This window comes from Salmo salar, chromosome 25 (assembly GCF_965601325.2).
Source record: "Salmo salar chromosome 25, fSalSal1, whole genome shotgun sequence".
Lineage (NCBI taxonomy): Eukaryota > Metazoa > Chordata > Actinopteri > Salmoniformes > Salmonidae > Salmo > Salmo salar.
The window spans coordinates 7,146,805-7,391,242 of NC_138315.1; the positions used below are offsets into that span (position 1 = coordinate 7,146,805).

Consider the following 244,438-nt stretch of genomic DNA (forward strand, 5'->3'; position numbering starts at 1 on the left):
TGTAGCTTATGCCTGCCCATGCCATAACCCCCCCGCCACCATGGGGCACTCTGTTCACAATGTTGACATCAGTAAACCGCTCGCCTACACAACACCATACATGTGGTATGCTGTTTAATCAGCTTCTTGATATGCCACACCTGTCAGGTGGATGGATTATCTTGGCAAAGAAGAAATGTTAACAAACAATGTCTAGGATCTTTTATTTCAGCTCATGAAACATGGGACCAACACTTTACCTTTTGCATTTATATTTGTTCAGTGTTAAAATTCCCTAGTTTACCACAGTGGACTTCCCAATCAGCGTAACAGTAACAGAGCTAACAGTTGAATTCAACTTTATGGTCACAAGATTATTACTGATAATACCCCTGGGAATATGGATATCTGTAGAAGTACGATGATAACTCTGTGAAATAGTGGGAATGGGAAGAATTACTTGAGCAATATTTTATATGATGTAGGCCAAGATAACTCTTGCCCCTTTCCTATTTCAATGCAAGCCATCCCTCTTGTAAAAACTGGGGCCTCTCCCAGAAGTTGTCAAAATTGTCAATGAACTCCAAATCCATCAAGGAACAGTAGGATTTAAGCCAGTAGTGTATACGGAGGAGACGACTAAAGCGATCAATTCCGCAACCTATTGTTGGTGGAGGCCCAGAAATGAGAACCAACTTGTCGGTCTCCTATAGCCTGCGTATGAGCACTTTGAAGTCATCTTTGAATTGCTCCGATTTATGAAGTTTGATATTGCTTATACCAAAATGAATGAGTACTGTGTGAGTTCCTCACGAGCATATGCATACTGTAACCCAAAGTTGGAAAAGTTACCACTTTGTTACAATATGTAAATTATAATATTATTGTTATATTAGAATATGTAATGTGCAAAAATATTCTAAGAAAAATAACATTTGCAGTGTACAAACTTAACATGATAAACAGGAAATACATTTACTCTCACGGTTGGCTAACAAAAACTATCTGAAAGCCACGCCCCTAATAGGCCACGGCTCAAGGAGATAACCTATGGATTACAATAAAAAGACCCAGCTGCTGGGTCAATCCAGCATGAATATGAATAAAAACACAACTGATGATTAAATTAACCCATGTTTTGGTTATCCAAATGTAACAGTTTAACTTCTGTCCCTCTCCTCGCCCCAAACCAGGGACTCTCTGCACAAATCAACAACTGACACCCACGAAGCATCGTTACCCATCGCGCCAACTACTTCAAGGTCTCAGAGCGAGTGACATCACCGATTCAAACGCTATTAGCGCGCACCACAGCTAACTAGCTAGCCATTTCACATCAGTTACACAAACAACCCAACGTGTTGGGTAATTCACGGAAAATAACCCATTGTGTGTTCTGTCCAATATTTACCCAGCGCTGGGTTATCAAATAACCCAAACTGGGTTGTTTTTAACCCAGCATTTTTTAGAATGTAGGCACACTGCTCCACCACCTCATTACTATACCAGACAATTGTTGTGTCCCAAATGGCACCCTATTCCCTATAGTGTATGTATTTTGAACAAGACCCATAGGGCTCTGGTCAAAAGTATGTAGGGTGCCATTTGGGACACAGTCATTCACTATTCACCCAGGGAGACTCACATGAGTCAACTACTGTGGGCTCTTCTCCGGTTGCCATGTCAACTCCTTCTCATATGCCAGTGGGGGATTTGTACTGGAGTCTGGGAAAGATGTGACAACTAGTATGTCGGCGCTGTGTCAATGTTGTTTTATAGTCACTGGTAATAAGGCATGGACTATCTTGTGAATGGTCTAAGACTAAGGAATGATTATGTTACCTTTGCATGACCAGAGGTTGCCAATTCTTGTATGGATGTTTGAAGGGGATGATGATGATGATGATGATGTTCTTTGAATGTTTGTTGAAAATTCTAATCTAATGTTAGCTAATGTCCTAGGTTTGCTGGATACCAGCCCCTTCACACAATTTGCTGCCTCAATAAAATGGGTTTTGTAGATATTGCTACAATTGTGTTGATGTAACGTGATAACTGCACTGTACAATCTACACAGCACAACATGTGCACTCTAAGCTTTCAACTCTCGAAGTCGGTAATACACACTGACGAATGAGTCCCTCGACGATGCCAGCTTCCAGATTTGCAACAAAATGGATGATTTATTAATTCATTATAGTAATTGAGGTAAAAATCAATCATCAGATATTTGATACTAGGGCGAGAGTCACTCTTGAATGCTCTCTCAGATGGTGTGCATTTCAACAAGTCATGAATGTAATTAGCCTTTAGCCCCCGAGCCTGCTGTGTTAAGGCTAACCTCCTCAAAACTACCTGCATGGTCGTCATTGACACCAGTCTGGTCGGCTGAAATGACGCAGAAAGATGGAAATAGATTACGCTTTTTGTAAAAGTAGAAAAATTACATGAAGGACTTGGGAGGAGATACACAAAATGGTTTTGAAACTTTTCACATTTGTATCGCTGACAAAAAGTCCCACTTTAAAGAGCATTACATTAATGGGTAATTACTGTGTACCTAATATGGTTATCTAGTGTAATATGGAACACATCACATTCATAAACAATCATTAAATAGGCTTTATGCACAACCTCTAATTTATGTCAAATCAAATCCCTCCCTGTGTGTGTGTGTGTGTGTGTGTGTGTGTGTGCATTATCACTCACAAACCACTTTCTTCACATACCCATAAATTAACCCTGTTGGTTTTTTCTCACATTGGAAGTCATTAACTCAAAATGTCTAGTGCTAATTTCAGGTGTTGCATGTATTACTGTGTATGATGGTGTTTGTCTACAATGCAGTAAGTATGCTTAGGCTTTCTCACTTCTCAACGTGTAGCATTAGACTAATGCAAGGATAAAGTCAGCCAAGAGAATAGTCTCTTTTTTGGCATCCAAATTAGCGCAGGCACAAAGGCAGCCTTGGGTTCACTCTCCACTATTCTGCTAATTGGCCCGTTTGGGGAATGGTGCTCTAAAAACTCTCTTCCTTCAAGCAAGACACTTGCATGATCACTCTTTCTTACATACACAGAGCCACACACCCGACTGTCCTCAATATGCATGCATACAACCACCCATCAAGTTCCTTGTTCTCCCCATGTACTCTGCACACCAGCATTTAAAGGCATCCTCACAGACCACATTGTCCTCAAATACCCCAACAAAGCTTTATCTCTCTGACATGCACACACTGTATGTTCTTGCCTGGCTACCCAGACTCGGCCAAACGCTACACCAGGCCCACAAATGTTAGTTTCTTCTCCTGAATGAGTCTTGATTGGAGTACCTCCCCGACCCTTCACCGAATGCGAACACATTCGGGGAAGTATTATTGGTCCAGAAACCGAAGGGTTGGGCCAGAGCTACAACACATTTGGATAAAGTGGTGGTTTGAAAATTCATCATTGACTTTGATACTCTGATTGGTTAGAGACGATCAAATCGCTGACTTTATTTTGTACAATGCCCCCCATGCCCCTCATCACCACAAAGACTTCAATCATGGCAGTCTCAGACTAAAGTATGTAGTGAATGACAGAGCAGAGGAAGAATTTAGTGTGAGTCGTCACTTGTCAGGCTACATTTGTTCAAGGGTTAAGAGGGATTTAAGGCACGAACACACACATGCACACACAGACAGACAAACAAGGCCAACTCCCTTATATGCTTCCATGTGCACTCAGATGGTTATGCCTGTTTACAGAACAACCTATTTAGCATAAAAGTATTGTTTACATGTAGCTAATGGTGTCCTCATAATACCTCACCCTTGCTGCGAGAGAAACATAATATTTATGGATGAACGAGCATTCGAGTTTGTATGAGTGGGGGGAATGTGTCCTTGGTTTGAACACTACACTGTAATGGAACACTGTAAACTATACAGATTTTTCTTTGTATTATTAACAGTAAAATACTTGTTTTACAGCATCATACTGTAAATTATGTTGCACTGTGGCAAAATGTTGTTTGTGGGGAAATAATGACTGTATTTCGAATGGCACTGTAATTCCACACCGCAGAAAACAGTATTGTACCATATCTTTTGAGCGGCAAAAAACATTTGAACACCAGTGGGTGCATGGTATTGTTGTTTCTGTCTCATTAACATATTTTGAGGTGTGTCTTGTAAGAGGTTATATTTGTTGCACCTGTGAGTGAGAATGCTGTACCAATTTAACTCCTATGCGGTTATAGGGCCCTATCAATGTAAAATGCATAGGGGACAGATTGTAGTGGCAGCAAATCTCAAACCTTAAACTGTTGAGCATTTTACTATATCCTTTTGGTCTGTTTTACCCTGTAGTCACTGCCAGTTTGGAAGCCTTTTGTTAAGGTGTCTAGAAGTTCAAGTGATATAAAACACCAAATATGAATTAATATGCTGTAATGTTTGTAAACACTTTATCTAGCAGGCACCAATCCCTTGTAATTGCAGTATAATACAGTGAGATACAAAACACTCTCTTCAACGAATGTAACTAATCCATTCATTCGTTCATTATGATTACGGTAGCATTTACTCTTGTTTTTTTTTACAATATAATTATACAGTATATTTTACGCTATTTTACTGTGGGTCATTACACAGTATTTGCTTTGATACCGTATTTATATTACAGTAGGTGTACTGTAATATGAAATACATAATTGTACTTGCCACCGAGCTGCCTGTAACCCCTTTACAGTGTTGTGTCATTTGTTTGTGAATACCTGACTGACAACAAAAAAACAACCTAGCATGCCATTGGAGGAGACTGATAAATTGGTGTTTAGGCTATTATGTCATAGGTACAGTGTACTATAAAGGCTTTATATATACTATGTTTGAGTGCTTTGTTATTAAGGTCATATCACTTTTAAAGACAGGAAATGCAAATGCTTATTATCTATAGTCCAATAAATAACTGCAACATAAAGTCAAAGCAATTGTAGGTTAAATCAATGATTTGTATTACTTGGTCATCCTTTTATTTGCATGATGGAGTTAAGATCTGTTATCCCACCCAAGCAATGAATAGTTGGCCTATTCTACAGAAAATAATAAGGAGAAATGGAGCTACACGCACCATCGCGAGGTCAAAGATGTTTGGCTGAATTTTGACACCACATTTGGCCACGAAAACAATGGCCTGTTTGTGCCATTAGACTAGACCTACAAGCTGGGGCTTCCCAATGCATGGGCTCCAATGTTGTAAAAAGAAGCGGTAAAAATAACAGTGCCTTTGTGTCCAATATTACTGGGTCGACGCTGTGTATCACGCTATGGCAACAATAGCCTATGTATGATAATAATATTTAGGAATTTTGGCATGCTGTGGGACATGCAACTCAGTGAAGGAGTCCACATTATTTCAAAGCAGAGCAATATTATTATCCCCAGCTGGACGAATCGATTTATACAGCCTTTTTTGAAATGCTAGTCACCAATTACATTGCAAGTGCATCTATTCTCAACCTGCACGGTTCAGCTGTAACTAAAGCCGAAACCCGCTCATTACAAGGCCAAGCATTAAACAGAGACTGACCATTCCCGTCAGTTCAACGTCTAGTTTTTATGTACATTTGGTTGAGCTGTCAACTAACCTAAATTTCGCGTGAAATCAAGAAAACATTTCAACATATCATTGGATTTAGCTAAAACATTGGTTGAAAAAAAATACTAAATGTCCTTACGTTTATATATTTCTGCAAATCCAATCAGTTTTCCAGATTGATTCAACGTCTTCACGTATATTTTTTGGGTTAAAATGACGTGAAACAAGGTTGATCCAACCAGTTTTTGCCCAGTGGGTTGTGTCTGTCGGAAAGAAACCACAAGCCTTTCTCTATCTCGCTCTCTCTCTCCTCCAATCAGCGTTGTATAATTACCGAGACCCCCTCCCCCTCTCACGCATCTAACACCACGTGATCATACCCAGACTTCTAACCTGCTGCTGGTGCGCGCAACGCGGAATCCAGATATAGAGATGAGGTGAGCGCAACTGACGGACTCACTGAGCGTCTGAACACAACTAGCCGACCGCTTATCAAGGAAGCCCGTGGCATTTCTGGATATTACTAAGACGTCACCGTTTCGATTCCGTGGGATATAAACATTCTTTGTTTCTATTTCTTCCTTCCACCCACCCCTTTTTTTTATTTGTTATTTTCTATCCTCATGGGTGAACATCGTTCCTCAGCCTGCCCGCCCTCTTACGCTTATTTACCTGGCTAACTTCCCCCCAACACTATCCCACACCCTCCATCGCCCCACTCCCCCAACCCCCTTCATATTGTAGCTGCACCACCTTGGATCGGGCGGAACCCGTTGATTCATCACTTCATGGGGCTCGCTTTCTTGCACGGAAAATGTCCCTTTCTTTGTCACTGAGCGCCCCTCTGAAACAGCCAACGTCTGGACCGGAGTTGTTGGTGCGTGTCTACCACTTCTGCCCAGCTCGCTTGTGTAGTCGGGGAACGCCGCTGAACTGAGATGGGTCTGTCGGTGGCGGCGGAGCCCCGACGCCCGAACCAGTGGAGCCGGACAGTGGGAGATTGTGTCTGGATCACCGTTGTTTCGTTTCTCGCCACTTTACCTGTAGAGCAACTTTGCGCTTTCCCGTCTTCCCTGAGCGACTGTCAGACGCCTACCGGCTGGAACTGCTCTGGTAAGAACACCGATGAGTCGGGGCCATTTATTTGGGCTACATTATTATTATATATTTTGTGTCTGTTCCAGGTGTGCACCTTAGTACCCAGCGCGACTGTAACGGTCGTAATGGTAATAACCTAGTCCGCATGCATATGGGAATTTGGGCTGGAAAGCTAATAAATGATCGAGTACACTATCTGCAAATAGCATCGTTCAGGTTTTAGAGAAAACATTCTTCCAAATTGCCGTGGAGTGAGGATGGTCATCAGCCCTTGAGATCTCGGGAATTTCAGGTTTTCCTAAGGTCCCCTTATATTACAATAGTCTATGGTTTTCTCATCGAAAACCTACACATACATTCATTTCCAAACAAATTATGCTAATTACATTTTCTAAAATGGTACAATGATGCAAATGTACAGAAATGAAATATTTACCTTTCTTGCGTTGTTGTTTTGCTTAATTCATTAATTAGCCTAAATTGGCTATTATTATGAGCATGTATTTTCATTATTATTATTATTATAGGTATATTGTTATTATTAGTCGCAGTCAGTGTTTAATTGCTATTATTTCTCAGCATAGGTTCATTACTTGAGGAATTCAAGTGCCACATTCTAGTTGATATTTAAGACTCGAGTCTACAGTGGTCTGAAATCCTTATATAAATGTCTACAAGTTTGATTGATTCATGTTATGCTAATAACTCATTAATCTTGTGAGCAATTGGAAATGTGACTCCAAGTTTAACCTACACCAACGATATTATTTTACCCATCACACACACAAAGCATTTTTCTGCTATAGGCTGCTACAAACCATTTATATTGCCTAGTCTATTTTACTAGAATATAATATATTATTGTTAGATATTCTCAGTGTATATACATACACTGAGTGTATAAAACATTATGAAAAATGTTTCTTTCCATGACATAGACTGACCAGGTGAGTCCAGGTGAAAGCTATGAATCATTATTGATGTCACTTGTTAAATCCACTTCAATCAGTGTAGGTGAAGGGGGGAAAGACAGTTTAAAGAAAGATTTTTAAGCCTTGAGACAATTGAGACGTGGATTATGTATGTCAAATTAAACTTTATTTGCCACATGCGCCGATTACAACAAGTGTAGACTTTACCGTGAAATCCTTACTTACAAGCCCTTAACCAACAGTGCAGTTCAAGAAGAAGAAAATATTTACCAAGTAGGCTAATACAGGGGGCACTGGTACCGAGTCAGGGGTACAGGCTAGTTGAGGTAATCTGTACATGTAGGTGGGGGCGAAGTGACTATGCAAAGGTAACAAACAAACAGCGAGTAGCAGCAGTGTACAAGGGGGGGTGGGGGGGGGGGGGGGGGTAGGGGTAGAAGCTGTTGAGGATCCTAGACTTGGCACTCCGGTACTGCTTGCCGTGCGGTAGCAGAGAAATCAGTCTATAACTTGGGTGACTGGAGTCTCTGACAATTTTATGGGCTTTCCTCTGACTCCGCCTATTATATTGCAGGAAGCTTGGCCCCAGTGATGTACTGGGCCGTTCGCACTACCCTCTGTAGCGCCTTACGGTCAGATGCCGAGCAGTTGCCATACCAGGTGGTGATGCAAATGGTTAGGATGCTCTCGATGGTGCAGCTGTAGAACCTTTTGAGGATCTGGAGACCCATGCCAAATCGTTTCAGTCTCCTGAGGGGGAAAGGTTTTGTCGTGCCCTCTTCAGGACTGTATGTGCGCCATTCAGAGGGTACTATTGTAAAGTGGTTGTTCCACTGGATATCATAAGGTGAATGCACCAATTTGTAAGTCGCTCTGGATAAGAGCGTCTGCTAAATGACTTAGAATGTAATGTAATGTAATGGGTAAACGGGCAAGACAAAAGATTTAAGTGCCTTTGAACAGGGTATGGTAGTAGGTGCCAGGCGCACAGGTTTGTGTCAATAACTGCAATGCTGTTGAGATTTTCACGCTCAACAGTTTCCGGTGTGTATTAAGAATGGTCCACCACCCAATGGACATCCGTGAAACTAAATATTAGGAAGGTGTTATTAATGTTTTGTGCACTCGGTGTATTATATAGTACCGGTCAAATGTTTTAGAACACCTACTCAGTCAAGGGTTTTTCTTAATTTTTACTATTTTCTACATTGTAGAATAATAGTGAAGACATCAAAACTATAAAATAACACATGGAATCATGTAGTAACGAAAAAGTGTTAAACAAGTCAAAATATATTTTATATTTGACATTCTTCAAAGTAGCCACCCTTTGCCTTGATGACAGATTTGCACACTCTTGGTATTCTCTCAACCAGCATCAACTGGAATGCTTTTCCAACAGTCTTGAAGGAGTCCCCACATATGCTGATCACTTGTTGGCTGCTTTTGCTTCACTCTGCGGTCCAACACATCCAAAACCATCTCAATTGGGTTGAGGTCGGGTGATTGTGGAGGCCAGGTTGTCACGACTTCCGCCGAAGTCGGCTCCTCTCCTTGTTCGGGCGGCATTCGGCGGTCGACGTCACCGGCTTTCTAGCCATCGCCGCTCCATTTTTCATTGATCCATTTGTTTTGTCTTGTTCCCTGCACACCTGGTTTTCATTCCCCAATCACACTGCATGTATTTATTCCTCTGTTCCCCCTCATGTTTTTGTGTGTAATTGTTTGTGTTACGTGTTAATTGTTTACGCGCCAGACTGGTTTGCTTATACCGTGTTGGTCATGAAGATGTTTATTGTTAAACATAAATTATTGTGACTGTTTTGCACGTTTTGCACTTTTGCCTATGGGCTGGAGGTTTTGACGCAGTTGCGTCCGTCTGTTGGTTTCTCCTGCATCAATAAAGTGTGCGCCTGTTCACAACTCTCTGCTCTCCTGCAACTGACTTCGCTACCAGTACGCACACACCTGACACAGGTCATCTGATGCAGCACTCCATCGCTCTCCTTCAATTCAAATAACCCTTACACAGCCTGGAGGTGTGTTGGGTCATTGTCCTGTTAAAAAACAAATGATAATCCCACTAAGCGCAAACCAGATGGGTTGGTGTATTGCTGCAGAATGCTGTGGTATCCCTGCTGGTTAAGTGTGCCTTGAATTTTAAATAAATCAATGACAGTTGGAACAAAAAATCTCAAATTTGACCTCATCAGGCCAAAGGACAGATTTCCACCAGTCTAATGTCCATTGCTCATATTTCTTGGCCCAAGCAAGTCTCGCATGCTCGCACACGCTTTTTCAGTTCTGCCCACAAATTTTCTATAGGATTGAGGTCAGGGCTTTGTGATGGCCATACCTTGACTTTGTTGTCTTTAAGCCATTTTACCACAACTTTGGAAGTATGCTTGGGGTCATTGTCCATTTGGAAGACCCATTTGCAAACAAGCTTTAACTTCCTGATTGATGTCTTGAGATGTTGCTTCAATATATCCACATAATTTACCTACCTCATGATGATCTATTTTGTGAAGTGCACCAGTCTCTCCTGCAGCGAAGCACCCCCACAACATGATGCATCCACCCCAGTGCCTCACGGTTGGGATGGTGTTCCCTTTTTCCTCCAAACATAACGATGGTCATTATGGCAAAACAGTTTTATTTTTGTTTCATCAGACCAGAGGACATTTCTCCAAAAAGTACGATCTTTGTCCCCATGTGCAGTTGCAAACCGTAGTCTGGCTTTTTGTATGGCGGTTTAGGAGCAGTGGCTTCTTCCTTGCTGAGCGACCTTTCAGGTTATGTCGATATAGGACTTGTTTTACTGTGGATATCGATACCTTTACCTGTTTCCTCCAGCATCTTCACAAGGTCCCTTGCTGTTGTTCTGGAATTGATTTGCACTTTTCGCACCAAAGTATGTTCATCTCTAGGAGACAGAATGCGTCTCCTTCCTGAGATGTATGACGGCTGCGTGGTCCCATGGTGTTTATACTTGCGTACTATTGTTTGTATAGATGAACATAGTACCTTCAGGCGTTTGGAAATTGCTCTGAAGGATGAGCCAGACTTGTGTAGTTCTACAATGTTTTTTCTGAGGTCTTGGCTGATTTCTTTTGATTTTCCCATGTTGTCAAGCAAAGAGGCACTGAGTTTGAAGGTAGGACTTGAAATACATCCACAGATACACATCAAATGTCAATTAGCCTATCAGAAGCTTCTACAGCCATGACATCATTTTCTGGAATTTTCCATGTAGTTTAAAGGCACATTCAACTTAGTGTATATACACTTTTGACACAGTGGAATTGTGATACAGTGAATTATAAGTTAAATAATCTGTCTGTAAACAATTGTTGGAAAAATTACCTGTGTCATGCACAAAGTAGATGTCGTACCCGACTTGCCAAAACTTTAGTTTGTTAAGAAGAAATGTGTGGAGTGGTTGAAAAAATAGTTTTAATGACTCCAACCTGAGTATGTAAACTTCCGACTTCAACTGTATGTATGTATGTGTGTGTGTGTAGCCTATTTGTCTGAAGTTTACGGTATGGGGAAATATAGCCTTTTCTTTTTATCTCCCACGTGCTGTTCCGTTACCTAGTGTTCTTGAGAATATGAACATTACCGCTTTTTTATAGCCCGGAGTAAACTTGTTTTTCCCTTTTCGGTGCCAAACCGATAAAACCATGGGCGGGAGGCTGTAAAGCATGCCTGCGTGACATCCTGCCTTTGTAAATCATCTGACTGTGCCGACGTAGATTTCTTCTGTCGCATTTCCATGTTTGAAACCTAAAATTGTCTCAACCCTTTTCGTCACATTTGAGAACAATAAATAAGTGCAAGCGTTAGCCTATATCCACTTACTTTGCACTGTGCAATTAACACTGTTATTTAGCCTGTAGCCTACATAAAATGCAAAATGATTGTGATGACAATTCATTATTTTCTTTAATCCATACACTAGGACCTGTATTGCCTTTAGCTAATTTCCTTCATAAGCACTAATATGAATATAGGCCTACTTGAGAGTAACACTCTCCAAATCCCCATTCCTTTTACCCATCAGGTTGCCTATTACCACAAAATACATTTGAATGGATAAGCAAATAGACATAGGATTTGTGTTTTTAGCAAGAATGTTCTAAACTACACATTTGAGTGTAAATGCATGCAGAGCATCACCTGAAAACAGTAAGCTGAGAGATCTGATTGCTTAAAGCCAACATTCAATATGTGGCCAATGTTGCCAGAGTAACAGGTTGGGATGGTAATCTTGGGAGCATATGACTAAAGATGCTATCCTGCATTTTATGTCCTATTTCCTCAGCCAGTGAAGAATGATGGGTTGAATCCCAAATGGCATCCAATTCCCTTTGTAGTGCACTACTTTTGTAGACTATATAGGGAATATGGTGCCATTTGGGACGCAACCCTGGTTTCTAAACTATTACTGGGCTGCTGTAGGTAATTTGGTCAACGCTCTGTCGTTTATCAACCCCGGTTTGCATCCCTCGTTTCTCTGTAATGGACTAGACTTAAGAGACTTATTTTAGACTGGATAGGGTTGCCTTTTTTACATCCTGAATGTCTATCTTATTAATGGCTTCAAAGAACTACTTTCACTAGTACTCAACTGTTTTGTTTTGTAGGCTGTAAACTTTGTAACTGTGATGTGATTTATCAATGGTGTCTCTCTCTCTCTCTCTCTCTCGGCCTAGCCAAATTGTCGAATTCAGTGATTGTGTTGGTGAAGATGAATGCGTTTTTGATGATGAAGATTAGGTGTCTCCGCACTCAAACCCACATGATCCTCTTAGGGGGCTGTGTCTGAGCTTTCTCCCCTCCCAACCCTACCCCTCCCACACCCATACAATTAGTAAATGAAAATGTAACAAGTGACACATTGTACATTATGAACATGAACGGTAATCCTCAATGACGCAAAACACTGAACCCCTAAATAGCAGCTTGACTTAATGGATGATGTTTTCCTCGTCATGGTCTATTTAAACTGATGATTTAATGAATACATGTTTTCAACACCAAGTCTGTGGCTGATTGGCATGACAGTGAAAATATTATTATTGCAAAGCTAGAAATGCATTGTATTTTTCATTATAGCCTTCTACAATGAACAAAGGATAGTGTGACCCTGGTGTGAATAATTCATTGACTGTGCTTGGATAATATACATGATCAGAGAATGAGAGAGAATAATTTGGCAAAGATGATATCCTATTATTTTGATATTGTATTACTGGTCTTGGTAGGCATTGAGTTGGTCGTATCTGGAAGGCCCGCATGGTGCATGGATAGGCAGAAGAGATGGAAAGATTAAAGATCTTTTGTTTTGTTCATAGTTAGATCCCAAATGAAGTTGCATCTGAACTGTTTCCCTAAAGACGTAAGACACTGTGGCATTAAAACTGATAAACAAAACTGTAACTCTTTGTGAGTATGGAGTCATTGGTTTAACAAGGGGTAAAGTTTAGATATTTACACAAGCTGGTGAGAATCTGGAGTTGATACAGTCAGAGTTTATATTGCACTTTAGTAGCAACCACTATTGTAAAAAAACATTGAATGCGAGAATCAGTTGCCCAAGCTCAGAGGATAGAGGTGGAAAATCATTCTCCTCACAAGTGGCCTACATCTACATAGTGGCCTACATCTACGTGAATTACAGTGCCTTCAGAAAGTATTCATACGCCTTGACTTATTCCACATTTTGTTGTGTTACCGCCTGAATTCAAAATGTATTAAAAAAAAAATGCTCACCCATCTACACACAATACCTCATCATTACAAAGTGAAAACATATTGAAAATGTATTGAAAATGAAATACAGAAATATTTCATTTACATTAGTATTCACACCCCTAAATTAACATGTTAGAATCACCTTTGGCAGCGATAACAGCTGTGAGTCTTTCTGTGTAAATCTCTAAGAGTTTTGCACACCTGGATTGTGAAATATTTGCCCATTTATTATTTTCTAAATTCTTCAAGCTCTGTCAAATTGGTTGTTGGTCATTGCGAGACAATTATTTTCAAGTCTTGCTAACAATATTCAAGCAGATGTCAAAACTGTAACTTGGCCACTCAGGAACATTCACTGTCTTCTTGGTAAGCAACTCCAGTGTAGATTTGGCCTTGTCATTTAGCTTATTTTCCTGCTGAAAGGTGAATTCATCTCCAAGTGTCTGGTGGAAAGCAGACTGAACCAGGATTTCCTCTAGGATTTTTCCTGTGCATATCTCTATTCCGTTTATATTTTATCCTGAAAAACTCCACATCCTTAACAATTACAAGCATACCCATAACATGAGCAGCTACCACTATGCTTGAAAATATGGAGAGTTGTACTCAGTAATTTGTTATTGGGTTTGCCCCAAACAACACTTTATTCAGGACAAAAAGTGAATTTCTTTGCCACATTTTTTACAATATTACGTTAGTGCCTTGCATACAGGATGCAAGGATGATTTGGAATAGTTTTACAGTTGTCACATCCTGACCAGTAAAGGGGTTATTTGTTATTGTAGTTTGGTCAGGACGTGGCAGGGGGGTGTTTGTTTTATGTGGTTCGGGGTTTGTTGGGATATGTGTTTATGTAGAGGGGTGTTTGTTTAGAGTATTCTGGGGTTTTTGGTTATGTTTTGTATTTCTATGATCTGTCTATGTTGTGTATTTCTTTGTGTTGGCCTGGTATGGCTCTCAATCAGGAACAGCTGTACATCGTTGTTGCTGATTGGGAGTCATACTTAGGTAGCCCTGTTTTCACATGTCCCTTGTGGGAAGTTGTTTTTGCATAGCTGTGTGTTTAGCCTGTAATACTGTTCGTTCGTTCGTTTTCTTGTTTTGTTTCGTTAAGTGTTCTAATAGAAGTTAAAATGAGCACTCAACCCGCTGCGCCCTGGTCCACTATATACGACGTCCGTTACAACAGTGGCTTGCGAAAGTATTCACCCCCTGTGATGGGCGTCGTAAGGAGTGGACCAAAATGCAGCGGGTATATTGATCATCATCTTTTTTGGGCCTAGGAGACGCACTGGTGGCCAGATATGCTGAGCAGGCATACTCCTTCCTGGCTGGATGCCCACTCTAGCACGGCACTTGCGGGGGGGCTGGTATTGACCACACTGGACTGTGCGTGCGGATGGGCGAGACCGTGCGCACTTCCGCATAGCACGGTGCTCTCCACGCCAAACGCTCCCCATAATAAGCACGAGGAGTTGGCTCAGGTCTATTGCCTGACTTACCCCAACTCCCCGTGTGCAATTTTTTTGGGGGGGCTGCCTCTCAGGCTTCCTTGCCAGCCGTGTTCCCTCATAACTTCGCCGTTGGTCCTTTTTTCCTGCTGCCTCCGCTCTTCTGATTGCCTCCACCTGTTCTCATGGGAGGCGATCCCTTCCGGCCAGGATCTCTTCCCACGTGTAGGATCCCTTGCCGTCCAGGATGTCCTTTCATGTCCAGTCCAAATAGTTCTCCTTCTGCTCCTTCCTCCGCTGCATGGTCTTTCTTTGGTGGGTGGTTCTGTCATGGGGGTCATAAGGAGTGGACCAAAATGCAGCGGGTATATTGATCATCTTCTTTTTTGAAGGAAAAAATACTTAAACAAAACAAACGACGAAAACAGTCCAGTAAGGTGCACGGACTATACTAGGAACAACCACCCACAAACACAAGTGAAAAACGAACACACTTAAATATGGCCTCCAATTAGAGACAACGACAAACGGCTGCCTCTAATTGGAGGTCATAGAAAAACACAACATAGAAAACTAGAATAAACATAGAAATAGAAAATATAGAACATAAATCAAAAACTGCGAAACACACAAAACAAACACCCCCTGCCACGCCCTGACCAAACTACAATAACAAATAACCCCTTTTACTGGTCAGGACGTGACACCCCCCTTGGCATTTTTCCTATTTTGTTGCTTTAAAACCTGGAATTAAAATAGATTTTGGGGAGGTTTGTATCATTTGATTTACACAACATGCCTACCACTTTGAAGATGCAAAATATTTTTTATTGTGAAACACACAAGAAATAAGCCAAAAAAACAGAAAACTTGAGCGTGCATAACTATTCACACACCCCCCCCCCCCCAAAGTCAATATTTTGTAGAGCCACCTTTTGCAGCAATTACAGCTGCAAGTCTCTTGGGATATGTCTCTATAAGCTTGGCACATCTAGCCACTGGGATTTTTCCCCATTCTTCAAGGCAAAACTTTCCAGCTCCTTAAAGTCGGATGGGTTCCGCTGGTGTACAGCAATATTAAAGTCATACCACAGATTATCAATTGGATTGAAGTCTGGGCTTTGACTAGGCATTTAACATTTAAATGTTTCCCCTTAAACCACTCAAGTGTTACTTTAGCAGTATGCTTAGGGTCATTGTCCTGCTGGAAGGTGAACCTGCTTTCCAGTCTCAGATCTAATTTCCCTGTATTTAGCACCGTTGATCATTCCTTAATACATCTAGACGTTCCGCTAGCGGAACACCTGCTCCAATATCCAATGATAGGCGTGGCGCAAATTACAAATTCCTCAAAAATACAAAAACTTCAATTTTTCAAACATATGACTATTTCACAGCATTTTAAAGACAAGACTCTCCTTTATCTAACCACACTGTCCGATTTCAAAAAGGCTTTACAGCGAAAGCAAAACATTAGATTATGTCAGCAGAGTACCCAGCCAGAAATAATCAGACACCCATTTTTCAAGCTAGCATATAATGTCACAAAAACCCAGAAGACAGCTAAATGCAGCACTAATCTTTGTTGATCTTCATCAGATGACAACCCTAGGACATTATGTTATACAATGCATGCATGTTTTGTTCAATCAAGTTCATATTTATATCAAAAACCAGCTTTTTACATTAGCATGTGACGTTCAGAACTAGCATACCCCCCGCAAACTTCCGGGGAATTTGCTAACAATTTACTAAATTACTCACGATAAACGTTCACAAAAAGCATAATAATTATTTAAAGAATTATACATACAGAACTCCTCTATGCACTCGATATGTCCGATTTTAAAATAGCTTTTTGGTGAAAGCACATTTTGCAATATTCTAAGTACATAGCCCAGCCATCACGGGCTAGCTATTTAGACACCCGGCAAGTTTAGCCTTCACCAAAATCAGATTTACTATTATAAAGGTTTGATTACCTTTTTTTGTGTTCGTCAGAATGCACTCCCAGGACTGCTACTTCAATAACAAATGTTGGTTTGGTCCAAAATAATCCATCGTTATATCCGAATAGTGGCGTTTTGTTCGTGCGTCCCAGACACTATCCGAAATGGTAAATCAGGGTCGCGCGCATGGCGCAATTCGTGACAAAAAAAATCGAAATATTCCATTACCGTACTTCAAAGCATGTCAACCGCTGTTTAAAATCCATTTTTATGCCATTTTTCTCGTAAAAAAGCGATAATATTCCGACCGGGAATGTCCATTTAGCTAAACAGAGGAAAGAAAACAAAGCTTTCGGTCGACGCGGGCACGAGCCTGAGTCTCACAGTACTGTAACCAGCCACTACCCAAACGCGCTACTTTTTTTCAGCCAGAGCCTGCAAAGCCACGATTCAGCATTTTACCGCCTTCTGAGAGCCTATGGCAGCCGTAGGAAGTGTCACAGGACAGCTAAGATCCTCACTCTTCAATAAACAGAGACAAGAAGAACGACACCTTGTCAGACAGGCCACTTCCTGCATGAAATCTTCTCAGGTTTTTGCCTGCCATATGAGTTCTGTTATACTCACAGACACCATTCAAACAGTTTTAGAAACTTTAGGGTGTTTTCTATCCAAAGCCAATAATTATATGCATATTCCAGTTACTGGGCAGGAGTAGTAACCAGATTAAATCGGGTACGTTTTTTATCCAGCCGTGAAAATACTGCCCCCTAGCCATAACAGGTTAAATTCTGACCAGTTTCCCAGTCCCTGCCGATGGAAAAACATCCCCACAGCATGATGTTGCCACCACCATGCTTCACTGTGGGGATGTTGTTCTCGGGGTGATGAGAGGTGTTGGGTTTGCCCCAGTCATAGCATTTTCCTTGATGGCCAAAAAGCTACATTTTAATCTAATCTAACCAGAGTATGATCTTCCATATGTTTGGGGTGTCTCCCACATGCCTTTTGGCAAACACCAAATGTGTTTTCTTATTATTTTCTTTAAGCAATGGCTTTTTCTGCCCACTCTTCCGTAAAGCCCAGCTCTTTGGAGTGTACGGCTAAAAGTGGTCCTATGGACAGATCCTCCAATATCCGCTGTGGAGCTTTGGTTATCTTTGGTCTTTTTGTTGCCTCTCTGATTAATGCCTTCCTTGCCTGGTCTGTGAGTTTTCATGGGCGGCCCTCTCTTGGCAGGTTTGTTGTGGTGCCATATTCTTTCAATTTTTTTTACAACGGATTTAATGGTGCTTCGTGGGATGTTCAAAGTTTCGGATATTTTTCTATAACCCAACCCTGATCTGTACTTCTCCACAACTTTGTCCCTGACATGTTTGGAGAGCTCCTTGGTCTTCATGGTGCAGCTTGCTTGGTGGTGTTGCAGACTCTGGGGCCTTTCAGAACAGGTGTATCAGAGTCCATGCAAATGATTATGCAACTTATTAACCGGATTTTGACTTCTGAACGTATTTAAGCTTGCCATAATTTTTTTGTTAATTTGTAACATTTAAAAAAAATATATATTCTACTTTGACATTATGTGGTATTGTGTGTAGGGCAGTGACACACAAATCTCAATTTAATACATTTTAAATGTAGGCTGTAACTCAACAAAATGTGGAAAAAGTCAAGGGCTGTGAATACTTTCGGGAAGGCACTGTACGGTATGTGACGAGTCAGCCCCAATAACATCTAATCGAAACTGGGTAATACATTGCTTGGCCTAATTGCCGACTGCCTGCCTCCCGCAACCTTTCAAACAGGGCTTTTTAGATGTATTACCCACCATGGATTTAACTACTGGCTGTGACCTGAGTTACCCTTTTGTTTACACGAGAGATCAGAAAGAGTGCTCTTGAACGTATAAATCCCCTGATCTTTGCAATGCTTATTCCCACTAACCACCAATAGTTATCTTACAGGAAGAACCATGAAATACGTGACGAATGAGGTCAAAGTGTCTCACCCTGCCTTGCGCTTGGTACATTCTACATTTCTAATTCACTCCTTTTACATTTTTACCAACACATGGCTTGAAAACAAGGAAAGTGCTATAAAACTATCTGGCTCAATCTGATGGATGCAGTTCCACATACTATATGTTTGTGACTCATTGGACTGTGTAGAAATTGCTTTGGGTTGCATAGGTGCTTCGCTTGCCGTCTTAATTGTTGGCATATAAACATCACCACCTTTTGCATATTTGATGTTTGCCAGCTTGTTTTGTTTAATTATTAATTCACTGTAATATCCTCCTGTAACAGTGGGTGGGGCATGGGAAGTGCAAATAGTCTTGGCCTCTGGCATATTTTGCAGCTGAGGGCATATTTGGCCTGGAGCAATGAAGCTTATGAGTAGGTACCACTTGGCTTACAAGTCCTGTGCATAAAGTGATCTACCACATCCTCAAACCTGGTCTCATATCATTTCGGATTATTCTGTATGTAAATCCGAGATACTCCATTTAGTATAATATGTTCTGTTTAGTATGGTTACATAAAACAGATTAAGGCAATCAGAAAGGAGGGTGGTTAGTTGTGCTGGATGGGTAGGCGTATAATGCAAACGTCTATTAACCCAAAGGTTGCGAGTTTGAATCTCATCACGGACAACTTTAGCATTTTAGCTAATTAGCAACTTTTCAACTACATAGCATGTTAGCTAACCCTTCCCCTAACCTTAACCCTTTTACCTAACCCTAACATTAACCATTTTAGCTAAACCGTCCCCTAACCCTAACCTTAACCCTTTAACCTAGCTACTAAACATCCCTAACCCTTAACCCCTAAACCCTAGTCTAGCTAGCTAACATTAGCCACCTACAGTGGTTCTTCCTTTAAAAGTTACGAGCTTATGCCGTGACCATTTGTGGTAGTTGGTGGTGTTCTGTCATTGCACCACACTATCACAAAGAGGAGTTAGAACGCTGATCTATTGGTAGACTAAATTGTGGCAATTAATGGAGGCGTTTTCAGTCTGAGAGTCTCTCCTCTGGTACAAGAGTCCTGCATCAGGCAACAACAACAGAACTGTTGGTGGTCCTGGAGTTAAGAGAGAACTTAGGTAAATACAATGGGGGAATTTCACTTGACTTGTGGGGCTTTGGTTTCTCTCCCTCTATAAACAGAAATAAATAATTCTAAATAACAAACTGGATTTATTTACAAATTAGTAAGAATGTCTCACTCCGTTTTCCCTTTATTCACATTACAATCGCTCACCTTGGGTTATTTGAAACAAAGTCATCTCCAAAATACTGTTATTTTTTTAAACAAGCCATAGAAAGTTGGTTGCAATTTCAGTAAAAAAACATGTGTCGCCCCTGCATAAAAGACCAAAATTGGTTAAAGAAAATTGTAAAGAATAAAAATATATACCACCGTTGTCACGGTTGTCGTAAGGATTGGACCAAAATACAGCGGGAATATGTATACTAATCTTCTTTTTATTTTGAAGAAGGAGAAACAAATAAATACGTATACAAAAAAGAACAAAACGAAACAGTCCTGTCAGGTGCAACAAACACTAAACAAGGAACAACTACCCACCAAAATCCCACAGAAAACACCCCTCTTAAATAGGACCTTCAATTAGAAGCAACTAGGAGCAGCTGCTTCCAATTGAAGGTCAACCCAACAAACACCACCTAGAAATAGACATACTAGAACTAGCATAGAAATAAACTAACAAGAACATAACCCAACAAACCCCGAAACACTCTAAACAAACACCCCTCTTAAAACAGAACATAGCCCAACAAACCCCTGTCCCAACTACAATAACAAATAACCCCTTATACTGGTCAGGACGTGACAACCGTCTCTTGCGCATGTCATTTTCCTTTCATAATGCATCCTTATTTACAAAGCTATTATTACTATTATTATTATTAACCCTGCATTATAATTATATTAAAGCCCCTTAGATATTCTCACAGACCAGATTTGCCCTGACGAAAAATGCCCCTTAGATATTAATTTAGAATCCTCCTATCCTGTAAATGTAATTATTGGCGGAGAGTCACGTCATTGGCGGAGAGTCAGGCAGAATTAGCGGAGATAAAGAGGACAAGGAACGAAATGGATGCCAGGCAAACATGCAGATGTTTATTTCAACAAGTTCAATCGGGTTTAAATCAGGAGACCTACATGTAGAGATGAAAAATAAAATATTATTAGATATACTGTAGGTCCTACTGTAGGTGACATGAGTCTCACTAGTGTTGAGCAATGTGCTGTTAAAAGGGTTGTAGGTCTTTTATTTATTTATTTTTATTTAACCTTTATTTTACTACATAAAGTTCTACTTACTCTGCTGGCATCTTGACCCAGTTTATGCCCTCATTTGCAATGCAAATCAAAACAAATTACTATGAGAATAAACAGTGGTTATAGAGGGTGCAACTGGTCAGCACCTTCGGAGTAAATGTCAGTTGGCATTTCATAGCTGAGCATTCAAAGGTAAAGACAGCAAGTGTGTGTGCGTGTGAGAGAGAGAGAGTAGCGCGTGTTAATGACTTCCAAGAGCCGGTCTGTTATCCAACGATTAGTTTAATAGCCCGGCTACTGTAGGTGTGAAAATCCCCCCTACTTGCAATGTATTCGATGCTTAAGTACTCATACGTTTTACACAGTATCTGTTCATCAACATCTTTCTGCTTTCGTTAATAAAATAACAATAAAAAAGACTTTCAAAATGCAGATGTTTATTTCAACTACTGTACAGTACATCTCAGCTACACTTTACTTGCACTTCCCCCCAGCTCCACTACCACGGGTAAAACCTTGCTGAGATGATCAATGCATTTGTTGCATTGTTGTATCATCAGTGTCTTGCTTGTAGGCTTGGCAGAGTTATGGATTCATTTTTCACAATAAACTATGCTAATGAAGGCAACAAATTGTTGCCTACTGGAACACCCAAAGTCATCCAATTGTTATACTAGGATTTGAAGCAATAGCCTACCCGTGTGTGGTCAACTATTTCAGCACCGTTTCGCGCTGGTCTGAGACAAGTATGGGGACTAGTCTTGATAAATCAATGAGATTTTTATTTTCACTGAATCTCCGTTTGGGTATTGGTTAGCTTACAATTAGGGTGTGGAAATGTTCAGATTATTTTGCTCTTAGTAGCATCTTCCCGACCGGTCACATTGTACAGTGCCATATTTTCCTAACAGAAACCCTGAGGGTTTAGTTTTTCTTGGAATAGAAACACCATAATATTAATCAAATGAATTGAGCTATATTTCTTCAAATCAATCCTGTATGCTATGTTCTTACAAAAAAAGGGTTTAAATTCTCCAGTACAGCCAAAATTAAAAACTGTCAAATGCTTCTCAAAGAGGGCCTCTGGTGGTCAAACTAGCACTAACTAGCATTATTGGCAACAATGGCTGATAATGGGCCATAGAATTCTGCAGCATAATAATACACAGCCCCAAGTCGCAAGGCTCTGCTGGAAATGTCCCAGTTCTTCCATGGCTTGCAAACTCACCAGACATGTCACCCAATGAGCATGTTTCGGATTCTCTGGATCGACTTGTAAAACAGCGTGTTTCAGTTCCAGCCAATATCCAGAAACTTTGTACAGCCATTGAAGAGGAGTCGGACAACATTCCACAGGCAACAATCAACAGCCTGATCAACTCTATGCGAAGGAGATGTGTTGCTCTGCATGAGGTAAATGGTGGTCACACCAGATACTGACTGTTTTCTTTTAAGGTATCTGTGACCAACAGATGCATATATGTATTCCCAGTCATGTGAAATCCATAGATTAGGGTCTAATGAATTGATTTCAACTGACTGATATGAACTGTAACTCAGTAAAATCTTTGAAATTGTTACATGTTGCGTTTATATTTTTGTTCAGTGTAGCTAAAAAGTAACCCATGCCTACCTGGCAGTATGATATGATTATTTGCTTCAGTCCAATGGCCATATGTTTTGCAAACTCCATCTCATGTGCGCTACAGAAACACTGCTAACCAAACAGTGCTAGGTGCCTGCCTCAGTTGAATTAAAGGGAAATTAGGGTTGGGAGGTTACTTTCTAAATGTAATCCATTACAGTTACCTGTACAAAATTGTAATCAGTAATGTAACTTTTGGTTTACCCAATCTCAGTAGCTTAATCTGATTACATTCCATTACTTTTAGATTACTTTCCCCTTAAGAGGCATTAGAAGAAGTCAAACATGTATGTTACCAATTGAACAACCTCTATTGCAGGATAAATTAATGTTAAAGTTTACATAGCTGGCTATATATGGATGTTAAAAAAATTGTTATGGGTTGGTTATGTAGACTTCTTCTAACCCTTCGCCTTCTACTACATATAATAATACGATTAAATTATATATTTACATTAAAAACCAAATTCTATAAAAATTCCAGTCATTCCAATATATGTTATACCCCTTGATCTTCAAGAATAGGACTTGGAAATATGGAAGTATAGATAAGCCAAATTGTTTTACCTGAGCATGATCCCAAAACTAAGGACTTATTAGCCAGCCCTGCTGCATTTGCTATAGACCTATTGTTTACCTTTTTGTTGGTGACACTTTGATATCTTGATAATATGCAGCTGTGTAAAGGGCAAATCCACAGATGAAACAATATCAAAACAGTCGCCCCGCCTCTGTTTTGGTAAACACTGAGGGATGGGCTTGGAGAAATGTAACCACTCAGCTGAATAGACAGAGCTATGGATGCAAGGACTGACCATCCATGCTATGAAAATGATTGTTTTAAACATGTTATGAGGCTATACAGATTTTGTTTACATTTACAATGTTTACAAACATTGGAGTAAAACAAGCTTATATTTTGGGTTATCATGGAGTGTGACAGTTGAACTAAGCTCATGAGGCATTTATAAGTTATATTCTTTAAGAGTCAATGGATATACAGTACCAGTCAAAAGTTTAGACACACCAACTCATTCAAGGGTTTTTCTTTATTTTTACTATTTTCTACATTGTAGATTAATAGTGAAGACATCAAAACTATGAAATAACACATATGGAATCATGTAGTAACCAAACAAGTGGTAAACAAATCAAAATATATTTGATATTGTAGATTCTTCAAAGTAGCCACCCTTTGCCTTGATGACAGCTTTGCACACTCTTGGCATTCTCTTAACCAGCTTCACCTGGATTGCTTTTCCAACAGTCTTGAAGGAGTTCCCACATATGCTGAGCACTTGTTGGCTGCTTTTCCTTCACTCTGCAGTCCAACTCATCCAAAACCATCTCAATTGGGTTGAGGTCGAGTTGAGGTGATTGTGGAGGCCAGGTCATCTGATTAAGCACTCCATCACTCTCCTTCTTGATCAAATAGCCCATAAACAGCCTGGAGGTGTGTTGGGTCATTGTCCTGTTGAAAAGTAAATGATAGTCCCACTAAATGCAAACCAGATGGGCTGAATGCTGTGGTATCCATACTGGTTAAGTGTGCCTTGAATTCTAAATCAGTCACCGACAGTGTCACCAGCAAAGCACCCCCACACCATCACACCTCCTCCATGATTCACGGTGGGAACCACACATGCAAAGATCATCCGTTCACCTGCTTTGCGTCTCACAAAGACACAGCGGTTGGAACCAAAAATCTCAAATTTGGACTCATCAGACCAAAGGACAGATCACTATCATTCTATAATGTAGAAAATGGTAACAATAAAGAAAAACCCTGGAATGAGTAGGAGTTATCAACATTTTGACTGGTACTGTATATATACAGTTGAAGTCTGAAGTTTACATACACTTAGGTTGGATTCATTAAAACTTGCTTTTCAACCACTCCACAAATTTCTTGTTAACAAACTATAGTTTTAGCAAGTCGGTAAGGACATCTACTTTGTGCATGACACAAGTAATCTTTCCAACAATTGTTTACATACAGATTATTTCACTTATGATTCACTGTATCACAATTCCAGTGTGTCAGAAGTTTACATACACTAAGCTGACTGTGCCTTTAAACAACTTGGAAAATTCCAGAAAATGATGTCATGGCTTTAGAAGCTTCTGATGGGCTAATTGACATAATTTGAGTCAATTGGAGGTGTACCTGTGGATGTATTTCAAGGCCTACCTTCAAACTCAGCTTCTCTTTGCTTGACATCATGGGAAAATCAAAAGAAATCAGCCAAGACCTCAGAAAAATAATTGTAGACGGGTTCATCCTTGGGAGCAATTTCCAAGTGCCTGAAGGTACCACGTTCATCTGTACAAACAATAGTACGCAAGTATAAACACCATGGGACCACGCAACCGTCATACCGCTCAGGAAGGAGACACATTCTGTCTCCTAGAGATGAACGTACTTTGGTGCGAAAAGTGCAAATCAATCCCAGAACAACAGCAAAGAACCTTGTGATGATGCTGGAGGAAACAGGTACAAAAGTATCGATATCCACAGTAAAACGAGTCCTATATCGACATAACCTGAAAGGCCGCTCAGCAAGGAAGAAGCCACTTCTCCAAAACCGCCATAAAAAAGCCAGACAACGCTTTGCAACTGCACATGGGGACAAAGATCGTACTTTTTGGAGAAATGTCCTCTGGTCTGATGAAACAAAAATAGAACTATGTGGCCATAATGACCATCGTTATGTTTGGAGGAAAAAGGGGAAGGCTTGCAAGCCAAAGAACACCATCCCAACCGTGAAGCACGGGGGTGGCAGCATCATGTAGTGGGGCTGCTTTGCTGCAGGAGGGACTGGTGCACTTCACAAAATAGATGGCATCATGAGGCCTCAAAATTATGTGGATATATTGAAGCATCATCTCAAGACATCAGTCAGGAAGCTAAATCTTGGTTGCAAATGGATCTTCCAAATGGACAATGACCCCAAGCATACATCTAAAGTTGTGGCAAAATGGCTTAAGGACAAAGAAGTCAAGGTATTGGAGTGGCCATCACAAGGCCCGGACCTCAATCCTATAGAAAATTTGTGGGCAGAACTGAAAAAGTGTGTGCGAGCAAGGAGGCCTACAAACCCTACTCCGTTACACCAGCTCTGTCAGGAGGAATGGCCCAAAATTCACCCAACCTATTGTTATGTGAACCTATTGCTTGTGGAAGGCTACCCGAAACGTTTGACCCAAGTTAAACAATTTAAATGCTACCAAATACTAGTTGACTGTATGTAAACTAGAGGTCGACTGAATATGATTTTTCAACGCCGATACCGATACCGGTGATTGGAAGACCAAAAAAAGCCAATACCGATTAATCAGCCGATTAAAAAAAAAATATATATATATATATATATATATATATATATATATATATATAAAAAAAAAAAAAAAAAGTATTTCTTTGTAATAATGACAATTACAACAATACTGAATGAACACTTACCTCCAAGCGTTTATTCAAGTTGGATAATCTTTGAATGCCGACAGCAGTCGCAGCATTGGAAGACATAGCTGTCACGATTCCCACTGACGGTGGCGCCCCCTCCTGCTCGGGTGGCGCTCGGCGGTCGTCATCACTGGTCTATTAGCTGCCACCGATTCCCTTTGCTTTTCCCTTTTTTTTATTTTACACACCTGTGGTCAATTAGCCATTAGAAGGGCTATTTAGGTTAGCTGGCCTGCTCCTTTTCGTGCGGGATTAATTGTTGTTTCCGACTGTCTTGTTCGGCTTGGCATTGTCATACTTTATTTATTCCCCTGTGTTTGGGAACTTTGGTTTTCTTTCTCAAAGTGTTATTAAAAAAACAACACTCCCTGTGCTCGTTGCTTCCTGCGCCTCATTCCTAATCACGACTACCAACGCCGTTACAATAGCTTGGACTGTAGCCTGCACAAGCCTATTCCTGCTCTTTTCCCACGATCAATCAAACACATGTGGTGTGTCATCATAGTGTTCTCTGACTTGTGGTTAGACTCGCTCAGGTGGAACAAACTTAATCTTGAGCATTTTGTGAATGTTGATTTGAATGTCATTGAGAAAACAGTGAAGTGTCAAAGATTTTTTTCACAAACATCCTTTCTGAATTTAAAAGTAATCCTCGAAGTAATTATCTAGTTTATCAAAACTATCTGTAATCTGATTCCAATATTTTTTCTGGTAACGTAATGAATTACAGGTACCGTTTTTGTAATCCCTTACATGTAAAGGATTACATGTAATCTGTTACTACCCAACCCAGAGGGTAATATTTCTTAGATTATTCCCAGACGTCAAAAGTGGTCTCCTGATGTGGTTTAAGCATTCTTGTGGACTTAAAACATCAAATTTGGTTGTTTTTCTTTGAGTGAAAACCTGAAACAATTTGGGAAAATCTGAACTGTGAATTTCTGACTCAGTTGACAGCCTCATTTCTCTTTTTCAATAGACATCTTGGATTGGCCTGACTGTGAATGACCAATATGGGATTTATAATTTTAGGTCATTCAGAGTGTATGTCACTGTTGGTCATAGAATTATTCACACAGGGCGCTTTTCGTTCGCTGGGCAGGCCGTTTGGGAAATCTTTGGCAAAATAATCATATACCCATTTCTTTAGGCACCATTACACCACTGATGAGATTAATTGTCAAAACACATGTTTTTACCCACTCTTGCCACTGTTGTTTCAGCATACACACAGAGTACTGGTAAAATAAAATCTAGGATCGGCTTCCTATTTCGCATCAAAGCCTCCTTCACTCATGCTGCCAAACATACCCTTGTAAAACTGACTATCCTAACGATCCTTGACTTCGGCGATGTCATTTACAAAATAGCCTTCAACACTCTACTCAGCAAATTGGATGCAGTCTATCACGGTGCCATCCATTTTGTCACCAAAGCCCCATATACTACCCACCACTGCGACCTATCACTGAAGTTGGAGACTTATATCTCCCTCACTAACTTTAAGCATCAGCTGTCAGACCAGCTTACCGATCGCTGCGGCTGTACACAGCCCATCTGTAAATAGCCCATCCAACCAACTACCTACCTCATCCCATATTTGTTTTTGCACACCAGTATTTCTACTTGCACATCCTCATCTGCACATCTATCACTCCAGTGTTAATTGCTGAATTGTAATAACTTTGCCACTATGGCCTATTTATTGCCTTACATCCTTACTTCATTTGCACACACTGTATACAGATTTTTCTATTGTGTTATTGACTGTACGATTGTTTATCCCATGTGCAACTCGGTGTTGTTGTTTTTGTCGCACTGCTTTGCTTTACCTTGGCCAGGTTGCAGTTGTAAATGAGAACTTGTTCTCAACTAGCCTTCCTGGTTAAATAAAGGTGAAATAAAAAACATCTGTGACTTTCCAGAACCCGATTGCAATACTTTCAGCCTAGAAGTGGGAACACAAGAAGCTTTCAGGATTCACTACTGAATGTCCTAGATGTTGGCAGTCTGTAGCTCTGATTGGTTATAGCTCTGTGGCTGTCTAGTAATTTCTCTGATTTTGTCAACACTAAGACTGTGACTATTGTTTTTTGTATCTGACAGTCCAGAAAGCACAGCTCTTGAGTCTGTATTATTATCTGGTATCTATTTGACTGCAGACTGCACTGCGGGTGCACTCACCAGCAATAAAACCACTACACAAGCTGTTGAAACTAGTTGTCCCAAGCTATCCCCTTACCCTCTGAGACATTGTCACTAGATATTGACACAGAACCACACCTGTCCTTAAAATACAGCAAAACATTCTGAATTAAACCTACAGAGGGGTTTACCTTTGTCTTAGATTGAGTGTTACTCTTTTTGTGTCTTTTCATATGACATTTACTATTTCAAAAAATGTACAGTCAATAATTGGAGTATAGTAATTACTCCCTAAGTGTATTGTAAATCTTTATCTTTCAAAATGTAATGTATTTAGCTTTGAAAATGTTGTGCTGCAAACAGTTTAAGGGTATTGAAAAAAGTCATGCCACTTTCTTGTATTTTCTACAAATCAAACACACATTACTGCAGTTCACTTGTCTGTTTAATATGCCTATACTGTACAGTATATCAGCCATACTCAACAGGCGGACCCAGGATGGGTTCAATACAGACCGCGGGTCCCACATTTTATTTTTTGGGAACTCAGTTTGCCTTTCAACTTAGTGATGTTGATAGTTGTAATAGTAGAATGCACAAGGTGCAATTTCGAAATTTGGAGTTTTCCTCTTGTTATGTCATTCACTGATTGAACTTAGAGAGCTATTTATAACCTGTCAGAAATGTTCAGTTAGTCCAGTTAAAATTTGTAGAATTGCAGGAAATTTCTTTCCACCAACAAGAGGGGTGTGAACAGTTTGGGGTCGCATGGGCTGCGATAAATGACAATATCCATCCAGACCTTCTCCACAAAGGAAATTTGCGTGACCGGACGTTCTCAAACAGTAGTTGAGTACCGCTGCTGTACATAAACATGTACAGTACTCCTACACTCAGTTATATATTAACATCTATTGATGTTAATGTGGTACGATCTCTAAAGGCAGTTAATTGTATTCCCAGAGCTATTTTTGAAAAGTAGGATAAATTACCTCTCTAACCTCTTGGAGCACTGCTCATGTGTCACATTTGACACCTGCATAGTAAATCCTTATTCAATTTGCATGCCATGTATTTACTATCATATTACCCAAGAAAACACAACTTGAAGGGATTTAGGCTAATTGTTTTCTGTCAACAGTAGAAGAGAAAAAACTCAATATTTGACCGTGAGTCAAGTTTATTTTGTAAAGGCGTGTTTTTGTAGTGATAATGGAAACTTTGCAGATTTGAAGATATAGGATATTTTAGGGCAATTTTGTTGAATTTAGCTGGTGCCATTTTTCCCATTCCTTCTGGGAGTAAAGAATGCTGAGGTTATTCTGGATAGCCTGCTGTATTTGGCATAAATACTGTGAGAACACTGACAGATTTTGTAACACTTCCAAGGTATGAAAAAGTTATTTATTTTGCAGTGTTGTATTCCTGATCTGTGAGATTCGGTCTTATGTAGCAAAATGTGAAATTGTGTATTTTACATTGGATAAAGGTAGAGACTCAGAGCTACAAAATGGTATATCATACACTACAGTTGGGGAACAATGGGAAAGTAATTCTGCTTTGAAAGTTGATAAACTTGTAACCTCACTTTCGATAAAATGGCCCTTGAATGTTTTGGTACACTTACTTCTTTGTCTACACCCTTTCAGCATAGTTCACACCCTTGTAAGCTTTAGCCCACCCAGTTCGTTAAGGATTCACAAGTGAGGCCATGTACTATATAGAGTGAGTACAGTAGTGTACTAAACAACCAAAGACTTCAAGACTAAAGGCTGGTTTATACCTTGGGTGTGTTCATAAATTCAATCTGGAGTGCCAGAGTGTGCTCAGAGTGCGCTCTGGGCATTCGTTGGAACTGACTCTCCAACAGAAGGACTGACGATTCCAACAGAGATCACGACAACACAGTGGGCGTAAATACATATTGATTGCAATTTTTCCCCAATGAGTGAGCGTTCATGTGCAAAGGATTAGCATTTCAATTAATATAATTATCAACTGTGTAGTGACTCCTTCTGTTCTTTTCCACCTTTTCAGTCCACACCCACTTCCCTTTGTCCACCAAGCCGTCATATCGGCTTAGCCCGCTAGGGAACCTCACCTATCATTTCCTTGTAACCATATCTACTGTGTTGTTTGTTTATGCATTTCTGTGATTATTTAGTTAGTTAGTAAATAAATTATTAAGACAATTGATGTATGGATGATTCATAGTAAAGGCTGGGTTCGTGCAGATAACCAACAATTTACGACGTTTGGATTGAGACTAATGTGAGGTAAAGAATAATTCATTAATTACAATACTAATTGATCAGATATTAAAATATCTGAAGAGTTATATTAGCAAAATGATAACTTTGTAATTTGAAGATTTTCCTTGGTGCCCCTACTTCCTAGTTAATTACATTTACATGATTAGTTTAATCATGTAATAATAATTACAGAGAATTGATTTGATAACATAACAGTCTTCACTTTAATGATGCCAAAGACACGACACGACACCCGCTTGCTAGCTACTTCCAGACACAAATGAGGCAGCTCACTCTGACCATTTTACTCACCCTAGCAGAACTGGTTAGGCTGTTTTTATGTTATCCATTGTGTTGGTGACTGCAACTGTGCTGCTGGCAACAATTTAATTACGCTTTTTTGCCAAAGTTTACTGAAACCGGCCATATTCAACAGGTGTTGAGCGTTCGTAAATTCGTCAGTTATTCTGCGCTGTGGCATACTCAGACGAGTGCTCTGAAATCAGATTAGCTAGCCAGAGCGGATGTACCAGCTACGTCTATTGACAGTTGTCGCAGTGACATCATGAACATTCTATTGAAATGGTTACTTGCATAGTGAAGTATTTTGTTTAGACATGTAGCTAGCTAGCTAGCTAAACAATGAACCATAATTCCAACTCATAATGTTACTATCCTGCATGAATCTGCAGGTAGCTAACCAACCAGGTTCAATGTTAGCTAGCTTGCATTAGGCTATAACTAGAAATGCAAATGGCTCTGAGATACGAATAATATTACTACACAGATCATACATGTAACGTTACCTAACAGTACATTTTAACTTGAAATGAAAACTACTTTCTGACAAAATTAGAAACGTGTAATATCTGAAAATGTATCGAGCTAGACCATATACATGGATGGACACTTCTCCCCCTCTGTCACAGATGCCCTGGTTGCCTTAGTTTGAAGATCTAATCCGGAGACAGTTGTTTTATACCACAGCCTTCTGTGTGTTCTCTTTTCGACTCCATCCACATTTTCTCCACCTCCTTAGCTATCATACACTAATTCCACCTTGCATTCCACTGATTTCAAAACTCGGTCCTGCAGAAAATGGAGAGCAACACCTTTGCAGTTCTACTACGTGATATCTTTCAAAAAAGCTGCGTTAGAAAGGATTACCTACACATACTGACCAGCTCATGTTATAGACAGAGGCATGCTACATGGCAGACCAATCCGAACTCATCTCTTGGCATCGCCCACCCATTATCTCAGCCAATCATGGCTAGAGGGAAGGTTCCTGTCTTTTTCTGTGCCTAAACCAACTAGGCTCGTAATTTAACAACTTTATAAAATTTTATTTACAGATAGCATACACCTTTGTTATTAACCTCTATGGGCTAGGTGGGACGCTAGCGTCCCCCCCGTGGTGCACTCCATCAACAGCAGGTGCATTTCAAGAGCGGCAAATTTGAATCCAAATAAATGTCAAAATTCAAATTTTTCAAACATACAACTATTTTACACCCTTTGAAAGATAAACATCTCCTTAAGGCATATGAAAGTTCACATGTTTCAGAAGGCATTTCTGTCAAAAAAGGTTATGTTCAAAACTCTCTCCTGTGAAGTAGTGCAACATATACCTAGTTTCCTGAAACGAGTCAAATTTTTTAAGCACATGTGCCTGGTTTACTTTGCTGAAGTGACTTGTCAGTGAATAAATCTGGTTTCTGTGACCAAGCAGGCTAATGTTAGTGTGCTGGGAACACATGAACATCTTTCCTCTTTTTCTTTCCAAGAAGGGAATTAGCATGCCATTCCTCTCCAACGTGAGTGTCACCAATGTGTCAGCCCCTAGCCACTTCTTCATGACACCTCATAGTGCCCTATTCTCATGAATATTTCAGTCCAGCAGCCATAACCTTATCTAACATATGGAATTGTTTTAAGATTTTCATACCGAGGATCATTTAGCTATTTGATTTTCAATTGTAATTTTTTGTTGAAACATTGAATTTGGCCTTACTGCATTTAGTCAATTGAAATGCATTGAATAACATATTCATACATGGGATGATAAGCTCAGATAATTATTATACATTTGAAGCCATATTTAACCAATTTCTTTGTCACTACAGTACTTCCATTCGATTGAATGTGGTACACAACCCAAAGGAAGGACATGCCTAATTGCCTATTTATGCCGTTTTTATGTATTATAATAAGAAGAACCATTCTCCTCATCCTTTCTGGGGGAGCCTCCACTTCAATCTACCTAACTTTGTTTTTGTCTCAAATGACACCCATTTCTGTCACGTCTTTCGTAGGTATTGGACCAAGGCGCAGCGGGTTGAGTGCTCATATTTACTTTATTGAACACGAAAACAAGAAAATGTACGAACGAACAGGATGCAGGCTAAACACAAAGCTATGCAACTACAATTACCCACAATACCCCGTACAAAACAACCCCTATACATAGGACCTTCAATCAGAGGCAACGAGAAACAGCTGCCTCCAATTGAAGGTCAAATCAATAAACTGAACATAGACGTAAACAACCTAGAACTAACATAGAATACACTAACCTAGAACCTAAACCTAAAACTCCGGTACACTCTAAACCAACACCCCTCTACATAAACACATAGCCCAATAAACCCCGAAACACTCTAAACAAATACCCCTTCTACATAAACACATAATATAACAAACCCCTAAACACTCTAAACAAATACCCCCTGCCACGTCCTGACCAAACTACAGTAACAAATAAGCCCTTTACTGGTCAGGACGTGACAGTTTCCCTATATTAGTGTACTACTTTTGACCAGACCCCCTAGGGCTTTGGTTAAAATGTGGTCACTATACAGGGAATAGGGTGCATGGGCCCTAGTCAAATGTAATATAGGGAATAGGGTGCCATTTGGGATGCAAACTGTTTTCTGAACAGGTTGAACTTGTTTAACGCTTTCATAAACATGCTTGGTATACGTTAAGCCTCAAATCATTCTCTAGGGCCGTAATTAAACCCATTGTTTGCATCCTAAATCATATCCTATTCCCTATATAGTGCACTACATTTGAGCAGAGCCCTACAGGCCCTGGTCAAAAGTAGTGCACTCTAAAGAGGATAGGGTGTCATTTTTGACAGATACATTATTTGTGAATTCTATGGGTTTGGGATATTTACCATCTTTGGCAGGCAAAATAATACTTGTTATGTAAGCGTTAAAACTGCTTCTGGCCATACATTCTCAGAATAAATGGGTTCCAAAAGGGTTATTCTGCTGTCCCCATAGGTTGACCCATTTTGATTCCAGGAAAGGGTTTTTACATGAAACCCAAAAGGGTTCTACCTGAAACCAAAAATAAATATTCAAAGGGTTCCCCAGAGGACTGCCGAAGAACTGTTTCAGGTTCTAGATAGCACCTTTTTGTTAAGAGTGTAGTAGGGCTCTTTGGAATGATGTCCTCAACCACTGTGCTTCTAGCTTTATTTGGCCTTAAACATGGTTGTCTGAAGGCCTTACACACAGTGTCACACAGTGAACTACTAGGTGATTCAGTCTCAACTAGGGCTGTTAGGGTTACCATATTACCGCCACACCGGCAGTCAAAATGGCAGTTCAATTCCTGTTTAGTCAGGTAATTAGGCTTCTCCAAGCTCTGATGCTGCTGATGGTCATAAGTAGCCTACCAAACCTGCTAAGTGCCTGGTACTCAAAACTCTACTGTCCCTCTAATCACTCTGACATCAACGCAAGTGTAATCAAACACTTGACGAGAGCCTATGAGCTCATGATGCACAACATTTCTATAGGCTATGCAATTGCGTGAGAAAACAGAGTGATCGACTCTATTAAACAAGATACCAGCAGCTTTCTATAGGCTCGGCCTACTATGTTTATTTCTCAACTTTCCTAATATTAAGCACATTGCTTCTCTTTATAACATGAGTATAGCCTACCTGGTTAGCATGAAAATGAACCACGGGGAAAGCCTCCTCCATTCGCTATTTTAAGTGCATGACGTATTTTGTTTTCCCTGCCCCTTTTTTTCTAGACAGGTGCATGATAATTGTCCATTCTAAATCAAAACAAATTTCACACATATATTATTTAGTATATGTAAAAACAAGATTAAATTAAGAATAGTCTGATGGGTGACAATATTAGCCTTAAGAATTGTGAATGATATACACTGCTCCAAAAAATAAAGGGAACACTTAAACAACACAATGTAACTCCAAGTCAATCACACTTCTGTGAAATCAAACTGTCCACTTAGGAAGCAACACCGATTGACAATAAATTCCACATGCTGTTGTGCAAATGGAATAGACAACAGGTGGAAATTATAGGCAATTAGCAAGACACCCCCAATAAAGGAGTGGTTCTGCAGGTGGGGACCACAGACCACTTCTCAGTTCCTATGCTTCCTGGCTGATGTTTTGGTCACTTTTGAATGCTGGCGGTGCTTTCACTCTAGTGGTAGCATGAGACGGAGTCTACAACCCACACAAGTGGCTCAGGTAGTGCAGCTCATCCAGGATGGCACATCAATGCAAGCCGTGGCAAGAAGGTTTGCTGTGTCTGTCAGCGTAGTGTCCAGAGCATGGAGGCGCTACCAGGAGACAGGCCAGTACATCAGGAGACGTGGAGGAGGCCATAGGAGGGCAACAACCCAGCAGCAGGACCGCTACCTCCGCCTTTGTGCAAGGAGGAGCAGGAGGAGCACTGCCAGAGCCCTGCAAAATGACCTCCAGCAGGCCACAAATGTGCATGTGTCTGCTCAAACGGTCAGAAACAGACTCCATGAGGGTGGTATGAGGGCCCGACGTCCACAGGTGGGGGTTGTGCTTACAGTCCAGCACCGTGCAGGACATTTGGCATTTGCCAGAGAACACCAAGATTGGCAAATTCGCCACTGGCGCCCTGTGCTCTACACAGATGAAAGCATGTTCACACTGAGCACATGTGACAGAGTCTGGAGATGCCGTGGAGAACGTTCTGCTGCCTGCAACATCCTCCAGCATGACCAGTTTGGCGGTGGGTCAGTCATGGTGTGGGGTGTCATTTCTTTGGGGGGCCGCACAGCCCTCCATGTGCTCGCCAGAGGTAGCCTGACTGCCATTAGGTACCGAGATGAGATCCACAGACCCCTTGTGAGACCATATGCTGGTGCGGTTGGCCCTGGGTTCCTCCTAATGCAAGACAATGCTAGACCTCATGTGGCTGGAGTGTGTCAGAAGTTCCTGCAAGAGGAAGGCATTGATGCTATGGACTGGCCCGCCCGTTCCCCAGACCTGAATCCAATTGAGAACATCTGGGACATCATGTCTCGCTCTATCCACCAACGCCACGTTGCATCACAGACTGTCCAGGAGTTGGCGGATGCTTTAGTCCAGGTCTGGGAGGAGATCCCTCAGGAGACCATCCGCCACCTCATCAGGAGCATGCCCAGGCGTTGTAGGGAGGTCATACAGGCACGTGGAGGCCACACACACTACTGAGCCTCATTTTGACTAGTTTTAAGGACATTACATCAAAGTTGGATCAGCCTGTAGTGTGGTTTTCCACTTTAATTTTGAGTGTGACTCCAAATCCAGACCTCCATGGGTTGATAAATTGGATTTCCATTGATTATTTCTGTGTGATTTTGTTGTCAGCACATTCAACTATGTAAAGAAAAAAGTATTTAATAAGATTATTTCATTCACTCAGATCTAGGATGTGTTATTTTAGTGTTCCCTTTATTTTTTTGAGCAGTGTATTATCACTTGGGAATGATGCCCAGCTTAAGGCAAGAAACAGCGCATGCCTTGTTTTTGCAACCTTTTTCAAATCATAGTCGCACACATCATGTAGTCTAGCCCATAGGCCTATATATTTTGATATGGTTTGTATTACAACTAAAATGGCTAAATAACTTCTTAAAATTAAGCACATTAATCAGCTTTACAATGAGTATAGAGCCTAACTGGCATACAAGTTTGGGGAAGATAATTTTCACCATAAAAATGCACTTTTATAATAAAAGTGTTACATGCATAATTGCATTTGGGTCACTTTTGAGAATTGTGTTTTCCTGCTAATGGAACATTCACACTTGGCCTACTGCCATGTGCTCATTGCTATGCTTATAATGTGAAGAAATAGCATAATAGTTTATCAACATTTTAAGCTAAAAGTTCTGATCTGTTGCGTTAGCCTCATTGCTTAAAAAGTTTTTTTTTATGCTGGTGGTTGTATTAATTTGGGATCTATCGCATCCCACAACTGTCCCAGACTATGTTTGGAATATTTATTTATTGCACAGAATAGAATAGGTCAACTTTTGTACTATGGGGGATAGTAGATTGACATAGGCTAGTTATTTTGCTGTTCGTTAGGCCTACTCATCTTGTTGGCTGACAAAAAGTAAATGTGGACAGCTATCCCATTATCTTCGATATGCGCCTTGGAATTGGATAAGGACGCACACAGTTGCATCCCTGATGTGTCTGTCTTCACTTGTAGCCTGTGAGAAAGACCCAATCACGTGATGGAGAGCCATGTGAGTGATAGTTGCTTCGGAGCACGCAGCCGGGAGAGAGGAATTATAATTATTATATTCATCCCAAGGGCACAACAGCCATTGGCATTGATTTGTTTTAGGGGACATTACGGCCACACAAGGGGATGCCGCCGGGATATTCAAGGATTATCAAGTACTTGTCAAATTGTGAATTTGAGACTGATGAAGTGTGCAAAAAACAAAGCAGAGCTTCACTTTTTTCAAATGATCATTAGAGTTGCATCGTGCAGCCTTAGAATGTACTAAAAATCAAAACATAAAGCCCAACATTTGTATCACAACTAAAGTTACATAAATAACTCTAAATCAAGCATATAGGACTACCTGTTTCTTTGTAAACCGCTCAACACAGAATAGCCGCATGTGCGCACTCCCTCAAATTGCTTGGAGAAAATATCCTTTCTATTTTATTCAGCTATGTTCGTATTCTTCATACTGTAAAATAGTATAAAATAATGCCACGGAATTCTAAGCAAATCTTGTCTGCCAAATGAACTAGTCTTGCCCACAGTCATATGGCATAGCCAGATCAGGGCTTTTCATAAGGACAACTCAGAGTATGCTATTCTGTTCTTCTGAAATAGACTACATTTTCTTCATATCATGTTTCTTTAGACCTGTCTAAAATAAATAATGGATTTATTGTGATGGTGTAGGCTATACTACATGGATTTATTAGATTACTTTTCAAAAGTTCTGCATCAGTGGCTTGTAGGCTATGCGTGGAAGACAGGAGATGCTACATTTGTTTATGTTAATTAACAGTCTATTACCATGAGACCGACAGTTAGTTGCTTGACAATCACCGGCTGACAAAATTTCATGACCGCCACAGCCCTAGTCTCACCACATATCGGATGAAAATGGGAAGTGAAGATATTCAGTATCCTGTTAAAATATGCCATTCCTGAGCCTATATTATAGGTCAAATAGTATGGAGCACTTAATGATATTTTGCTGCCTGCATTTACATGCAGGTTTCGACATTAGAATCGTGGAAAGAATTTTAGAAAGCATAGCGTTGTACATTTAACTATGAAATTGTAGCAATATTAGCACTCTTTTTGTGTTTTTGTTTTGTATAAAAGACTAAGGCTTCTTTGTTTCGAATGGACACTTTAAGACCACTTTGATATGTGCGTGCTATTTGTAAGCAATGGGCTCAGGTAGATTAATCGCCCGGAGCTTTCTGTCCTGCCTCGTGCCCATGTGACTGCATAATTCGAGTTGGAATGCTTTGTCTGAGACGTTTGAGTTACCCAATTCAGACTGTGCCAACCTTGTTATGTAAAGCCAGACAGAACTTACTTCCCTAAAGACGAAAAAAGACTAGTGCTTCAAAATGTAGCATGACTAATGGAAGACAGCAAAAACATAGATTTTTCATTCAGTTGTTTTTCCAAATGACTGATTGTTTTTTGATGGGATTATTACACAGCTCAAAATGTAGACCTTAGAAAGATGTTCTTGGCGCCATTCGGTAGGTGTCAAATCCCAACAGTTCTTGTGTTTAATAAGTCTCTCACAAAAGATAGTTTAATCTCAATGGGACTATATGGATAAATGTAAAATATTTTCTGTCATTGTTTTATTTTATTTTAAACTGATGATGAGCTACTAAAGATCCTAATAAACACTAAACATACATATTTAACACAACCTAATGACCCTGATAAGACATTTGGAATGTATACCAAATTGGACCATTTTCCCTATATAGTGTACTACTTTTGACCAGGGCCTATTGAGCTCTTCTCAAAATTAGTGTACTGTAGGCAATAGGGTGCCATTAGGGACGTGGCCTTGGACTCATCGGCATAATGCATTTTTTTTTGCGTTTGGAGAATAACCTACCTCCCACTTTTGCTTCAGTATGTTTATGCATTCAGCTAACGTTTTATGATTTGTGTATTTACATGGCAGGTTTTGATGACCGGGATACAGATCTCTTCTTGTGCGACACCAACACCTGCAAGTTTGACGGAGAGTGTTTGAGAATTGGAGAGACAGTGACGTGCATCTGCAACTTCAAGGTAAGACACTGTTCAATGTTTTATTCTCAGAAAATGTTTTGGGGCAAAGTTGCATATTCTTCTTTTCATATGCATTGATCATTGTTGCCACCTCATTTGGTTGGAGTTGGATTTGTATGGTGGGCTGCCGGTTTGTTGTTTTTCAAGTTAAGATGTTGGACTTTACCCAATGTTGATTTAACCAAAAGAAATATATGGAGTGTGCGACTCACTTTATTTTCTTATAGTTTATTGTACTTTAATGTACAAAACATTCCATTTAAAGGGGAAATCTGTGATTGCTACGTCTATTTTTGGACTTTTAAATTCATGATATAGCCAATGATTCTTGAAGAATATAAATGATGAATGTGTTATGAGCTTAGTTCAAATTAGTTCAACTGTCTAACCCTATCATAACCCCCAAAATATAATATCTATTGTATATATATTGTATATATACTTATTAAGCTTACTTTACTTTTTTGTTTGTAAACAATGTAATTGTAAACAAACATTGTATAGCCTCAAAACATTTTTACTTTGTTGTCATGGATGTTCAGTCTTTGCATTCATTGCTCTGTCTATGAATTTGAGAGTGGTTACATTTTTCCAGACCCATTCCTCAGCTGTTAACCGAAACACCCACTATCTATCAAGAGGGAGGGGACTACACTGCATAGTAAAGACATAATTTACTACTTCTCATAAAACTGAATGTCACTCTCAGTCATGGTGGCTGTTTAATGCATTCCACTTTATTGATAGTATTGCCATTGACAAAAAACAGATTTAAATACCCTCATTAGTAACATAAATCCAGTGAATGATGCTTTACTTGATGACTGCTTATGGTTCAGGTTTATTACCAATCTATAACAAAAAGGCAGCAAACCAGCCATCCATTGATAGATTTTTGTATTACTTTTACCTCATTCCAACGAATATACTCTATATTACAAATGTAAATGATGATACTGAGATAAAGCATAAGGATATGCCTTATGCGTTTCAGCTCAAAACTCTCTTCCAATGCGGTGAGCTTATCAGCACACCCAGCGCTGACGCTCTAGGCAGACGACACTCGATCGGTCGCTTGCTTTAATCTCAATTTCGTACTTCCCTGGAAGCGGACATTAGTAAAAGCGCATAGATAAATTACATTACCTCTCCATTTCTCATCCCTGAGATCTCGTACTGATAGTGGATGTCATTCGGGATAGAGCTCTCTCTGTGAAGCATAGCAATGGGCGGGTCACACCGCTTTCCTTTCATACTTACTTAATACTGGTTTGGCCTTGGGTCACGGCTTGTCGTGGCAACCTGTGTCTCTGTATGTATGGACGGGACGGGACCTGACGTCAATGCGCTTAAACCTATTCCATTAAGCGTTGTAATTCAGCAAACATGATTCTCTTATAGGGGTAGGCTGTGTCTGAGGGGGTTGTGTACTTCTCCACACATACACACACACACACAAGACACACACACTTTAAGCTGCTGAGGGGTTACGTGCAGTATAGCTGTGAGGAGGAAGTCGGTTTGATCCGCGAGAATCAATGGATGCTATTCAACGGCGGGATGTTCATTCAGCAACCATGTTAGATAGCTAGTCCACCTCACACTGCCTCTTTTGAGGAGCTGAGGCTCGGGTCTTTAGCAGGACTCGCTATCACTACCACACAACAAGCTGTGTGTGCGTGTGTGTGCTACAGTTTCACAGTCACGTGATACTTGGCCCTAGCTGTGAAATAACATGTTATCGTTTTATGATATCATTCATCCGTGTCGGATTATGACTATTTCTAGCATCTCAATGAATTTTTTCAAGAATGCTATTGTTTCAAAGGCTCTGGATTGCTCTTCAAGATATAGTTTTGGCCCTGTCTATAATGTGTTCTGTAACTCCAATTTGGGGTTGTGACATTTTCTCTGCTGTAATACATTATATCTATCTGCCCATGACTGACTTTCAGCATTTTAATGTAATTTTGTGTATCAGTCCACAATGGTGCTGTTATTTCCTCTAATATCTGGTTGCTACTGGCTATTCAGCATGTTTATGTCATTTTCTTTCTAATGTTAGGTTGTGACAGTACTCATACACACACCCAAATACACACACACACACACACACACACACACACACACACACACACACACACACACACACACACACACACACACACACACACACACACACACACACACATACGTCACATACTACTGACAAACCATAGCTATACCACGGAGCAGTCCCTGGTGGCATTCAGGAGGCCATAATAAGAGCGCTCCTGATGGAGACCATGTTCCATGTATTTGTATACATTTATGATCCTTTTATCAGGGAACCGTCTGTGATGGAGTCGTACAGTCCATAGAGCTGTAATTCCCAGGCGCAGCCTTGGATAAAGGGCACCTAGGGACACTGGAATAACAGGTACCCTGGTTTAAGATGGTGATGGCTGTTCAAATATTCATTAGTGTTTGTAGTGAAACTAAAGTGCATGTGTCAGGAAGTGGTTAAGTATAAGTATTTTATTGGGAGTTGTTACACTAGCACCCTCTTAGCAGAGACAGGTACTGTATCATCACTAACGTGACGTGCCACTATGATAGGATAAGACATGATAGAATATGTTTAATCTCCCATTAATTTTGCTATATCTTGCTCCCCCTTCCTTCCTTCTTTCCATCAAACCCCTCTTATCTGTTCCTCCACTCCCTTCCTCATCTCTCCAGATGACTCTCTACCCCCTGCCTCTCTCTACACTCTTAGAAAAAAAGGTGCTATCTACAACCTAAAAGGTTCTTTGGCTGTCCCCATAGGAAAACCCTTTGAATAACCTGTTTTGGTTCAAGGTAGAATCCTTTTGGTTCCAGATGGAACCCTTCTTGGGTTCCAGGTAGAAGCCTTTCCACAGAGGGTTCTACATGGAACCCAAAAGGGTTCTACCTGAACCAAAAAGGGTTCTCCTATGGGGACAACAGAAGAACCCTTTTGGTTAGTAGAGGTTTTTTGGACCTGTACGCCCTTTGAGAGGTCCCTTGGGCAGCAGGTAGCCTAGTGGTTAAGAGATTGTGCTAGTAATTGGAAGGTTTCTGGTTCAAATCCCTGAACTGACTAGGTGAAAAAGCTGTTAATATGCACCTGAGCAAGGCACTTAACCCTAATTGCTCCTATAAGTCACTCTGGATAAGAGTGTCTGCTAAAATGTAAATGTTGTCATAGTGGTCTGCACAACTGACTTCACCTTTTGCATGACAATTGAGCCAATTCAAATCAGTGTGAAGAAGAGCCCAGCACTGGTGGCAGCTCCCAGAGCTGTGTCTTTGGGAGCTAATTCAGATTGACTGAAGGGCAATGTTGATAGATGGGCACTCCTGTAGTGTCCATGATGTTTTAGGTCATGGAAAAGGCGAGAAGGGCAGTCATTTGGTGTATGGGCCGTAGATGAACATGTAGCAGTAATAGGAAAATGTTTAGTAGGGTAAACCCACTGGTGAGGGTCAGGTATTGGTGGATTCATTTGCCCAACTAGCTCATGTGACCATGTTAGAAATTAAGATGAGATCTAAAGAGATTTTCCTACATTTATCACTCAAGGCAGAAAAGCCCTCACAACCCAACCAGTCACCCAAATTATCACCATGAAAATGTATGCAATGTCTGGCCTCCAAGTTGCCTTTTGCCCTTATTCAGTCAAGGCAGTGGGCTTGATGGGGGGGCAAGGCTATCTCCTCAGGAAGGTAGCATCTGTGTCAGCTCCTTGGCGGCTCTAGCTGGCCTGTCAGACACTATTACAGCAGAGCCCATCTCCGGTGACTGCACTGGGGCCTAATCAAGAGAAGACTGCCAACCGGTTAAAGAGCAGAAGCACAAGCCAAGCAGCCCCCAGTCTAGCTCTCCCCCCAACCGTCAGAGCAGACTAGCATCTGCAACCATGGCAAGGCATCATGGGAGTTTGTCAATCACTCAGACAATGCTCAACACGTTTCTGTCTGGGGGATAGAAGGAATACATCATCAGGTTAGACACAGAACAGATTTTATCCTGGGATGGTGTTCCTCAGGAATTAGCTGTTGGTCCATTGCCTTTTGTTATTGACCCCCACTGACATAAGCTGTTGTTGAGGCGAAGGCTGAGGCGAAGGCTGAGCCAAACCAAATCAACTGAAACTGGGAGTTGTTGTCTGTGCTTCTGGCTCTGTATTGGAATTGTATCTGATTTGGCACCAACTTTGGTCTAGAAGCAACAAAGTACTTTAACACCCACTTTTGGATTGAAGACTGTACAGAGGGGGCCCTTGTAAGAGGAGAGAATGAACAACTAATGTTACAGTATCATTATGGGTGTTTGTCTCTGGGTGTTTGTCTCTCAATGCAGTGACAAACACCCATTGCTATCCAATGCCTCCTCCCGTTTCGCAGTTCGTCTTTACCAAAGACTTTCTCGGTTGTATTCTTTTCCCTGATGGAAGGTCAGAGCTTACCCCCGGTGTGAAGCTAATGATCTGACAAAAGCCCCTGATTTTACGCTCTCTGTCCCCCAAGCTCTGTGCCGTGTCAGAAACACTGTACCAGACATTCATCACGCTTCAAGGTCGACTGACAGATGAGAGCTTTGCATCAGAGACTGAGACGCCATCTCAGACGAAAACATCTGTCTCTTGTCATGAGCCACAGGTACCCCTGCTTCTGGAACCAGTGAGTCATCTCAGTCAGAGGCTTAAAGAGATGTCGATTTGATTAGTATGAGCAGACGTAAGAAAATACTATGCCTCGGGGTCTTTTGAGTGGAAATCGTGTACCGTGAATACGGCACATTGTATAGATCAAATGGGGGAGTGATTCAATGAGAATCACAACGTGCCGTGCAGTACGGTTGCAATCTTCCGAGGAGAGCCACAGTTTTGTAGAGATGTTTATTATTGATTGGGGTGAATCATAGCCTTGGGATGTATTTCATAATCGAGAGCTTGCTTTAATGGATACAGGAAATGCGTGAGGTTAGAGTTTGTCAGTGTGTGTCTGTTTCCGTGTGTGTGTGTTTTATTTTCTGTGTGTCTGTGCATACATGTTTGTGATGTTGCGTTGTCGTACAACAGGAAGCTAAACCTTTAACATTACTCACAGTAAACAGAGAGTGATGGTAGCAATGAAAAATAAAATTATAATTAAGAGGGGAAATAACATTCAGAGGGGGCGGATGGATTCTTTACAGGGCAACCGTCCACTGCTTGGCAACCCATGGCCCAGACTTCAAAGAGTTTTTGTGACCATGCTGAGTAATTGGCCATAATGTAGCTATAATGGGTCCGGCAGCAGCTGATTAGAATATCAATGTTAATCGCCAATGGTGTGGCTTGTGCTAGTTGACATGGTGCTCTATAGGGTCAAGCTGAGAAGATCTTCAAGTAGACAACCTCTGAAACAAAAGGATATCTGTGAGGTTCAATGGAAAATCACTCGTGCAGGTGTCAATTTGGAAGCCCATTGATGTTGAATGCAGAGATGTGGTTTTCATATTACAGGTTTATATTTTAGACCCTCACACATGGTAATGGAAAAACATTAATATGGCAATTCATTATGTGACAAAAGTGACTCACAGTAACACATAACTTTCTCTAAACACAGTGATGGCCTGGCAATTGTTATTGTCTGTCAATGGTATTTTGATGACATGACATAGGTTTATGCTATTGCTCAAATGACTGAAATGTCGGATTTTATTTATTTTGTTTGTATATTGATATCTCTATTTGTTTAATTGCAAGACAAATATCTGTTGTGAGGAGGATCTCCAATCCCATCTAATCTATTACTAACTGCATCCTATTTTACAAATGATTGTGCACATATGTTTCCTCTACCTCTCTCCCTAATATCTCCAATGTCAGGTAAAGACATTCTCAGCTAAGCCAGTTAAGTCTCTATGTACTGTACATAACCAGGTCTAGGTTGAAAGAGTATTTATTTATTATGCATGCTTAATTTCACTGGCGTGTAGCACCTTGATGGGTAAGGTTTACACCTTTGGGATTATTCAATTTGTTTTAATGCACTGAGCAAGTTAACTCAATTGTAACAACAATGTGGGAACACATTTAATAAACAACAAGTTTACCAGGTCTTTGTCCAAAATTACTCTGATTACTGTAATATTATTATGAAAATATGTTGAAAAAAATTGTTGTGGAATTGTGTGTTCTTGATTTTCACAGCTGTGTTTTAAATACAAAGTTACATTTTACGTCATGCTTCCATGACATTATGGTCATTTTTATGCTTATCTACTGGACTAAAGTATATCCCAGGCTCACACAGTCTTATAGTACAAAGTCAACCTGTGTGTCCCAAATGACACCCTACTACCTACATAGTACATGACTTTTGACCAGAGCCCTATGGGCCCTGGTCAAAAGTAGTTCACATTGAAGGGAATAGGGTGCCATTTGGGACACACACCAACCAGTTTTACAGAGCCTCAGTTCCATTCCCTCATCACTATGTTTATATCTCTCTCTACTGTCAGATTCTGCTTCTCTGAATGTAATCTGGCTCTGCAAAGCCTTCTGTGAAAAGCTAGCCTTCTGTTGACTATTCACTTCACTCCACAAAATTGAAATGGACTGACTAATTGTTTATTTTATTCTTGGGTAGATGGGCAGGTAGATAAATGCTAATTTCAATGGATGATTAGCTGGATGGGTAGCTGATTCATTTATTGATTCTGATGGGCTGTCATGTTTGGTTTGTGCAGGTGTTGGATTCATCTAACTCTCCAATTTACAAACACTAAAATGTTCTTGGTCCGTTTATTATTCATACATATACAGACAGCGATTATTGTACTCTCGCTCTCTCTCTCTCTCCTCCTTTTCATCTCTCTTCCTCTCCATCCCTCTCCATCCCTCTCTCTCCCTCTCTCCCTTTTTGTTAAACCTTGTCAGACAACTGCTATGTACAACTGCTTTGTGTGATGTCACCTGCAATTGCAAGGAGGCATTTTCTACATAGTGTACAAAGTGCCCTAGCCCCTGTGTTTGTGTGTCAGGCCAGTCTCACAAGCAGGTAGACAACAGGTCTACAACAGGTCTACATGTCCGTTCCTTATTTCTCTGCCCTAATATAGAGGAAGTACGGTTAGGTTGGGGTTGCAGAGGGGGCTTGCTCACAAGGCAGAGCCACAGCAGCCCCTGTGGATGTATTTGGGAACTACAGCTCAGCCAGCAGCCCGGAGTTCTTGCAATGGGATGGGATGTCGTTGGTTAATGTAGATAGGCAAAGACACATACAGTACATACATGCACACATGGACAATAGCACACTCCATTATCTCCTAGGTAGTTGAAATGCTGCACTGTGCACCAGGTTTCGTAACAGAGGAGGGCTGAAGCTCCGTTCGGAGGTGTGGTCTGTTTTGAAAGGCCCAGTGCGGGCGTAAAAGGCTGTGCCATATGGCCTTAGCCCATCGCTTTAGCTCACTGTCTGCAGAGAAAAATGGGGGATCAAATTGTCTCAGCTTCTGTCTGTCCCTTTCTCATCCCTTCCTTCTCATTCACCCCCTCCCCCTCTCTTGCACTCATTCACCCCCCTCTCTCTCTCATTTGCACTCAATCCCCACTTCTCCATATCCCTCCATAGCACGTTTGCCTATGTTTCTCTGCCACATCCTCATTCATGTCTTTTCTGTCTGTCACTCTGATTCCTCCTAACCACATTGCCTGTTTATCCCCCTGCATGCCTTCTCTCTCTCTCCTCTCTTCCGCTCCTCCTCCTGTCCACCATCCTCCATTATCGAAAAGGATGAGAGACACACTGGCAACTGAGAACCGTGAGACATCAAGGCTCAACGCCATCTTTGTGCCTGCATAGATGTGCTCCGAGACGGGGGGGGGGGGGCTAAATTCACACCTCCCTAAGAAATGGATGTTTAAATCCCTTTCACTTCCCTTAGGGGAGAAAAAGATAGGGAGAAGATCATACTAAGAGAGGCTTTATAGAGAAACAGGCACACTCCAAGATGCCTGCAGGGTCCTGCCAGGCATCTTTCCCTCAGTTGCATCATGTCTGGCAAAAGACATTCCTGGTGTTAAAAAACACTGAGCCAGATGGAGAGAGGTAGAGGAGGATAAAAACATACAGTATAAGCCACCCAGGTCCTCTCTGTAGAATTGGCCCTCCTTTCTTTCTCTTGAGGAAGGGGAGGGAGGGAGAGTTCTTCCCTCTGTCCTTGAGTTCTTTCATCCCTTCTCTTTTTTCACCGTTTCTTTCTTGTTCCTGTCTCATTTCTTCCCAGTATCCCTCTCTTTCTCCAACTCTGTGTTTCTTTCATCTCCTCTCTCCTTCACTTTTCCTCACCCTCCTCTGTCTCTATCCTCCTTTCGCCCCTCTCCATTGCTTTCTATCTCCAACTGTCCTTTTCTCTATCCCCTTCTCCACCTTACTCCTCACCCTCCCTCTTTATCTTCCTTTTTTCCCTCCCTCTTGCTTTATCTCCAACTCTCTTCTTTCCTCTACTCCTGCTCACTCACTCTCTTTCTCCATTCCTACCTCTCTCTCTCTCTCTTTGATCCAGAGCCAATCCCTCTGTCTCTTCCTCCCTCCCTGCATTATGCCGCCCTCCCTTACTCTCTCAGCCAGTTAAAAATGTTGCCGCTCTGCAGCCCTGCATCGCTTTCAGGCTCCAGAATCGATGGCATGGATATTTTTGTGCTGCTCCTGGCAGTCGACAGACTGTATGTGTGTGTGGGTATGTTTCAAGTTTTGTTAGTCGTATGTACAGGATACACATGGAATACACAGTCCAACAAAATGCTTACTTGCAGGTTCTTTTTCGACAATGCAACAACAATAAGAAATAATACAAACATAAAGTAAATGGCTCAGTAGTATAGAGGAATAGAATAAACATGTTAGCGTAAGTATATTCAGAACAGCCTCAAATTGGCGGGATACTCTGCAAGGTGTCGAAAGCATTCCACAGGGATGCTGGCCCATGTTGACTCCAATGCTTCCCACAGTTGTTTCATGTTGGCTGGATGTCCTTTGGGTGGTGGACCATTCTTGATACACACAGGAAACTGTTGAACCTGAAAAACCCGGCAGCGTTGCAGTTCTTGACACACTCAAACCGGTGCGCCTGGCACCTAATACCATACCCCCTTCAAAAGGCACTTAAATATTTTGTCTTGCCCATTCATCCTCTGAATAGCACACATACACAATCCATGTATGAATTGTCTCAAGGCTTAAAAATCTTTCTTTAACCTGTCTCCCCCACTGATTGAAGTGGATGTAACAAGTGACATCAATAAGGGATAATAACTTTCACATGGATTCACCTAGTCCGTCTATGTCATGGAAAGATCAGGTGTTCCTAATGTTTTGTACCACTGTGTGTGTGTGTGTGTGTGTGTGTGTGTGTGTGTGTGTGTGTGTGTGTGTGTGTGTGTGTGTGTGTGTGTGTGTGTGTGTGATGCTGCGGGACTTCCTCAGGCACCGTTTTAAGTAGATGTCCTGGATGTGTGGGAGCATTGTCCTAGGCATGTACTGGGCCGTCTTCACCACCCGCTGAAGGGCCTTGCGGTCATGGATGGAGAAATTCCTGTACCATGCCGTGATGCAACCAGTCAGGCCGCTCTCACTGTATTATTTGGAGAGGAACCGGGGTGGCGTGCCGAATTTCTTAAGCCGCCTTAGGAAGTATATGCTCTGTTGCGCCCTCTGACAAGAGTGATGGTGTTGTTGGTCCATGTCAAGTCCCCAGTGATGTGGATGTTGAGGAACTTAAAACTGCTGACTCTCTACTGCAGTCCTGTTGATGTAGATGTTTGTGCATGTGTTTGTGCGCACGTGCGTGTTTGTATGTGTTAGCATGTGTGTATGTTTGCATCGTTCTGTCGGAGTGTGAACAGATGAAATGACAGCCTACTGTGTGGTTTGCCATCCTGTACACCTGCAGACATTATAGTTAATCTATTAGGGGACCTAAACGGTGGGTCCAAGTTGTCCTTGTGATATCACATGTGGCAGTGACAAATTGTTTCATGGTTTGCTTTTTCAGAAATGTTTAGCGTATGTGCTAATGACACGTTGCGTTAGCTAATCCAAGTTTATAATTTTAAAAGGCTAATTGATCATTAGAAAACCCTTTTGCAAATATGTTAGCACAGCTGAAAAATGTGTTCTGATTAAAGAAGCAATAAAACTGGCCTTCTTTACATTAGTTGAGTATCTGGAGCATCAGCATTTGTGGGTTCGATTACAGGCTCAAAATGGCCAGAAACAAAGAACTTTCTTCTTAAACTTGTCAGTCTATTCTTGTTCTGAGAAATGAAGGCTATTCCATGCGATAAATTGCTAAGAAACTGAAGATCTCGTGCAACACTGTGTACTACTCCCTTTACAGAACGGTGCAAACTGGCTCTAACCAGAATAGAAAGAGGAGTGGGAGGCCCCGGTGCACAACTGAGGAAGAGGACAAGTACATTAGAGTGTCTAGTTTGAGAAACAGATGCCTCACAAGTCTTCAACTGGCAGCTTCATTAAATAGTACCCGCAAAACAGAAAAGTAACAGGAAATCAATCAAATCAAATTGTATTGGTCACATACACATATTTAGCAGATATTTATTCAGGTGTAACGAAATGTTTGTATTCATAGCTCCAGTGCAGTAGTATCTAACAATTCACAACAATATACACAAATCTCAAAGTAAATAATGGAATTAAGAAATATATAAATATTAGGATGAGCAATGTCGGAGTGGCATTGACTAGAATACAGTAGAATACAGTATATATATATGAAATGAGTAAAACAGTATGTAAACATTATTAAAGTTACCAGTGTTCCGTTATTAAAGTGGCCAGTGATTCCATGTCTATGTGCATAGGGCAGCAGCCTCTAAGGTGCAGGGTTGAGTAACCGGGTGGTAGCCGGCTAGTGACAGGGACTAAGTTCAGGGCAGGTTACTGGGTGGAGGCCGGCTATTGATGACTATTTAGCAGCCTGCTGGCCTTGAGATAGAAGCTGTTTTTCAGCCTCTCTGTCCCAGCTTTGATGCACCTGTACTGACCTCACCTTCTGGATGATAGCGGGGTGAACAGGCCGTGGCTCGGGTGGTTAATATTTTTTTGGCCTTCCTGTAACATCGGGTGCTGTAGGTGTCCTGGAGGGCAGGCAGTGTGCCCCCAGTGATGCGTTGGGTAGACCGCACCACCCTCTGGAGAGTCCTGCGGTTGCGGGCAGTGCAGTTGCCTTTACCAGACGGTGATTCAGCTCGACAGGATGCTCTCAATGGTGCATCTGTAAAGGTTTGTGAGGGTCAAGACACATTTCTTCAGCCTCCTAAGGTTGAAGAGGCGCTGTTGCTCCTTTTTCACCAAACTGTCTGTGTGGGTGGACCATTTCAGATTGTCAGTGATGTGTAGGCAGAGGAACTTGAAAGCTTTTTCCTTCTCCACTGCGGTCCCGTCGATGTGGATGGGGGCATGCTCTCTCTGCTGTCTCCTGAAGTCCACGATCAGCTCCTTCATTTTGTTGACGTTGAGGGCGTGGTTATTTCTAAAATTTCAAAAACCTGTTTTTGCTTTGTCATTATGGGGTATTGTGTCTAGATTGATGAGGATTTATCTTTGTTAATCCATTTTAGAATGAGGTTGTAACATAACCAAATGTGGAAAATGTCAAGGGGTCTGAATACTTTCCGAATGCACTGTATCTGCACATGTTTGTTTGTGCACACACACACACACTGAAAGCCAGGGAGAATTATTGCCACCTGCAATGCCAGCCACTCAGCCATTATTCAAGGCTCAATAGAGTTCATTGAAAGGGACTTTTCTAAATTGTGGTCACACATGCCTGCCTACAAGGGCTACATAAGTTAAGTGCCTCACTTAACTACTAGTGTGCCCAATGTTAGATTTGAAGCAAACACTCTCTGTAAAAGTGTCTGACAGAAGTAGCTAGAAAGTTGGAATATTGTTTGAAGGTATTACACTCTCCTTAAGTCCATTATCAAACTATAAAGCTATAAAACTGCTTTAATCCACAATACTTTAGTTAATCAAAGTTACTATTGTACTATGCAAATCAAGCTTTGTTAGAGAAAGAAAGTTATATCCTTCCAAGCTGAGTAAAGCTGTACTGTGCTGGCCTGGTTATCCGTTGTTATGACTCTCCTGTGAGGATACGAAGGATCAGGTTACAGTGAGTACGCTCTACAACATCCTCTCTCTCTCCCGCAGAGGGGGAGAGGGGTGAAGTTGGCCATTTTATGACGGTCGTAAATACCTTGTAGAAACTCTGCCTTTGGGCTCTGCAGGATTGAGGTGGAAGAAACCTTTTATTACAAGGAGAACATCAAAAGGCTGGATAATGAAACAATATTTCTGTAATCCAAACATTGGGAATGGTTTGTGGGTATTTAAAGAATAATCATGTCCAAAAGTTGCTGTTTTGTGATATCATGAAGGACGGTATAACTAAATAACTGTACCTCTACTAATGTATATGTCCCAGTTATCAGATTCACATCTAAATGTTGTGGAACTTAAATGTTTAAATATGAACTATTTGTGATGTACATAGGGCAGCAGCCTCTAAGGTGCAGGGTTGAGTAACCGTGTGGTAGCCAGCTAGTGACATGGACTTCTAAATGAGAGAATTGTTTTTCATATAAAGTCTTAACCAGTCAGTGACCACGCCCACGTCATCATTGACATTATGTTGGCGTCATAGAACGCCCCTTTTGCCAGAGTGCATAAAACCCCTTGTGAAGAATTATCATATCAGACCAAGTAGGCAGACGGTGTTGAACCTGACGTCACAAATGGTTAGAATCTACGAGACCATAAAAACGTGGAGCATGGATGCACGTTGAAATGGTAGGAATTGAAACCTCTAGAGACCAGTGCATTGCCGGTTTGTTACGGGCGTGTAAAATGGTTCTAGCTCTACATTAGACCAGAATATACATGCGGTGCAAGCTGAATACGTCACAAATGGTCAGGAACTCTCAACGAGTGAAGAAGATAACGACTACACATTCACAGTCTGCAGCTGTATATGTAAAATAGTCTAGGAAACTTGACCGAAGATGAGAAAAGAAGAACATTTCCCTATCGAACGAACATTGGTACGTCTAGAAGATCCATCTAACAGACACTCCGAGACCAACCTACTACAACTACAAAGGACATGGTGACCTCTGGTGGACAACCAGAGACTTACACAACCAGAGACTTTCTGTCAAATTACTCTCCGTAGATTAATCGAGTGTTTTCAACAGAGGGACAACAAAGAAATACACACGTAAATATGTACATTACAAATATTTCAAATGAGCAGCCATACATGTACCAAGTATTCACATTTCCATGAGCATAGTTATCAGCTGTATGTACAGTGGAATTCCTTTGTCTCTCCCTTTCCCTCTCTTTTGAATCCACCATTTTGTGTAACAAGCCATCATATCCTCTCTAGGCTAGGAGGGACGAATTCGTCCCACCTACGTAACAGCCACGGCTATCCTGTGGCGCGATTTTCAAAACCTTAAAAATCCTATTACTTCAATTTCTCAAACATATGACTATTTTACAGCCATTTAAAGATAAGACTCTCGTTAATCTAACCACACTGTCCGATTTCAAAAAGGCTTTACAACGAAAGCAAAACATTAGATTATGTCAGCAGAGTACCAAGCCAGAAATAATCAGACACCCATTTTTCAAGCCAGCATATAATGTCACCAAAACCCAGAAGACAGCTAAATGCAGCACTCACCTTTGATGATCTTCATCAGATGACAACCCTAGGACATTATGTTATACAATACATGCATGTTTTGTTCAATCAAGTTCATATTTATATCAAAAACCAGATTTTTACATTAGCATGTGACGTTCAGAACTAGCATACCCCCCGCAAACTTCCCGGGAATTCGCTAACATTTTACTAAATTACTCACGATAAACGTTCACAAAAAGCATAACAATTATTTTAAGAATTATAGATACAGACCTCCTCTATGCACTCGATATGTCCGATTTTAAAATAGCTTTTTGGTGAAAGCAAATTTTGCAATATTCTAAGTACATAGCCCAGGCATCACGGGCTCGCTATTTAGACACCCGGCAAGTTTAGCACTCACCATAATCATATTTACTATTATAAAAATGTCATTACCTTTTGTTGTCTTCGTCAGAATACACACCCAGGACAGCTACTTCAATAACAAATGTTGGTTTGGTCCAAAATAATCCATCGTTATATCCGAATAGCGGCGTTTTGTTCGTGCGTTCCAGACACTATCCGAAATAGTAAAGAAGTGTCACGCGCTTGGCGCAATTCCTGACAATAAAATTCAAAGTATTCCATTACCGTACGTCGAAGCATGTCAACCGCTGTTTAAAATCAATTTTTACGTCATTTTTCTCGTAGAAAAGCGATAATATTCCGACAGGGAATCTCCTTTTCGGCAAACAGAGGAAAAAATCCCAAAGGCGGGGGCGGTCGGGGTCATGCGCATAAGCTAGTGTCTCTTGATGGGCCACTTGAGAAAGGCGATAATGTGTTTCAGCCTGGGGCTGGAATGACGACATTCTGTTTTTTCCCGGGCTCTGAGAGCCTATGGAAGACGTGGGAAGTGTCACGTTAGAGCAGAGATCCTTAGTAAATGATAGAGATGGAAAAGAAGTTCAACAAATGGTCAGACAGGCCACTTCCTGTAAAGGAATCTCTCAGGTTTTGACCTGCCATTTGAGTTCTGTTATACTCACAGACACCATTCAAACAGTTTTAGAAAATGTAGGGTGTTTTCTATCCATATGTAATAAGTATATGCATATTCTAGTTTCTGAGTAGGAGTGGTAACCAGATTAAATCGGGTATGTTTTTTATCCAGCCGTGTCAATGCTGCCCCCTAGCCCTAACAGGATATCAGGTTAGTCCACTAGGAACTTTTCATTGCATTATGTAGTAATCAATGTGTATTCTATCCTGTTTGTCTGTTTATGTAATTCTGTGTAATTAGAAAGTTAGTAAATAAATAATTAAGCCAATTTGTGTATTGCTGATTCATCATAGAGACTAGGGTTCGTGCAGATTTATAGGACATTACGACGTTCAGAATGAGACTGAGATATGAGTTAATTTTTATCAACTTCGCTAGGGCCGGCGGGACGAAATCGTCCCACCTACGTAACAGCCAGTGGAATCCTGTGGCGCGTTATTCAAATACCTTAGATATGATATTACTTCAATTTATGAAAAATATGACTATTTTACACAATTTTAACCTGTTTAGGATAGGGGGCAGTATTGACACGGCTGGATAAAAAACGTACCCGATTTAATCTGGTTACCACTCCTACCCAGTAACTAGAATATGCATATACTTATTACACATGGATAGAAAAGGGGGCAGTATTGACACGGCTGGATAAAAAACGTACCCGATTTAATCTGGTTACCACTCCTACCCAGTAACTAGAATATGCATATACTTATTACACATGGATAGAAAACACCCTAAAGTTTCTAAAACTGTTTGAATGGTGTCTGTGAGTATAACAGAACTCATTTGGCAGGCAAAAACCTGACAAGGTTTCAGGCAGGAAGTGGCCTGTCTGACAAGGTGTCGTTCTTCTTGTCTCTGTTTATTGAAGAGTGAGGATCTTAGCTGTCCCGTGACACTTCCTACGGCTGCCATAGGGTCTCAGAAGGCGGCAAAAAGCTGAATCGTGGCTTTGCAGGCTCTGGCTGAAACAAAGTAGCGCGTTTGGGTAGTGGCTGGTTACAGTACTGTGAGACTCAGGCGCGTGCCCGCGTCGACCGAAAGCTTTGTTTACTTTCCTCAGTTTAGCTAAATGGACATTCCCGGTCGGAATATTATCGCTTTTCTACGAGAAAAATGGCATAAAAATGGATTTTAAACAGCGGTTGACATGCTTCGAAGTAGGGTAATGGAAAATTTAAAAAAAAATTGTCACGAATTGCGCCATGCGCACGAACCTGATTTACCATTTCAGATAGTGTCTGGGACGCACGAACAAAACGCCGCTATTCGGATATAACGATGGATTATTTTGGACCAAACCAACATTTGTTATTGAAGTAGCAGTCCTGGGAGTGCATTCTGACGAAGACAACAAAAGGTAATCAAACTTTTATAATAGTAAAGCTGATATTGGTGAGTGCTAAACTTGCCGGGTGTCTAAATAGCTAGCCCGTGATGCCTGGGCTATGTACTTAGAATATTGCAAAATGTGCTTTCACCAAAAAGCTATTTTAAAATCGGACATATCGAGTGCATAGAGGAGTTCTGTATCTATAATTCTTAAAATAATTGTTATGCTTTTTGTGAACGTTTATCGTGAGTAATTTAGTAAAATGTTAGCGAATTCCCCGGAAGTTTGCGGGGGGTATGCTAGTTCTGAACGTCACATGCTAATGTAAAAAGCTGGTTTTTGATATAAATATGAACTTGATTGAACAAAACATGCATGTATTGTATAACAATGTCCTAGGGTTGTCATGTGATGAAGATCATCAAAGGTGAGTGCTGCATTTAGCTGTCTTCTGGGTTTTTGTGACATTATATGCTAGCTTAAAAAATGGGTGTCTGATTATTTCTGGCTTGGTACTCTGCTGACATAATCTAATGTTTTGCTTTCGTTGTAAAGCCTTTTTGAAATCGGACAGTGTGGTTAGATTAACGAGAGTCTTGTCTTTAAATAGCTGTAAAATAGTCATATGTTTGAGAAATTGAAGTAATAGGATTTTTAAGGTTTTGAAAATCGCGCCACAGGCTGCAAGTGGCTGTTACGTAGGTGGGACGAATTCGTCCCGCCTAGCCCATAGAGGTTAAAGATAAGACTCTCGTTAATCTAACCACACTGTCCGATTTCAAAAAGGCTTTACAACGAAAGCAAAACATTAGATTATGTCAGCAGAGTACCCAGCCAGAAATAATCAGACACTCATTTTTCAAGCTAGCATATAATGGCACATAAACCCAAACCACAGCTAAATGTAGCACTAACCTTTGATGATCTTCATTAGATGACAACCCTAGGACATTATGTTATACAATACATGCATGTTTTGTTCAATCAAGTTCATATTTATATCAAAAACCAGCTTTTCACATTAGCATGTGACTAGCATTCCCACCAAACACTGCCGGTGAATTTACTAAATTACTCACGATAAACGTTCACAAAAAGCATAACAATTATTTTAAGAATTATAGATACAGAACTCCTCTATGCACTCGATATGTCCGATTTTAAAATAGCTTTTCGGTGAAAGCACATTTTGCAATATTCTCAGTAGATAGCCCAGCATCACAGGGCTAGCTATTTAGACACCCAGCAAGTTTAGCACTCATCAAAGTCAGATTTACTATAAGAAAAATGTTATTACCTTTGTTGTCTTCAACAGAATGCACTCCCAGGACTTCTACTTCAATAACAAATGTTGGTTTGGTCCAAAATAATCCATTGTTATATCCAAACAGCGGCGTTTTGTTCGTGCGTTCTAGACACTATCCTAAAGGGTAAATAAGGGTGGCGAGCATGGCGCAATTCGTGACAAAAGAATTCTAAATATTCGATTACCCTACTTCGAAGCATGTCAACCGCTGTTTAAAATCAATTTTTATGCCATTTTTCTCATAAAAAAGCGATAATATTCCGACCGGGAATCTGCGTTTAGATAAACGGACAAAGGAAAAGAAAGCATTCGGTCGAAGCGGGCACGCGCCTAAGCCCATAGTACTCTGATTGGCCACTTGCCAAAAGCGATAAAGTGTTTCAGCCAGAGCCTGCCTCAATATCGTTCAACTTTTTCCCGGGCTCTGAGACCCTATGGAAGCCGTAGGAAGTGTCACGTTATTGCACAGATCCTGAGTCTTCAATAAAAAGAGCCAAGATGAAACACTACTTCTCAGACAGGCCACTTCCTGCTTGAAATCTTAATTATAAAGCCAATAAAAAGCCAATAATTATATGCATATTCTAGTTACTGGGCAGGAGTAGTAACCAGATTAAATCGGGTACGTTTTTTATCCAGCCGTGTCAATACTGCCCCCTAGCCCTAACAGGTTAAAATCAATTTTTATGCAATTTATCTCGTAAAAAAGCGATAATATTCCGACCGGGAATCTCCGTTTTGGTAAATAGAGGAAAAAAAAGAAAGACGGGGGCGACCAGTGCACGCGCCTAAGCCCACTGTCCCTTGATCGGCCACTTGACAAAGGCGATAATGTGTTTCAGCCTGGGGCTGGAATGACAACATTCAGTTTTTTCCCGGGCTCTGAGAGCCTATGGGAGCCGTGGGAAGTGTCACGTCACCGCAGAAATCCTTTGTTTTGGAAAGAGATGTCAAAGAAAGCCAATAAATGGTCAGACAGGCCACTTCCTGTAAAGGAATCTCTCAGCTATTGCCTACCATATGAGTTCTGTTATACTCACAGACACCATTCAAACAGTTTTAGAAACTTTAGGGTGTTTTCTATCCATATCTAATAAGTATATGCATATTCTAGTTACTGGGTAGGAGTAGTAACCAGATTAAATCGGGTACGTTTTTTATCCGGCGGTGTAAATACTGCCCCCTAGCCCTAAGAGGTTAACTACTTCTGGTTGCTCCAGTCAGCACAGGTAATCCTCATAGTAGCCTGATGGATTGTTAATGAAGACAGTTTGATATGGCAATCATAACTCACATACGCATCAGGTTGAAGTTAGGGGTGCAAGCAATGTATTCCTATGGGGAGAGATGTCAATGCAAACTGTTAACAGTTAAAACAGTGTGTTTTCTTTTAAGGGTTAATTCCACACGGTCAAGCTTAGGTTTGCACAGATCGGGAGGACCCTAGGAACGTTCTTGTGGTTGAATTATGCTTCTAGCCTTAACGGTTCTGCCGCTGTCACCCAAAAGCACCTCAAATTTAGGTCAGGCTTCATTTTGGGCCTACTTTTTTGCACAGTCGCTGCGGTTAGACCGAGCGAGCTAGGTCAAGTGGGGCATCTCCTTGAACTCGGCACTGCCTAGAGACTATGGTGATTCCATTTGTTTCCCTTGCTGTGATGATTTAAGCCTGCACATTTCTGGATTTCAGCCCTATTTGATGGTAAAGTTCATACTTCCCCTTTAGGATATGAAGAGGACCATTCAATCTTTTCATGTTGATATCTGTAGAGGTACAGGTGACCTTGAACACATGGCAAAATAATTTTGAAAATTGCCTGCACAGAACCAGAGTTAGAGCATAAACTGTAAACCCATGTTATCCTTAGGGAGAAACTTGGATGTGTCAGACTACATGAACCGGCACACGCAGCTAGAATTACTCTGTGGCTTATCCACCCCAACCTGCCCCCTGAAGAGCCCATCGAAAACGGTGTGTCTCTGTGTGACCTAGAGGCCGCAATATGTCCATAGCATCATTATATCACTACTAGTCATTCTTCATTCCGAGGCTACTATTTGCATGGTCGCTGCGGTCAGACCGAGCGAGCTACCGTCAAGTGGAGGATCTCCTTGATCTCGGCACGGCCTAGAGACTATGGTAATGCCATTTGCCAACACTTTTAATGTTGATTTCAGCATGTACATTTTTGTGAGGTTCATCACTGTTTAAACTTAATGGACATATACCTGAGTTGTAGTCAATGAACAGCATTCTTACATACTGTAGGTATTCCTCTTGTCCAGATGGGATAGGGCGGTGTGCAGTGCAATGGCGATTGTATTGTATGTGGCTATATTGGGGCGATATGCAAATTGTAGTGGGTCAAGGGTGTCAGGTAAGGTGGAGGGGATATGATCCTTAACTAGCCTCTCAATGAACTTCATCTATCAACCTTGTACTGCTGCGCTCCAGTTTTACCAGCACGCCCTGCTCCAACAGTCCAAACCTGGAAAGCCTACAGAAAGCTGCACAAGGTGAAAACCTGTAAGGCAGAGGGCCCTGATGAAATCCCAGGCAGACTAATAAAGGAGTCTGCATATGAATTGAGTGAACCACTGGCTGATATTCTTGGCCTGTTTCTACGAGAAGGCCATCCTGATGAATGGAAAGAAGATAGTGGGCCCTTTACCATAAACCAAGTCACCCTCCATCAGTGAAATATGGCCTATCTCATTAACCTCTCTCCTGAGCAATGTAGCTAAGAGCTTTATCACTTAGCGATATCCTACCCCAAATTAACTCAACAGAACGGATGTCTACAAGGCCGGTGAACCACACACTGGTGGATATAACCAACGAGCTCTTCAAGTCCCAGGATAAGAATGGTTGACCACCTACTTCAGCAAAGCCTTCTAACGTGTCTGCCACAACCTTGCCATCAACAGGATGTTAGACCTCCAGCTTCGACCATCCCTCGCCATATGGATAGACAACTTCCTCTCTAAGGCTGCCTTTATACAGGCAGCAAATTCTGATATTTTTCCACTAATTGGTGTTTTGACCAATCACATCAGATTTTTTCACATTAGATATTTTTCAGAGCTGATCTGATTGGTCCAATTAGTGAGAAACATATCAGAATTGGGCTGCCTGTCTAAATGCAGCCAAATAGACACTAGTTTGTGAGGTATCATGGTGTGCTGTCGAACAGTGTCAGTATATTTTGTGGCCTACCTCAAGGAACTCTGCTTGGCCTGCTGATTTTTATTGCATATGTAACAATGTTTTTTCCGTCCATCTCCTTACTTCAACAACTGCCTCCTACAAAGCATTGTTACCTATCAGCTACTTCAAGATGACCTAACAACTACTTCAAGGTCTCAGAGCGAGTGACGTCACCGACTGAAACGCTACTAGCATGCACCACTATCTAGCTTGCCATTTCACACTGGTTATTCTCGCCCCCTTTGATCTCCTCAATCTCGGCAGCAACCGGGCAGAGCACAACTGAGTGATCCAGGTCATGGCACCGTCCCTCTCCTTGCCCCAACCTGGGCTCAAAACAGAGACCCTCTGAACACAAACAACTGCCTCTCACGAAGAATCATTACCTATTGCTCCACAAAAGCCACTGCTCTTGCAGAGCAAGGGAAACAACTACTTCAAGGTCTTCGAGCGAGTGACATCACCAATTGAAACGCTACTAGTGCGCACTGCTAACTAGCTAGCCATTTCACACAGGTGACACATATCAACAGTGTAGCCAGGCTAACTGCAGTCAAACAATGGAAGCTTGTGGATCACCTTCCACCATCAAAGAAGACCTGGTTGACCTAGAAGTGGTCGGTGGGGAGCCACATGGTCTGCACCCTAAAAAGTGCAAAGTGCTCCACCCGTACTACCCCACCAGTCTATTAACAACACAGAACTCTAGAAAGTTGAGGTATCAAGATCAAAGGAAATCTAAAATAGTTGACACAGGTAGAGAACGTCTGTTCCTCCTCCGATGCCTGAAGTACTTCCACATCCATAAGAAGGACCTGGTAAGAGTATTTCTAACCTACATCCAACCAGTGGTGAAATATGCTGCCCCAGTGTGGCATGCAGGGCTAATCAAGAGACAATCCGATACCATCGAGACTGTCCAAAGAAAAGCAGTTTGTATCATCATTGGTACAGACGACACCTCCTACTCAGATGCATGCATCCTTTAAGGATCTTGAGAAACTTCTTTAATCCGATCCTTACCACTATATGCTCCCACCCCAACAATCGTTTGTGAGCCTATACCAGACCCACTCCTCAACTAAACTGGAACTGATCCACTGCAGGACTGTGCATTTCCATGGCAGCATCATCCCAACCATGGTTTGCCTGCTGAACAGTTGATGAGGAACATTTATTGTATTTAGTTAGTAATACCAATTTTAATATTCAAATGTAAGTTGTACTCACAATTCAGCATGTTGCTGCCTTTTGTACAATGTCCTGTTAAAAAATTTAAATAAAAATATTCTCTCAATAAGGCTTGTATGTAATAATTCATACTGTATTATGTGGAGAGGGGAGATGGATTTATCTGACATAGAGATGCATAATGTAGTGATCTGACCATAACCTTTACCTCTGCTCTCTTTCTGCAGTGCAACAATGACTACGTCCCCGTGTGCGGCTCCAACAATGAGAACTACCAGAACGAATGTTATCTACGCAGGGATGCCTGCAAGCAGCAGTCTGAAGTGCTGGTGGTGTCAGAGGGCTCTTGTCCTGTCGGTACGTAGCCTACGCAGCATCTTAAGGATGGACATATACATAGGTCCATAGATGCATACATACAGTTGAAGTCGGAAGTTTACATATACCTTAGCCAAAGACATTTAAACCAGGTTTTTCACAATTCCTGACATTTAATCCTAGTAAAAATTCCCTGTCTTAGATCAGTTAGGATCACCACTTTATTTTAAGAATGTGAAATGTCAGAATAATAGTAGAGAGAAGGATTTATTTCATTTTTATTTCTTTCATCACATTCCCAGTGGGTCAGAAGTTTACATTCACTCAATTAGTATTTGGTAACATTGCCTTTAAATTATGTAACTTGGGTCAAATCTTTCGGGTAGCCTTCCACAAGCTTCCCACAATAAGTTGGGTGAATGTTGGTCATTTACACACACTATTTACTTCAGTTCTTTGCACCCTTTCATTGTGAGGTATTGTTTGTTTTGATACACATTTCTATTCAGAGCTCTGTTTTTTTCCCGTATTAGTCCTCCTGTGTACCGTAGTTTTGGCCATCCTCGCTGGTGATGCCTTTTTAAGATGTTGTAATTTAATTTAACCAGGCAAGTCAGTTAACCCCTGTGCGGCCTCCATCCCGTATGCGGGACGGACATCCAGCGAAAAATCATATCGCTATTTTTTTTTTTTTATTATATCGTTTTATAGATACACCTCTCCTGAATCGAACCACGTTGTCAGATTTCAAAAAGGCTTTACAGCAAAAGCAAAACATTAGATTATGTTAGAGGAGTATATCGTAAAAGTAGCCACATAGCCATTTTCCAACCAACCACATGCATCACAAATAACCAAAAAACAGCTAAATGCAGCACTAACCTTTGACAATCTTCATCAGATGACACACCTAGGACATCATGTTACACAATACATGCATTCTTTTGTTCGATAAAGTTCATATTTATATATAAAAACTTAACCTCTATGGGCTAGGTGGGACGCAAGCGTCCCACCCGTGGTGCACTCCATCAACTACAGGTGCATTTCAAGAGCGGCAAATTTGAATCCAAATAAATGTCAAAATTCAAATTTTTCAAACATACAACTATTTTACACCCTTTGAAAGATAAACATCTCCTTAATCTAACCACGTTTTACGATTTCAAAAAGGTTTTACGGCGAAAGCATAAATTTAGAGTATGTTAGGACAGTACATTTACAAGAGTTGTGTGTAATGTTTTGTCAATTCAAAGACAGGGTCACCAAAACCATAAAACCAGCTAAAATGATGCACTAACCTTTTACAATCTCCATCAGATGACACTCCTAGGACATTATGTTAGACAATGCATGCATTTTTAGTTCTATCAAGTTCATATTTATATCCAAAAACAGCGTTTTACTATGGCATTGATGTTGAGGAAATCGTTTCCCTCCAATAACCGGCAGTCAAGTCAGCACCACAAATTAAATAATTAAAATTAGAAAACATTGGTAAAATATTATATTGTCATTTAAAGAATTATAGATTTACATCTCTTGAACGCAATCAACTTGCCAGATTTAAAAATAACCTTACTGGGAAATCACACTTTGCAATAATCTGAGCACTGCGCCCAGAAAAATACGCGTTGCGATACAGACTAGACGTCATGTTGGGGAGATCTAAAATCGAAAATACTATGTAAATAATCCATTACCTTTGATTCTCTTCATCAGATGTCACTTCCAGGTATCACAGGTCCATAACGAATGTAGTTTTGTTCAAAAAAGCTCATCATTTATGTCCAAAAATCTCCGTCTCGTTAGCACATGATGTAAGCCAGCCGGACTTCTCGTCATGAACGAGGGGAAAAAATATATTTCCGTTCGTTCAAACATGTCAAACGTTGTATAGCATAAATCATTAGGGCCTTTTTTAACCAGAACATGAATAATATTCAAGGTGGACGAATGCATCCTCTTTTATAACGTATTGGAACGAGGGTACCCAACATGAACTCGCGTGAGCCAGGTGTCTAATGGGCCATCATCGTTCCATGGCTCTTGTTCGGTCAGATCTCCCTCCAGAAGACTCAAAACACTTTGTAAAGGCTGGTGACATCTAGTGGAAGCAATAGGAAGTGCCAAAATATTCCTCAGCCCCTGTGTTTTTCAATGGCATAGGTTTAAAGGTAATACAACACATCAGGTATCCACTTCCCGTCAGAAAATGTCTCAGGGTTTTGCCTGCCAAATGAGTTCTGTTATACTCACAGACACCATTCAAACAGTTTTAGAAACTTTAGGGTGTTTTCTATCCATATATAATAAGTATATGCATATTCTAGTTACTGGGTAGGATTAGTAACCAGATTAAATCGGGTACATTTTTTTATCCAGCCGTGCAAATACTGCCCCCTAGCCCCAACAGGTTAAAAATTAAAAAAAAATTATATATATACTCACAGACACCATTCAAACAGTTTTAGAAACTTTAGGGTGTTTTCTATCCACAAGTATTAATTATATGCATATCCTAGCTTCTGAGTTTGAGTAGGAGGCCGTTTAAAATGGGCACGAATTTTTTTCAAAAATCGCTTTAGCGCCCCCTATCCTAGGGGAACGCCAAGAGGTTAATAGGCAATGTGATGAAGTTGAGTTAGCAATTCAGAATTCCACTTCCTGTTTCCATCTGTCTTGGGGTTTTGACTGCCATATGAGTTCTGTTATACTCACAGACACCATTCAAACAGTTTTAGAAACTTTAGGGTGTTTTCTATCCACAAGTATTCATTATATGCATATCCTAGCTTCTGAGTTTGAGTAGGAGGCCGTTTAAAATGGGCACAAATTTTTTTCAAAAATCGCTTTAGCGCCCCCTATCCTAGGGGAACGCCAAGAGGTTAAGAACAAATTCTTATTTACAATGACGGCCTAGGAACAGTGGGTTAACCACCTTGTTCAGGGGCAGAACAACAGATTCTTACCTTGTCAGCTCGGGGATTCGATCTAGCAAACTTTCAGTTACTGGCCCAACGCTCTAACCACTAGGCTACCTGACTCTTTTTGCCTATTCCCTGCTTGTACTTTTGCCTATCGGATTTCCTGTCGTCAATCAACCTCTTGCCTGATCTCCCGGACTTAGTCATTAGCCTTCTCCCTGCCTGTACTGTTGCCTTTTTGGACCCCTGTGTAGACCTTCTGTCTGCCCCTGGACCCAGCTACCTGCCTCCTCCTGTGGTCCAAATAAACATTGGCTGCGCCCTGCGCTTGAAACCAGCTCTCTGTCTCCCATCATATTCATTACAGAATATCTCACCAAAAACGACAGATGGATTCAACGGAGCTACAGCTACGTCTAACCCGACAGGAGAAACAAATCGATGAACCCTGCAACCTCCTTCACCAGTCCATTCCTGCTTCACCGATATCAGGTGCCACAGCCTCCTCTCGTTAATCTCCCTCCATATCAAATGCCTAATAAATACGACGGCTCCCCAAGGAAATGTCAAGGATTTCTCATGCAATGTAACCTGTACATAGACCATCACTCCACTGACCTCACCTGTGACAAAGACAGGGTGGACTTCGTCATCTCCCTACTCATAGGCAAAGCTCTGGATTGGGTCGCAGCATTGTGGGCCGCTCAAAGATCTGATCTGTCCTCTGAATCCCATTTCCACGCCCTCTTCAAGGTGGTGTTCGACCATTCAACTTCAGGTCGTCACACCGGGGACCTGTTATGTGAACTGCGACAGGGCCGTCGCTTCACCACGGAGTATGCCCTTGAGTTCCGCACCATGGCTGCCGGCAGTGGATGGAGTGAACCAGCACTCCTTACAGTCCCAATACATCCGAATGTCCATATCCATTAGCAACCTACTGGTAGACCTCAGACCTATGCATTCACCCATTGCCTGCAAGTCTTCCACGCCCCTCTCTCGTCCACCATGGTCTAATAGGCCCGAACCCATGCAAATCGGCCGCGCCCTTCTCACGCCTGCCGAGAGACATCAGAGGTTACGTGAAAACCTGTGCCTCTATTTTGGAGAGAGTAACCACCTACTCAATAGCTGTCCGATTCACCCACCATGAAGGGATAACCACAACCCCTCTACTTCCGCCTGGGTAGGCACCTCTACATTTTTGAATATTACCAAAAGGCAGTTTGGTATCCCGGCTCTTCTTTCTGCTAGTGGGATCACTCAGTTTGTGGAGGGACTAGTGAACTCTGGTGCCGCAGGTAATTTCATTGACGGACAATTGGCACAACAGTTAAGAGTCAAACTAATCCCTGTTAATCCTCCCTTTAGGATTAATACGCTGGACGGACAACCTCTCGGACAACCTCTCAACCTTCAGATTGGCCTCCTTCACTCTGAGGTCATTCAGTTAATGGTGTTGTCTTCGCCTAAAGAACCCGTCATCCTCGGTCACCCCAGGCTAAGCCTTCACGACCCTGCCATCTCCTGGCGACAAGGGGAACTGCTGTCATGGTCTCCCACCTGTTTTAAGAACGGCTTCAATCTACCCTGTCGAGCCACCTCTATAGAAGAATCGGAATCTGGCCTTCCAACCCACATCCCACCCATATATACCCAGTTCCATATTGTCTTCAGCAAGAAAAAGGCATCCATTCTGCCCACTCATCGCCCGGAGGACTGCGCGATCGACCTCCTTCCTGGGGCATCGCCCCCTAAGGTCGGATCTAACCCTTGTCCATCTCAGAGAATGAGGCTATGGACACCTATATAGAAGAGGCCCTCGACATGGGATTCATTCGTCCATCCACATCTCTGACTGCATCCAGTTTCTTTTTTGTGAAAAAAAGGATGGTAGTCTCCGTCCCTGCATAAATTACCGACCCCCTCAATGACCTTACCATCAAGAATCGCTTCCCTCTTCCTCTGATTCCGGCCACACTAGAACAAGTTGGACAGGCTACCGTCTACTCTAAACTGGACATACGTAGGGCATACAACCTGGTCCATATCCGAAATGGGGATGAGTGGAAGACTGTGTTCATCACTGCTAGGGGCCACTACGAATACCTGGTTATGCCTGGTCTCACCAATGCTCCCACAGTCTTCCAATCCTTAACCTCTACGGGCTAGTCAACAGCCAGTGTAATCCCGTGGCGCGTTATTCAAATACCTCAAAAATACAAAAACGTCCATTTTTCAAACATATGACTATTTTACACAATTTTAAAGACAAGACTCTCGTTAATCTAACCACACTGTCCGATTTCAAAAAGGCTTTACAACGAAAGCAAAACATTAGATTATGTCAGCAGAGTACCCAGCCAGAAATAATCAGACACCCATTTTTCAAGCTAGCATATAATGTCACATAAACCCAAACCACAGCTAAATGTAGCACTAACCTTTGATGATCTTCATCAGATGACAACCCTAGGACATTATGTTTTACAATACATGCATGTTTTGTTCAATCAAGTTCATATTTATATCAAAAACCAGCTTTTTACATTAGCATGTGACTAGCATGTGACTAGCATTCCCACCGAACACTGCCGGTGAATTTACTAAATTACTCACGATAAACGTTCACAAAAAGCATAACAATTATTTTAAGAATTATAGATACAGAACTCCTCTATGCACTCGATATGTCCAATTTTAAAATAGCTTTTCGGTGAAAGCACATTTTGCAATATTCTCAGTAGATAGCCCGGCATCACAGGGCTAGCTATTTAGACACCCAGCAAGTTTAGCACTCACCAAAGTCAGATTTACTATAAGAAAAATGTTATTACCTTTGCTGTCTTCGTCAGAATGCACTCCCAGGACTTCTACTTCAATAACAAATGTTGGTTTGGTCCCAAATAATCCATTGTTATATCCAAATAGCGGCGTTTTGTTCGTGCGTTCAAGACACTATCCGAAAGGGTAAATATGGGTGACGAGCATGGCGCAATTCGTGACAAGAAATGTCTAAATATTCCATTACTGTACTTCGAAGCATGTCAACCGCTGTTTAAAATCAATTTTTATGCCATTTCTCTCATAAAAAAGCGATAATATTCCGTCCGGGAATCTGCGTTTAGGTAAACAGACGAAAGAAAATAAAGCATGGGGTCGACTCGGGCACGCGCCTAAGCCCATAGTACTCTGATCGGCCACTTGCCAAACGCGATAATGTGTTTCAGCCAGAGGCTGCCTCGATATCGTTCAGCTTTTTCCCGGGCTCTGAGAGCCTATGGGAGCCGTAGGAAGTGTCACGTTATAGCAAAGAACCTCAGTCTTCAATAAAAAGAGCCAAGATGAAACACAACTTGTCAGACAGGCCACTTCCTGCATGGAATCTTCTCAGGTTTTGGCCTGCCATATGAGTTCTGTTATACTCACAGACACCATTCAAACAGTTTTAGAAACGTTAGGGTGTTTTCTATCCAAAGCCAATAATTATATGCATATTCTAGTTACTGGGCAGGAGTAGTAACCAGATTAAATCGGGTACGTTTTTTATCCGGCCGTGTCAATACTGCCCCCTAGCCCTAACAGGTTAATGAATGAAGTTTTCCAGGACATGATCAACCAGTTCCCTTGTGTACATTAACGATATCTTGATCTACTTTCACTCCATTGCAGAGCACATACAGCATGTGCAACAGGTCCTCCAATGGCTACAGGACCACCAACTTTATGTCAAGGCTGAGAAGAGTGCCTTTCACGTTACTACGGTAACCTTCCTAGGTTTCGTGTTGACACCAGGAGGGGTCAACATGGACGATTTTCCAACTACTACCGCCTGTTCATCCTAAAGTGCAGCAGCACAACTGGTTCTCAGCTCTCACCTGTCAAAAAACCTGTACCTACAATGGATCGCCGCCGCCCTTACTGCTTTTGAGACCTTGAAACGCCTCTTCACCTCTGCACCCATCCTTAGGCAGACAGATCCTACCCTTACTTTTGTTCTGGAGGTTGATGTTCTTGAGGTTTTGTTCTGGAGGCTCGAAACACGTAGATCCCCTGAATGCAATTCACTCTCCAGATTCCAATCACCTGAATTCTGATCACCTGTTCACATACAGGTATGTCATTTACAGACACTATTTAGTTCAGTTCTTTGCACCCCATTATTGTGAGGTAGTTTGTTTTGATACACATTTCTATTCAGTGCTGTTTTTTTCCCACATTAGTCCTCTTGTGTACTGTAGTTTTGGCCATCCTCACTGACGATACCTTTTTGCCTTTTTGTCACCCCGCTCCTCCGCTCTCTCCACTGGCTTCCAGTCGAAGCTCGCATCCGCTACAAGACCATGGTGCTTGCCTACGGAGCTGTGAGGGGAACGGCACCTCCGTACCTCCAGGCTCTGATCAGGCCCTACACCCAAACAAGGGCACTCCGTTCATCCACCTCTGGCCTGCTCGCCTCCCTACCTCTGAGGAAGCACAGTTCCCGCTCAGCCCAGTCAAAACTGTTCGCTGCTCTGGCACCCCAATGGTGGAACAAGCTCCCTCACGACGCCAGGACAGCGGAGTCAATCACCACCTTCCGGAGACACCTGAAACCCCACCTCTTCAAGGAATACCTGGGATAGGATAAAGTAATCCTTCTAACCCCCCCCTTAAAAGATTTAGATGCACTATTGTAAAGTGGTTGTTCCACTGGATATTATAAGGTGAATGCACCAATTTGTAAGTCGCTCTGGATAAGAGCGTCTGCTAAATGACTAAAATGTAAAAAAATGTAATGCCTATTCCCTGCCTGTACTTCTGCCTATCGGATTTCCTGTCATCAACCACTTGCCTGATCTCTCGGACTGCATCATTAGCCTTCTCCCTGCCTGTACTGTTGCCTTTTTGGACTCCTGTGTATGGCCTTCCCCTGGACCCAGCTACCTGCCTCCTCCTGTGGTCCTTTACAAAAAAAACACCTGCTGCGCCCTATGCTTGAAACCAGCTCTCTGTCTCCAATCGTATTCATTACAGAAGAAAGTAGCTAGAAGGTTGGAATATTGTTTGAAGACATTACACTCTCCTTCAGTCCAATATCAAACTATAACTCTAAACTGCTTTCATCCACAATACTTTAGTTCATCAGAGTTACTAATGTAGTATGCAAATCAAGCTTTGTTAGAGAAAGAAAGTTATACCCTTTTCTCACTACTGAGCCAAGCTGAGTGAAACTGTACTGTGCTAGCCTAGTTAAGCATCGACCACAGTTTCTGGCACCGTGTGAGGAAAGAATACTGTGAGAAGAACATATGGTTTGGTCAGCACAATACTGATAAAAGTAGGATTATCCCACAATTCCTTTTTTTCAAGATAAGAACCTACATGCATGTTGATTTTGTCTAGCGCTTAGCATGGGTCATGTTCATTAGGGCATGCAACCGGAAACATTTTGCAGTGGCAAACGGACATTTGTGTTTTTATCGGACATGTCCAGGTAGTCCCTGTTTGTCAGTTTTCTTCTGTTAGCTGCCTGAACAAGACCAAATTGAATCTGTTGTCAAAGGGAACATGTTGGCTCCATTCAAAGCTCCACTGTTGGGCTAGAGTTGTACACTGTGGTGTTACTGGCTCAGTTAACCTCACTGCCACCCTGGTCAACTCCACTCAAGGGACCTAAAACACTCATATAGCTCAGCAGTCCACCACACTCATAGGGAACACAGTAGGAATTGGAGTTGGAGCATGTGTGTGTGGGTGTAGTAAGGATTAGACCAAGGTGCAGCGGGAACGTGTATACTCATCTTCTTTATTAAATCAAAAGAAGGAAAAAACAAACAAATCACGTATCCAAAACATCGAACGACACTAAACAGTCCTGTCAGGTGCACAGACACAAAACAGTTAACAACTACCCACAAACCCCTATAGCACAAACACCCCTATACATAGGACCTTCAATCAGAGGCAACGAGGAACAGCTGCCTACAATTGAAGGTCAATCAACAAACCCTAAACATAGAAGTAGAAAACTAGACTGAACATAGAAAAACACTAACCTAGAACATAGACCAAAAAACCCCGGAACACATAAAACAAACACCCCTCTTACATAAGTACATAGCTCAACAAACCCCGAACCACATAAAACAAACACCCCCTGCTACGTCCTGACCGTACTACCATAACAAATAACCCCTTTACTGGTCAGGACGTGACAGTGGGGGTGGTGTGTGAATGGGTGGGGGAGTGTTTTACATCATTTACATCTGCTAAATGACAAAATGTAAATGTAAAAATGAGTGTTGCGGGGTTGTGTGCGTGTGTGTTTCTGATTTGTTTCACAAAAGTAACCTTCACTTCGCCTCGCTTACATGGAAGCTCTTAACTCTCTGTAAATTGCTTGAATGTTTGTCATTTACTTTGTGTGTGTGTGTGTGTGTGTGTGTGTGTGTGTGTGTGTGTGTGTGTGTGTGTGTGTGTGTGTGTGTGTGTGTGTGTATGTATGTATGTATGTATGTATGTATGTATGTATGTATATATGTATGTATGTATGTATGTATGCACGTGTGTGTGCATCTGCCTGTGTGTCTTTTCTGTGAGAGAGAGCGTGAAATATATATTTTTTTCATGTGATAAGAGTTAATTTTGAGAAACAAGCCTCAGAAAACAAAAGGAATGTCGTCGCACCCCGGCAGAACGGGCGTGACAGTAATGAGAATAGGCTGACAGCTCACTTCCCTCCGCAACGCCCAGCTCCCTCCTCCCCCTCCATCTTTGTTTCACTCCATTCTTCACTGTCACGTCAAGAGAATATATGGTCAAATCAATTTAAAAAACAATTTATGTACTGGATGTTTACTCTTGGAAGTAGTCTTATAAACAAAAAAACATCAACAAAGAAGGGAGTAAAACAGTGTCCAGGGCACAAAAAAAGTTATTACCCTCCATCTTGCCTATTCATCCCCCTTTCTCTCCCTCTCTCTTTGTTTTCTTTGTCAGTTCTCCCTCACCCTTTACCTACCTTTCTCTGCGAAACTACACATCAGATAAATAATTGAGGGGACAGTGAATGTGTCCATACACTGCTAGCTCGATTAACATGGGTCATGCATTTTAAGAAACCAAAAAAGTAACAATTCACTCAACACACAATTCACTCAACACCCGCTAGAAAAGGCTTTCATAAACATGTGATGACGTGGTTAAGGTGTGTTAGTGCTGGGCTTGAACCAAAACCTGCACACAGTACCTTTTCAATGACTGATGATGGACATCCCTGTTGAAAACAAACTAATCACAGAATGAAGACAAGAATAGACTGTCAGTCTCACTCCCATTTCAAATCTACTAGTTCCTTTAATGCTTGTAGAAGAGCTGTCACTCAAACCTACATCTGTCTACTCACTCTCTCCACATGTGATACTATATGTATGTCCAGGCATACCTTAACATCCTCTGATCTGATGGTTCGTACCCCGTCTAGTCACACCAAAATTCTCAATGGCTGTCCAGTATCCAGGCATCTCTGTATGTTCTCTGATTGGCTACCCTGTCACCCTGTCTTACAAGTAAACAAGTCTGGTCTTCATCAGAACACTGGCTAATGTGTTCTGTAGCCTACATGTTGACAACACAGCCAGGCTCCTTGTTGTTGTTTACCTCAATAACCATATCCGACAGCCGTGTGACAGCAGGGCTCTGTCCTCCCAGAATCGCCGTGTGACTAGAGCCAAGGCCAAAAGGCCAATCGGGGGTTTTCTGTAGCTGTCGAACTGCGAACAGAAGGACACAGAGCCGAGTTGCCAAGTCATGCTACCATGCTACTGGGTACCACTGTGTACTTCAAAAGTACTATTTAAACAAGAGAGTCACATTCGGATGACTCTGTAGAGAGCTTCTGCAAGGAAGAAGACCATGTTAAATGGTTGCTTAAATGTTCCAGTACTGGTTTTTCAATGTTTTTGACTCGCAACACAACAGTTATCGGCCATTTTGCCTTCGAGTTGTATTAAATATTTTTTCTTAAGTAAATATATTGTTTACTTATACTTTTAGAATTGAGGGAAAGGATGAGTTTGTTTACATCTGGGCTACAAATAAGCAGGTATTTACCAAGCTAGCACTAGGCAGTGAGCTAACAGAGAGTGAATGATAGCTGATTAGCACAGGATGCTTCGGTTCCTCCATCCCATTGAGTGGTGGTGCTACAGTGCAGTCAGCAATTTAGCGACTTGGAACAGTGAACCGTTTGGGGAACCACTTGTCAGATTTCAGGGCTGCTTAGGCAAGTCACAGCTGACATGAGCCATATGTTTGGCTGACTGGGGAGACGCACAATCTCAGATATCAAGGGAATTGAAGGCAAACATGTGGAGTGTTGCTGACAAATCTCAGAGGGTGACTTCCAGAGAGAGGCAAAGGGATCAATAAACCCGTCAACTTTGGGACACACTCCTGACTTAATCCAATTTATACAACAGGTGGGTCTAATCCTAGATGCTGATTGGTGTCTATTCTATAATTTACCACCGGCTAAAGCTATGATGTTGAAGTTAACCTGTTAGGGCTAGGGGGCAGTATTTGCACGGCTGGATAAAAAAATGTACCCGATTTAATCTGGTTACTAATCCTACCCAGTAACTAGAATATGCATATACTTATTATATATGGATAGAAAACACCCTAAAGTTTCTAAAACTGTTTGAATGGTGTCTGTGAGTATAACAGAACTCATTTGGCAGGCAAAACCCTGAGACATTTTCTGACAGGAAGTGGATACCTGATGTGTTGTATTACCTTTAAACCTATGCCATTGAAAAACACAGGGGCTGAGGAATATTTTGGCACTTCCTATTGCTTCCACTAGATGTCACCAGCCTTTACAAAGTGTTTTGAGTCTTCTGGAGGGAGATCTGACCGAACAAGAGCCATGGAACGATGATGGCCCATTAGACACCTGGCGCGCGAGTTCATGTTGGGTACCCTCGTTCCAATACGTTATAAAAGAGAATGCATTCGTCCACCTTGAATATTATTCATGTTCTGGTTAAAAAAGGCCCTAATGATTTATGCTATACAACGTTTGACATGTTTGAACGAACGTAAATATATTTTTTCCCCTCGTTCATGAAGTGAAGTCCGGCGGGCTTAGATCATGTGCTAACAAGACGGAGATTTTTGGACATAAATGATGAGCTTTTTTGAACAAAACTACATTCGTTATGGACCTGTGATACCTGGAAGTGACATCTGATGAAGAGAATCAAAGGTAATGGATTATTTACATAGTATTTTCGATTTTAGATCTCCCCAACATGACGGCCAGTCTGTATCGCAACGCGTATTTTTCTGGGCGCAGTGCTCAGATTATTGCAAAGTGTGATTTCCCAGTAAGGTTATTTTTAAATCTGGCAAGTTGATTGCGTTCAAGAGATGTAAATCTATAATTCTTTAAATGACAATATAATATTTTACCAATGTTTTCTAATTTTAATTATTTAATTTGTGGTGCTGACTTGACTGCCGGTTATTGGAGGGAAACGATTTCCTCAACATCAATGCCATAGTAAAACGCTGTTTTTGGATATAAATATGAACTTGATAGAACTAAAAATGCATGCATTGTCTAACATAATGTCCTAGGAGTGTCATCTGATGGAGATTGTAAAAGGTTAGTGCATCATTTTAGCTGGTTTTATGGTTTTGGTGACCCTGTCTTTGACTTGACAAAACATTACACACAACTCTTGTAAATGTACTGTCCTAACATACTCTAAATTTATGCTTTCGCCGTAAAACCTTTTTGAAATCGTAAAACGTGGTTAGATTAAGGAGATGTTTATCTTTCAAAGGGTGTAAAATAGTTGTATGTTTGACATTTATTTGGATTCAAATTTGCCGCTCTTGAAATGCACCTGCTGTTGATGGAGTGCACCACGGGTGGGACGCTTGCGTCCCACCTAGCCCATAGAGGTTAATATTCACTCTGTTCCATCTCACTGCGCAATCCACTGTCTTATCAGCCCAGCCAAACAATTTATAAACTGGATCTCTACTGTAAAAAGCATCTAGACATTATTTACCATTTCTTTTAGACGAGCAATTAGATGGCATAATGGCAAAAACATATATATTTTGAAATTCGATCTCCAGCTGTCATATAGTAATGAACGTGTAGGGGTCCGGAGTCGGGACAAGACAGACAGGCAGGCAGCTTTTCTCAGTCAGTCGAATAATAAGCATAATTTAATGATATATACAGTGCATTTGGAAAGTATTCAGACCGCTTGACTTTTTCCACATTTTGTTACATTACAGCCTTATTCTAAAATTGATTGAATAGTTTTTTCCCCTCGTCAATCTACTCCATAATGACAAACAAAAACAGGTTTTTATACATTTTTGCAAATGTGTTAAAAATAAGAAACTGAAACTGAAAAGTATTCAGACCCGTTACTCAGGACTTTGTTGAAGCACCTTTGACAGCGATTACAGCCTCGAGTCTTCTTGGGTATGATGCAACAAGCTTGGCACACCTGTATTTGGGGAGTTTCTCCCATTCTTCTCTGCAGATCCTCTCAAGCTCTGGCCAGTTGGATGGGGAGCATTGCTGCACTGCTATTTTCAGATCTCTCCAGAGATGTTCGATCGGGTTCAAGTCCGGGCTCTGGCTGGGACACTCAAGGACATTCAGAGACTTGTCCCAAAGCCACTCCTGCATTGACTTGGCTGTGTGCTTAGTGTCGTTGTCCTGTTGGAAGGTGAATCTTTGCCCCAGTCTGAGGTCAAGAGCGCACGGGAGCAGGTTTTCATCAAGGACCTCTCTGTACTTTGCTCCGTTCATCTTTCCCTCAACCCTGACTAATCTCCCAGTCCCTGCCTCTGAAAAACATCCCCACAGCATGATGCTGCCACCATGCTTCACCATAGGGATGGTGCCAGGTTTCCTCCAGACGTGATCCTTGGATTTCAAGCTAAAGAGTTCAATCTTGGTTTCATCAGACCAGAGAATCTTGTTTATCATGGTCTGAGAGTCCTTTAGGTGCCTTTTGGCAACCTCAAAGCAGGCTGTCAGTTGCCTTTTACAGAGGAGTGGCTTCCATTTGGCAACTCTACCATCAAGGCCTGATTGGTGGAGTGCTGCAGATATTGTTGTCCTTCTGGAAGGTTCTCCCATCTCCACAGAGGAACTCTGGAGCTCTGTCAGAGTGACCATCGGGTTCTTGGTCACCTCCTTGACTATGGCCCTTTCCCCCGATTGCTCAGTTTGGCCAGACGGCCAGCTCTAGGAAGAGTTTTGGTGGTTCCAAATTTCTTCCATGTAAGAATGATGGAGGCCACTGTGTTCTTGGGGACTTTCAGTTCTGCGGAAATGTTTTGGTACCCTTCTCAAGATCTGTACCTTGACACAATCCTGTCTCTGAGCTCCAATTCCTTCAACCTCATGGCTTGGTTTTTGTGCTTACATGCCCTGTCAACTGTGGGACCTTATATAGGCAGGTGTGTGCCTTTCCAAATCATGTCCAATCATTTGAATTTTCCACAGGTCGTCTCCAATGAAATTGTAGAAACATCTCAAGGATGATCAATGGAAACAGGATGCACCTGAGCTCAATTTCAATTCTTATAGCGAAGGGTCTGAATACTTATGTAAATGGCATATATATATTTTTTTGCCAACATTTCTAAAAACCTGTTTTCACTTTGTCATTATGGGGTATGGTGTGTAGATTGATGATGGAAAAAAACGATTTAATACATTTTAGAATAAGGCTGTAACGTAGCAAAACGTAGAAAAAGTCAAGGGGTCTGAATTCTTTCCGAACGCACTGTACAAAGAAATGTCAATAGAAAACAGGTAAAACTAAATGCAATGCAGCTAGTTGGCAGTCTTTCCAGCTTCCATTTGAAGTGATTGTGTTAGCTGTGTTGTTGGCTAGCTCTTCTAAACAACAGTGTCCTGACGAGAGAGCACATGTTCTATGCCAAGTGAAATCGCACGTCATTAGTTCATTGTTATGGATGCAAGATGGCGCCGGAGGAGATGGCTGCCGTTTTACAGGCTCCTAACCAATTGTGCTATTGTGTCTGTTTTTTCACATTATTTGTAACTTATCCTCTTGACGTTACCCTAGGATAGGGGGCGCCACAGCGCATTTTGGAAAAAATTCGTGCCCATTTTCAACGGCCTACTAATCAAACTCAGAAGCTAGGATATGCATATAATTAATACCTGTGGATAGAAAACACCCTAAAGTTTCTAAAACTGTTTGAATGGTGTCTGTGAGTATAACAGAACTCATATGGCAGTCAAAACCCCTAGACCGATTGAAACAGGAAGTGGAATTCTGAATTGTGGACTCAACTTCACGTCATTGCCTATTATTCACACCGTGAGCTATCGTTATTTGAGCACTTCCTATTGCTTCCACAAGATGTCCCCAGTCTTTACAAAGTGTTTTGAGCCTTCTACTGTCGAAACTCAGTGAATGAGACGCGTTGGAAATTGGTCACAGGGGGAGGGCCATCACCATTCTGACGCCGGCGGCCCTGTCTACCCCCACCTTTGGAAACGTTTTGAAACAGAATACAATCGTCCCCCTCGAATCTTATTGGCTCTCTTGTTGAAACAGGCCCTGAAGATTTATGTTATACAACGTTTGACATGTTTGAACGAACCTAAATGGGAAAAAAAAAAATTATTTCGAAACGGCGTGCCGCGCCTGGCAGAGTATTTGGATACAGCATTCAGACGCGCTAACAACAGAAAGCTAATGGAACATAAAGGATGGACTTTTTCGACCGAAAATACATCTGTTGTGGACCTGGGATTCCTGGAAGTGCTTTCTGATGAAGACAACTAAAGGTAAGGGATTATTGACAATATTATACAACATTAGATGTGATATGCGATTGTTCCAAGATGGCGCCGAGCTGTATTTACTAGCTAATTTTCTGAGTATCGCATCCCCTTTTATCGCTAAGTGTGATTACCCAGTAAAGTTATTTTTAAATCTGGTATGACAGGTGCTTTCAAGAGATATTCATCTATAAATCTTAGAATGACAATATTACATTTTAAAAATGTTTTCGAATAGTAATTCAGTAAATTGTAGCACTGTTTCCCTGGATGCATTTGACGGGGAAATAGTTAGTCAACGTCAGACGCCGATGTAAAATGCTGTTTTCATATATAAATATGAACTTTATTGAACAAAAGAATGCATGCATTGTGTAACATGATGTCCTAGGTGTGTCATCTGATGAAGTTTGTAAAAGGTTAGTGCTGCATTTAGCTGTTTTTTGGTTATTTGTGATGCATGTGGTTGGTCGGAAAATGGCTATGTTGCTGCTTTTACGATGGACTCCTCTAACATAATCTAATGATTTGCTTTTCCTGTAAAACCTTTTTGAAATCGGACGACATGGGTCGATTCAGGAGAGGTGTATCTATAAAACGTTATGCTAATGTCGCTAGGAGTTTTCCCTGGATTTTGATCCCGCAGACGGGACGGGCCGCTGGAGAGGTTATTTTGTATATAATGTTTCTACCATCGTCTCTTATGCCTGAAAGGAGTTTTGCATATCATGACAGCGATTACTCATCTCGTACTGGACAAATACTTTTTCTTTAACGAGTCGGTCACAAAGGATTTACTTAAGACACCCAACAAGGCCCAAATCCCCATCATTCGCATGAAGAAGAGACGAAGATATCGGGGACGTAGGTCGGAGTGCCTTGTAAGGATCCAACAGCGAGTGAGTAATCCGCCTTTACCATCAGTCCTATTAGCCAACGTGCAATCATTGGATAATAAAATGGATGAGCTCCGATCAAGAATATCCTACCAACGGGACATAAAAACTGTAATATCTTATGTTTCTCTGAGTCGTAGCTGAACGACGACATGGATAACATAGCTGGCTGGGTTTTTGGTCCATCAGCAACATAGAACAGTTGCCTCCGGTAAGACGTGGTGGTCTTTGTCTATTTGTAAATAATGCTGGTGCACGAAATCTAATATTAAGGAAGTCTCAAGGTTTTGCTCGTCTGTAGACCACACTACTTACCAAGAGAGTATTCATCTATATTTTACGTAGCTGTCTATTTACCACCACTTACCGATTCTGGCACTAAGACGGGACTCAACGAGCTGTATAAGGCCATAAGCAAACAAGAAAATGCTCATCCAGAGGCGGTGCTCCTAGTGGCCGGGGACTTTAATGTAGGGAAACTTAAATCCATTTTACCTCATTTCTTCCAGTATGTTACATGTGCAACCAGAGGCAAAAAAACTCTATACCACCTTTACTACACACACAGAGACGCGTACAAAGCTCTCCCTCGCCCTCCATTTGGCAAATATGACCATACATTGGCTTTATCAATAAGTGCATCAATGACGTCGACCCCATGGTGACCATACATACCCCAACGAGAAGCCATGGATTACAGTCAACATCCGAACTGAGCTAAAGGGTAGAGCTTCCGCTTTCAAGGAGCGGGACTCTAACCTGGACGCTTATAAGAAATCCCACTATGCCCTCCGACAAACCATATAACAGGCAATGTGTCAATACAGGACTAAGATTGCAAGCCCTGCCACATCCGACGAGCGTCGGAGCCTGTGTAGTATGATTCAAACTATTACGGACTACAAAGGGAGAGCCACTCCAATTTGCATACCTCCCCAACAGATCCACAGATGATGCAATCTCTATTGCACTCCACACTGCCCTTTCCCACATGCACAAAAGGAACAAAGTTGGAAGTTTACATACACCTTAGCCAAATACATTTAAACTCAGTTTTTCACAATTCCTGACATTTAATCCTAGTAAAAATTCCCTGTTTTAATTAAGTCAGTTAGGATCACCACTTTATTTTAAGAATGTGAAATGTCAGAATAATAGTAGAGAGAATGATTTATTTCAGCTTTTATTTCTTTCATCACATTCCCAGTGGGTCAGAAGTTTACATACACTCAATTTGTATTTGATAGCATTGCCTTTAAATTGTTTTACTTGGGTCAAACGTTTCGGGTAGTATTCCACAAGCTTCCCACAATAATTTGGGTGAATTTTGGCCCATTCTTCCTGACAGAACTGGTGTAACTGAGTCAGGTTTGTAGGCCTCCTTGCTCGCACACGCTTTTTCAGTTCTGCCCACAAATTTTCTATAGGATTGAGGTCAGGGCTTTGTGATGGCCACTCCAATACTTTGACTTTGTTGTCCTTAAGCCTTTTTTCCACAACTTTGGAAGTATGCTTGGGGTCATTGTCCATTTGGAAGACCCATTTGCGGCCAAGCTTTAACTTCCTGACTGATGTCTTGAGATGTTACTTCAATATATCCATGTAATTTTCTTACCTTATGATGCCATCTATTTTGTGAAGTGCACCAGTCCCTCCTGCAGCAAAGCACCCCCACAACATGATGCTGCCACCCCCGTGCTTCATGGTTGGGATGGTGTTCTTCGGCTTGAAGCCTCCCCCTTTTTCCTCCAAACATAACAATGGTCGTAATGGCCAAATAGTTCTATTTTTGTTTCATCAGACCAGAGAACATTTCTCCAAAAAGTACAATCTTTGTCCCCATGTACAGAATGCGTCTCCTTCCTGAGCGGTATGATGGCTGCGTGGTCCCATGGTGTTTATACTTGCGTACTATGGTTTGTACAGATGAACGTGGTACCTTCAGGCATTTGGAAATTGCTCCCAAGGATGAACCAGATTTGTAGAGCTCCACCATTTTGGAGGTCTATAATTTTTTTCTGATGTCTTGGCTGATTTCTTTTGATTTTCCCATGATGTCAAGCAAAGAGGCACTGAGTTTGACGGTAGGCCTTGAAATACATCCACAGGTACACCTCCAATTGACTCAAATGATGTCAATTAGCCTATCAGAAGCTTCTAAAGCCATGACATCATTTTCTGGAATTTTCCAGAAAAAGTTATTGTGTCATGCACAAAGTAGATATCTTATCTGACTTTACAAAACTATAGTTTGTTAACAAGAAATGTGTGTAGTGGTTGAAAAATGAGTTTGTGACTCCAACCTAAGTGTATGTAAACATCCGACTTCAACTGTGTGTTCAAAAGGCTTCTTAACCTCTTGGGGCTAGGTGGGACGCTAGCGTGCCACCCGTGGTGCACTCCATCAACAGCAGGTGCATTTCAAGAGCGGCAAATTTGAATCCAAATAAATGTCAAAATTCAAATTTTTCAAAAATACAACTATGTTACACCATTTGAAAGATAAACATCTCCTTAATCTAACCACGTTTTACGATTTCAAAAAGGTTTTACGGCGAAAGCATAAATTTAGAGTATGTTAGGACAGTACATTTACAAGAGTTGTGTGTAATGTTTTGTCAAGTCAAAGACAGGGTCACCAAAACCATAAAACCAGCTAAAATGATGCACTAACCTTTTACAATCTCCATCAGATGACACTCCTAGGACATTATGTTAGACAATGCATGCATTTTTAGTTCTATCAAGTTCATATTTATATCCAAAAACAGCGTTTTACTATGGCATTGATGTTGAGGAAATCGTTTCCCTCCAATAACCGGCAGTCAAGTCAGCGTCAGAAATTAAATAATTAAAATTAGAAAACATTGGTAAAATATTATATTGTCATTTAAAGAATTATAGATTTACATCTCTTGAACGCAATCAACTTGCCAGATTTAAAAATAACCTTACTGGGAAATCACACTTTGCAATAATCTGAGCACTGCGCCCAGAAAAATACGCGTTGCGATACAGACTAGACGTCATGTTGGGGAGATCTAAAATCGAAAATACTATGTAAATAATCCATTACCTTTGATTCTCTTCATCAGATGTCACTTCCAGGTATCACAGGTCCATAACGAATGTAGTTTTGTTCAAAAAAGCTCATCATTTATGTCCAAAAATCTCCGTCTCGTTAGCACATGATGTAAGCCAGCCGGACTTCTCGTCATGAACGAGGGGAAAAAATATATTTCCGTTCGTTCAAACATGTCAAACGTTGTATAGCATAAATCATTAGGGCCTTTTTTAACCAGAACATGAATAATATTCAAGGTGGACGAATGCATACTCTTTTATAACGTATTGGAACGAGGGTACCCAACATGAACTAGCGCGCCAGGTGTCTAATGGGACATCACCGTTCCATGGCTCTTGTTCGGTCAGATCTCCCTCCAGAAGACTCAAAACACTTTGTAAAGGCTGGTGACATCTAGTGGAAGCAATAGGAAGTGCCAAAATATTCCTAAACCCCTGTGTTTTTCAATGGGATAGGTTTAAAGTCAATACAACACATCAGGTATCCACTTCCTGTCAGAAAATGTCTCAGGGTTTTGCCTGCCAAATGAGTTCTGTTATACTCACAGACACCATTCAAACAGTTTTGGAAACTTTAGAGTGTTTTCTATCCATATATAATAAGTATATGCATATTCTAGTTACTGGGTAGGATTAGTAACCAGATTAAATCGGGTACATTTTTTTTATCCAGACGTGCAAATGCTGCCCCCTAGACCCAACAGGTTAACAGCTTCTACCCCCAAGACATAAGACTCTTGTGCTGCTGCTACTCTCTGTTATTCTCCATGCATTGTCACTTTACATCTACCTTCATGTGCATAATACCTCAATTACCTCGATCAACCTGTGCCTCTGCACATTGACTCTGTACCCTTGTACAGTGGTTTGTCCTTTAAAAGTTGCAGCGTACTGCAGCACAGCTTGACGGTCGGGAGTAGGCTACAGTGCTGGGCTATTTCAAGTACCCCTGACTGCAGTGTGCAGTTCGGGGCGGGGCTCAATGTGAGCGGAGTCAAACGTTTGACCCCATCCATCATTTTTGTTGTTGTTGCAGTATGCAGTTCATGGCAGGGCTCAAAGTGGGTGGAGTCAAAAGTTTGACTCCGTCCACGTCTGACCCTGCCCACCTGTGTTATTTTTGTCCATCTGAGATTTGAGAGTCACATGCTAAATACAAACACAGATCGTAAGAAATATTATATAAAGTGGTACTAGCACATGTGTTGTAACACTTTTTGCTTCATGCTATATTTGAGACAAGCTACTGATATTGTTGCAGTGAACAACAGACGTGTTATGTATGTCATGTACTGTTAAAATTGTGTTGATAAATGTTATAACTTTGTAATTATATTATTTAATTGCGCATATATATACAGTTACTACCTATCCTGATTTATAATGCTATTTACATTCCTCATGAGAATGGAAACCGACTCTACCATATAGACATACTGACAAGCTGAATGTGCTTTGTACATTAAGTTATACCAGCTCCAGTAAAGAGATCAGAGACTCAGATGACTTCTACGTTGTGTCACGTCCTGACCAGCAGATGGAGCTGGTGTAGTAGTTTGGGGGTCAGGACGTGGCAGTCTGGTGTGTGTCTTGTGACTCCTGATCAGGAACAGCTGGGAATCGTTGTTCCTGATTGGGAGTCACATATGTAGGAGTTGTTTGTCACTGGGGTTTGTGGGTAATTGTTTCTTGTTTAGTGTGTTTGCACCTGACAGGACTATTGGCTGTCAGTTTCCTTGTTTTTGTTTTGTATAGTGTTTTTTCCAATTAAATTGAAGGATGAATACTAACTCTGCTGCATTTTGGTCCTTTCCTGAAGACAGCCGTTACAGAATTACCCACCGAAAACGGACCAAGCAGCAGAGGAAGGAGAGGCACCAGGAGAAGGACTCATGGACTTTGGAGAAGATGGAGAGGATCGTTCAGGATTCCTGGAGATGGGAGGAATTACTGGACGAAGGTGAACCATGGGCTCAAGCTGGGGAGTATCGCCGCCCGCAGTGGGAGATCGAGGCGGCGAGAGCTGAGAGGCGCTGGTACGAGGCAAGGGAGCGCAACGGACACGGGAGGCAGCCCCACAATTTTTTTTGGGGGGGGCACACGGGGAGATTGGCGGAGTCAGGTGGTAGACCTAAGCCAACTCCCCGTGCTTACCGGAAGCAGCGTGGTACTGGTAAGACACCGTGTTATGCTGTGGAGCGCACGGTGTCCCCAGTGCGCGTTCAAAGCCCGGTGCGCTACATACCAGCCCCCCGCAAGTGCCATGCGAGTGCAGGCATCGAGCCAGGGCGGATGGTGCCAGCTCAGCGCGTCTGGTCTCCAGTGCGCCTCCTCGGTCCAGGTTATCCTGCGCCGGCGTTGCGCACTGTGTCTCCAGAGCGCTGGGAGGGTCCAGTTCGCCCAATGCCTGCTCTCCGCCCGTGCCGGGCCAAAGTGGGCATTCAGCCTGGAGTATGGGTAAAGAGTGTCCGTACCAGAACTCCAGTGCTCCCCCACAGCCCGGTTTATCCTGTGCCTCCTCCTCGGACCAGGCCTCCAGTGGGTCTCCCCATCCTGGTCCGTCCTGTGCCACCTCCCAGGAATAGGCCTCCAGTGGGTCTCACCTGTCCAGAGCTGCCCGCCAGTCAACAGTCGTCAGAGCTGCCCGCCAGTCAACAGTCGTCGGAGCTGCCCGCCAGTCAACAGTCGTCGGAGCTGCCCGCCAGTCAACAGTCGTCGGAGCTGCTCGCCAGTCAACAGTCGTCATCAGAGCTGCCCGCCAGTCAACAGTCATCACCAGAGCTGCCCGCCAGTCAACAGTCGTCACCAGAGCTGCCCGCCAGTCAACAGTCGTCACCAGAGCTGCCCGCCAGTCAAGTCGTCACCAGAGCTGCCCGCCAGTCAACAGTCGTCACCAGAGCTGCCCGCCAGTCAACAGTCGTCAGAGCTGCCCGCCAGTCAACAGTCGTCAGAGCTGCCCGCCAGTCAACAGTCGTCAGAGCTGCCCGCCAGTCAACAGTCGTCAGAGCTGCCCGCCAGTCAACAGTCGTCAGAGCTGCCCGCCAGTCAACAGTCGCCAGAGAGGTCAGACTGCGCTGAACTGCCGAAGTGGCCAGACTGCCCTGAACTGCCGAAGTGGCCAGACTGCCCTGAACTGCCGGAGTGGCCAGACTGCCCTGAACTGCCGGAGTGGCCAGACTGCCCTGAACTGCCGGAGTGGCCAGACTGCCCTGAACTGCCGGAGTGGCCAGACTGCCCTGAACTGCCGGAGTGGCCAGACTGCCCTGAACTGCCGGAGTGGCCAGACTGCCCTGAACTGCCGGAGTGGCCAGACTGCCCTGAACTGCCGGAGTGGCCAGACTGCCCTGAACTGCCGGAGTGGCCAGACTGCCCTGAACTGCCGGAGCGGCCAGACTGCCCTGAACTGCCGGAGCGGCCAGACTGCCCTGAACTGCCGGAGCTGCCAGACTGCCCAGACTGTCCGAGCTGCCAGACTGCCCAGACTGTCCCGAGCTGCCAGACTGCCCAGACTGTCCCGAGCTGCCAGACTGCCCAGACTGTCCCGAGCTGCCAGACTGCCCAGACTGTCCCGAGCTGCCAGACTGCCCAGACTGTCCCGAGCTGCCAGACTGCCCAGACTGTCCCGAGCTGCCAGACTGCCCAGACTACCCAGACTACCCAGACTGCCCAGACTGCCCCGAGCTGCCAGACTGCCCAGACTGCCTGGAACGGCCAGAGCCTGAGCCGCCTCCAGGATAGGTGGGTTGGGGAGGGAGGGTGTAGCACAGTGCCGTCGTTGACGGCAGCCACCCTCCCTTATTGTTTAGGGTTACTGTTTTAGGGTTTTGTTGGGGATTTTGTTTGTTGGTGTTTTTTTGTTGTTGTGGTTAGGTGCATTCCGGGGTCTGCACCTTGAGGGGGGGGTACTGTCACGTCCTGACCAGCAGATGGAGCTGGTGTAGTAGTTTGGGGGTCAGGACGTGGCAGTCTGGGGTGTGTCTTGTGACTCCTGATCAGGAACAGCTGGGAATCGTTGTTCCTGATTGGGAGTCACATATGTAGGAGTTGTTTGTCACTGGGGTTTGTGGGTAATTGTTTCTTGTTTAGTGTGGTTGCACCTGACAGGACTATTGGCTGTCAGTTTCCTTGTTTTTGTTTTGTATAGTGTTCTTTCCAATTAAATTGAAGGATGAATACTAACTCTGCTGCATTTTGGTCCTTTCCTGAAGACAGCCGTTACACGTTGTCACGCCCTGACCTTAGAGAGCCTTTTTTATTCTCTATTCTGTTAGGTCAGGGTGTGACTTGGGTGGGCATATCTATGTTTCTACTTCTTTGTTGGCCTAGTATGGTTCTCAATCAGAGGCAGCTGTTTATCGTTGTCTCTGATTGGGGATCATACTTAGGCAGCCCTTTTTCCCACCTGTGATTGTGGGATCTTGTTTTTGTATAGCTGCAGTGAAGCCTGCAGAACTTTACGTTCGTTTTGTATTTTCTTTGTTTTGTCGGTGTTAATCAAATAAAAGTAAGATGTACGCTTACCACGCTGCACAATGGTCTCATTCCAACAACGATCGTAACAGAAGATCCCACCACAAACGGACCAAGCAGCGTGGCCAGGAGGAGCAGACATCCTGGACATGGGATGATATCTTGGACGGAAAGGGATCCTGGACGTGGGAAGAGATCCAGGCTGGAATGGATCGCCTTCCATGGGAGCAGACGGAGGCAGCAAGAGAGGAACGGCAACAAGACCAGGAATCAAGGAGACGACGGAAACCCGAGAGGCAGCCTCAAAACATTTTTTTTTTGGGGGGGGGGGGGCACACGGGGTGGCGAGCGGAGCAAAGGTGGGAACAAGAACCAACTCCCTGTAATTACGATGAGGAGTTGGTCACGGTTCAGATACCATGCTTTGCGGAGATACGCAATGTGTCTCGAGTGCGCATCCACAGCCCAGTGCGTTCTGTGCCAGCTCCTTGCACTTGCCGTGCGAAAGTGAGCATCCAGCCAGGACGGGTTGTGCCGGCTCAGCACTCTTGGTCTCCAGTGCACCTCCACGGCTCAGGATATCGTGCCCTCTTCACAACTGTCTTAGTGTGCTTGGACCATGTTAGTTTGTTGGTGATGTGGACGCCAAGGAACTTTAAGCTCTATGCTCCACTCCAGCCCCGTTGATGAGAATGGGGGCGTGCTCGGTCCTCCTTTTCCTGTAGTCCACAATCAAAAATGTATGTGTGGAATTTCTTTCCTTCTTAATGCGTTTGAGCCAATCAGTTGTGTTGTGACAAGGTAGGGGTGGTATACAGAAGATAGCCCTAATTGGTAAAATACCAAGTCCATATTATGGCAAGAACCGCTCAAATAAGAAAAGAGAAACAAGAGTCCATCATTACTTTAAGACATAAAGGTCAATCAATCCGGAAAATGTCAAGAACTTTGAAAGTTTCTTCAAGTGCAGTCGCAAAAACCATCAAGCGTAATGATGAAACTGGTTCTCATGAGGACCGCCACAAGAAAGGAAGACTCAGACTAGCGAGCAAAGGACTTTAGACCGGTGGAAATCTGTCCTTTGGTCTGATGAGTCCAAATTTGACATTTTTGGTTCCAACAGCCATGCCTTTGTGAGACGCAGAGTAGGTGAACGGATGATCTCCGCATGTGTGGTTTACACTGTGAAACATGGAGGAGGAGGTGTGATGTGTGGAGGTGCTTTGCTGGTGACACTGTCTGTAATTTATTTACAATTCAAAGCACACTTAACCAGCATGGCTACCACAGCATTGTGCAGCGATACGCTATCGCATCTGGTTTGCTCTTAGTGGGACTATCATTTGTTTTTCAACAGGACAATGACCCAAAACATACCTCCAGGTTGTATAAGGGCTATTTGGCTAAGAAGGAGAGTGAGGGAGTGCTGCATCAGATGACCTGGCCTGCACAATCACCTGACCTCAACTCAATTGAGGTGGTTTGGGATGAGTTGGACCACAGAGTGAAGCAAAAGCAGCCAACAAGTGCTCAGTATATGTGGGAACTCCTTTAAGACTGTTGGAAAAGCATTCCAGGTGAAGCTGGTTGAGAGAATGCCAAGAGTGTGCAAAGCTGTCATCAAGGCAAACGGTGGCTACTTTGATGAATCTAAAATCTAAAATATATTTTAATTTGTTTAACTACATGATTCCTTTGTGTTATTTCATATTTTTGATGTCTTCACTACTGTTCTACAATGTAGAAAATATTAAAACGAAAGAAAAACCCTTGAATGAGTAGGTGTGTCCAAACTTTTGACTGGTACTGTATTTAAGTTTGATAATTTTATTTGGATAAAGCAAATACAGTGTCTTATAAGCCCATTTGGGCTGGGCATCATGACGATGCATTACACTATAATACAATAAATCTAATCAAATCAAATAATACAGGAAATAATCACTGCAACCTGGTGAGGTTAGCATAGTGAGAACGTATGCCATGTTATGTGATGGGACCAGCTACATTGTAGAGTTCTATCACGTGACACTACATCAACAATTTTAATTTGCTGATGTATAAACTTAACCTTGAACTTAAACTTTTTCTAGTGTTCTCAAGTATAGCCCCCAACTGTCTGGTGAAAGACCGGAGGTTCAGATCCAATCTTTGACCATATACTGTACACTGAGTGTACAAAACATTAGGAATGTTGATTGACCATGACATAGACTGACCAGGTGAATTCAGGTGAAAGCTATGATCCCTTATTGATGTCACCTCTTAAATCCACTTCCATCAGTGTAGATAAAGGGGAGGAGACAGATTAAAAAAGGATTTTTTTAGCATTGAGACAATTGAGACACGGATTGTCTCTGTGTCATTCAAACGGTGAAAGGGCAAGACAAAATATTTAACTGCCTTTGAATGAGGTATGGTAGTAGGTGCCAGGCACACCAGTTTGAGTGTGTCAAGAACTGCAACGCTGCTGGGTTTTTCACGCTCATCAGTTTCTCGTGTGTATCAAGAATGGTCCACCACCCAAAGGACATCCAGCCAACGGCAGGCCAGTGGTTGCAATGGGTCCTTGATGAATGAGGACAAAGGAGGCTAACACGAATTGTGCAGAGCAACAGATGGGCTACAGTTAGTTAACTGACAGGCCAGTACAATATTGGTGCCCAAAAACCCATAAAAGAATGCACAACTCGTCGATTGGGGTGGCAGCCGATGACCTTATAGAGTTCTATTTCTTTCAGCAAAAAACAAGAAACTGCGGTTGCAGTGGGCTAAGGAACAAAAACGCTGGACACTGGAGAATTGGAAAAACATTGCCTGATTTGGTGAATCCCGGTTCCTGCTGTTTCACACTGATGGGAGGACTAGGGTATGGAGAAAACCACATGAGTATGTTCATCTATCATGCCACATGTCAACATTGCAGGCTGGTGGTGGTGTGATGGTGTGGGGTGTGTTTTCAAGGCACACGTTGGTCCCCTTGATAAAATTGGGCAACGTTTGAATGCCACATGATATCTGAACATCATTGTCTATCAGGTGCATCCTTTCATAGCAGCAGTGTATTCATCTACCAATGGATTTGTTCTGCAGGATAATGCCCCATGCCACAAGGCTAGGATTGTCCAGGAATGGTTCCATGAACTTGACAGTGAATATAGCTTACTGCAGTGGCCAGCCCTGTCACCAGATCTCAATCCCATTGAGTATCTGTGGGATGAGATGGAACGTGCTATTCAAAGTAGAGATTCACTACCAGCCAAGTTGACATAGCTGTGTGAAACATTGGAGTCAACATGGGCCTACATTCCTGTGGAGTGCTTTCGACACCTTGTAGAGTCCATGCCCTGATGAATTGAGGCTGTTCGGAGGGAAAAAGGGGTGCAACTCAATATTAGGAAAGTTTTCCTAATATTTTGTACATTCGGTGTAGTTGACCTGTGTGCATTTAAAAGTTGTACACATGAGGTCTTTTTAATCAAGATTAATTTATTAAGTTGCAATGTGTAATGGCATGAGTGATCGTTTTGGAGATCAAGATTGTTGATTCAAAGAAATCTTCTTATCTTATATGCCAGCAGCATACCACCCTTCATCCTGCTGCTGGCTTGGTTCTGAAGCTACAGTAAGCAGGGTTGGTCCTGGTTGGTCCCTGTTTGGGAGACTAGATGCTGCTGGATGTGGTGTTGGAGGGCCAGTCTAAAAATAAATATATATATATATATATCCCAACGCCCCAGGGCAGGGATTTGGGACATTGCCCTGTGTAGGGTGCTGTCTTTCGGATAGGACATTAAACGGGTGTCCTGACTCACTGTGGTCACTAAAGATTCCATGACACTTATCGTAAGAGTAGGGGTGTTAACCCCAGTGTCCTGGCTAAATTCCCAATCTGGCCCTCATACCATCACGGTCACCTAATCATCCCCAGTTTACAATTGGCTCATTCATCCCCCTCCTCTCTCCTGTAACTATTCCCCAGGTTGTTGCTTTAAATGAGAATGTGTTCTCAGTCAACTTACTTGGTAAAATACAATTTAAAAATAAGATGAATGCACACATTGTATTTTGCTCTGGATGAAAGTGTCTGCTAAATGACTAAAATCTTAAAATGTTAAACAGATTGAGAAACCTGTGTGTATGTGCAGAGCTGTAGCTACAGTGCTGTGAAAAAGCATTTGCCCCTTTTCTGATTTTCTCTATTTTTGCATATTTTTGACACTGAATGTTATTAGATCTTCAACCAAAACATATATTAAATCAAGGGATAGCTGAGTGAACAAATAACACAACATTTGTATAATTAATTCCATTATTTTATAAACAAAGTTATGCCCCCTTACACTCAATAACTGGTTGTGACCCCTTTAGCTGCAATGACTGCAACCAAATGCTTCCTGTAGTTGTTGATCAGTCTCTCACATTGCTGTGGAGGAATTTTGTCACACTCGTCCATGCAGAACTACGTTAACTAATCGACATTTGTGGGTTTTTGAGCATGAACTGCTCATTTCAGGTACTGCCACAACATTTGACTAAGCCATTCCAAAACATTACATTTGTGGTTTTTCAGCTATTCTGATGTAGACTTGCTTGTGTGTTTTGGATCATTGTCTTGCTGAATGACCCAGCTGCGCATCAGCTTTAGGTCACAGATGGATGGCCTGACATTCTTCTTTAGAATTTTCTGAGAGCAGAAGTCATGGTTCCTTCAAGGATGGCAAGTCATCCAGGTCCTGAGGCAGCAAAGAATCCCCAAATTATCACACTACTACCACCACCATGCTTGACCATTGGTATTGACGTTCTTACTGTAAAATGCAGTGTTTGGTTTTCGCCAGACATAACAGGACCCATGTCATCCCAAAAATTCCCCTTTTGACTTAGAACATTCTTCCAGAAGTCTTGAAGATCATCCAGGTGCTTCCAGGTGCTTTTTTGGCAAACATGAGTCAACTTGTTGGTCATGCACAGAGGCGTAGGCAGAAATGTCCATGTGACTGGGCCTATGTAAAAGTCACTGGGCCAACATTTTCCAGCAAAAATGCCCAGATATCAGTGGTGTAGTCGTGGTGCATGGAGAAGTGGGTATGCTAACATTTTGACAAAATCATTCTGAATGGCCTGCCTGGGGAATTAAATGAAAGGTGAACAATTGTATGTGGAACAGATAGGCTACTCTGAATGATTTAAAATCATGGTCATGTGAAATACATTCACCATGATATCCAGAATTAAATAATAGGCCTAGCCTTTATGGCTGATATGTTAGGCTAAGGGACCAGATAAGCGCAGAGGTAAGAAAAGGAACAGATTTCCTCTGTGATTGTGCGTTACATGAGAACGGGAGTTCCTACACTTTACAACAGCTGAAGGCTTGGATGCTAGTTGCTGCTGAAGGCTTGGATGCTAGTCGCAGTTAGCCTCAAGTTTAACAACTATGGGACAGTAACCGAAAGCTTGCTGGTTCGAATCCCCGAGCCGACTAGGTGAAAAATCTGTCGATGTGCTCCTGTGCAAGGCACTTAACCCTAATTGCTCTGCTAAATGAGCGTCAGCTAAATTACTAAAATGTAAATGTATGCTGATTCATCTCTGTATTTTTCTAGAGGAGATTTATGGGTTATGCCATGATTTCCATATTTCTAACCTAATATTACTATTCTTGTATAACTTTTCTAGGCTGTGGCCTTTGCCACATGATTTCTGTAGGCTGAGGCAATTTTATCTATAGGGGAAATGATGATCGCTAACGGATCGAGTCAGGGCCCTGACCTACTGTAAACATCATAGCCTCTCCCTAAAGCTCTTCTGTCGAGAAGCAAAATAAAGAGGCTAGGCTAAACTGTGGAACTCATGAGACATGGGAATAAATGCACAACTCTCGTTGTGAATGTCAGGAGTCAGAGAACAGAGCTGAGTGCAGATCTGTCTGGTGCTGAACTCTTTGATCCGACTTTCGCAGGCTCAGCCAGCGCCTGCCAAGCTGCATTACCTCCCCGTGGTGCTGAATAATATAGGCCTATGCTATGGTTTCACATTCACACTTTTCACACCCATATTGCCAAATATTTCACGTGATTTGTGTTTGTATAGGCTACTTTGTGCATGATTTCTCTATTGTACTACATCATGTATACGGCGTATACCTCCACTACACTGCTTTGATACAGCATAAGTGGGGATTAACAAGTGAGTATATGAAATGCCCACTAAACAAAGTGGGTATACCTGCGTATAACCTCCACTACAACACTGCCCGACATATTTAAGTGTAAATTTGTGCAATCACATTGCCTCATTTAACATAACAGAGGATAAATGTGACAAACAAGGCTGAAATTTTTGCCAAGTAGTCAGCGCAAGTGCGCAACTACACAACCACTTACAACAACACCGCTGACATAACAGGCTGACTGTCCGAGACTGACAGTAAACAAACTACAGCAGCAGACAAGTGCAATGATGAAATGTGAAAAATGATGCTGTCACAAAATACGGATAATGGATCAAGTGTACAGTCAAACCTCATGAAATAATCAACATATTATCAGCTCAGATCGACCATTACCACTCAACGGAGCGATCTACAGTACAGGCACAACAGGTGGATTCAGGACCATGGTCAGCACATCGGCCAAACACCAGCTCGGCACTGAATTGTAATGTGCGCAAGAAGCTTATCGCTCTATTTCACAAGGAAGCCATGAAAGTGTTTTCATTAAGACCAAAAGTGCACACTTTTTGCCATATGAAATCGTCACACACAAAACAATATAAGCACTTCAGGCCTATATCTTGAACTGTACGACGGGTATGAAATGAATAGCTCACTTCGAATAACCAAATGCAGCATCCTCAACAGAGATATGATAGTGATCACATGGGGCCAGCAGTGATTCTTTCATTGCAAAAGTCCTAAACCCTGGCAGACAAGCCTCTACTGCTTTCATTATCCCATATGGATCCTCCTGTAACCAGGTGTGCAGCTCAGTCAGCTGTATGTCCAGGATGATGAGTCTAGCATTTTTGGACATCTGCTCTAGTCGGTTTCGAATTTTAGGATAATATTTGGATATGAATTTAAATATTTCCAAAAAGTTGCCCTTATTAAGCGCCTCTTTACTCTCCCTATGTCCACGTAGTGCTATGTCCTGTTTAGCACATACCATAACAATGTCCTGAACCACTATGACGTGATCACAATTCCTCTCTACAAATGAAGTCACGGTTAAGTTGATTTAAAACAATACCCCGACTTTGATTGGCTTGCACTGTAGCCTTGAAGGATGCCTCGCAAAGGTGTATCCAATCCTTATATCCGTCTCTAACAAATGAGCCATCCATAGTGGTGTTGAGGAAATGTCTACACATTTCACAGAAAACAGAGTCCCTTGTCGAACTGTATTCCAGCCAATAAAACACACCTTTGGGAAACGCTCACATTTTTGGTTGTGTGGGTGGTTCATCAACTGCAGACAAATTCGCAGGTGGACTCGTGAAGACATGCTCACCATGACGAGGCAGCAGTGGCCATGCTAACCTCCTCATGGGCTGACGATGACTCTGATCGATTGGGCTCGGCCGATGGCGGTAGTGGACCAGGTGTTGTGTCTTCATCCTCCGTCCGTGACTTTTTGAAAAAGCACGAGTGAACATTGTTTTGCCATAACTTGGGTCCAAAAATGTGCCCACAGTTATCTAGTTAGTACGTGTGTAGGGGAGGTGGGGGGTTACGATGTAATTAATATAACAAATAATAAATGAACAAATGAGATCCTTGGCACATCCTACTGCATTTTTCAACATTTGTGATTAGTCAGGAGACAACACAAACAACAATTCATTTTTTGAAATATATTTTAAGCCATCCTGATTGGGTAAACCAGTGTTCAATCTGGCAGGGACTCTGCCAAGCCTGGCCTTGTCGTAGCTTCACATCTGGTCATGCAGCAAGACATCAGAATGGTTGAAAAGCAACAAATGTGACGTTTTGGAATGGCCTCGGAAAAGTCCAGACCTAAACCTCATTAATATGTTGTGGCAGGACCTGAAATGAGCATTTAATGCTCAAAAACGTCGATTAGTTAAAGTAGTTCTGCATGGACGAGTGTGACAAAATTCCTCCACAGCAATGTGAGAGACTGACCAACAACTACTGGAATTGAGTGTAAGGGGGCAATTACTTTTTCACACAGGGGCATTGGGTGTTGCATACCTTTTGTTTATTAAATATATGAAAGAAGTATCCACATTTTGTGTTATTTGTTCACTCAGGTTCCCTTTATATTAGGTTTTGGTTGAAGATTTAATAACATTCCATCTCAACAATTTGCAAAAATGTGACCTGATTCAGGAAACTAGGCATATGTCACAAGTCACGACTTCACAAGAGAGCCGTTTGAACGAAATCAATATTTCTTTAGCAAAATGCGCTTTTTGGCAGAAATGACTTCTCGAACATGTGAACTTTCATGTGCCTTAATAACAAACTTGTATGCCATCTGTAAATACAAATACAATTGTTAAAATTACGAGCCTAGTTGGTTTAGCCACAGAAAAAGTTCAGCAACCTTCCCACTAGCCATGATTGGCTGAGATAATGGGTGGGCTGGACATGCCGAGAGATGAGAACTGCAGATATGTTGCTACTGCACTCAATAACATTGCTGCCCTGAATTTATCAGGCGCTATAGACAAAGGTCAGTGGGAAAAAGTTGATGGACTACTTTCTGGAGAAAGATCAAGCCATGCTGACACTCTCTGACTCTGAAAATGTAATAAAGGGGTTTGCAGTCTACAGTTTCAGATATTATATGTTTCAAATTTTGTCAGAAAGTTATTTTCATTGCAAGTTAAAGCTTGCTGTTAGCTAGCCAGCTGGAGGTCGATAGCTGGCTTGCTAACTAACATTGAACCTATTTGGTTAACTTTAGCTAGCTATGACAATCGGTTTGTATTGCTTGTAACGTTACTCTATGGATTAGGATTTTAGTTCATGTTTTAGCTACCTAACGTTAACAAAAGACTCCATGTTAAAGCTTGCAGTTAGCTACAGTGCCTTGCAAAAGTATTCATCCCCATTGACGTTTTTTCTTTGCATTACAACCTGTAATTTAATTGGATTTTTATTTGGATTTCATGTAATGGACATACACAAAATAGTCCAAATTGGTGAACTGAAATGAAAAAAATTACTTAAAACGGAAAAGTGGTGCGTGCATATGTATTCACCCCTTTGCTATGAAGCCCCTAAATAAGATCTGGTGCAACCAATTACCTTCAGAAGTCACATAATTAGTTAAATAAAGTTAACTTGTGTGCAATCTAAGTGTCACATGATCTCAGTATATATAAACCTGTTCTGAAAGGCCCCAGAGTCTGCAACACCACTAAGCAAGGGGCACCACCAAGCAAGCGGCAATATGAAGACCAAGGAGCTCTCCAAACAGGTCAGGGACAAAGTTGTGGAGAAGTACAGATCAGGTTTGGGTTATAAAAAAATAACCAAAACTTTGAACATCCAACGGAGCACCATCAAATCCATTATTAAAAAATGGAAAGAATATGGCACCACAACAAACCTGCCAAGAGAAGGCCACCCACCAAAACTCACAGACCAGGCAAGGAGGGCATTAATCAGTGAGGCAAGAAAGAGACCAAAGACAACTCTGAAGGAGCTGCAAAGCTCCACAGAGGAGATTGAAGTACCTGTCCAAAGGACCACTTTAAGCTGTACATCCCACAGAGCTGGGCTTTACCGAAGAGTGGCCAGAAGAAAAGCCATTGTTTTAAAGAACAAAATAAGTAAACATGCTTCGTGTTCACCAAAAGGCATATGGGAGACTCCCCAAACGTATGGAAGAAAGTACTCTGGTCAGATGAGACTAAAATTGAACTTTTTGGCCATCAAGGAAAACGCTATGTCTGGCACAAACACAACACATCTCATCACCCCGAGAACACCATCCCCACAGTGAATCATGCTGGTGGCAGCATCATGCTTTGGGGATGTTTTTTATCGGCAGGGACTGGGAAACTGGTCAGAATTGAAGGAATGATGGATGGCGCTAAAAACAAAGAAATTCTTGAGGGAAACCTGTTTCAGTATTGCAGAGATTTGAGACTGGTACGGAGGTTCACCTTCCTGCAGCACAATGACCTTAAGCATACTGCTGAAGCAACACGAGTGGTTTAAGGGGAAACATTTAAATGTCTTGGAATGGCCTAGTCAAAGCCCAGATCTCAATCTAATTGAGATTCAGTGGTACTGAAAGATTGCTGTACACCAGCGGAACCCATCCAACTTGAAGCACACACACTGTGACATTCAGCAATCAGCTCAGCCAGGTACACACACACACTGTCACCTTCAGCAATCAGCTCAGCCAGGTACACACACACACTGTCACCTTCAGCAATTAGCTCAGCCAGGTACACACACACACTGTCACCTTCAGCAATCAGCTCAGCCAGGTACACACACACACTGTCACCTTCAGCAATCAGCTCAGGCAGCTACACACACACTGTCACCTTCAGCAATCAGCTCAGGCAGCTACACACACACTGTCACCTTCAGCAATCAGCTCAGCCAGCTACACACACACTGTCACCTTCAGCAATCAGCTCAGCCAGCTACACACACACTGTCACCTTCAGCAACCAGCTCAGCCAGGTACACACACACACTGTCACCTTCAGCAACCAGCTCAGCCAGGTACACACACACACTGTCACCTTCAGCAATCAGCTCAGCCAGCTACACACACACTGTCACCTTCAGCAACCAACTCAGCCAGCTACACACACACTGTCACCTTCAGCAACCAACTCAGCCAGGTACACACACACACTGTCACCTTCAGCAACCAACTCAGCCAGGTACACACACACACTGTCACCTTCAGCAATCAGCTCAGCCAGGTACACACACACACTGTGACCTTCAGCAACCAGCTCAACCAGCACAGCCAGGTACACAGATACAAGTGAAGACCACTGTATACTTCCAGCGACGTCATATAGTACCAGTTTAATTGAGTATGAAAATGTCTTTGGCAGTTCCAGTTCCAGATGCTGTTCCAATGTTAGCTGGCTAACTAGCTAACATTGAACCTATTTGGTTAACTTTAGCTAGCTATAACAATCGGTTTGTATTGCTAGTTAAAGCTTGCTGTTAGCTAGCCAGCTGATGTTAGATGGTTGGCTTGTTAGCTAATATTGAACCTATTTGGTTAACCTTAGCTAGCTATGATAATTGGTTTGTATTGCTAGTTAAAGCTTGCTGTCTTTGCTTATTTGAACTGTTTTTGCCATGATATGGACTTGGTCTTTTACTAAATAGGGCTAACTTCTGTATACCACTGCTACCTTTTCACAACCAACTGATTGGCTCAAACATTAAGAAGGAAAGACATTCCATAAATTAACTTTTAACAAGGCACACCTGTTACTTCAAATACAGTCCAGGTGACTACCTCATGAAGCTGGTTGAGAGAATGCCAAGAGTGTAAAAAGCTGTCATCAAGGCAAAGGGTGGCTACTTTGAAGACTCTCAACTATAAAATATATTTTGATTTGTTTAACACTTGTTTGGTTACTACATGATTCCATATGTGGTATTTCATAGTTTTGATGTCTTCACTATTATTCTAAAATTAGAAAATAATAAAAATAAAGATAAACCCTGGAATTAGTGGGTGTGTTCAAACTTTTGACTGGTACTGTATGTCATACGTTTTACAGTGAAGAATAAAGCTGGTTAACTAGGGGTCCTGGTTTCCAGCCTTATCAGCTTTGCAAAGACAACCTAGGTTGTGTTCTTTAAGGCATATTGTATCAAAACCTTTTAAACAATTTGCAGCATTCAAATTAAAATGTAAGTTTATTTTTGGAGTCCTGGTAGTGTCTCCCTGTTTCAGCTTATTTTCTTCTGTTTGGTGCATAATAAACACGGCCGTAGTGCATGTGAATGTTCAATGTCTGCTTTCCCCTCTAGGCTTTTTAGCAGTGTGGTCTACTGTATCTCATGTTCAACTAGCTCTCATAGTTTCACATCAGGATTAGACATTCATTCATGTTTCTCAAACGTCAAATGTCGAAGTTTGTGTTTAAGGTTAACTTAAGCTGGATTCAGACATTCAACCTTCTGCACCAGACCCCAGATGCTTAAGGTTAGGCATTAACTCTGAATGGTTAAGGTAATGGTTTAACGTTTGCAATAGGCTTAAAACAAAAATAAATAAAAAACATTCTATCACTGGATTCAAACATGCAGCCTTTGGCACCACAGGCAGTTGCTTAGGGCCATCCGCCATCCCTATGTTCCCCATCCACAACACCATAGCAAAACTGAAACCTACTTGAAGGTTACAGTGCTCACTGTTGCCCCTAGTGGCCAGTTTCCACGTCATCTCCCGATGTCCTCATACATGAATAGATGTCGAATACTGACCTGGCTGCTCATTTTACTACTGGAGCAGTATCCCTTTCAGAGGCGTATCGCTAAACAAAAGAGTATGCTAGATGTCTTGGAGGAAGCTTTAGAAGGATTCAGCAGGATTCAAATGGGCATACAGAAAGATGTACCACACAAGCTTATTGAGCAATGGGAAATATAAAACATGATCACATAGAAATTTGTGATGTGAGGTCGGGATTGTGCGGATCATTACGTGACCAATGCACACAGATGTATCCGCATGCAAAGTGCACACACACACAGACACATATTCATACACGCACACACATTAAATCACACATAGATACTTGTACACACACACACACATGCTAAGTCACATACACAGACAGACACACACAAAATAAAGATGTTGTTTAGCAGGAGGCCTGCTTTATCTGTTGTCGCAAAGTCCTCTCAGAAGTTGTCTTTAATTAACAAATGTTCGTTCTCTCTCTCTCTCCCTCTCTCTCTCTCTCCTTTCTTTCTTCCTCTCTCACAGATGTCGGCTCAGGCTCGGGAGATGATGGTAAGATTGCTCAACTATTTAATCTTCACTTGTTTTCATTAACCCTTACTGTTGTCTCTGTAGTCATTCTCCTTCCCTAGAAACAAGACTCATCATGACACAGTACTTGGAATTGAGGTTTCAAATAACACGTATTTTAGATTGGGTAAAAAATACATCTTCACAAACATGCACGCATGCCCTCAGTAAACACACTGCATGGAAAATTTGACAAACACTTACACACACACAGACATGTTTGTATTCTCTCAGACAAACAGACACATCCTGACACACACCATGCTATCATACCTTTGAACTAAACAATCATGCATGTATACAGCAAACACACTCTCAGGTGCTTCGCACACACTTGTACACACCCCTGTACCAAGCTATTATACACAGTCACATAGTCTTGCCAATTCTCTGACCTCTTCCAACATACACACTCCACCCCCCCTTCCCAAAGCAAATTAAGCAATTTGGGATGCAGCCATGGTCACAGAGCCTGACGAGGGAAATTAGACTTCTCTCTCTCTCTCTCTCTCTCTCTCTCTCTCTCTCTCTCTCTCTCTCTCTCTCTCTCTCTCTCTCTCTCTCTCTCTCTCTCTCTCTCTCTCTCTCTCTCTCTCTCTCTCTCTTCTCCTGGGGTAGCCAGATGTGTGTGTATGTATTACCCCTTTCATATCTAGACAAAAACAATAAAAGAGGGGTATACCTGCAAGGAAGTGGAAAATAATGTTTGAAAGGGGGACATAAACATTGCCTAATATTTTTTTACAGGTAACATACCGTGAATTCTGCCTGAAATAGGTATGAATATGTGAATGGGGTTAATTTGCACAAGCTGGAAGTGTTAGATGTACAATATGTTCAATATTTTTTTCAACGAGGGGTGGGAGTCAGAAGGGGTGTAGAGTGTGCAGACAATTGGAAAGGGGATTGGAGTATGGTGGCAGATCTGGGAAAAAAGTAGAAAGGAGTGGGAATCTTTGAAGCAGATGACAGGAAAAGTGTGTGTGCTTACATGCATGTGTGTAAGAGATTTCATTCTTGTAGCTGTATATTCTGTATACAGGTGTTTGTGTAGCTCATGTACTGTTGATTTGTGTGTGTATGAGTTAGTGTGTGTATGTGCGTTTGAGTGCACTAGTTCGTTCATGCTCACATTTGTGTGGTCCTGTGTGTATGTGTGTTTGTCCATGCAAGTGTGTTCATTAATGCATGCTCGTGCTGGAATAACCAGTATCCCGGAGTAAGATATGAGAAACATATTACAATCTTCCCATGGACCTGCAAATGAGAGATGGACAGAGAGAAGCAGACATTAACAGAGTGGAAGGTTAACCAGAGAAATAGGACAGCAATTACCAGAGAGATGAGGAAGAGAAATAAAGGGAGAAGCAGGAGGCAGAGAGTGATAACAGAAGTAGAGCGATAGAGATGGAGGGAGGATTGACAAAGATAAGAAGGAGTAGGTAGCGCTAACGTTTCATACCTATAGTCAAAGCTAACGTTTCAGACCTATAAAACGTGGGTACATGACGTAATGACGCCACGTAAAATTCTGCGAAACACATGCAACACAGCATTCCTAACCTAGCCCACAATGTCTGCAGTGTGGATCGAGCAGTCAACAAGTCGAGCAGTCATTTGAAAGAGTAATACAATTTCAGCGAGACAACTCAAAGGTGAAATCCATTAACGCCAAGATAATGCAATTCATTGCCCTTGACAATCAACCGTTCTCTGTCGTGGGTGATGTTGGCTTTCGCCGACTGGTCGAGCACTGGTACACATGTTGCCCTACCAGAGTTACACTGTAATAGAGTCACTGTTATTAGCTTCACGACATACTGTGGAACGTCGTTTGGATCTTTTTGTGTCAAAAAAGATACACGTCAAATAACACTATTTGACGCGTTAAATAAGCTTTTAATTTGACACGTCAAATAACAGTTCTATTATAGAATGTTGTGTGTTCTGAATTTGCACGTGCAAGCCAAGTGCCACCACTACTATCAGTAGCACTGTCAAAGCTGTACAGAAAAGTCTGCAAACAAGCAAGCACCGGCCACGAACGATGTGCTTACAATACCGCATTGGTAATAAAGCATTATTTGTTCGACCGCAACTTCTGGGGTAGCTAGCTTTACCTTGGTACCTAGCTAGCACCAATACAACCAGCATGAAAACAATTATCAGTAGAAACTGTAGTCATTTTCATTATTGTTAGCAATGATTTAGGAATCCTTGTGAGTAAGTATTATCTAGATAGCCACTCGTTGTTCGCCTAGTGAAATTGAGCTTCAGTTCATGAAAATAAATAGCTAGCCAGCTACTTAACCCTGTTGCCCAAAGCTAACGTTATAAGCAGCCAGCTAGCTTCATCTGGCTAGTGACGCTCGACCGGACCGGGTTATGTGTTGTGAACCTAGCCACAATAAGGATTAGGCACAATAGTGGAATTTGCGGTTTGCCTCTTTGAAAGTCATGCAGAAGGTTACAATTGGTGGAATCATGCCATATTTAGACTAGATAATGTTAAACAAGGTTGGAATGTGAAGCAATGAAATGGGGTATCAGTCTACTCGGTGACACCCACAGAACACAACTGTGAAGAGTTTACGGAAATATTAGTGTTGTAGCTCTTATTGCGTGACTGTGACTGTGTGAAATCACCTCCCCAGTCAACCTATTGTGTGCATTGACATTCATATTGCACTGTACAGCTTTACCTAAGGATTGGGGATCAATGAAAGGGGGTATCAGTCTACTCAATACCCAATATATTTTTTCCCAACGTCCTCCTCAGTTTTATCAGACTCCAAAACATCCACACAGTATTGTTTTCCCTCAAGAATTTTGTGTTCAATACACATACGTTGACAATACATGTGGCTCAATTCACGGTTGTTTCAGAGTCCCGCAATAAGAGCTACGACACTAATGTTCTCTGCGTGTCACTGAGTAGACTGTACAGTGAAATAAGTACGCCTCAAATGCAATTCTAAAGTATAATACATTTTGTCAAATTAACAAATGATTGTCTTTTGTTGATTTTATATAACAACATTCCAACCTCGTTTAGCATGAGCTATTCAATTATGGCATAATTCTACTATTTGTATTCATTTGCATCATTGTCAATGACATACTTTTATTTTGAAGGCTAACAGCAAAGTCCACCATTGTGGCTAAACCTTATTGTGGCTAGCTTCACATAGATGGGTCCGGCCACCATTAATCAAATAGGTTATTTTAGATGATGACACCTAGCTATATATTTAGCTGGCTAACTATAGCTACTGAAACAGATTATGTCATTTTGCTATGTTTTTGGAGAAGAACATTTTTTGCATCCATGAGCTAGCTAGCTTTTTTTATGACCAGCACTGTAGGTGTGCCAGACAACTTTACAAGCGTCATAGCATACGTTTCAATGAATCGTTGTGACATTTAAAATACGAGTGATAGTGTAATAAATGTGTAATCACTACGTAAAAAATGTATGAATGCGTCAAATTATTATCTGACGTGCAGTCATATTCAGGTCCTGATTGGTCAACAAGCTTATTTGACACGCAATGACCCAAACGACATTCCATAGTATGAGAAATCCTGGTTGAGAATGAAACGACTGGACAAATAAACAACACAGCAAGTAAATGAAAGAAATAGGTTTTGATTATGTTTCACTGGTAATGGGGACATACATAAATGCCAACAAAATAACTTTTTGGTCAGTGTGGTGTGTGTGTCTGTGTGTGTGTCACCTTTATTTAACTAGGCAAGTGAGTTAAGAACAAATACTTATTTACAATGACGGCCTAACCCGGACGACGCTGGGCCAATTGTGTGCCGCCCAATGGGACTCCCAATCACTGCCGGATGTGATAAAGCCTGTATTCGAACCAGGGACTGTAGTGACACCTCTTTAGACCGCTGCATCCATGTGCGTGTGTGTTAACTATTTAACTGTAGAATGCTTAAAGGCCACTAAAATGTTAAATATCAGATATCGGTATCTGCCAAAACTGTCATATCGGTGCATCACTAATAAAAATCAAATGTATTTTAATGGCGACTATACATTTCCAAGTTGAGCTGTTTATGGTGGTTTGGTAGGTCCAGAGATATAGATAAGGAGATTTGAAAACACATGCACACACATATGCACACACATTGAATTTAATTTCTTTGGGTAACAGACATATACAACATAATGTGCAATGTGGGCCCAGAGGAGATCACTTAAAAGTATTAATTAAAACGCTTGTTTCCAAAGTCGTCCTCGATGGTGAATACAATAACACTATCACGACTCAGGATATGACCCAGATGCAGACACAGGAGGCGGATAGTACAGTTCTCCGATGATTTATTGTAAACACGGGGCAGGCAAATGGCAGGTCGAGGACAGGCAGGGGTTCGTGATCAGGTCAGAGTCAGGCAGGTACAGGACGGCAGGCAGGCTCGGGATCAGGGCAGGCAGAATAGTCAGAACCTGGAAAACTAGGACACAAAGCTTGAGCAAAAGGAAGATGGGAAAGCACGCTGTTTAGACCTGACAAGACAATCATACATATATATATACTGCTCAAAAAAATAAAGGGAACACTTAAACAACACATCCTAGATCTGAATGAAATAAATAATCTTATTAAATACTTTTTTCTTTACATAGTTGAATGTGCTGACAACAAAATCACACAAAAATAATCAATGGAAATCCAATTTATCAACCCATGGAGGTCTGGATTTGGAGTCACACTCAAAATTAAAGTGGAAAACCACACTACAGGCTGATCCAACTTTGATGTAATGTCCTTAAAACAAGTCATAATGAGTCTCAGTAGTGTGTGTGGCCTCCACGTGCCTGTATGACCTCCCTACAATGCCTGGGCATGCTCCTGATGAGGTGGCAGATGGTCTCCTGAGGGATCTCCTCCCAGACCTGGACTAAAGCATCCGCCAACTCCTGGACAGTCTGTGGTGCAACGTGGCGTTGGTGGATGGAGCAAGACATGATGTCCCAGATGTGCTCAATTGGATTCAGGTCTGGGGAACGGGCGGGCCAGTCCATAGCATCAATGCCTTCCTCTTGCAGGAACTGCTGACACACTCCAGCCACATGAGGTCTAGCATTGTCTTGCATTAGGAGGAACCCAGGGCCAACCGCACCAGCATATGGTCTCACAAGGGGTCTGAGGATCTCATCTCGGTACCTAATGGCAGTCAGGCTACCTCTGGCGAACACATGGAGGGCTGTGCGGCCCCCCAAAGAAATGCCACCCCACACCATGACTGACCCACCGCCAAACCGATCATGCTGGATGATGTTGCAGGCAGCAGAACGTTCTCCACGGCGTCTCCAGACTCTGTCACGTCTGTCACGTGCTCAGTGTGAACCTGCTTTCATCTGTGAAGAGCACAGGGCGCCAGTGGCGAATTTGCCAATCTTGGTGTTCTCTGGCAAATGCCAAACGTCCTGCACGGTGTTGGGCTGTAAGCACAACCCCCACCTGTGGACGTCAGGCCCTCATACCACCCTCATGGAGTCTGTTTCTGACCGTTTGAGCAGACACATGCACATTTGTGGCCTGCTGGAGGTCATTTTGCAGGGCTCTGGCAGTGCTCCTCCTGCTCCTCCTTGCACAAAGGCGGAGGTAGCGGTCCTGCTGCTGGGTTGTTGCCCTCCTACGGCCTCCTCCACGTCTCCTGATGTACTGGCCTGTCTCCTGGTAGCGCCTCCATGCTCTGGACACTACGCTGACACACACAGCAAACCTTCTTGCCACAACTCGCATTGATGTGCCATCCTGGATGAGCTGCACTACCTGAGCCACTTGTGTGGGTTGTAGACTCCGTCTCATGCTACCACTATTGTGAAAGCACCGCCAGCATTGAAAAGTGACCAAAACATCAGCCTGGAAGCATAGGAACTGAGAAGCGGTCTGTGCTCCCCACCTGCAGAACCACTCCTTTATTGGGAGTGTCTTGCTAATTGCCTATAATTTCCACCTGTTGTCTATTCCATTTGCACAACAGCATGTGAAATTTATTGTCAATCAGTGTTGCTTCCTAAGTGGACAGTTTGATTTCACAGAAGTGAGATTGATTTGGAGTTACATTGTGTTGTTTAAGTGTTCCCTTTATTTTTTTGAGCAGTGTATATATATATACACACAACAGGTATATATACACAGGAGATAATGGGAAGATGGGCGACACCTGGAGGGGTGTGGAGACAAGCACAAAGACAGTTGAAACAGATCAGGGTGTGACAAACACATATCATGATTAAAAGGCCAGTCAAAATTACAAACAACCATAAATACATTAGTTTATATTGACATCCTACAAAGTGGTACTATTCACTGCACTTTCCCCTAAGCTAAAAAATCTACCATATTAATTTCACATTTCAACCGTAAAAAATGATCAATACACCTGACCAGCAGTAGGGGTCACAAGGGGCAGCGGAGTGGTTTATCTAACTTGTCCAATTAAAAACCTTTGCTTGCTTTTAAATCTATTTCCACTTTTTCTTTGCTTTATGTCCAAGGGAAGGCTATTCCAATGACAAATGCCTGTATAGAAAAATGTGCTCCTCACTGTACTGTTTACAAGACATAACACTAGCTCTGGCATTGTAACTGTGCTGGTTACAGACCATATCAATGTGGTTTTTCATATAACCTGGGGCACGATCATTTAAGGTGTCAAACATATGATGGAGTTTAAGTTGGTCCACTCTGGACTCCAAAGGCAACAAGCCCACCTCCCGGAACTCCTGTACCTCTATGTGGGTCCTAGGGGGGACATTCAACATATACCTGATAACATTTAGCATGAACCCCATTGTGTTTTTCTAATTTTTATAGCCCAATATACCAAGCAGAGCAGGCATAGTCAATATCACACTGAATCAAGATTGCGACAAACAATTTCTTAACTGATTGATCAGAAAGGGACACACCAAGATAAGTTAAACTTGTCTTAGATTCAATCTGCGTGCCTGCACAGTTTACCTTTATCTTGTCAGCCCTAAGCAATCTACGTTTTGGTCCAAAGAAAATCGATTCAGTTTATCCCAAATGAAGCGACAATTTGTTGCCAGTCAACCAATTTCTAACAGAATGCAATTCTTTACTCAGGGTCTCCTCTATGTAAGCTGTATCCTTCCCTAAGGCTGAGTCATCAGCATATAGCATAAGTTTGCACTTTACTGTATCTGGCATATCATTCACCTATATAAGAAATAAGAGAGGCCCTAAAATGTATCCCTGCGGTACTACACAGGATATTGGTCAGATATGACCTAAACCAATTCACTGCTACATTATTTAGACCCATGCATTTCAGTTTCCTCAGGGAATATCATGGTCCACAGTGTCAAAGGCTTTATCCAAATCTAACATGAACCTACCTGAATAGTTCCCCTTCTCACTTTTCTGCTTGATGAGGTCAAAAAGGTAGCGAAGGCAAGTATCAGTGGAATGAGCTGTTCTAAAGCCAGATTGGACTTCATAAAAAATGTTTGTGCTCGAGAAGGTATCCCTCAACTGGATTAAAAACGAATCTCTCAACAACTTCAGACACAGGCCAGTAGTTTCCTAAATTTGTTTTACTGCTGTTCTTGTAGAGCGGAACCACCCTGGCTGTTTTGAGATCATTGGGGAATTTACCACTATTAACGCATATTGTAAAACTTTCTATTATCATTTTAGCAGTGACGCAATCACTATTCTTTATGAATCTTGCAGGAAGGTTCCAACCCAGTTGCTTTGTTTGTGCTCTTAAGCATAGCAGATTGGAAACTTTGTTCTCTGTTACCATGCACAGCTCACAGAAATCGTTTGTTGATTTACACTCAATACACACCCTGGTTGGCTCAACAATCAGTTGTTTAAGTCAAAATAACTGATTCATGTTATACAAGGCATTTACTAGTGTACTCATCTTGGGTGGTAACTGCACAATTCTATTAAAATCACCAAGCAGAATACATTCCCTATCAGCAAGTACAGAGTGCTTTGGAGCAGGTTTTCATCAAGGATCTCTCTCTGTACTTTGCTCTGTTCATCTTTCCCTCAATCCTAACTAGTCTCCCAGTCCCAGCTGCTGAAAAACATCCCTGCAGAATGATGCTGCCAACACCATGCTTCACCGTAGGGATGGTGACAGGTTTCCTCCAGACATGACGCTTGGCATTCAAGCCAAAGAGTTCAATCTTGGTGTCAGACTAGAGCATCTTGTTTCTCATGGTCTGAGTGTCCTTTAGGTGCCTTTTTGGCAAACTCCACGTGGACTGTAATGTGCTTTTTACTGAGGAATTGCTTCTGTCTGGCCACTCTACCATCAAGGCCTGATTGGTGGAGTGCTGCTGAGATGGTTGTCCTTCTGGAAGGTTCTCCCATCTCCGCAGAGGAACTCTGGAGCTCTTTCATATTGACCATCAGGTTCTTGATCACCTCCCTGACCAAGGCCCTTCTCCCCCGATTGCTCAGTTTGGCTGGGCGGCCATATCCAAGAAGGGTCTTGGTGGTTCCAAACGTCTTCCATGTAGGAATGGAGGCCACCGTGTTCTTGGGGGACCTTCAATGCTGCAGAACTATTTTGGTACCCTTCCCCAGATCTGTGCCTCAACACAATCCTGTCTCGGAGCTCTACGGGCAACTCCTTCGACCTCATTGCCCTGATATGCACTGTCAACTTTGGGACCTCAAATAGACAGGTGTGCCTTTCCAAATCATGTCCAATCAATTGAATTTACCACAGGTAAACTCCAATTAAGTTGAAGAAACATGTCAAGGATGATCAATGGAAAAGGATGCACGTGAGCTCAATTTCGAGTCTCATTGCAAAGGGTCTGAATACTTATGTAAATAAGGTATTTCTGTTTTATTTTTAATACATTTGTAAACATTTCTCCAACCTGTTTTCGCTTTGTCATTATAGGGTACTGTTTGTAGATTGATTTGATCCATTTAAAATAAGGTTGTAACGTAACAAACTGTAGAAAAACTCAAGGTCTCTGAATACTTTCCGAATACTCCTTCCTACAGTGCATATCTACCCATGCAACCTCAAGTCCTTCCATTTTCAGAACTGAACAAGGGTTAAAATGGACATCATTCCTAGTAAAAACACACCATTTCGGTTGCAGTCAATTCTATGAATGCTATCACCTGGTAGCTCCACCTCATAGGTCAATTGAAGTCAATTGAGGACAATCAAGCCATGTAACAGAAACTACTGCAGCCCGGGTGTTAGAAGCAAGGAGTTTTAATTCCTCTAATTTCGGCAGCAGGCTCCGTGCATTCACATAGATTGAGTAAAGCCCTCTTCGATTGAAACAATCAAACATGTCATTTTCACATGCCCACTGCTGATACGTCGACTATCTCTTATAGATTGCACTCATTATCCCTGCTCGTGTCCAGCAGCCCAATGTCAAATCAAATTTTATTGGTCACATACACGTATTTAGCAGATGTTATTGTCTGTGTAGCGAAATGCTTCTGTTTCTAGCTACTGCAGTAAGGAAGTCTAGGACCCAGTTGCACAGGGCGGGGATCAGACCCAGGGCCTCGAGCTTAATGATGAGCTTGGAGGGTGCTATGGTGTTGAATGCTGAGCTGTAGTCAATGAACAGCATTCTTACATAGGTATTCCTCTTGTCCAGATGGGATAGGGTAGTGTGCAGTGCAATGGCAATTGCATCGTCTGTGGAACTATTGGGGAGGTAAGCAAATTGAAGTGGGTCTAGGGTGGCAGATAAGGTAGAGGTGATATGATCCTTGACTAGTCTCTCAAAGCACTTCATATACAGCTCATATGCATATACTGGATTCTATCTTAGTCTATGCCGCTCTGACATTGCTCGTCCATATATTTATATTTGTTTGTATTGGGTATATTTTTTGATCTTGTTAGACATTACTGCACTGTCAGAGTTAGAAACAGAAGCATTTCGCCACACCCGCAATAACATCTGCTAAACACGTATGTGACCAATAAAATTTGATTTCATGATGACAGAAGTGAGTCGGCCACGGAGAAGGACAGCCCACACTCCTTGGTAGCGGGCCGCATCGGTGGCACTGTGTTATCCTCAAAGCATACAAATAAGGTGTTTAGCTTGTCCTGAAGCAAGACATCGGTGTCCGTGACGTGGCTGGTTTTCATTTTGTAGTCCGTGCTTGTCTGTTGACCCTGCCACATTCGTCTCGTGTCTGAGCCGTTGAATTGCGGCTCCACTTTGTCTCTATACTGACGTCGTGGTATCGGCTTGAGGGGGATATACACAGCGTTGAGTAGTCCTTAACACGGGTACTTTTTGTTTGAGTTTCTGCCTATAGGAAGGGAGGAGCAAAATGGAGTTGTGGTCAGATTTGCCGAAAGGTGGGCGGGGGAGGGCCTTGTCGGCATCCCGGAAGTTGGAGTAGCATTGGTCGAGTGTTTTAGCAGTGCGGGTACTACAGTCAATGTGTTGATAGAACTTTGGGTAGTCTTTTCTTCAAATTTGCTTTGTTAAAATTCCCAACTACAATAAATGTGGCCTCAGGATATGTGGTTTCCAGTTTGCATAAAGTCCAGTGAAGTTCTTTGAGGGCCGTCGTGGTATCGGCTTGAATGGGGATAGCCACAGATGTTACATGCATCACGTGCAAGAAATACATTTGCAACACACACACAGTAAAACTCTATCCTTCATGTGGTGTGTAGACCAGCCTTAATTTGTGTTCAATGTGGCTCATTTCTAATTTCAATAAAATACTGTATGTAAAATTTGTCCTTCCAATTTGTTCAAAGCAATAAACATCAATAGTGATGAAAACCTTGTTTAATTTATATTTGTTCAAGATAAACATGATTTATTCCACACGTCTTGATTAGAACATTTTATTAAAAAAATTATAAGTAGCGCTTTTATTGATAAATGTGATCTAGCAGAGGTAAATAGCAAATATTAACCATGTATGCTGTTTATATTGCTTGTAATTAATATGTCAACATCAAAGTATTAACTATTTTTACATAAATTGATATAGCTGTATTGTTATAAAAACACAATAATGTTGTGGGACCATCAGACCCGCAAAGATTTGGTGGATAACAAAAAGATGAACACAACACAAGGGTTAATGAGATGGGTGGGCTAAAGCTTAAGATGGTGTGAACGATGCTGATGGGTGTAGACAAGAAGAGCATTCCAGTAGGTACCAAAACATTCAAGGACCATTTTCTCAAAATTGAGGTTACAAATTTATCAACTTTCAAAGCAGAATTACTTCCCCATTGTTCCTCAACTGTATTGTATGATATACCATTTTCTAGCTCTGAGCCTAAGAGCCTCTACTTTAATCCAATGTAGTAAAAAAAAAAAACTTTTTGCTACAAAAGACCGAATCGAGCCGGTTGGTCAAATATGACAAGGTTTGGATATCTCCACACTTTATGTGAACAAACAAATAAAAAATGTCGCAAGCCACCGCTTTTGACTTCTTCCTTACGGTCTTACCACAGGCACACACACAAAAACAGACACACACACACACACACACATTAATTTATCTATAAGCCCTGTGGGCATATAGGGATATGGGGACTTGATTGACAGCTACTTCAAAGCAGGAAACACTTTAAGAGATATAGTATACTGTGAGTGTAAGTGCACTTTCAATAAATTTCATTGTTATTATTTCTTATAAACAGGACATATTGTATTGTGTGTGTGTCCCCAAATCTCCTTATCTATATCTCTGGACCTACCAGACCACCATAAACCGCTTAACTCGGAAATGTATCTTGGGCCATTAAAAGACATTTGATTTTAATTGGGGGCTGCCTAGGCTAGACTACTATTATCTGTCCTGGGATCCTGCCAGACCAAAATGTCAGTCTAGATGAAGAGGTGACAGGTTAAAGAAGGATTTTTAAGCCTCGAGACAGTTGAGATGTGGATTGTGTATGTGTGCCATTCAGAGGGTGAATGGGCAAGACAAACGTTTTAAGTCTATTTGAAGGGGTATGGTAACGCTGCTGGGTTTTTCATGCTCAACAGTGTCCCGTGTGTATCAAGAATGGTCCACCACCCAAAGGACACCAAGCCAACTTGACACAACTGTGGGAACAATTGGAGTCAACATGGGCCAGCATACGCTTTCGACACCTTGTGGAGTCCATGTCTCGACGAATTGAAGCTGTTCTTAGGGCAAAAAAGGGGGTGGGGGTGGTACAACTAAATATTAGGAAGGTGTTCTTATTGTTTGGTATACTCAGTGTATATGATGGCAGTTTGCAAAACAAATGCCCACCCTATTAATAAAAATTATCATCAAATCATTCTGCTTGGTAGGTCTAACTTGGAATCAACATTTAATTGGAAAAGTTTTTTGGGAAAGCCATAGAAAATGTAATTCAAATAGTGCATGATGGCTGAATTGCGTATCACAAATATTTAACCAAGATTTCAGACCAAACTTTTTAAATACCTGGTTTGCATACCCATTGTTGCCTTAGCATTTACTGGTAGATGTCATAAGTTGAAACGTCTTTCCTACTACACTACCGCTGCCGTTATTAAAAAAAAATTATAATTAAGGGGGTAATTCAGCTTTAATTTTGCAGATAGTCTAGAATCTAACATATATTTTGATATGTTTAACACTTTTTTGGTTACTAAACTCAACAAAAAAAGAAACGTCCTCACTGTCAACTGCATTTATTTTCAGCAAACTTAACATGTATAAATATTTGAATGAACATCACAAGATTCAACAACTGAACAAGATCCAATGAACTGAACAAGTTCCACAGACGTGACTAACAGAAATGCATGAATGTGTCCCTGAAAAAAGGGGGGGTCAAAATCAAAAGTAACAGTCAGTATCTGGTGTGGCCACCAGCTGCATTAAGTACTGCAGTGCACATCCTCCTCATGGACTGCACCAGATTTGCCCGTTCTTGCTGTGATCCGCCTTACAACAAGCCTACAAGCCCTCAGTCCAGCCTCTCTCAGCCTATTGCGGACAGTCTGAGCACTGATGGAGGGATTGTGCGTTCCTGGTGTAACTCGGGCAGTTGTTGTTGCCATCCTGTACCTGTCCCGCAGGTGTGATGATCGGCTTTACCGATCTTGTGCAGGTATTGTTACACGTGGTCTGCCACTGCGAGGACAATCAGCTGTCCGTCCTGTCTACCTGTAACGCTGTCTTAGGCCTCTCACAGAACGGACACTGCAATTTATTGCTCTGGCCACACCTGTAGTCCTCATGCCTCCTTGCAGCATGCCTAAGGCACATTCACACAGATGAGCAGGGACCCTGGGCATCTTTCTTTTGGTGTTTTTCAGAGTCAGTAGAAAGGCTTCTTTAGTGTCCTAAGGTTTCATAACTGTGACCTTAATTGCCTACCGTGTGTAAGCTGTTAACCCCTGTGCGGCCTCCAGCGAAAAATCATATCCCCAATAGCATAACAAAATGTAATAATTTTTTTTTCAATTTTATTTCAAAATTATATCGTTTTATAGATACACCTCTCCTGAATCGAACCACGTTGTCCGATTTCAAAAAGGCTTTACAGCAAAAGCAAAACATTAGATTATGTTAGAGGAGTATATCGTAAAAGTAGCCACATAGCCATTTTCCGACCAACCACATGCATCACAAATAACCAAAAAACAGCTAAATGCAGCACTAACCTTTGACAATCTTCATCAGATGACACACCTAGGACATCATGTTACACAATACATGCATTCTTTTGTTCGATAAAGTTCATATTTATATATAAAAACAGCATTTTACATCGGTGCGTAACGTTGACTAACTATTTTCCCTCAAATGCATCCGATGAAACAGAGCTACAATTTACTAAATGACTATTCGAAAACATTTTTAAAATGTAATATTGTCATTCTAAGATTTATAGATGAATATCTCTTGAAAGCACCTGTAATGCCAGATTTAAAATTAACTTTACTGGGTAATCACACTTTGCGATGAAAGGGGATGCGATACTCTGAAAAATAGGCTAACGTTACAGGTCAGCGCCATCTTGGAACAATCGCATATCACATCTAGTCTTGTATACTATTGTCAATAATCCCTTACCTTTGGTTGTCTTCATCAGAAAGCACTTCCAGGAATCCCAGGTCCACAACAAATGTATTTTCGTTCGAAAAAATTACTCCTTTATGTTCCAAGAGCTTGTTCTTGTTAGCGCGTCTGAAGGCTTATCCAAATGCTCCGTCGGCCGCGGGACAGCCATTTCGAGAAAATGCATTTTTTTTCCATTTAGGTTCGTTCAAACATGTCAAACGTTGTATAACATAAATCTTCAGGGCGTTTTTCAACAAGAGAGCCAATAAGATTCAAGGAGGACGATTGCATTGTTTCAAAACGTTTCGAAAGGGGAGGGTAACCAGGGGCGCCGGCGTCATAATGGTGATGGCCCTCTCCGTGTGACCACGTTCCACAGCGTCTCATTCATTCAATTTTCACAGTAGGAGTCTCAAATCACTTTGTAAAGACTGGGGACATCTAGTGGAAGCAATAGGAAGTGCTCAATGAACCATAGCTCACGGTGTGATTAATAGGCAACGTGATGAAGTTGAGTTCGCAATTCAGAATTCCACTTCCTGTTTCCATCTGTCTCGGGGTTTTGAATGCCATATGAGTTCTGTTATACTCACAGACACCATTCAAACAGTTTTAGAAACTTTAGGGTGTTTTCTATCCACAAGTATTAATTATATGCATATCCTAGCTTCTGAGTTTGAGTAGTAGGCCGTTTAAAATGGGCACAATTTTTTTTTTTTAATCGCTGTAGCGCCCCCTATCCTAGGGGAACGCCAAGAGGTTAATGTCTTAACGTCCATCCCACAGGTGGATATTCATTTATTGTCTATGGATCATTGAACAAGCATGGGAAATAGTGTTTAAACCTTTACAATGAAGATCTGTGAAGTTATTTTGATTTTTTCGAATTATCTTTGAAAGACAGGGTCCTGAAAAAGGGACTTTTCTTTTTTGCTGAGTTTACATGATTTCATATGTGTGATTTCGTAGTTTTAAACAAATCAAAATATATTTGAGATTCTTCAAAGTACCCACCCTTTGCCTTGACGACAGCTTTAGACACTCTTGGAATTCTCTCAACCAGCTTCACCTGGTATTGCTTTTCCAACAGTCTTGAAGGAGTTCCCACATATGCTGAGCACTTGTTGGCTGCTTTTCCTTCACTTTGCGATCCAACTCATCCCAAACCATCTCAACTGGGTTGAGGACGGGTGATTGTAGAGGCCAGGTCATCTGATGCAGCACTCCATCACTCTCCTTGGTCAAATAGCCCTTACACAACCTGGTGGTGTGTTGGGTCATTGTCCTGTTGAAAAACACTGTGTAAACCAGATGGGATGGCGTATCGCTGCAGAATGCTATGGTAGCCATGCTGGTTAGGTGTACCCTTGAATTCTAAATCACAGACAATGTCACCAGCATAGCTCCCCCACACCATCACACCTCCTCCTCCATGCTTCACGGTGGGAAACACTCATGCGGAGCTCATCCGTTCACCTACTCTGCGTCTCACAAAGACACGGCGGTTGGAAGCAAAAATATCAAATTTGGACTCATCAGACAAAGGACAGATTTCCACCGGTCTAATGTCCATTGCACGTGTTTCTTGGCCCAAGCAAGTCTCTTCTTATTATTGGTGTCCTTCAGTAGTGGTTTCTTCGCAGGAATTCGACAATGAAGGCTTGATTCACGCAGTCTCCTCTGAACAGTTGATGTTGAGATGTATCTATTACTTGAGGGCGGCAGGTAGCCTAGTGGTTAGAGTTTGCTGGATCAAATCCCCGAGCTGACAAGGTAAAAATCTGTCGTTCTGCCCCTGAACAAGGCAGTTAACCCACTGTTCCCTGGTTGGCCATCATTGTAATTAAGAATTTGTTCTTAACTGGCTTGCCTAGTTAATTAAAGGTTACATTTAAATTAAATAAATAAAAAACTTGATCTCTGTGAAGCATTTATTTGCCATATATTTTTAACTGTGCTGTTTCACAAAAGTTCTGAACCTATATACATTTTACGGACACACAGTGGCAACCTGTCATTCAGGGCAGGAAGGGCATGATCCCCACACTTGTAGCTTACCTGTTTTGCATAATATTTTGGCATTAATATGTGTCACATATTAGTTTGCAAACAATGTAAACAATATTTTTTGCTTTCTTGAGTAAGGCAGCTCCAAAATGCAGGTGTTTCAGCCTAGTTGAGTGCTTTCTGTGGTAGTGGGGCAGCCAGTGGAAAATACAGAGCGTAGGTGTTGGTAATATTCTCTAGTTGTGCCATGATTAGCTCAGTGTTCTGTCACTCATGGGGACAGTATGTCACCGCCAAGTCTAAGGGTCGACCTCGAAAATTCATGCCCCTTGGGTGCTGCCATAGATTTACATTAGATTTACATTAAAGTGCCCATTCAAGAAGGCTCAAGGTCATTGGCCACAGATAACATTATATCTACAGTAGCTTTGATTGGACTTTCAAAACCTTAGCTAGCAGTCATCATCATGAATCAAGTTGACAATCTATTGGCAAATACTTTTTAATCCTTGTCATGTGAAGAGAAATAATGAAAATAAATGATAGATAAAACATGTCGGTGCTCATCGGCCATTGGACATAAACATTACACAATAAGTTGGAAATCGCAAATTCAACAATGAGTGGTTTGGAAGGAATCAGTGACAGTGGCTAACTGCAAGTACTGCAAAGCAATCACTAGCCTGCTATTCAGTGGATTGGCTGTGTGGTCCCAAATCTTGGATTAAGTGTCTCTTTTCCAAGTTTAAAATTATAAACATTCCACGTTGGCCGTGCTGTCAGTGAAGCATGATTTGTGCTGCACTCAAAACAACTGTTAGCTTGAACTGCGAAAACATGACTTCAGTGAGTTCAAATCAACTGGGAATTACGAAAAACAAGTTCTCTGACTGGGAAGTACGTTTTGAACGGTCATCCAACTCGGAATTGTAAGTCGGGAACTCAGGCTACGACCTGAAGATAAATGATATCCTCATGATTTGACCTTGTTTTTACCTGAGTTCCCAATTTGCCCACGAAGGAGCATCATTTTGCCTACTGTTCTGGCTTGGTGGTGCACATGTAGTCTATAACCTGTTTTCGAGAAAGGTAATCATCAAATTTTTAAAGAGCTTTCATTGTCTGCTTATGCGCCCCCTTTATTTATCCTACGGTTCTGACTTGGTGTACTGTAAGAACAGCCCATGTTCTGAATTCTGTCGCTGTACATTTCAAAAGTGCTAAACAAATAGTTATATTGACTACGTTTGTCCTAGCTCGCTCATTAATGTCTTAATCGAAATTACGGATTTCCTCTAATCCGAGTGTCCCCTTATGCTATAGTTTGTACATCTCAATTGTCATTAGGAACCACATTTGTTTAAGCCATATCAGCTATGTTTTTTTAAAAGGCAGTAAATGAGGCTGAATGAACTGTTTCGCTGCCAGACAAGGCTCTGCTGATAGCCAGGTGTACCTGTAGTAACATGTTGGGACTGCTGTTGGGACAGTTTTATGTAGGCCCTAAAAGTTTGTGGGCACCGTTTGTCAACGTTATAGTGCAATTAATGTATTGTTTAGTGTTGTGTTGTGGCTTTTCTGGCATGCATCCCACTTTTGTTTATTTATTTTTGCCCAAACAAGATTTAAATGTTAAAATTGCCACTGGGGACACAGTATATTTTACGTTAGTTAATCTTGTTGTTTTTAGTCCCAGCCTTCAGCTCCACTCAACCCCTCGTTTTTTTAATCAATTATATAGCCTCAATTGAAAAAATCATTATTACACTTTTGTTTCACTAGCCCAAGTTGGCCACTGACATGGATGATTGACTGGCCCATAGGGTTTCCAAAACCTCCCAATGGAGAGTGTGCACCCCTGTATGTCGAGTCATGCAACAGAATACATTTTTTAAAATATTTTTTTTATTTATTTAACCTTTATTTAACTAGAAAGTCATTTAAGAACAAATTCTTATTTACAATGACGGCCTACCACGGCCAAACCCTAACCCGGACGACGCTGGGCCAATTGTGGACCGCCGTATGGGACTCCCAATCACGGCCAGTTGTGATACAGCCTGGAATCCAACCAAGGTCTGTAGTGACACCTCTAGCACTGAGATGCAATGCCTTAAACCACTGCACCTAATTATCAGTATTGATAGGACAGCATTCTCCATGTCTCTCTTTCCCTCTCATCTCCTCTTTCTTCTTTCTAATTCTTCTTCTCCTTCAGCCTTTGCAAGAGTCAGTAGCTTAGTGAACTTATTGTGTTACATAATATGTGTAATTTGCTTTATGGCTTATGGCCTGTAGTAGGCCAAACTTTGTGTGTGTGTTTATGTGCACGTGTGTGTTTGTGTCTAAAGTGTATGTGTGAGTCGACTGATCCATGCATAAAGATTGCACTTAAGTTAATTGAAATACCATATCTGAACTGAAGGTGATTAATCAAATTATAATTCTGAAACCACAGCGATATGGATTTGCTTCCATTCCATTAATTTGAATTGTGAAATCAATTTTGATTGATCTCCCATAGTCAATACATACTGTAGAGACACACAATAAGCTTAGCAAGTTACTCCATGCCTGTTACTCCCTCCTTGCAAGTTACTCCCTCCCTGTTTACAAGATCACACTCACACTTCATCTAACAGACTATGCACTGACTCAAAAACGCAACTCATGAGATTTCTTTTTGTCAACATAGGGTGCAAATTTACCCATTCTTGTAATCTGCCTTTTATAAAACATTTTTTTTAAACTATTTAATTTAACCAGGTGGGCTAGTTGAGAACAAGTTCTCATTAACAACTGCGACCTGGCCAAGAATAAAGCAAAGCAGTTAGACACATACAACATACAACAACACAGAGTTACACATGGAATAAACAAACATACAGTCAATAATACAGTAGAAAAAAGTCTATATACAGTGTGTGCAAATGAGGTATGATAAGGGAGGTAAGGCAATAAATAGGCAAAACACCCCCAAAGCATAATGTTTCCACCTCCATGTTTGACGGTGGGGATAGTGTTCTTGGGGTCATAGGCAGCATTCCTCCTCCTCCAAACACAGCGAGTTGAGTTGATGCCAAAGAGCTCCATTTTGGTCTCATCTGACCACAACACTTTCACCCAGTTGTCCTCTGAATCATTCAGATGTTCATTGGCAAACTATATGTATGTGTGCTTTCTTGAGCAGGGGGACCTTGCAGGCTCTGCAGGATTTCAGTCCTTCACGGCGTAGTGTGTTACAAATTGTTATCTTGGTGACTATGGTCCCAGCTGCCTTGAGATCATTGACAAGATCCTCCCGTGTAGTTCTGGGCTAATTCCTCACCGTTCTCATGATCATTGCAACTCCACGAGGTGAGATCTTGCATGGAGCCCCAGGCCGAGGGAGATAAACAGTTCTTTTGTGTTTCTTCCATTTGCGAATAATCGCACCAACTGTTGTCACCTTCTCACCAAGCTGCTTGGTGATGGTCTTGTAGCCTATTCCAGCCTTGTGTAGGTCTACAATCTTGTCCCTGACATCCTTGGAGAGCTCTTTGGTCTTGGCCATGGTGGAGAGTTTGGAATCTGATTGATTGATTGATTGCTTCTGTGGACAGGTGTCTTTTATTCAGGTAACAAACTGAGATTAGGAGCACTCCCTTTAAGAGTGTGCTCCTAATCTCAGCTCGTTACCTGTATGAAAGACAACTGGGAGCCAGAAATCTTTCTGATTGAGAGGGGGTCAAATACTTATTTCCCTCATTAAAATGCAAATCAATTTATAACATTTTTGACATGCGTTTTTCTGGATTTTTTGGTTGTTATTCTGTCTCTCACTGTTCAAATAAACCTACCATTAAAATTATAGAGTGATCATTTCTTTGTCAGTGGGCAAACGTACAAAATCAGCAGGGGATCAAATACTTTTTTCCCTCACTGTAGCCTCGCTACTGTTATTTTATTGTTGCTCCTTAGTTATTTATTTTTCTATTATAATTTATTTATTCATTTTACACTTCAGTTTATTTTGGTAAATACTTTCTTAACACTTATTTTTCTTAAAACTGCATTGTTGGTTAAGGGCAGTTGACGTACCAAGCGATGATGAAGCCAGTCAAGAGGCTCTCAATGGTGCAGCTGTAGAATGTTTTGATTATCTGAGAGCCCAGGCCAAATCTGTTCAGCCTCCTGTGGGGGAAGATGTGCTGTCGTGCCCTCTTCACAACTGTGTGGGTGTGTTTGGACTATGTTAATTCCTTGATGTGGACACTGAATTTGGAGTTCCAGTACAGACCCTATTCCTGTAGTCCACAAGCAGCTCCTTGGTCTTGCTGACATTGAGGGAGAGGTTGTTGTCCTGGCACCACACAGCCTGGTCTCTGACCTCATCCCTATAGGCTGCCTCATCGTCATCGGTCATCAGCAAACCATTGTGTCGTCAGCAAACTTGATGATGGTGTTGGAGTTGTGCACGACCATGTAGTCGTGGGTGAACAGGGAGTGCAGGAGAGGACTAAACACATACCCCTGAGGGGCCCCCGTGTTGATGGTCAGCGTGGCGGATGTGTTGTTGCCTACCCTCACCGCCTGAGGGCAGCCCTTCAGTAAGTCAAGGATCCAGTTGCAGAGGGAGGTGTTCAGTCCCAGGGCTGATGTGGAGTGTGAGAGGAAAAATTGCAAGATTATGTTATAATACTTTTATTGCATCAAATGGTTGTTTTACACGACATAATATAGTATTCTTAACCTCTATGGGCTAGGTGGGACGCTTGCTCCCCACCTACTCAACAGCCAGTGTAATCCCGTGGCGCGTTATTCAAATTCCTCAAAAATACAAAAACTTCAATTTTTCAAACATAAAGACAAGACTCTCGTTAATCTAACCACACTGTCCGATTTCAAAAAGGCTTTACAACGAAAGCAAAACATTAGATTATGTCAGCAGAGTACCCAGCCAGAAATAATCAGACACCCATTTTTCAAGCTAGCATATAATGTCACATAAACCCAAACCACAGCTAAATGTAGCACTAACCTTTGATGATCTTCATCAGATGACAACCCTAGGACATTATGTTATACAATACATGCATGTTTTGTTCAATCAAGTTCATATTTATATCAAAAACCAGCTTTTTACATTAGCATGTGACTAGCATTCCCACCGAACACTGCCGGTGAATTTACCTAATTACTCACGATAAACATTCACAAAAAGCATAACAATTATTTTAAGAATTATAGATACAGAACTCCTCTATGCACTCGATATGTCCGATTTTAAAATAGCTTTTCGGTGAAAGCACATTTTGCAATATTCTCAGTAGATAGCCCGGCATCACAGGGCTAGCTATTTAGACACCCAGCAAGATTCGCACTCACCAAAGTCAGATTTACTATGAGAAAAATGTTATTACCTTTGCTGTCTTCGTCAGAATGCACTCCCAGGACTTCTACTTCAATAACTAATGTTGGTTTGGTCCAAAATAATCCATCGTTATATCCAAATAGCGGCGTTTTGTTCGTGCGTTCAAGACACTATCCGAAAGGGTAAATAAGGGTGACGAGCATGGCGCAATTCATGACAAAAAAATTCTAAATATTCCATTACCGTACTTCGAAGCATGTCAACCGCTGTTTAAAATCATTTTTTATGCCATTTTTCTCATAAAAAAGCGATAATATTCCGACCGGGAATCTGCGTTTAGGTAAACAGACAAAAGAAAATAAAGCATGGGGTCGACTCGGGCACGCGCCTAAGCCCATAGTACTCTGATCGGCCACTTGCCAAACGCGATAAAGTGTTTCAGCCAGAGGCTGCCTCGATATCGTTCAGCTTTTTCCCGGGCTCTGAGAGCCTATGGGAGCCGTAGGAAGTGTCACGTTAGAGCAAAGATCCTCAGTCTTAAATAAAAAGAGCCAAGCTGAAACACAACTTGTCAGACAGGCCACTTCCTGCATGGAATCTTCTCAGGTTTTGGCCTGCCATATGAGTTCTGTTATACTCACAGACACCATTCAAACAGTTTTAGAAACTTTAGGGTGTTTTCTATCCAAAGCCAATAATTATATGCATATTCTAGTTACTGGGCAGGAGTAGTAACCAGATTAAATCGGGTACGTTTTTTATCCGGCCGTGTCAATACTGCCCCCTAGCCCTAACAGGTTAACTATTGTGTGTGTGTGTGTGTTCTACTGATGATGGGCCTCTGGGAGATAACACTGACAGGAGATTTACGATATCTTTTGGGTGATAAAACCTAAAAAGCATTCCAGAGCATGATATACCGTACCAGGGAGAGATGGTTCCAGTTTGGAGTCAGAGGGACAGACACTGGTCTATACAATGAAAACTGTTGAAACAGCAGATACTGTCTACTTCGTATTATAGGTATCTTTCATACAAATCTTAACCTTGTGACCCATTCCATATGTCTGTTGTTCGTCATGTAGGTTGAAAGGGGTGTATCTTGGCTATAAAAGACCTTTTTACTTTTGTATCGGCGCTCTCAACGGATCATCAGAGACGTTGATTCGTCGACCAGCCATTGCTATTGCAAATCTCTCACTATTAAAGATTTAGTTTAAGTATAACTCTGACTTGTGTGATGAGTTTGTCTCTCCTCATTTGATAGTAAAGAAATGAACCATCGCATGAGCCAAGCCTGCCCCGGGAAGTGGAGGACATGGACGGATGGAGCCTGTCTCTATAATGGCGGGATTAGGTGGGATTAGCAGAGAAAAGGGAGAGTCAGGTGTGCTAGCATAACAGTGGGAATTTTTGCAAACAGGGTGGTGTGTGTGTGTGACGTGTGTTTCTGCAAAAGAAGATAGAGAGTGTAGTGTAGACAGAGATAGAGAGGTGGGGTGATGACGACAAAGTTGTTTCCTAATAATTATGTGTAATTTAAAGGAAACAATCATGTAGCCTGTTTTCATTAAGATACGTCTTTAGCTTTTTCCTTCTGATAGGTTGATCTCAGGTTCATAAAAAAAAAACAGAGACTGATTTATTTGATTCGAAAAGAGGTCACTCAATCAGCACAAATCCGAACCCTTTAAAGGTCATGTAATCTTATGTACTTCTCTGCTAAATAAAAATGACAAATCTATCTCCTGCAATACCACAATATAAACCATATTCCGAACAAAACACCTTTTACCACTCCCCTAATGAAACATCTTTATCGCAAAAAACCCTGAATAAACTCTGTTTATTTCTATGTGTTTGTTCCAGTCTAACACGGAACCCAAACCAGCTGCGCGCGTGCGCCATCGTGCGCTATCGTGCATAAATGTATTTTGTCCCCCTACACCAAACGCGATCACGACACGCAGGTTAAAATATCAAAATAAACTCTGAACCAATGACATTAATTTGGGGACAGGTTGAAAAGCATTAAATATGTATGGCAATTTAGCTAGTTAGCTTGCACTTGCTAGCTAATTTGTCCTATTTAGCTAGCTTGCTGTTGCTAGCTAATTTGTCCTGGGATATAAACATTGAGTTGTTATTTTACCTGAAATGCACAAGGTCCTCTACTCCGACAATTAATCCACACATAAAACGGCCAACCAAATAATTTCTAGTCATCTCTCCTCCTTACAGACTTTTTCATCTTTGAACTTATATGGTGATCGCATCTAAACTTTCATAGTATTACCACGACGACCGGCAAAACAGTTCGACTTTAAATCACCCACATGGGTATAACCAATGAGGAGATGGCACGTGGGTACCTGCTTCTATAAACCAATGAGGAGATGGGAGAGGCAGGACTTCCAGCGCGATCTGTGTCAGAAATAGAAAGTAGTTCTATTTTAGCCCTTGGCATCGCAGACACTCGTTGGCGCTCGCGAGCAGTATGCGTGCAATAATTGAATAACATCGATTTCAACATTTATTTTACAACGCTCCCGCACGCGAGGGACATCTCGATTGATGTCCCTAAAAGTGCCCTCTCCCATTTCTTTCCACAGGTTGGTGTTTGGTCACATAATATAAAAGAGCCACAATTCTCTCTGATCTTCCATACTGTCACTTCCTTCCACTACTGTCACCATGGAGCTGGGTTAGCTCATTAGAGACATGGGTTGCATCTGAAATGGCACCTTTTTCCAATATAGGGCTCTTGTCAAAAATAGTGCACGAAAGAAACAAAGAAAGAAAGAAATGTCTCACACTGTAGTTACTCTGCTATAAGGCAATATAGTGCGGCCAAGTACAAACAGCAGTCAGAAGACATGTTCGATATCACAAGTCACTTTGAACAATAGTATTTGAGGGCAAAACAACAGGAGTGTTACAATTGTTACAGGCAACAAACTCTCTCTATCTATTCAGGCTCACACCAGTGACTCATCACACTCCACACCCAGCTTCACCCACTAACATCTTCTTCTTATCAATAGTAAGTAGTGTAAATTAGCTCACAGCACCGACCTACTCCCTGGAGACGCCACGCGTCGCTGTGTTCCATATGTAAACATCTGAAGGCTGTTTATTTACAGGTTTAGCCACTATCTCTGGAGAATCTACGAAATGGTAAACACTGCAATGTGTTGTTATTTGAAAGGGTAGGATGTAAGAAGAGTGGGAGGTGGTGCTTAGGGAATGCTCGTGTTGTGAGTTGCCTGTGTTGTGATGGGGGGAGGGATGAGTTGACAACGTTTTTTGTTGATTTCGAGAGGTGTTTGTTGGTTTTTGGGAAATTGTGTTTTTACAGAAGCTAAGAAAGTTGACAACAATGAAAATAGCTTATTTGCATTGCAAAGTGAGGATTAAAGTAGGAGTGAAAAAAGGTTGTCTACTTTGGTGTATGGGTTCGAGTAGAGGGGTGTTTAGGATAAAGAGGAATATTGAATTGGTCATGTATAATTCCTGGTTCAGTTGAGGGGTTATGAGTGTATTGGTGAACTTTACCCCTTGAAAAATACTAAACAACCTTAGTACGACACCCAACAACCTTACCAAAATATTTTTGCCTTTTGTTATAATAGTTTTGTAATGACAGCTACAGTGCATTCGGAAAGTATTCAGACCCCTTGACTTTTTCCACATTTTGTTTCATTACAGCCTTATTCTAAAATGGCAGCATCATGCTGTGGGGATGTTTTTCAATGGCAGGGACTGGGGGACTTGTCAGGATTGAGCAAAAGATTAATGGAGCAAAGTACAGAGATCCTTTTTTATATTTTTTTATTTATTTTACCTTTAGTTAACCAGGTAGGCCAGTTGAGAACAAGTTCTCATTTACAACTGCGACCTGGCCAAGATAAAGCAAAGCAGTGCGACAAAAACAACGCAGAGTACACATGGGATAACCAAACGTACAGTCAATAACACAATAGAAAATCTGTGTACAGAGTGTGCAAATGAAGTAAGGAGGTAAGGCAATAAATAGGCCATAGTGGCGAAATAATTACAATTTAGAAATTAACACTGGGGTGATAGCCTTGCAAGTAGAAATACTGGTGTGCAAAAGAGCAGAAAAAAAACAAAAACCAATATGGGGGTGATGTAGGTAGTTGGTTGGATGGGCTCAGAACCGTTCAGAGTATTGATGCTAGTCGGGCGGGCAGGTGCGGGCAGCGATCGGTTGAAGAGCATGCATTTAGTTTGACTAGTGTTTAACCTCTTACATCTAGACGTTCCGCTAGCGGAACACCTGCTCCAATATCCAATGATAGGCATGGCGCGAATTACAAATTCCTCTAAAATACAAAAACTTCCATTTTTCAAACATATGACTATTTCACAGCATTTTAAAGACAAGACTCTCCTTTATCTAACCACACTGTCCGATTTCAAAAAGGCTTTACAGAGAAAGCAAAACATTAGATTATGTCAGCAGAGTACCCAGCCAGAAATAATCAGACACCCATTTTTCAAGCTAGCATATAATGTCACAAAAAACAAGAACCACAGCTAAATGCAGCACTAACCTTTGATGATCTTCATCAGATGACACACCTAGGACATTATGTTATACAATACATGCATGTTTTGTTCAATCAAGTTCATATTTATATCAAAAAACAGCTTTTTACATTAGCATGTGACGTTCAGAACTAGCATACCCCCCGCAAACCTCCGGTGAATTTACTAAATTACTCACGATAAACGTTCACAAAAAACATAACAATTATTTTAAGAATTATAGATACAGAACTCCTTTGTGCAATCGAGGTGTCCGATTTTAAAATAGCTTTTCGGTGAAAGCACATTTTGCAATATTCTGAGTAGATAGCCCAGCCATCACGGCTAGCTATTTAGACACCCAGCAAATGTAGCACTCATCAAAGTCAGATTTACTATAAGAAAAATGTTATTACCTTTGCTGTCTTCGTCAGAATGCACTCCCTGGACTGCTACTTCAATAACTAATGTTGGTTTGGTTCAAAATAATCCATAGTTATATCCAAATAGCGGCGTTTTGTTCGTGCGTTCAAGACACTATCTGAAGTGTAAATAAGGGTCACGAGCATGGCGCATTTCGTGACAAAAGATTTCTAAATATTCCATTACCGTACTTCGAAGCATGTCAACCGCTATTTAAAATCAATTTTTATGCCATTTTTCTCATAAAAAAGCGATAATATTCTGACCGGGAATCTGCGTTTAGGTAAACAGACGAAAGAAAACAAAGCATGGGGTCGATGCGGGCAAGGCGCCTGAGTCTCACAGTACTGTAACCAGCCACTACCCAAACGCGCTACTTTTTTTCAGCCAGAGCCTGCAAAGCCACGATTCAGCTTTTTGCCGCCTTCTGAGAGCCCATAGGAGCCGTAGGAAGTGTCACGTAACAGCAGAGATCCTCTGTAATGAATAGAGATAATCAAGAAGGGCAAGAAATTGTCAGACAGGGCACTTCCTGCATGGAATCTTCTCAGGTTTTGGCCTGCCAAATGAGTTCTGTTATACTCACAGACACCATTCAAACAGTTTTAGAAACTTGAGTGTTTTCTATCCAAAGCTAATAATTATATGCATATTCTAGTTTCTGGGCAGGAGTAATAATCAGATTAAATCGGGTACGTTTTTTATCCGGCTGTGAAAATACTGCCCCCTAGCCATAACAGGTTAAGAGCAGTTGGAGGCCACGGAAGAAGTGTTGTATGGCATTGAAGCTTGTTTGGAGTTTTATTAACACAGTTTCCAAAGAAGGGCCAGGTGTATACAGAATGGTGTCGTCTGCATAGAGGTGGATCAAATAATCACCCGCAGCAAGAGCAACATCATTGATATATACAGAGAAAAGAGTCAGCCTGAGAATTGAACCCTGTGTCACCCCCATAGAGACTGCCAGAGGTCCAGAAAACAGGCCCTCCGACTTGACACTGAACTCAATCTGAGAAGTAGTTTGTGAACCAGGCGAGGCAGTCATTAGAGAAACCAAAGCTATTGAGTCTGCCAATAAGAATACGGTGATTGACAGAGTCGAAAGCCTTGGCCAGGTCGATGAATACGGCTGCACAGTACAGTCTTTTATCGATGGTGGTTATGATATCGTTTAGGACCTTGAGTGTGGCTGAGGTGCAACCATGTCCAGCTCAGGAAACCGGATTGCATAGCGGAGAAGGTACGGTGGGATTCGAAATGGTCGGTGATCTGTTTGTTCACTTGGCTTTTGATGACTTTAGAAAGGCGGGGCAGGATGGATATAGGTCCGTAACAGTTTGCATCTAGTGTCTCCCCCTTTCCAATCTTTAGGAATCTCAGACGATACGAAAAAGAGGTTGAACAGACTAGTAATAGGTGTTGCAGCAATGGCGGTGGATCATTTTAGGAAGAGAGGGTCCAGATTGTCTAGCCCGGCTGATTTGTAGGGATCCATATTTTGCAGCTCTTTCAGGACATCAGCTGTCTGGATTTGGTTGAAGGAGAAGGGGGGCTTGGGCCAGTTGCTGCGGGGGGTTTAGAGCTGTACTTGCGTGGCCAGCCGTAGAGAAATGCTTATTGAAATTCCCGATTATCATGGATTTATCGGTGGTGACAGTGTTTCCTAGCCTCAGTGCAGTGGGCAGCTGGGAGGAGGTGCTCTTATTCTCCATGGACTTTACAGTGTCCCAAATCCTTGATGAAAACCTGCTCCAGAGCACTCAGGACCTCAGACTGGGGCGAAGATTCACCTTCCAACTGGACAACGACCCTAAGCACATAGCCACTCCTGGGTTGTCTTGGCTTTGGGACCAGTCTCTGAATGTCCTTGAGTGGCCCAGCCAGAGCCCGGACTTGAACCAGATCGAACATCTCTGGAGAGACCTGAAAATATCTGTGCAACAACACTCCCCACCCAACCTGACAGAGCTTGAGAAGATTTGCAGGGAAGAATGGGAGAAACTATCCAAATACAGGTGTGCCAAGCTTTTAGCGTCATACCCAGGAAGACTCGAGGCTGTAATCACTGCCAAAGGTGCTTCAACAAAGTTCTGAGTAAAGGGTCTGAATATTTATGTAAATTAGATTTTTAATTTAAAATGTTATTTGCCCCCCCAAAAATTCACTGTTTTTGCTTTGTCATTATGGGGTATTGTGTTTAGATTGATGAGAAAAAAACAAAACAATTTAATCAATTTAGAATAAGGCTGTAACGTAACAAAATGTGGGAAAAGTAAAGGGGTCTGAATACTTTCTGAATGCACTAAAAACAGGTGTGTGCCTTTCGAAATCATGTCCAATCAATTTAATTTACCACAGGTGGACTCCAATCAAGTTGTAGAAACATCTCAAGGATGATCAATGGAAACAGGATGCACCTGAGCTCAATTTCAAGTCTCAAAGCAAAGGGTCTGAATACTTATGTAAATAAGGTATTTCACTTTTTTTTGTTGCAAAACCCTGCTTTCACTTTGTCTTTATAGGGTATTGTGTGTAGGTTGATGAGGGAAAAAAGTATTTAATACATTTTACAGTAAGGCTGTAGCAAAATGTTGAAAAATGGAAGGGGTCTGAATACTTTCCGAATGCGCTGTATGCATGCTATGCTAGCTATCGCTTCAAGAATCAGGTGTGTGCATCTATTGAGCCATCTTTATTGAACTTCATGTTCTGCCAGGTGGCAGTATAATCAGATCATTACATCTCCGCAAAAGAAAAAAAGAAAGGTTTAAGGAGCTCCTTTCGTACCTCAGACTCAGTCACCGCCTGGAGGAAGAAGCTGTGTAGCGTGGCAGGAGGAAAAAAGGGAGGAGCATCAGGGCTAGTCGTATTAGAAGGGCTGGGAAATGAGGAAGTGTTGGACGGGCAAGGAGGCGTGGCTGAGTCAAATAGGAATCCTGACTTAATGAAGTGTTAATTAAAGAGCTCAGCCATACGCTCCTTGTCAGTAACAACCACATCATCAACATTAAGGGACATGGGAAACTGTGAGGAGGAGGATTTATTCTCCAGGTGTTTCGCTGTTTTTCAGAACTTCATGGCATTAGACCCACAGAGAGAGAACTGCTTCTTAAAGTAACTAACTTTGGCTTCTGGATAGCCTGTGTGCACCTATTTCTCATTTGCCTGAACCTGAGTACGGTGGGAACAACACATGCAGAGATCATCCATTCACCTACTCTGCGTCTCACAAAGACACGGCGGTTGGAACCAAAAATCTCTAATTTCGACTCATCAGACCAAAGGACAGATGCCATCCCAGAGTCGCCTCTTCACTGTTGATGTTGAGACTGGTGTTTTGCGGGTACTATTTAATGAAGCTGCCAGTTGAGAACTTGTGAGGCATCTGTTTCTCAAACTAGACACTCTAATGTACTTGTCCTCTTGCTCAGTTATGCACCGGGGCCTCCCACTCCTCTTTCTATTCTGGTTAGCGCCAGTGTGCGCTGTTCTGTGAAGGGAGTAGTACACAGTGTTGCATGAGATCTTCCGTTTCTTGGCAATTTCTCTCATGGAAAAGCCTTCATTTCTCAGAACGGGAATAGACTGATGAGTTTCAGAAGAAAGTTATTTGTTTCTAGCCATTTTGAGCCTGTAATTGAACCCACAAATGCTGATGCTCCAGGTACTCTACTAGTCTAAAGAAGGCCAGTTGTATTGCTTCTTTAATGAGGACAACAGTTTTCAGCTGTGCTAACATAATTGCAAAAGAGTTTTCTAAAGATCAATTAGCCTTTTAAAATGATAAACTTGGATTAGCTAACACAATGTGCCATTGGAACACTGGAGTGATGGTTGCTGATAATGGGCCTCTGTACGGCTATGTAGATATTCCATAAAAAATCTACCGTTTCCAGCTACAATAGTCATTTACAACATTAACAATGTCTCCACTGTATTTCTGATAAAAATGTATGCTATTTTAATGGACAAAATATGCTTTTCTTTCAAAAACAAGAACATTTCTAAGTTACCCCAACCACAGATTAAATAAATGAAATTAAGTATGGTGGGGCGAACAGGGAAAAATAGGTGAGTTGATGAGTGAGGGGGAAGCGAATGATGCATAATGATGGAATCACAAATTGTGAATGAAGAACAGGGTGGGCCATTCTATTTTATTGATCCAGGAGGAAGTGGTGGAGACCTTCATTTGGCAAGGGGAGAAATGTCACCACGGACAGTTTCTTATCTTCACTGTCAGTGGTGAACAATTCTGCTTGCAAAGAAAAAAGTCTGGCCGGCACCATGAACAAAGTGAGACGAGAGCTCCCTCCCTCTACGCAAAATTAGGCACCTGCACATCTGTTGTACTCCACAATGGTGCTGAAGAATGACAAGACAAGGGGAGCACAATAAAGGGAAAACCATAGACTATTATGCACTATAACAAAACAAAGTGAAAGTTATGAAAATTGTGTGAACTGTTAGGACAAGGGATAATAGCTAAATTAAATCCAACTGATGCCATTGTGTGACGATGCACAAAATATAAGCACGAGCTGACAATAATTGACTATTTTTTACTTCTGGCATATCGACATTTATATGAAATATAATGCCATTATTGCTTTTGTGCAGAGTTTCACTATTTATCAAGGCCACTTGGCGCTTATAATTATGTTTAGGCATCTGATCTTTTCATCATTTGACCGAGAGTCTTTTGACCATGGGTATGGTGGTTGGGGTATTTTTACTTTTATTTTGTCGTTATAGAAAGAAGCTGTTAAGGCATTCCAACACATATGCTTTCTGTTTCATAGATGTAACAAAGGCACTCCACGAAGAGTGGCATAATAGCCTACAGCAGGTATGGGCAACTTTGATGGGGGTGGGGGCCACAAAAAAGCAGAACTCATCATGAGGGGCTGCAGTGGCTCGGGGGGCTGCATACCCACATTCTGATTAGCCTGTCCAAGTCCATGTTTACACATTGTCTTTCAGGCCCAGGATGGGCTCTGAGGCTACATCAACAATGTACAATTCACACTTGTGCATTCCCTTTTGTGAGTGCATGGTAGAACACATTTTCCAGTGACAGGAAGCTTGTTGCCTCCGTATGAAGATAAACAGCTCCTGGTTGGTTTGATGTGAAATATTAATGTCTTTTAGATTTTCCTTGCAAGCTGTTTGGTGTTAATGTCTTTTAGATTTTCCTTGCAAGCTGTTTGGTGATGACATTTGCTTGTGCTCCTGTGTCTACCTTGAATTCAACTGGGTTGCCTTTAATGCCATGTATTTGCATTTGTGCTATTAGTGACGACATCAATGAGGGTTACCTTATTCCCAGAGTCACTGCTTCCTTATATCTCATGTACATGTCTGGTCCTGCGGGCCACCCCCCTTTGTTGTTTGTATATATTTTTTGTCACTCAAATATCACATGAATACGCATTAGACATGACAGAATGTATAGAATTCCAGTCAAATAAGCTTTAAACCTGCAAAATGCTCTCCACCAACAAGAGGGGTGTGAACAGTTTGTGTCAAGAACAGTGCTTGTGCCTATACAAATATACATGGTGCGTGGGTGCACGGGTGCGCGGGATGTTCCCCAATGCTGGAAGTGGGGAGTGAAGATGTTTAGGAACACCTGGCATATGAAATGTTGAACGTTCTTACGACAGCCTACTTCAAAACCAAATGGTACATAGTCACAAAAGTAGATGGGGCGGTTGTTAAGTTATATTTTTAAAACAAAAAATGGAGTGAATTTGGGGCAGCAGTTTTTCTTCCTGTGAGCGCTGAGCTATTTTTAGCAAAGCAGGGAGAAAGGATGTTGAGCGCTGGAGCAGTGCGCAAAGAGGAGCTGTGTGCAATGACCGCTCAGTGTGAGTGATGAGTGAGAGCTCAAACTCAGCTCACATACTCTGCCCAACTTGAGCTCAGTACACATACTCTGCCCAACGCCCTATTAAGACACTTTATGTTGATGTACTCCTTTATTTTGGCAGTTACCATATTCTAATTCCACTGATTTCAAAAGACATAAAAACCAGCTCAAATAGACAGAAGCGAGCTATATGGCAGACCAATCCGAACTCATTTATCGGCATGTCCAGCCCACTCATTATCTCAGCCAATCAAGGCTAGCGGGAAGGTTGCTTACTTTTTCTGTGGCTTAACCAACTAGGCTCGTAATTTAACAATTGTTTTCATATTTACAGACGGCATACAAGTTTGTTATTAAGGCACATGAAAGTTCACATTTCCGCCATTTCTGCATAGCAACCATTTTGTTTAGAACGGACGACCAACCTTTTGCACAGCAACTATGCAAAAATAATTAATGACTGGGTCGCTTCTGTAGCAAAATGAACTAACAACCAGATTTTTGAGTGGACTATATCTTCTGATGGAACAATGCAATTGTATGAATTGACTTATCAAAATAGTGTTAAAGAAAATATGTAAATCGTTTTATAAACGCAATAAGGCATGCGAGGCAGTGCTGTATCATGAATACTGTCACAGGTAAACAGCATTTGCCTGTGACTGTATTCATGATACAGCACTGCCTCAGGTGCCTTATTGCTTAATTAGAATGCAATATGAGGATATGGTAATAAAACAGTATTACAATCAAGCAACATAATAACACTGCAATAAAATAATTGTATACATTTTTAATTGACAAAATCACAATTATGAATGATATAAGGAACAGTAACTGAAGAGCTCCACAAATGGGCAGGGGAGAGCAATGCTAAACCTGTTGGGGCTAGGGGGCAGTATTTTCACGGCCGGATGAAAAACGTACCCAATTTAAACAGGTTACTACTCTGGCCCAGAAAATAGAATATGCATATTATTAGTAGATTTGGATAGGAAACACTCTGAAGTTTCTAAAACTGTTTGAATGGTGTCTGTGAGTATGACAGAACTCATATGGCAGGCAAAAAACCTGAGAAATATTGAATCAGTGTGAGGGCTGTCTGAAGAGAGAGTGGACCAAAACGCAGCGGAGTTAGTGTTCATCATATTTAATTATAAAATGGAACACTATACAAATACAAAATAAGAAACTGACAGCCAACAGTCCTGTCAGGTGAAACACTGAACAGAAACAATTACCCACAAAACCCCAACGGAAAAACATGCACTTATGTGTGACTCCCAATCAACCACAATGAACTTCAGCTGTGCCTGATTGGGAGCCACACACACGGCCCAAAACAAAGAAATACAAAAACATAGAAAAAGAACATAGAACGCCCACCCAATGTAACACCCTGTCCTAACCAAAATAAAGAACAAAAAACCCCTCTCTATGGCCAGGGCGTTACAATCAGGAAGTGGGAGAAATTAGAAATGTAGTTTTTGTTTTGAATCCCTTGAAAAACTACAGTGACATAGGATTTATGTTGCACCTCCTAACTCTTCCATTGGCTGTCAACAATCTTTAGGAACTGGTTTCAACCGTCATCTGTTACCGGGCAGAAAATTATGGCTCAGTCAATCACTGGCCAGTCTGAGGAGAGTGTCTTATGATGCGCGTGCACGTGACTTCGGTGTTTTTTTATTTTTCTTCTGGGATGGATACCTATTGCCGGTTGTAAAAGTATTGCAATTTTACGTAAAAAAATACCCTAAAGGATTGATTGTAAACATCGTTTGACGTGTTTCTACAAACGGTAATGGAACTTTGAACATTTCGTCTATGGATTTGCGTCCACGCCACATGGCATTGTAAAGTGTTCTGGATGGGTCAACAAAACAGACGTATTTGTACATAAATGATGGACTTTGCAGAACAAATGAACGTTTCTTGTGGAAGTGGGTGCCCATCCGAGTGCATTCCGCCGAAGATCAGCAAAGGTAAGTAAATATTTCAAACATATTGTTAGAGATTTGTCGACGTCGTGGTTGTAGGCTAACTGTATAGCTTAGCATTGAAGGCTAAGTTCTGTACTCAGAATATTGAACAATGTGCTTTTTCCGTAACGTTATTTTGAAATCTGACAAAGTGGTTGCATAAAGGAGTAGATTATCTCCAATTCGTTAAATAATTGTTATAAATTCTATCAACGTTTATGAGTTCTTCTGTAAATTAAATGTGCCTATTCACCGGAGGTTATGGGGAGAGAACATTTTCTGAACATCACGTACCAATGTAAAAATTGGGTTTTTGGATATAAATATAAATTTGATCGAACAAAAAAATGCATGTATTGTCGAACATGATGTCCTAGGAGTGTCATCTGATGAAGATTGTCAAAGGTTAGTGCTTAATTTTAGCTGTATATCTGGTTTTGTGATGGATATCGTGCTTGGAAAATTGCTTATTTTTTTTTGCTGAGGTGCTATGCTAAAATAATCGAATGTTTTGCTTTCACCGTAAAGCCTTTTTGAAATCGGACAATGTGATTGGATTAACAAGTAGAGTATCTTTAAAATGCCGTATAATACTTGAATTTTAATTTTGAGATTATTTTGTTTTGAATATCGCGCCGTGCTATCTCACTGGTTGTTGTCCAACCAATCCCGTTATCGGGATTGTATCTCGAAGGGGTCCTCAAGAGGCTAAACAGGCCAAATGAATATACAAGCCATGGTCATGATAAGGCCAGGGAAGCTTTCAAAGATACAATGCAAGCTAATACTTCTCTGAAGCCATTAGCATTGTTTTACAGAGCTACTAGAAAAAATGCAGCCAGCTACACTACATGACCAAAAGTATGTGGACACCAGTGGAAGCTCCTCGGAGGAGGAAGGGGAAGACCATCCTCCTCAGTGAATTTCATAAAAATAAAAATGGTAAAAAATGTAAAAAGTTATACTAAACTATACTAAATATATTCACATCAAATAATTGATTAAAAAACACTGTTTTGCAATGAAGGTCTACAGTAGCCTCAACAGCACTCTGTAGGCCAAACCCACTGGCTCCAGGTCATCTATAAGTATTTGCTAGGTAAAGCCCCGCCTTTTCTCAGCTCACTGGTCACCATAGCAACACTCACCCGTAGCACGTGCTCCAGCAGGTATATTGCATTGGTCATCCTCTAGGCCAACACTTACTTTGGCCACCTTTCCTTCCAGTTCTCTGCTACCAATGACTGGAACGAATTGCAAACATCTCTGAAGCTGGAGTCTTATATCTCCCTCTCTAACTTTAAGCATCAGCTGTCAGAGCAGCTTATCGATCACTGTACCTGTACACAGCCAATCTGTAAATAGCACTCCCGACTATCTCATCCCCATATTATTACTTACCCTATTGCTCTTTTGCACCCAATATCTCTACTTGCACATCATCTGTACAAATATCACTACAGTATTAATGCTAAATTGTAATTATTTTCACCTCTATGGCCTATTTATTGCCTACCTCCCTACTCTTCTACATGTGCACACACTGTACATAGATCTTTCTATTTTTATTTTATTTTGTGTTATTGACTGTACGTTTGTTTATGTGTAACTCTGTGTTGTTATTTTTGTCGCACTGCTATGCTTTATCTTGGCCAGGTTGCAGTTGTAAATGAGAACTTGTTCTCAACTGGCCTACCTGGTTATATAAAGCTGAAATAAAATAAAATAAATAAAACATTTGGGGAGTTTCTCCTATTCTTCTCTGCAGATCCTCTCAAGCTCTGTCAGATTGGATGCGGAGCGTTGCTGCACAGCTACTTTCAGGTCTCTCCAGAGATGTTCGATCAGGTTCAAGTCCGGGCTCTGGCTGGGCAAGTCAAGGACATTCAGACACTTGTCCGGAAGCCATTCCTGCGTTGTCTTGGCTATGTGCTTAGGGTCGTTGTCTAGTTGGAAGGTGAACCTTCACCTCAGTCTGAGATCTGAGTGCTCTGGAGCAGGATTTCATCAAGGATCTCTCTGTACTTTCCTCCATTCATCTTTCCCTCAATCCTGGCTAGTCTCCCAGTCCCTGCTTCTAAAAAACATCCCCAAAGCTGCCACCACCATGCTTCACCTTAGGGATGGTGCCAGATTTCTTCCAGATGTGACGCTTGGCATTCAGGCCAAAGAGTTCAATCTTGGTTTCATCAGACCAGATAATCTTGTTTCTCATGGTTTGAGAGTCCTTTGCCTTTAGTTTGCCGTTCGCCTTTTGGTCACCTCCCTGACCAAGGCCCTTCTCCCCCGATTGCTCAGTTTGGCTGGGCGGCCAGTTCTAGGAAGGGTCTTGGTGGTTTCAAACTTCTTCCATTTAAGAATGATGGAGGCCACTGTGTTCTTGGGGACATTCAATGCTGCAAAATAAATGTTGGTACCCTTCCAGAGATCTGTGCCTCGACACAATCCTGTCTTAGAGCTCTACGGACAATTCCTTCGACCTCATGGCTTGGTTTTTGTTTTTCTCAACTGTGGGACCTTATACAGACAGGTGTGTGCCTTTCAAAATCATGTCCAATCAATTGAATTTACCACATGTGGACACCAATGAAGTTGTAGAAACATCTCAAGGATTATCAATGGAAACAGGATGCACCTGAGCTCATTTCCGAGTTTCATAGCAAAGGGTCTGACTACTTATGTAAATAAGGTCATTATTTTTTGAATTTATTATACATTTGCTAATATTTCTTAAAACCTGTTTTCGCTTTGACGTTATGGAGTATTGTGTGTAGATTGTTGAGAATAAAAAGTATATCCAATTTAGAATAAGGTTGTAACGTAACAACATTTGGAAAATGTCAAGGAATCCGAATACTTTCCAAATGCACTCTATAGTTGGGCCTAAATATACTATGCCCTGGCAAAGATTGTTATACTGCCAGTGTAACCTACAACATTATCTCGTGCAAAACTATTCACCCCCCAAAGTCAATACTTTGTAGAGCCACTTTTTGACCATTTACAGCTGCAAGTCTCTTGGTGTTTGTTTTTATAAGCTTGGCAGATCTAGCCACTGGGATTTTTTCCCATTCTTCAAGGCAAAACTCCTCCAGCTGCTTCAAGTTGGATGGGTTCTGCTGGGGTACAGCAATCTTTAAGTCATACCACAGATTCTCAATTGGATTGAGGTCTGGGCTTTGACTAGGCCATTCCAAGACATTTAACTGTTTCCCCTTAAAACCTCTATGGGCTAGGCGGGACGAATTCGTCCCACCTACGTAACAGCCACTTGAAGCCTGTGGCGCGATTTTCAAAACCTTAAAAATCCTATTACTTCAATTTCTCAAACATATGACTATTTTACAGCTATTTAAAGACAAGACTCTCGTTAATCTAACCACACTGTCCGATTTCAAAAAGGCTTTACAACGAAAACAAAACATTAGATTATGTCAGCAGAGTACCAAGCCAGAAATAATCAGACACCCATTTTTCAAGCTAGCATATAATGTCACAAAAACCCAGAAGCCAGCTAAATGCAACACTAACCTTTGATGATCTTCATCAGATGACAACCCTAGAACATTATGTTATACAATACATGCATGTTTTGTTCAATCAAGTTCATATTTATATCAAAAACCAGCTTTTTACATTAGCATGTGACGTTCAGAACTAGCATACCCCCCGCAAACTTCCGGGGAATTCGCTAACATTTTACTAAATTACTCACGATAAACGTTCACAAAAAGCATAACAATTATTTTAAGAATTATAGATACAGACCTCCTCTATGCACTCGATATGTCCGATTTTAAAATAGCTTTTTGGTGAAAGCACATTTTGCAATATTCGAAGTACATAGCCCAGGCATCACGGGCTAGCTATTTAGACACTCGGCAAGTTTAGCACTCACCATAATCATATTTACTATTATAAAAGTTTGATTACCTTTTGTTGTCTTCGTCAGAATACACTCCCAGGACTGCTACTTCAATAACAAATGTTGGTTTGGTCCAAAATAATCCATCGTTATATCCGAATAGCGGCGTTTTGTTCGTGCGTTCCAGACACTATCCGAAATGGTAAAGAAGGGTCGTGCGCATGGCGCAATTCGTGACAAAAAAATTCTAAATATTCCATTACCGTACTTCGAAGCATGTCAACCGCTGTTTAAAATCAATTTTTATGCCATTTTTCTCGTAGAAAAGCGATAATATTCCGACCGGGAATCTCCTTTTCGGCAAACAGAGGAAAAAAAATCACAAATACGGGGGCGGTCAGGTCACGCGCCTAAGCCCAGAGTCCCTTGATCGGCCACTTGAGAAAGGCGATAATGTGTTTCAGCCTGGGGCTGGGATGACGACATTCAGGTTTTTCCCGGGCTCTGAGCGCCTATGGATGACGTAGGAAGTGTCACGTTAGAGCAGAGATCCTTAGTAAAAGATAGAGATGGCAAAGAAGTTCCAGAAATGGTCAGACAGCCCACTTCCTGTAAAGGAATCTCTCAGGTTTTGACCTGCCATTTGAGTTCTGTTATACTCACAGACACCATTCAAACATTTTTAGAAACTTTAGGGTGTTTTCTATCCATATGTAATAAGTATATGCATATTCTAGTTACTGGGTAGGAGTGGTAACCAGATTAAATCGGGTACGTTTTTTATCCAGCCGTGTCAATACTGCCCCCTAGCCCTAACAGGTTAAACCACTCAAGTGTTGCTTTAGCAGTATGCTTAGGGTCATTGTCCTACTGGAAGGTGAATCTCTGTCCCAGTCTTAAATCTTTGGAAGACTGAAACAGGTTTCCCTCAAGAATTTCCTTGTATTTAGCGCCATTCATCACCTTCAATTCTGACCAGTTTCACAGTCCCTGCCGATGAAAAACATCCCCACAGCATGATGCTGCCACCACCAGGCTTCACTGTGGGGATGATGTTCTCGGGGTGATGAGAGGTGTTGGGTTTGCGCCAGACATTTTCCTTGATGGCCAAAAAGCTCAATTTCAGTCTCATCTGACCAGAGTACCTTCTTCCATATGTTTGGGGAGTGTCCCACATGCCTTTTGGCGAACAACAATGTGTTTGCTTATTTTTTTCTTTAAGTGGTCCTATGGATAGATACTCCAATCTCTTCTGTGGAGCTTTGCAGCTCCTTCAGGGTTATCTTTGGTCTCTTTGTTGCCTCTCTGATTAACACCCTCCTTGCCTGGTCTGGAAGTTTTGGTGGGCAGTCCTCTCTTGGCAGGTTTGTTGTGGTGCCATATTCTTTCCAAAGTTTCAGATATTGTTTTATATGTCAACCCTGATCTGTACTTCTCCACATCTTTGTCCCTGACCTGTTTGGAGAGCTCCTTGGTCTTGGTATTGCCGCTTGCTTGGTGGTTCCCCTTGCTTAGTGGTGTTGCAGACTCTGGGGCCTTTCAGAACATGTTTATATATACTGAGATCATGTGACACTTAGATTGCACATAGGTGGACTTTATTTAACTAATTATGCAACTTCTGAAGGTAATTGGTTGCACCAGATCTTTTTTAGTGTGTTCATAGCTAAGGGGGTGAATACATATGCATGCAACACTTTTTAGTATTTTTATTTTTTATAATTTTTTGAAACGAGTTATTTTTTTTCATTTCACTTCACCAATTTGGACTAATTTTTGTATGTCCATTATATGAAATCCAAATAAAAATCCATTTAAATGACAGGTTGTAATGCAACAAAATATGAAAAAGTCCAAGGAGGATGAATACTTTTGCAAGGCACTGTAGCTAACTGCCAGCTTTAACTTGGATTCTTTTGTTTAGACATGAATTGTTAACGTTTGCTTGCTAAAACATGAACTAAAATCCCAATCCATAGAGTAACGTTACTAGCAATACAAACCGATTGTCATAGCTAGCTAAAGTTAACCAAATAGGTTCAATGTTAGTTAGCAAGCCAGCTATCGAACTCCAGCTGGCTAGCTAACAGCAATCTTTAACTTGCAATGAAAACAACTTTCTGACAAAATTAGAAATTAGATATATCTGAAACTGTAGCTAGGTTCTTACCCGTATACATGGATGAACGCTTCACGGCAGACTGCAACCCCCTTTATTATGTTTTCAGAGTCAGAGAGACACTGTAGCGACAACACTGCCCCCACAGCTTCATGAGTAATGATACGGCAGTTTTCATGTGGTACAACAGTATGTTGAGTATCGGAGCCTGGTCAGAGTGTACTTTTGTGACTACAGAGCGTACTTTTGTATCTACTGTCTACTATTGTGTGTAGACCCCTTTAGAGAGAAAGTATGCTGCAGGTTGTAGAGCTAAATTGAATTTACGCCCTTGGTTCTCTCCCTTGGTTCTCTCCAGACCTGACTGCCCTTAACGAACACAAAAATATCCTGTGGCGTTCTGCATTAGCATCGAACAGCCCCCGTGATATGCAACTTTTCAGTGAAGTTAGAAACCAATATACACAGGCAGTTAGAAAAGCCAAGGCTAGCTTTTTCAAGCAGAAATTTGCTTCCTGCAACACAAACTCAAAAAAGTTCTGGGACACTGTAAAGTCCATGGAGAATAAGAGCACCTCCTCCCAGCTGCTCACTGCACTGAGGATAGGAAACTGTCACCACCGATAAATCCACTATAAATGAGAATTTCAATAGGCATTTTTCTACGGCTGGCCATGCTTTCCACCTGGCTACCCCTACCCTGGTCAACAGCACTGCACTCCCCACAGCAACTCGCCTAAGCATCCCCCATTTCTCCTTCTCCCAAATCCAGTCAGCTGATGTTCTGAAAGAGCTGCAAAATCTGGACCCCTACAAATCAGCCGGGCTAGACAATCTGGACCCTTTCTTTCTAAATGTATCTGCCAAAATCGTTGCAACCCCTATTATTAGCCTGTTCAACCTCTTTTGTGTCGTCTGAGATTCCCAAAGATTGGAAAGCAGCTGCGGTCATCCCACTCTTCAAAGGGGGGGACACTCTTGACACAAACTGCTACAGACCTATATCTATCCTACCCTGCCTTTCTAAGGTCTTTGAAAGCCAAGTCAACAAACAGATTACCGACCATATCGAATCCCACCGCACCTTCTCCGCTATGCAATCTGGTTTCAGAGCTGGTCATGGGTGCACCTCAGCCACGCTCAAGGTCCTAAATGATGTCTTAACCGCCATCGATAAGAAACAATACTGTGCAGCCGTATTCATTGACCTGGCCAAGGCTTTTGACTCTGTCAATCACCACATCCTCATCGGCAGACTCAATAGTCTTGGTTTCTCAAATAATTGCCTCACCTGGTTCACCAACTACTTCTCTGATAGATTTCAGTGTGTCAAATCAGGGGGGCCTGTTGTCCGGACCTCTGGCAGTCTGTATGGGGGTGCCACAGGGTTCAATTCTTAGGCCGACTCTCTTCTCTGTATACATCAATGATGTCGATCTTGCTGCGGGTGATTCTCTGATCCACCTCTACGCAGACGACACCATTCTGTATTCTTCTGGCCCTTCTTTGGACACTGTGTTAACAACCCTCCAGACGAGCTTCAATGCCATACAACTCCTTCCGTGGCCTCCAACTGCTCTTAAATACAAGTAAAACTAAATGCATGCTCTTCAACCGATCGCTGCCTGCACCTGCCCGCCCGTCCAGCATCACTATTCCGGACGGTTCTGACTTAGAATATGTGGACAACTACAAATACCTAGGTGTCTGGTTAGACTGTAAACTCTCCTTCCAGACTCACATCAAACATCAAACATCTCCACTCCAAAGTTAAATCTATTTCGCAACAAAGCATCCTTCACTCATGCTGCCAAACATACCCTCGTAAAACCGACCATCCTACCGATCCTCGACTTCGGCGATGTCATTTACAAAACAGCCTCCAATACCCTACTCAACAAATTGGATGCAGTCTATCACAGTGCCATCCGTTTTGTCACCAAAGCCCCATATACTACCCACCACTGCGACCTGTACGCTCTCGTTGGCTGGCCCTCGCTTCATACTCATCGCCAAACCCACTGGCTCCAGGTCATCTACAAGACCCTGCTAGGTAAAGTCCCGCCTTATCTCAGCTCGCTGGTCACCATAGCAGCCCCCACCTGTAGCACACGCTCCAGCAGGTATATCTCACTGGTCACCCCCAAAGCCAATTCCTCCTTCGGCCGCCTCTCCTTCCAGTTCTCTGCTGCCAATGACTGGAACGAACTACAAAAATCTCTGAAACTCTAAACACTTATCTCCCTCACTAGCTTTAAGCACCAGCTGTCAGAACAGCTCACAGATTACTGCACCTGTACATAGCCCATCTATAATTTAGCCCAAACAACTACCACTTCCCCTACTGTATTTATTTATTTATTTTGCTCCTTTGCACCCCATTATTTCTATTTCTACTTTGCACTTTCTTCCACTGCAAATCTACCATTCCAGTGTTTTACTTGCTATATTGTATGTACTTCGCCACCATGGCCTTTTTTTGCCTTTACCTCCCTTCTCACCTCATTTGCTCACATTGTATATAGACTTATTTTTCTACTGTGTTATTGACTGTATGTTTGTTTTACTCCATGTGTAACTCTGTGTTGTATGTGTCAAACTGCTTTTCTTTATCTTGGCCAGGTCGCAATTGTAAATGAGAACTTGTTCTCAACTTGCCTACCTGGTTAAGGAGATGTTTATCTTTCAAAGGGTGTAAAATAGTTGTATGTTTGAAAAATTTGAATTTTGACATTTATTTGGATTCAAATTTGCCGCTCTTGAAATGCACCTGCTGTTGATGGAGTGCACCACGGGTGGGACGCTTGCGTCCCACCTAGCCCATAGAGGTTAAATAGTGCACTACTTTTGAACAGAGCCCAATTGTCGCGTCATTCTCGGTAAACCCTAGACAGTGTCGTGTGTGAAAAGCCCAGTTTGAGACCTTGGTTACCCAGTTTGAGACCTTGTTTGTCAAACCTGTTCCCACTGTACTGGTGTTAGCTACCTGTCATGGACTCATTGCCATTTTGGTTATTTTGGAGGGGAAAGGGGATTGTGAGAATGTACAGTTTCAGGCAAAATGTCTGGTTTTGTAGCAGTAGCACCATTTACTGTGTATTTACACACACTATGTCATTTCACAGAATATTGCATGTTGGGTAATGACTCATGCATGTTGGGTAATTACTAAGGAAAGATCAAAGACTGAAATAGATGATGAAACATATTGCTTTGAGGATTTCACATTCTGTTATTTGGAAAATGTAAAGCCTCACTGGGTGAGCAACCTTCAATCTTTGGAGCAATATGCAAAATAACAATTCTATAACTACAGTAAACAAAGTTGTTTTTCCTGATATATACCCAGTGACAGTTTATTAGGTACACCTACACGTTCACAAAATTGTTTGCTCCTAAAGACAGTGAGTCACATGGCCGTGGCTTGCTATTTAAAGCAGTCAGACAGGCATCGAGTCATTCAAATCAAATCATTCAGTTACTGTTCGATTGAACATTTGAATGGGCAAAACGAGTGACCTAAACAACTTTGAGCGTGGTATGATCGTCGGTGCCAGGCGCGCCGGATCCAGTATCTCAGAAATGGCCGACTTCCTGGGCTTTTCACACACGACACTGTCTAGGGTTTACCGAGAATGACGCGACAAACAAAAAACATCAGTGGCAGTCCTGTGGGTAACAACAGCTTGTTGATGAGAGGTCGACTGAGAATGGCAAGAATTGTGCAAGCTAACAGGCGGGCCACAAACAGGCAAATAATGGCGCAGTACAACAGTGGTGTGCAGAACGTCATCTCGGAACGCACAACTTGTTGGTCCTGTTCACAGATGGGCTATTGCAGCAGAAGACCACAGTGTGTTCCACTCCTATCGGCTAAAAACAAGAACAAGCGGTTCCTGTGGGCATGCGATCACCAACACTGGACGATTGAGGATTGTAAAAAAAATTGCCTGGTCTGACGAATCCAGGTTCTTGTTGCATCATGCTGATGGCAGATTCAGGATTTGGCGTAAGCAGCATGAGTCCATGGCCCCATCATGCCTGGTGTCAACGATACAGGCTTGTGGCAGTGTTGTAGTGGTGTGGGGAATATTATGCTGGCACACATTAGGTCCCTTGATGCCAATTGAGCAACGTTTGAACACCACACCTTGTAGAATCCATTCCCTGAAAAATTCAGGCTGTTCTGGAGGCAAAGGGGGGTCCGACCTGGTAGTAGATGGGTGTACCTAATAAATTGGTCACTGAGTGTATGTTGTTCCACATTGGTACTCTATAACAAAAATTAATACATATGCGTTCCAGACCATATTTGATGTTAGATTTGTATCAATCATGATTTTCATTGGGTCTGTGGAGAAGTTCCATTGAAAGCGCTTTTTAGTCCAGTAAAGTCTGGGTCCGGGAAAGTGATACAGTCTCTGCATTACCTAAATTGAAAAAAATTGCTGTGTAAATATAGTGGAATGTCATTTTGTAAGTTGCCGTAGATGAAAGTGTCACTGTCTACTAAGGTTAAGCGATGAATAAGTATTTGTTCTAATCATCTTATCAGTATTCCTTAGCACGCCTTGTTGGGGAGTGATAGTTGTCAGCTCATGATTGGGTAGTGCTCCGGCATGAGAATAACCCATTAAATAATCTAACACTGTCAACATTAGGCTCTTGGGGTCCCTCAATGGATTTAATTGTCATTGTAGGGTTTAGGATGAAGACAGATCCAATCCATTGCACCATAATGTGTAGGCAGGCCTGTATTTCAAGCAAATTTTCAACACCCATCTCTGGATAATATTCAATGGTTAACTCTTGAAGGGCCACACATATTAATTTTTTTTACTCTGTTTCAGATTAATTAAAACAACAAAAAAGCTTAAACGTGTCACCAAATGTGACAATTGCGCTTGGCCTTTTAGATACTGTACCAATAGCATACAAACCAATGCCACATGTACATGTCTCCTTTTATAAAAATAGAAGCAAGAGATGGTTGACGGTTCTTTTCCATAGAAATTCAACATTCCTCACCCTACCTGCGGGATATTTGCAAGTTTTGTGTTTCCCTTACACCTCTCATCAAATCCCTTAATAGTATCATTATTTACATTGCAGTCATTACCGCCATGTCTCATATTCTTTGTCATTTTTTCATCCCTGTCATTACGTTTGTCGCCCTTGGCTTGCTTTTGAGAATTCAGGCAAGGCCATTTTGTTAGGCTGCTGATAACAAATTACTTTTTAAAAAGCGCTATAGACAAAATAAAATAAAATAAATGAAACATTTGAATCTGTGCTTCAGTGATATCATCTTTCATCTTTTTCAATATCAATGTCCATTATGATTATGGATTGTTTGACTGTGGCCTCTATTCATATGCTCATGGGCCCTGTGTGTCACTTTCACAGATTCAATGATTAGGGGCACCAGGCTGTTGATAATGTCATTTTGATTGAATGTTTTAATCGTTTAATTGTCGGTGCAAGTCTTATAAAAGTGGATCGTCTCTCAGTGCAGATGGATTATGGTTCAGAGAGTGTATAGTCCTCTATTCCCTGTAGTTCATGATGACGTAGTCCCTAGACACTATCAATGATCTAGACAACTGCTATATGATTTCCTGTATCAAAATAAAATGCATTTGTCACATACACAGTGTACAGCAGGTATAAAAGGTGCAGAAAAATGCTTATGTGCTAGCTCCCTCAACAATGCAGTACAATAATCAATGATCAATAATAACAATGAAAAGAGTCAAGTAAAAAATAACAAGTAATAGAAGAGGTAGTATGCATAGTAATAATGGACTATATTTACAAATATATAGTGCGTAGTGGAATCAATAGTATATATTAGAACAGCAGCGTTGACTGTGTGCAGTCTGTGTATGAGTTTTGAGTGTGTGGTTGTTGTGTGTGTGTGTTTGTGTGTAAGGGTTGGATGTGTGGGTAGCAGTGGAGGCTCCTCAGAGGAAGAAGGGGAAGACCATCTTCCTCAGTGAATTTCATAAAAATAAAAATTGTGAAATATTAAAAATGTTATCCTTTTTAGATAGAACTATACTAAATCTATTCACGTCACCAAATAATTGATTGAAACACACTGTTTTGCAATGAAGGTTTACAGTAGGCTTAGGGGCATTCTGTAGTATAGCTCAATGGTGTAGCCGGAGGACAGCTAGATTTTGTCCGCATCTGGGTACATTGACTTCAATACAAAACCTAGGAGGCTCATGATTCTCACCCACTTCCATAGACTTACACAGTAATTATGACAAGTTCCGGAGGACGTCCTCCAACATATCAGAGCTCTTGCAGCATGAACTGACATGTTGTCCAACCAATTAAAGGATCAGAGAATGAATCTAGTACTGAAAGCATAAGCTAGAGCTAGTTAACACTGCAGTGCATAAAATGTGGTGAGTAGTTGACTCAAAGAGAGAGTAACAATAGTTGAATAGTTTTGAATAAATTAATTTCTTCCACAATTAAGGAGATATATAATATATATATTTTTTACTTTCACTTAACTAGAAAATACAGCTATCTAGTTTAGCCTACTCAAACACCTGGCTCAAACAGAGACATATGCTATGTTAACTAGCTGGCTATGGCAATCCAACACTGGAACACTTCCAAGTCAAGGTAAGCTTTTGGTTTTATTACTCAATTGCACCGATGTAACTGCTAAACTGCTTTCTGACTGTACACTGTACTGCATGATTGTAGCTGGTTTTGTATGGGTTCACTAACGTGTTAGTCCCAGTAGCTGCAGTATATTGACTATGACATGGCAACAATATCATCACATCTGCTCCCTCTACGCCCTCTTGTGTTCATTCTGTGTCTTCTTGACCTGCAGATACTCCCCCAGTACACTCTCTCTCTCTCCCTCTCACTCTCTGTGTGATTGTGTGGTTGGAGACAGGTGTGCTGGAGTCAGAGCAGATCCCTAGCAGCTGCAACTCGTTCCATAATCAAGACCTCTACAAATACTCAGTCCACTTCCACTCTGCCAGATTGTAATCTCTGCTCAGTCAGTTCAAGCTTCTAGCTATTTATGATTATTCAAGATCCTGTTACTCTGCTGTGCCTGTTTCCCTGTCTGATCCTCTCATTGCAGTTTACCTCTCTGTCTCCCATTCCACATCTCACCACCCTACTTCCCTGTTCTGGATTTAGCTCACCACCACTACCTTGGATTCCCCTCCGGACCTGTTTACCCGGTTCTACCCAGCCCACTCCAACCTTAGTCTCCACATCTGATTTTCTACAACTCATCCAAGCTTCCCCAGATCTACACTCCATATCTCCCTGTGTTACAATAAATATCTTGGTTCATTCATCCCTGTTTTCTCGTCTGAGTCTGCTCTTGGGTTCCCCTGTTTCGCTCCGCCTAACAAATATAGGCTGTGTGTAGTGGTTAGCGGTCATGGTACAGTACGAAGGTTTGGCTTTGAAAGTTTTTTTTGCCTGTTCACAGACAGCTGATGTGTTGTGCACTGAAGTCCACACGCAAAGGGAAAAGGTGAGAGGAGGAGAGCACGTAGATAGTTATAAAGACAACGAGCAAAGATTATTCTGTTTTTATGTGGCTGCTATGAAAGTTAACTGTTTGCATGTGATCAGGGGTGTATTCATTCCGCCGATTCTGTTGAAAAACGTTTCTTAAATGGAAGCAAATGGAGTGAAACGGGGAGAAACATACCTGAATTTGTCCAATAGAAACTCTAATTTACAACTGTTGGACTAATGATTATACCCTAGATCAGCTAGATGCAGGCAAGATTGTGCAAGGCGGTATTGAATGTGTCAGTCTGTCACCTTGATTACTCAAAATTCTCTTGATGTGTGCACCTACGTTGTAAACTTTCATTCATAGGCTAGGTTGTAGCCTAAACCTATCAATGTTACATTGAGCTGGTTGAATGGAACATGAATGACTGTCATCCTATATGTTGTAATAGAAATAAGGCCATGCTCATAAAAAAATGTATAATCCTCCCTCATCTTAAATGGCACCGACCACCACTTGTGGATAGTCCGTGCAAAACATTTCTAAGGTGCATATGTGACTCGTTTCAGGAAACTAGGTGTATGTCGCGTGTCACTACTTCACAGGAAAGCCATTTGAACTTAAACTTTTTTTAATCAAAATGCATTTATGGGCAGAAATGTGCCTTAATAACAAACTTATATGCCATCTGAAAATACAAATACATTTGTTAAATTATGTGTCTAGTTTGTTCAGCCACATAAAAAATAAGCAACCTTCCCACTAGCCATGATTGGCTGAGATAATGAGTGGACTGGACATGCCAAAAGATGAGTTTGGATTGGTCTGCCATGTTGCAATTTTCTGTCCATAACATGAGCTAGTCAGTATGTGTAGGGAATCCTTTCTAACACGGCTTTTTTAAAAGATATCATGTAGTAGAACTGCATAAGTGTTTCTGTCCACTTTCTGGAGGACTGAGTTTTGAAATCAGTGAAATTAGAGTATGATAGCTAAGGAGGTGGAGAAAATTCTGCCATTTATTTGCAAATATTCAGACGGAGTCGAAAATAGAACACACAGAAGGCTGTGTAAAACACGTGTCTCCGGATTACATCTTCAAACTAAGGGCAACCATGGCATCTGTGACAGAGAGGAAGAAGTGTCCATCCATGTATATGGGTAACATAGTCTAGCTAGCTACATTTTCAGATATTTCACGTTTCCAATTTTGTCAGAAAGTCATTTTCATTTCAAGTTAATGTGTCCTGTTAGCTAGCTAACGTTAGCTGGCTGGCTAGCTAGCTAACGTTATGTGTGTGATCTGTGTAGTAATATTATTCGTATCTCAGAGCCATTTGCATTTCTAGTTATAGCCTAATGTAAGCTAGCTAACATTGAACCTGGTTGGTTAGGTACCTGCAGATTCATGCAGGATAGTAATGTTGTGAGTTGGGATTATGGTTCATTGTTCAGCTAGCTAGCTAGCTAGCTAGCTAGCTACATGTCTTAACAAAAGACTCCATTATGCAAGTAACTATTTCAATAGAATGTTCATGATGTCACTGCGACAACTGTCGATAGACGTATCAGGTAAATTTGCTCTGGCTATCTACTCTTAATTTCAAAGCACTGTCGTCTGAGTGTGCCAGAGTATAGATTAACTGGCAAATTTACGAATGCTCAACACCTGTTGAATATGGCCGGTGTCAGTAAACTTTGTCAAAAAAAGTGTAATTAAATTGTTGCCAGCAGCACAATTGCAGTCACCAACACTCTGGATAACATAAAAATAGCCTAACCATGTCTGCATGGTCGAGTAAAATGGTCAGTGAGCTGTTCTGTCATTTCTGTCTGGAAGTAGTTAGGAAGCTAGACAATGTTAGCCAGTTCGCTTGGGCGCTTGATTGATGTTGTTAGGTCAGAACGTTCGGATCAACCCTACTCCCCGACCAGAACGTCCAGTGTGCGAACGGACAATCTAAAAACTCTCTGAGTTTACGAAAGCCCAGAGCACACTCTGGAATTCCAGATTAAATTTGTCGGAATATTATCGCTTTTCTACGAGAAAAATTGCATAAAAATTGATTTTAAACAGCGGTTGACATGCTTCGACTGTGTAAGGCTCAAACCACTGTGAAAAGACTGGCGACATCTAGTGGAAGCAATAGGAAGTGCTCACTGAACCATTGTTAACGGTGTGATTAATAGGGAAAGATGAGAAGTCGAGTCCACAATTCAGAATTCCACTTCCTGTTTCAATCGGTCTCGGGGTTTTGACTGCCATTTGAGTTCTGTTATACTCACAGACACCATTCAAACAGTTTTAGAAACTTTGGGTGTTTTCTATCCATATATAATAAGTATATGCATGCCCTAGCTTCTGAGTTTGATTAGTAGGCCGTTGAAAATGGGAACGATTTTTTTTCAAAATCCTATCCTAGGGTATCCTCAAGAGGCTAGGTAACGTTAGCCAACTTTTGGCTAGCTCTAATGGTACATTAACTGGCGAAAACTAGCCAGTTTAATTTACTTCTGTTGAAACAGGACAAAACAAAAGCTACAAAACATTTCCATACACACAACAGTTGCTAGATATTGCTACCTAACAGATACAGCAACTAGAGCTGAACTGACTGTGGTAGCTACTAGCGAGCTAGTTCATTCGCTTCAGACAGAACTTCAGTCCAGACAGGATGAAACATGAAATGCATTAGCTAATGTTACATGTCAGTTGCACTACTAACTCAGCACTAGAAATAAATATGTTTGTCTGTTAAGTCAAACAGCCATTGCCTTGCCAGCTACATCAGTCAAATAAAGAGTAGCGAGTTTCTGCTCTGCTTCCTTTTACAACTTGGAGAAAAAGCACAACACAAACAGACAACAGCAGCATGCTCTGTGGTGTCCCCTCAGTTTTAAATCCAGTCAGCTGATACCGCCAAACAGCCTACCTGACCGCTCTGAGGCGTCCGCATGGTCCTGAAGCACACCGTAGCCTCTTTTTGTATCAGAGCACATTGATAAAACTGGGGGGGGGGGGCAAAAATACAATTTCAGAATGTAGGGGGGTCATGTCCCCCCCATCCCCAGTTCAAGTTGCGCTCCTGGGAGCACCATGCTTAGGCATGGCCACGGAAAACAACAACTCAACCAGCACACTGTTCTTGCTGTTATAGTATCAACTTCCTTTTTTTTTGGTAGCATGTACATTTAAGGAGTTTAAAATATATATATATTTAAAGGGTAACTCTCAAACCCAATTTCAGTCTTTGCCCAACCCCTTAAACTGTATTCAGTTGACAAGTTGGGGGGAATTGCACATATATATTTACATTTTGGAATGGGTAAACATAGTTGTACCTAATCCCAACTTCCTCACTAAAGCAGACTTACCAAAAGTCCAATGGCAGGCTCTGATAATACAATTATGTGCATCGCAAGCAAATAAGGCTCTGGTCAGTGAGCTCATAGTGGTAAGGTGCCAAGTTATTGACGTCTATTGCCACTAATGGTGTGCAAAAAAATCTTTGAATTGTGGACTCACATTTACTGTAGTATTGTGTTGGTAAAATAAGTACAATCATTACCTTGAAAATGAAGATTAGGGGCTCAATTAGATTCAACCCACATTGCAGTATTTACGCAGTAGCTCTTTTTCCAATGGTAAAATTAACTCACAGATTGGTTTTGGGTACTGTATAAAAACCTACAACTACAACCAGGGCGAGCCCTCTCACAGGTATGCTTTCACTTTTCTGAATTAGAAATGTGTGGGCACGGGATGAATATTATAAATAAAGGATTTGAAAATATATACGTCTGCCTCATGAGCAAACTGTCTTAGCGGATTTTGCCACCAATCAATGGTTAGGAAAAAAATACAACAAGTTGTCATGACCAACATTGTCATCTATTTCTTGTTATGATGGATGCAGCTACGCATATAAACGTATTATCCTTATAGCCTGTTTTTTTTTCTTTCATAAAAGCACATTGATGTGTATGAAACGGAAAGCACAAATGTTGAATTTGGTCATATGTGTAAATGTGCCTTACTGCCTATTGCATTTTCTGTAACGTCAGTAGTCTAGTCAAGAAAGCATCATGCACTCCACTTACCAAGACATGCTTTTATAGTAAGCCTTGAGGTGGTACCACCCAAAACATCTAGGAGAGGGTGTATTTCATACTGAACCCTTACCTTGAGGTGACATAGATTCACCTTCTCAAGGTGCCTCTACATCACGATTTCAATGGTAGAGTTGAACTGTTAGGAGCAAAAAGAGCTAGATTACTAGTAAGATAATATAAATATATTTTAAAAAAATGTCATGAAAGTTACTCTTTAAGGAGGATTTTTGCTATAGGTAACCACATTCTGCAATATCACTTGAGTGGGAAACAGGGGTTTGTGTAAGTACTGCAATGCTGGTTTGGTTCAATTGATGTCTTGCACATCGCTTATCCGTACTATATACTTGCCAGTACAAGTACTGAAAGTAGCATGCAGTCTTTTTACATTACAGTCATCAAGCTCTTCTGAGTTGAAAGGAAATTAGGATCAACCAGTAATAACAGTGAAGCATATAGTTTACTCAATTCTGAAGCTGCATTGTTCAAGGTGACCACACACCAGCAGCAGTCCTCATCATCCCATGCACCGTGTGTGTGTGTGTGTGTGTGTGTGTGTGTGTGTGTGTGTGTGTGTGTGTGTGTGTGTGTGTGTGTGTGTGTGTGTGTGTGTGTGTGTGTGTGTGTGTGTGTGTGTGTGTGTGTGTGTGTGTGTGTGTTTGTGTCTGTGTGTGCTTCCATGCTTATACGTGCCTTTTCCCTCTCTCTGTGTTTGTAACCAAGGTCGCTCTTGAAACACTGTTTTTTAGAGGTGTGTGGGCTTCATTCATCATCCCTGTGATAGGTGCTGCTGGAGTGCCCTAAATCTCCATCTCTATCTCTCTCTCTCTCTCACTCTCACTCTCTCTCTCTATCTGTCTTTTTCTCTCTCTGTCTCGGTTGAGAGAGGGGTCTTGGTCAGTGTGGGGAGCTCTATTACTGAGAACAAAATCTAACTGTACTATACATCTCTTATCTGTTGCGTACCATTTATTTTTCGCTCTCTTTATTTCTCTCTCTCCCCCTTTCTCGCTCCATCTTTGTTCTCCATCTTTGGCTCCCCCTTTGGGTCTTTGGAAAAGATTGATTGTACATTTGATGTATTTGTATGTGTGTTACTATAATAAAAATACAATATTTGTAAATACATTTTCAGTTATGAATTTCCATGGTTAAGGCTGGGCAGTATATCCCACTCCTCCTCCTTTCCTCCTCCTGTCCTTCTTCTCTCCTCTTCCTTTTTTCAATTAGTGTCACATTGCATGAGCTTACACTCTTGTATGTTTTTTATATACTACATGCAACATTTATGTTATTACTATGATCCAAGTGCATTGAAATGTGTATGTCCCATGTATGTGAGGCCTTATTAGGCTTAGCTTAAACTCTTGCATGTTTTTTTTATAATACATTTCTGTTATGTCTAATTGTTAACCACCCATATAAGTCAGTTATTACAGGAATCTTCTATGAATCTTGTAAGTGTATTTGCTGCCATATGTATTAGTGACAAGTTCCAGGTAGAACATATAAGAATACTGTTAAATTCTTCTGTTTCTTTTCCAAATGGGGGGCTGGTCAGCTTCTGGTTCCGATCAATACAGGATGATGTGAAGAGTACAAACAGGGCATTTTGTTACAGTCAGTACCTTCCTGTGTCTCCTGATTCCTGGGATGAGTAGACAGGAACAGGGGAGATGTTGTGTAGTGTTGCAACCAAAATAATCGGGGATATGGGGACTTGGGAGGAAAGAGGGTAAAGCACTGCCTGTTGTCCCAAGTCACTTTGTCATTTTACTGAGAATGTAGAGTGTAGGGTGGGTGGGCAGAGGGGTAGGTGGGTGTTGGGGTTATTTATGTGTAGTGTGCGTGTGTGCGCGTGCGCATGTGTGCGTGTGGGTGGGTGTGTGTGTGAAGTGAGGTGAAGCGTTTGGGCAAGGGATGCAGTTTAAAATACAGCTTCAGTATGACATTTATTAATGTTTTATACAACAGAGAAGGTGGAAGACAGGCTGAAACTAGGTGTTTTTACAATCAGCAGTCAATCATGTCAATTCAGCCTGGATAAGAAAATTCACAGAATAATTGAACTGTCAACTTCAAGTCTAATGAAACCTCATTTGAACACTTGAATGCAACTCACATTTTCTAAATCAATTGTATGATATATCCTTTTGTTTTCGAAGGATGTAAACTGTTTTGCATATTTTCTCTGGTTGGAACTTGCAGTTGGTATTGTTATATTGTTACTATATGCAGTACTGCTTTGGGATTCAAGCTGCTTTTTGCAGATTAAGAGAATGGAGGCTCACCTTACCTTCTGGAGAGACCTAAAGTATAGAATAGTCCCATGAATACAGAATGTACACCTTTTCTTGCCTGACTGGGTTATATCTTCACAGACAGGAACAGAGAGAAAGAGTCTTAAGCATTCAGGATGTGTGTTTGTTTGTGTCTGTGCTCTGCCAAGACCTGAGGGCAAAGACACAGGTTCAAACAAAAATGGAGGAATGGAGAGGAATTTTCAAACTGTCACTGCAAGGAAACTTTCTATTTTCTTGTTTTTGCCAACCTTTCTCTCCTTTCTACTGGTGTGTTAGGACTCCAGGCACATGCATGTACATGGTCAGAACCAATACTGAGATCGACAAAACAAGGAAAGAACTATAACCTAAACAAGGCTTGATTTAACGTTGAGAAAGTGCTATCCAGACAATACCAGACTAAATAGGCACTGAAACAGTCAGAAAAGGGTCACAAACCAAAGCACCAATCAGACCAAATACAGTATATACAAGAGTAGACAAAAAATAACTAACCAGACAAATATGAACACAGGTACGATCTTGATGTAGGGATTGATACATTTTTCATAAGGGAAAACCAAGTCTAAAATGTCAAAGTGGAAATTACAAACTTCAGAAGCCTTTTTAAATATGCATTGCAGGAAGGTTCTCCTGCAACAGGGAGATCAAATTAAGATAAAACAAAGTACTTACCAGACCAAATATGCACGAGAGTAGACAAACCAAAGCACTACCCAGCAAACATGTTCACATTGGCACATTGTGGGCCCAATGCGGGTTAAAACATTGGAACCATGACATTGCCCACATTAGGTCGATGAGCCTGCTCATCGGCTTCATTTTGGCCCCAAGGTAGGTGGCCCAAGGGCATCCCTCAATTTGCCTGAAATAAGCTGCCTATCCGTTACATTGTATCAGAAAGACAATAAAGTTGTTACCATCATATACACTGAGTGTACAAAACATTATCAGTGTACAAAACATTCATGACATATGGTGTCTTCATAAATTTAATCTGGAGTGTGATCGTAAATTCAGAGCGTTGTCAGATTTTCAGTTCGTAAATTCAGAGCATTTCGCTCTCGGAGCGTTCAGAGAGCACACTGCACCATCTGGCTGAGGAGTAGGGTTAATCCGAGCGTTCTGACCTTACAACGGCAGTCAAGCACCCAAGCTAACTGGCAAACGTTGGCTAGCTTGTTAGCTACTTCCAGACACAAATGAGAGAACACCTCACTTTGACCATTTTGCTCTCCATAGACATTTTTTTTTTAAACATTTTTTGCCATTTAGCAGACACTCTTATCCAGAGCGTTTACAGTAGTGAATGCATACATTTCATGCATCATTTTTTTTTTTAAATATTTTTTTTATTTTGTACTGGCCCCCCATGGGAATCAAACCCACAACTCTGGTGTTGCACACACCATGCTCTACCAACTGAGCCACAGGGAAGACTGTAGCAGAACTCGTTAGGCTGTTTTTATGTTATCCAGAGTGTTGATGACTTTAAATGTGCTGCTGGCAACAATTGAATTACACTCTTTTGCCGACGTTTACTAACACCGGCCATATTCAACGTGTGTTGAATGTTCCTAAATTCTTCAGTTATTCTGCGCTCTGGCACACTCAGACGAGAGTGCTCTGAAATCTGAGTAAATAGCCAGAGTGAATTTACGAACGTACCCATAGTTTCATGAATTCATATTCTATAGTTGCCATGGCACCCTAGTAGCAGCCTAAGCACAGAGCTCATGTAAATGTGTATATAGCTTGTTGTTGTTTTTAATTGATGATTACTACTCTGCTCTTTAGTTTTTATTGCATATACCTGGTGTTTTTGAGCCACAGATTTGCAAATTGACTGACAGGTTAACCATTTTTTGGCTTGGCTAGCTAGCTAGCTAGCTGGGTAATGTTTTTGTTTGAAAAATGCATTTGGACACAGTGTCAGATTTTTTGTTTCACCTGGCTGTCAGTTGCTGATCTTCTGAGAACATAATTTGAAGAGTTGCCTGAAGCGTGTTAGGAATGAAAGATGGAGGAATTCAGTAGTGCTGAGGCAGAGGGCTCATAGTGAGGACGACAGGCTACATACTATTCTGAACTTTGTGCTCTGAGCTTTCTGCCGCCCAAAGCTGCTGAGGCATCACCCAAGTGGGTGCTACACAGAGTGGAACAGAAGTCCAGTGGCTAAAAGAGTCAGGTTGGTTCCCAGACTTGCCCTCTACAAGATCATCAGCAGACTCCATCACCGTCATCTACCATCCTCTGACCAGCTCTCTCCTCTCAAGCCAAGAACTGCCCCTCTCCATCTTCAGAGGATGCACATTTCAAAGAGTTGGCCTCTATTGGTTGACCTATCATGAAATATTGCTTGTTTGTTTTTTGCTCTTGAAGCATTTTGATATTCTATGAAAAGCTCTATAGAAATCTAATTAATTATGAATTATTATTACTACTATTATAGGCTGACCAGGTGAATCCAGCTGAAAGCTATGCTCCCTTATTTATGTCACTTGTAGATGAAGGGGAGGAGACAGGTTATAGAAGGATTTTTAAGCCAAACATGTACGAGTGTAGACAAACCAAAGCACTAATCAGACCAAGCATGTACAAGAGTCGACAAAACAAATAGTGAACGAACCAAAACAAGGACAAAGCTTCATGAAATTAACACTAAAACTGACTTACCAGTTCAAAATAGGACAAACCAGGTCAAACAGGCACTAAACCAGATGAAAGCTAGAATAACAACCAGGATTATCCAGTCCAAAGATTATTTCCAAACACCACAAGGAAACACACTCCAAGAACTCAAGGTAGGGGGAAAATGAAGGATGCGAAACAAGAGATTCTCTGAGGAGGGATACGCAATTTAAGTTTGGGCAGATTGCTTTTTTCCCCGCCTGGCTACTGATGAGTTGTGGCTACGCACTGGTAGGGGCATTTGACCTCCATAAGCTCACAGGCAACCAGAGAGCATTCTAGTCCTGCCACCTACAGCCGGTGGCTCCCGGCACACCGGAAAAAAATTATTATGATGGAATAAAGGAGAGACTCTAGAAATATCAGCAGGGATTTCTGCCGGCAGAGATAGAGACAGGGAGGGATGGAGAAAGGGAAAGAAGAAGGGACGGAAGAAAGGAAAGTAGGTATCAAAGCGACCGTACGGGCTGATTGTTGGATAGGGTGGCTGTAGAGGCACTTGAAACGTCTGACTTCGGTTGCTAGGGGTCACAGTAACATTTTGTGATTGAGGAATTGTGAGATTTTGTGGTTTTAGTGTTTCTGGGGGAAGTAAACTTATTGAAACACCGTGTATATATGGGTGTCTGTAGGGGCCTTATAAGGGCCTGTGAAGTTGTGGGTTTGATGCCTGCATGCGGCCACTAATACACAATATGGTTAAATAACCATATCGTTATTGTGTGTGTGTGTTGTGTGTGTGGCCAGCAATCCAGGTGAAGCTGGTTGATTCCATATGTGTTATTTCATAGTTTTGATGTCTTCACTATTATTCTACGATGTATAAAAGAGTAAAAATAAAGAAAATTCCTGGAATGAGTAGGTGTGGACAATTTTTTTGACTGGCACTGTATATTGTATATATTTTTTACACTGTTTGCACTGTTTGGCCCGAAGAAAAACACAAGGATTTCAATGGCAGAAAAATCCCTGACATAGTCAACACACATTTTGTTAAGCAAGAGGGATTGCCTGGCTGCGTGCTTAGCTATTTTGATAACAGCAAAAATAAATCAAATACAGTACATTGATCAAATAAATAAAGTTTGACGTTAGATCTGTTAGACCTATTAGACTTATGTCTCTGTTTCTATCTCTTGCTCTTTCTCTCTCAGGGGGTGAGGGGTCAGCGGAGACTGGGCAGAAGGAGACGTCTACCTGTGACATCTGCCAGTTTGGGGCGGAGTGCGATGTAGACGCAGAGGACGTATGGTGAGTAAACATCAGGGTTAGTGCACAGATGGCCAACTCAATTAGGAGTCATAACAGTAACCGTAGTACATACTCAGAGGCCTTGTAGTTAGAGTGTCCACCTTGAGTTAGGAAGGTTTGGAGTTTAACCCCCAGCAGAGTCATTCCAACTGTCACAGGTGGGATCTGAATCCTGGTTTCCCACAGGAGAAACCAACGTCATTACCATTAAACCAAGAGGATTTTGAATTCGCAGGCAGGGCTACCTCATCATGAGATCATGAGAAACCATGTACCTGACTACGCAACACAAATAGGCCAACTTAAAAAATGGGACCCAATGCATCTCTGCTAGGCACTCATGGATTGGATGGATTGGGGTTGAACGAACGAATGAATGCATATATTTTTGTGTCTTGTCACAGTTATGCAACCCTTAATTTCCTCTAATGGGACACCTTTTTGATTGGCAACACTTTTCACTGCACCTATTTTAACCATAGTTCAACCCCATTGACTTCTTCAGACCCTTTTTCTCCCCAATTTCGACCTTGTCTTATTGCTGAAAATCCCCAACGGGCTCGGGAGAGGCGACGGTGGAATCATGTGTCCTCCGAAACATGACCCGCCTAACTGCGCTCCTTAACACCTGCCAGCTTAAACTGGAAGCCAGAGGAAACACCATTAAACTGGCGACCCGGGGTCAGCCTGCAGGCACACGACCCGCCACAAGGAGTCACTAGAATGCGATGAGCAAAGTAAAGCCCCCCAGCCAAAACCTCCCCTAACCCGGAAGACACTGGCTCAATTGTGCGCCGTCCTATTGGACTCCCGGCCACAGCCAGTTGTGGCACAGCCCGGGAATGAACCCGGGTCTGTAATAACGCCTCTAGTGCCTTAGACCGCTGTGCCACTCGGGAGGCCCCGGGTGCGAAAGACAGATATATAACACACATTTCTTTGTGAATTTGGTTGGGTCGCCCGAAAAGTTACATATTGCAGCTTTAAGGCTGATGAATGTAAAATTCTAGTATAAGTATACAGTATAAGAATATATGAGCAGTAGGCCTATTAGGACTGACCCCATTTAGTTGACTGGTCAATTGTTTGGTCGATAAGCTGTTGGTCGATCAAGATTTCTTTAGTCAAGCAGTAGCAAAAGAATATAAATAAAATCATGGTGTACAAGATTTGTGCCTGTCTGAGTGGACTAATTCATTGTGGAGGCCATAGGGATGGCACAGTCCATCACTCTAAGACGTGCTATTGAAATTGTATATGGTTATATTATGTAAAAACAATGGTGCAACGCTTATAAAAATGATATTATTTTATAACAGATGCACTTTCTCCAACAGTGGATAGTGGTCGCTGTCCACTGTTCTGAAACACATCAGTACGCTGTTGAATTGATGCATTTTCCTAGACCATGTTGCTATGTGCATCTTAGCAAAGGTAACCAGTAACCAGCACAATGCTGTGGAGGCAGCAGCGGAGTTAGGAGGTGAGAAAACAGCCTTTGCCTTAATTGTCTAAGAAAAGTGAGGAGAGAGGAAACCCCAATTTAATTAGGTCTATAATCAATAGCCTAACTGTTAAATGTGCCTGGCTTTATAAATCATCCATATACAGTACCAGTCAAAAGTTTGGACACACCTACTCATTCAAGAGTTCTTATTTATTTATCTGTTTTCTAAATTGTAGGATAATAGTGAAGACATCAAAACTATGAAATAACAAGTATGGAGTCATGTAGTAACCAAAAAAGTGTGAAACAAATCAAAATATATTTTAGATTTTAGAATCTTCAAAGTAGCCTCCCTTTGCCTTGATGACAGCTTTCCACACTCTTGGCATTCTCTCAACCAGCTTCACCTGGAATGCTTTTCTAACAGTCTTGAAGGAGATCCCACATATTCTGAGCACATGTTGGCTGCTTTTCCTTCACTCTGCAGTCCAACTCATCCCAAACCATCTCAGTTGGGTTGAGATTGGGTAATTGTGGAGGCCAGGTCAGCACTCCATCACTCTCCTTATTGGTCAAATAGCCCTTACACAGTCTGGAGGTGTGTTTGGTCCTGTTGAAAAACGAATGATAGTCCCACTAAGAGCTAACCAGATGGGATGGTGTATCGCTGCAGAATGCTGTGTTTGAAGTGTGCATTGAATTCTAAATAAATCACAGACAGTGTCACCAGCAAAGCACCCACACACCATCACACCTCCTCCTCCATGCTTCACGGTGGGAACCACACATGTGGAGATCATCCGTTCACCTACTCTGCATCTCACAACGACACAGCAATTAGACCATGAAGGCCTGATTCAGGCAGTCTCCTCTGAACAGTTGATGTTGAGATGTGTCTCTTCCTTGAACTCTGTAAAGCATTTATTTGGGATACAATTTCTGGGGCTGGTAACTCTAATGAACTTATCCTCTGCAGCAGAGGTAACTCTGGGTCTTCCTTTCCTGTGGCGGTCCTCATGAGAGCCAGTTTCATCTTAGCGCTTGATGGTCTTTGTAACTTTAATTGTAGAAACTTTCAAAATTCTTGAAAGTTTCCGGATTGACTGACCTTCATGTCTTAACCTGTTGGGTCTAGGGGGCAGCATTTGCACGTCTGGATAAAAAAAATGTACCCGATTTAATCTGGTTACTAATCCTACCCAGTAACTAGAATATGCATATACTTATTATATATGGATAGAAAACACTCTAAAGTTTCCAAAACTGTTTGAATGGTGTCTGTGAGTATAACAGAACTCATTTGGCAGGCAAAACCCTGAGACATTTTCTGACAGGAAGTGGATACCTGATGTGTTGTATTGACTTTAAACCTCTCCCATTGAAAAACACAGGGGTTTAGGAATATTTTGGCACTTCCTATTGCTTCCACTAGATGTCACCAGCCTTTACAAAGTGTTTTGAGTCTTCTGGAGGGAGATCTGACCGAACAAGAGCCATGGAACGGTGATGTCCCATTAGACACCTGGCGCGCTACTTCATGTTGGGTACCCTCGTTCCAATACGTTATAAAAGGCTATGCATTCGTCCACCTTGAATATTATTCATGTTCTGGTTAAAAAAGGCCCTAATGATTTATGCTATACAACGTTTGACATGTTTGAACGAACGGAAATATATTTTTTCCCCTCGTTCATGACGAGAAGTCCGGCTGGCTTACATCATGTGCTAACGAGACGGAGATTTTTGGACATAAATGATGAGCTTTTTTGAACAAAACTACATTCGTTATGGACCTGTGATACCTGGAAGTGACATCTGATGAAGAGAATCAAAGGTAATGGATTATTTACATAGTATTTTCGATTTTAGATCTCCCCAACATGACGTCTAGTCTGTATCGCAACGCGTATTTTTCTGGGCACAGTGCTCAGATTATTGCAAAGTGTGATTTCCCAGTAAGGTTATTTTTAAATCTGGCAAGTTGATTGCGTTCAAAAGATGTAAATCTATAATTCTTTAAATGACAATATAATATTTTACCAATGTTTTCTAATTTTAATTATTTAATTTGTGACGCTGACTTGACTGCCGGTTATTGGAGGGAAACGATTTCCTCAACATCAATGCCATAGTAAAACGCTGTTTTTGTATATAAATATGAACTTGATAGAACTAAAAATGCATGCATTGTCTAACATAATGTCCTAGGAGTGTCATCTGATGGAGATTGTAAAAGGTTAGTGTATCATTTTAGCTGGTTTTATGGTTTTGGTGACCCTGTCTTTGACTTGACAAAACATTACACACAACTCTTGTAAATGTACTGTCCTAACATACTCTAAATTTATGCTTTCGCCGTAAAACCTTTTTGAAATCGTAAAACGTGGTTAGATTAAGGAGATGTTTATCTTTCAAATGGTGTAACATAGTTGTATTTTTGAAAAATTTGAATTTTGACATTTATTTGGATTCAAATTTGCCGCTCTTGAAATGCACCTGCTGTTGATGGAGTGCACCACAGGTGGCACGCTAGCGTCCCACCTAGCCCCAAGAGGTTAAAGTAATGATGGACTGTCATTTCTCTTTGCTTATTGGAGCTGTTCTTGCCATAATATGAACTTGATCTTTTACCAAATAGGGCTATCTTCTGTATACCATCCCTACCTTGTCACAACACAACTGATTGGCTCAAATGCATTAAGAAGGAAGGAAATTCCACAAATTAACAAGGCACACCTGTTAATTGAAATGCATTCCAGGTGACTAACTCATGAAGCTATTTGAAAGGTATGCCAAGAGTGTGCAAAGCTGTCATCAAGCAAAGGGTGGCTACTTTGAAGAATCTAAAATATTAAATATATTTTTATTTGTTTAACACTTTATTGGTTACTACATGATTCCATATGTGTTATTTCATAGTTTTGATGTCTTCACTTTTATTCTACAATATAGAAAATAGTAAAAATAAAGAAAAACTCTTGAATGACTAGGTGTTCTAAAACCTTTGACTGATATTATATTTTTTGGATATCTACAGAAATAAGACTGATCCTGCCTTCTGATTGTATGAACACCAAGCCTTCATGAGCACTAACCACAGCATGTCGGATTAACCATTTAACAAATTTGGCTGTTTTACATTTTTTGCTATGCTGTAATAAAGAATTGACAATTTTTTTGTTAGAACAGCCTCTCTGTTATTATTTATAATTTATTTAGTGTTGTTTACACTGTTCCAAATTGTCCGAATAATTATATTTATAATAATAACGCTCCTTTTTCCTTGATCTCCTTCTTATTGTTATTATTACTATTATTGTTGTGATCATCATTATTATAATAATGAGTAATGTCATTATCATTAGTAGGCTTAGTATCGCAGCTGTCACGACTTCTGCCGAAGTCAGTTCCTCTCCTTGTTTGGGCAGTGTTCGGCGGTCGACGTCACCGGTCTTCTAGCCATCGCCGATCCATTTTCCATTTGTTTTGTCTTGTTTTCCCACACACCTGGTTTTCATTCCCTCATTACGTGTTGTGTATTTAACCCTCTGTTCCCCCAATGTCTTTGTGTGGTATTGTTTCTTTGTAAGTGCTTGTGCACATGTTGACTGGTGCACGTCATGTTTTGTACCCAAGTTGTAATTTTCTTGATGTCGTTGGTTTTGGAATTAAACTGCTCCGGCTACTACCTAGTTCTGCTCTGACTTCCCTGCCACCAGTTACGCACCCCTTACAGCAGCCTTGTATAACAACCATCAAGCTGTAGGCCTAAGACCGCATCCTGTTTAGTCTTAATACTGTAATTTACTGAGGCCTATATTTCAAAACTTGTATAAGCTACAGTACTGTATCAATCATTAATTCGTTCATGTCATCATACAGCATACGAGTCATTCATGATTTGAAATGCAATCTAGCATTTTAGTTTTCAAATAAAATAACAAAACAATCCTTGAATAATTAGCATAAACAACAAATAAGCATTTCCATTTTGGAAATTACGTTCATGAATGAATGCGATTGGTTTTGGTCCCTGCTGTAATAAAGGCTTTACAAAAATAACCCACAAAAAAAACTTTACAACAGACTCTCTGTTGTGCTTATATTTTATTTAGTGTTGTTTACATTGTTCCAAACAGTCACAGAAATTATATTGTAATCTAACAGCACCTGTTTGGGTACACATAATATGCACACGCAGCACTTGCTCCTTACCTTACTTCCTAGATCTCCAGTATTTACCAGAACTAGTCAAATTTATTCCACACATCTGACTTCCCCTTTACCTCCTGAACAACCAGTAAACATTTCCCAGTTTCGAGTTTATTTGTCACGTGTTACGGTGTTCAGAGTTTGTTAAAACCTATGTATTGATGTGATTATTATATGATTTAGGTCAGACCCTATTGGTCAGGTACATGCAATGCATACATGTGTCATGTAAAGAGTGCAAGGGTGGAGGGAATAGGGATTTCGGTAACATAACTTTTCAGTCTGAAATGGCTGTAATTATGTTGCAGATTCAGCATCATGGACAGCGCGATAAACACTGTTGATGTTACAGTGTATTCGAAAAGTATTCAGACCCCTTGACTTTTTCCACATTTTGTTACGTTACAGCTTTATTCTAAAATTAATGAAATCGTTTTTCCCCCCCTCATTAATCTACACACAATACCCCATAATGACAAAGCAAAAACTGTTTTTTAGAAATGTTTGCAAATGTATTAAAAATAAAAAACAGATACCTTATTTTCATAGGTATTCAGACCCTTTGCTATGAGACTCAAAATTGAGCTCAGGTGCATTCTGTTTCCATTGATCATCCTTGAGATGTTTCTACAACTTGATTGGAGTTGTAAATTCAATTGATTGGACATGATTTGGAAAGGCACACACCTGTCTATTTAAGGTCCCACAGTTGACAGTGCATGTCAGAGCAAAAACCAAGCCATTAGGTCGAAGGAGGTACAGATTTGGGAAAGGGTACCAAAAGATTTCTGCAGCATTGAAGATCCACAAGACCACAGTGGCCTCCATCATTCTTAAATGTAAGAAGTTTGGAACCACCAAGACTCTTCCTAGAGCTGGATGCCCGGCCAAACTGAGCAATCGGGGTCAGGAAGGTGACCAAGAACTCTGACAGAGCTTCAGAGATCCTCTGTTGAGATGGGATAACCTTTCAGAAGGATAAACTTCTCTGCAGCACTCCACCAATCAGGGCTTTATGTTAGAGTGGCCAGACGGAAGCCACTCCTCAGTAAAGGCACATGACAGCACACTTGGAGTTTGCTAAAAGGCACCTAAAGGACTCTCAGAGCATTATAAACAAGATTCTCTGGTCTGATGAAACCAAGACTGAACTCTTTGGCCTAAATGCCAAGTGTCACGTCTGGAGGAAACCTGGCACAATCTCTACGGTGAAGCATGGTGATGGCAGCATCTTGCTGTGGGGATGTTGTTCAGTGGCAGGGACTGAAAGACTAGTCAGGATCCAGGGACAGATGAGCGGAGCAATGTACAGAGAGATCCTCAGAACCTCAGACTGGGGCGATGGTACACCTTTCACCAGCACACAGCCAAGACAACGCAGGAGTGGCTTCGGGACAAGTCTCTGAAAGTCCTTGAGTGGCTCAGTGAGAGCCCGGAACATAACCTGATCGAACAGCTCTGGAAAGACCTGAAAATAGCAGCTACGCTCCCCATCCAACCTGACAGAGCATGAGAGATGCTGCAGACAAATACAAATACAGATATGCCATGCTTGTAGCATCATACCCAAGAAGACTTGAGGCTGTAATTGCTGCTAAAGGTGCTTCAACAAAGTACTGAGTAAAGGGTCTGAATACTTATGTAAATGTAATTTTCATTTGTTGTTTTTTTAATACATTTTCTAAAAAATAATCTAAAAAACTCTTTGTTATTATAGGGTATTGTGTGTAGATTGACGAGGAAAAACAACAATTTCATCCATTTTTGAATAGGCTGTAACGTAACAAAATGTGGAAAAAGTCAAGGGGTCTGAATACTTTCCGAAGGCACTGTATATGGTGCTCGCTGCAGCAGGGAGGAAAGAGAGACCATGGGTGCTAGTCACACAGTCAGTCGCTGTCATTTTTCGTTAACATAGCGCAGCTAGTCTGAGCCCCTCCTGACACAGTCAAATCAATTACGGTTTGACTCCCTCTAGTCATTTGTGTGTCTTAATTATTTCATCAAACAGTGCGCTTAAAGCACCAGACAAACTCTCTGCATATAGTTGATTTGATTAAAACACATAGGATGTGTCTATATATGGAAAAAGACACGTTTGAAAATGTGTCGAAAGAACAGACAACTCTGGTCGACCAAGATTTTTTCTAGTTAGGGACAGCCCTAAGGCCTATATTTAATTTAAAAGTTTCTTAAAGGGTGAATGCACTGAGTTCCACAGACCAATAGAGGGAAGGTGGAAAATGTCTTTATCAGGCTGAATGCAACCCACACCTCATCCCCTCAACAAACACACACGCATGCATCCCTCCCCAATCCACCCTGTTTGTTTGTGAGTGTGTGTGTGTGTTTACCTGCAAGAGGAAATTTGTCCCAAATGGAGTCCCCAAACAAGTTTCACTGCCTCTGTTCCCTCCGTTCTTTCTCCCTCTCGCCCTTTCTATTATTCTCTCTTTTTATTTCTCTCTCACTCTCTCTAATCCTCCCTTCCTCTATCTGTGTCTCTTAGTCCTTTAGAAGGATACTCTGAAATATGAGGCTGGGGATTATAAAAACGAATGTTATATTCAACAGCAATAACATATATAGCTGTGGCTTTGTACGTTGTAGAAGTGGCTGGGGAAGGGTGCCGAGTGGCCTAGCTACCGAATGTGTGTGTATGAGAGAGTGTGTCCCTGCCTGTGTGCGTGCCTCTGTGTGCGTGCCTCTGTGTGCATTGTGTGTGTGTGTGTGTGTGTGTGTGTGTGTGTGTGTGTGTGTGTGTGTGTGTGTGTGTGTGTGTGTGTGTGTGTGTGTGTGTGTGTGTGTGTGTGTGTGTGTGTGTGCATGCCTCCTTGTGCATTTGTTTCTGTGTGTCTGTGTGCGCACATGCGTTTGTGTGTGTGCATGTGTGTTTGCGTGACTGGAAGAGGCCTTTAGAGAACACGTACACAAGAAGCCTGCAGTAAATCACTGAGTTTCGATAGAGGGGAAATCACATGGCACTGTACAAATCAATAAGATACATCCTACTAAGAAGTGCTCTTCACACACAGACACACCAATAAACATACACTCTGGTAGACACCCACCCAGACACTCTCTCTTTCTCCATCTCTGATTCTTCTCCCTCCCTCTCGATATATGTTGGTAGGTGTGTGATTTTATTTCATTGTATTAGGATCTCTTTTAGCCCACCAAGGGCTAGTCTTCCAAGAGTCCTTAAGAAATGTAAAAACATTTTGAAAAATAACAAAAGCTAACTAAAAACACACACACACATTCAAAGATCATATTACCTTTACATATTACGTGTGTATTTGTGGGTGGGTGTATCTGTGTGTGCACTGTGCATGTGTGTGTGTGTGTGTGTGTGTGTGTGTGTGTGTGTGTGTGTGTGTGTGTGTGTGTGTGTGTGTGTGGTGTGTGTGTGTGTGTGTGTGTGTGTGTGTGTGTGTGTGTGTGTGTGTGTGTGTGTTGACGCAGTGCAGTATTGCAGTGGTAGTGCCTATTGTGGAGAAAGTGAGAGGCTCCATAAAAAATTAATGGCCTACAGACATTATCCTTGATGACCGCCACAGACGGCCACTCGGGATGACAAGCCTCTGAAAGCATTGTCACTTCTGGGTCTTTGTGTGTGTGTATGTGAGTGTGTGCGCGGTAATAATAGAAGGGGTATTCTGTATGCGTTATGTGTTTGTTTGGGAGTGCGATTGTGTGCATGTGCGTGTAGGTCATGCATTTCATTACACAGTGTGCATATCTATACTTCTATGTATGAGATTGTCTTTGTCTGTTTGTGATTATGTGTGTGTTTGCACTATTTAAATTGAGCAGGTTGTAAAGCTTGGCCAGTGCTTTGGGCCAGGGGAAAATAGAAAAGGAGCAGAGAATAATGACAGTTTTATAATTACAGTGTCTAATGTTCAGAGCTACTCAGCAAGAACTGTCTGGAGACTGCAATTTTGGTGTAATTTCCAAAAAGAGCTCACAGTTTCCCTTCAAAATTTGACGTAAAGTATTATAGATTAATGTAAAAAAAAATGTACCCATTCATTCCGTGTAGTTACAGGGTTAATTCTGAGTAATTACAGCGCTAATTCTGAGTGGTTACAGGGTTAAAGCAGAAACAACTTAAAAGGATAAGTTTAGGTATTCATTCTGAGTGGTTAAGGTTAGGGGTATGGTTTGAGAAATGCTTAAAAGAAAATAATAATAATTGCATACACAGCTCGACCAAGACATTCATCAGCATTTCTCTGACTACATTCCTCCATTGAGTCAAAAAAAACTTCTGATTCCAGGTGGACCATAAGCTGTTGCTATCGATAAGGTGTCTGATTCATCAATTTCACCTAGAATAGAAGAAGAGGGACTTTTGTCAGAGGTTGCTTGTTGTGAGCGCTGAGGGAACTTTATGCACTTGACCAGATTATTCTGCATCTTTGTTGCATTCTTTATATATGATTTGGCACAGTATTTGCAAATGTACACACCTTTTCCTTCTACATTAGCTGCAGTGAAATGTCTCCACACGTCAGATAGTGCCCGTGGCATTTTCCTGTAAAGATTAGAAACAACTCCTTTGTAAGATACATTTTTAAAATGAAACATGTATGGAAACAGGTGAATTAACACTCCTCAGTTAGCAGGCTCAAGCAAGCTAAAACCCACATGGTAACAAAAACTAACTAGCAGAAATTGTTAAGTTAGAAATTATTTAAACACACTTTGCTGTAGGCTACTATTTACTAGTTAACAAAAAATAATGTATATCATATCAAATATATTCACCTCACCCAGTATTGTAATCAAAACTTACCAGAAAGCATGTATTCCTTGGCTCAGACAGTGTAGTAGTGTTGGCTCAATAGCATCTCATCATTCTGGAAATTTACCAGAATGACTCTTTGCAATCCTAATCGTTAAGTATCATCAAGTGTTCTCACGGCTTGTTAGAGCATTGTGGACTGCGGAGGCACAGTGGTATAAGCAGCACGCTCTGGCTCTGAGCCTCTCGAGTTTAATCCTAATGCTGGACACTTGTTTTTCATTTTTTGAGTGAGTCTCGAGGAACACATATATCAACATTCTGGGGACCTTTCCAAATGTCCAAAATTGCTGTCTATTTCTAGTGATCAGTCTGGTAATTTCTGCTGAACATGCTCAGAGTCGTTCAAATGGAGACCGCACACAGACAGTCAGTCAGTTCATCATGCATACATGCTCAAATGCACACAAACACTTTCTGACATTCTGAGACATAAAGTCAAAGTCATGGACAAAATGGTAAACACTACCACAAATAAACAAGCTGAATTGTTTTATGCATATGAGGCAAGAATGAATACACACGCACACACACAGACACACACACACTCCCTCTCATACACACACAGTACCAGTCAAAAGTTTGGACACGCCTACTCATTCAAGGTTTTTTCTGTATTTGTACTATTTTCTACATTGTAGAATAATAGTGAAGACATATGAGACATAACTATGAAATAACACATGGAATCATGTAGTGACCCAAACTTTTTTTTAACATATTTGAGATACTTCAAAGTAGCCACCCTTTGCGATAATGACAGCTTTGCACACTCTTGACATTCTCTCAACCAGTTTTATGAGGTAGTCACCTGTATTGCATTTCAATTAACAGGTGTGCCTTGTTAAAAGCTAATTTGTGGAATTTCTTTCCTTCTTAATGCGTTTGAGCCAATCAGTTGTGTTGTGACAAGGTAGGGATGATATACAGAAGATAGCCCTATTTGGTAAAAGACCAAGTCCATATTATGGAAAGAACAGCTCAAATAAGCAAAGATAAATGACAGTCCATTATTACTTTAACCCCTGGTCGGGCATCCAGCGAAAAATCCTATCCCTATTAGCATAACAAAATTATTATAATTTTATTTTTTCAAATATAGGACTATGTTATATCGTTTTATAGATACACCTCTCCTGAATCGAACCACGTTGTCCGATTTCAAAAAGGCTTTACAGCAAAAGCAAAACATTAGATTATGTTAGAGGAGTATATCGTAAAAGTAGCCACATAGCCATTTTCCGACCAACCACATGCATCACAAATAACCAAAAAACAGCTAAATGCAGCACTAACCTTTGACAATCTTCATCAGATGACACTCCTAGGACATCATGTTACACAATACATGCATTCTTTTGTTCGATAAAGTTCATATTTATATATAAAAACAGCATTTTACATCGGCGCGTGACGTTGACTAACTTTTTTCCCTCAAATGCATCCGGTGAAACAGCGCTGCAATTTACTAAATTACTATTCGAACACATTTTTAAAATGTAATATTGTCATTCTAAGATTTATAGATGAATATCTCTTGAAAGCACCTGTAATGCCAGATTTAAAAATAACTTTACTGGGTAATCACACTTTGCGATAACCTCTCTAGGCTACGCGGGACGAATTCGTCCCACCTACGTAACAGCCACTGCTATCCTGTGGCGCGATTTTCAAAACCTTAAAAATCCTATTACTTCAATTTCTCAAACATATGACTATTTTACAGCCATTTAAAGACAAGACTCTCGTTAATCTAACCACACTGTCCGATTTCAAAAAGGCTTTACAACGAAAGCAAAACATTAGATTATGTCAGCAGAGTACCAAGCCAGAAATAATCAGACACCCATTTTTCAAGCCAGCATATAATGTCACCAAAACCCAGAAGACAGCTAAATGCAGCACTCACCTTTGATGATCTTCATCAGATGACAACCCTAGGACATTATGTTATACAATACATGCATGTTTTGTTCAATCAAGTTCATATTTATATCAAAAACCAGCTTTTTACATTAGCATGTGACGTTCAGAACTAGCATACCCCCCGCAAACTTCCGGGGAATTCGCTAACATTTTACTAAATTACTCACAATAAACGTTCACAAAAAGCATAACAATTATTTTAAGAATTATAGATACAGACCTCCTCTATGCACTCGATATGTCCGATTTTAAAATAGCTTTTTGGTGAAAGCACATTTTGCAATATTCTAAGTACATAGCCCAGGCATCACGGGCTCGCTATTTAGACACCCGGCAAGTTTAGCACTCACCATAATCATATTTACTATTATTAAAGTTTCATTACCTTTTGTTGTCTTCGTCAGAATACACAGCCAGGACTGCTACTTCAATAACAAATGTTGGTTTGGTCCAAAATAATCCATCGTTATATCCGAATAGCGGCGTTTTGTTCGTGCGTTCCAGACACTATCCGAAATAGTAAAGAAGTGTCACGCGCTTGGCGCAATTCGTGACAATAAAATTCTAAGTATTCCATTACCGTACTTCGAAGCATGTCAACCGCTGTTTAAAATCAATTTTTACGACACTTTTCTCGTAGAAAAGCGATAATATTCCGACAGGGAATCTCCTTTTCGGCAAACAGAGGAAAAAATCCCAAAGGCGGGGGCGGTCGGGGTCACGCGCATAAGCCAGTGTCTCTTGATCGGCCACTTGAGAAAGGCGATAATGTGTTTCAGCCTGGGGCTGGAATGACGACATTCTGTTTTTTCCCGGGCTCTGAGAGCCTATGGACGACGTGGGAAGTGTCACGTTAGAGCAGAGATCCTTAGTAAATGATAGAGATGGAAAAGAAGTTCAACAAATGGTCAGACAGGCCACTTCCCTGTAAAGGAATCTCTCAGGTTTTGACCTGCCATTTGAGTTCTGTTATACTCACAGACACCATTCAAACAGTTTTAGAAAATTTAGGGTGTTTTCTATCCATATGTAATAAGTATATGCATATTCTACTTACTGGGTAGGAGTGGTAACCAGATTAAATCGGGTATGTTTTTTATCCAGCCATGTCAATGCTGCCCCCTAGCCATAACAGGTTAAAAGGGGATGCGATACTCAGAAAAATAGGCTACCGTTACAGGTCAGAGCCATCTTGGAACAATCGCATATCAAATCTACTCTTGTATACTATTGTCAATAATCCCTTACCTTTGATTATCTTCATCAGAAAGCACTTCCAGGAATCCCAGGTCCACAACAAATGTATTTTCGTTCGAAAAAGTTAATCCTTTACGTCCCAATAGCTTGTTCTTGTTAGCGCGTTCTGAAGGCTGCTCCAAAAATGCATTTTTTTTTAAATGTAGGTTCGTTCAAACATGTCAAACGTTGTATAACATAAATCTTTAGGGCCTTTTTCAACCAGAGCTCCAATAAGATTCAAAGGGGATGATTGCATTGTCTTTCAAAACGTTTCGAAAGGGGAGGGTAGCCAGGGGCGCCGGCGTCATAATGGTGATGGCCCTCCTCATGTGACCACTTTCCACAGCATCTCATTCAGTCAGTTTTCACAGTAGGAGACTCAAATCACTTTGTAAAGACTGGGGACATCTAGTGGAAGCAATAGGAAGTGCTCAATGAACCATTGCTCACGGGGTGATTTATAGGCAAAGTGATGAAGTTGAGTCCGCAATTCAGAATTCCACATCCTGTTACGATCGGTCTCTGGGTTTTGACTGCCATATGAGTTCTGTTATACTCACAGACACCATTCAAACAGTTTTAGAAACTTTAGGGTGTTTTCTATCCACAAGTATTAATTATATGCATATCCTAGCTTCTGAGTTTGAGTAGGAGGCCGTTTAAAATGGGCACAATTTTTTTTCATAAATCGCTGTAGCGCCCCCTATCCTAGGCGACCGTCAAGAGGTTAAGACACAAAGGTTAGTCAATCCAGAACATTTCAAGAAATATGCAAATTTCTTCAAGTGCAGCCGCAAACACCATCAAACGCTATCAACCAGAAACAGTGGATAGATGGCAGCATTAGCGCAAAACTGAAAGCAAGAACCACCACATTTAACCATGGCAAGGTGACTGGGAATATGGCTGAATACAAACAGTCTAGTTATTCACTCCTTAAGGCAATCAAACAAGCAAAACATCAGTATAGAGACAAAGTGTGGTCGCAATTCAACGGCTCAGACACGAGACGTATGTGGCAGGGTCTACAGACAATCACGGACAACAAAAGGAAAACCAGGCAAGTCGTGCGGACACCAATGTCTTGCTTTCGGACAAGCTAAACAACTTCTTTGCCCGCTTTGAGGATAACACAGTGCCACCGACGCTGCCCACTACCAAGGACTGTGGGCTCTCCTTCTCCGTGGCCGGCGTGAGTAAGACATTTAAACTCTTACATCTAGACATTCCGCTAGCGGAACACCTGCTCCAATATCCAATGATGGGCGTGGCGCGAAATACAAACTCCTCTAAAATCCGAAAACTTCAATTTTTCAAACATATCACTATTTTACAGCATTTTAAAGACAAGACTCTCGTTAATCTAACCACACTGTCCGATTTCAAAAAGGCTTTACAGCGAAAGCAAAACATTAGATTATGTCAGCAGAGTACCCAGCCAGAAATAATCAGACACCCATTTTTCAAGCTAGCATATAATGTCACAAAAACCCAGAAGACAGCTAAATGCAGCACTAACCTTTGATGATCTTCATCAGATGACAACCCTAGGACATTATGTTATACAATGCATGCATGTTTTGTTCAATCAAGTTCATATTTATATCAAAAAACAGCTTTTTTTACATTAGCATGTGACGTTCAGAACTAGCATACCCCCCGCAAACATCCGGTGAATTGACTAAATTACTCACGATAAACGTTCACAAAAAACATAACAATTATTTTAAGAATTATACATACAGAACTCCTCTATGCACTCAATATGTCCGATTTTAAAATAGCTTTTCGGTGAAAGCACATTTTGCAATATTCTCAGTAGATAGCCCAGCCATCACGGCTAGCCATTTAGACACCGACCAAGTTTAGCCCTGACCAAACTCCGATTTACTATTACAAAAGTTTGATTACCTTTGTTGTCTTCGTCAGAATGCACTCCCAGGACTGCTACTTCAATAACAAATGTTGGTTTGGTCCAAAATAATCCATCGTTATATCCAAATAGCGGCGTTTTGTTCGTGCGTTCCAGACACTATCCGAAGTGTAAATAAGGGTCACGAGCATGGCGCAATTCGTGACGAAAGATTTCTAAATATTCCATTACCGTACTTCGAAGCATGTCAACCGCTGTTTAAAATCAATTTTTATGGCATTTTTCTCGTAAAAAACCGATAATATTCTGACCGGGAATCTGCGTTTAGGTAAACAGACGAAAGAAAACATAGCATGGGGTCGATGCGGGCACGCGCCTGAGTCTCACAGTATTGTAACCAGCCACTACCCAAACGCGCAACTTTTTTTCAACCAGAGCCTGCAAAGCCACGATTCAGCTTTTTGCCGCCTTCTGAGAGCCCATGGGATCCGTAGGAAGTGTCACGTAACTGCAGAGATCCTCTGTAATGGATAGAGATATTCAAGAAGGGCAAGAAATTGTCAGACAGGCCACTTTCTGCATGGAATCTTCTCAGGTTTTGGCCTGCCAAATGAGTTCTGTTATACTCACAGACACCATTCAAACAGTTTTAGAAACTTTGGAGTGTTTTCTATCCAAACGCTAATAATTATATGCATATTCTAGTTTCTGGGCAGGAGTAATAATCAGATTAAATCGGGTACGTTTTTTGATTTGGATAGAAAACACCCTAAAGTTTCTAAAACTGTTTGAATGGTGTCTGTGAGTATAACAGAACTCATTTGGCAGGCCAAAACCTGAGAAGATTCCAAACAGGAAGCGCTCTCTCTGACCATTTCATGGCCTTCTTGATCATCTCTAACCAAAACAGGGGATCTCTGGCATGACGTGACATTTTCTAACGCTCCCATAGGCTCTCAGAAGGCGCCAGAAAGCTGAATGGTGGCTTTGCAGGCCATGGCTGAAAAACATTAGCGCATTTTGTAAGTGGTCGATCTGAGGACAATGAGACTGGAGGCGCGTGCCCGAGGCGACACCATGTTTACTTTCTCTCTCTTTGAACAAAAACAACCACTCCCGGTCGGAATATTATCGCTTTTTTACGAGAAAAATAGCATAAAAATTGATTTTAAACAGCGGTTGACATGCTTCGAAGTACGGTAATGGAATATTTGGAATTTTTTGTCACGAAACGCGTCGGGCTTGTCACCCTTCTTTACCCTTCGGATAGTGTCTTGAACGCACGAACAAAATGCCGCTATTTGGATATAACTATGGATTATTTTGAACCAAACCAACATTTGTTATTGAAGTAGAAGTCCTGGGAGTGCATTCTGATGAAGACAGCAAAGGTAATCAAACTTTTCTAATAGTAAATCGGAGTTTGGTGAGTACCACACTTGGTGGGTGTCAAAATAGCTAGCCTGTGATGGCCAGGCTATGTACTCAGAATATTGCAAAATGTGCTTTCGCCGAAAAGATATTTTAAAATCGGACATAGCAAGTGCATAAAGGAGTTCTGTATCTATAATTCTTAAAATAATTGTTATGTTTTTTGTGAACGTTTATCGTGAGTAATTTAGTAAATTCACCGGAAGTGTTCGGTGGGAATGCTAGTGACATGCTAATGTAAAAAGCTGGTTTTTGATATAAATATGAACTTGATTGAACAAAACATGCATGTATTGTATAACATAATGTCCTAGGATTGTCATCTGATGAAGATCATCAAAGGTTAGTGCTGCATTTAGCTGTGGTTTGGGTTTATGTGACATTATATGCTAGCTTGAAAAATGGGTGTCTGATTATTTCTGGCTGGGTACTCTGCTGACATAATCTAATGTTTTGCTTTTGTTGTAAAGCCTTTTTGAAATCGGACAGTGTGGTTAGATTAACCTCTATGGGCTAGGTGGGACGCTAGCGTGCCACCCGTGGTGCACTCCATCAACAGCAGGTGCATTTCAAGAGCGGCAAATTTGAATCCAAATAAATGTCAAAATTCAAATTTTTCAAACATACAACTATTTTACACCCTTTGAAAGATAAACATCTCCTTAATCTAACCACTTTTTACGATTTCAAAAAGGTTTTACGGCGAAAAATACGCGTTGCGATACAGACTAGACGTCATGTTGGGGAGATCTAAAATCGAAAATACTATGTAAATAATCCATTACCTTTGATTCTCTTCATCAGATGTCACTTCCAGGTATCACAGGTCCATAACAAATGTAGTTTTGTTCAAAAAAGCTCATCATTTATGTCCAAAAATCTCCGTCTTGTTAGCACATGATCTAAGCCAGCCGGACTTCTCGTCATGAACGAGGGGAAAAAATATATTTCCGTTCGTTCAAACATGTCAAACGTTGTATAGCATAAATCATTAGGGCCTTTTTTAACCAGAACATGAATAATATTCAAGGTGGACGAATGCATACTCTTTTATAACGTATTGGAACGAGGGTACCCAACATGAACTCGCGCGCCAGGTGTCTAATGGGACATCATCGTTCCATGGCTCTTGTTCGGTCAGATCTCCCTCCAGAAGACTCAAAACACTTTGTAAAGGCTGGTGACATCTAGTGGACGCAATAGGAAGTGCCAAAATATTCCTCAGCCCCTGTGTTTTTCAATGGGATGGGTTTAAAGGCAATACAACACATCAGGTATCCACTTCCTGTCAGAAAATGTCTCAGGGTTTTGCCTGCCAAATGAGTTCTGTTATACTCACAGACACCATTCAAACAGTTTTAGAAAATTTAGGGTGTTTTCTATCCATATGTAATAAGTATATGCATATTCTAGTTACTGGGTAGGAGTGGTAACCAGATTAAATCGGGTATGTTTTTTTATCCAGCCGTGTCAATACTGCCCCCTAGCCCTAACAGGTTAACGAGAGTCTTGTCTTTAAAATGGTGTAAAATAGTCATATGTTTGAGAAATTGAAGTAATAGCATTTCTAAGGTATTTGAATATCGCGCCACGGGATTACACTGGCTGCAAGCGTCCCACCTCGCCCATAGAGGTTAAAATGATAAACTTGGATTAGCTAACACAACGTGCCATTGGAACCCAAGAGTGATGGTTGCTGATAATGGGCCTCTGTACACCTTTGTAGATATTCCACAAACAATCTGCCTTTTACAGCTACAATAGTCATTTACAACATTAACAATGTCTACACTGCCTTTCTGATCAATTTTATGTTATTTTATTGGCCAGAAAATGTGCTTTTCTTTCAAAAACAAGGACATTTCTAAGTGAGCCCAAATTTTTGAACGGTAGTCTATATGCTGTATTCTATTCAATTCTAATATATCTGTGTATTTGTGTGTATTGTTCTGAAATTGTTAGATATTACTGCACTGTTTGAGCTAGAAACCCAAGCATTTCGTTACACTCGCAATAACATCTGCTAAACACGTGTATGTGACCAATAAAATTATATTTGATGAAACTGGCTCTCATGAGGACAGCCACAGGAAAGGAAGACCCAGAGTCACCTCTGCTGCGGAGGATAAGTTCGTTAGAGTTAACTGCACCTCAGATTACAAATAAATGCTTCACAGAGTTCCAGTAACAGACACATCTCAACATCAACTGTTCAGAGGAGAATGCATGAATCAGGCCTTCATGGTCGAAATTGCTGCAAAGAAACCATTACTAAAGGACACCAATAAGAAGAAGAGACTTGCTTGGGCCCAGAAACACGAGAAATGGACATTAAACTGGTGTAAAGCTGTCCTTTGGTCTGATGAGTCCAAATTTGAGATATCTCTGCATGTGTGGTTCCCACCATGAAGCATGGAGGAGGAGGTGTGATGGTGTGGGGGTGCTTTGCTGGTGACACTGTCAGTGATTTATTTTGAACTCAAGGCACACTTAACCATCATGGCTACCACAGCATTGTGCAGCGATTTGCCCTCCCATCTGTTTTGCACTTTGTGGGACTATCATTTGTTTTTTCAACAGGACAATGACCCAAAACACACCTCCAGGCTGGCTATTTGGCTATTTGGCCAAGAAGGAGAGTGATGGAGTGCTGCATCAGATGACCTGGCCTCCACAATCACCCGACTTCAACCCAGTTATTGATGGTTTGGGATGAATTGGACCGTAGAGTGAAGGAAAAGCAGCCAACAAGTGCTCAGCGTATATGGGAACTCCTTCAAGGCTGTTGGAAAATAATTCCTCATGAAGCTGGTTGACAGAATGTCAAGCGTGTGCAAAGCTGTCATCATGGCAAAGGATGGCTACTTTGACGAATCTCAAATATAAAATTTATTTTGATTAGTTTATTAACAATCTCTTGGTTACGTCATGATTCCATGTGTGTTATTTAATAGTTTTGATGTCTTCACTATTATTCTACAATGTATAAAATAGTAAATATCAAGAAAAACCCTTGAATGAGTAGGTGTGTCCAAACTTTCGACAGTTACTGTAAAAAAATTAATTACACAATATACTACCCTCAACAACAGCGATTCACTGAATAAAAAAATCACATTTACAACTCCAATTCTCCATCACTCTATTCTTTATTTGGTGTGACCCCTACTGATGTGTCTTATAATTTTTTTGCGGCAGGTGCGTGTGTAACATTGACTGCTCCCACATCAGCTTCAACCCGGTTTGCGCCTCAGACGGCCGTTCCTATGACAACCCCTGCCAGGTGAAGGAGGCGTCTTGTCAGAAGCAGGAGAGGATCGAGGTTAAATACCTGGGCCACTGCCAAGGTGATATAGCTACTGTTATACAAAACATGTTAATCCAATGTTTTCTTCTTATTATTATTCCTTCACCTCTTTCTATGTTCATATTTAGTCATTTAGGCTCCAGTTCAAGCAATTGAAGATACAGGAAGACCGCACTGCAAGTTAATTCTGAATATTTGTGCTGTTTTGGAAGTTTCAAACTCCTTACAACTGTCAAAAACTCCTCTCACAGAATTTTGACGTGGAGCCATATTTGTCCTTGAATACTTTATCAGCAATTCATTGAATTGGGACCTTTGTCATTTTCTTTTGACCAACAATCAATCCAGGTCAAAGAAATATAATATAACCATGTTAACAAAACACCATCATTATGGTTTTATAACAGCAACCCATTCACCAAGAATCTATATTTTTCTTCTTGTTTGAATGGAGCAATTCTTATAATGATCCCTCGGTACTGTGGTTGGGTACTGTGACAACAAGAAATAAATATTTTCAAATGTATCAATAAAGATAGTATTATATTGTATTGAAAGTTTTATAACAGTTATCCAGCATTTCAACCTTTGGTTTGGATAATTTGAATAAGATAAATCATGATCCTATAACACTCAATACTCTAAATATATGCTCTATATATTATGTAATCTTGTTATGTTATAATATTTAAAGTAAATCTTTTTTGTTTGTTTTATAAAGTTATTATTATAATCATTTTCTTTTTAAATATTGTAAACCACACATGACACACTCATAGATGAGAGAATTGGTGAAAGAAATTAGAGAACTACAAAGTGAAGTACTTTACTACCCTAGCTACTGGTTCAAGGTCATTTTTGTGTTTTAGCCTGTCATTTTGTCCCTAGCATGACTCACAGTGCTGATCTAGGATCTGTTTTGCCTGTTAGATCAAGAATAGACATACAAGGTTGGACCTTGTATGCAAGTGGTCTTAATCAGCACTCTTACTCTGACTACCTTCTCAGGTGACATCATGACAGGGACCAAAGCCGGAGACGGACACTATGCCAGGAAAGACTACTCAGGTAGGTGCATGTGTGGGTGTATCAGATCTGTGAAGGATAGCAGACAGGAGTGGACATCTTAGGTTGTATTCCAAATGTCACTTTTGAAAAAAGTAATGCACGCAGTAATGTCATTTACAGCAATTAAGCTATTATGCTAAATTAGTGAGATTCACCTTTAACCTTTCAATCCTATATTTTTTATCCCTAGCATTCACTGCTTCTGTGCTCTGTACTTTGTGTGTGAATGTGTGTGATGTGTGTGTGTGTGTGTGTGTGTGTGTGTGGTGTGTGTGTGTGTGTGTGTGTGTGTGTGTAGAAGAGAAGCCGGACCAGAGAGGAGAGGTGGCCATAGGGTTGTATATTCCCTGTCCCGAGCACTACAAGAACTACTGTGTCCACGGAGAGTGTGAATACCCCAACATACTGTCTGTGCCGTCCTGCAGGTACGCATGCACGCACACACACACACACACACACACACACACACACACACACACACACACACAAAAAGCCATACTGACACACACATACACACAAGACACATACCAGCACATACTGACACACACACAACCTCAATCACACACACACACACACACACACACACACACACACACACACACACACACACACACACACACACACACACACACACACACACTTGATCACCTATGCCCCTTCGAGCTCTCTGGCTGAGTAATAAGCCTGTGGCCAGACCAAGCCCATTAACCTGTGAGGTCAGTGGGGTTGTGCTGCGGTCACAGTCACAGGGCTTTAGCCTCTGCTCATCTCTCCCCTCACTACGGCTCTAACCCCGTAGCTCTTCAAGCCTACAGGCCCCGAATACTGAATAGTGGTCATAGTGAACTTGTATGGGGAAAATTGGGGAAGGTCTCTGGCACCCTCTGTTGTATGGAGGAGGTAGTGTTTTGATGAATGGGAATGTTGATTTATGATCAGTTTTGCCTTTTAGATCCAAATTAATAAGATTACGTGGACAGAGTGAGAACTGATCCTAGATCAGCACTCTTAATCTGAGGCGTTAAATAATCCGCCATCAATAAGACAGTACTGTGCAGCCGTCTTCCTTGACCTGGCCAAGGCTTTCGACTCTGTCAAATACCGTATTCTATCAAAAGACTCAACAGCCTTGGTTTCTCTAATGACTACCTCGCCTGGTTCACTAACTACTTTTCAGATAGAGTTCAGTGTGTCAATTCAGAGGGCCTGTTGTCCGGACCTCTGGCAGTCTCTATTGGGTTGCCACAAGGTTCAATTCTCGGGCCGACTCTTTTCTCTGTATATATCAATGATTTCGCTCTTGCTGCGGGTGATTCTTTGATCACCTCTACACAGACGACACCATTCTGTATACACCTGGCCCTTCTTTGGACACTGTGTTAACAAACCTCCAAACGAGCTTCAACGCCATACAACACTGCTTCCGTGGCCTCCAACTGCTCTTAAATGCAAGTAAAACTAAATGCATGCTCTTCAACCGATCGCTGCCCGCACCTGCCCGCCCGACTAGCATCACTACTCTGGACGTTTCTGACTTAGAATATGTGGACAACTATAAATACCTAGGTGTCTGGCTAGACTGTAAACTCTCCTTCCAGACTCACGTTAAGCATCTCCAATCCAAAATTAAATCTAGAATCGGCTTCCTATTTTGCAACAAAGCCTCCTTCACTCATGCTGCCAAACATACCCTCGTAAAACGGACTATCCTACCGATCCTTGACTTCAGCGATGTCATTTACAAAATAGCCTTCAATGCTCACAGTGCCATCCGTTTTGTCACCAAAGCCCCATATACTACCCACCACTGCAACCTGTATGCTCTCATTGGCTGGTCCTCGCTACATATTCGTCGCCAAACCCACTGGCTCCAGGTCATCTATAGGTCTTTGCTAGGTAAAGCTCCGCCTTATCTCAGCTCACTGGTCACCATAGCAACACCCACTCCTAGTACGCGCTCCAGCAGGTATATTTCACTGTTCATCCCCTAGGCCAACACTTACTTTGGCAGCCTTTACTTCCAGTTCTCTGCTGCCAATGACTGGAACGAATTGCAAAAATCACTAAAGTTGTAGACTATATCTCCCTCACTAACTTTAAGCATCAGCTGTCAGAGCAGCTTACTGATTACTGCAGCTATACACAGCCCATCTGTAAATAGCCCATCCAACCAACTACCTACCTCATCCCCATACTTGTTCTGGTTTTTCTGCTCTTTTGAACACCAGTATTTCTACTTGCACATCCTCATCTGCACATATATAACTCCAGTGTAAATTGCTAAATTGTAATTACTTTGCCACTATTGGCCTATTTATTGCCTTACCTCCTTACTTCATTTGCACACACTGTATACAGATTTTTCTATTGTGTAATTGACTGTACATTTGTTTATCCCATGTGCAACTCTGTGTTGTTGTTTTTTGTCGCACTGCTTTGCTTTATCTTGGCCAGGTCGCAGTTGTAAATGAGAACTTGTTCTCAACTGGCCTACCTGGTTAAATAAAGGTGAAATAATAAATAATAATAAATAAATACATACGCCGCTCTTCAAGGTTTGAGGTGGAAGTTGATCGTTTCAACCGCTGATCTAGGATCAGTGTTTCCAAATGCTGATTCCTAATCTTAACCATTGGGGAGCAATTTGCCAAACTGATCATAGATCAGTGTCTAGGGACCACTTGTCACTCTCCTTTGACATTACCGTGAGAAGACTGAGAGTTTGCTCTCAGTACACCAGTCCACTGCATTATGGTGAAAGAGATCTGAGGAAAGAGAAAAGGAAACAGGAAGGGAAGGGAAAGAGTGAGAGAGGGAGATCGACAGGAGAGAGGCGTGGTTTTGAGAAAATGAGAGAGAGAGAGATAGAAGGAGAGAGAGAGATAGGAGAGAGAGAAAGATGGGGGAGATAGAGATAGAAGGAGAAAGAGAGAGATAGATATAGATATATATATAGAAGGAGAGAGAGATATAGAAGGAGAAAGAGACAAGTAGTGAAGGTTGAGGGGATGCAAGAATAGACTGTGTCCCACTGACTCGTTTGTTCTGGCATAGAGAACATAGGTATGTGTGTGTGTGTGTGTGTGTGTGTGTGTGTGTGTGTGTGTGTGTGTGTGTGTACAGAGCAGGATGATGCAGGTGTTGGTAGGTAATGACCTCCCCAGAGAAAGAGAGAGAAGGATAGACTGATTTAAATTGGACCACTTTTAGACCAGGCCCACAGAGACAGTGGTCCTCTAGATAACACACACACACACACACACACACACACACACACACACACACACACACACACACACACACACACACACACACACACACACACACACAGCCTTGTTTATACCTGGCACTAACTTGATCCTTGGTCCTAATTTTGCCTACATTCTGATTGTGCCCACATTATCAGATATGCGTCTTCAGATGGCATTAAAATGTATCTCTCATCCGCCCACTGTGTTCGGAATTGTGACCAGATTTCCTGGTACCTCCCTATATGCAAATTATTTGATCGATATTCTTTAAAAAATTATATTTATTTGTTTTCATGAGTCAATCGTGCCACCTATCAATGATTTTAGAGTGCGGAATAATGAGGATTCCGATGAGGACCCATCGAAACTTGTGGTATATCCGTACACAATGCGTGACTGATTACCTCCAGAGGTGGTTAGAAAGATCTGATCACAATCAGATCACAATGTGTCTTTTGATCGTCTACACTTGTCTAAAACTGTGGGCACAATCAGGATGTGAACACAATCAGGACAAAGGATGCATGTTAGCAGCAGGTATAAACAGGAGTTTACAGTTACTTCAAACACATACAGTCTAAAGACAAACACACCTGTAACCTCAGAAACAGATTAGCCTGTAAACTATGGTGACCTCAAACTTGCACACAACACGCACGCATGCACAACACACACACACACACACACACACACATGTACCATGTACACAAACTAACATCAACCTGTGTGTGTGTGCACGTGTGTGTGTGTCAGCTGTCACTCAGGCTTCAGCGGGCCCCATTGTGACACTAAGGAGTTCAATGTGCTCTACGTGGTCCCCGGCTCTGGCAAGCTGCGCTACGTCCTCATCGCCTCCATCATCGGAGCGCTGCAGGTGGCCATCATCTGTGTGGTGGTGCTCTGTATTACCAGGTAGGACACACACACACACACAAACACACACCACATGCACACACATAGAGTATACACACGCATACACATGCATGTACACACATACACACCCACATTGTGCAAACACACACACACTTGTGTGAGCACGCATAGGGTACCTTGGCCGTCCACAGGGGGTGATTGGGGGTTGAGTAACCAAAGAAAGTTGAGAACCACTACATTACACAACCATTATGCGTATACTTTCACATGCTGTGCATACACACACACAAACACTTGCCCAAAGCAATTGCATCCTAATATTCATACTGCTATCCATATGAGACAGGAAACAGATTACATTACCTCATCACATTATACATGAATGCGGGCCCACCTACTCCCACAGAGGACTGTATACAGTACATACACAAACAGAGATCAATTTTCCACATTGGGAATGTCATGATGAGAGGGAGTGCATCATAGGGGGTTACATTCAGATGCTGTGGAGGGAATGCAGAAAGGTAATCTTGTTTACCTCTCGCACCACAGGGAGGATGGAGAAGAACTCTGCTCCCACTGTGCACTCTCTCTCACACACACACACACACACACACGCGCACACACACACACACACACACACGCACATATGCAATCCACACACACTCAGCCACTCAGTCAGCAGCCGTCCGCCCCCAGGCTGACCTATGCAAAACATAACATTTAATAAAGTTTTTAAAAGCTATCACCAAGATGAAACTCCTCCAAATAGAGAGGGAGAAACAGAGGTAGAAATAAGAGAGAGAAAGGGGGGAGAGCGCGAAAGAGAATGAGAGAGATCAATGATAGATAAAGAGAAAAATGAGAAACAGAAAATGAATGAGAGAGACAATAGAAGAGAGTGAAAGAATTAGAGCAAGTAAGACAGATAGAGACTGAAAGAGAGAGACAGAAAAGGAGACCGAGATATGGAAAAGGAAGAGGGAGAGTGGGAGAATGAGAGAGAGAGAGAAGTGTGATAGAAAGATACAGACTGTCTGTGAAGCTCAATTACATTCATTTATTTCTCTGTAAACCTCTGAATTCAACGCAGTTTAAACAAATTCACATCGCTTCTATAGCAAACGACACATACACACATTTTACGACTCACTACCTTTAGTACATTTGGATTTATTTAGCACCTTTACCCCCATAATTGTCCCGTATTCTAAATGCAGAAATATCATTTAATATATTATTTTATTTTCACAGGGAACAAATAGTAAAAAATACTATGTGTACAGTTAATAAACATCTTCAAAAGAATAGGCTGAAGACCAATCTATGTATTTCGGGTAGAATATATAACATGACCATTTATTTATAGAGCCTTTGTTCAAAGTGTATAGACAAAGTTGTGCCTCATTATGGGATTGGATCCTCCCTAGGTTCTACATTCCAGGCTGCTTAATAACATTTTTGTTAATTGCTGAATTCTGCTTTTAATGGTTTGCATCATTAATCCCTAGGGGTATTAGTTTTACAGCATTATAGATTATAGAACGCAGTACAGAATATTTTGAATAAGTGCATAATAGCTCCAACCATTTCATATGTATCAAAGTAGTAGAAAAATAAACAGGTGTTGCAATATAATTAGGGCTGTTAATCATTAAACTCAGTTAACCTTTTGTAATTTTAGTGGAAGAAAAAAAAATCCATCATTAATCAAATTATCTGAAAGCATTGAAAAAACACAAAAAACATCCAAAATACATAATCTATACAGATAAAGACATTGAGGTTAAATAAAGTGTTCTTTCTCAATTTACCCAATTTTGCTAACCGTTACATTAGACAAAATCAAGACATCAGGATTTTTGTTTTCTTGTATGAAAAATCTTAATTACAGCTCACTTTAAGCAATTTTTTTGCAACTCCTGCAAGTTCATTGGATTATAAAAAAATAAAAAATTGTTTGACAGCCCTAAATATAATGCATTATAACAAAAGTCATCTTTTGTTTAAAAAATATAAGTCCTTTAACTACAGTTAAAGGGAACATTGTTCTTTAGATTCTTACAGACTCAATAACTTAGCAAATTTCTTCCACTTGAACTTATTTATTTGTATTGAACAAGTGCTCTCTGGTAGTAATATATTGTTGGCAGATAAGCTTTTATTTAGACTTCTCACTTCTCTCTATGGACATGCATATCATTAACCACTCCACTAGGTGGCAATGAAGGCTATCTTATTTTTATAACAAGCATTTCCAAAGCAATCCAATACCCTTCTTGGCTTATTAATGTATCTTCAAGTACATGAGGAATCCAGCTACTAAAACAACTGGGGTTCAATAAATAAGAACTATTTCTTTAAAATGAAAAAAACCCCGATGAGTTTCACCATCAAGGCCTTGGATACTGAACATAGGGCAAATTACATAGCATTCTGTCTCTGTTTCTGTCTCTCTCTTTATCTATCTCTCTCCTCTCCTGTCCTCTACTCCACTTCCTGTCTGGACAGGAAGTGCCCGCGGAGCAACAGGGTCAATCGGCAGAAGCAGAACGCCACCCACTACAGCTCAGAGAACACCATGCGCGCCTCCACCCGCCTCATCTGACTGAGCCTCCCCACAATGGGGGAAACCCTAAGACCCGCTCCGCTCTGTGTTCAAATTGCACCATAGACACAGATCTAGGATCAGCTTTACCCTTCTTTCCTACAATCCCAACCTGAATTAACTGTAAGGGAGTGGGTGGTGGGAGGGGGACAAAACACAAAACTGACCTTAGATCGGCATCTAGGAGCAACTTAATCCTACTCCACTAGAGACCAGCGGAGGAGGTCGCACAATCCCCAACTCGCCGACCCCGATCATGAGGAATTGAACAATGGGGATTGGGGGGGAAACAATGGGGGGGAGGGGGGGCTATAGATGTGGGCTAGCTGATGTTCGTGGGGGAATGTTGGTTGTTTTTAGGGGTAGAACCAATAGGGGTTTGGGGGCGGGAGGGGGTCTACACGTGATGCCTTGCACCTGTGGTATAGGTCACTAAGAGGAATCTATGGTACTACAGTACGGCTCTGTTTGGTTATGTATTACTGGGTCTATTTCCAATAGTTATTACATTGTCTTGGTGGGGTCTTTTTTCTGTAATGTAAATAAATAATTTATATCATGAAAAGTGACCTTGGCCAATCTACAATATTGCTGTCGAGTGTCGATTCTCACATTTATGGTTAAGATAACGTCATTCTCAAGAGGAAACAATTCTTAAAAGGAAAGAGACAACAGGTACATTTGTCTGAGATGAAAGGTGTATTTTCAGGACTTTACTTTTGGATCTATCATCAATTCAGGGCCTAGTGGGCCGCAGGTGAGTGAACTTCCCAGCAATCAGTGAAATTAGTTGATCAATTAACTATCAGATAGAAGAAGAAAAAAACCTGAGCTTCAACGTTGTGGAACAATGAAGATAGAAATGTCATGACATTTGTCTTACAGTTGATACATGATGACTCTTTATTCTAAATGTCAGAGAAGCATGTTTGTTCTACATAAGATATTTCTATCTGAACTTTCCACAACTTTGGACCTTGAAGGCCATAATTGATGGTGAGGAGCTGTCTTGACACAAGGATGTGCTATTTTACCATATGCCTACCCCACTACAAGAAAACTGAGTTACAGTAACTGAGTTACAGTATTAGTACCTTGCCAATTATGTGCTATTGGCAGGTGATGTTTTTTCTACACACACACACACACGTGCGCGCACAGGCACAGGAACAGGTACACATTCGCGGGTGCACGTATGCACACACATACAGACTTATTTAACCTTGTGGGAGTACACAAGTCATTATAAAATCATATCCTAAACCTAACCCTTACCTAACCTTAACCCGAAAACCTTACTTAACCCTAACTTATAACACAAACCTTTAACCCCTAACCCTGACACTAATTCTAACCTTAACCCTAAACTCCCTTTTTTTGGTTTAGGGTCCCCACAAGTATAGTTAAACACGTCCACAATACAGGAGATTGGTGGCACCTAAATTGGGGAGGACGGGCTCATGGTAATGGCTGGAGCGGAATCAGTGGAATGGTATCAAATACATCAAACACATGGTTTATGCCATTCCATATCGTGCCATTCCAGACATTTTTATGAGCCGTCCTCATCTCAGCAGCCTTCACTGGTACACACACACACACACACACACAAATTATATACACATGTCCAGCTGACAGATTTAAAATACCATACAGGTAAGTTGAAAAGTCTTTCATTTTGAATTGTACACACCACTGTGCAGAAATGTTCAATATGGTCTTACTGGCCAGGTTCTGTTGTGTTTAAAGTTGAACTGAGCTGACCAGGAGGAGTTGTGGTCAATGTCAGGGTCACCCAAAGGCTACACTGCCAGACTACAGGATTCCAAACAAATTCCACGGAGACAGAGACAACGGAGAGGAGGGGTGAGGGGAGAGGCACTTCCCAGTTCACCCCACAGCCGAGCCTATGGAATCCTCTCTTCCTGTCCTCTCCCCTCATTTTTTCAGATCGGGGTTTAAGGGAGGAGCAGGAAACTCTGAATGTCTGCATGCACGACCAGATATGCGCAATGGGAATGTTATCATTCCGGGACCAGGATTCCACAACTTTATGTTGTTAGCTTTCATTTCAGGAAGGTCAACAGTGTTGAATTAGATGTTTGTCCTCTTCACAGGTTACATCAATTATTGATTGTAATGATTGTCGTGGAAGGTAGCATTTTACACATAGGATGGGATTGTTCCTAACATTCTATTTTAGTGATAGGGAGATAATGTCTCTGAGAAATGTTAGATTTTATCATGGTATGTGCCTTTACCAAAAGGCAAAAAGCCTCTTGCGGGGACTGGGGATAAAATGTAAAAAAAAAAAAACACATATCACTACAAGAGAGACAACACAACACTATATAAAGAGAGACCTAAGACAATAACTTAGTGTGGCAGCAACACATGACAACACAGCATGGTAGCAACACAACATGACAACAACATAGTAGCAACACAACATGGCAGCAGCACGACATCGTAGCAGCATAAAACATGTTACAAACATTATAGGGCCCAGACAACAGCACAAAGGGCAAGAAAGTAGAGACAACAAAGTCCCATGTATAGCCCTACCTGGTGCTAACATGGATCCTTTGTCCTGAAATTGTCCACATTCTGATTGTGCACACATTTTAAGACAGGTGTAGACTATTAATTCGTTTTTATCTGATTGTGATCTGATCTTCCTGACCACCTCCAGAGGTAATCAGGCAAGCATTGTGTCTGGATCTTTTACAAGTGAAGTAAGATCTGGACAGTGAAACCGTTTAAATCATCATTATCCAGCCCTCTAAAATCATTAACAGATGGCACTATTGACTCAGGCCATCAATACTGTATTTATAAATATTAGTTTGAAAAAATATCTCTCAAAGAATTTGCATACAAGGGAGAGATCAGGAAATCAGTTCACAATATGGACTAAGTGGACAGATAAGAAACACATTTTATTACCACGTGTTGACGCATTTCTGAAAATGTAGGCACAATTAGAATGTGGACAAGATCAGGACAAAGGACGCATGTTAGCATCAGGTACAAACAGGGATTTAGTCATGGTAGTCATGGCTTTGAATGGGAAATACATTCCCTTGAAAAACCAGTCAGTATTTGTCTGTGGGTTATACAGTTTTTTGTTTGTTTCAAAATTGCCCTTTCATGTGATACGCTACAGTACTGTAAATTACCGTTCTCACCCCCTTCCATAGACTTTCACAGTAATTGTGACAGGTTGGAGGACAACAAAGGACGTCCTCCAACCTATCAGAGCCCTTGAAAGCATGAACTGACAGTTTGTCCACCCAATCATAGGATCAGGGCATAAATCTAGTACTGAAAGCAAAAGATACAGCTAGCTAGCACAGCAGTGTATAACATGTGGTAAGTAGTTGACTCAAATATAAAAACAATAGTTGAACAAATTCATTTCTTCCAAAATGAAGGAGAAGCAAGAGAGATTTTATCTTTTTTTTCACTTTCAGTTTTTACTTACTTAGCTAGCAAATGCAGCTAGCTAGTTTAGCCTGCTCAAACAGAGGGATGATATGTTAGCTAGCTGACTATAACTATCCAACACAACACTGGAACTCTTCCAAGTCAAGGTAAGCTTTTGGTTTTACTCATTTATTTCCATAGAGGCCCGCCACTGTAAGTGCTAAACTGCTTACTGACTGTACACTGTAACGTTACTGCATGATTATAGCATTACTAATGCGTTAGTTCTATTAGCTATATTGACTATGATGTTACTTTAGCTAATACGGTAACGACGATGTAAGCTGTCTGTAGCAGTTATGATATGGCTTGGCTTGGAACGTTTTTTTCCCCTGGTCACACAACTGATGTGTTGTGCATTGACGTCCACAAGCGACAAAGGGAAAAGGTGAGAGGCGGAGAGCAAATAGATGTGAGAAGGAATACAACGTGTCTGTTATGAAAGTGAACTGTGTTTACGTGTGATCAGGGGTGTATTTATTCTGCTGATTCTGTTGAAAAACCTTTCTTAAACGGAATAAAACGGGATAAACATACCTGAATTTGTCCAATAGAAACAAATGATTACCCCCTGTATCAGCTAGATGCAGGCAAGAGGGTGCAAGGCACCTCAACATTTTCTCACAACCTGTGTGCACCTACGTTGTAAACTTTCATTCATAGTTAAGGTTATAGCAACCTCATGATGGGTATAGGGAAGATTTGAGTGTCATGAGGTAGCCTAAACCTATCACTGTTACATTGAACTGGGTGAATGGAATATTAGTGACAGTCATCCAACATGCTGTAATAGAAATAAGGCCATGCTCATGAAAAAAAACTTGTCCTGAAATGGCACTGACTGCCATTGACTTGCACTACCCATTAAAATTGACTGAACATTACCTTTCCATAATTTATATTCTGTGTGTGCTGGAAGGTATGATCATTAAAGACATCTTTCAGAATGTCATCAAATGAAAGAAATGAAATGAACATTCATTTGCCTCAGTCCACCTGGTCGTGCTGCTGATCCAGTTTCTGCTGTTCTGCCTTTGGTTATGGAATCCTGACGTGCTAGCTTGTCCTGGAACTGCTGTATCAACCCCCCCCCCCCTCTCTCTCTCTCTCTCTCTCTCTCTCTCTCTCTCTCGTTAGTTAGTTTCTCTCTCTCGCTCTAGTTAGTTTTTCTCTCTCTCTCTCTCTCTCTCTCGTTAGTTAGCTCTCTCTCTCTCTCTCTCTCTCTCTCTCTCTCTCTCTCTCTCTCCCTCCCCCTCCCTCCCTCCCTCCCCAAACTCTGAATGCTCGGCTATGAAAAGCCAACTGACATTTACGCCTGAGGTGCTGACCTGTTGCACTAACCACCTAACCACTGTGATTATTATTTGACCCTGCTGGTCATCTATGAACATTTTAACATCTTGAAGAACTTCTGGCCTTAATCCATGTACTCTTATAATCTCCACCCGGCACAGCCGGAAGAGGACTGGCCACCACTCAGAGCCTGGTTCTTCTCTAAGTTTCTTCCCAGGTTCCTGCCTTTTTAGGGAGTTTATCCTAGCCACCGTGCTTCAACATCTGCATTGCTTGCTCTTTGGGGTTTTAGGCTGAGTTTCTGTATAAGCACTTTGCGACAACTGCTGATGTAAAAATAGCATTATAAATACATTTGATTGATTGATTGATTGATTGATTGATGTCAGACTGACCTCTCACAGGGTGCGTTTCACGTTGCAGCCGATGTTAAAGGTGAGTCAAGCCTGACTGATCTACAAATCCCCTTGCATCATAAATAACTACTCAATATTATTTGTACATGAGTCAGTCAGTCACAAGTGAGTCAGTCAGTCAGTGTGGTTGAGTGGGAAAAATTCCAATGAAATGTACCATCTTATTGCTCCTCCTGTTTCTAAGCTGTCTAAATAAAGCGTTGAACATTTTTGGGGTGGATTTCCACCCCCCAAAATCTCCATAGCATCTTATTTTCAATATTTAGGCTATAAACCATTTGCATTTCTAAACCATTGATTGTGTAAGAAACAGTTTTTGTGTTTTGATGCTGCTTTTACATGTACTGAAACCCTCCAAAAGTGTTTTCACAACACGATTAAAAATACAAAAAGAACCACTTTGGGTGTTTTAAAACACATTCTGTGCATTACAACACTTACAGTACATTGGGTTTATATTCAAACACCCTCCAAACACCAGATCTCAGTTTAGGTGCACTACTTTCCACAGTGTTTTGAGACTCTATTTTTACAGTGTAGTTATAGTTGTGGGTGGGGGAGACTAGTTTGTTATCAAGGCAGGATAGTAGATACAGCACAAGGGAGTGCAACTCTAGCTCCTGTGTCTTCTGTTATTCCAATAGTCAATAGATAAAGGCACAACAATGGTTGTACCTTCTCAGCAACCCTATTATCAAGATTCATTCCTTCTATATCAACATATTGTTGTGAGTTATTTTTTTATTTGCTCCACTCTTAGAATTCATGTGAATATTTTGTATTTTTTACTGCAGTTTTGACAAAGACAGGTGTGCCTGGGGTTTCCATTCAAAATGAAAACCTGCTGATCAACCAAACTTGCCAAGTGGCCCATGGGTGAAGGCAGCTGGCCAATAGCCAGCCGTTACAGGGAAGGAGACCCCGCCATTCCGTTCAAGTTCCCAGGAAGACTATTAGACAAAACCACGTTTGCCTAATCCATCCAGCCTGTTGTAACATGTTTGTTTACATCTTGAAGATGTTAAGACACTTGTTGAATGTGCTACTTGGCTCCTAGTTGTAGAGTATGAGATTTTCAAGTTAAAGATAAATGGTTGACACCTTTCCAGAAGGCAAGAATTTCAGAAAGATTTTTAGAGTTGGACTTTGCTCATTGCTTGGATCTTTTTGTAGCTAAGGAATGCTATTATCCCCATTATCTTTGTTCATTCCTTTCAATAAAAACCCTATGACATGGTAACGTGTTTTACTATTGCATATGCTTATGTCATTCAGATGTAAAATGAAGCTCTATAAAACCTGAAAAGTATCCAGTGCTTTGCCCTGGTCAACATTGCAGATTTCACACTAGAATCAGTGTTGTTTATTTCATGGTGTATATATTCAGCACACTGACAGAGATCTGAAGATAAAAACGGAGTGTTTTTTATATTGCTTAACCAGCAGAGGGCTCTTCTCAAATGTACCCATCTGTAAGGAACACACCATCCTTTGGAACTGATTTTATTCACATTTTAACATTTGAGATGATGGGATGTGTGTGTGTGCTTTTGTGCTTTCTTTCACGTGTGCACACAAGTGTCGTGCATGTTCAAGCGATAGAGGGGAGACAGAACCAACATAGGAAATCCAACCTTAACATAGACGAGGAAAAGTGACAGGACAGAGTCCTCAACACAACAAGGGAAAAATGTAGGAAATCTGTAGCAAAGCACAGGTACATTGAGGAACAGGCAAAAGTAGACAATAAAATGAGGGGGGAGATATAGTGCATTCGGAAAGTATTCAGACCCCTTGACTTTTTCCACATTTTGTGAAGTTACAGCCTTATTCTAAAATGTATAAAATAGTTTTTTTCCCTCATCAATTTACAAATAATACCCCATATGACAAAACACATATTTTTTTTTTTGCCAATTTATAAAATAAAAACTGAAAATATATTTACATAAGTATTCAGACCCTTTACTGTACTTTGTTGAAGCACCTTTTGGCAGCGATTACAGCCTCGAGTCTTCTTGGGTATGACACAACAAGCTTAGCACGCCTGTATCTGGGGAGTTTCTACCATTCTTCTCTGCAGATCCTCTCAAGCTCTGTTAGGTTGGATGGGGAACGTTGTTGCACAGCTGTTTTCAAGTCTCTCCAGAGATGTTCGATCGAGTTCAAGTCCGGGCTCTGGCTGGGCCTCTCAAGGACATTCAGAGACTTGTCCCGAAACCACTCCTGAATTTTATTGGCTGTGTGCTTAGGGTCATTCTCCTGTTGAAAGGCAAACCTTTGCCCCAGTCTGAGATCCTGAGCACTCTGGAGCAGGTTTTCATCAAGGATCTCTCTGTACTTTGCTCTGTTCATCTTCGCCTCGATCCTAACTAGTTTCCCAGTCCCTGCAGCTGAAAAACATCCCCACAGCATGAATCTGCCACCACCATGCTTCACGGTAGGGATGGTGCCAGGTTTCCTCCAGATGTGACGCTTGGCATTCAGGCCAAAGAGTTCAGTCTTGGTTTCATCAGACCAGAGAATCTTGTTTCTCATGGTCTGAGAGTCCTTTAGGTGCCTTTTGGCAAACTCCAAGCGGGCTGTCATGTGCCTTTTACTGAGGAGTGTCTTCCGTCTGGCAACTCTACCATAAAGGCCTGATTGGTGGAGTGCTGCAGAGATGGTTGGCTGTTTGGAAGGTTCTCCCATCTCCACAGAGGAACTCTGGAGCTCTGTAAGAGTGACCATCGGGTTCTTGGTCACCTCCCTGACCAAGGCCGTTTTCCCCCGATTGCTCAGTTTGGCCAGATGTCCAGCTCTAGGAAGGGTCTTGGTGGTCCCAAACGTCTTCCATTTAAGAATGATGGAGGCCACTGTGTTCTTGGGGACCTTCAATGATGCAGAAATGTTTTGGTACCCTTCCCCAGATCTGTGCCTCGACACAATCCTGTCTCAGAGCTCGACAGACAATTCCCTCAACCTCTTGGCTTGGTTTTTGCTCTGACATGCACTTTCAACTGTGGCACCTTATATAGACAGGTATGTGCCTTTCCTAATCATGTCCAATCAATTGAATTTACAACTCTAATCAACTTGTAGAACATCTCAAGGCTGATCAATGGAAACAGAATGCACCTGAGCTCAATTTCAAGTCTCATAGCAAAGGGTCTGAATATGTATGTAAATAAGGTTTTTCTGTTTTTTATGTTTAATACATTTGCAAAAATTTCTACAAACCTGTTTTCACTTTGTCATATAATGTATTGTGTGTAGATTGCTGAGGAGTTGTATTTGTTGTTCATTTTAGAATAAAGCTGTAAAGTAACAAAATGTTGAAAAAGTCAAGGGGTCTGAATACTTTCCGAAAACACTGTATGTGGAAAGAGAGGGATGGAATGAGACATCTGAAAGAGTGTAGGAGGAAACACACACATTGGATGAATGACAGGATAGGAGCGTCATTCTTCCATTGTAGGGAAAGGTGAGGGTTCAGGGTTCAAATATAAGAATGCAGGGAGGTCAAACTTTCAAGTTAAGGAGGTGTGAAGGATTACACTCACACATACACACATGCACACACACATGCATGCATAAACACACAAAAGCACACACACACACACAAACGAACCCAAAATGTTTAAGATATTTGAGTCAGCAAAGGCAAAAGCATTGAAGTTGGAACTTGGTTGGCGAACATGATTGCTTACCCTAACAGAATCAAATAACTACCAGGTCAAGGTGTCAATCCTGAATGCCTTCCATAGCTAACAGTGATAAAGTGAGCTCTTGTCATTAGATTCTACAAATGCTTTGCTCTATGTGGATATCCACAGCCCCATAAATAAACACAGAAATCCTCCCACTCCCTTGTCTCTCACTTTTACAAGAGAACATATACTTACACAGCCAAACACATGCATGCATGAACACACATACACACACACACACACACACACACACACACACACACACACACACACACACACACACACACACACACACACACACACACACACACACACACACACACGCACACACACAGATTTTGTGTAACGCCTCTAGTTAAGCATGCATGTGTGTTCGCATTCAAGTGTGTGCGTGGTATATGGATCCTGACACCGTGCTAGGTGCAAAGACGAGCTCATTGTTCAAACACGTATATCCTCGTTTCCATGTGACACAGTGCCCCAATACCAAAGCTACAGAGCAGAGGAGAGAAAAACAGAACAGGAGGAGAGGGAGGGGTGGAAAGGGCTGCCATGTTGCACATGTGGGCACTCACCAAAGTACTTGTCTGTGCATGTTTGGAAAGTACATATCGGGACATGCAAACATAAAGGGCGAGATTTGTCATGCTTGATTTGCACCAGTGAAAATGTTGAAATGTTTAGAATGGAGCACACCAAGCCACACCACAGTCTTACTCTGTCTTACTCATTCTTATCTAATATACTACGGGTATGACAAAACATTTATTTTTACTCTTCTAATTATGTTGATAACCAGATTAAGGCACCTCGGGGGTTTGTAGTATATGGTGAATATACCACGGCTAAGGGCTGTATCCAGGCACTCCGCATTGCATTTGGCTTAAGAACAACCTTTAGCTATGGTATATTGGTCATATGCCACACCCACACAGGTCTTACTGCTTAATCAAACAACTCTGAACACTGCAAACAAACTACAAACAAACCTGAACCTGGGAGAGAGACATGCACAGTGGCATAAACAAATGCACAACATCAGAAATGCTCATTGTATCAAATTGCCACTCAAACAGACTTTCCAGATTCATTCATGCAGACGGACAGGCATTGAGAGCAGTCACATGAACACTCACAGTGGCAATCTCTGGCGTAATTTTCTCCAGCAATTTAGGGCTAGACCTGTTACCAGGACAACCATGCCCCTCCCCTCTGGCTTTGGAGGAGGTTTTTAAAAGGGGAGGAGAAAAGTGGGTGTGTGCAATACAACTCTTGCTCTACTTCACATTGTAAAAAAAAAAGGGGAGGGGACACCAAAACAACCAAGAGGAGAGAATCCCTCTTCCCTTCTCAGTCCTTCTCTGGAGCAACAACAACAACAACGTCAACTAACTGACAGAGACTCTTCACACCTCAGAACAAGTCAGCCCACATTATCCCTCCACTTCTAGCCCTCTAACTTACTTAAACCCTTCAAAAGAGGACATTTAACCCCTCCACCCTGTGGCCATGGGAGAAGACTCATCGCACGCCGAGCGCAGCAGCAACAGCAGCAGCATTTTGGTCAACCCCCAGCAGTACCAGGCACAGCAAGACAACATGGACCTCCTGGTGTCCAGCTTCAGCCCGAGCCCAGCTCCCTCGTCCCCCACCAACACCCTCTCCAGGCTGGGATTGAAAACCCCTGGGAGCCTTGGACCTGGAAGTCCCACCAGTCCCACCAGTCCCACTGCCAGGGACCAGGTGAGCGCCATCACAGTGGTGGCTCTACTCGACAAGCTGGTCAACATGCTGGAGGCAGTGCAGGAGAACCAGCGGCGCATGGAGTTGCGTCAGGCCGACCTGGAGGGTGCCGTGCGGGGGGTCCAAGGCGACGTGACCCGCCTTTCCAAGAACCACACCAGCACATCCAACAGCGTGAACAAGCTGCTGGAGCGCTCGCACAAGGTCAACACCCACATGAAGGAGGTGCGGGAGCGGCTGGACAAGCAGGCGTCACAGGTGAAGCGGCTGGAGGCCAACCATGGACACCTGCTAAAGAGGAACCACTTCAAAGTTCTCATCTTCCAGGTAGGGATGGAGGGGCGGATGGAGGGATGGGTTGGATGGATGAGCTTTTGTGTAAGGGGAATAAGGGAAAAGCAGATGCGAGGAATGTGTAGGGGTGCATAATGGAGAAGGGGGTGGTGAGTGTGTGAGGGTGAGAGAATATTGAGATATTTTTTTAATTATCTGTGTAGGGGTTGTGAAAAAAGAAGGGGGAAGAATGTGCATATGTGTCAATTGTGTGAGCGGGAGAACAGAATGTTATAAAGGTTTGTGAGAATGTTGAAAGTATAGTTGTGTGTGTGTGTGTGTGTGTTTGTGTCTGTGTGTGTGTGTGTGTGTGTGTGTGTGTGTGTGTGTGTGTGTGTGTGTCCGTGCATGCGTGAAAGCTAGTGTGCACACTGGGAGTTAATGCAAGGGTATGTAAAAGTGCAGCCTACACTGTATGTTTGTGTTCTGTGTAGCTACAATGGGCATTGGCAGCTGTGTGAAAGTGTGTTAGAGGGAGAAGCAGGATCATCAAATTAAATGAAGCTTTATTAATACAGCACATTTCAGACATGGAATGCGATGCAATGTGCTTCACAGGAAAAAAACTTAAAACGCAATGAAAAAATACATTTTAATATTTACAACACAACAAACATAACAGGATAAAAAACTAAAGAATAACAATAAAAACTGAATGACTAAAAAGCACCTTAAGGAAAAGCAAAGCTAAGAAGGTGTGTTTTAAGATCTTTTAGAATTATGTGTACAGTTTCGGCCCCACTCTCTAGTTCATGGTGGGAAAATGTAACCACAGTATAAAGGGAGTGGTGTTTTGAAGAACTCCATAGGATATGAGAGAGAGAGAGAGAGAGAGAGAGAGAGAGAGAGAGAGAGAGAGTGTGTGTGTGCGTGTGTGCGTGTGTGTGTGTGGTACAAAGAGGGTAATTCTCTAAATCTGTCTACAAGACCAAACATGCATAATGCTCTCAAATGTAGTTAAATTAGATGTATGCATTTACATTGAGTGACTTTATCTTGCTTGTCCTCCTCTGAAGTAATTTACATTATACGTCTTTGGCCATGCACACCAGTAGGTGTTCAAAAATATATTACTTGTTACACAAAATATATTTCTATGAGTAATTGTGTAAATAAAATAGACATTTCACAATTTTCTGAGCGTACAATATAGCTCAGTATTTATTTTATACAATCTTTTTAGTCCGTCTTTATCAAGGGTGCCAATAATTTTGGAGGTGACTGTATATATAACATAACAATAAATGTATAATAGTATAATATAAACATGTATGAACTAACTGCACTGTAAGTCATTTTGGATGCAAGTGTAATATGTGACTGTGATCCCTGCAGGAATTGAACCCACAACCTTAGCATTATTAGTGTCACACCCTTACCAACTCAGCCAACACATAAAAGGTGTGATCAGGTGATTTTAATAGTATTTGCATAGTGTTTCCCAACCTTACTATTTGCTCAGTCCTAGCTCCATTATACCAAATATACTGAATCATTGTGTGGCCAGTATATTCTCTAATGATTGGATAGGGCTCGATTTGTGTTCAGTTAGGAAAAGGGTGAGCCATATTGACACAGGCTAAGTCCTAAGAGCTCCTAGGAACTGATCTTATCTGGTTACCCAGGTACTACCGCTGTTGATCAATAGCAACAGGTGCAAATACTTCACAATGGCTCAAACTGCATGACTCTAGTCTAATGGTTGTGCATTTATAGTTGATTATCCACAAGTATTTCCTATAGTTGTTCTTTCTGTGTATTTCAGTGTTTTTCTACAGTTATCCTCTCTCTTTGTCAATCTCTCTCTCTCTCTTTTTCTCTCCCTGGCTGTTTCTGAACCAATTAACCCTAAGCATGTGAGCAGCCTCGCCACAAACCACCTATCATTATCATTTGAACGTGCAGCTATTCCTCCATTCTCAGAAATCATCAGAGGATGCCATTCTGTCACACCTCTACAAAGAACACTCTATGAGTCACAAACAACGCGACTCACCGATAAGGCATTTCAATTCTAACTCCACGCCCCTGAGCTCTTTTTTGTCTCTTATTTGCTCCTGGCCTAGAAAATGAAGGACAGATTTCTCCACGTATTAATTGAGAACACACATTGCTCTGTACATGCCACCCGAGGTGGAAATGCCGCCATGCCGCTCCAAAGGGCGCTCAGTAGATATCCACCGCTCTGGGCCAAAGGAGCACTGACCAGCGCTGCAATGGATAGGCTGACAGGTCCCTGCCGCTCGGCTGCTTTTCTCTACGTAACTAGCTTTAACGAGGCCGGGGGAAACTGTAGTCCTTAATTACTGTAATTTGGCCCATTGTTTGTTTGTGTTTGTGCTCTAGTGCTTTTCCTGTCTCCATATTCTCCCCTTCCCAGCCAAGGAAGAGAAGTATTTCAATGCCATGTGCTAGTTTCTGTTTTTTGATAAAGTAAGTTGATGATTCCAGGGAGGTGAAAGTTCTTGGATTGGCAAGAGAGTAAACGTTCATTTATATTAAAATGGGAAACAGGGATAGTAACACAATCGTGGTATGCAACACACTTTGCTGGGCAGTGCATATTTGTGTGTGTGTGTGTGTTTGTGCATGCGGGGGCGTGCACGCGTACATGCATGTGTGCAGGCATCTGTTGTGTGTGCATGCATGCGTGTGTGGGTGTGTGTTTGTGTGTGTTTGTGTTCATGCGTCCGTGTGTGTGCATGCATGTGTGCAAATTTCAAGATAAGTAGTAGGATTGGCAAGGTGGTATGGGAAGGGAAGTCCTCTGAGAGCTCATTAGTGTTTATGGGACATTTAATCATTGAGAGGCATGGAGTGACAACAACAGTGACGACCTTCTATCACACACATTATCAAAACACATTTAAATCCAAATGCATCGAATGAAAACACACTTCATACCCAAACTAAACATGCTGCATCACTAAAACAATACACAGCCTCGTCGAAAGACATTCTATAACACATTTGACTCAAGCAATTTTGTATTACAGTGTACTCGTGCTGCAGAACGCATGGCTGAAGTTGTGGGATCTTTGATTCTTCACATTTTATCTGTCATTGTGACGTGTACACTGGGAGTCGGGAAGCAAGTTCAGGGAATCTTTAATAAATAAAATCTGCTGAGGCACCGGAACCTGTCAAGCCAGCTGATGCACGGGAACCTGATGAGCCGGCTGAGGCATGGGAGCCTGACAAGCCGGCTGAGGCATGGGAGCCTGCCGAGCCTACCGAGTCTTGTGAACCTGTCGAGCCACCTGAGGCATGGAAGCCTGTCGAGCTAGCTGAGGCTTCCTCGGTTGACTCGGCAACGGACGCTTGATGGGCCAACCGGGTCTTGTAAACCTGATGTGCCGGCTGAGGCATGGAAGCCTGACAAGCCAGCTGAGGCATCCCCGGTTGCTCCATTAGCAACACCTGGACCCGACGTCACCTACACTAACAAAACAAAACTCCCTGATGCATCCCTTTGGGGAGGCGTTATTCTGTAACGTGTACGCTTGGAGTCGGGAAGCAAGTTCAGGGAAGCTTTAATAAATAAATTAACATAGAACAAAACAAGAAACACAGGTAGCGTACAGACATGAACACTGGAACGGAAACAATAACGCCTAGGGAAAGAACCAAAGGGAGTGACATATGTAGGGAAGGTAATCAGGCAGGTGATGAGTCCAGGTCAGTCTGATGAGGTGCTGGTGTGCGTAGCGATGGTGACAGGTGTGCATAATTGTAAGGGGTGCGTACTGGCGGCAGAGAAGTCAGACGCAGGAGAGCAAAAACTGTGTTTCCAATGGCGCAGTTTAATAATAAAAACTCACTGGGAAACAGAACAATCAATAACTGGGTAGAAAACCCGGCGCACACCAGACATAACGTGCACAAGCACTTACAATAAACAATATCTAACAAGGACATGGGGGGAACAGAGGGTTAAATACACAACATGTAATTGATGTAATTGAAACCAGGTGTGTGGGAAGACAAGACAAAACAAATGGAAAATTAAAGGTGGATCGGCGATGGCTAGAAGACCTAAAATGTCGACCGCCGAACGTCGCCCGAACAAGGAGGGGGACCGACTTCGGAGGAAGTCGTGACAATAATAATGAGCAGCCTGGTGACCTCGAGTGCCGGAGAGGGAGTATACATGACAGTCATTAGTATTTTTAACTAACATACTGTACTTGAACCGTTGCATTCTATAAGTAAGAAGGAAACACTTTGGCGTCATATATTTTAAAAAATCTGACCATGCAGCTCATCAAATGGAAGAGTTCAGTAGTCAGCTTCAATTCATTAACCTGTTAGGGCTAGGGGGCAGTATTTGCACGGCTGGATAAAAAAAATGTACCCGATTTAATCTGGTTACTAATCCTACCCAGTAACTAGAATATGCATATACTTATTATATATGGATAGAAAACACTAAAGTTTCTAAAACTGTTTGAATGGTGTCTGAGTATAACAGAACTCATTTGGCAGGCAAAACCCTGAGACATTTTCTGACGGGAAGTGGATACCTGATGTGTTGTATTACCTTTAAACCTATGCCATTGAAAAACACAGGGGCTGAGGAATATTTTTGGCACTTCCTATTGCTTCCACTAGATGTCACCAGCCTTTACAAAGTGTTTTGAGTCTTCTGGAGGGAGATCTGACCTAACAAGAGCCATGGAACGATGATGGCCCATTTGACACCTGGCGCGCGAGTTCATGTTGGGTACCCTCGTTCCAATACGTTATAAAAGAGTATGCATTCGTCCACCTTCAATATTATTCATGTTCTGGTTAAAAAAGGCCCTAATGATTTATGCTATACAACGTTTGACATGTTTGAACGAACGTAAATATATTTTTTCCCCTCGTTCATGAAGTGAAGTCCGGCGGGCTTAGATCATGTGCTAACAAGACGGAGATTTTTGGACATAAATGATGAGCTTTTTTGAACAAAACTACATTCGTTATGGACCTGTGATACCTGGAAGTGACATCTGATGAAGAGAATCAAAGGTAATGTATTATTTACATAGTATTTTCGATTTTAGATCTCCCCAACATGACGACTAGTCTGTATCGCAACGCGTATTTTTCTGGGCGCAGTGCTCAGATTATTGCAAAGTGTGATTTCCCAGTAAGGTTATTTTTAAATCTGGCAAGTTGATTGCTTTCAAGAGATGTAAATCTATAATTCTTTAAATGACAATATAATATTTTACCAATGTTTTCTAATTTTAATTATTTAATTTGTGACGCTGACTTGACTGCCGGTTATTGGAGGGAAACGATTTCCTCAACATCAATGCCATAGTAAAACGCTGTTTTTGGATATAAATATGAACTTGATAGAACTAAAAATGCATGCATTGTCTAACATAATGTCCTAGGAGTGTCATCTGATGGAGATTGTAAAAGGTTAGTGCATCATTTTAGCTGGTTTTATGGTTTTGGTGACCCTGTCTTTGAAATGACAAAACATTACACACAACTCTTGTAAATGTACTGTCCTAACATACTCTAAATTTATGCTTTCGCCGTAAAACCTTTTTGAAATCGTAAAACGTGGTTAGATTAAGGAGATGTTTATCTTTCAAAGGGTGTAAAATAGTTGTATGTTTGAAAAATTTGAATTTTGACATTTATTTGGATTCGAATTTGCCGCTCTTGAAATGCACCTGCTGTTGATGGAGTGCACCACGGGGGGGACGCCTGCGTCCCACCTAGCCCATAGAGGTTAATTAATTCAGTTTTATTTTGTAAGCTAACAGACTTTTTACTGCCATTGTCACAGAACTCATGACCAAAGGTCTCTACGCTTGGCAGTGAGTGAGCACCTATATTTGTCACGCCTGCTCCCGCTCTCCCTCTCTGGCGCTCGAGGTCGCCAGACTGCCTATCATTACTGTCACCTTCGTTATGCGAACCTGCGCCTCATTGGACCTACCTGAACTCCATCATTATTTGATTGCCTCCCCTTTATCTGTTTGGGGCTAGGGGGCAGTATTTGCACGGCCGGATAAAAAACGTACCCGATTAAACTGGTTACTACTCTTGCCCAGAAACGAGAATATGCATATAATTAGTAGATTTGGATAGAAAACACTCTAAAGTGTCTAAAACTGTTTGAATGGTCTCTGTGAGTATAACAGAACTCATATGGCAGGCCAAAACCTGAGAAGATTCCATACAGGAAGAGCCCTGTCTGACAATTTGTTGTCCTTCTGTTGCATCTCTATCGAAAATACAGCATCTGTGCTGTAACATGACACTTTCTAAGGCTCCCATTGGCTCTCTAAAGCCGCCAGAAAGTGGAATGGGGTGTCTGCTGTCTCTGGGCGAAGAACAGCAGTAGAGTTTGTGAGTGGTCAGCCTGGGGACAGTGAGAATGAGATGCGCATTCACGAGAATTCTCAATTCTTTTCTTTCAACCTTTGAATGAATACAACGTTGCCCGGTTGGAATATTATCGCTATTTTACGAGAAAAATTGCATAAAAATTGATTTTAAACAGCTTTTGACATGCTTTGAAGTACGGTAATGGAATATTTGGATTTTTTTGGTCACGAAATGCGCTCGCGCGTCATCCTTCGGATAGTGACCTGAACGCACGAACAAAACGGAGCTATTTGAATATAACTATGTATTATTTGGAACCAAAACAACATTTGTTGTTGAAGTAGAGGTCCTGGGAGTGCATTCTGACGAAGAACAGCAAAGGTAATCCAATTTTTCTAATAGTAATTCTGAGTTTACTGAGTCCCAAACTTGGTGGGTGTCAAAATAGCTAGCCGTGATGGCCGAGCTATGTACTCAGAATATTGCAAAATGTGCTTTCGCCGAAAAGCTATTTTAACCTCTTGGGGCTATGTGGGACGCTAGCGTGCCACCCGTGGTGCACCCTATCAACAGCAGGTGCATTTCAAGAGCGGCAAATTTGAAACCAAATAAATGTCAAAATTCAAATTTTTCAAACATACAACTATCTTACACCCTTTGAAAGATAAACATCTCCTTAATCTAACCACGTTGTCCGATTTCAAAAAGGTTTTACGGCGAAAGCATAAAGTTAGATTATGTTAGGAGAGTACATTGACAATAGCTGTGTGTAATGTTTTGTCAATTCAAAGACAGGCGTCACCAAAACCATAAAACCAGCTAAAATGATGCACTAACCTTTTACAATCTCCATCAGATGACACTCCTAGGACATTATGTTAGACAATGCATGCATTTTTAGTTCTATCAAGTTCATATTTATATCCAAAAACAGCGTTTTACTATGGCGTTGATGTTCAGGAATCGTTTCCCTTCAATAACCGGCAGTCAAGTCAGCACCACAAATTAAATAATTAAAATTAGAAAACATTGGTAAAATATTATATTGTCATTTAAAGAATTATAGATTTACATCTCTCGAACGCAATCGACTTGCCAGATTTAAAAATAACCTTACTGAGAAATCACACTTTGCAATAATCTGAGCACTGCGCCCAGAAAAATACGCTTTGCGATACAGACAAACGGCCATGTTGGAGAGATCTAAAATCGAAAATACTATGTAAATAATCCATTACCTTTGATTCTCTTCATCAGATGTCACTTCCAGGAATCCCAGGTCCATAACGAATGTAGTTTTGTTCAAAAAAGCTCATCATTTATGTCCAAAAAGCTCCGTGTTGTTAGCACATGATCTAAGCCCGCCGGACTTCACTTCATGAACGAGGGGAAAAAATATATTTACGTTCGTTCAAACATGTCAAACGTTGTATAGCATAAATCATTAGTGCCTTTTTTAACCAGAACATGAATAATATTCAAGGTGGACGAATGCATTCTCTTTTAAAACGTTTTGGAACGAGGGTACCCAACATGTCCTCGCGCGCCAGAGTCTAATCGGCCATCACCGTTCCAAGGCTCTTGTTCGGTCAGATCTCATAGTAGAAGATTCAAAACACTTTGTAAAGGCTGGTGACATCTAGTGGAAGCAATAGGAAGTGCCAAAACATTAATCAGCCCCTGTGTGTTTCAATGGCATTGGCTTAAAGGTAATTCAACACATCAGGTATCCACTTCCTGTCAGAAAATGTCTCAGGGTTTTGCCTGCCAAATGAGTTCTGTTATACTCACAGACACCATTCAAACAGTTTTAGAAACTTTAGGGTGTTTTCTATCCATATATAATAAGTATATGCATATTCTAGTTACTGGGTAGGATTAGTAACCAGATTAAATCGGGTACGTTTTTTTATCCAGCCGTGAAAATACTGCCCCCTAGCCCCAAAAGGTTAAAATCTGACACCGCGATTGCATAAAGGAGTTCTGTATCTACAATTCTTAAAATAATTGTTATGTATTTTGTGAACGTTTATCGTGAGTAATTTAGTAAATTCACCGGAAGTTTTCAGTGGGTATGCTAGTTCTGAACATCACATGCTAATGTTGAAAAAGCTGGTTTTTGATATAAATATGAACTTGATTGAACAAAACATGCATGTATTGTATAACATAATGTCCTAGGAGTGTCATCTGATGAAGATCAAAGGTTAGTGCTGCATTTAGCTGTGGTTTTGGTTTTTGTGACATATATGCTTGCTTTGAAAATGGCTGTGTGATTATTTTTGGCAGGGTACTCTCCTGACATAATCTAATGTTTTGCTTTCGCTGTAAAGCCTTTTTGAAATCGGACAATGTGGTTAGATTAACGAGAGTCTTGTCTTTAAAATGGTGTAAAATAGTCATATGTTTGAGAAATTGAAGTTATAGCATTTTTTAGGTTTTTGTATTTCGCGCCACGCGATTTCACTGGCTGTTGACTAGGGTGGGACGCAAGCGTCCCACCTCGCCCAGGGAGGTTAATATTACAATTTTTGTATTTTGAATTTCGCGCTCTGCAATTTCACCGGACGTTGTCGAGGTGTGCCGCTAGCGGCACGTCTAGCTCAAAGAGGTGTAAAATAAAATCACAATAGTCACCATCTTAATAGTACATTACAGTATATATATCATAATTTATATTTCTACTTTACAGACATACATTTTCACTATGTACTGTAGTTCTGAAAATCTGTAGTAGAGAAACCAGCTTAAAATCTACAGGTTGACCAAACGGTTTAGTGATTATCATTTAAGAGTAGTCAGATTAAGTAATAGTAAAATGTATTTTAACAAATGAGAAGACAATCATATCAAAATGAACGTGACCATTGCATTGTGACAGGCAATTACTTTATATGAGAATGTATTGTAATGTGAAACATGTATTTCTTGATGAAACACTAATTACGTTTGGTGAAAAAGAGACTGATTTTGGGTGTTATACTTAGTCAACTGAAAATGTGCTTGAAGATTTGCAACAACTGCCTTTTTGATTATCTGTTTTGAGTTTTGTACTAAGAGTTGTGAACATGTACCACACACTTTTGAAAATTGCACCAAAGTGACAGAAAAAAAACTAACTGACAAGTTAGTGAGGCCTTGCCAATCAGTTACAGTTCCTATTACACTCTCATATCATTCTAATATCCATGATCCACAAGGTTGATATCGTGTAGACGTTAATACATGTGTTATTCAAAGTATGTATAGTAAACTCTACAGCGTCTATGTTATACAGCAAATATATTTCCACAGGTCCAAGCACAAGACCAAAACTGTCCTGAGGGTATAGCCATGAATTGTGTGTGTGTGCGTGCATGTGTGCGTACGTGCTTGCCCACGTACAAATACCCTCTCCTTCCAATAATTTTGTTTTTGTCTCTCTCTCAAACAACAAAGCCTTTTGTTTCCTTATCCCCCGATGTGCATGGATGAGTTTTGTTCAGTGACAGCTACCGCAACATGAATGTGGGCCTTGAATCCCAACACTCATCTGTGTTGTGTTCATAGGCACCAAACGGAAGAAAACAGACTGAAACAGGGAGGGACTATCACTCATTTTTATTTTCTGTAGCAAAATGTAAAAAAATTAAAATAAAATTGCGTGCCCTAGTCTATTGAACATGATCCTGTTTCTGTCATGACACCTAATATGTCTGTCCCTGTCTGTGGAGCGAGATAGACCTGCAGACTTAAATGAACAAATATGTTTGTTTACCCTGTGGCTCCTCCCTTTGTTATCATTCTCATTTTCCCTTTGTGGTTCATTCCTCTGTTAATCTCCCTCTTTTTGAACAGGCTACGGTGAGAGAGAAGAGTCCAAAAAAAAGAAAGAGGGAAGGAGAGAGAGAGAGAGAGAGAGAGAGGTGGAAAATAGACAGTTAAAGAGAAAAAAAGACAACAGAGAGAGGTGGACAGAGTTAAAGAGCTGAAAAGAAAAGTTCAGGAATAGAAAAGGGGAAGGAGGTATGTGAAGGCAATTAGACAAAATGAAACACAAGGAGAGGTTGACATGAAGTATTTACTGTTCTTTAAAAAAAAAATTGTTTATTACAATTTAGTTTATTATCTATTTCATTTCCTTTGGCAATGTAAATATATGTTTCCCATGCCAATAAAGACCCTTCAATTGAAATTGAAATTGAGAGTGAGAGAGCGAGAGGCTTCTTTAATGTATTTTTCTTGAGGAGTGTTAGTTATTTTTACCATGAGTCCTGCTCTTTTTCCTTTCACCAATTCAGGTTTGACAACTATATGCGTCTCACTGTTTCAGTCTCCTAAGACATTGTGCATACTGCCAATGGCTGTCAATGATTCTTTGTGTGCATGGGTGGTTTGACAACCCCAGGTTACTTTGTTGCACACAGGGATGTGCATAAATGACAAAATATAATTAGAAAACACAATTACAAAATACCATAAAGATCAATGTATTGTATAAACTGTAGAATGCATGTAGTTTGTAATGTATTTAATTAAAATGCATGTATTTTGCATTTTAAAATACAAAAATAAATGTGCAAGTAGCCAGCCCAAACAGCAAAAACATTCTCAGTAACAGTTACAGAAACATTTGACTTGCTATGACTATGATATGTTGTTGTTTATCTACCTTTGTTGAGCAAGTCACTCTGTCTGCTAACTGACAAAAATGTAAATGTTTATACTAAAATGAACTACAAAGCTAACTGGGTATTATCAGAGCCATGTAATTAGAGGAGTGGTCACCAACCTTTTCTGATTCAAGAGGCAACTCGAGATCTACCACTCAGATTTTTAACATAACTAAAAACGTCATAATGGCAGAGTTTGTACCTTCAGACACATTAAATGGTTCAAAATGGGATCACTTCCCCTACCCGCCGTACAGGACAGCTGAATTGGGTGCACCTAATCCCAACAGCGCGAGACTAATTAGAAATATAGGAACGCAAGGCTTTAGTGTTGGGTTTTTACAGAAATGTTTGGCGATTGACTAAGAATGCCTTGGAGATCGACCAGTCAATCACGATCGACAAAATGTGAATGTCCATAAAAATGTGTATTTTGAAAATACCAATTACAGCTCTCGAAAGTATCTTGTTACAAAATACATTGGACTGTAGTTCAGCCCAATTTAATACCAATTACAAAATACTCAGAAGTTATTGAAATACATATTTCAAATACATGCAAAATAAATACTGCCCATCTCTGGTTGCGCTTTCAATTCTCTATTGAAACATTATCACCTAAGGGACAGTATAAGCGTAATGGAAACGAGCCCAAGCTATTGTATTATTCAATAAATACATAAATAATACTTTCTTTTGGACCAAGTTAAGTCCATTTGTATGCTGTGAGGGCTAGAATTCAAGAGTTTAGTTAAGGTATCAAGATATCATTTTTTATTTTGCATTAATGGTAAAGGAAAAGAGTCCCTATAGACCCATAACTCCCGGCGAGCGATTTGGTTATGTTCCACATGCAGGTGGTGACTTTTCTAAAAGGGATAACTGAATCTAATTGGTGGAGAAGTGGTGACTGGGGGAGACCAGCAAGGGATCAAACCAAGCCATAGAGTTAGGAAAGAGAAAACAATTGTAATTTGTCAGTGGCCTCAATCCAGATGGGATTCATGTGAGTTATCTTGCTTCTCTTTGACATTTGAACCGTGGCACAGGCAGCCATTCATCCACACTCCCAGGACAAAGTCTCAAGGTCCAAAAGTTAGGGGCTGAGGAAAGCAAAAACAATAGCCCAGTTTTACTGTTTTTAATTCCAACCAACTAGGGCTCGAGACAATTTTTGGAGTTCTCTGCTTCGATTTGACCTTTGACCTCACATAGACGTTTCCAAGTAAAAACCAAGTAAACAAAGCAACAATCAAGAACTACTCTGACAAAGAAAAGTGTATTATCTCCATAGCTGCATATCGACACAATGGCCATGATATACGTCCACGCCATTGTCCTGAAACAATGCTAAGAACAGAACAAGTTCAATGTGCAAAATGGCTAACAAGATTAGCATAGGCATCCCATAGCTTGGCCTGTCAACAGGATACTTTGATGCCACTCTATGCACCGGCATTGAGTTGGTTAGCACGTTAGCAGCTTGAGGTTGGAGTTGAATTGGGCATTGTATTTTTGTAATTGCATAAGCTCAGTCATGCCTTTTTTTTTTTTGTCCCATTCGGTAGGGGTGGGGAAGAGGCCCTGAAACTTGTTGTGCCATCCTGTGTGGTCACTTAATGGGTAGGCATGATGAAACTACGCAATGCTGACATGAGCGTGATATAACACCTAGGATGCCTCATATCAAGTCTATGACAGTTGTCTTCAGTAGACATGCTAATCTGTCTTTACCTCAGTTCATATTGGCTGTTCAATCAGAAAACCATCATGTGACGGGGTTGTTTTGCCAGTGTGTGTGTCTGTTTGTCTGTGTGTCTTTGTGTGTGTGTGCGTGCTTGCTTGCATGTACTGGTATGTGTGTGTTTCCGCTGTTCATTGTTTTGCCAGTGTGTGTGCCCATGTGTGTTAACCTGTTTCCCTTTTCCCCTGGTAATGTACTGTATGTTGTACTAAGGTAATGGCCAATCACATGGCTGATCTCTCCACACGCCAAACGACAGAAACCCATTTCCTTCCTTCCTACGGCCCTGTTGACACGGGGGGAATAAATGTTACGTAACACTGGGGTTTACCCAGTGGAATCCCACAATGCTTTGCTGCAGGCTAATCAAAGCACATGCAGATTAAGTCAAATTTCCATGGAAAGAGGCTCAAGGAAGAGGCTCCAGGTTTGCTATTTTCCCAGGACAAGGGGATGTGATGACACTAATGTCGGGAGGGGGAGGAGGAGGTGGCTGTGTAGATAAAGTGGAAATGAAGGGACTGAGATGGAGGAAGGAGAAAAAAAGAGAGTGACATAAATACAGAGAGACAGAGACAGTGAGAAGAGAAAAGAAGTGCGTTAAAAATGAGTTTGATGACTTTTGGTTTGTGCCCAAGTTGTGTGTCGAGTCCATCCCTTTAGAGGTTGCGTTAATACGTTTGTTAGAATGTGCATTGAGCCTTCTTCCTCTCAATCCATTCAAGCCACACAATAACAGGGCAATCAACCAAGTATCTCTGAGGACTCAGACTTAGTTTGTCTTAGTTTCTCTGTTGTCTTCTTTCTCCTTCCTTTGAGCACCTCCCATGCCTCTCTCCTGAAATAGTGTGTCTGTGTGTGTGTCTATATGTGCCACTGTGTGTTGGTAAGTAAGTGATGTGACGTGGTGCCCTCTCGTTGACGGAGTCCCCAGTTGGCACCTGACTCATTGTGCCAACCCACCTGTGTCAACCGCTGCCCCACGAGAATCAACCTCCTAGTAGATTTGTGGAGTGCTCAGAAAAGACACCTGTTCTCCATAGAGACCACATGAAGTCTATGAGGCCCAAATGGCACCCTGTTCCCTATAGTGTTATATTCCCTATACACACCTGACTAAATATGGAATAGGGTGTCATTTGGCAGCCCCTCAAAAAAGCATTCAGGATAGATAGACCCTCGTTTCATGGCTTGTTTCCATGTGGTTTGATGTTGTAGAGACAGGGCTTTGTTTTAAATGTAGGCTATGAAATCTGGGTAAGGGAAATGTTAAGCTAATGTATTACCCTAGAGATATGACAGTTAATACACCGGTAGGCTAGATGAGCTAGGCGGATAATGCAATCCCGAGAATACCCACATGCATACACAGACATATGCACAGGCAAACACCCACACACACGCAATAGAGGAAAGACAGTACTTTAAGTGTGCCTCTTGAATGACTTGAGATACAAAATATTTTTGTTGTTGTTGTGTCACTGTATCACTGTTGCCAGACTCGTTGCTGATCTCATCAAGCCAGTGATGACACTATCGTGCCACACCCATACTTCTTCTAAAGAACATAAATAGTCTGCAGGATTGGCTTACATTGCCCCCTTCATCAACTCAGAGTAGCTGGTCTGTCTATCTCAGGGGACCTTTCCAGCTCTGCTCAAACAAAGTTTAGTTAATATAATCAGGTTTGTTGGATCAGGGTTGGAGCAAATACCTGCACAATTGAACAATTAAGTTTAGATTAGTGAAGCAAAAGCATCTCATTGATCGTGTAGGCCGTCATTGTAAATAAGAATTTGTTCTTAAACTGACTTGCCGAGTTAAATAAAGGTTAAAGAAAAAAGAAAAAAAAATGTAAATGACACACAGAATTATTGTAGGGCTCCTGAGTGGCGCAGCGGTCTAAGGCACTGCATCTCAGTGCAAGAGGCGTCACTACAGTCCCTGGTTTGAATCTAGGCTGTATCACATCCGGCCATGATTGGGAGTCCCATAGGGCGGTGCACAATTGGCCGAGCGTCGTCCAGGTTTGGCCGGGGTAGGCCATCATTGCAAATAAGAATTTCTTCTTAACTGACTTGCCTAGTTAAATAAAGGTTAAATAAAAAAATATCCACTAATGAGTTGAGAGTCCCAGTTTAAACGCTCTAATTACAATAGGTCCCAATGGATACTGGGTCATAGTGTGAGGTCCAATGATGTGTTTGAATACATGCACAGCCTCACAAATGGACACACACACTGCACAGGTAGATCAACATACCACTCACTATAAGGTCACATCAATAAATGGGTTCCTGTTATCATTTACATACCTTATGTCAATGCCTTACATCTGTTTATACACAAGGCTGTTAAAACAACAGCTAGTTATTCATAATTGAATTCCTTCTCAAGCATTAAATTCCCTCTCAAGCATGTTCAGCAGTGATTTTAGCATGTAAATCTTGATGGGGCACACTCCTCAATTTTTTTTGTTGATGCTTGCCATCAAAGCCACAACAACACTAAAACATATATTAATTGCACTATAACGAAAGACAAACGGTGCCCAAAAGCTGTTAGGGCCTACATAAATCTGTCCCAACAGCAGAGTTATCTTTTCAGCACCATGGAGTGAATTCTTACCACTTCTACACCTGGCTATCAATGAAGCCTTGTCTGGCAGCGAAACAGTTCATTCAGCCTCATTTACTGCCTTTTAAAAAACATACTGTAGCTGATATGGCTGACTTGCTTAAACAAATGTGGTTTCTACTGACAATTGAGATGTACAAACTATGGCATAAGGGGACAACGAGCAGATTAGAGGCAATCCATCGTTTTGATTAAGACAATGAGCGAGCTAGGAAAGATGTAGATAATATAACCTATTTGTTCAGCACTTTTGAAATGTACAGCGACAGAATTCAGAACATGGGCCTTTCTTACAGTGTTCTCCCTGTACACCAAGTCAGAACCATAGGATAAATAAAGGGTACATATAAGCAGACAATGAAAGCGCTTAGAAAATTCAATGAAGCCATTTCTCTAAAACAGGCTATTGGCTACATGTGCACCACCAAGTCAGAACAGTAGAATCAGTTAGGCGGGGAAAATGACCAAATTAGGCACATAGAATACTAACAGCTTACTACACAACATACACTTAGAATGACTTTCTTAGCTATAGTATACATTTCTCCCTGGCATATTACATCATTATGCAGCAGCATACAAGCTATTTCTGGACTCAACTTGTGCTGTCCTGACTTGAACAGCAAGGTGGCGTGGCAGTCCTTTGTGGGCAAATGTTGTAATCAAACTTTGTCATCAAGGTCTGGCATTCTCTGGATTCATGGTATTTTCAAGACAACTGTGAACACTGAACAAAAACAAGGTTGAATCAGGACATCAGTGATCTTCATGTCGGAGCTCTAGAAGGTGGTCCGAGTTCCCAACTTGGATCACCGTTCAAAATATATTTCCCAGTCGGAGCTCATTTTTTTCCATGTTCCCAGTCGTCTTGAACTCACTGTAGTCTGAGATTTCCCACTTCCAAGTTTCCAGTTGTTTTGAACACAGCAGAAGTCATGCTGGATTGAGAGCATGGGTAATGTATTCAACCTTTTCTGGCCCATCGTGTTGAATGTTTATCCTTTTAAGCTTGGAAAACAGACCCTTAAACCCAGACTTGGACAACACAGTGACTCCATTGAACAGCAGGCTAGTGATTGCTTTGCACTGCCGATTCCTTCCAAACCACTCATTGTTCAATTTGTGATTTCCAACTTGTTGTGTAATGTTTATGGCCGATGAGCACCGATACGTTTTAGCAATCATTTCTCTTCATATTTCTCTTCTTTTGACAAGGATTGAAAAGGATTTGCCAGTAGATTATCGACTTGATTCATAATGACGACTGCTAGCTTGCTAACTAAGATTTGGAAAGTATGTTGACATGATCAGTCTAATCAAAGCTACGGTAGATATAATGTGATTTGACATCCTTTTATCTGTGGCCTGTGACATTGAGCCTTCTTGGATGGGCACTTCTAATGTAAATCTATGGCAGCACCCAAGGGGCTTGAATTTTCAAGCTCTACCTCTAGATTTTTCAGTGACGTAGTGTCCTCATGAGTGACAGAGCACTGAGCCAATCACACCGCAACTAGAGAACATCACCATCCCCTACACTCCATATTTTCCGCTGGCCCCCCCACCACAGAAAGCATTGAGCTAGGCTGAAACACCTGCATTTCGGAGCTGCCTTACTCAAGAAAGCAATAACGAGACCATGTTTGCATGGAACTTTATTAACTCAATTATTTATTTTTTTACATTGTTTACAAAATGACATGTGACATGTATTAATGCCAAAATAACATGCTAAACAGCCACACATGCCCTGAATGACGGGTCACCACTGAACATGTTAATACAATTTTGCATTTGCAGCTACAGTTGGAAGAATAAGTATGGGTGTGGCACTCGATATGTTTGTCATCTCTGAGCTGAAATGGGGACAGTTGCTTCTTTTCATCAACTGCAAGAAGTAGAAATGGAGGGAAGGGAGTGGATGGTTGATAAGAAGGAAAGAGGGAGAACAGGTTAACCCAGTGAGGTCTGGTTGAAACAAGACCTGTGCCCTGAGGTGCTAGGGCTGTGGCGGTCATGAAATGTTGTCAGACGGTGATTGTCAAGGAAATACCTGCTGGTCTCACGGTAATTTAACGTTAATTAACATAAACATATTCAGCATCTCCTGGCTTCCACGCATAACCTACAAGCCACTGATGCAGACCTTTGTAACAACTACATTTTAAAAAGTATAATACATCAATTTAATATACACAATCACAATAAATCCATTATTTATTTTTTGACAGATCTAAAGAAACATGATATGAAGAAAATGTTGTCTACTTCAGAATAACAGAATACCATACTCTGAGTTGTCCTTTTTATTGTCCCTGATATGGCTATGCCATATGTGACTGACCAGCTCAATTCGGTCTTATGTAATAACATTAAAAACATTTTTTTTTTACATTGGATAAAAGTAGAAACTCAGAGCTATAAAATGCTATACCACACACTATAGTTGAGGAACAATGGGAAAGTAATTCTGCTTTGAAAGTTGATACACTTTCACCACACTTTTGAGAAAATGGCCTTTGAATGTTTGGTACACCTTTTTTATTTTATTTTATTTTTACACCTACTGGAGAGCTCTTCTTTGGCAACACCCATTCAGCATCATTCGCATGCTCTTAAGCTTTAGCACCACCCATATATTTTATGATTCACATGTGAGGCTGAGGAGTAGGGTTGATCTGAGCAATCTGTCCTAACAGCAGTCAAGCACCAAAGCTACCTGGCTAACGTTGGCTAGCTTGCTAGCTACTTCCAGGCAAAAATGAGAGAACAGCTCACTGACCATTTTACTCACCCTAGCAGAGCTGGTTAGGTTGTTTTTATGTTATCTTGAGCTTTGGTGACTGCAACTGTGCTGCTGGCAACAATTAAATGATGTTTTTTTGCTAACGTTCATTGACACCAGCCATATTCAACAGGTGTCAAGCGTTTGTAAATTTGTCAGTTATTCTGAGTTCTGGCACACTCAGACGAGAGTGCTCTGAAATCAGACTAGATAGCCAGAGTGAATTTATCAGCTACGTCTATCAATAGTTGTTGCAGTGACATCAGAAACATTCTATTGAAATGGTTACTTACATAGTGGAGTCTTTTGTTAACCTCTCTAGGGTCGGCGGGACGAAATCGTCCCACCTACGTAACAGCTAGTGGAATCCTGTGGCGCGTTATTCAAATACCTTAGAAATGCTATTACTTCAATTTCTCAAACATATGACTATTTTACACCATTTTAAAGACAAGACTCTCGTTAATCTAACCACACTGTCCGATTTCAAAAAGGCTTTACAACGAAAGCAAAACATTAGATTATGTCAGCAGAGTACCCAGCCAGAAATAATCAGACACCCATTTTTCAAGCTAGCATATAATGTCACATAATCCCAGCAGACAGCTAAATGCAGCACTAACCTTTGATGATCTTCATCAGATGACAATCCTAGGACATTATGTTATACAATACATGCATGTTTTGTTCAATCAAGTTCATATTTATATCAAAAACCAGCTTTTTACATTAGCATGTGACGTTCAGAACTAGCATACCCCCCGCAAACTTCCGGTGAATTTACAAAAAATGTACTAAATTACTCACGATAAACGTTCACAAAAAGCATAACAATTATTTTAAGAATTATAGATACAGAACTCCTCTATGCACTCGATATGTCCGATTTTAAAATAGCTTTTCGGTGAAAGAACATTTTGCAATATTCTCAGTAGATAGCCCGGCATCACAGGGCCAGCTATTTAGACACCCACCAAGTTTAGCACTCACCAAAGTCAGATTTACTATAAGAAAAATGTTATTACCTTTGCTGTTCTTCGTCAGAATGCACTCCCAGGACTTCTACTTCAATAACAAATGTTGGTTTGGTCCCAAATAATCCACAGTTATATCCAAATAGCGGCGTTTTGTTCGTGCGTTCAAGACACTATCCGAATGGTAAAGAAGGGTGACGAGCACGACGCATTTCGTGACAAAAAATGTCTAAATATTCCATTACCGTACTTCGAAGCATGTCAACCGCTGTTTAAAATCAATTTTTATGCAATTTTTCTCGTAAAAAAGCGATAATATTCCGACCGGGAATCTGCGTTTAGGTAAAAAGACGAAAGAAAATAAAGCATGGGGTCAACTCGTGCACGCGCCTAAGCCCATTGTCCTCTGATCGGCCACTTGCCAGAGGCGATAATGTGTTTCAGCCAGGGGCTGCCTCGATATCATTCAGCTTTTTCCCGGGTTCTGAGAGCCTATGGGAGCCGTAGGAAGTGTCACGTTACAGCAAAGATCCTCAGTCTTCAATAAAAAGAGCCAAGATGAACAAGAACTTGTCAGACAGGTCACTTCCTGTATGGAATCTTCTCAGGTTTTTGCCTGCCATATGAGTTTTGTTATACTCACAGACACCATTCAAACAGTTTTAGAAACTTTAGGGTGTTTTCTACCCAAAGCCAATAATTATATGCATATTCTAGTTTCTGGGCAGTAGTAATAACCAGATTAAATCGGGTACGTTTTTTATCCGGCCGTGTAAATACTGCCCCCTACCCCCAACAGGTTAAGACACGTAGCTAGCTAGATAGCTAAACAATGAACCATAATCCCAACTCGTGACATTACTACCCTGCATGTATCTGCCAACCAGGTTCAATGTTAGCTAGCTATTATTAGGCTATAACTAGCAAAGCAAATGGCTCTGAGATACAAATAATATTACTACACAGATCATACACGTAACGATAGCTAGCGAGCCAGACAGCTAATGTTAGCTAACTAGCTAACAGTTCACTTTAACTTAAAATGAAAATGACTGACAAAATTAGAAACGTGTAATATCTGAAAATGTAGCTAGCCAAACTATCTTGCTAATATACATGGATGCACAATTCTCCCTATGTCACGGATGCCACGGTTGCCCTTAGTTTGAAGATATAATCCTGAAACAGGTGTTTTCTCCATCCCTTAGCTATCATACTCTAATTCCACTGATTTCAAAACTCGGCCCCCAAGAAAGTGGAGAGCAATACACGATACATTAAAAAAAACACGTTAGACAGGACTACCTAGAAATACTGAGCAGGTCAAATAGACAGAAGAATGCTATATGACAGACCAATCCAAACTAATTTCTTGGCATGTCCAGCCCACTCATTATCTCAGCCAATCATGGGTAGTGGGAAGTTTCCCCACTTTTTCTGTGGCTAAACCTACTAGGCTCGTAATTGTTTTTTAAATTTGTATTTACAGATGGCATATAAGTTTGTTATTAAGGCACCTGAACGTTCACATGTTCGAGAAGGAATTTCTGTCAAAAAAAACGCATTTTGATAATAAAAAATAAAGTTTACATTCAAATGGCTCTCCTGTGAAGTAGTGACCCGCGACATACGCCTAGTTTCCTGAAACAGGTCACAATGTGGAAAAAGTCAAGGGTCTGAATACTTTCCTAAGGCACTGTTTATACTTAATTTAGAGTTATTTATTCAAGTTTAGTTAGGATAAGAACGTTGGGCTATGTATTTGATTAGAATACATTCTAAGGCTGTATGATGTGACTCTAATGTTGATTTGAAAAAAATCTAAAGCTGCACACACTTCATCAGTCTCTCATTCATAATTTGACAAGCACTTGATAATATTCTCACCAAGTCTCGAATTTTGCAGCGGCATCCCCCTTGTGTGACCGTAATGCCCCTTTAAAAAAATCCAAGCCTTTTGTGGCCAATGTGGCTGTTGTGCCCTTGGGCTGAATATAATAATTATAATTCCCTTCTCCCAGCTGCACTGCTCTGAAGCACCTCTCACTCACATGGGTCTGTCTGATGTAGCCAATGCTCGTCACATGATTGGGTCTCACAGGCATTTCAGCTAAGAAGTAGGCTACAAATCCAGGCTGTATCACAACCGGCCGTGATTGGGAGTCCAATACGCGGCGCACAATTGGACCAGCATCGTCCGGATTTGGCCGGTGTAGGCCATCATTGAAAATAAGAATTTGTTCTTTAACTGACTTGCCTACTTAAATAAAGGTTAAATAAAAAATCTATACAAAATTAGTGAATGAAGACAGACACATGGGGGGGGCGCAACTGCGCTCGTCCCTCTCATCGAGTTCCGAGGCGCATATTGAAGAACTATCCACATTTAGCCTACTTTTCGTCAGCCAACAAGATGAGTAGGCCTAACGAAAAGCAAAAGCACTAGCCTATGTCAATCTACTATCCGTCATAGTACAAAAGTTGACCTATGCTATTGGTCAGCTGTTCTTTGCAATAAATACATTTTGGATAAGGTTAATGTGCCTGGAACGCCTGAGAATTCTGTCAATCTTGATTTACCTAATTCATATTAAATACACATAAGTGCATGTGAGAATCATTGCCTCAAACCAGAGTTCAACATAAACAGTCATATTGATTACCATGTCAATGGAGGCTTTGATAAAATGGATCTATCCATATGATGTATAAATTAGTAAAACTGTGAATCCGCGCAGCGTTTAGAGGCACTTCTTTTAAGCTGGAGCCTCTAAATATAAGGCTTTGTTCTCAGTCCTGAGGAACTCAAAAGAACAGAACACTGATCACAGATTTACCTCCACTGTCACTAGAAGCTGCACATGCTTGGAATCCGCCTGATTCCACCTGAGCTGTGAATCATGCAGTACGTGGCTCAGATAAAGTCCTGGGTATCTGGTATCTGCAGGTTAATATGGTATTTCACGGTGAAGTGGCATTTCATATATTTAGTTAACCTGTTAGGGCTAGGGGGCAGCATTTGCACGTCTGGATAAAAAAATGTACCCGATTTAATCTGGTTACTAATCCTACCCAGTAACTAGAATATGCATATACTTATTATATATGGATAGAAAACACTCTAAAGTTTCTAAAACTGTTTGAATGGTGTCTGTGAGTATAACAGAACTCATTTGGCAGGCAAAACCCTGAGACATTTTCTGACAGGAAGTGGATACCTGATGTGTTGTATTGACTTTAAACCTATCCCATTGAAAAACACAGGGGCTGAGGAATATTTTGGCACTTCCTATTGCTTCCACTAGATGTCACCAGCCTTTACAAAGTGTTTTGAGTCTTCTGGAGGGAGATCTGACCGAACAAGAGCCATGGAACGATGATGTCCCATTAGACACCTGGCGCGCGAGTTCATGTTGGGTACCCTCGTTCCAATACGTTATAAAAGAGTATGCATTCGTCCACCTTGAATATTATTCATGTTCTGGTTAAAAAAGGCCCTAATGATTTATGCTATACAACGTTTGACATGTTTGAACGAACGGAAATATATTTTTTCCCCTCGTTCATGACGAGAAGTCCGGCTGGCTTAGATCATGTGCTAACAAGACGGAGATTTTTGGACATAAATGATGAGCTTTTTTGAACAAAACTACATTCGTTATGGACCTGTGATACCTGGAAGTGACATCTGATGAAGAGAATCAAAGGTAATGGATTATTTACATAGTATTTTCGATTTTAGATCTCCCCAACATGACGTCTAGTCTGTATCGCAACGCGTATTTTTCTGGGCGCAGTGCTCAGATTATTGCAAAGTGTGATTTCCCAGTAAGGTTATTTTTAAATCTGGCAAGTTGATTGCGTTCAAGAGATGTAAATCTATAATTCTTTAAATGACAATATAATATTTTACCAATGTTTTCTAATTTTAATTATTTAATTTGTGACGCTGACTTGACTGCCGGTTATTGGAGGGAAACGATTTCCTCAACATCAATGCCATAGTAAAACGCTGTTTTTGGATATAAATATGAACTTGATAGAACTAAAAATGCATGCATTGTCTAACATAATGTCCTAGGAGTGTCATCTGATGGAGATTGTAAAAGGTTAGTGCATCATTTTAGCTGGTTTTATGGTTTTGGTGACCATGTCTTTGAATTGACAAAACATTACACACAACTCTTGTAAATGTACTGTCCTAACATACTCTAAATTTATGCTTTCGCCGTAAAACCTTTTTGAAATCGTAAAACGTGGTTAGATTAAGGAGATGTTTATCTTTCAAATGGTGTAAAATAGTTGTATTTTTGAAAAATTTGAATTTTGACATTTATTTGGATTCAAATTTGCCGCTCTTGAAATGCACCTGCTGTTGATGGAGTGCACCACGGGTGGCACGCTAGCGTCCCACCTAGCCCATAGAGGTTAAGTCTGGTGATGTATGATTATTGGTTTACTTTGCGTGAATGTAAATAGTCCGGGTGGCCATTTGATTAGTTGTTCAGCAGTCTTATGGCTTGGGGGTAGAAGCTGTTAAGGAGCCTTTTGGACCTAGACTTGGTGGTCAACCAGGTGCAAAAAACAATGTTTGACAAAAATTCCAGCACACCGGCATTCCTGTATGCTCCACAATGTATTTAATGGATTTCAAAGCAATGTTTATTTCCATAGACTTTCATTAGGCCCGAAATGGAAGCGAACAGACTGAACCAGCAAGTGAATACCTGGACTTTCCTTTGCACAGCATTTTAAGTTGCATGACCTAATGAACATGACCCAGGTTATTTTTTCTTCAAAGTAACATGGTACATTAACATACTTGTGTTTTATGTAATTCAATACACTTAAACAATACATCAATGTGTCACAGTCACCACCTCAATAAAAAAGAGAGGGCCTTTAGTCTGTCAAGAATAATGTTCTTTCCTGAAAGGGCGTGCATTTGGTGGTGAGTTAGTGAGTGATTGATGGGGGAGGGCTGTTCCTGTCCTTCTGGTTGGTCCCTAACTAGACACTAAGGACAACCTATTAAAAATGGCATGGTCAGAAAAGCAATGTGTGGCATCCTTCCTATAGCTTCCAGCATTCTTCCATGCTGTGTAATAAATGATGGAGATGTCACCGAATATGTCATACTCTTCGGCGAATATGTCGTATGTGAGAGAGAAGGACCAAGGCGCAGCGGGATTGTGGATGCTCATGTTTTAATTCAAAAAAGGAGTAAAGCATCCACTGGAAAAACAATGCACACGACAGGAACAGTCTTACAAGCATACAAAAACGCAGTGCAAGAACAATTCCCCACAACCCCAAAGACAAACACACACACATATATAGGACTTCCAATCAAAGGCAACTATACACACCTGCCTTCAATTGGAAGTCCCAATCACCAACACAACATTCAACAAACACAAACCACCTGCCACATCCTGACCAAGACTAAGCAATACGCCCTCTTCTGGTCAGGACGTGACAGTACCCCCCCCTCAAGGTGCAGACTCCGGGATGCACCTAAAAAAGAAAAACCCCAATACCCCAACAAAACCAACAAACAATAACCCCTAAACAAAAAAGGGAGGGAAGGGAGGGTGGCTGCCGTCACCGACGGCACTGTGCTACACCCCCCCCTCCCCAACCCATATATTCTGGAGGTGGCTCCGGTTCTGGCTGCTCCGGGCAGTCGGGCCGCTCTGGCTGCTCCGGGCAGTCGGGCCGCTCTGGCTGCTCCGGGCAGTCGGGCCGCTCTGGCTGCTCCGGGCAGTCGGGCCGCTCTGGCTGCTCCGGGCAGTCGGGCCGCTCCGGGCAGTCGGGCCGCTCTGGCTGCTCCGGGCAGTCGGGCGGCTCTGGCGGCTCCTGACTGGCGGGCGGCTCTGGCGGCTCCTGACTGGCGGGCGGCTCTGGCGGCTCCTGACTGGCGGGCGGCTCTGGCGGCTCCTGACTGGCGGGCGGCTCTGGCGACTGTTGACTGGCGGGCGGCTCTGGCGACTGTTGACTGGCGGGCGGCTCTGGCGACTGTTGACTGGCGGGCGGCTCTGGCGACTGTTGACTGGCGGGCGGCTCTGGCGACCGTTGACTGGCGGGCGGCTCTGGCGACTGACTGGCGGGCGGCTCTGGCGACCGTTGACTGGCGGGCGGCTCTGGCGACCGTGACTGGCGGGCGGCTCTGGCGACCGTTGACTGGCGGGCGGCTCTGGCGACCGTTGACTGGCGGGCGGCTCTGGCGACCGTTGACTGGCGGGCGGCTCTGGTAACTGTTGACTGGCACTCCAGTCTTGCCCCGTCAAACAGCCCTTGTGCCCTCCCTAAAAAAACTTGGGGGTGCCTCTCGGTCTCCCTTACCCGTCGTGTTCCCCAGTCCTCGCCAGACTTCTTCCGCTGCTTGGTCCTGGTTTGGTGGGGAATTATGTCACCGAATATGTCGTACTCTTCGGCGAATATGTCGTATGTGAGAGAGAAGAACCAAGGCGCAGCGGGATTGTGGATGCTCATGTTTTAATTAAAAAAAGGAGTAAAGCATCCACTGGAAAAACAATGCACACGACAGGAACAGTCTTACAGGCATACAAAAACGCAGTGCAAGAACAATTCCCCACAACCCCAAAGACAAACACACACACCTATATAGGACTTCCAATCAAAGGCAACTATACACACCTGCCTTCAATTGGAAGTCCCAATCACCAACACAACATTCAACAAACACAAACCACTTGCCACATCCTGACCAAGACTAAGCAATACGCCCTCTGCTGGTCAGCACGTGACAGGAGGGCACATATACTCATAGTTTTGTATGCTAACACACATGCGCATGCGTGCGCTTGAGCGGAAACACACACACACACAGTAAATACAAAGGAGATTAATTTTTCAAAGATAGTTTGGGGCTTTCCAATATAACCACTTTACACACACACCACACTCGCTTACTTTCCACTCTGGGTCATTTACTGAATCCTGACTTACTCAAACTTTTGCGTAAATCCACTTTTGACATAATTGCATGATTTTTGTAGAAGTTCAAGTTACATTGGCATATCTTGAGCCCTGAGTGAACTTGTGAAGAGATAGATGCATGCAAACAAAAAGCAGCCAGGTCCCACCAGATCAACTACAGTGTTAGACGTTTGTCCAGATCCCCAGGACATTGGGAGATGTCTTGTGCATGTATGCATTTCAATACTGTTCACTAGGGGCAAAGCGAGCGCCTATTAGTATCTAGTAGGCTTGCTAGGGCATTGTAGATGGGATAGACAAAGGGTTTAAACTGTGGGCTATGGTTTTGAAGCTCATGGGTTCAATCCCAGTGCTAGGCACTTCTTTTTATTTCTATTTATTTTCTGTTTTAACCGTATCCCAAACCTTAACCCTTACCTACTTTCACATCAGCATTGACATTTATCAATGGGTGTGGCTGGTACCTGTAACTGGTACTTTTGAGTACCTAATGCTCTGGAAGCTGTCAGATGACAAACCACCAACTATCATTTTGGGATATACTGTAGCTGCTTACCTATAATATATGTGGAGGAGGTGTGTGTGTGCGTGTGTGTTTGTGTGTATAAAGGGATAGAAAGAGAAAAGGAGAGAGAAAAATAGGGAGATGGAGGCGCATAGAATGAGGGGAGGAAGAAGGAGGTGAGAGAAGAGAAGACAAACAAACAAAGTCATTTAGATACCTCAGGAGATTCAACTACCCTCTCTTTTTAACACTCCCTTTTTCTCAATATAGCAATTCATTTTTTCATGGCTGGAGAGAGTGAAGGAATAGAGGAGGGAGGGGGAGACTCTTGCAGAGAAACAGGTAGGAATTCCTCAGATGTCTGCAGGAGTAGAGAAAAGAAACATGTGGAGACTGGTTTCTTTCAGGGTCAGCTCTTACTGAAAAAAATGTGCACAACATGTCCAAAACTGTTACACACTTGAACCTTGACATTCGTTAATGGCTGCCAAAGTATACAGCGGCAAATGATGTACGGTGAAATTAATTGAATTTTTGCGTGGATTATGTGCATGTGTGGTTACAAATATTCCCATGGGAGTTTAATTTAAAAATAGCAGCATAAAAATGGCATACATGTAATTTTTCAAATTTTGCGATTACGTAGGAACTATTTGTTCTGGAAGAGGGTTGGAGATGTACTGTATACTGCTCATTATTGCAGTGCACATGCACGGTTTGATTTATGTAAATTAAACTAAATTATAGATGCTATTGATATACAGTGTGTACATATATTTTAATGCTGATACGTTTTTTTGACAATCAAAAACAATTATAGTGTGCATGGTTTTGTGATAATCCACATTATTAATAAGTCATGCCCTAAGGCTTGGTTCAAGTGATCATCCCATTCCTTCACATTACCACCTTCCTAATCCTAACACTCTCCCATCTGTATTTCAGGAAGACAACGAGATCCCCTCCAGCGTGTTCATCAAGGACTCCCCCAAGACCCTCCAGGCCAGCCAGCTGGAGGACAACGCCCCTGCGGCGCCTGCCCCATCCGTCGCCGGCACAGACGCCAACCGCTCCCAGGAGGAGGGTCTCCATACCATCAGCTTGTCCTCCTCCTCCGATGATGCTGTGGGTCACCACGAGGAAGACGAAGCCCTGGAGGAAGAGGCAACGCTGGGTCTGGGAGCAACCCGGCCCTCCATTGAGAGATCCAGAGCAGACCGGCTGAAGCGCTCCAGCCTGAAGAAGGTGGACAGCCTGAAGAAGGCTTTCTCACGCCAGAGCATCGAGAAAAAGATGAGCAAGATCAGCACCAAGATTGTGCCGACAGCGAGCCGCGAGAAGATCAAGAAGAGCTTCACACCAAACCACCCAAAGAGCCCTGCCTCCAAGAGTTCCTCCTTCAAGGTGTCGCCCATGACGTTCAATGTGAAGAAGATGCGTGGCGAAGGGGAGGACTCAACCCAGCCCGGAGGCTCGCCTAGCGCGCATGCCCACGTGGATATCCCTCCCCTGGGAAGCATGGATGGGGATCTGCCCCTGGCCGAGGTGCATTCCCAGGAAGGGCTGGGTGTGGAGGGAGGAGAGGAGCTGGCTAGTCCCTCTAGCACTGGGAGCGTAGACGCCAAGCTGACCTTCAATGGAGAAGCAGGGAGCCTGGAGGGTCACCTGACCACTGATCGTCCAGCGGGGCTCGCTGTCCCGGAGCATGATGATGATATTGGAGATGAGGAAGAGGAGGATGACGAAGAAGCGGAGCAGGAGAGCCCGGTGGAGGTGAAAGCTCCCATACCTTCTGCTACTGGAATCACTGTGGAGCAAGCATCTTAATCGCATCCATCTCATCCTTTGCTCCTGCACATCCCCTGCCCTCTTTATATTACCATGCCAACAGTATAGTCATCCCTCCGTCTTTCCAAGCCATGTTTCCGAGATATCTCCTAGACAGACACACATGCACACGCACGCACGCATGCACGCACACGGACACACACACAATGTATATAAACAACATGAAAGATGTGTCCTCAGCAGACCTATTCCTGAAAAAACTCAAGCTCCTGTACCAGCGATACAGGCCATCCCCATGCAGCTCCCTTTCGCTTCAGCTCTCTTTCGCCTCCAGCCCTGCATGTATGATTGATCCAGGAGATCCATGGGCTGATTCCAGATCACCAACCTCCCCTTTAGAGATCCTGAGTGACCCAGAGTTATCAAGAGTGATCAAGAGATCCTGCATCAGTTGCTCCTGCCTGGTGTGTTTAACTAGCTACCCTTCTGTGGGGCTACCTTAAGAAAAGAACCAGTGTGCCAAGAGACTATTACTCACCTTCCCAACTGGAACCTTGCTTCTGTTTCAAGAGAACAGCACATCTCCAGTACACTGAGCCAACTATCTCTCTCTATTTGTCTGTCTCAGCATGGGCCTCTCTGTCTGTCTGACAGATAGTCTCTTTGTTCCTCTGCCTCGTGTGAATGCCGGTAAATCTCTGGCAAAAAAGGTAAAGCCCCACAGTTTGGGGATGGTAGCCTGTTGCCAGGCAGTCTGGGCATTGGTATGGGTGGTAGCTAGGTTTCTACAGCAAGGTTTGTGTAAGGCTGAAGGGCTATAGGGCTGTAATATGTCCAAATGCTATGTCTGAAAATAGCTTCTTATCTTCATCAAGGATATTTTTATTATTTCAGAGAGCGGGTTCAATGTAAGAAGGTCGTTTAGAGTGTTTGGATGAGTCAAATACATGTGGCAAATGCGGTGCGCTTCATTTCGCTTATAATTATAAACCATTGGAATAGTCCCAAAAAGTGCAAACTCTGCACCTCAGGCATGTGGGTGAAGCTGAATCAAGCGCACCTCAGGTATTTGAACGTTTGTGATACATGTATTTGACACATGTCTTGATGTAACCACACAACCTGAGTGCAGGGTAAAAAAAAAGAGCCATATAATTGAGGCAGTTTTGTGCCATCCCTACCTTAGTTTATTTGCCATAATAAATACTCACCAGAACTCACAAAAACAGTGTAAAAAACTGCTTGAAAGTGGTTAATGGTTCACTAGGTACAGACCACACCTTACATTTTTGGGGAGAGTAAGTTGATAAAGCTGTCTTGTGTTAACGTCTACTGGAGCAGCATTGAGACAGGAGAAGATTACCTATGACCTTAATAAAGGCTCTACATACTGGGACTTTCCTAAACCACCCTATATCAGGGCAATTATAATCTTATGTATATGTAAATATTCGATTATGGGATTATCAGTGGGTATAATGATTTATATAGAATCATGTTTGTTGAGTACTGTCAAACTTTATTGGGTAGTGTCACCTGAGTATTGTACTTCCATAATATTATAGTCTAACAATGTGGACTTTTGGAGTTGATCACTCACATAAACAAGGTTTGAATAGCATAAACAAGCATAAACAAGTATTTACACATTGTTATATGGTTGAAACACACACATGCACACACAAAACCTTAAAGGAAGACTCCACCCAAAAACTATTTTGGTATTTGTTTCATTAGTCCATTGTTGATATAGTCCCAAAATGTTTTGCATGTCAGCAATCAAGTTAAGATATATAACTTTCAAAATACAGAAATACAGCAGGTATGATGATTTGTGAAATTTTCCTTAATAAACTAGCACACATTTACAGAGGCACCCACACAGACACTCACACACATGCTCCTACACGCACGGAAGCCTTCAAACTTAGGCCTACACAAGCTGGTGTGAGTAATTGCTGTCCGGGAGCGAGGAATTCCTGCATGTTTTAGAAGATAAGAGTGATAGTGAAAGATTCCATTCCTTTAAATTCTCTCCTTTTGGAATCTACTTGCTCGTATCACTAAGGGAGGATAGTTCATCTAATCTATGTGTAGCACTTGCCACTAACTTGTGGCTACTGTTTATATGATTTGATATCCATAAGATGGAGGGAAAGGAATTTAAACCCCTCTGTGGGGAGTATATACAGTGTCAGCCTGAACTTCATGGTTAGCATCCCCTGGCCTATGCCTTTCTGATGACAAGTGCCTTGCAACCAGTCAGTGCCTAGTACACACTTAGGGGCCTCCAAAATATATAGGTGTCTAATGAAATGGAATGAAAAATGGAATGAAACCATTAAGCAGATGATGTATTGTATGTTATTTCTCAGTTGAGAGAGATCTTGAAGAAAGGGAAAAAGAGAAGGAGAGGCAGAGCAGAGGCATTCCTGGGTTTGACATATGACTCTGGCAGCCCATTTTTCATGCACTGCCCTCTCCAGGGGGAACTGGGGCCCTCATGGGCCACAGGTGTGTTGCCCCCAGGGAGGCCCCTGGGCACTGGCTCACTAGGAAGGAGGGGAGGGAGGAGGATGAGGAGGATACGGAGGGTGATAGAGAGTGCCTGGGCAGGGAGGGCAGAGAAGGGGAGGGGTAAGAATGGTAGATAAGTTAGAAAAATATTGTTTTTGGACAGTGGGAGTAGAACAGAGAATGGGACAGGTTGCGTCCCGATTCTCCACACTCAGTGTCATGAATTTAAAAATTGTGAAAACTCCCTCCAGCTAATGCCAACACCAATTCAATTATTTGAAATGCATGATAGGGATTGTGCAGATGCACACTTTTGGAGAAGGTTGGAGAATAAGGACCCGTGTTTTGAGAGGAGGCATAAATTGAAGAGAGATATGTCCAACTGTTTGCGCACCGGCATGGCCTTACGTTTTTTAACCACAAGCTATATACTCTTTCTATCTATCCATCACAGAGACATTTCCTCCTCTTTCTCTCCCTGTTGCTCTCTCACACAAATGCACACACACATTCTCTCTCCCCATTTGTCTCACACTCATCTTTCTCACTCTCTTCTAAAGCGCAGCCAATCTCCAAACAATGGTGTGTATTCATGGATGCCAAGGGAAGCCAGGCTTCCCCCCACAAAATGTACCAATAAAAAAATACAAATAAATATGATTATCTTTTGTCTCTGTGTTTCATAACTTTCCTTCAACTCGCAATTCACAGGAGAAAGCATCCGAGCGAGCAAAACAGCACCCCCCTGTCTCTCTACGTGTAGGCCATCTGATGCTGTCTGGTCCAAATGAGTATGACATTGTTGCCGCCTGTAACATTGAATGCAATGGAAGCCAGCGAGAATTTGGCCTCCCTTGATAAAAAAGTACAAAACATTTGCCAATCAGCATTGAGCTGAACTGAGCAAGCTCAACTTTGAATTGTCCTGGTGCACCAAAAAAAAAGTGTCAAGGGAAGCCAGCTTGGATTTTGGCTTCACTCAAATCAAATCGCATTGAGAGCATACGTCATTGACAGAAATAACTTAAATTGTTGCATCTTGTTGTGTTGTTGTCCTCCGGGGGCTAACTAGCTAAAATTGGCACTTTCCTAAATTAGCCATGGATGGATAAAGGAATTTGTATTTGTGGTTGTACTTAATTCTCTGTACTGGCCAATGATTAAAATGGTGATTCTGATCCAACCATTAACTCATACATTGTTGTGCCCCTGGCCTGAGAGGATGGAAGTTCAATATGTAGCTAGATGTAGAAGGCTAATGTTAACTAGATAATGTTGCCCATGAATGGAATTTAGGCAAGCATTTTAGCCAGGTAGCCTAGGACGACAAAAAATGAAGTGTGCACTGTATGACTAATAGACTGTTTTGTCAACATGAAAGAGAGGATGGCATTGGCGTTTCTCTACAAGTAGGGTGAGTCAACATGTTTTTCTACTTGCATGAATGCACACACACGCGCAGACAGAAATCAGAATCATGGACAGCCACATCATATTTAGCTTACGTTGATTGGACTAAATTGTTTTTTTGGTATATTTTCGTTGTCACTGTATTACACTAAGCAGACGTGATTTGATAATGTTGAAATATTGAAGTTGAAATGGTGTTGGAATAGTGGAGGCAGCGCTTTTCTGCCACTGTTTTCTTATTGTCTCGTCCTTTCGGCCTATATATCACGGCCGCATGGCATATGAATGAACAGGTTAAAGAGCAAACAACGCAATTATCACAACACATAGGTTGTAATATGGCTTTTTGGGGGGGGGGGGGGGGGGGCTTCTCCGGTGATTTTACCCACGTACCACTACTGTCTCCAATACTTACTTAAAAGTGTAAAATATCAAGGCATTGCAATCAAATCAACCATTTGTCATATTGTCAAGACAGAAATATGTCCTGGGTTCACACGTCCCAGGTGAACACATGAAATACCACTCTTGATCCAGAAGTTGAACCCTACACCGCACCATTATATGTATCCAACGTAATAAAATGTAAATGTTGTTAGTCATTACGGAGGTCTGGTAAACAAAGAATGTGATGTAAAAATATGTTTTTCTAATCAAAACTTTAGGGGGAAAGAGAAGAAATAAGACTTTCCTAGAAATATCCCATGGTGTATCATTGTCTGATGAAAAGTGTTTGAACATTGAACAATGGAACCTATGGTGGAGGGCAATGACATATTTAAACATTATATAATAAAATGATAAGTTGGGGACAGTGGGGTAAGTTGAGAATACATTTTTTACATTCAGCATCACGCCATCAAGGGAACATAGTTTTTCCCTTAGAACAATTCATCCGGGCATGGACTCTACAAGGTGTTGAAAGCTTTTCACAGGGATGCTGGCCCATGTTGACTTCAATGAATGCTTCCCACAGTTGTGTCAAGTTGGCTGGATGTTCTTTGGGTGGTGGACCATTCTTGATACACAGGAAAATCTTTTCTCTTGCTCAGTCACTCTGTGAATGGCACACATACACAATCCATGTCTCAATTGTCTCAAGGCTTAAAAATTCTTCTTTAACCTGTCTCCTCTCCTTCATCTACACTGATTGAAGTGGATTTAATGAGTGACATAAATAAGGGATCTTAACTTTCACCTGGATTCACCTGGTCAGTCTTTGTCATGGAAAGAGCATGTGTTCCTAATGTTTTGTTCACTCAGTGTATATTACAGAATGTCGTATATCCCGGGAAATAATCAGAATTCAAGTAAACATTTACAATTTTGAAAACATAGCTTGCACAAATAAAGTGGTCCCTTTGCAAAACGTACGCCAGGTACCCTGTGTACAGTATGGTATGTGCTTATCCACATATGGAGGATTTTCTTCATCTATAGATGTCACAGTACTGAAAAAAGTGTCCAACTTTGAATGTGTGTACAACATGTAGAGGTTGTGATTCAAATGTGACTGTTATTGAGGTTTTCTAGTTTATTTATAAAAAAAATATTTTGACAGTGCTTGTCAATAAGCTTCAAAGTGGATTGGGGTAACTCACCCCACCTGCCACCATTGTGTACAGTAGCAGCACCAACCTGGGTGATGCACAGCATCTATTTAATGCCAGAAAATCTCACCACACATCGGCTCTCATGGTGGAAGAGGTGAATGTCACAGGTAAGAAGTCCGATTCATGGAGTACTAGTTTTGTTACTACAAAACATATATTTTTAGATGATACCTTCTTTAGTCATAATTTCACCCAGTTGCAATCCCTCAAGCCAAATAAGTTATTTCTCCATGGAAGAAAACTCTTAGCAAAGTTTGCTGTAACGTAGTTTTTTCCTATACAGTCTATTTTTAATTGATATGCTTGAGTTTAGCATCACAATAGACATATAAAGATTGTAACTGCTGGAGTCTGTCATTTGTGTTTCCTTAATTGCCACACCAAGTCCTGTATTAGGCTACTGATTTAGGATCAGCTTATAACACCTCAATCTTCACTTAAACCATTGGTGACGCAACATGATCAGTGCTCTTCAAGATTGTTGAATCTTGAAGGGCAAATACCTGAGAGGAGCAAGGGAAGTTTCCCCAAATAAAATGTAATAAATGCCTCAATCACGATTTATCTGACAGTTTACAAAGGTAAACAGCACGGGTTACTCTGATAAAGCAAGAGATCGGCAGTTTTCTTATGATCAACAGTGACATGAGAAAATGATGCTAAACCAGGCGGTGATACAGCCCGACAGGATGCTCTCAATTGTGCATCAGTAAAAGTTTGTTCTTCACCACACTGTCTGTGTGGGTGGACCATTTCAGTTTGTCCATGAAGTGTACGCCGAGGAACTTAAAACTTTTCACCTTCTCCACTGCTGTCTCGTCGATGTGGATAGGGGGGTGCTCCCTCTGCTGTTTCCTGAAGTCCACGATCATCTACGTTGTTTTGTTGATGTTGACTGAGAGGTTGTTTTCCTGACACCACACTCCGAGTGCCTTCAACTCCTCCCAAGAGGGTGTCTCGTCGTTGTTGGTGATCAAGCCTACTACTGTTGTGTCGTCTGCAAACTTGATGATTCAGTTGAAGACATATCCTTGTTGGGCCCTAGTGTTGAGGATCAGCGAAGTGGAGATGTTGTTTCCTACCGTCACCACCTGGTGGTGGCCCATCAGGAAGTCCAGGACCCAATTGCACAGGGCGGGGTTGAGACCCAGGGCCTCAAGCTTAATGATGAGCTTGGAGGATACTATGGTGTTGAATGTTGAGCTGTAGTCAATGAACAGCATTCTTACATAGGTATTCCTCTTGTCCAGAAGGGATAGGGCAGTGTGCAGTGTGATGGCGATTGCATCATTTGTGGACCTATTCGGGCAGTATGCAAATTGAAGTGGGTCTAGGGTGACAGTTAAGGTGGAGGTGATATGATCCCTGACTAGTCTCTCAAAGCACTTCATGATGATAGAAGTGAGTGCTACCAGCACAACCGGGGTCAACCTGAGCACCCCTTTCCCGCATGAACCCAGTGGGATCCATCTCTCCTTGCCATAGGAGTACGATGGGAGGGCTGCGAACTGCTGGTGGCTTATCCATTGAAAAAGTGTCATCCTACAAATACCTAGGTATTTGGTTGACAAGCACGGGTTACAAGTTGTCCTTTAAAGTTCATGTGGATAATCTTGTGACAAAGCTTACATTTAAATTGGGTTTTAATTTTCGTAATAAGACTTGCTTCCCACTTATGGCTAGAAAGAAGCTTGTTCAAGCCACATTTCTCTCTGTAATTGATTATGGTGACTTGTTGTATATGCATGCAGCCTCCTCTGTCTTACAGAGACTGGACTATGTTTATCATGCATCCTTGCTCTTTATTAACAAATGCCAAGTCACTCACCCAATATTGCACCTTGTACCAAATGGTAGGTTGGACCTCACTCAATATGGGCAGAAAGATTCATTTGCATGTGTTCATCTGCAAAGCCCTTTTGGGTAAACTCCCTCTTTACCTTTGTAGTCTGGTCTCCTTCACCACCAGCAGTTACCATACCCAGTCTGCTAGGTGGTTGCTACTTAAAGTCCCCAGGACATTCACAGTATTAGGCAAGACTGCCTTCTCTTCTTGTGCGCCAGAGGCATGGAATAGTTTACAATCCATGCTTCATCTAGATATGTTAGTGCCACTGAATGAATTTAAAATATTGATGGGAGACTCTGTTACGGAGGAATGTAAATGCTTTTTTTAGGCTGGGTCATGTTGTGTTGTATGTTTTAATGATGTAATGTATTGATTGTTGCTGCCTTCTTGGCCAGGTCTCCCTTGAAAAAGAGACTCTGGGTCTCAATGGGCTTTTCCTGGTTAAATTTTTTTTTTTTTAAATACTGCAAATTGAATGTACAATTTTGTAAGCTTGCCTTGATGATATTTGCCACGCAATGCAGCTGAAGTAACGTAGCTAGCTATGTTATTGCTTATTGTGCAGTGGGGAATAAAAATACCTGTATGCCTATGGATGTGTAGCTAGGTATATAACCGATCTGTGTATGAACCATTAAACGTTTAATATACATCTTAGTTCAGAACCTAGCTATGAACCTCAGCTATCATATCCAGTTGTATTAACTTCAAAACAGTCTGAATGACATTAATGAAGCCTACGGATTGAGTAGAATATAATGACTTTGTGCCAAGGATGCAAGTCGTATATACATGTAGTTATTACCATGCATGAGATCCCCACATTGTAGCCTGTACATTTCATATATTCACTGATCATGTACTCTACCTTGGCAAATAAAGGTGCAGTTCAGGTATGAATGCCTGTCATATTCTTTTTCAGTCATATCCAATACAAGGAGTATCACATTTCAGTCTTTGAATGATGCTGTGTCTGCATGTCTTTTGCACCCCAGTATCTCTACTTGCACATCATCATCTACACATCTATCACTCCAGTGTTAATACTAAAATGTAATTATTTCGCCTCTATGGCCTATTTATTGCCTTACCACCCTAATCTTACTACATTTGCACACACTGCACATAGAATTTTCTATTATGTTATTGACGGTATGTTTGTTTATCCCATGTGTAACTCTGTGTTGTTGTTTGTGTCACACTGCTTTGCTTTATCTTGGCCAGGTCGCAGTTGTAAATGAGAACGTGGTCTCAACTGGCCTACCTGGTTAAATAAAGGTGAAATAAAAAGAAATGAATAAAAATGTATGTATCATAATTTTACACTTCAACAGTTTTTACCAATCAACGGTTACACATTGTAACTATGCAATAGACAAGCAAAAGGATTTAACTAGTTAAAGGCTGATTTTTAATTCATCGATACAGAAATAGAATTTATAAAGAGGGCAAAGATAACTGAACTAAATGACTAAAGCCCCGTAGCATTCACTTCTGTCATCATGAAGTGCTTTGAGAGACTAGTCAGAGATCATATCACCTCCACCTTTCCGGCCACCCTAGACCCACTTCAGTTTGCATACCGCCCCAACAGATCCACAGACGATGCAATCGCCATCACACTGCACACTGCCCTATCGCATCTGGACAAGAGGAATACCTATGTAAGAATGCTGTTCATTGACTACAGCTCAGCATTCAACACCATAGTACCCTCCAAGGTCATCATCAAGCTGGGGGCCCTGGATCTCAACCCCGCCCTGTGCAATTGGGTCCTGGACATTCTGACGGGCCGCCCCCAGGGGGTGAAGGTAGGAAACAACATCTCCACTTCGTTGACCCTCAACACTGGGGCCCCAAAAGAGTGCGTGCTCAGCCCCCTCCTGTACTCCCTGTTCACCCACGACTGCTTGGCCATGCACGCCTCCAACTCAATCATCAAGTTTGTAGACGACACCACAGTAGTGGGCTTGATTACCAACAACGACGAGACAGCCTACAGGGAGGAGGTGAGGGCACTCGGAGTGTGATGTCAGGAAAACAACCTCTCACTCAACATCAGCAAAACAAAGGAGATGATCTTGGACTTCAGCAAACAGCAGAGGGAGCACCCCCCATCCACATCAAAGGGACAGCAGTGGAGAAGGTGGAAAGTTAAATTCCTCGGCGTACACATCACAGACAAACTGAAATGGTCCACCCACAGACAGTGTGGTGAAGAAGGCGCAACAGCCCCTCTTCAACCTCAGAAGGCTGAAGAAATTTGGCTTGTCACCCAAAACCCGGCCAAACTTTTACAGATGCACAATCGAGAGCATCCTGTAGGGCTGTATCACAGCCTGGTACGGCAACTGCACCGCCCTCAACCGCAAGGCTCTCCAAAGGGTGGTGCAGTCTGCACAACGCATCACCGGGGACAAACTACCTGCCCTCCATCACACCTACAGCACCCGATGTCACAGGAAGACCAAAAAGATCATCAAGGACAACAACAACCCGAGCCACTGCCTGTTCACACCGTTACCATCCAGAAGGTGAGATCAGTACAAGTATCTCAAGGCCATCAGACTGCTAAACAGTAATCAATAACTCAGAGAGGCTGCTGCCTACATTGAGACCTAATCACTGGCCACTTTAACCTGTTGGAGCTAGGGGGCAGTATTGAGAATTTTGAAAAAAATATGTGCCCATTTTTAACTGCCACCTACACCAACTCAGAAGCTAGGATATGCATATTATTACCAGATTTGGATAGAAAACACTCTGAATTTTCTAAAACTGTTTGAATGGTGTCTGTAAGTATAACAAAACTCATATGGCAGGCAAAAACCTGAGAAAACCTGAGAGAAAAAAATAATTTTGTGGCTGTACTATTTTTTTAAATCATTGTTTAATAGATACCACAGTGAGAAAGGATTCATTTCGCAACTCCTACGGCTTCCACTAGATGTCAGCGATCTTTATAAAGTTGTTTGAAACGTCTATGATCAACAGAGACCGGATGACAAGGAAGGGAAGTTGACCTCCCTGGGATGTCGTCACTTCATTATTGGCTGCACCTGCGCAATCATGTGATGCGATACATTTTTCAAATACGTTTTTCAAGACACAGGAGAGGTCGGGTTGAAACATTACTGATGTTTCACGTTAGAAATGGCTCTAAAGATTGATGCTAAACAACGTTTGACATGTTTGAACGAACGTAAATAGATTATTTTTTTTACTTTTCGCCGTGACTTCCCCCCCCCGCGCTACTTTTTAGTAGCCTCCCGAAGCGCTAACAACTTGGAGTTATTTGGACATCAATTATGAACTTTGTTGAAAGAAACCACATTTGTTGTGGACATGGGATTCCTGGAAGTGCCAATGGATGAAGATAATCAAAGGTAAGGGATTATTGACAATAGTAATTTTGATATTACATGGTTACAAGATGGTGCTAACCTGTATAGCCTAGCCTATTGTTCTTAGCACAGCACCCGGTTTATTGCAAATTGTGATTTCCCAGTAAAGTTATTTTGAAATCTGGCAATGCAGTAGCATTTACGAAATGTTAAACTATGAATATTTGAATGACAATATTATAATTTACCAATGTTTTCGAATAGTAATTTTGTAATTTGTAACGTTGTTCACCGGAAGCATTTCAGAGAAGAAAAAAAATCTGAATTTCACCGCTACTGTAAAATGCTGTTTTTGGATATAAATATGAACTTGATGGAACAAAAAATGCATGTATTGTATAACATAATGTCCTAGGAGTGTCATCTCATGGAGATTGTCAAAGGATAGTGCATAATTTTAGCTGGTTTCTGCTTTTGGTGACGCCTGACCTTGAATTGAAAATGGATGTTTGTACTTTTGTGGCTATGTACTGTCCTAACATAATCTAACTTTATGCTTTTGCCGTAAAGCCTCTTTGAAAATCGAACAATGTGGTTAGATTAAGGAGATGTTTATCTTTTAAATTGTGTAAAATAGTTGATTGTTTGAGAAATTGAAATTATTAGATTTTTGATGTTTTGAATTTCCAGCCTTGCTAGCAATCCCGTCTCAGGGTTCATTGCTAACCTGTAGCCCCAACAAGCAATGCCACTTTAATAATGTTTACATATCTTACATTACTCATATCGTATGTATATACTGAATTTTATACAATCTATTGCATCTTGCCTATGCCGCTCGGCCATCGCTCATCCATATACACTGCTCAAAAAATAAAGGGAACACTTAAACAACACAATGTAACTCCAAGTCAATCACACTTCTGTGAAATCAAACTGTCCACTTAGGAAGCAACACTGATTGACAATAAATTTCACATGCTGTTGTGCAAATGGAATAGACAACAGGTGGAAATTATAGGCAATTAGCAAGACACCCCCAATAAAGGAGTGGTTCTGCAGGTGGGGACCACAGACCACTTCTCAGTTCCAATGCTTCCTGGCTGATGTTTTGGTCACTTTTGAATGCTGGCGGTGCTTTCACTTTAGTGGTAGCATGAGACGGAGTCTACAACCCACACAAGTGGCTCAGGTAGTGCAGCTCATCCAGGATGGCACATCAATGCGAGCTGTGGCAAGAAGCTTTGCTGTGTCTGTCAGCGTAGTGTCCAGAGCATGGAGGCGCTACCAGGAGACAGGCCAGTACATCAGGAGACGTGGAGGAGGCCATAGGAGGGCAACAACCCAGCAGCAAGACCGCTACCTCCGCCTTTGTGCAAGGAGGAGCAGGAGGAGCACTGCCAGAGCCCTGCAAAATGATCTCCAGCAGGCCACAAATGTGCATGTGTCCGCTCAAACGGTCAGAAACAGACTCCATGAGGGTGGTATGAGGGCCCGACGTCCACAGGTGGGGGTTGTGCTTACAGACCAACACCGTGCAGGACATTTGGCATTTGCCAGAGAACACCAAGATTGGCAAATTCGCCACTGGCGCCCTGTGCTCTTCACAGATGAAAGCAGGTTCACACTGAGCACGTGACAGACGTGACAGAGTCTGGAGACGCCGTGAAGAACGTTCTGCTGCCTGCAACATCCTCCAGCATGACCGGTTTGGCGGTGGGTCAGTCATGGTATGGGGTGGCATTTCTTTGGGGGGCCGCACAGCCCTCCATGTGCTCGCCAGAGGTAGCCTGACTGCTATTAGGTACCGAGATGAGATCCTCAGACCCCTTGTGAGACCATATGCTGGTGCGGTTGGCCCTGGGTTCCTCCTAATGCAAGACAATGCTAGACCTCATGTGGCTGGAGTGTGTCAGCAGTTCCTGCAAGAGGAAGGCATTGATGCTATGGACTGGCCCGCCCGTTCCCCAGACCTGAATCCAATTGAGCACATCTGGGACATCATGTCTCGCTCCATCGACCAACGCCACGTTGCACCACAGACTGTCCAGGAGTTGGCGGATGCTTTAGTCCAGGTCGGGGAGGAGATCTCTCAGGAGACCATCCGCCACCTCATCAGGAGCATGCCCAGGCGTTGTAGGGAGGTCATACAGGCACGTGGAGGCCCCACACACTACTGAGCCTCATTTTGACTTGTTTTAGCGGAACACCTGCTCCAATATCCAATGATAGGCATGGCGCGAATTACAAATTCCTCAAAAATACAAAAACTTCAATTTTTCAAACATATGACTATTTCACAGCATTTTAAAGACAAGTCTCTCCTTTATCTAACCACACTGTCCAATTTCAAAAAGGCTTTACAGCGAAAGCAAAACATTAGATTATGTCAGCAGAGTACCCAGCCAGAAATAATCAGACACCCAGCATACCCCCCGCAAACTTCCGGTGAATTTACTAAATTACTCACGATAAACGTTCACAAAAAACATAACAATTATTTTAACCTGTTAGGGCTAGGGGGCAGTATTGACACGGCCGGATAAAAAACGTACCCGATTTAATCTGGTTACTACTCCTGCCCAGTAACTAGAATATGCATATAATTATTGGCTTTGGATAGAAAACACCCTAAAGTTTCTAAAACTGTTTGAATGGTGTCTGTGAGTATAACAGAACTCATATGGCAGGCCAAAACCTGAGAAGATTCCATGCAGGAAGTGGCCTGTCTGAAAAGTTGTGTTTCATCTTGGCTCTTTTTATTGAAGACTGAGGATCTTTGCAATAACGTGACACTTCCTTCGGCTCCCATAGGCTCTCAGAGCCCGGGAAAAAGCCGAACGATATCGAGGCAGGCTCTGGCTGAAACACTTTATCGCCTTTGGCAAGTGGCCGATCAGAGTACTATGGGCTTAGGCGCGTGCCCGAGTCGACCGAATGCTTTATTTTCTTTCGTCTGTTTACCTAAATGCAGATTCCCGGTCGGAATATTATCGCTTTTTTACGAGAAAAATGGCATAAAAATGGATTTTAAACAGCGGTTGACATGCTTCGAAGTACGGTAATGGAATATTTAGATTTTTTTGGTCACGAAATGCGCCATGCTCGTCACCCTTATTTACCCTTTCGGATAGTGTCTTGAACGCACGAACAAAACGCCGCTGTTTGGATATAACTATGGATTATTTTGAATCAAACCAACATTTGTTATTGAAGTAGAAGTCCTGGGAGTGCATTCTGACGAAGACAGCAAAGGTATCGTGAGTAATTTAGTAAATTCACCGGCAGTGTTCGGTCGGAATGCTAGTCACATGCTAGTCACATGCTAATGTAAAAAGCTGGTTTTTGATATAAATATGAACTTGATTGAACAAAACATGCATGTATTGTATAACATAATGTCCTAGGGTTGTCATCTGATGAAGATCATCAAAGGTTAGTGCTACATTTAGCTGTGGTTTGGGTTTATGTGACATTATATGCTAGTTTGAAAAATGGGTGTCTGATTATTTCTGGCTGGGTACTCTGCTGACATAATCTAATGTTTTGCTTTCATTGTAAAGCCTTTTTTAAATCGGACAGTGTGGTTAGATTAACGAGAGTCTTGTCTTTAAAATGGTGTAAAATAGTCATATGTTTGAGAAATTGAAGTAATAGCATTTCTAAGGTATTTGAATAACGCGCCACAGGATTCAACTGGCTGTTGAGTAGGTGGGACGATTTCGTCCCGCCGACCCTAGAGAGGTTAAAAATCTGGGGTGTGAACTACGTTTCTATTCAAGCGTTGATCGACATGGTAATGACTCTATAGTATTGGAGAAAAGTTGAAAAAACTGACCCTCCGTTACATTGTGACGTGTCATGCCGTGACGTACAGCACGCGTAAAGCAACTATTTCTGTCTTACAATCTCTCTCCACCAGGTGTAACACTTCTCTCATCGTTTAAAAACCAGAAATGGACAGTGACGGGGGTAAGGGGGGATACCTAGTCATTTTGTGCGTCGTCACTGCAAGCGATCATGACTCTCAAAAGACAATGTTTACTTCTGAAGATCACTTTAGCATCACCCTAAAAACCCGATTCAAATTCGACACAAACCTTCAAATAGGTTGTAATGACACATTATATAAACTCTTTATTGTGTTTTATTTACATTTTAGAGGCGATAAGGTGATTTTTCAGAGAAAAATTGCATAAAAATTGATTTTAAACAGCGGTTGACATGCTTCGAATTACGGTAATGGAATATTTAGAAATCTTTTGTCACGAAATGCGCCATGCTCGTGACCCTTATTTACACTTCGGATAGTGTCTTGAACGCACAAACAAAATGCCGCTGTTTGAACATAACTATGGATTATTTTGAACCAAACCAACATTTGTTATTGAAGTAGCAGTCCTGGGAGTGCATTCTGACGAAGAACACCAAAGGTAATCAAACTTTTGTAATAGTAAATCGGAGTTTGGTCAGGGCTAAACTTGGTGGGTGTCTAAATAGCTAGCCGTGATGGCTGGGCTATCTACTCAGAATATTGCAAAATGTGCTTTCACCGAAAAGCTATTTTCAAATCGGACACCTCGATTGCACAAAGGAGTTCTGTATCTATAATTCTTAACCTCTTACATCTAGACGTTCCGCTAGCGGAACACCACTCCAATATCCAATGATTGGGCGTGGCGCGAAATACAAACTCCTTGAAAATCCGAAAACTTCAATTTTTCAAACATATGACTATTTTACACCATTTTAAAGACAAGACTCTCCTTTATCTAACCACACTGTTCGATTTCAAAAAGGCTTTACAGCGAAAGCAAAACATTAGATTATGTCAGCAGAGTACCCAGCCAGAAATAATCAGACACCCAGCATACCCCCCGCAAACTTCCGGTGAATTTACTAAATTACTCACGATAAACGTTCACAAAAAACATAACAATTATTTTAAGAATTATAGATACAGAACTCCTTTATGCAATCGCGGTGTCTAATTTTAAAATAGCTTTTCGGTGAAAGCACATTTTGCAATATTCTGAGTAGATCGCTCGCCATCACGGGCTAGCTAATTTAACACCCACCAAGTTTGGTACTCACGAAACTCAGATTTACTATAAGAAAAATTGGATTACCTTTGCTGTTCTTCGTCAGAATGCACTCCCAGGACTGCTACTTCAACAACAAATGTTGGTTTGGTTCCAAATAATCCATAGTTATATCCAAATAGCGGCGTTTTGTTCGTGCGTTCAAGACACTATCCGAAGGGTAACAAAGGGTGACGCGCGGACGCGTATCGTGACAAAAAAAATCAAAATATTCCATTACCGTACTTCGAAGCATGTCAAACGCTGTTTAAAATCAATTTTTATGCGATTTTTCTCGGAAAATAGCGATAATATTCCGACCGGGAGTCGTTGTTTTCGTTCAAAGACTGAAAAAGGCAAAATGGACTCTTCACGGGTGCGCCCGTCTCATTGTTCTCAGATCGACCACTTAGCAAATGCACTACTGTTTTTCAGCCAGAGACTGCAAAGTCATCATTCAACGTTCTGGCGCCTTCTGAGAGCCTATGGGAGCCTTAGAAAATGTAACGTTACAGCAGAGATCCTTTGTTTTGGATAGAGATGACAAAGAAGGCCAAGAAATGGTCAGACAGGGTACTTCCTGTACAGAATCTTCTCAGGTTTTGGCCTGCCATTTGAGTTCTGTTATACTCACAGACACCATTCAAACAGTTTTAGAAACTTTGGAGTGTTTTCTATCCAAAGCTACTAATTATATGCATATTCTAGTTTCTGGGCAGGAGTAATAACCAGATTAAATCGGGTATGTTGTTTATTCGGCCGTGAAAATACTGCCCCTATCCATAACAAGTTAACTAGCTAACATTAGCTGGCTGGCTCATTAGCTAACATTACGTGACATGTGTACAACACCCATTGAATAAGGCCAGTGTCAGTAAACGTCTGCAAAAAAGCATAATGAAGTTGTTGCCAGCAGAGCTGGTTAAGCTGTTTTCATATTATCCATAGGTAAACAAATCATCGGCCAGAGCAGACAGCGAAACGAGATGGGTGGGGCTAAGCTTAAGAGGGTGTGAATGATGCTGAATGGGTGTAGACAAAGATGAGCTCTTCACTAGATACCAAAACATTCAAAGGCCATTTTCTCAAAAGTGAGTTTGCAAGTTGATCAACTTTCAAAGCAGAATTACTTTCTCATTGCTCCTCAAATGCAGTGTATGATATACCATTTTGTAGCTCTGAGTCACTACTTTTATCCAATGAAAAAAACACAATTTCAAATGTTGCTACATAAGACAGAATCCAGGTGGTGAGTCACATGTTTGCATGGTGCCAATATATCGTCCAAACTCTGACTTCTCAGGCATTATCACTTCATTGTGCCACATTTGTCTAGGGTTCAGATTGCCGAGAAGGCTTTAGACATAATTTAGACATCATTCAAGTGTCATAACTATGAACACTTCAGTTTTTCAAATAACTATATTGGTCATACATTAGAAAAAGAGACGTGTACAACTTTCTGCTTTAACAAAGCAGAAGTTGGCCAGCTAGTGCGGCTAGTTAGCACATGGACTGTAACTGGCTTTTTTGGGTCAACCCCAAATATTTTGCGCTGATGCGAGGGTGTACAGTGAGGGGAAAAAAGTATTTGATCCCCTGCTGATTTTGTATGTTTGCCCACTGACAAAGAAATGATCAGTCTATAATTTTAATGGTAGGTTTATTTGAACAGTGAGAGACAGAATAACAACAACAAAAATCCAGAAATGCATGTCAAAAATGTTATAAAATTATTTGCATTTTAATGAGGGAAATAAGTATTTGACCCCTCTGCAATACATGACTAAGTACTTGGTGGCAAAACCCTTGTTGGCAATCACAGAGGTCAGACGTTTCTTGTAATTGGCCACCAGGTTTGCACACATCTCAGGAGGGATTTTAATGTGCTTCTTCTTGAGCCACTCCTTTGTTGCCTTGGCCGTGTGTTTTCGGTCATTGTCATGCTGGAATACCCATCCACGACCCATTTTCAATGCCCTGGCTGAGGGAAGGAGGTTCTCACCCAAGATTTGACGGTACATCGCCCCGTCCATCGTCCCTTTGATGCGGTGAAGTTGTCCTGTCCCCTTAGCAGAAAAACACCCCCAAAGCATAATGTTTCCACCTCCATGTTTGACGGTGGGGATGGTGTTCTTGGGGTCATAGGCAGCATTCCTCCTCCTCTAAACACGGCGAGTTGAGTTGATGCCAAAGAGCTCCATTTTGGTCTCATCTGACCACAACACTTTCACCCAGTTGTCCTCTGAATCATTAAGATGTTCATTGGCAAACTTCAAACGGGCATGTATATGTGCTTTCTTGAGCAGAGGGATCTTGCGGGCGCTGCAGGATTTCAGTCCTTCATGGCGTAGTGTGTTACCAATTGTTTTCTTGGTGACTATAGTCCCAGCTACCTTGAGATCATTGACAAGATCCTCCCGTGTAGTTCTGGGCTGATTCCTCACCGTTCTCATGATCATTGCAACTCCACGAGGGGGCTCCATGGGGCTCCACAATCTTGCATGGAGCCCCAGCCTGAGGGAGATTGACAGTTATTTTGTGTTTCTTCCATTTGCGAATAATCGCACCAACTGTTACCTTCTCACCAAGATGCTTGGCGATGGTCTTGTAGCCCATTCCAGCCTTGTGTAGGTCTACAATCTTGTCCCTGACATCCTTGGAGAGCGCTTTGGTCTTGGCCATGGTGGAGAGTTTGGAATCTGATTGCTTCTGTGGACAGGTGTCTTTTATACAGGTAACAAGCTAAGGTTAGGAGCACTCCCTTTAAGAGTGTGCTCCTAATCTCAGCTCGTTACCTGTATAAAAGACACCTGGGAGCCAGAAATCTTTCTGATTGAGAGGGGGTCAAATACTTTTTTCCCTCATTAAAATGCAAATCAATTTATAACATTTTTTACGTGTTTTTCTGAATCTTTTTGTTGTTATTCTGTCTCTTACTGTTCAAATACACCTACCATTAAAATTATAGACTGCTCATTTCTTTGTCAGTGGGCAAACGTACAAAATCAGCAGGGGATCAAATACTTTTTTCCCTCACTGTATGCATGTTTATACACTACCGTTCAAAAGTTTGGGGTCACTTAGAAATGTCCTTGTTTTTTAAAGAAAAGCACATTTTTGTACATTAAAATAGCATCAAATAGAACAGAAATACAGTGTAGACATTGTTAATGTTATATATGACTATTGTAGCTGGAAACCGCAGATTTTTTAAATATTTTTTATGGAATATCTACATAGGCGTGCATAGGCCCATTAGTAGCAACCATCACTCCTGTGTTCCAATGACGTGTTAGCTAATTCAAGTTTATCATTTTAAAAGAATAATTGATCATTTGAAAACCCTTTTGCAATTATGTTAGTGCGGCTGAAAACTTTTGTCCTGATTAAAGAAGCAATAAAACTGTCCTTCAGACTAGTTTAGAATCTGGTGCATCAGCATTTGTGGGTTCGATTACAGGCTCAAAATGGCCAGAAACAAAGCACTTTCTTCTGAAACTCGTCAGTCTATTATTGTTCTGAGAAATGAAGACTATTCCATGTGAGAAATTGCTAAGAAACTGAAGATCTCGTACAACGCTGTGTACCACTCCCTTCACAGAACAGCGTAAACTGTCTCTAACCAGAACAGAAAGAAAGAAGTTCCTCTGTCCAGTGTCCTTTTGCCTATCTTAATATTTTCGTTTTATTGGCCAGTCTGAGATATGGCTTTTTCTTTGCAACTCTACCTAGAAGGCCAGCATCCCGGAGTCGCCTGTCACAGGCGTCGTATAGAGGAGACCAAGGCGCAGCGTGTTGCGTGCTCATAATATATTTTAATGAAAAACGAACACTTACACAAAAGAAACAAAACGACAGCAAACAGATCCGTCAGGTAACATACAACTAAACGGAGAACTACCCACAAAAACTAAAGGAAAAATGTCTTCCAATCAGAGACAACGATAGATAGCTGCCTCCAATTGGAAACCATACCCGGCCAAAACATAGAAATACAAACATAGAATGCCCACCCTCTATCACACCCTGACCTAACTAAACAGAGAAACAGCTCCCTAGGTCAGAGCGTGACATCGCCTCTTCACTGTTGACGTTGAGACTGGTGTTTTGTGGGTACTATTTAAAGCTGCCAGTTGAGGACTTGTGAGGCCTGTACTTACATTTGCAAAACATATATGGAGGATTGGAAGTGATGCTGACAATTACATTGATGGAAGCTACAATCTGCAATATTAAAGCTCATATGCTGCCACCACCAAATAACAAAAACAAAAAAACAGGGTGTGAACTGTCAAACAGGCCCAGTTTCCTCCTCACCTCTTCTGTGGGTAAAAGAAGGTCTGGTTATTGTCGACCATTGCCAAGCTGATCTGACCCATTGTGAACCTCACAGGACTGTCATGACACCAGAGACAATGCTATTTAACAGTAAACAAATTGACAACAGACATTCAGCATGCTTATGGGGAAGGATGTTCAACAAGCACAGCACTTACACAAATTACTGATGATTGGCTGAGAGAAATTGATAATAAAAAGGTTGGGACAGCTGTTTTGTTAGACTTCAGTGCA

General features: G+C 41.6%; 2 protein-coding genes across 2 annotated transcripts; both read left to right on the forward strand.

Annotated features, from left to right (window-relative positions):
* The first annotated feature begins 5,976 nt into the window (after positions 1-5,976).
* On the forward strand, positions 5,977-184,855 carry LOC106586066 (tomoregulin-2). Its single transcript, XM_014172904.3, has 10 exons — positions 5,977-6,677; positions 39,063-39,172; positions 61,227-61,356; positions 98,498-98,524; positions 156,564-156,660; positions 176,797-176,945; positions 177,914-177,973; positions 178,272-178,398; positions 181,978-182,136; positions 184,609-184,855. Exons 1-10 carry the CDS (start codon positions 6,503-6,505, stop codon positions 184,703-184,705), a joined length of 1,131 nt encoding a protein of 376 aa, XP_014028379.3. The 5' UTR covers positions 5,977-6,502; the 3' UTR covers positions 184,706-184,855.
* A 10,067-nt stretch (positions 184,856-194,922) lies between these two features.
* Positions 194,923-227,226, forward strand: cavin2 (caveolae associated protein 2). The gene is made up of 2 exons (XM_014172903.3): positions 194,923-195,659; positions 223,207-227,226. The coding sequence occupies exons 1-2, from the start codon at positions 195,099-195,101 to the stop codon at positions 224,086-224,088; spliced, it is 1,443 nt and encodes a 480-aa protein (XP_014028378.1). The 5' UTR covers positions 194,923-195,098; the 3' UTR covers positions 224,089-227,226.
* The last annotated feature ends 17,212 nt before the right edge of the window (positions 227,227-244,438 follow it).

Coding starts and splice junctions, on each gene's coding strand:
- LOC106586066 (XM_014172904.3), top strand. CDS start 6,503: ATGGGTCTGTCGGTGGCGGCGGAGCCCCGACGCCCGAACCAGTGGAGC. Junction 6,678..39,062: donor TACCGGCTGGAACTGCTCTG/GTAAGAACACCG, acceptor TTTACATGGCAG/GTTTTGATGACCGGGATACA. Junction 98,525..156,563: donor CTCAGGCTCGGGAGATGATG/GTAAGATTGCTC, acceptor TTTCTCTCTCAG/GGGGTGAGGGGTCAGCGGAG.
- cavin2 (XM_014172903.3), top strand. CDS start 195,099: ATGGGAGAAGACTCATCGCACGCCGAGCGCAGCAGCAACAGCAGCAGC. Junction 195,660..223,206: donor TCAAAGTTCTCATCTTCCAG/GTAGGGATGGAG, acceptor TCTGTATTTCAG/GAAGACAACGAGATCCCCTC.